Source organism: Anser cygnoides, chromosome 4 (assembly GCF_040182565.1).
Source record: "Anser cygnoides isolate HZ-2024a breed goose chromosome 4, Taihu_goose_T2T_genome, whole genome shotgun sequence".
Lineage (NCBI taxonomy): Eukaryota > Metazoa > Chordata > Aves > Anseriformes > Anatidae > Anser > Anser cygnoides.
Window position 1 is genome coordinate 55,494,833 of NC_089876.1, and position 255,168 is coordinate 55,750,000.

At 35.7% G+C, this 255,168-nt stretch overlaps 3 protein-coding genes and 1 long non-coding RNA gene across 16 annotated transcripts; 2 read left to right on the forward strand and 2 right to left on the reverse strand.

Annotated features, from left to right (window-relative positions):
- The first annotated feature begins 1,087 nt into the window (after positions 1-1,087).
- LOC106041766 (uncharacterized) lies at positions 1,088-17,547 on the forward strand. The gene is made up of 4 exons (XR_010831194.1): positions 1,088-1,301; positions 1,813-1,891; positions 13,665-13,698; positions 17,369-17,547. It is a non-coding gene; the product is annotated as an uncharacterized lncRNA (long non-coding RNA).
- A 29,037-nt stretch (positions 17,548-46,584) lies between these two features.
- LOC106041756 (ran GTPase-activating protein 1-like) lies at positions 46,585-186,950 on the forward strand. 10 transcript variants are annotated; one of them, XR_010831192.1, is made up of 7 exons: positions 49,744-50,161; positions 97,444-97,488; positions 116,832-116,866; positions 160,689-160,778; positions 161,236-161,277; positions 163,706-163,746; positions 163,886-169,001. XR_010831192.1 is itself a non-coding variant. In XM_066996174.1 (5 exons), exons 3-5 carry the CDS (start codon positions 160,760-160,762, stop codon positions 185,152-185,154), a joined length of 381 nt encoding a protein of 126 aa, XP_066852275.1. In that variant the 5' UTR covers positions 46,585-46,631; positions 97,444-97,488; positions 160,689-160,759; the 3' UTR covers positions 185,155-186,950. The 10 variants fall into 10 exon arrangements, 2 of the variants coding, with proteins under 2 accessions (XP_066852275.1, XP_047911259.1); XR_010831190.1 differs by lacking the exons at positions 49,744-50,161; positions 161,236-161,277 and adding an exon at positions 46,585-46,631; XR_010831191.1 differs by lacking the exons at positions 49,744-50,161; positions 116,832-116,866 and adding an exon at positions 46,585-46,631.
- Positions 47,935-138,913, reverse strand: GLRA3 (glycine receptor alpha 3). The gene is made up of 9 exons (XM_013190334.3): positions 138,692-138,913; positions 115,111-115,238; positions 109,870-109,937; positions 90,157-90,380; positions 87,571-87,653; positions 73,776-73,913; positions 61,532-61,746; positions 59,761-59,907; positions 47,935-49,713 (listed from the first exon to the last, which is right to left on the reverse strand). Exons 1-9 carry the CDS (start codon positions 138,784-138,786, stop codon positions 49,441-49,443), a joined length of 1,371 nt encoding a protein of 456 aa, XP_013045788.2. The 5' UTR covers positions 138,787-138,913; the 3' UTR covers positions 47,935-49,440.
- Positions 186,951-194,076: 7,126 nt separating the features above from the next.
- LOC106041754 (uncharacterized) lies at positions 194,077-232,669 on the reverse strand. Of its 4 annotated transcripts, none has more exons than XM_066996171.1 (4): positions 232,284-232,669; positions 229,346-229,400; positions 227,098-227,165; positions 194,077-201,052 (listed from the first exon to the last, which is right to left on the reverse strand). In XM_066996171.1, exon 4 carries the CDS (start codon positions 200,213-200,215, stop codon positions 198,644-198,646), a length of 1,572 nt encoding a protein of 523 aa, XP_066852272.1. In that variant the 5' UTR covers positions 200,216-201,052; positions 227,098-227,165; positions 229,346-229,400; positions 232,284-232,669; the 3' UTR covers positions 194,077-198,643. The 4 variants fall into 4 exon arrangements, with proteins under 4 accessions (XP_066852272.1, XP_066852271.1, XP_066852270.1 ...); XM_066996170.1 differs by having other exon boundaries at positions 227,098-227,232; XM_066996169.1 differs by having other exon boundaries at positions 227,098-227,751.
- Between the last annotated feature and the right edge of the window lie 22,499 nt (positions 232,670-255,168).

A 255,168-nucleotide genomic window follows, 5' to 3' on the forward strand; every position in this document is an offset into this window, starting at 1 on the left:
AGGTAATTTATTGCTAGGAGTCATACTAAAAGGTGCTTTCTGGCAGAGGCAAATACAAAACAGATATAGACCATGTGCAAATATGGGAAATGTTACAAAGAAAAACTTTTTGGAGCTTCCTGTTCTCTGAGATCTGGAAGAACAAGCTGTAACTCCAACACCTGCCTGTGTCATCTCAGCAAATTTCCCATCTGTTAAACACTGAAGCAGAGAAAAAGCTGTTTCAGGCCTGCAACAATGTTTACAGGACTGCTTAGCAGTTTCATATTGTAAAAAGACATTAATCTGGAATGTAATGTTCAGATACATACACAAGATTCGTCAAACATTTCTTAGTATCTTAAACAAATAAATGTTTAGTTTAATCATGGTATCAGTCTTATTATTATTATAAAGGTCCAGAATATTGCAAACATTAAAACGGGTAACGATTTCTTTCATTTTAGGATAGGTTAGACAGATCAGTAGCACTAAACAAACAAACAAACAAACAAAACAAAACAAAACAAAACAACCAACCAACTAACCAAACAAAAAAACAACCAACTCAGAAGTCTAAGAAGTCACCGCCACTTGGGTTTCTTCCTGGTAGAACTTTGGTGAGGCTCCCCAAAGTGGGTGCCCTATACTGCTATTACACCCCAGTCACTCAATGTTGTGGGAAGAGAAAAGAATGGGCCTAAGAGCAAAATTCCCATTTAGAAACTGATTTGTTTTCTAGGCAGGACTCACTTTTCATAACTGCTCTGTTGTTTCCATATTTCTCTGGAATCTGTTGGCTTTTGTCTGATGCTGCTTTTGCACCAAGTGACTGTGTTTTGAAGTTGTGAGGGGAAGCAGTGGCGATCCTCCGTGGCTGCAGGTCCCCTGCGCATGAGCACGGCAGTCACTATGGCCCTCAGAGCCTCCCCTCTGGGGTGTGTGCACAGGGCTGATGTGTGGCCTGTGTCACTGAACCAGCCTTGTCCTGCCAGGGACCATGGTGAGAGGAGGCTTCAAAGGCCCATGAGGAGGCCACCACAGGGCCAGCCCCAGTGCTCAGGAAACATTTGGGGCCAGGGCCTTCCCCAGGGCCTGGTTTGAGTGACCACTGCTGCCAAAACAGGCCCATCCACGACCCTGGGAGCCTTCACCATCAGACTGCCTCCTCATTCCTGGGGCCCTGCAGGGCCTTGTCCCATTCCCCTTCACCTGGCTTGATCCTGACCCTCAGTGTGAAAGTCAGGGTGGATGAGGTAGAAGGGGCAAGCCATAGGAAAACAGGACAGTGGATGCCAGGACAGTAAAGCAGGATCTTACAGGTAAGAGCACCATGGAGTGATAAAAAGCTCTGTGGTAAGCTTTCACATAAGTTACACAGACACGTTTAATCCATGTAGCTCCATTGGATTTTAGTGGGTAACCTGGAAGTTATAGAGGGACAAAAATGGTACCTGCACATAAGTAATTTACCTGTCTTTCTACAGTAGCAGTTGGGGGGGGGGGGGAGGTGCATCCATCAGCCCAGCTGACAGGAACCTGGAAAATGCTTGTTGTGAAAACAGCATCCCTCTTTGGGAAGTTTTAGGGACTTTCAAACTTAGTGTAGGTTCTAAGGGTTTTGCTTAAACTTCATTAAGATTTCCTGTGGTTTCTTAGCAGACACTTTGGTTTTGCTTCAACTGGTACCAAATATTCATTCAGAATATCTGCGATAATAGAACAGATAGAATATCCCCTGCCCTCCCCCACCCCCCACCCCCCCCCCAAAAAAAAAAGAAAAAGAGTAACAACAGATATCGTCAAGGTAAAGAATATTTCTTTCTTTTGCAGCCACACCCGGCATACTGTAACCATGACTCAGTCTTGTGTTCATCTTATGCAGCAAAGCTATCAGCCTAATTTTGCAAGGGTAAGAATAAATGACCATTCTTTTCCATTCTTTTCTCATCTGACATCATATCAAGAGAGAACCATAAATATGTCCTTCCAAAGCAAAGTTATATAAAAATAATCTGCGGAGTATCTTCTTTCTTAAAATGGTTGATTGTGGCTGAAGACATGGAGCCAATCTTTATTTTTATTTGCAGTTGTTTAAGTTTGGAACTTATCCAATAATTTCAATAAAGAGGTTCTAGATTTACACTTTTTCAGGCAAAATTTCGCTTAAGTCTTTATGGTTAAAAAATGCTCACAAGGTTATTACGATTAATGTGGTACAATAAATTCTGAGGTAAAATTTCTGTTCCTACCTTAAACTCTTGCAAAACACATGTTACACATGCCCAACGTGTAATGAGAGTATTAGGGGAATGTAGAATTTTATGCTTATCTTCAGATCTCAAAGAACTGTGAAAGCAGTCATATTTATACACCTGTGTCTGGTTTGTCAAGGAATTGTAACAGGTCACAACCTTTTTAGCCTCAGGAGCAAAACCAAGGGGTCTTCTTAATATACGTTTAATACACAAAGCTATCTGAAACCTTCTGAAGATCAGATCTTCCAAACATTTAGATATATGCTTAAATTTAAGTAGCTAATCAGTTTCTAGTAAATTCAATGGAACTACTCCTGTATACTGTTTATTTGTAAATTGAAGTCATTTAAGCAGAAATGACTTCTCTCCTTATTATACCATGTTTTAGTTCGTGTTATGAGGGTAAAAAAGAAGTGAAAGGAAGAGAGAAAATCTTTGAACAGTAGAAGAATTATCCTTGGTTAATTAATATCAAGTAATTCCTTGTGTTTTCAGTCATTCATTATAAGGTTGATTTTCCTGGGTAATGCTGTATGCGTCACTATTCTGTACCATAAATAGACAGAGTTGGATTTACTTTACATACTCTCTCAATACATCAGAAGTAGTTTACTAGATATTTTAATGATCATGGTCCACCCAACAAGTGGTGGCAAAATCGTCACTGAGGAAGAGTTTGAAATCCATCATAGTGAGAAAAAAGTTGATCATCCTTGTGGAGGGGAACTATAGCAGTAAAGGAGGGTGAACACACTAACTGCTATGTCCTCAGATAAAGTGGAAACAGACTTTGAGTTTTATGACAAGCTTGGTTTCTTTTTTTTTTTTTTTTGATACACATTAGTTTTCTTCTAAGTGTATCTGCTGACTGAACCTTTTCTGATGCCTCTAGCTTTTATAAATCAGTTGATTTCCAACAGGCATAGGGGGGAAATGAGCCTTTTCAGGGAAAGAAAAAACAGAAAATTCATTATGCAAAAATGTTTTCAAATTGTGGTTAGCTCAACCACTTTTCCTGTCAGTAGCACTGTCATAAAGATTTCTGATGTTTCTCCTGTGATACATCTTAGGATTCCTCCAAAACACACATACACACACGTCATGCTAAACTACAAAAAAACATAGAACTAAATGAGAGATAACTGTTTAATCTATTTCTGTTAATCACTTTGCAACATGGTCCATACTAGCTGAAGCCATTCTTTGGAGCTTCACTAAAGTCAGCACACAGTTCAGGAAAGTGTAGACCTTCAATTCACTTCAGTGGTTAAAAATGTACTTATCTCTCATCTTATGATTTATTAAATTGTTGTCACTGGAAAGGAAATATAGATGCATAAATAGTACACCCTTATTCCTTATGAATAATATATGGAAATGGAAATGAAATAAAACAATATAAGGGACAATAAAATAATGGGAACATTATTTTAAATAGTTAACATCTTTGCTATGTATGAGTATTAAATAAATATTAAAAATATATATATGTATTAAATAAATATATAGCAAAACTATTATTCTAACTTGTTTTTATTTAGATAATAGCTGTATTTATCTTTTGTTATATTCATTTGATATAACTCCTTAAAAGCAAATATTTTAAAAGCTCTGTTAATTCTTTAAAATAAATATACCAAGAATCTGACTTTAAAATAGAACAGGCTTGTTTTATTTAAGGCAGTGGTGACAACATGAAAAAAAAACCACCAAACATAATGTAATCATTAGCCCTCCTCTTTGTATCTTTAGCTTACTGAAAGAAAATCAAAGGAATTTGTGTGTCAAGAAAAGAATATCACAGATCTTTTAAAATCTATATTATTTCTATGTGAAATATTGTCTAAATGAAAAACCCAGCTAATGTTGCAATTTCATCTGAAAAAGCAAAATTGGACCTATTTCAGCAAGCTGGAATAAGCTAATATAAACAATTGCACAAATATTCTTTCAGTGCTAGAAAGAAATGTTTTCTATTAGTATGGAAAATTTCCAGATCTCAGTAAGACCAAGGAAGCAGCTTGTTTCCTGAGGAGATGTGAAATAGGAGCTATGCCTCCTCCCCTCTCCCTTTTTCATATAAAAGAAAAACATTAAAGGAATAAAGTAAAATTATCTTCTGATTTCTGCCTATTATGAGTTCAGTTACATATGAGACCAAAGTGATACAATATATCATAAATGTGAAATTCACGTTGTGTCAAATAATAATAAAAAAGTTTTGAGAAAATAGGACCAAAAGCAATGCAAACCAGAGTATACACAAGCAGTGCCAAGCACAGCAAAGAGATCATAATAGGACCATAATGCTTATCTTATTTACATCACTTTACTTTCTTTGTCAGAAGTAGTTGTAAAGGGAAAGCACAAGAAATTTGTCAGACTTCTGGTACTGAGTAAGTGGCTTAGGAAAAGGTCTAATGATGCTAGTTTAGATCCTAGCCTAGGATTGGTATCACTGTGGATTGATTTTGATTTGCATCCACTCCCACTTTAGCTATCATGTCTTGCTCTGTAGTGTATCCACTGCATTTTGTAACTCAGCTTCATGGGGCATGGATTATGACCCATTGTTTTCCATACTTTCTAACTGCCCTTCCTAGCTGTTGCACTGCCAGAAATGCAGTGAGACCAAGAAAGTAGTGTTCCAGCCAGAGCTCTTGTGATGAGATTTTGGTTAACGGTGACTTGTACAGATATACCAGTCTTGCAAACTCTCAGACAGTTTCTGCCTCATATACGATACCTCTCCCAAATGGAAGTTTTCTGATAATTATACATGACTAATTTAAAAAGATAGTATCACAGTACACTACCTGTGCCATTTCCCATTAAAAATATCTCAGACAAATAATGTCCTCATCGTTAGGCCTGAGGCATACTTCCGACAACCTGTTGATTATACCTGTGTAGGTTAGGTTAACACTTAACCCATCAGAGCTCAGTCTTTATCACTCAGTCTGGGTATGAATACCATGCCTTGAATTGTCATGCAGGTCTGTATACTGTGTGGTATAAACCATTTGGCTGCTTCTTTTGGCATATTACCCTTTTTATACCTTTGGTCATTCTACTCCAGTGAAGACCTTTTGAATCACAGTAGAATGTGTCAAGTAGAAAAAGTCATTCTTCCTGTCTTGTGAAAAAGTTTTCAGGGAAGCAATAAGTACTTGCCAGTTTATGTTATGCAGACACCTCAAAAAGCATTGGCTTTGGCATCTGAACAGTATTTTAGGAATTATCTTTTTCCATATGTGGAATCAAAATATTTAATTCCCTATGACTTCACATCATTCATTTGAAATTGAGTAACAGGTATTTTGTAATTCGTGGGAATTTCTTGTCTTTTAAATACATCTTTCAGCAATAATAGGATGTATTCACTTATGTAGCAGAAAATGGACTTAGGGAAATGTGGCACAGCTTTTCAGGCTTCACAAAGGCTAATCACAGGAGTTGTTGATGTTGAAAAAACATGTTGCTTTATACAGTTGTTAATTATAAATTTCATCATGAGATAGTAGACTTTTGATTAATTACCCTCTGCTTCTGATATAACAATACATTGATTTGCTTGTTCAGTTATACCTACTTAGTCAATAATATCTTAGTCAACAATATCATTATCTGCCCAGTACCAGTTCTTGTGCTTTGGAAGCCTTAATGTAACTATGGAAATGATGAAGCATATAGTCATTTGCAATCTACAATCTGTTTTGTAATAAAATAGTATTTTCTACAGGTCAAGGTTATTTGGGCATCTCTGGTAATCTGCTTTACAACCTGGCCTCTTTAAGATTTCTTTAAGATTTGCACTGCACAATTTTTCTGCATGTTCCCTGAGGTATGTTCACCTAGTTTGTACACCATGTAAGAAGTGAAGGTAATAATATAGATCGATGTTTTTAACATCCTGTAAAGTAGCAGATACAGTTCATTATAATGCAACAGCAAAGCATCTATTACATCTGTCTCATTTTCTGCTATTGAAATATGTCAGTTCCTGATAAACAGAACCACCAGGTTTCTTCTCAGTTTCAACAGGTTTTTTATTCTGTTTTATTGAGAGCTCACAATGTCTTGGTCATGTAATAAACAAGTTCCTAAACTGTCCTCACATGTCCAGCTGCACGATGACTGGGCCAGGGAGATTAGTCTTGAAAAGTATACTGCACATCACAAGCGAGGTGATGGTAGGAAAGTCAGAAAATAAGAAAGTTAAAGCCATGGCTTTATGTCCATTAACTGAACAGCAAGCACTGCAGTGAGTCCTAGAGCAGTCACACATAACAGAGCACTGCTTCTAGTTACTGCAGAGCTCCATCATGTTTCCATGAGTATTGCCAAGTTATCCTGTTATTCAACTGTTGCCTCAGCAGAGCAGTCTTCCCTTGGGTGCCCTCTGTGGTTAGAGTGATTATCCGCAGGATGTTTTGTAGAGTTTTTTGTACTATGAAATCTTCATGTTTGCTACTGTTGAAGTCTTCATCTTTGCTGTCATCTGCCTGAATTCCTGTTTTATTTGCCATCTTTTAGCATTCACTTGAGTTAAATTAATATTTTCTAATTGGATCTTTGCTTTCCTTTCCCTCTGTTTCTGATCATTATCCACCTTGATTGACACTGTAATTATCATGTCCCCAGCTATTATGTGGGTGTCTGTAATAGCTCCAATGTTGTTTTGTTGAAACACTTTCCTCATTGCTCTTATTCCAAAAGCTAGATGTTATCTATCTTGTAGCTGCCTCAGGAGCTCCATAGTCTAGATGATTCCTCATTTAACAGACTTGCCAATATCAGTCTTTTTTTTTTTTTGTCTAAAAGAGTAAATACATTTTCACCAAGTAATCTGTGCTGAACATCTGCTAGTGAGCAAATGGAATAATGCTTAAAATAGACCTGTTAAAATGTCTGGAATTAAGATAAATTACACTTTTTTTAGCTGTGACTAAGCCTTTGTGGATATATTCATTTTGTCTGTGACCTTCATTTACTAGATGCTTGGGTACAATTTGGAGTCTGTCTCCTGCAAATGGGACATTTTTCTGGCCAGGCTTGATAAGAGTGACTGATTGATATATACACTCTTCTGGCGTACTTACAGGCCTGTGAGCGCCTTTTGAATCATAAAATCAGATTATTTTGTGTGTGTGTGTGTGTGTGTGTGTGCTGGCTGCCTTAATACCCAACACTTGTATTAAATACATTAGTTTTTAAGGCATTGTGTTTTTTTCAGTCTAACAGTAGTAGTGGTAATGCATGAGAGACAAGAGCTGAAGACTTGACCTTAACTTGTATTAAAGGGACTTAGTTTGGAATTGCCATCTGTTATAACGCCAAAGTAGATGGAACCTGGTATCTCATTCAAAAGTTGAGCTGTTAAAAACTTAACTTCAGGCTCAGTACCTCTCTTTATTATTAAAATGTGAGAAACTGAGATTTGCTGGGCATACTGAACACCCTTTCCTACTCAGTATCACTGTACTCTCAGTGTAGGATTAATCAAATTCAACTTCATACACACATTTTGAGTATTATCATATAGGTCAACTTAGTTCATCTCTGCTTATGGAAGTGTATTTAATTTTATAACTTTGCAACATGTTACTCTGAAGGCTGAGCAAATCTTGGTACTTAAACACTATAGCACACGTATTGCTCCTGTGTCTGATATACTGGTGTCTCATTTATCGTGGCTATATCTGCCTTAACAAGTAGCAAATTGCTGAGGATACCCACACAATATACATTTGCTGGGGGGAGAGGCTAATTCAGGTTACCTCCAGGCTCCCGTGAACTGAATGTCTGCTGCCAGCTGACATGCGTTAGGTGAAGTCCCACACTGCCTCCCAGTCTCATCCAAAAGAAGATCAGTTCATGCATTCTGAGACTGCCCTGCAATGCAAACCAGTGTGCAGTAATTGGAGACAGCTGGCACACTTGTTTTAGAAGGGCATTTTTGGTCTGAAATAAAATGCTACTTCAGATTTAACCTGTGCCTCTTAAAAGCTGTGATATTCTTTGGGATGCTTTAAGACAGTAAGAATTGTACAGATGGAACATGATTTCTGTTCCTGGATCTATGGCTTGTAAAATCCTACTAATGACTATTAATTTTTTTTCTGACTCAAATCAGTATCTGTGACAGTCTTTTCTAAGGTCTCCTGCTCCCACCTCCTGCTTCATCTTGACTGCATAATTTGTTTTTCCAAATGCATAATTTCTTGCCTCCTAACTGTGATGTACATGTCTTACTGCTTTTTTCCTGTATGTAAAAATCGGTCATCTGTAATTACACTGGAGACGTTATCAACATCACAGCATATTCATAGCCATTACATGTAACAATAGGTTGTTATGAGCTTTATGAAACTCTGCTTCTATAGGCAGTAAAACAGAGCTTTTAAGCCCTTTCCTACTTTATTGTTTCCTGAAGCCTTCAGCTGGTCCAGTCACCTCCACTTCTCTGTAAAATTGCCAATGAGAAATTGAACTGGGAATGACTTACAGGTTTTTTTTTTTTTTTTTTAAGTTTGCTTTTAAGTTTAGTTGCTTAAGTTTGCTTTTAAGTTTATTTGTGTTACTTTTCATTTTATTTTGTCATTTATCTGTAGTCTCAGACAAAATAATCTCTCTCTGCTTTAACCCAACTGGTGTCACTTCTGACACAATATTGTTTCCCAGCTGTTGATTTCCCATACATCATGAATTCAGAGTGAGACCAGGGAGACCAAAGGATGTTGAAAACTCTTGCCAAGTACCAGATACTGTACCTGCAGACCTCAGACTAAGTATCTGTTTCACATGAGAGGTGCTTCTAACGTTTCCCTCTAAAAAGAGCTTGGATATGTGAAATGACTAAGCAGCATCAGCACAGTAGAAGACACTTGTGTTAACTGAGTTTTTTTTTGTTGCTGTTGTGTATTTATACCTCTGTATATTAGTACAAAAGAGAAAGTATCAAATACTGTATTCATATATTTTTGAAAAAGATGTAGCACACATCATTTCACTCATTTAAAGAGACTCATTGCTGTTGCATGGGTAACTCAGGTAAGCAAAATACATAAACACTTAAGTATTTATGGGGTCAGAATCTTAGTGCCTATTAAATTAATTGAGGGTAGAAACCTGGATAAACGCAATCTTTTGGGAAGATTTGGTATACTTCATTAAAGGGAAGTCCTGTATTGCAAGCCTCTTGAAGATGTTCAAAGGAATCAGCAAATGCATAGTTAAGGGTGATCTGGCTGATCATTTACTTGTATCAGACCAAAGACTTCTAAGGTATCTAAACAGTAATGAAATAAGAGGGAAGGTCTCAAGCGCCATTGATAAATACCTGGTTAAAATATAATAAAAATAAAATAATACATGTTTTTTTCCTTACAAGAGAGGTTACCACTGTAGTTCCACTGCAGCTGTGCTCATTCATGTATTTAAAAATGATGTAGAAAAGGATATTGTCATGGATGAGACCCTTTTAAAATTATATTATTTGTGACAGTAGTTGAAGAATGGTTAAAGGAACTTAGAAGACTAAGTGACTATGTAATGAAGGGGCAGTTGACATTCATTATAGATATATACAAAGTGATACACATGAGGAAAAACAATCTTAACTTCACATGTGAACCAGCACTCTGTTACTTTGCCATTACCACTCACAAATGATCTAGCGGCACTGTGATAATCAGTTCTGTCAAAACATCAGCTTAACATTCAGCAGTGGACAAAAAGGAATGTTAAGAATTATTACAAAAGGAAGAAAGAGCAAAAGCTGAATAAATGTTTATGAAACTGTAAATAAACGGTTCACATTCTAGAATACTGTGAATTTGTCTCTTCTCATGATAGCAGAATATAGATCTACAATAGCAGCTGTAAAGATACAGAGAAGAACAACACGGATGATCAAAGATATGGAACAGCTTTGACATCAGTAATGTTTAAATTGAATGTTTTTAGCTTGTAAAAGAGAGGACTGGATAGGCGTATGGTAAAGCTCTCCAGAATCATGACTATCTTGGAAAGGCTGGAGAGGTAACCTATACACCGTCTCTTTCAGCACAAGAACTTGGAACTAATGAGTGAAGCTAGTACGAATCCAGTGATTGATCATGTAGTGGGGATATACATCTTCTGAAAATTTTTCAATGCATATTCTATATACAAAAATTTAATAAGAGCTAAAGCAGACAACTATAAAGATTCTTAGAAATGCAATGCAAGCAGTTGTGAGAGGTTATTAAGTCAACTACATCGGGGTCAAGAACTTCCAAAAACTGAAAATAGTTGAGGTCAGGAAAGTACTAAATGAAATGCAATCCGTGCCTTCCCAGTACTTGCTTTTCCCTAGCCATTTCCTTTATCTCTTAGGGTCAGGATATAGGATTACAGAAATTACTCTGAATCCACGTTCTTAAAGTTTTGTGAAGTTCAGTTCTGGTTCATTATTTACTTATATTACCTACTCATTATTTATTTATGTTTATTCTTGTAAATAGAACTAGTTATTGCGCCAGTAGTTACTTTATGGAAATTGTTTCATTCGCACATTCTTAACAAATTTGTACAAACTTCATTCTCTCACAAACTAGCAAACTTCTCCAAGGAATGTTTCAAAGAAAAAAAGTGTCAAAGAATATTATGTAACTACAGAGGAGTATGAATAAAAGAAAAAAACACAACACCTATACTTACATACTGGAGATTATTGTCATTACAGCAGGCTAATTAAACTTACACAGAAAAAGTCTATTCAATAGTTACTGTGTATGGGATTTTTGTGTGTAGTTGTTTCTTTAAGGTTTGACTGCTCTGTTCAAGAGCCATGGTCAGTGTGTGGTACTGTAAAACAAAGTACAGAGTTACTTTAAACTTTCAGTCAGAATATACTAAAGACATGATCTGAGAAGAATTTTATTATCTGTAATCAGCACAGAAGTTAACTTGGTTCCACGTCAGATTCTCTTGGGAAGGAAAAGGGAGTTGTTAGTATTTACTAAACAGTGTAATTTCAGCCTACCACCAGAGCAGGTATCAGACTTTAAACTCTTACCAATTCCATGCAACCACCACTGCACAAAACATAATTATAAAAACCTTAGGCTAGCTTTCATTATAAAGTAAGCTTTTACCTCAGGGTAATTACTACAAGCAGAACGCATGCATTGACAAGGAACTTCAATTTTTACTACCAAGTAAATAAGTATAAAGAAAAACAAGCAGAACTAAAGGCATAATGCTGACTAGTCTGTTTCAGCTAAAGGCAGAACTGAAGAATCTTGGCTCTGATGAGCTTTTACTTCAGGATAGATCTGTAAAACTAGATGTAAAAATAAAACTAAAATAACAACAAAGAGCAACCATTCCCAAAGTATCATTTTATGAAGCAATAAAGAAGAAAGTTTACACAGACAAAAACACACAAAAAAATATAAAAAAGCAAACAAACAAAAATAACCAAAATATCTCAATAAACTAAACAAAATAGGATTCTAGAAACATTACATGTTTCTTTTGGAAAATTAACCATATTGCCAACACCCTGACTTAAATTTTTAAAAGAAAGTAAGCTTCCAGGTTCCTTGACAGGAAATATCACTTTATTTGAGAAAATCTTGCAGGATTCAATCAAGAATAGTGCTTGAGAAAGGACCCAACCCCCCATAATTATAACTGATTTGCATCCCAGCAGTTTGAGATACTTCCTTCTTTTGTAACACAGATGATAAAGATCACCAGACTATTCTCAATGTAATCATTAGTAGACTTCTTTGTTTTCAGATGAGCCCTGATTTAGACCTTAGGTGAACAGATGAGCTATCTCATACATCAGGTTTTCTCCAAAATAATGAAGGTATTCGTTACTCAGTTTAGCCAGTGTGTGATAACTAAAATCACCAGTACCTGGTAAAGTCCTAATGAAGATAAGTCAGTTTGTAATTTCAAGATGAATTTGGAGATTGAGTTTTGCTTCTGCAAAATATGCTGTGTCAAATTACTAATGTGTGAAAGCTGCAAATCGTCTGACTTCGTTAGGAATTTATTAGGCATTTATTACCATAGATGAAGGCACACCTACTTGCCTGCTGAAGGCATATCCTGCATAGAAATGGCTTTCATGCTTGGAAAAGGTTTTGCTAGCTGCAGGCAGACAAGTAAGCAGGCAAAATCAGGTGCTCAGAGTTTACAATCGTTTGGGCTATTTGGCTGCTTCAAATTAGCAGCTGCTAAATAATTTGTGGCTCACAGCCTACATTTTGGAATTTGAGGCACCCTCCTCCCCCAGTGGTTTGATAGAGGTAGCTGTCAAGATCTTTATGAAGATGGATGGTGTCATGCAGACCTGCTAAATTTTTGCTTAGAGAGCTGTAAAAAGTAGGGTTTTATTTAATTTAGGTAGTTAATCCTTTTCCTTTTAGCAAGGGCTTGCTTCATGTGGTTTGTTTCAGAGTTTTGTGTGTTTGTTTATCTGCTCAAGAGTATGTTTATGTCGTGCTGCAAAGTTTGTGGAAATTTCAAGAACAAATATAAATAATGCTATAGGGTAGATAAAGAACACCTAAGATTGTTAAGAAAAGTGAAAGAAGCCAGTATCTAAACATCAACCGTGGTTTTTCCCCTTATTTTCTACAATGTTAACTGAAAACAAATTTGGCAAATGGCAGAATTCCAAATACTGTAATTCATCTGGTAGTTTTTTTTTTTCTGATATTTGACATTTTGCAATAACTATTCAATATAGTGGATGCTCTCTCCCTCTCTCCCTCTTTTCCCCTTACAAAAGACCAAACGCAAAGAACTTATAGAAACGTTGTATTTCCATAGGTGTTATGACTGTGAGAAAGCAGTGGATACAGGAGTGGATTGAGGGTGTAGAAGGATATTTCTCTTGCACTTAGGGCAGATAGAAAAGGTGTAATTGGACTGATATTTTCTGTCAAGATTATGTCAATCTTGTAGTGGTAACTTGCCCACAGCATGACAACACCATATAAGTTTCTAGTCTCTAATAATACAGAGTGAAGTTCTTGGCTTCTGACTAAATAAAAGTTCCCTGCAGGCTTACAGGGATAACAAAGATTTCAAGTAGCTAATATATATATGTTTGTATAAACAATAATATATAAACATATGCACATATACGTAGATGTATATAAACAATTCAAACGAATTAGGAGATATTTAGCCATTTGTTTTCTCACCTTGACTTGTGAGTATTAATAAATTCAACATAAAGTAATACAATACATTGAAAAGAATAAAGAGTGAGCTAAAAATAATAGCTCAAGAATTAATCTATTAAATAAACTTAGTATCAACTGTTAATGTAATTAATAATTATAAGAAAACTTCTTGTAGTCTTGGAAGTATATAAACAGTTATTTTTTTCTTTCTTTTTTTCTTTTTTTTTTTTTTAAGGCAGCATTTTTTATTAGTGGTTCCAGTGCACCAGGTCAGTCTGTTGTCAGTTATCTAATTATGCTTAACATTTAATTTTAATTATCACTATAACCTCTAGTATGATAGACTATTTCTAAAACAGAGGGATCCTTCCCTGTTTTCATACTGGTGTTTGGAAAAGTGTCTCACATTATTAGATCAGTAATTGTAGCAAATGCATAACATAGTTAACATTGCATCTGCAAAGATAAATTCTGCATATGTTGAAGTTAATTTATTTCACTACTACAAAATCTTGGAGCAATGTTTTGACTCTCTATCACTCTGGGAGGACAGAGAGGGTTCTTAACTCTGATACAAGAAGACAACAAATGTAGGATACATAGAGCCCTTCAAGAAATTATACATTTTCATTAAAAAGCAGTTGTCACACATTTTCTTTTATACAAAATTAACAATAGAGTTATTTTTTTGATATCCATGAAGATATTATAGAAACTGAAATGTTCTTTGCTGTGTGTATTCAATGAAAGTTATTTCCCTGAACAAAGAGATAATTGTGTTAAGACTGGACTACAAAGTCAAGATCACTTAGTTCTGGTGATAGTAAAACATGGTCTAAGACAAGCTGCTTGACCTGCTCTGACTTGCATAGGCTGCAACAATTTGTTAGTAAAACCTCTAGCTTATCTCATTTTTTTTGTTAGTAAAACATGGGTAACAACAACCACCATGTTAGGTCTTGGAGAACGCTTGTACAGCAAGGTAAGGTGCACAGAATACAACTCTTTGCTCACACTGGCGTTCCTGTCAATTTAGTAAGTGAGATGATCGATCAAAATGTACACTGGCTTTGCACAGAACACAATCAAACCATATAATATGGCAGGCAATGTTTTTTCCATTGTGAATGTAAATTGACAACTGCCATGTAATTTTATTTTATTTTTTTCTTGTACTGAAATGCCAGTTAGTGTCAGTGAGGAATAAATCATTCTCCTAATATGTTTTCATATCTAAGTGATCTACCTACTGGGCCTAGACAAAAGCAAAGGAGAACCTTGTGAGTGAGAGGTCCAACAGTAATGGTCAAAGATATACAATTTTGCCATGATAAATGTACTAGCATATATCAGAATATGGTGACACAGGTCTTTTGCAGGAAGGTGATGGGTACATCCAGGGCTAGAGTTCGGTAAATTTATTTGATCTTTAAGAGAAAATGAAGCTAAGGTAAAACAGAAAGATATTTTTTTTAAAACTAATTGTCCATCCTTATTTAGAACCAGAACATTTTATTATGAATTTACTTTGGATGCTGAGTTGTTATCATGCTGATATGGTATAGATCACTCCTCGTATAAAAATAAGGATGCTCACCTTTTGTTTTGGATTTGCTTTTGTGTGTAAAAGAAAGCTTTAAATTAATTTGACTCTGAATTTCTCTTGTATTTCTTTGAAATTAAAAGACTGTTATTTTATGAAGTGAAAATGAAAGGGTTTATTTAAATACTGAGCTTTTCTGCAATTTTTGGTTAAACTTTACTTTTTTTTTTTTTTTTTCTAAATGAAACATCTGAACATATTATTTGCCTGGGTCAAAGTGTCCAGTAAACAGGGCTCTTCTATGTAGGAGGCTATGTTTATAGTCACATAGTCATTCCATGCTGAAAAATGCAGAGTAATTATCTTGCTAAGTGTTATATATCACTTCAGTGGTAGAGTCAATGTTCTAAATTTAAGTCCTGTACTCTGGAGCTTCAAAAATACAGATCATACGATACCTAGTAATTTCATTTAGTTTGTGTAATGGTTAAATTCTAACATGAGACTGAAACACCATAATCTCTGGGAAGAGAAAGAACTGAATTAAATAAGAACTTGCATATAGGGTGAGGTCTCATCAATGCTATTCATTCAGCAAGTTAAAGAGACGAATTTGTATGGGGACTGATGCAGTTGTGAGCTAGCTTGTTTGCTTTTCTAGTGTTCTCTGTATGCATTAGTTCATTTTTAATGAAAGATTTGGAGGAAATGCTCATTTTTAATGATATTTTTGGGTTTTCAGAAAGGATTCACGAGGCTTTCTTGTATGGTTTGTGATTATACTACTGAAGAAAAAAATGTGTTACCAAGCTATTTATTATATTTTATATCAGTATCTAAGACACCGTGGAACTTACACCACTTTCTGTGCAGAAATAACCCTGCTGAAATAAACCCAGGGATTGAGGGTGAGGAAAGTTGTACATATTTTGAAAGTTTACAGATTATAGAGTTAGAATCTGCAGTATGTCTAGTAAATTGAGACCACAGTGTCACAGTGAATGGACACTTTTTGCTTGGTTACGTTAAATGCAGTGTCTCAATATACAGAGATAAACCATATATGTTTGTTTGAGAGGCTAAGAGTAGATTAAGAAGCCAATCATGAAATAATGAATTGCTATGAGAAACAAGTGTGCTTCTGATGCAATTTTCTACTTAGATCTGCCTTACAAAATAAGAGTTTCTCTCATGTCCAGGCAATGTTTAGAAATGCAAAGTCATAGTAAACGTTGTGAAGTACATTTGAAGGTGAGAAGGCAATCCCCATATGCTGTTTTAAATTGGTAAAAGCTCACACAAAATCAAGCCGTAATTTCAGCATAGGGTACTATACTGGTGTTTTTTTTTTTAATTATTATTTTTTATATATATAATATGTTGCTAGTGCTGTGTATTGTAGATATTAGTAACAATAAGTAGTGATATGAGCTTTCTTTTTGCTCCTGTAGCAAGCACAATAATTGGATTATATTTATATGGGATAACATATGGAAAGTTCTTCAGATGGTGCTAGTAATTAAAATATATGTTCGATGCAGTTTTGCCCAGGCAATCTAGAACTATTACAGATACACAGGTACACTAAAAGTGAGATTTTATTTTAAGGCAATTTAGGACTCTTGACTTACAGATGTTTATGTAGTAAGTGACATGAGATACTTAAAGAATGTTGTTATTTTTGCATGTATAAATGCTGAACAAGAAAATAAAACAAAAACCCATGTTATACCATGAAAATGATACATATCTAAAAAATTCCTTGTCTCATATTATTTATATCTCCCAAATTTTTCATGCAATGCATACTTGAACCACCAAGTTCCATTCTTCCGATTCTCTAGATACTAAAATTTTTGTATGCTCCAAGAGAAACTTGAACAAGTTCATGAGGTAAAAATGGAATATTTACATGCACATTGGCAAAGAGACAATATGTGTCTGTCGTATGAATTTTTCTTTCCATTAATATTGTTTATCCTTTTTGGTAGTGGAATTATGACTTACCATGCCCAAAAGAAAATGCTGAATTTTTAAAAAGTAGAAGTTGAAAGGGGAAAAATGATGAGATTATTCACTACAATTATCACCATGGTTGTAAAACCTGAAGTAATCTTGCCTTATGCAGTGCGCAAGCAAAGAAGCCTTTAGTATGAAGTGTCTTGTATATGTCAGTCTTGTGAAACAAATTAAAATCATACTAAGCTTTCATATTCTTAAACATTTTCAACTAGACTGATGAATTTCTTTACCAGTAATGTCAAATACTTACAGATAACAGTAATGATGAACTCCAAACAGCAGGAGCATAGCATAACAAATTTGGAGCTGATGATGTGTTGGAGCAATTAGCATATCCTAGGGAAGTTTTCTCTCTTTTTTTTTTTTTTTCCCAGAGGAAACAAAATTATAAGAGAACATTTTAATATCTCCTTTTCCAATACAATAACTTCACTTATTCCTAAGTAAACTGGAAATACTCTTGGTAAGTATATAGAGTATAAATGTAATATGTAATGATGATCTTATGCTTCTTGTTTTAATACTGTACATTAGAATATGAACAAAACTGAGGGCAAAGGGAATGCTAACTTTAACTAGGAGATTGCTTTAGGCTACAGATATGTTTGTTTTAAGTGGGCAGAAGACTACATGAAGCAAGTCTATTTGAAAAATCTTTTGTATACCGTTTTCCTCCTCCATCACAGGAATTTTCAGAGAGAGAGATTCCCCATTCTTTTCTCGTAGATGATATGAGATTCATTACAGGTAGGAAGGTTCTTTGGTGGCACCAGACTGCCTCTAATGTGGTTTTGAGGCTACAGGATCAAATAAAAGTCAGTAGTCCATCTGATAAAAAGCTGACAAGGATTTCAAATGAGCAGATCAAATTGGTAAGAAAATGATAAAACGGAAAAAAAATCAGGTGAAGTGCTCTCTCGCTCTGATTTGTATTTGAATTATATTTTGTTTATCTAAAAAAATCTCTTAAAAGATGAAGTCAAATTCTTATATATTAATAGCTAATTCAGTGTTTTCTAGAGTAAAAGTTAAAAACAAACAAACAAAAAAAAAAGCAAAAAGGGAAACAGTAGATATGTGCAAGCTTTCTGCATGCTCAAGGAAAAAATCTGCATTGCCCAAAGAGAATAATTCGTGTCAATTCTAAAATCCTCCAATGCCGCAGGGCATTTCAGCAGTAAACTTGGTCTCCAATTTTTCTTCCCTATCACAGCAATCCCCTTTCTGGCACTCTGTATTCTGAAGAGTAATTGCCATGAGTGTGAAGAAAGCAAGGTTTAAAGCACTATGCCAAATTGGAAAAATAACTTTCAATGTTGCAGAAGTACTCACTTTCAGCCATTTTGAGGAAAATGAATTTTATGGTTCTTTGCTGTTGTGGTTGCTTTTGCTGTGAAACACTCCAAAGCATCTCCTTTCATGCAGATTTGAAAACAGGAATGGCTTTGAAATAACAATATTCATAAGACAAATTCATGTTTGAGTGTTGTGGTTTGATAAGGCAGCAGCAGGCTCAGAACACAGCTAAAGTTACTAGGAGAGAAAGAAGAACAAAGGTCATTGGCTTTGATTGCACTGATAGGGAAGCTGGTATCTATAACTTGTTTTTTTGTACTTTGTGTTTACTGTAGCATGAGATAAAGCATTTTGAAGTCGCATGTAGTCAATAAGCATACTGCTGACTACACGTGAAAGAGGAACCAAAAGAAGAATCTGTTCTGACTGTAGGCAGCCGAAATTTTACACAGAAATTTGCCTCCTGATTTCTGTATGTTTTCTGTGCTTTTCTTGGGCACTGGAGCAGTGCAGTAGTCACAGCACCAAGCCTGCTGGAGTTCAAGTAGTGTTTGGACAACTCTGTCAGACATATGGTTTGATTTTTGGGGGTCCTGTGTGGATCCAGGAGTTGGACTTGATGATCCGTGTGGGTCCCTTCCAACTCAGGATATTCCATGATTCTGTGATAAAAAATTCGTAAATTTAAACCTTAGAGTACATCCAGTGAAGAAAGGGAAAGAAAGTATTTATCGCTTGTAATTGGATAATGGAAGAATTTCAGTCCAGATGTTATAAACTCTATAAAAACAGATGTATTCCTGGGATTTCTATTATTTTCAGCCTGCATTTCTTAAGAACAAGTCATGAGTTTTGACTCCATCCAGTCTGACTCATAACCAAGCACAACAATATTTCCTCAGCACACCTCCAGAACTTATGCTTTTCAAGTAATTCCCTTCACAATGGGAAGCCACTCAACAAAAATAACCGTGGAATTAAAAGCTACAGAGTTTAGAGGAAATGGGAATGTATGGTGCTCATAAAGATTTGATTGCAGTCTGTTTACTGAGGCACAAAAACTTAGCGTAATCTGTAGACCCATGGGCCTGATGATAACTGGTCAGTTTAGCTTTCCAGAAAAAGAAAGTATTTATTTTTTTGGCAAGGAATACCCGTAAGTACAAGCAACATAACATTACTAAAAAGGGGAACTAGAGCAGAAAACCAGTGAACTTGCTTTTGAATAAAGTCGTGCAGAGCTATAACATGGTCTGTTGTTCTAGGATTTGTTCTATTGGTTAAATAGGAAAAAAAAAATGCAAATGAATCCACATAAACATACCTTGCTGCATTAAAAAACGTTATTCAAATGCATGGTAACTGTCAATTGAGTCATTAGGAAAAGAATGAAAGGTTAATTCAGTTTCCTACTTCTGATTTTATTTATTTATTTATTTTATTTTTTACCAAATGAGCTGTTGGGAGTGGTTGAGAGTACACTGCTGTTGCTGATACCAGTAAGAACAGAAAAGATGGATGAAAGTGGTAAGATGAAATTGTAAATAAAATCAGTGTTTTTTGTGTTTTTATATTACTTAGGAACTTTGGGATGGAGCCAGAAACTGCCTGACTCATTGTAAGGTCCTCTGTTTGTTGATCTCCTTTAGGACATCCTTTAGGGATCTAAAAATCCTAAGCCATTAAACAAAGCAGTCTGTATATACTCCTCCTTCCTTTCCTTATGCAGAATGAAGTTCACCAGTGCCACGGGTATCTTTGGCTATAAATGTTAATAATGAATTTTGAAATATGATAAGGGTAACTCAGCTAGTCTTTATTTACATACAGGTAATACACTCACAAATGCATGTTTTTACCTATCTGGAAGAAATTTAGATCTAAAGAATTCTAATTTACTAGAAACATACTAAATGTAAATGAGTGCATTTTGGGGTATAATCCTAGGTGCACTACCTCTCATTCATGTTCCTCAGAATCTTGGTGCAGTGATTGCCTAAAAGAGGTTTGAGAAAATTATGTTATTTCTTTTGAGAAACAAAATTTTCCATTCTTTTTGAGAGTTGTGAATTCAGTTTCTGACCACTGAAACGTAGCTTAGCCTGCCACAACTTACTTTGGTCAGTTAGAATTTACGTTCCTTCCTGTTTTTAATGATAAAAAGGGAAATTGTGAGCTTGTTGAATTGACTTAAATTACTGAGGGGCAGCTGGTATGAGGGAGAGGGCAGGGCTGCATATCTGGGGATCAGGGAGGAGTGGAAGAAGTGAGATCACCATTTTCACAGTCGGTGGGGTTGTTGGACTGACCTAGTTTTTGTCACACTGTCTCAGGACTATGCTGTCCTGTGAATCAGCACTGATTTCAGTAACTCCATCAACACTATGACTGAACTAACAACAGTATAATTAGGCCCCACTTGGCTTTCTTCTGACTAATTGTAAGTCTGTGACAGAGGGGAATTGAACATATTCTCCAAAGCTGGTGCCCTAATGAGTCACTCCTAAATTATACCTTTTTTTTTTTTTTCAGGTTATACTGAAATACACTAGATCCTAACTAGTTCCTGGAAAATGATATTTGTTCTTGTTTTGCTGTTAACATAAAGTAAAAATACTTTAAACAATATTTAACTTCAATAAAAATGCTTAGTGCTATACACCCAAAGTACATATTTTACTTTGCTGTGACAAGGGTTTATGACATTTCATTTCTAGCCAGTGTTTAACATACCTCTATTTACTGTTCACGTGCATATATTCAGATCATACATGACATACTGTCACGGATAAGATACATTATACAATAATAGGTAGTTTCTATATCCTGGAAATTTTATCTGCATAAACATATGTGTGTGTATGTACATGGACATGTGCATATTCACACAGTAATGGAAGCAATGGACTAAAAGGAAATCAGTCGTTGAGTGAAATCCCATTCTGTTGCAGGCAATCACATAAAGTTCCATAATAGAAGTTCTCTTTTTGAAGGCTTTTACCCCCATTGCTCTCACTAGGAGTCTATTCCAAATCTGGAACGTTCTATAGGTTAGAACATTTTCTTCCATTTTGTAGTCTAAAATACAAATGACTGATTTTATTCTTTTTTGTCTAACAGTCTTAGCTTAAAGTCTTTTTTTTTTTATATATATATATATATATTTATGTTTTTCCCCCACCAGGGCCATAGTGCTTTGCTCAGTTTCTAGAGATCACTCATAAAACTTTGCTGCTTCCTAGATGTAAGCTGTCCTATACTTCTCATGTAAAGGACAAATTTCATATTGTTTTTGTAATCCTATTCCTTTTCTGAACCCCTTTTAGCTTTTTGAACATATGTATTCAGTGCTGTTCCAGGACTGTTCCTATGGGACCTATTCCTTATAAAAGAGTACCCTTTGATGTTTCCTAGGATTCTTTTGGCCTTTTTCTCACCTGCAACACGTGGCAATTTAGAGTCTATAATCATCTTAGGTCCTTCTTTTTGTGCATTTACAGCAAACTTGTTTTATACTACTGAATGAAAATCCATTACTCCTTTCTTTTCCGGTACAGAAGATAATTTAGTTCCTTGTTATATGGATATTGGCAACACCTACCAAGTAATTCTGATAAAAGCTAATTTTGTCAGTACCTATTTTTACAGTGGTCTTTGATGAAAATGTTAAATTCCACCATTTTTTTCCTAGCCATATACTATTCACTGTAGTTTTCCTGCTATATCTGTTTCAGCAAAGGCTTATCTGTAGGGCACTGCTGTATGAAAGCTAAGATCGATGAGATCTACTTCACCTTTGTCTGGAAGAGTATCTCATCAAATGAATATATCAGAACTCTAGATGTGATTTATCTTTGTTTCTCTATGTTGCAATATATCCTACTCTCTACGCTTATTCTTATGCCTTTAATTTCCCTCTCTATGGAATCTGCTTTAGATGTATGGGTGCTTTTGACAACATTGCAAACCAGCAGTTTTCTAGGCCACCTTTCCTTCCATATTTTTTAAAAAAATGTTAACTATTGTAAATACAATTTTTTGTGGCAGCTCTTGAAAACTGTTTGAAACTGTCTGACTTGGAGTAGGACTTTATGTAATTTTTTTATAATGTGTGCAGTAGAAACTATCTGCATAACTTTTTAAAAAGAACAAGTCTCTTTCTGCACCATAGGTATAGCACTGATGAAATAGTATGTCCTCACGTAATTCAATATCTCCAGTAAACCATAAATATCATGAAGCATGAACCACAGTACAAAACAAAATCCTTGTTAGAAAAATAAATTCAGGTGAAGAGAATAAATGACTTTTCTTGACACCTTTGAATTCTCAGTATATTATTCACTGCTAATTACTGTGCCCTAGAGGGCACACAACCTGGAATTCCCTCTCTCTCTCTCAGAAATCAGAGGTGTAACTAATATGGAAGAAGGATGCAAAAGAACAACGAGCCTTTGCCAATTAATATATGATGTCTTTTGTCTAGAAAATATTCTACAGAAGAAACCTCTCACAGCAGGGCCAGTGAACCTGAGACAGCTAATATCAAATCAGCCTTCAACTTACACCAAAGAGCTTGCAATTGATAAGTGAAATACTTCACTGCACTCTCTCAATTTTAAAATTAGCATCCTTTTGCACATGCATTTTACACAGCTAATAATTATATTAAAGACAGGTCTATTACCTTCTCTGTGTCTTTAATGATATAAGAGTAATCCTTAGCATTAGGTCAATAATGTTTTTCAGATGTTTGAAATTACTTGAAAAGAGACATTTGGATCTGCTGACATTTCAGGATTTTGGAAGACAATCTAGGTCTTTCCCCCCCATGTGCTCTCTGAAATAGCTCTAGCAACCTCATATGTAATTATTGACATGCTGAAAATTTTGGCAAGTCCAGAGAAGAATGTACTTTAAAAATAAGTAGTGATTCTGGCCATATTTTCCTTAGCAACAGGAAGGAGGAAAAAAGGGGTGCATTTCTCTTAGAAATATTGCAAACCAAGCTGTAAGGATATAGATCTTTTGTGCTTTACTTTATTACATTTTATGTATCTGCAATTACATAAAAGCTCAAAAAGCTCAACTACATCTTCTTTAAGGTCAGCTTAGTGAAAAATAACTCTAAAAGTCCCTTACAATATTACAGATTCCCTGAATCCACCTTTTTCTCAAAGGTTTTTCTACTCACCAGGTCCAGCTGTCTTTCCATAAATGACACTAAGCTGTGGGAATAACATCAGTATAGCTGTAGGGACTATGGTGAAAGAATCCTAGAAAGGTATTGTATTTTCTTCCCTTACTGGCTTATGGCTGAAACTCATTTACAGGAAACGTAAAGTATCTGCAATAGGGAAAGCAAAAATTTCTTTGTATTAAAACAGTGCTATCCAAATGAAAATATGACATTAAAAAATAACATTCCTTCGTTAAGTATTCTCCATTCTCCCTAAGTAACACTGCCATGGAGCTCTAGGAGGATACGAACACTTTGATTGATGGAAGTGTGGAGAGAAAAATGCTGGGCAATGTAGGCTGCAAGACCGATTTACATACTGATTGTCAACATCTCTAAAAGAATGAAAGCTATTCCAAAAATCGATATTACCTTTATTGCCAAGTTGCAGTAAGTCATGTCACATTAATTAATTAGGTTCATTTAATGTGGATTTTCCTGAAGACTGTGTCTAGATACTCCCAAGAAAGTGGGCTAAAACATCTAAGTTTCTCATTGGGAATAGGTATTCCTCTTCTTTCCCTAATGAGATGTGAGAATGCCAATGTTACCTTTATCCAGTGATGATAAGTTTCCTAGGCTTCCGTAAGCCTTATAGATATATATTTTATATATATATATAATATGTGCATCTCTCTCATCATTGCTAGTCACAAATAATACCTTTATATTATAATTTTTATAGATAGTCACTGAAGTCTTTTATTGCAACAGTAAACTCTCTGTTCTTTCTTCGGTATTTTCAAGGTAGCTCTTAGGATGCTAAATGAATGCTGACCAGCTAGCCTCTGTAAGAGAACAAATTGCATGGAGTTTCCTAACTTTGGCCTCAGGAATGCATAAAATATCCTTCTGAAAATGCATATTCTTAGGAGATATCCCTAATATAATGACAGCTTAGCTTTTACCGGGGAACAGCCTTCAGCAGAAGTTATCCTAAGTTCTGGATAGGTGAATATATTCAGAATTGTCAGTATAAGTCAATTTGATATTAAAAGGATTTTTTAAACAAATCTAATGTATATATAACTTCTATCACCTGATGTTTGGATGGCATTCTTCACAAATGTTTGTTTTGTTTTGTTTTGTTTTGTTTCTTCCTTATTATTTGTAACATTAATAACCTGGAATAAAAAGCTCTAAGTTTGGCTGTTGAGCCACGGAAAAGTCAAAGGAAATGTTCCGAGAAAGGTGAACATGCTTTGAGAAACACAGTGTTACTCACAGTTTTTATATAATGTCTGTTGCGATGGCATTGTTTCCACAAATCTAGTAGTTTGGTTTTACTGTGACCTCAAGCTGTCATTCCTGAGAAATGACATAGTTGTTTTAGCAGCAACAGAACACAAACTCCATACAATTATTGCATAGGAGCCATTCTTAATAACTTTTTCAGTTATCTGCTAACTCTGTATTTCCCATATAATTCTCAGTAACAATGAGTTTTAAAAAATAAACCAAGAGAATACATTTGAGAGAAACCTGTAATCTCAATTTATTTGAAATTGTTGTATAGTCCAATTATTTTTAAAATAACAGATCATTTATTTATTTATTTGTTTTATTGGACTCTGACCCTACAGTTTGATGACCCTCTGTGACCCCTTGTGTCTCACTTAAAATCAATAATTTTGCATGTGTCCCTTGCTTTAAGACTTGGTTCTAAATGTGTAAGTGCTTTAAACAGCTCTTGCTGATCTTTTTTTTTTTTTTTTTTTTTTCTCCCCCAAATAGTGTCACAATCGTGTAGCTGAAATACTTCGGGGAATTATACCTAAAATGATCCTCCAACTTTTGTCACAGAAAATTTTCATTCAACAATAGAAAGTCCTCTTCTCCTTTTGAAAGTATTCAGATAGCTGTCTAGCAGTGACAGAATCCTGCCTCATCCATGATGAGTTTTGTGCCTTTGAGTGTAGTGAATAGAGAAGGAATGAAAAAACCTGTTCTTTATTTTCTGAAAGCAAAAATGGCATAAAATTAATATTTACTCAAAACGTTTGTGTTTCCTTCCTTAAAAGCTCTGTTATTACAGCATATGAATAGTATGTAGCTTGGCTTTGACAAGGATACTTCATTATTATTGCGTGATAGGAACAACTCTACCAACACAGTCTTAAAACATTTTGAAAAGTCTTGTGAAGCTGGGGAAGGAATTTTAAAAGGGGCCTCTCTCTCCTTGGAATAGACTCAAACTACATTGTTTTCATGTCACTTCACACTAGAAGTGAGCAAAATGTTTTGCTCAAGTAAGCAAAACAATCGACTGACTAGTATTTGTGTAGAAAAGAGAATATGGATTAGTGTGGCACACATGCTGAACATGAATAAACAGAGGCATGCTGCTATGAAAAGGAAAACGTATAAACAGAACTCTCTATCCAAAACATATGAAGTAATCCCTCCGCTCTGCTCAGCAATAGTAAGGCTTCAGATAGAATATTTTGCTCTGTGTTTCGGTCTCCAAGACAGGCGGAGAACTGGCTGAAAAACAACTAGAGGAGAGCAGTAACAGTGATTCAAAGTCTGGAAACCTTTGATATGTGAGAAAAGAATAAGCAAATTCCCAAATATATATATATATTTTTTTTTTCCTAAGAAGACTGAAAGCATATGGTGTGGAGAAGGAAGGTGGTAAATAAACTATTAGCAAAGAGGAAGGGAATAATTCATTTTCTTTGTTGTAGATGGAATGAGAAATAATGGCCTTAAGTTACAAAAAGGAGTTCTGTTAGATATTGAGAAAAACTTATAGGAGTAAGAATAATGAAGTCCTGGAATAAACCCTTAGGGAACTGTGGAGCTGAAATTATTTAAGTTATTTAAAAACAGCTTTATCAAGTGTGTCCAGACATACATTCTATCTTAAAGCTACTACCCCTATGATTTTATGTTCACTTACAACACAAATTTTAGACAAAGTGAATGAATACATGATTTTGCTTCAGAGAAATGGTATTACACCATTTTTCCTTTTAAACTGAAACTTTTAGTTAAGGAATATTTTAGATGCACAAAGATGAATTGTAATTTAGAATTGTACTCAATTTAATTGAAAAAAATAGTAAATTATAACTGTTTGTTTGACATGAATTTTAATGAGATTAAAATAAAAACCATCAGGGTGAATTTATTTCAAATTCTGTTTTGTGCAGTGATTGGAAAACCAATTATGCAGATATATATTTAACACAAAATAATAACTGTCCAAATGTTCTGTACTTCAGCAGGTAACTAAAAAGCAGCTAGAGCCTCTTTGTGTGTGTGGGGGTGTATGTTAAGTGCTGCATGAGCTTTATGCAGTTTAATTGCAAGACAGCGGTCAGAGGATTTGGGTGGGAGAAATGGAAGGACCATATGTTTCTACCTATTGATGAACTGAAGCAGCTAAAAGAGTGATTGGCTGCTATTCACTATTCTTACTGGCGTATTATGATGAAAATTCATGTATATTTTAGATCCTGGGCATAACGAATGATTATCAGCTTTTAGCAGCAGTAATTATTAATGTATTATATCATATTAGTATTCCAATTTCATACGTACAGTGAAAAACACCAAGATTATTCACTGATAACAGTTATCACAGTATTTTTGTATGGTGCAGCAGTGGTCTTTGTGCAGAACCTCCAGGCTCATAGTAGCCCTACTAACTGGGCATCCCCCTGTATTCCTGCTTCCTCCTGCTGGTTCTTTTTCCAGGATGTCAGGGAATATTTTGTGCATGAACAGTCCATTCCAGCAGTTGTGGGAAAAATCCTCAATCATCATGAAAATGTTATTCCCTCTTATCAGCAAAGCACACAAAGGGGATCTCAGAGGAAACTTTTGATAGAGACAGCTGAGCTTGAGTAGAGAAAGCAATTACTTGTGGGATGGAAAAAACAAAGGAGATCTGAGTTCTGTCTTGCACTGAAGACTACTCAAATTGTAAAAGTTCTTAGAGAGACAAGTCCTACCTAGCTTGACTGAAGAGGTCAGGGAACAAATGGCTACTATGAGAAAGATTGCTACTTTCAGTCTCCCAGAATTGCTCTGTCCTTTTGTCCTTTGAAATAAGGGTTCATCTTCAGGGGAAGCTGAGTATAACTCCATGATGCTTTGGAGAATATGAGTCCTGTGAAGATTGAGTCTGTACCTACCATCTGCTACTATGCAGCTAATATGCAAAAATCATGAAGCCATTGAGAAGAATACAACAGGGAACAAGACTTAAAGCCACCTAATGTGTTTGTTTGGTATCCATACTACAGATGTTGCCCTAAATCTGACACATACTGTTATTTTTGAGATTGGAATGGGGCCCGAGTTATCCTCTCTTACTCTTCTAAAATTCCAGTTAGTTAATGGGAGTCATCCTGGAGAAACAGCAAAAATAGATAATTTGGTTCTTCATCTTTTGTGGTTAAGTAAATTTTTTTTTCTTTTTTCCGTAAGAACACACTAAAGATTCACAGAACTATTGTCATGCGTGCAATATGAAGAGATTCAGTTCATAGCTTTATGATCATTCTGTAAATCACACTAATCTCTGCATCTTAGATTGTTCTTCTCCACAAGTAAGATGTGATTTTCATTATATGATCTCAGAATGGAGTTAATTACATGTTCTTGTTGAATAAACACTTCTGTTTGTTTTGATTCTGCTGCCTTCAGAACTATGTAAATGCAGCCATGAAGTCTGGCTAGCCAGGTTAGAATTCAAATTAGCTGCTCAAGACTAATTAACTTCTGTGGCTCTACTTCTATGGACAAAAAGACTGGAAATGCATCTACTCATTTTTCTTTTACCCATTTTCTATTTTGAATCAACTATCTCACATGAGAAGTGCATCAGGAGACTGCTTCCTTTCCAAAATCCATTTATGGAGTGGTAAATCTGCCAAATTAATCTTTTTGCCAGTCTAGATAATCTTAGAGTTATTATAATGATGTCATTAAATGGCTAGAAATCTCATACATATCAAGTAGAAGCAGACTATAGAAGAGCTAATAGAAAAGGAGGTCTCCTGGGTTTTGCCTTTTTTTTTTTTCCCCCGGGAAAGTGCAACAACACCCAAAAGTGGTTCTTCAGCAGGGAAAATACAAGAAAAATCTGTTTAATCGCTTCTATAAGTTTTTTCCCTCTTTTTCCATGAGCTCTGGTGAGATCTGATCAAAGATATGTTCCTATCAACACAGAAGCTCCAGGGATACGGCTTATGTGTTTGGACTTAGTGCAGTGATAGAGACTGCTTGGTATGTCTGTTTGAAGGAGATATCTAGATTCTGAAAGAGTCCTCTTCCTTCCACAAGGGATTTAATAAGGTCTGTTTTTAAGGAAAATTACTCTCCAGGGATCTCAAAGGCATGACCTGCTGCCCTCTGATAGGGTGAAAATGCTGATAGAGAAAATTTCAATCTAGACTTTCAAGCAGAAATGGAAGAAAAGTCATAAACCATTGGAAATAGTAGTAGAAGATCTCTAAAATAGGATGAACAAAAATAAATTTAGTGATCTTTTTCTGTAATACTCAGGTAGTAACGTAAGATATCTAAGGCTAAGAGATTTAAGTGTTGCTTTCCTTGTTTCGACTCCTATGCTGTTTATTTTCTCCCTGGATATAAACAGTACAAACAAAATCACACAGAGCATTTCCATGTTTACCCTCAAAATTAAAAAAAATAATAATAAAGAAACAGAGTGATAGAAGAAGGCTTGAAGAGTTGTACAATAAAAGGAGGGTTATTTAATGTTTCTGGATGTTGCATAATTGCTATTTTACAAGTTTATTTTACTATTTAAAATATTATAGTGTAATTGAAATTACACACATGAGTCTAATAAGAACTTAGAATTACAAGAATAATGAGGCTTATGAAGCCTCTCCCAGCCACTGCTGAAGTCAGTATAAATATTTCCACTTCAGACAGAGGAAGGCTGGATTGCAGCAGAATTTAGAGTTAAGATGGCAAGCACATTTTACAGATGTTCTAGTTGGGTTCAGATGTTCAATGTTGGTTTAAAATCTGTTGCACATTATTTTTATGAACAGAATATTTTAAAATATCTGATTAACTTGTGGGCACACAACAATTAAACACTGGAAAGGACTCATAGTTTGCTTAACTCCCTTAGTTGAGAACATTTGTTTAAGGTCTGATGCAAACTGAAAATTTTCAGAATGATAATGTCAAAGGTGGTGATTCAATTTCCTTTGGAAAAGTAATAATTAACTTCCAGCTGAAATGAGATATATAACCACTGCCTTTTATAAGCAGGTAGGTCAGCCTGATCCAATTTCCTTAGACTTTTTTCCATTGACTGCAGACCCATAGAACAGGGCTATTGGGAACTACCCAAGCAGGCTTGACAGCAAATTCTTGTTCAGACCAGATTCACAGAAACTCCAGACACTAAAATGGTATCAAGGATAGTAAGTTTGGAACATTGCAACATCAGAATGAACTCTGTCACTCACTGACCTTCAACTATTGACTAGGCATTTTGGAGAACTGTTTGTATCTTTTTTTCACAGGAGGCTTATGTAGGTTACCGTTGGATGCATAGTTAGTAACATTCATAAAGTTTTAATATCCTCCATGATTTTTTCACTCAGGTGGTATTAGGAAGACAGTTCAGAGTCCTCACATAATCATGTTATCTACCATGAAACTAGCATGGTTCAGAAACATTACTGATACTCTTACTCTAAGAATAGGCGAAATTAAATTGCCTGTTACCTTGTTAAAAGTTTTCTTCTGAAATACTTGTGACAGACTTCACACAGTAATTACTTGTTAGCCTTTTCTCCTCTGGTAGGTTAAATAACAGGTAAAAAGTTGATCTATTTTGTTATGCTACTTTTCTGTACTTTTAAATAGGGGCTAAAAGCAAGCCTATTAGCATGTTCCTCTGGAAGTGCTTATTTAAAAAACATTTGAGATCGTCTGAGATGCTATTTGAAAAGTAAAATGGCAAAACCATGGATTTGTAACATATTTTTCATATAATTATGTAAAAATATCCTGTAGATGAGCAATCCTGTGGGAATCCTGTGGAAATCTTTCTGCATTTTAGTGCACCCAAAGTACCAAATGAATGCTCTGTTGGGAATATAAAAACTAACAAACCATTTACAACACTTCAGTAATGCCGGTGTCTTACAATACATTTCTTGAAGTTTGTCCTCATTCCTGCTACAAGCTCTGTTTGATCTGGAACATGTGGGTGGGCAAGTGCAAGGCACCAGCAGAAGTAAGAAAGCTGCAAATAAAACTTTGAAGGATCATTTGCCTTTGGCTGAGTAGGAGTTTTACCACTTGCTTTCATGATAATTAGATCGTGCTGTGGTAAGATAGTCTTGTCCCAAAATCAATGACAGAATAACATTTTACCCTCTTTTGTTCAAGAATAGTATGTAAACAGAGCTTGTGAAGTTATACACCACTCATTTTTGTCAACACAAATAGATCTGCTCTATCTGGAGCTGCTAAACTATGATGCATATGTAACTTGTTACCAATGTATGTAGAACTCGCGGGGCAAACAAACACACAGCAAGTTGAATGCTTTCTAGGGCTTAAATTAGACCCTGAATTAGAAAACCATTATACATGGAACAAGTAATGGAAAACACTAACAATTTCTATCATAATGGAAAAAAGTATTTTTGTTTTGAATGGCTTTGCACATGCCAAGAGAAACATGCAGGATATATTGTATCACATTGCTGCAAGTAAAATATTCTACTTTAATTTTAAAGAAGGTTAAGTAACTTTATAAAAATTCACAGATGAGCAAATACTGGCTCTGCCTTGCATTTACCCTGTAGCTAGCTGTCTCTTAAGCATTAAAAAAAATGTGGTAGAGCTCCATGACAGCTAGTACAAGTTCAGGAGAGATTATGAAGGCGGACAGGAAAAGATAGCATATAGGATTTTCTGAGTGTTTACAGAATTTTTCCATCATTCCGTTTGGGCATTTCAAAGCAACTGTGCCTGGTTTCTCAGGAGAAACCAGGAAAGGAATAAGTAAACTTTGTAAATTCTGATAGGATTTAATTACAGGCTTGTACACATCCTGCTTTAGTATTGCTCCAAAACTTTTCCCAAAATAAGTTACTTGGTTTAATATTTGCAACAACAAAATTCAAGTTCTGCTACTTAGAAGCCTTAAGTCTGAGACTACCGAAAAGGGGCTAGAATACTTTTGAAAGTGCTTTCAAAGTTATTTTCTCAAAACTATATGGTGATGTAACATTATTTCTCTATTACCCTGACCATGTTTGTATAAAACTGAACGGTTTTCCCGTTGAACTGAGATATGCTGTTCTTGTTTCATTTTTACTGAGCTTCTTTTAATGACAGTGCAGTTAAATATGGAGTAGTTGGCTGTTACATCAAAATAATTTAGTTGAGTCATTTTTCAGGAGAGCCTGCAAAGCCAGGGGAAAAAAAGGTCTATAGCAAATTCAGTATTCATTGATTTGAAAGTTATGAATCCTGCTATGAACTTTAAATTCACCTTTCTTTAACTTTTGGTAGACAATTCATTAACTAGTATTAGATCCCAAGTTAATAGCTTTCATCATGGTCCTAATCATGATCTAAAACATGAAAGAAGGTATATATTGGACTCCTTTGAGAAATTAAGGACAAACAAGAAATCGGTGTTACTGGTACACAACAGTGTCTTTTCAAGCCTACAGCTATTCTGTGGTATCTATCTAATCTAGCGTCTTAAGTATCATTTCAGATCAAAGTTCAGGGGTGCTTTTGCTGCTGTTCAGTAGGTATGTGAAGGGATGAAGCTAAAGTAAGAAGGTGGTGATGCAAGGTATCAAAGGCAAGCTGCTACAGATTTACGTTGTTTGCACTGTTGAAGTATATGTGCTCACCTCTACTTAGATATCAGATAATATGAAGTTATATATTTCTCAGTGAAAGCTATATAGGCTTTATTTGCATTTAGTACAGTATAACACACATGTTGTTAGTGGAATAGCTAACAAGTAGAATATCTGATATGTTTAGTTAACAACGATATATATTTGTACCTGTACCTGCAACTGTCCTCTGTACACCATAACATGGGGAATCTACCCCAAAGACCTTCTAAGTTTAATGAATTTGATAGAAGAATGTAAATTTTTGGTATCTTCTTTTTTTTTTTTTTTTTTTTTAAAGGCATCTTTAAAAACTGGGTAGCCATTCATTTCCCATGTAACAAAATCACTTTTAGCAATAAGTAGTTGAAAATCAACAGATACTTTAAAAAAGTATATTTCTAGTTTCTGTTATAAAATACCATTTTTATTTAATAAAATGTCCAGGTACACATATAATTGCATATTCATATGTGAATTTAGACATAAACCCTTGGGCTCTGGCCCTAAGAAATTAACATAACACCTATTTTTGTTTCTGAGACAGCATCACCTCAAAAAGTTTGCATCACTTTTTAAATGAAGTGTGATTTATAGCATGAATAGCGCTTATCCTGTATAATTTTCCTTCTTAATAATGAATGTCAATGTTTGGAGTTTCTACAGAAGTATTCATTCTGCTAAATTTATTCTGTTGAAAAAAAAACCACAAACACCTGTGTCATCTTTCAATTCATATGGAAGGGAGCCATCTTGTGGTTCAATTTATAGTTTCCTAAGAAATGAAATATAATTGAAATAGGTAAGATTTTCCAATATTCTCTTACTATAAATAAGTTCAGCCTAATTCTAATACTATATGGACTCACTCTGTTCTAATATAGCTCCATGACAGTTTACTCTTACTTCATGCAGTGGCAAACAAGCTACATTATTATGTGCTTTTAAAAACATTTTTTTGGAATGTCTTCTCTATCTACTGAACATGCCTAATAAGAACAGCTCTACAGAGGGCTAAATATATATAAAGTAACACACTGTTTTTCAGAATAGGTCAGCTGTGCTATTTAGCTCATTAATAGAGGAATTAAAACATGACATAAATATGTTTCAAGCTGAACTCATTACCTCAGTAGAGATTTTAAATGGATATTACTTAAATAGAGGCTAGGTTTACAGGAAAAGTGTTTTGCAGTATTATAAATGGAAGTGCAAAATCCTCCACCTGGGAGGACCAACCCCATACATTAGTATCTGCTGAGAGCCACCCAGCTGGAAAGCAGCTTTGCAGAAAAGGTTCTGGGAGTGCTGTTGGGCACCAAAATGAACATGAGCAAAGACTTTGCCACTTTGTGGAAAAGATGACTAATGAAATCCTGGGCTGCATTAGGAGGAGTGATGCCAGCAGGTTGAGGGAGGTGAATATGCCCCTTCTCTCAGCACTGGTGAGGCAACACACAGAGTACTGAGTCCAGTTTTGGGCACCCCAGTACAGGAGACACTGGACTAAGTCCAGCAACAGGCCACTACTTTGAATAAGGGACAGGTGCTCCTCTCCTCTGAGGAAAGGCTGGGACAGCTCTGCCTGTTTCCCCTGGAGAAGAGAAGGCCCAGTGGGGATCTCATCAAAATGTACAAATATCTGAAGTGAGGGTATAAGCTCTTTTCAGGTGGAACCCAGTGGCAGGACAAAAAGCAATGTGCACAAACGCAAACACAGAAAGTTCCCTCTGAACATCAGGAAGCACTTCTTTACTGTGCAGGTCACCAAGCACTGGCACAGGTTGTCTTGAAAGTCTGTGGAGTTTCCATTCTTGGAAATCTTCAAAAGCTGCCTGGACATGGTCCTGGGCAACCTGCTCTGGGTGGCCCTGCTTGAGCAAGGGGTTTGGACAAGATGACATCCAGAGGTCCTTTCCAACTTCAACCGTTCTGTGATTTTCTGCTTCTGTGAAGTAAATGTTGAAACATTTATTTGCTGTCAATAAATATATATACATATGTGTGAACACACAGTACGTATATACATATATGTTTATTAAAGGTTTGGAAATATGTTATTCAATTTTTGAAAAAGTTTGATTTATTTTTCAAAATTATTCTTGCCTCTAATTCTAGTTTCATTACTTTGGCGAATTGTTTTCCAGGTTGTTGAATTCACATGCTTGTGCCTTATTCAGAAGAAAATGTTATCTAAGAAACATAGTTCTCAGATCCCATTTTTGTACAGAGAGTACAATACTAGAAATAAAATTGACTACATGGTCCATATGAAATTAAATGCTTGTTTCTTTTCTAACATGATTAGGTAGCTATATATGCAGACATGAAAAAGAAGATGTTTGAGACTCATTTTTCCAGAGTTCTGTGTTGAAAGGGCTGCACAGTTTATACAGCACAATCACATATTGGTCTCTTTAAGATCTGTTAATTCTTTATTTGACTCTCCATTGTATTACCTGGCTGTTACTTTCTTGTTTAATTGCTTGTTGCATGCCTGATATGCTGTACACCTCAACGTGAAAACAGTTACTACTGTATTAGTTTTATAAGATTATTGCTTGTGAACATATCCTAATAACAAAGTGTTGAACTGATGCTGCACTTTGTCATATTGGGTGGGCAGGGCAAAGCATCTGCCCTGAGGCTGCTGAAGACTTCTAGCCTACGTAGCATCACACTGATGTATGGCTGTTACTGAGACAAACATTTTTAATGTTCTTTGTAAATACTGCTATAATCAGATTAGCAGAACTGAAGATGTTCTCAAAGGACTTTTGTGTCCTCACTTGAGTTTTCTTGAAATCATTTTCTATCAAAAAAGATCTGCTACAGATCTACCAGTGGGCCCATCAGGACCTTCAGGCTATTTTGCTGCAAGCAAAATACTTTGCCTTTCTGATAATAAGCTAAGCATGGCTATTTTGGAATAGCTGTAACTATTTCAGTAGTTATTTATCAGGATAACTTTCCCTAAGTTTTCACATTTTTATTTTATTTTTTTTTGTTTTTTTTCAGAACAGGAACCCATTCTCTGCCTGTATTTTGGAGACACCTCTTTCTCTCCACTGTAAAGGAAGACTTGAAAAATCACACTCATTCAGTGCCTGCCATGCTCCCTCAAAACACCTCTTTCTGTATTTCATTAATTCAGTATTTTGGAGCTTAATCTGAATTTAAGGCATTTAATTTAATCTGTACCTTCTCTCTAAAGTTTTCAATACCAAAATATTTAAACGGTAATGCACCTTTACTACTGGTGAGGATTTCATTCTTTTTTCTTTTTTTTTTCTTTTTTTTTCCAGTGGTATTGGTAGTCCCTCTTGTGACTTTAACCACATTGCTGAAAACGTAATAAAAGTAATTGGATGGTTTCTGAAAAAAAGTTGTTTATTTTTTTAGAGGAAAATATATACAATAACTTGGGTGACACCATAAATTTCACGATTTAAGATTTCTGTCTGCAGAGAATATCAGTTTAAGTGCAATATGATACTGAAATACAATAAAAAGGACTTTAATCAAATCCATGCACAACACATTTACAGATTTTTACCAACAAGGAAGTACTTTGAGATGAAATTGCCAGTGAATGTTATCTAGACAGAATTCACAGGAGAATATGTTTAAAACTCACAGACAAGTTATTAAGACACTACTTTTTTTTTTTTTTTTTATGTAGCTTTTAAAAAGCTGGGATCATGAACACACAAAATACTGTATATTATGTTAAAACTTTAGGTCAAAAGCTTATGGCACAATTTCTTTTTTAAACAGCTCACAATTACACATTCATGGAACATCAGTAGCTATTAGTCCATTGCATCCATTAACATCACTCTGCCAAACACTAAAATACAAACATAAGAAATGTTTCTTGCATATTTCACAAAGATGAAAGTGAAGAAGTGCAGTAATATTTAAGAAAGTCAAGAATACAGGATGAGCCAACATTTTTCTGGCATTTAACCCACTGCTTCTAGCAATCTAACCTGCTTCCACAAGCCTTCCAAACTGATAATATTTCAGTAACTTCTATAGGTGACGTGTGTTGCCTGAAGGCACCTTTTCCATAACCACTGAAAAATAGAATACCTATTTTATTATTAACAAGTGGCTTAGTTTGCGATTAATACTTTTTCTTCTTAGTTGTCTCAAAAAGGAAAAAAGCCATTATGGTCTGATATTGTTCTTATCTAAATAGCCATTTGATTGTACAATGAGATGTGGATAAAGTTATTTTACTACCTTACAGGGGTACTGCAAGAATTAATAGCTCATTCAGCAATTTCACAGTGTAAGACCAAATTCTGCTCTGTTGGATTGGATTAATTCCTATTATAGCTCAAAGGAGAGCAGAAGTTGCACATAAAATATATCTACTTTTTGCAACAAAGTATCTCAGCTTGGGCTGGGAACTGTATAAATAATTTCATTTCTAATATAAAATTATTGCTAAAAATAATACATTTTTTCTTAAGTTTAAGGAAGACTTTCCCTACTGTTAAAAATATAAGGTTTTATACAGTTTATCTTATTCTGTTTTTATCTACAGTATCAACCTACAGTTCTCTAACAGGTTATAATACAAAGTGGAAGCAATACCTCATTCCTTAAATGTAAAGTGCACATCTAAATCACCTAAATATATGACTTCCTAGTGATTAAAGAGAATCACCAATTATACATCACAAAGGATTCTTTATAAAATTGTTTATAAAAAGGTTATGGAATTGATTCTAATAAAGAGAATCCAAAGAAAACCATTATTTTAACCATTATTTTATTGAACTGAAGTAATAATTAAATCCCATGTTCTTCCTGAATTCCACTAACCTGCTTAAATAATAGTGCTTGCTGTCAAAACTTCTTGAAAGAAAAAAAATGGGCTTTATTTTGATGTTCAAATAGCTAAATTCTAATAATAAAACACTGTTATCCTTTCTTTCCTTTCTCCCTCAAGGCTCCCCTACTTTATTATCATTATAGAGAAAAAAGCCAACGCTCTATGTAAATCTATTTTGCTGATATTTGGATATGGTTTTAGAAACAAAATGCATTTTGCTACATGGAATTTAAGCAGGAGTTTGGTAATGTAGGTGACTAGTCGAGGCCTGTGGTAGCTGAGTATATCTATTCCACCTCTCTGGGACCTTTCTTATCCTCTCTCAAGGACATGAAGTTTCTAGCCTTACTAAGGGGAAGATGGTTTTGGCCACATCTCTCTCCAGTACAGGAAGAAAAGCCAGTCACATGTGAGATTCCAAATACTCTGGGCTTTCTCTTTGTCTGTTATGCTATGTACAACCCAGGTTTTTTCTCATGTACCTTTCTGCTCTGCTTGTCTTTCCATTAAGAAAGCATATGGTGTGGAAATCAGTTCTCTATCTGCACAGTTAGAAACTACTATCCCATAAGAAGAAATACTTTGCAGTAGCGGGCATAAATCCTTGCCCCATGCAGCTACTGCTTCCACCTGTACTAGTATACCTATGGAAAGGGTAATGGAGGCTTCATATTTCCTTCTTTCCTCTTTGTGGTGACTGGTGCCAGCTCTTTAGCTGCTGCATTCCTCCAAATCCTCATTTTTTTTCCCCTCTGATTTCATTGCATTGCATGGGTATTCTAGAGCCACTATTTTATTTTTGAAATATAGAGTTAGTCTATAGAGTCCACAGAAATATGACCTGAACAGTGCAGAGTCTGTACCTATGGTGAATAATTACTGAGGACAGAGCTGTGTTGGCTGTTGCCTGTCACACAGGGGTTGTGTGTACACGAAGCCTTCTTGTATGTCTTTGCTAAGGACCTTTACTATGGAGAGCCCAGGTTTAGTTATAGTGAGGTGAGGTAGCTATCTACTTCAGCCTGATGAATGTGGTCTATTTTAGATGTAGGAGAAGACCTACTAGATACCATCTCCTTTAAGCATCATTTCCTTGATTCTGTTTCTGCCTCTCCACTACTTCTTTTGCAGGACTGTATTAGACTATAGTCAGATAAATATCGCAGAGTACCTTTCCATTCTTGCCCCTTTGTAATCTAATTCCCTGCTACTTTATTGTGCAGTTACAAAAGAATCAGCTCCCACACTAATCTTAATTGATGATGGTAACTGTTGGTTCCAGCTTTCTATAGAGGGCTGGCATGCCTATTGGCATTTTTGGGCTTTTCCCATAGTCAGTGGTGAATAAGTAGACATTCTCACCTTGAATTTTCTTAGAATCTCAACTGACATTTTTCTCTTTCTTTGCCGTGTGACTTTACACTAAATAATTTAGGATTAATCGAAATAAAGTTTAAATTTCTTCTGATAAACACATTATTTAGTGGACTGCAGAGGCTTCTGTTACCTTGGCAAATGCTATGATTCCAGAAAAAAATAATTCAAAACCATCAACACATGAAAGATCTTGGTTCAATTACATCAAAGTAGAAAACATTTACTTACCTCAGAACAGCAGGATGACATACCAAATGTTCTGTACATTTGAAAACATCATTATGGAACCATTTTTACTTTCCCCCTCTGTTTGAAATACTTTGGGTATTAACTGATTACTAAATAATAATAATAAAAAAAGTTTCACCAATACTGTAGAGTTTTAATGGTTTAAACATTTAACTCTCTTTATTTTCAATATGCCTTGTTAGAAGACTGAACATTATATGTAAATCTTCTTCATAGAGGTAGGGAGTGCTCAACTTCCCAATGTAATGGCCTATGAAAGGGAAATATAGCTACACAGAGGAAGGCAGATCCTTTTATTCTTTACACTGGCCAGAATTCTTTCTTTGAGAGGGAAGAAGAAAGGCCCTTTTCTTCTTTCCTCATACTTCATGGCTGAAAAGATGTGTGCTAAGACACAACACTAGGCACTAGATACAGTCAAACATCTACAGGTCTAATTTCTTTAAAATAGAATATATAGTGTCCTGGTTCCAGTTAGGACAGAGTTAATTTTCCCTCATAGTAGCTGGTAGGGCGCTATGTTTTGGATTAGGATGAGAAGAGCGCTGATAACATGCTGATGTTTTAATTGTTGCAGAGCAGTGTTTACACCAGGCCAAGGACTTTTTGGCTTCTCGCTCTGTCCTGCCAGCGAGCAGGCTGGGGGTGCAGCAGGAGCTGGGAGGGGACAGACCCAGGACAGCTGACCCAAACTGGCCAAAGGGGTATTCCATACCATCTGACGTCATGCTAAACAATATATAGGGGTGGCTGGCCGGGGTTGGGGGCCGGCTGCTCGGGGATAGGCTGGGCATCGGTCAGCGGGTGGTGAGCAATTGCATTGTGCATCACTTGTTTTCTTACACATTATTATTATTAATACTATTATCATTATCACTATTATTATTATTATTGTTATTATTATATTCGTGTCTTAATAAGCTGTCTTTATCTCAACTCACCGGCTTCACTTTCCCGTTTCTCTCCCCCATCCCAGAGAGGGAGGGGGGAGGGTGAGCGAACGGCTGTGTGGTGTTTAGCTGCCAGCCGGGTTAAACCACAACAGCCCTTTTGGCGCCCAACGTGGGGCTCGAAGGGTTGAGATATCGACAAATTTGACCAGAGTGTGTTAAACTAAAATTGGTATAAGTATTGGACCTGTTTAATAGTTGCTAGTCACGATGTTGATTGCCTTAATCTCCGGTCTGCTGTGCCTGTATTCCAAATTGAGTTTTATAGCGTGTTACTTTCTGTATGTGCTCCCTGTTGCACTGTTTATCCTTTCCGGGCCCTGGTTTAAGATTGTTATGGTACTGTGCGGTGTAACAATGGCTTATGAAATGATGAAATATCTGGTCACGACTTTAACCTGGTATTTGTACTCAGCACTGACGTCGACTCTATACTTTGGAAACCATATCTCGGAAACTATTGGCAATTACACCTCTTGCCTGTTTTCGTTAGGGAGCCAATCTGTGAAGGGGACAGGGGAAGACATGTTTCCCTACCTGTTCATTCTCCCTTTCTCCTTCACCACCACCCTCTTATCCCCCGAGCTAGTTACGGTGGTTCTCCGAGATGTTGAATATCCTTGGGATACTCAGACCAGCCTGCTCTTGTTGTTATGTCTCCTGAATGCGCTTCAGGTTTTGTTGAGGGTTAAACAACTACTTAGGAATCTCATCTGGAAATCTGTCTTGAGGCGGGATAGTTGCGAGTGGCAGGGAGTGTGGGAGGATATGGGCAGGTTTCTAGAGCAGTGGTCACCTCCAGTGTTTTGGACATTCACCCCTGAACAACTGCAAAATCCTAAAAAGCTGGCAGAATGCTTGAAAAAAAGGTGTCATGACTCTGGCAGTTCCAAAGTGACACAAATCACTGTAGCGTGCTGGGGTCTGGCTTGTGCCTATCGAGCTGCAATTGATGCTACTAGCAACCTAGCTCCAGCTCCTGCAGCCGCTCCCGCTCCTGCAGCCGCTCCAGCTCCAGCTCCTGCAGCCATTCCAGTTCCAGCTCCTGCAGCCGCTCCAGCTCCTGCAGCCGCTCCAGCTCCTGCAGCCGCTCCAGCTCCAGCTCCTGCAGCCGCTCCAGCTCCTGCAGCTGCTCCAGCTCCAGCTCCTGCAGCCGCTCCAGCTCCAGCTCCTGCAGCCGCTCCAGCTCCTGCAGCCGCTCCAGTTCCAGCTCCTGCAGCCGCTCCAGCTCCAGCTCCTGCAGCTGCTCCAGCTCCAGCTCCTGCAGCCGCTCCAGCTGCAGCTCCTGCAGCCGCTCCAGCTCCTGCAGCCGCTCCAGCTCCAGCTCCTGCAGCCGCTCCAGCTCCTGCAGCTGCTCCAGCTCCAGCTCCTGCAGCCGCTCCAGTTCCAGCTCCTGCAGCCGCTCCAGCTCCTGCAGCCGCTCCAGTTCCAGCTCCTGCAGCCGCTCCAGCTGCAGCTCCAGCTCCAGCTCCTGCAGCCGCTCCAGCCCCTGCAGCCGCTCCAGCTCCAGCTCCTGCAGCCGCTCCAGCTCCTGCAGCCGCTCCAGCCCCTGCAGCTGCTCCAGCTCCAGCTCCTGCAGCCGCTCCAGCTCCTGCAGCCGCTCCAGCTCCAGCTCCCGCAGCCACTCCAGCCCCTGCAGCAGCTCCAGCTCCTGCATCTGCTCCCACTCCTGTGTCTGGGTCAGAGAAACGAGCTGTAGCAGTGCAAGTTGACCCCGCAGAGGGTATTCCAACCCCTGTGGCAGACCCTGTGTCTGGGTCAGAGAAACGAGCTGTAGCGTGCAAGTTGACCCCGCAGAGGGTATTCCAAGCCCTGTGGCAGACCCTGTGGCTGGGTTAGAGAAATGAGCTGTAGCAGTGCAAGTTGCCCCTATAGACAAGGTGAAAAAATGGTATAGAGGCTCAGGTCGTTTAGAACACAGACAGTCTTCTGCTAAGTCTGGGCATAGTGAAGACGAGGCTGGGCCATCAAAGGTGCAGGAGACTGAAGATGAGGATGGGGATGTCGAAAAATCAACAGTAACTACCCGGACTCTATATCAGCGTGAGCTACGAGATGTGCGAAAAGATTTTGGTCGCTGTATAGGTGAGCACCTTGTCACCTGGCTGCTCCGGTGCTGGGACACTGGAGCCAATTATGTGGAATTAGAGGGCAAGGAAGCCAGGCGGCTGGGATCCCTTGCTAGGGACGCATGCATTGACAAAGCAATTGGAGATGGAGCACGATCTCGCAGCCTCTGGAGGCGTCTCCTGTCAGCTGTGTAGGAAAGGTATCCCTTCAAGGAAGAACTTGTATGTCTACCAGGCAAATGGACCACCATGGAGAAGGGAATTCAGTACCTGAGGGAATTGGCCGTACGGGAAGTAATTTATAAGGACCTAGACGACGCACAAACATCCGCAGATCCAGATGCAGTCCGGTGTACACCACCCATGTGGCGGAAGTTTGTACGGAGTGCACCATCATCATATGCCAGCTCATTGGCAATACTAACCTGGAAAGCGGAGGAGAATCCCCCAGTGAATGAAGTGGCTAAATTACTCCGGCAGTACGAAGGAAATCTCTCCTCTTCCCTACAGGCCTGTGTCTCGGCTGTGGAGAAACTCTCTGAAGAGGTCCACCAACTTAAAGAGAATTTATCTTCCCCTCCACCTGAACGAACCAGTGTCCACCAGCTAAAAGAGAATGCTTTGGAGAAACTTTCTGAAAAGATCCACCAACTTGAAGAAAGATTATCTTCCCCTCCACCTGAACGAACCAGCGTCCACCAGCTAAAAGAGAATACTTTGGAGAAACTTTCTGAAAAGATCCACCAACTTGAAGAGAGATTATTTTCCTCCCCACCTGTACAAACCAGTGTCTCAGCTATTAGGGGTAAACGTTCATCTATGCAAGGAAGACAATATGGTGGGCACACACACCGCGCCACCCTGTGGTTTTACCTACGTGACCATGGAGAGGACATGAGAAAATGGGATGGAAAATCTACTGCGACCCTAGAGGCACGGGTACGTGAATTGCAAAGGAAAACAATTGGGAAAAAGGAGTTCTCTGAAAAGTTTGCTGCTCCAACTTCCAGCAGGCAGTCCTTTAAACACAGAAACGAAGATTCTGACCAGGACTAGAGGGGCCCTGCCTCCAGCCAGGGGGAGGAAAGGGACAATCGAGTTTTTTAGACTGTGTGGATTCGATGGCCTGGCACATCAGACGCACAGAAGTATAAGGCTTTGGTAGACACCGGTGCACAATGTACTCTAATGCCATCAAGCTATAAAGGGCCAGAGCCCATCTGTATTTATGGTGTGACGGGGGGATCCCAGCAGTTAACTGTATTGGAGGCTGAAGTGAGTCTAACCGGTAATGAGTGGCAAAAGCACCGTATTGTGACTGGCCCAGATGCTCCGTGCATCCTTGGCATAGACTATCTTAGAAGAGGATATTTCAAGGACCCAAAAGGGTTCCGCTGGGCTTTTGGCATAGCTGCCTTGGAGACAGAGGACATTAAACAGTTGTCTACCTTGCCTGGTCTCTCAGAGGACCTTTCTGTTTTGGGGTTGCTGAGGGTTGAAGAACAGCAAGTGCCGATCGCTACCACAACTGTGCACCGGCGGCAATATCGCACCAACCGAGACTCCCTGAGTCCCATCCATAAGCTAATTCGTCAACTGGAGAGCCAAGGAGTGATCAGCAAGACTCATTCACCTTTTAATAGTCCTATATGGCCAGTGCGAAAGTCTAATGGTGAGTGGAGACTAACAGTGGACTATCATGGCCTGAACGAAGTCACGCCACCACTGAGTGCTGCAGTGCCGGACATGCTAGAACTCCAGTATGAACTGGAATCAAAGGCAGCCAAGTGGTATGCCACAATTGATATCGCTAATGCATTTTTCTCCATCCCTCTAGCAGCACAGTGCAGGCCACAGTTTGCTTTCACTTGGAGGGGAGTCCAATATACTTGGAATCGGCTGCCCCAGGGGTGGAAACACAGCCCTACCATTTGCCATGGACTGATCCAGTCTGCGCTGGAGCAGGGGGAAGCTCCTGAACACCTGCAGTACATCGATGACATCATTGTGTGGGGTGACACTGCAGAAGAAGTTTTCGAGAAAGGGAAGAAAATAGTCCAAATCCTTCTGAAGGCCGGTTTTGCCATAAAACAGAATAAAGTTAAAGGACCTGCATGAGAGATCCAGTTTTTAGGAATAAAATGGCAAGATGGACGTCGTCAAATCCCAATGGATGTGATCAACAAGATAACAGCTATGTCTCCACCAACTAGCAAAAAAGAAACACAAACTTTTCTAGGCGTCGTGGGGTTTTGGAGAATGCATATTCCAAATTACAGTCTGATTGTAAACCCGCTCTAGCAAGTAACCCGTAAGAAGAATGCTTTTGAATGGGGCCCTGAGCAACGACAAGCCTTTGAACAAATTAAGCAGGAAATAGTTCATGCAGTAGCCCTCGGGCCAGTCCGAACAGGACCAGATGTAAAGAATGTGCTCTACACCGCAGCCGGGGAGAATGGTCCCACCTGGAGCCTCTGGCAGAAAGAACCTGGGGAAACTCCAGGTCGACCCCTGGGGTTTTGGAGTCGGGGATACAGAGGATCTGAGGCCCGCTATACTCCAACTGAAAAGGAGATATTGGCAGCATATGAAGGAGTTCGATCTGCTTCGGAAGTGGTCGGTACTGAAGTGCAGCTCCTCCTGGCACCCCGACTGCCGGTACTAGGCTGGATGTTCAAAGGAAGGGTCCCCTCTACACATCATGCAACTGATGCTACATGGAGCAAGTGGGTTGCACTGATTACTCAGCGGGCTCGAATAGGAAACCCCAGTCGCCCAGGAATCTTGGAGGTGATTATGGACTGGCCAGAAGGCAAATACTTTGGGATATCATCAGAGGAGGAGGTGGTTCGTGCTGAAGAAGCCCCACTGTACAACAAGCTACCGGAAAATGAGAAGAAATATGCCTTGTTCACTGACGGGTCCTGTCGTATTGTGGGAAAGCATCGGAGATGGAAAGCTGCTGTATGGAGTCCTACACGACGAGTTGCAGAAGCTGCTGAGGGAGAAGGTGAATCGAGTCAGTTTGCAGAAGTGAAAGCCATTCAGCTGGCTTTAGATATTGCTGAACGAGAAAAGTGGCCAGTTCTCTATCTCTATACTGATTCGTGGATGGCAGCAAATGCCCTGTGGGGGTGGTTACAGCAATGGAAGCAGAACAACTGGCAGCGCAGGGGCAAGCCCATCTGGGCTGCGGCATTGTGGCAAGATATTGCTGCCCGGGTAGAGAACCTGGTTGTAAAGGTACGCCATGTAGATGCTCATGTGCCCAAGAATCGGGCTACTGAAGAACATCAAAACAACCAGCAGGTGGATCAGGCTGCTAAGATTGAAGTGGCTCAGGTGGACCTGGACTGGCAACATAAAGGTGAATTATTTATAGCCCGATGGGCCCATGACACCTCAGGCCATCAAGGTAGAGATGCAACATACAGATGGGCTCGCGATCGAGGGGTGGACCTGACCATGGACACTATAGCACAGGTTATTCATGACTGTGAAACATGTGCTGCAATCAAGCAAGCCAAACGGTCAAAACCTCTTTGGGATGGAGGACGATGGCTGAAATATAAATATGGAGAGGCCTGGCAAATCGATTACATCACACTCCCTCAAACCCGCAACGGCAAGCGCCACATACTTACAATGGTGGAAGCAACCACCGGATGGCTGGAAACATATCCTGTGCCCCATGCCACCGCCTGGAACACTATCCTGGGCCTTGAAAAGCAAGTCCTATGGCGACATGGCACCCCAGAGAGAACTGAGTCAGACAACGGGACTCATTTCCGAAACAACCTTATAGACACTTGGGCCAAAGAACATGGTATTGAGTGGGTGTATCACATCCCCTATCGTGCACCAGCCTCTGGAAAAGTTGAACGATACAATGGACTGTTGAAGACTACACTGAAAGCAATGGGTGCTGGGACATTCAAAAATTGGGATACACATTTGGCAAAGGCCACCTGGTTAGTCAATACTAGGGGATCTGCCAATCGAGCTGGACCTGCCCAATCAAACCTGTTACGCACTGTAGAAGGGGATAAAGTTCCTGTAGTGCACATAAGAAACATGCTGGGTAAGACAGTCTGGGCTACTCCTGCCTCAGGAAAAGGCAAACCCATTCGTGGAATTGCTTTTGCTCAGGGACCTGGATGCGCTTGGTGGGTAATGCAAAAGAATGGGGAGGTCCGGTGTGTACCTCAAGGGGATTTGATACTGGGTGAGAATAGCCCATGAGTTGAATTGTAGTATGTTAATTATTATATAATACTGTATGTCATCACTACCATGATTGCTATATATCATAGATGAAAATGGTGATTAATTAGAATGTATTGAAAAGAGTGTAACCTGAGCATGACATAAATGGTATGGAATAAGGGGTGGATATCTGTCCTGGTTCCAGTTAGGACAGAGTTAATTTTCCCTCCTAGTAGCTGGTAGGGTGCTATGTTTTGGATTAGGATGAGAAGAGCGCTGATAACATGCTGATGTTTTAATTGTTGCAGAGCAGTGTTTACACCAGGCCAAGGACTTTTCGGCTTCTCGCTCTGTCCTGCCAGCGAGCAGGCTGGGGGTGCAGCAGGAGCTGGGAGGGGACAGACCCAGGACAGCTGACCCAAACTGGCCAAAGGGGTATTCCATACCATCTGACGTCATGCTAAAAAATATATAGGGGTGGCTGGCCGGGGTGGGGGGCCGGCTGCTCGGGGATAGGCTGGGCATCGGTCAGCGGGTGGTGAGCAATTGCATTGTGCATCACTTGTTTTCTTACACATTATTATTATTAATACTATTATCATTATCACTATTATTATTATTATTGTTATTATTATATTCCTGTCTTAATAAACTGTCTTTATCTCAACTCACCAGCTTCACTTTCCCGTTTCTCTCCCCCATCCCAGAGAGGGAGGGGGGAGGGTGAGCGAACGGCTGTGTGGTGTTTAGCTGCCAGCCGGGTTAAACCACAACATATAGGTAACAATCCATTTAGGAGGTTAGAAAATTATAATGTAGTCTTATGTTTTTTATTGTATATATGTTATATGCTCTGTTTTTTTTCTTAGATTAGCGTATTCCAGTCAAAGAGAAATATGATACAAGGGTTATTCCCCCTCACTGCGAGGAACTTGTCCTTCTTGCTTAACAGTTCTACATTCCTTTTGACTCTCTCATGTTTTGCCAGTGTTGTAATTCAATCTCTCTTTTATCGCTCTCAAGATTTCGTGTAAGTAAGCACAGATTTTTTCAGCCCTAAAGAGTGGAGAAAGAAATTAGGGCTAAATTTGTTTAGCTCTGCATTACTCAAATTAGTTAACATTTTCAAAACAAGGTAGTGCTACATGTGTGAGAGCAACAGACAGAGTGATTGGAAAAGAGACGATGTGAACAAGGCATTAGAAACTAGAATAACTAGGAGTTACTCTGATCTGGCCAGCATTACTTATGCACTTATCTCTCCAATTAAGAATTCTTTATTGAACAGAAGTCAGCTGTTTTAGAGGGAAAAAAAAAATTGAGATAAGCCTGCTAGATAATGAATTTTTTTTTTTAGTATTGCCTTTTGATTATGAGTCCAGTACTTCAAACAGCCCTTAAACAAAATACTAACTTCACTGGTAGCAGAAATAAATTAACATCCCTTTTCATATCATACAGTTTATGACGATTTAAAGGAAAGAAATATAAGCCAACTGAAATGTCAGCCACTCGTTCATGGATCAGCACCTGTGTTTGTAAATGAACAGGATTTTTTGAAACATGCACATAAAGAAATAAAAAAGAAAACAAAACACCACCTCACCAAATAATAATTGTTTAAAGTGAATTGAATTAATTTCATATCATAAATGAAACACAACTATAAAAAATAATACTGTTTTAAAAATATTGGAGGAGTATACATCTTTTTGAAACAGCTGAACAAAATCTGAGAGCTACTATTTTAGAATCTCCCTAACTAATCCTTGGAGGAAAACAACAACAAACTCAACCAAACCCAAGGTTGCTATGTTATAATCCTCAGTGTGGAGTCACATTGCTTCTATTACTTCATATGCAGCATGCCTTTGGCAGTGCACCAGATGTTTGCCTCCAGCTGTATTTTGCTTTTGTATACACATTCTGAGCAATAACAAAAGCAAAAATTTAAAACACGTTCAAAACAAAAATATTTTGCAATGACAAACAGCCTCAGCTACTGGACTTAAAGTAACGAGTAATTCTAAATATGAGATTTATATCTTAGCATGTTTTTGTTTTTCAATGGACAAGATTGGCAAGAGTAAACACTTGCCTGCAAGCTATGTCATAAATGAGATCTATTGTGTTATAATCCAAAAAAACCCTAATGTGACTTATTTAATACTAAAGAGGGAAAATGTCTCTGAGTTCTAACAGTTTTTATCCTATTTATTATATGAAGTGCAATTAATGTGAAAGACCATTCAGATCCTTTTTCATGTTTCAGAAGAGTTACAATTTTTTAAAAAGTTTTGAAGTACTTCTTAACCAATATCTAAATCATATACATATACTTCAAAGAATGCTAAATAAACTTGATGTGCTCTTAAATTCAGCCTCCTGTGACATATGTAACACATAGGAAATCTATATCGATAAACAGAGGAGTACCCATCCTCCTAATATTTCAGTTGAAGGAGTTGATTATTTGCTTTTAGTTTTGATTCAAGATCTCTTTGTACTGCATCAATATAAAGCATTGCAAAATTTTGATGTAGTTTTTCTATCTCCAATGCTGTATGAGTTTTATCAATTAGGAAAAAAACTTTGAACATATAAAAAGGATTTTAAAAAGATTCAATTATCAAAGTGTAGGTAATTAGAAGAAAGAAAAAGTCCTTTAGAGGAATCAATACTTTTCAAATATTGATATATTTTCCATGTGATAAGCAGACTATCAAGCTGTAAATACCTTGTGCTGGCTGAGATTATTTCAACACACACTTTCTAGGAGATTGATAATATGAAATTTATTGAATAAATTATACAAGTTAAATGTGCCAATTGTGCTCATTGCAAAACCTCAGATCCTGTCCTTAAGACAAGTCCTTAAAAATCTAAATTAAAATAAGTAATTTGTCATTATGTTTTAAAATTTAAATAAAGGTGGGATTTTACCTAGAGTATGCTGGATCTTTTTTTCTTTTTTTTTTTCTTTTTTTTTTGTTTTTTATGCACCAGAATTAAAAAAAAAAAAAGTAAGTAAGGAACATCAAAGAGTACTGTACAATTATACCACTATGTAACAGTATGTATAAACACTTGGCAGTAAAGCTTCAGTAGAGAGTGATTTACAATGAGTTGTTAATGTTTAGTTTGACACTGAAAGTTTGCAGAAGCAGATGTGTCTTCTCTGCTGTCAGTCTTCCATTTCACTCTGGCTGGGTATTGCAATCCATGCAGGATCTTTCCCCCCACCCAGTGTTTTTAGGTCTCCCAATTGCTCCTCACTTACACGCTTCTAACAGAAGGCCTCCTGTTGATCATGGCAGGATCTGTATGGACTGCAAGCCTTAATCTTGTTATTGGTGAATGTCTTCATGCCTGATGATTTTGTAAATTACCCAGTAAAAAATATTGAAAATCAGAAAGGCTAGTGGGAAACAAGCTCTGGAAATTGTGTCTATCTTCTTGGCTCGGTCGATGAATACCTTTCTCATCTCATCGGGGCTCTTTGGTGCAGCTTGAGCAGGATTATTAGGCCCCTTCTGTGTCACTCCATCTTTTGCTTGCAGACATGGCCCCACTCCATATGCTGCTGTAAAACTGAATTGGCTTTCCCGTACGTCATCATCCTGTTGTACAAAAAAGAAAAAAAAGGCAAGATTTTTTTACTTTTTTTTTTTTTTTTTACAGAAATCGTACCAACCACTAAATACCAGGTATTGCACCTTTAGCATGGTGACTTTTTGAACCCCCTTTTTATTTTAACTGGTTAAAATTTCAGCCCTATCAAAGTGTCTGTGAAAATAGGTCATCAGATTTAACAAGCCCAGAATTTTTCTGCTTGTTTATAGACTCCGTAATCTATTTAGAGAAAAGACAAAGCTTAGTAAACTGGTTTACTAGCTTAGGAAACTAATGGTAATCAACACCCAACTTCTGATTTATTCTGATTGGTTTTCATTTTCCCCATTTACAGTAAACATCTACAGTCTTCAACTGGGCAAGTTGCACACTGGTCTTTCAGACAACAGCCATTAACTCTGTATGTTGCTTGACAATATGGGATGGCCTTTAGAGGTACAAGCGGTAACAATGTTCGTTAATAATACTAGTGAGAATTCTGCCTGTTTGATTTTGTATGTTAGTGACTCTTACTCATATGCCTTCATTCTATTGTGCCCTGTATGTCAGATAAGCAGAATAGTATGTAAAGTGTCCTAATTTAGAATAGAATAGAAATAGTACCAAACTATTTAAAATAAAGTTAATATATTAAAAATATTTTAAATAAGCTTTAAAATAAAATGAATGAAAGCTAAAGGCCAGATTTTTCTTCTGAACCATTCTCTTGACAAGTAAGGTGCAATCTGGCAAAGACGTTCTGAATTTGGAGAGCTAAAACAGAAAATGATTTTAAATCACAAAAACAAATGTAGGTGGTCTGAAGATATATAAATTTTCATAGCATGCATTCCTAGAGTGTGGTTTTCGTTTGGAGACACCTTTTATACTTCTCTTTACCTGGTTGTAAATATTCTTAATAAAGGAGGTACAAATGCAGGGTGATACATAGACTGTAAAGCCAGAGCCAAATTTTGGTTTGAAATACGTTCCAACATATTCTCCTACTATGTATGCTACTCAAGAGTAGTTCTATGATTTTGATGACATTCACTTTTTTTTTTTAATGACAAATTTTAAATTCAGGGTTTTGTGTTTTCATGTCTAATTCAACCTAGTTGCTCTAAGATTCTAGACTTTTGTAAAGAATGACAAAATAAAAGAGATATGTTACTACTTAAATAAGTATTTTGGAAAATCATTCTCATAAATAATAAAAAAGAGCTGAGCAGCAGTCAATTTTTCTGTTGAAAGAGAATTTTTGATATTTTGAAACTCTTCCCACCTTAAAATAAAATAAAAAGGTAGAAAATTATTGTTTACCGAAGCAAGTCAAATAATTATTGTTTTGTTTTAGTAATTCTGAAACATTTTTGTTTTATTCATACCTCTTACACTTATCAATGTAATTTCTCAGCAAACACTTTAAATCCAAACTTCCAAGCTTTTCATTTTGAAAATGCCTGTGGCATTTTGAAAATTCAAAAAATGTTTTTGAATGGAGAATTAATTCTAAACATATTAAATGTTTTAATTAAGCAGACCTTGCTAGAAGAAACATAGTTAATTTTTTTGTTTTAAAAAAATTCAGTAAAGTTTATTATCAATATTAGCTGAATCAATTATCTACAAGAGAATGAAGATAAATTACTGTTTGAAGTGAACTGGTTTTCACACAGCACGAACATCCAGCATGGCTGTAGTTATCACCAAACTGCTACACTTTTTCATATATGTACAGTGCATAAACTTATAGACTACTATAGTTCACTGAAACTACTGTATATTGAATCTGTATTGTAATTCTCACATAAAAAAATCTAACAACAAAAATAAAGAAAAATTAACATGAAAACAAAGGAGGAGGAAAAATCACTGAATTCAATACGGAGATGAATAACAGAAATACAAAATGATGGGATGATTTTTTGATGACGCGATAAAACAAATAGCAAATTACTACAGCAACTTCCTTTCTTCTCAGAAAGGAATGGGAAATAACATTTTAATAGTATCTGTATTCCAGAAGAGTTGCAATGGTCATTCCAGTTAACAGAATTTACAAATACATAGAGTGTGAGAATTTTTTCTAAACTGTCCATTTAAGCACCTTTAAACATAAAAAATCTGTGATTCAGGGTTTTAACCTCTTTATGCTTCTCCAGAAAATAATGCTTATGACTGCATCAGCTCAAAATAATTATAAAATAATTCTGCTGAGTATCAGCTCTCTGTTGGATGAGTTTTTTAGGATGAGGCACTCTGCTTTGACTTTACTGTGTCTGCTCTATGCTTACCTGAATTGAGTTATTCCCCTAGAATGGTTTTAAAGGCCAGGTCTCTTCTTATTTATTTGCCTGCAGACAACCTGAACTTAGTCTGCAAGCAGACTGCTTGGAAACACTGTCTGCTGTTGAGGAGGTGATGTGATGGTCCTTGTAGGAGTCTACTTTTTCTGCCCAGTGTCTGTTGGATGATGTTTTTGATGAAGGCAGGCTGGATGGTTGGAGTCTGCCAAGTCAGACCAAAGTGCAAGAGCAATAATGGATATACAGCAAAGGGCACCTTCCAGAGCATTGTAACATGCCAGGTACCACCATATATTTTTTTTTCTGGGGTACAAGCTAGTGTATCCAGGATGTAGTTCTGCAAGTTGTTCGGCCAGTTCATAATGCAGAAGAAGCATTAATTTGGCCTCAGGTTCATATCTAAGGATGCCCTTGAAAAGCAGGAAAGATGCAGTTACTATTATTGTTGATAATAACTTCTGAGTGCTTTTTCGAAGGTATTTATATAAAATTACAGTGATACCCCATTTGATTTATAAATTGACTTGGCTACAATCCCTCTTTTTGACTAGAAATATTTCTGATAATCCATGTGTCTGAGGCCACAACTGTTAAAATCATATAATGGATTAACATTAAAGAACCCCATACTTCCTTGTTGAGCATCTGGACAGTGAAGCTTCCTGAAAAAGTCCATTGCATTTTGGTTGAAAATTTTCTCTTAAAAATGCAATAGGAATTATTATTATTATTTTTTTGGTCTTTTGTGTATTTGGTTAGTGCATAATCAATAAAGAAAATTATTTTTTTCTTTCTGATTTTTGATAAAGCTTTTAAAGTTTTAGTAGGAAAGACTTTCAATAAAGCTTTGCTATGAATGTGATTTTCATGCATACTGCTTTGGATCTAACAATTTGGAAGTTATTCTGCATACAGGTACATGTAAATATTTTACTATCTGTATCAAAATTACTGTCATTAAATAATAGCAATAATTTCAGATAACATTTCTTATTTAGAAAACTAGAATTCTTTCAAGGCCTAAAGGATATAATTTCAATTTGTTTATTTTCTTATCAACATTGTTCTGCAAAATACTCAGCTATAAAGTAATAGCTTTTGGTTTCTGTGGCCTTTTGACTATGCTGCTTTCTGTTCGTATATTTAATAATACATTTCTCTAGAGGAATAATATGCATAAGTACTAACAATATCTCTGTAGTGTTTTGACTGTAGGTTTTGGTAACAACTTGAGGATTTATTTTAAGCTGTGGCTTTGGTTATTTGAACAGTATATGTTTATTGTTTATTTTTGAGTATTGAATTATTCTGCATTGCAAACAACTTGGTTTTAAATACTAATCTCGTACCAGCTGATTTCTCCTTGAACTGACGTCACTGTTCCTTTGAAGTTGCAGAAAGTAAAATTTTAATATTGTGTTTTAATCCAGATTTAAACAGACTAAAATGTATTACAAAATTAACAAAACAGGTACCTTTCTTAACATTTCACGCCATCACATACAGGTAGCAATGAAGGTGTATGGAATCCACATGGGAAGACATTATTTCAGACAAAAGAACAGGGCCTCTGTTAATGATTGGATATCACATTTTGACAAATGGGACATCTTCTTTATATTTTACCCTTAAATTTGTACTGTAGATTTGAGGCAAAGTCCCGTCTATAGGTCCTGCACATCTCAAGCCATTGCTATGCTGTAATGATTCATTGATTTCATTTCCATCAAGAACTCCCTCAAAAAACTTTCATCAAAACGGATGGGTTGACCAAAAAGAAAACAAAAGAAAAGAGGTGTGATTACCATTAAAGACAATCTAGTTTGCATGCCTATTTTCCTCACAAAAGATACTGTGCTCTTTAGATTTTTGAAAATAGAATTAAAAGATTTGCTATTCGTGAAAACTAAGTATCTTATATTAAAAGCTAGTCTAAAATTTGTGTTTTTCAGTATCAGTACACTTTTTTTTTTTGGTTTGGTTTTGTTTTTCCCCATACAATGTAAACGCAACTAAGAAAAAGCACTGATTATATGTATGTTTCGTTATTCCTGTGTGATACTTTTAATTCTGACTTTTTTTTTCCTCTTGTTTCTCAAGACCTAAAGGAGAGTAAATTTAAATTAACAATTTATATTCATTCATTCAGAAAAAATATTTCCATCCCATCAGTAATGTAATCTTTTTTAAACTACTGTGTTCATTGGCCAGATTTCTTTTCCTGACAGAGTCAAAGCACTGTAGATCATATGCTTACTACTAAATGAAATCTTAAATTGGGATTGAAAATTTTCGTGTTCTCAGGATGTACTTTGCTATTTCTGTAATCATAAAGAAATTAGACACTTTTGGAAAAATCTCCTATACCTATTGTTATGCCTATTGGAAAATAGCAATTGATAGGTTGCATATTATGCTGCAATAGCTGTTTTTATTTATGAGTGTGTTTGTAACACAATCCCAGATTTCCTCAAATCGGTTAAAATTTTTATTACTTCTGTGGGAATTGTACTGAGCTTCTAAAAATAAATTTGCTTTTCAGTTGTTTGGAATCATTGAGTGAGTTCCATAATTACAACAATAAAAGCAGTAGCCAGAGGGTGCAGTTATACCTAAGAATCATCTTTGGTGTTGCTGTTACTGTTTAGGAAGAGAGGCTGCAAATACTGCACTGAGGTGGTGCAAGAAGGAGGCAGTGACTGTAGGTAAAAAAAGCATGAGGGAAACGGCAAGAACAAATGAGCTTTGGATGCCAAAATATCTTGATTTAGCTCTGTACATAATTACATTACATATAACTCTATAATTTTCCTTAAATCTCAACTGTTCTTATTTTGTTTGCCACAGTCATTTACAGTATTTTTTTTCTCCAAGTACACTTTTTAAGAGCATATGTATCTCCTAAATTTTTAATCAGCATTGTGAAACAATAACCCATTATTTTGACTAGATTTATGAAAAATAGCAAACTCTGAAAAAAAAAATAGCAAATCTATTTGAGGATATGTTTATAACTAAATTTTAATGCCACAGTTTGGACAAAGAGTCCAAAAAATGGACTCAGAGAGGCTCAGTAGTTGCAAATACAAGGTACTACATTTAGCACAGAGTAATCAACTTCACAAACATAAGATTGAAAGCAAATGGCTCTGCAGTAGTTCTGGAGAAAGAACTGGGAGTTATGGAAGATCACAATCTCGTTATGGATGAATGCTGTTGTTAAAAGGGCAAACAGCAAACTGGTTTGGATAAACAAGTTTATATAACTTGCATAAGATGATCCTTTGGCTGCACTCAGCTGTTACTGGTTACTTTTTATGTAGAAAGCATGTTTTTAGAGAACTACGTGGAATTCTTAGGAGAATTTCCAGGGAAAGAGAATGACAATCGATGAAAGTGTAGAAATATGTCCTTTAAAGAAAGGAAGATTGAATGGAAAGTTATAAATGAAGGAATGAGGTAGTCTGTTCTCTGTGTTCTTTCTAGATAAGCCATGAAAGGCCAGAAAAGACATGATTAAAAAATAACTTTGTAAACCATTGGAATAGACTGCAGGGGAGATTGTGGGATTTTTATGACTAGGATGAATTAGGTATAACTGATACTGACTTAGGTCAGGAAAATGGATTCATTGACCTCCCAGGGGCATTCCAGCACTGACATTCAATCATCTGACTGTTGCTAAGGTTACCTGGTAAAAGTAAATATTTCTTGCAACAAGCATGTCTTTTTAATTACAAAGAGAATAGACTTTGGAAATTCTTCAGTTGCCCTATCATAAACAGAAATTATTCATACATGTTCTATTCTGTCAACATTTATCTGAAATGAAACATATCCAAAAATTTTTAAATCATCTATGTTTGGACTTCTGAAGTGCAATCAAATCACTAGGAATTTTGCTGTACTTTTACAGATAAAATTCCAGTGCCAAAAAAAAACCCTGTATTTATCAGTGGGAATTCATTCTAATAAAGGTTGATTTTTTTTTTTTTAATCTGAAAGAACACTTATAACAAAAATAATAATCCTAGTAAAATGTCCCAAGATGGAAAGAGTACAGGATGAAAAAGTCTACTAAATTACCCTAACTGCTGTATTTCTCTAATCTATCTGTACATAAGTACGAAATAGAATGGCAGTTTTTACTTTGAAAAGAAAGAGAATTTTTAAATGCAATCTCTCAACCTAACTCCTCTTTATGCCTTTTGATTTTGTGGTCAAATAAATATATCTTTACATGTAGTTTTAGAAATCAATACCATCTAATTCCTGAGAACCAGTGGCTGTTTGACCTAGTCCAAATGGATAACAAACATACAAAACTACATAATCATGAGCTATAGTAGCTGACTTTGAAAAAAATAAAAGAGTAAGGAAACACAAGTTATTTTGACTTATGATCCTAGGGCCTGCATTTCATGTTAGAAATTGTGGTGAATAAATAACATCTGTGGTAAGAAAGGCTAGTTATTAACTGCTTGCTTAATCCATATTGTTTGTATATTGGAGGGTTTAGGATACAATCCAAATTTTTGAAGAGATAAAATCTCCATGCCTTTAATGTTTCAAGTTCTAGTATATTTGTTGGGCAACAAATGGTTTAATAAGACTTTGAGAAAAAGAGAAACAATTAGCTGAGCTGTCTCTGGAGCTTGAGAGTATGTATTGTCAAGGCATTAGTTCTGGACAGGAGCCCTAAGTCTACACAGAATTCGAGTCAGCTAAGACTCTATCAGTTAATCTTTTCAGAAAAATATCTTTTTGTTCAAAATCATAAACTTGCATGGGAACAAAGCATCTTTGGGTAAACTTAAGTTGAGAAACCTGTGTTATGATAGAAGTTACAGAGATGGAGGAAGTGAAAACCGCATACCCCTAAAGTACATGTAATACCCTTACATGGGCTGTAGGGAACTCACACTCTTTCTGTATCATGCCAGGGAGTGTCGAAGCTACAAGGTTATTTGCTATTATGGGGTGAACTGATCTCTCATTTTTCTCTTTTTTTTTTTTTTGAATAAGTGATCTCGAGACATTGATGTTATCCTGATATAGAACTGGCTGTTTAGAGAGAAAGGAAAAAGTAAAGATAATGGAAAATCTAGTAATTTGAAAAAGTAATTTTCTATCAAATTCTTTACATTTTTTTTTTCCTTTCTCAGTCTACACTTCTGGAGTTCATATAGCCAACAGTAAATTGAATTTTTTGCTATCACTATATAGATGGAAATAGAAGGGCCTAGTGTCCTCTCTGTATGCAAAATGCAACCAATATTTAAAGGTTAAAAAAAAAAGTCTCAAAAAGTAGAAAAAAGAACAAGTTATTTTGTGTTTTTATTACTGAAAATGAACACCAGTTTTATAACAAAGTAAATATTATTGAAAGGAAAAGAGAGAAAGAAATCTGCACCAAGAAAGTCTTTCAATATTGCAATGGAAAGTAAAAATAAAAATAATTAAAAAAAGGCAAATTAGCTTTCTGTAAAAGAAGCTAACATCTTTTATTTTTTCATTATGTGCCTTGAGAACATGAAAGTAATTAAAGAAATTATTTGGTAATAGGTTTTAAATATAAAGAACAAGAAAATCTAGACCCTTGTCAGAGGAAAACCTGGGATTACAATATAGAGTGTTTGCTGGCAGTATAGAAATGTTAAAATTATAAAATACTTGACTAGCAAACAAGAAATTATAATATTCATTTCTCTATATCTGCTATGTATCTCTTAGATACAGCTGCTCAGTGGATTTGTGATGTGAAGAAAAACATTGAAATGCATGCCTTCAGTATGTATGGGGAGTACCTGATAATTTAGTAGGTACCCTACAGTCTCTAAGTGTGATCCTCTAATTTATGGGAACTTAGTCGACAACACACCTGAAGTTGTAAGTCTGTCTAATGGAGTATAAAATTGGAATGAGGACTGTTATGTGTGAATTCCAAAATACCACGGTTACCATAATGGCAAACATTGGTCCAGCAAAACATTTAAGTTAGTAAGGCCGTTCATGTGCTTCAGGTTGCATACGTTTTTCTGGAAATGCTTTGTATACTGTGGATCCTTCCTCAAATACCTCTAAGCTGAAATTTGATTGATCGTGATTGCTGAAGAAGTGCCTTTGGTGAGCTTGAAGTCTTGCTAGGAGAAGGTTGGAAATATATTGGGTTTGTTTCTGAGGAAGGAAGGTAGTATCACTTGCCAGTTTTTAACTGTGTGGTTATAAAAGCCTGTATTTAAGATAGTGAAAAGACATCACTTGAGTCGAATATGGTGAATGTGTCTGAGATCGAGAGGGCACTATGATACATGGTGAAAAAATGAATGGACTAAAAGTATAGTCACATGATATATCACTTAACCCAGCTGTTTGTATTTGATACATGACACACTCGTTGCAGCTCACCTGCCCCCTGCCAAGTAATCCACATCTGCCCATCCCATTCCCCACAGTCCAAACCTTTAAGCAGATTTCAGAGCTGCCATATTTTACAATAAACACCCTGTCACAAAAATGCTGCTTTCCTCCTGTGTGTCTCAGAAAGTGTTTTCTGCTGCTGTCAGCAAAAACAAAAAAGCACATTTTTAATGGGGACAAATGTTGAAAGCAGATACATACAGTCTGATTCATCCTCTAAATTATGGTAAATGAGTTTCTCTATGTACCTGAACAAGACTGAACACACAGGAAGAAGCAAATGTATGAAAATGTCATTTCCATTTGTCTGTCTAGCCATCTTTTAACAGGGAGTCTTGCTTGCCAAGATTGCTTAGATAGGCTTACAGTGTTACAGATTTTCATTATCTTCTAAGTAAAGGGGAAACAACCTGTAAAAAACTTCTCCTTGTGATGTAAGGAGTAAATTGAGGTAAGTCTTTAGGAATGGAAGATGCCTGAAGTTGTCATATCACTGCAGTCAGACATTTATCTATAGTAGTATTCTAGGTAGTGACTGAAAGTCTGTGAAAGGCACTGCGTGACAGCAGTGGTGGGTACTCATTTAATGAGTAGGTTGCAGAAGTATTCTCTCTTTGAAAAATCAGAAGTAAGAGTTTTATGTATTGTAAAATGTTTTGCTTATTGCAGAATTTAAATTTATAGCCTTAGCTGCTAGACTTTACATGTTACCAGTTACTTATTTTACCAGTAGTCTAGATGGCTTCAGCCATAAAATAAGTATAAATAACTATTGCTGTTAAAGCTCCTTGCTAATTATATGAGCAATTTAGACTAAATTAACAACATAAGGAAAAAATACCATTCTTAGACCTTTAAAAATGTATATCCCACAGATGATTTTAATTGAAGAAGTAATTTTTATGTTAAAAAAATGCATGAAACATAGCTGTTAAGTCTTTGAACTGAATACTAGAATGAAATTAAGGAATATTTTTTGTTGAATCTCAATGCAGTACAAATTACTGCAAGTACCAGTAATATTCATCCACTGAAGTATAATCTGACTCTTCTAACAGAGTGAAATTCATGCTTGTGCAGATGGCTCCCACATGGCCCATGCCTCATTTAAATCCCCCTTAATCCCTCTTTTGAGAATTCAAGTTGGATTTATGCAGTGCATAGTCCTTGTAATGACCCTCTGCCTAGAGTTAATTTCATTCTGTGCTGCCATTTTATCTATATTGCCACTTTAGGCAGCAGTATGTTTACCAAATTAAGCCTATATCCTGACATAAATCAATCCCTTAGACTCTCTTTCAAAGCTGGGAATACTGTTAGCTTTACCTTGTTCTTCTTCCTCTTGTGTCGGAATCGCAGGAGTTCTTTATGTTGCCTTGACACAAAGTTTACAGCTGCATATTCCAAAAGTGCAGAAAATACAAAGAGCAGACACACAGCCATCCAGATGTCAATTGCTTTGACATATGACACCTATGGAGAAAATAGAGCGGAAAACTAAATATGTTAAAACCACAGATGTGATTTCATGTCAGGAGGAAGTTGATTAATATCTCCAAATCCCAACATTATTTTTGTCAAAAAAATCTTCACATGAAAGTGAGATAATAAGAGGGACAGCAATGCAATTTTTATACCTTAATTATTATTTTGTATAGTGTAGTCTTTTACAAAATGTCTACTATTTACCTCACTAAATGAGGTAATGTTTTTCATATACTGTATAATTTATCATATATCATACAATGTACTGTATATTTGATCATAGACCAAATAACCCACAAGGATCACATAGTCTTCCTCCATTTCTCCCAATGAGATCTGTGAAAGATACTAAGGAAACAGAGAATAGCTTGTAGTGGGACCAGTGAGAATTACTCTGTTATGCTGATTTAAAGCTCCTGGAGTACAAATTAGGGGGAAGAAGGGAAGTAGATGCAAAATTGATATTTTCATTCTCTGCTAATACAGTCATGGTAAATTAAAGATATAGGTTTTTAGTCCTGTAAATTTTGACTCACTGGAAGTACTGAAAATGAATTACAGAATAGATGAAGTCACTACAGTGCTTCTTTGCCAAGCTCAGCTGCAGTCCATAATCTGGACTGGGAATGTAGGATGAGTTTGCTCTCTGTGTCCAGTTTTACAGGAGTTTTATCATTTAAACCAGCATAGCTAGTATCAGGCCTCAAACATGACAAAAACATCTGCAGTTTTCTCTAGTAACCTCTTATATTCTTGCTTTTTTCTGAAGTTTAATACTGTTCCATTTTCTTATCTGTTTATGCTACATTCAGATGTATTTGGATCCATACACTTGAGGTGCAAAGCACATGAACTTTTGTTTGGGTTATCTAGTTTACTGAGAAAAAAAATTAACAGACACCCTAAAAATACCATGGTAAAGCTAATACAAAAGAGGACTTTGTGTGTTTGTGTTGTGCACATTTTTTTTCCCAGTAACTGCAATGAAGACATTCAAGGAATAACAATTAAAAGGAAAAGGAAAATCTTTAAAGAAAGGACAAGTCAGAAAACTTAAGTAGCTAATCACAGAAATATACTTAAAGCTATTTACACTGCGTAGTGAACCATTCTTTATACAACTTTTTGTAAGTTATTTAGCTTTACATTTTTCTATATTTTAATGTAATTATGTTTATAAATACTGTGGGCAAATTCATAATGTAGGCAGTTTCCAGGAAAGGAATATCATTCAGAGCAGATTGGAATCTCTGACCTTTAGAAATTCATTCATATTTGCTAACACTTCATCAGATATTGGGATCGAGAAAGGGACAAGCTAGTCAATTGCTAACAAGCAACATTTACCTAGTACTGAAAAACATTGTTTTCATTACTTGCTGGGGTTTAGGGTATACAGCATTTGGTTGGCTAAACAGTTGAGTCTGAAGAGAAATAGAATATAATTGATTGGTGGCTCAAAAACACCCTAAATATTTTAAAGTTATCTGCTTCAGAATGGTAAATGCTAATAATTAAAAAACGTATTATAAGGTTGACTTAAGGTGTTTATTTGCCCTGTAACATTATGACTTTATACTAATGTGGTACACACAAAGGAAATCCTACCTACCTTTGGAAGTGATGCTCGTGAACCTGAGCTTTGTGTTGTCATGGTCAGTACAGTTGTTATGCCTAAAGCCACTCTGGCTGGAGCTGCATCCATATTGATCCAAAATGACACCCAGGAGAGAATGACGATCAAGAGACTTGGTATGTACATCTGGATGAGATAGTAACCCATTTGCCTCTCAAGGTGAAATCGGACTTCAATGCATGTAAACTTTCCTTTTTATAACAAAGAAGAAATGTTCAGCAGAAATAGAATGTTCTCTAAAGAATTTATACTTCATGAAATATATATGTTCTCTAATGAATTAAATGTTTTGATTTCTGTTCAGTGATTTTTAATATATAGAGCTCCCGTTATGATATGAATATTTATTGGAAAAAAAATGGACTGAAAACCTGCAAATTTAAGACTGAATAAGCTCTGGAACTCCTCCTTCCTTGTAAAAACAGAGAGATGATGGAAACACAAATCATTTTGATGTAGGAAAGTTACTCTCTGCAATCAAATTTGTTATCCCACTTGCTGTTTGGAAATATTGCTGTCTGCAAAGAAAAGGCTTGCTGTCCCATTATCTTTTGTTTCAATTTTAAGCTTAAATTATTTTTTTCTTTAATCTAGTGAATTGGGGAAAAATATAGTGACATTTGTGCAGGCATTAAGTTATCAATAAGAGATTCTGCAAATTATCTCCCTTTTTCCCCATTCAGACTGTTTCAACTAAAAACCACGACTGAGATTCAAGCAGAAATAGAGGACTTGCAATTAGGCTACTTTAGGAAACTGACTGAGTGGCCTAATTTTCCCAAGTACTGAACATCAAGCAATGTCCGCTGATTTTACTGAACCAGAAGAGAAAACTCTGTTGTCTGCTCATAGAAGTGCCACAACAAGCAGGACCAGTGTTTTCTCTTATCTAGATTTTTTACCCTGTAAGCTCTAGATTTTTTCACAGATCTTGACCTAGTCTCATTAGATTTTTCTAATTCTGCTGAATGCTTGTATTAATCACACATTAATGGTGCTGAAGGCCATGCTGTTACTATAAATAGTGTATATGTGAAACAGTTTCTTGTAGCAAGAAATATATATATGACAGATTTCTTAGTTGTTTGAAGGATCCTAATTCTAAATTTAACTTGGAAAACCATCTATTTATTTATTTCTTAATTGTTATGATTTTTTGGGGGTTATGTTTTCCAGTAGTTTTTGATAGTATTTTCCTAGTCCATCTTTATTTCCCAAAATGCTGCTTTATAGCAAAGGGTTTCATTAATAGTGCTTTAATATTTATCATATTAACAACATCTATATATCAGATTTATTTATAAGTTTGTCATATTTATTATATTGTATGTTATGATGTGACAATAACATTAGGCATACAGAATTGAATATCAGATTCAAAATGAAATGTTTTTATCCTAGGCATAATAAGTGTGTGGAATTATATTCTGAACTTTCTACTTTCATAATGTTTCTTTTAACAGGCCACTAATTCTTGCTATGGTGTCAATAGTAGATGCCATTTCGTGAAATTTGTATTCTGACAAGGAACTCAAAAACCACACCATATTAAAAAAGACAGTTATGAAATCCCATTAAATGCACATGTTCAAATTTTAAATGACATGATATACCACAGGAGTTTTATATCTGCCAGCTCAATTATTAGTTCCACTCCTAATTGCCAGCATTTTCTGAATCCTATCTGCACTCCTGAAATTTGTGTCCCAAATCCTGGCTCAACCATCTGCTTATCCAGCTTCAAACCTGATTTCTGCTTCAGTCAGGGAATGAAGTACTGGTTTAATGAAGTGAATGGTAATTTTGCTGTTTACTTCAGAAAGGGACAGGATTTTCCTCCATATTTCTCTTCCAGTCTCTTCAAAATGCTGCCTATGGGATACGTTCTTTGAACAGTTCAGTGCAGCTCAGATAACTACCTGCAGTTCTCCACTGACTGACCATTATCAGAATCATATTCTTACCTCAGGTTGGTCCTTACCCTGAAGATTTATATTTCTGTCGTATTTGTTCTGTTGATTCAGCACTCTTGGATGGCAGTGGTCCCTTCTTCCTGTCAGCAGTTCAATGACTATATTCTTTAATTATCCTAAAGGCTCTTTACCCCATAGGCTCAAAATCGTATACCCTAAACTCCCATTATCTCTCCTCCTTACAACTCATTGCTTGGCATATAATAATGAGCTCTGAAGAAAATAAGCTAACTTGGTTTTATGTCATGGTTATGTCACGTTAGCAGTCATAACTCGGAAATATCATTCCTGTTTGTTTAATACCTTATTTAGATCATGACAGGCAATTGCTTTTGTAAAATAATTGTAATAATTTTGTAAAATGCTGGCTGTAAAATATTTGCTCTTTTTCTTCTTTAGAACTCCCTCGCCTTCCCCCACCTTCTCACTTTTTAAGCTTTCTTATACAACACAGAAAATAATCTTTGATTTGAAAATGTGCATTTGTAATATTTACAGTTGTTCTAAGAGAATTTCTAAGATAGCCAAACAGGGATATCTGAAAAAGTGAAGATAGGAAAGCAAATTAAGTCAAATCTCAGAAATCACAGTAAATCATGGTGTTATGGAGTGACAGGAACGTATCAACCCTCTCTAGGTCTCGTTCAAAGCCATTTTATTTGGCAGCATGTCAGCAACATTTACACAGTTCAGCATGCAGCATTGTCTTCTTCTAGGGCTTCGTATTCCTCTTTCAAAACAAACTAGGAAGAAAAAAGCAGGGACCAACAGAATGAGTAATATATGCATAACTGGAATGTCAATAATCATTGGCTGTGGATTGCACATTGGTTGTACTTAGCAAAATGTGGGATAAGAGATCCGAGTCTTTCTGCTGAGTACTCAAGTGGGCTTGATCTAATCCAGAGATCTCTGTGCAAAAATAACATGCTCCTAAACCAGAAACAATAAATACTATATTCATTCTGATATGGATTATTTTTATGTAGTTGCAAGCTTTTCAAATTCTTCTGAACTAAGGAGAAAGATAGGTATATCTGTGGATAACAGAATACTCACAAAACAAAAGTGATTCTGAAAGAAAGGGATATAACTAGAAAATATAATATCCACAGGAAAGGAGAAAGAAAGGAGATTACGAAAAGGCCAGAATGAAAACTGAGTGATATGTCAGAGGAGTTATACTGAAATAAAATTTTTTATTTGGCTGGCTTTTGTATTTTTGTAAAAAACATTGAACAAGCTAAAAAAAAAAAAAAGAAAAGTGCTTCCAAGTTGAAAAATTTCTTTGCTTAGCCCCACTGAATATGTGATTTAGATTCCTGCGTAGTCTTAGGCCCAGTAAGTTTATAGACATGCCGGTCCATATAGGAACCTGATATCTCAGCCTTGGGATTTCCCTCTCAGCTGTAGCCACTTCTTCCCAGCTAAGATCACTGTGTTCCTCCTCCCCTCTGTTCCAGCATAACACTGAAGAATTAACTTAGTAGGTGGCAACTTCCCAGGGAGACTGGTGGCTACCCAAGTAGACACTTCTCTACAGTTTTCCACTGATGACTGTCGGCTTTCCCATCAGTGGAAGAAAGGCAGCAGCCAGAAGTCAGTCTTGGCAGCATGGTTGAAGTGGTTGCTGGTCTAAGTGTGGAAGGGGTAATGTTACTTTTTGCCCTTCCTGTCTGACATCAGAACCACCTGCATAAACTTGGCTGATGAAGCAGAGTGGAAAAACAACATTTGCACTAGCAGATGTGGGCTTCAGCTAGGAGGCAGCCAGCAGAGGCTGTGCAGTTCTCTCCCAGCTGAAGCCATCATTCAGCTGTGCGCGCCCAGTCTCTTCCCGTAGTCCATTGCCAATTCAAAGTCGTGTTAGCTGTGGTCTGATCTATTTGATTGAGTGCTTTAATGGATCAGAAGAGACATACTGTTGCAGTCATCTCAGCTGGGGAAGGAGAGAGAAGCAGCTAAGAGCATTGCTCTAATAATTCATTCTCAGTACATAAAAGGTGAGCACTAGTTCATTCTGATATGCACTGTAGATGTCAAGGAGAGTTGTTAGGAGGGATGTATGAAACCTTTGTAATATTGTGGTTTTGCTGAGGCTGAGCAACAAATTAAGGCTCTTTTTTTTCAGTCTCATCTGCCTCAAACTGCTTCAGAGGCAGGAGCTGGTAAAACTTAAATTTATTTGTCCTCTTTTGGCAACCCTTAAGATAACCCTTGGGGAAGTTCTTCATACTCTACCCTTACAATGTCATGGTCATTGCTATTCCTGGAAGGGAATGGACAAACTCCTTCCTGGAATTGATATTCCCAGAAAGGCTGAGTAGCTGTATCTGTAGCTACATAGAAAGTCTTCACAATGGAGAATCAGTTTAAGAAACAACCAAGAAAATAGCATGCCTGAGAAACAATTAATAAAGATTAATTATATCTAAATTACTATCAAATTATTAAAGATCAACAATATAACAATAAATATAAAATCAATAAGTATGAACAACAACAAAAAAAGGTATCTAAGTGTGTAGAGATTTAAATGTTAATCCATGCAGAATGGAAAGATATCTGTTGAAGGTACTGGTTCTTGATATTGCTTTGTATACTAGTCAGTCATACTCTGACTTTTCTTATAAGAATTAAGAACTATTGCTAATGCTAGTATCAGACCTACCAAGAAGTATTTGATGGAAAGGGAGAGGACTGTGTCCCAAAAGACTATGTGGCCTAATGAAATTACATTAAACTGTTTACTTAAGCCAAGATTTTATATTTCCTGAGTAGGTAATGTAAATAAATCTGAATAATTTTCTATGGGGCCCTGCAGAATAACAGTCTGAGAAGTGAATATTTTATATTCTGATTCTGACACATCTCTCAATATGGATATAGACAACACAAATCTGTTTGTACCAGCAACCGAGGACCAACAGCCAGCTAGTCCAAGGGCCAGAATTTTGGTAGCTGTGAAAATTTGCTAATGGAGTTCTGGGGCAATTGAACTGTTATCATGGGCCTCTCTTCTAGCACTACATTTTCTCCTAGAATGCAGAAAAACAGCTAGAGGTACAGGTTTAGCATAATATTAAGTACTGATAGAGAACAGGAAAGAGAGAGTGGGACTTCTTTAGCAGCTAGAATATGCTCAGCCTAGATGGCTGACTTAGATTTAGGTCTCTTAATACAATATAGAGCTTCTCCCATTTGTCTGTCTTCTGAAAATCACTTTCCTGGCTCTACTCACCAAAAAAGATTCTAAGCACTCAGTCTAAAAATTTGCTTGAAAATTATGTTAGGCAGAGCATTTATAGGTGCTATTCTGAACCTCTGCAGTGTTTTCCATTTTTAGACTTGTAAAAATCAGTTTCTCATTTTATTTGGAAAAGAATACGTTACAAAAGCTAACTGACACACTTTATAGAGAGAAAAGTAAAGACAGTCCTTTCTTCCAAAAGCAAAAGTTAAAAACTCTTCCAAGACAAAATAATGGGTGGACTCAAAAACCAGGAAGTTGGGGGAAAGGAACAGCAAATGCAGTACAGATGACTGGGGTGAATGTAGTAACAACAGCTGTCTAATGAATGTGTGGTATCTCACAAGTGTCACTGAAGAGATGAGTTAAAGTGGGGAGATTAAAAAAATAGTTTTATTTAGCTATGTAGATAAAATTAGTTTTTATCTATAGATATCATCATAGTTATCTGATGTTAAGTGTGAGATTCTGGGCCTATGGTTTCGGTACAGCAGTCTGTGCATGTAGGTTGTTATACAGAGTGGTTTTATAGACAGGAAACCTGAAAGCTTTTTGCACGGATGAAGTTCACATATGGAAGTTTATATGGATCATGTTCACATAAAAAAAAACAAACAAGCTGGGGGTGGACGGGAATGACACCCACACACTGCAAGATCTAGCTGTGGCTCTACTTGCATCTTAAATGGAGAAGCCGTACAAATTAAATGAGATTTCTGATGTACTGTGATGGTAGTCCTAGAGCAAGGATCAGAACAAATAGTACCTGGAACAACTACAAGTCTCAAGATCTGTTTGATTGAATAATCAGTTTGTATGAATGATGTAAGATGGCTACAGCATATTATGACTTTCACTGTTTTGTAATGAGTAATACCTTGGAGTCCAGGTTCTCACTAACTAATTGCCATCACAATACTTTGAATTTTCTTATCTATTTAATGTACCTTCATATGGAGGAAAAAGAAGACCAATATTTACTCAAAACAAATGTCTAATCATGGGACAACATTCACTTGTGTGTGACAATACTTGGTTGGGAGGCATTTGGTTCATCTGTAACCTAATATGATCTGACTGCAGGCCATCATAGCCTTTCCCTTTTGCCTTATTTTTCCAGCTCTTTCTTAATGCCAGTTCTTTCACTCATGACGTCCTGTGATGGGACGCTTCAGTGTGCTAGGTAGTAGAAAGCTAGTCTATATTTATGAGTGTCTGTGAGAGAGCCCAAAACGGATGAAGTTTTGATCAGTCCTGTGCTGAAAGCAAATCATTAATCTTGTGACTATTCAAGGCTCTTGTGAAGCGCCCTGCAGATGTGAGCCCTAGTGTTTTAGGCTATCTAGTACAAAGGATGGATCACCCCAGCAAAGGCTGCTATTGTCTCTAGTAAGAGTGAGGGTATTGTCTCCAAGTGTCCTTAGACAAACTTGATTAATGAAAAAAAGAAAATCCCCAATAGAAATATTTTTTTTTTTGAAAGTTATTTTGAAAGTGATTTTTAAGAATAAATTTTCTGAGGAAAATTTTATGTCCTACCTACAATAGCTATTTGGCTGAGAACAGACATATTCTCTGAATGAAACAAAACTGTACTGCCATAAAGGCAATGACATATAGACCACCAGCACTTTTCTTCTGCCTTTTGTTATGTGCTTTCATTCTGGTCTATGTCTGCTGAAATAAGACCACAACTAACCTCTGTTGGAGACAAAGTACAGTGTGTTGTGTATCACAGTGCCATCATAATGGCAGATGATTTTCACAGATAGCATGAAGGAGAATGAAGTGCATAAACTGATCTTCCCGTGGGGCAGTACTGCTCCTTTTACTTTCTCTCCTGTTTGAGTCATTATCAGAATCACCATTAGGTGAGTGGTCTAGCTGAGCTCATGTTGTTCAGTAAAAGGTCTTCCTTTTTATTCTTCCCTGAATGTTGCAGTCATTTGAGAGGGATTCTGCTTTTTCTATTACCGAAATATGGTTAAATACTTTCTGCCTTTTTGCCCTCCCATTTTAAATTTCTTAAATAAAAAAGAAACTCCATAAATTACATATGTGTGCAAAGCTGGTTATTTGAAGAGGCTGTATCTATAAAATTCATTACATTTAAGTTAAGTCATCTAAAATAATTTTTTACCTCTCTAAGAAGAAGACAGAGTAACAAAAAAGTGCAGGGTAAGTGCAGTATCCAGACACTGCAATTTGCAGTGAAATAGAACATACAATTTGAAAATATTTTGTTGATAAAATCTGCTTGTAAAATCACTTGTCTTTTCCTCATCATATGACATCTATGCTCTATATTTGATCATGCAGTCTGGCTGGAAATTATGATTTTTTTGAGTCTGGTATGTAGAATTAGACAAGTTCTGAAATATATGGCTGGTGTCTATGTATCTATGAAGCCAAGATTTACAAAAGAAAAGTAGGAATGTACTACCATTCAGCTTTTCTTTCAACTCACAGCCTGGAAATATCAGCAGGATATCAGGGGATATCACTGCTGCTGCTGTCACCTGCCATAGAAAGCCTGCATCAGTTCTTGCTCAGGAAGGAAGGGACTTCACATAACTTGCTTAGAAACAAATCCCAGTGCAGGTGGGATTTGGCATAAGACTGATAATGAGTGCAGTAAAAGAGAGATGAAAATAAATTTGGAAAAGAGCATCTATTTTTGTCTTTTTTCTTTTTTCCCATCTTGATGAATCTACACTTGCAATTCCCTCAAAATGGAGGGCCAAGCTGCTGTTCAGAGAGACTCCCATAGTCTGGAGGAACAGCAACCTCATGAAATTCAGCAAGGACAAATGAACAGTCCTGCAACAAGGATGGAATAATCCCATGCATTGGTACAAGCTGGGCTCTGCAGGAAAGGCCTGGGAGCCTGACAGGCATTAAGTAGAATACAGGTCACTGATGCACTCGTGTGATGTGGAAAACTAGTTGTGTGCTGCACTGCATTAACAATGGCAGAGAAGGGAGAAGTAGAAACTAAGGAGAAGCTAATAGCAACCTAAATAGCAAGGACATCTAGATGTCACTGTTTCCAGGGCAGCTGATGAATTTTTATTCAATGAATCTTTAAGGTAGAATGTTTAAATTTTGATAAGTGAGGGGGTGAGAATCCAGGTCTGTTCCCTCAGGGAAAAATGCCCTGTTGGAGGCAAGTAATGCTGTTTTATATGTCTGGGGATGGTCACATCCTTAGTCTGCCACAAACTCTATATTTGTTTTTCAAAATGTATATTATTTCTCCTTTTTCAGTGAAGGAATGAGCAGCTTTGGAGATTTCTGTATTTCACAAGAAAAATTGTGTTTGGGCCATATATGTTAGGAGGCTGAATAGGGAATATGAAGTTAAGGAAGTGGGCATTTCATCAAGATTGCAGATTTACCATATTACGGAGACAGAGACATCAGAAGTGGTCAGTTACAGAAACTACCAGTTCTGCTGGTGACTGTAGCAGCCACAGCTCAGCTGAAAACACCAGGACTGCTGCATACAACACTTAGAGCCATATTGATGTTCATTCAAGTGCATGTGTGGGGTAATATCCATGATGTAGGAGTCAACTCAGGATTCAGAGTTTTTATTTTATTTTATTTTATTTTATTTTATTTTATTTTATTTTATTTTATTTTATTTTATTTTATTTTATTTTGTGTGCCTGCTAGCCAATGCTAATTATGTATGAATTTGTGACTTTGTATGTTTTTTTTTTCTTTTTTTTTTTTTTTTTCCCTCTTAACCCACTGGTACCTGTGATTGAAATTAAAACTGCATGCTGCATAAAAGCCCAGGGGAGCAATGCATGTGACACAGGAAGTGAAAGAAGACATAGTAAAGCAAGACCATCCTTGTAATGTGAAGAGTCACATGTTGTGACTTTTCTAGTTGTTATGCTTCTACTTCATTTCCCAAGTTTGTTATTGCAGATATGCCACTGGATGCAAAAGCAGATAAAAATGATCAAAAACGTTGTTGCGTCAACTCAAAACACAAGATTTGATGAGCCATTATGCTGTGCTGTTGCTGAAACTGTTATGTCCCTATATTTGGAAGGACTTTGGTTTCTAAGCGATGGTTACAGTAATCCACTTTAAATTGAGCATGAAACACTGATGAGGCATGCAGTGATGAGGACATACTGTCCTGAAGCTTCATGTTAATTCATTTCACAGAGACTTTTTTTTTCCTGTTTCACAGGATGTCTCAGAAAAGCCTTCCATCCTGTGTTGTAACTAAATTTAAACTGAAAACTGATATTTTGTCAAATTGCATATCAGCAGCAGTTGTTTAGCATTCTTCTAAGAGTCCTGTTTATTTAGTATGTTGTATTTTGCTCTGCCAAAGTTATTTCAGATTCGAACCTGTAATTTTGGTGCTGCAACCTAGAGCAGGTCTGTTGGCTGCTTCCCCTGCTTAAGACAAACCCTTCTGCCTAACAGCAAGTGACACCCAGCATTGCATTTCCCCCATGTGCCAGACATAGGTAAGTCCCACAGCCATACAATTGTCTTCTTTTAAAGTCTGTGGCCAGAAGTCCATAGTAAATATCTGCACCAAGGCCTCCAAGGTATTGGAAGTGGACTGACTTTTTAAAGACAAATGAAATGGCCCAATTATTTTTATTATTTTTAATAGAGACATAAATATTTTTTAAATACAGGAATTCCATCTTAATATCTTAATATGAGAGGGCACTTCTTTACTGTGAGGGTGGCAGAGCACTGGTACAGGTTGCTCAGAGAGGTTGTGGAGTATTCTACTCTGGAGATATTCAAAACCCGCCTGGATGCCATCTTGTGCAACGTGCTCTAGGTGATCCTGCTTGGCAGGGGGCTTGGACTAGATGATCTTCAGAGGTCCCTTCCAACCTTGGCCATTCTGTGATTCTGTGAACTTCAGCCATCTTTTCAGGGCTGTGAGCTGCATGTGCATTTTAGAACACCCGTTTGGCTGCAGAAATGCAGTTTGGCCAAGGCAATACGGAAATCTAACAGACTGATGATTGTCCATGCTGTACTCTAGAGTTATGCCAGTAAACCCTTTCTCCCACCTAAAAGTGACAGCAGTTCACAGGGATAAGTGAATGAAGTTGCCCGCAGGCACATTTTGGGAACCATGAGACCTTATCTGCAGTTAATAGCATCTGTTGTTTCCACTTCTCAGCTCAGTTTAGGGCCACAGTGAAAAAAATAAATTAGTGCAAGTTTATCGCGTGCAACCTAGTGTGTTGCATGCCTCGGCCCAGCATGTTTTCCTGCTTCTGCTTGGAAGAAAATGAATCCCATTTTAAACAGACAGGCATGAAACAAAGATTATGAAGAAGAAGGTAGTAGCTCACAAATATATATAAAAAAAGAAATTTCGGTCAAAAGTAAAGTTTTAAGCTCTGATGATTTTAATGATCATCAACATTTTAAAACAAGTTTCTATACAATATCAGATTAAGTCCCACAGTAATGTTTTAATTCCCGAGTTAGGTATTTTTGATGCATCACACAAGATGTTCAAATGAACTTTGGAAAAATGAGGAGAATACTTTCTACCATAGATTCTTGTTTGAAAACATCATTATACAATTTATAGAAATACAGTTATAAATACATGCTAAAATAGCACAAAAGCAAGAGAGACCTAAAATGAAGCAGATTTTGCCTATGTATCTAGAAGACAGAGTCACAGAAATAGTTTTCTTGTCTATCTTAGAAATTATGCTACAAAGAAAAGAATAATAATAATTTGAATATTATTATTAATAAAAGGATGTTTGAGTGGAAGAATTACCCTCCAATAGGATATGCTTCTCCATTTCTGGAAGCTCTTTAAGGATTAGACAGATATTAGTATTTGTATGGTAAAGCTGCGCATTACATATTTCTTACTTGTTTTAGAGAACACTTCAAACATCTGTATTAATATCTCCCCATTCCAAATTGAAATCATTAGAAAACTTTTTCCTCTCTTAGGGTGTCATGGCACCTGTGATATGCTCAGTGTTGAAAAGCACTTTTCCTTTACTTAGACTCTGCCAAGAAATTCTTTATGAAGGCCATCTGTTGAATTTTCTCCCCTCTGCCATTTTAGCAGAATCCAAATAAACCGTTTATTTAAAATGGTTAGATTTCACATTATGTTTAACCTATTAAGAATCATATTGGAGAACAGAAATTGAGAGACATATGGATGATTGAAAGAATCTTAATTTTTTGGATTTTTTTTCCTTGAGAAGATGGAAGCTATATTTTTGTAGCCTTTGCTATATGGTTTTGAAGATCTGTTGTGTTTGTGGTTTTCCAGTTATCACAACAGCTCTCTCTCTCTCTCTCTCTCTCTCTTTCTCTCTCTCTTTCTCTTTACAATTAGAAATAAAATGGCTATGTTAGTAGTGTTATTTTTTTTCCCTCCCAAATAATCCCAGTCCTGATGAGATAAACATCACATTACTATAAAGATTTGAAATCTTATAGGAAGATTTGGCCATGGGAAGGATCTTTTAGGAAGATTTGGCCATTGGCTATAGGAAGGCCATGTCTAGTTTGGACACCTAGCCATTGTACACTAAGGATTTCCATTAAGAACTAGGGCAAAGATAGGGCTTAGAAATACTGATAGAGTTTTTTTCAGATGGAGCCAGGCCATGCTTAGTACATAGCGTATGGACTTTGGATCTTGGCAGTGCTTCAGATCCTGCAGTGTGGATGCTGTCATGGCATCCACTGAAAAAAATTAAATTCCTGACTGAATTACTTCTGAATTTCTTCAAATATGTATTTTCTAAAGCTTACTGAAATACAAGTTTGTTCAGCCTTCAGGTACTTCCATTTCATTGTGTCAGTTATTTAAGACTACCTTGTCCTGAAAAATGCAACTGTATGTTTCAACCTTCTTGTGAGTTCAGTGAGAATATTAAAAAAGTAAATAAACTCTCCAAAATAACAGTAAATGTTAAATGGCTTTCCAATTTTAATCACTAATATTATTTCCTACCTGTATTATAATGCTTGGTGCAGTAACATAAATCCTTTTCTTCTTTCAAGAGAAACTGTGGCAGAGTGAGACCTTCTGCTACTTGAACTGCTCCCTTTTCTTGCCATTCAAAAATGAGATCATTCATTGTGTAACCAACTAAAAAAAAAAAAAAAAAAAGAGCGCATAAACTCTAAGTCAGCTGCAAACTTTGAAAAGCAGGGATATACCAAATAGTGATGTCTTCAGTAAAAGCCATAAAAGGAGAAAATACGACAGATCTCCTTATACTTGTTAACCAAAAAGCATTATCTGCCATTCTAAATCATACTGAACTAGAAAAAAGCCAGTTTTATGGATCCTTTGTGAAATCTTAATAGTTAGGTAGTCTTCTAATGGAGTTAACAAAAGTATCAAAATGACCTAAACATACCCTCCCTTGCCTACGAAGGATAGCCCCATCACTCTCAGATCACCTTCTCCTCTTATATAGGGTGAAATGGTGGTTTGTCAGTTTTATGTATGGATTGATTTCAATCTGACTTAAAGTAGATACATATTCTTGAAAGGGAACAACGAGAATTTCTCCAGGAGTGAGATATTAATTGAATTGAAAAAAAATAGTTTTCTCTGAAACTGGTACAAAACAAGGAAAAGCTTGCAAGGAAGATTGTATCTTCTCTCTGTGTAGAAGTATGTTGTTATGTTGTATTCAGTTTTAATATTCAGATTCCTGCACTTACCCTTATCCCATGTATGTGTGATTAAATAAAACAGCAAAATCTCTAGTTGAAGGGGCAGACTTTTTAAAGGACAAGTAGTTTTTCCTTTTATTTCCATCTCTCAGCTAACATGTGCTTTGGATATCACTGGGGAAAACTGCTCTACTTCTTGTGAATATGTCATATATTATTTTTCCAGCATATCCCTGGCATTTTATTCCAAACTTTTTCTGGATAAATTGTCTAGTTGTGACAACTGAAAAAAAAAATTACTTCCTCTTCTCATTCAGGTTTCATTAAGATTTTCTCAGGATCTAATAGCTTTGGACAAAGTGCAATTTCAAGATTGAAATCTAAAACTAAATGGCTTCTATAGTTGAAATAGCTTGGACCACAAGGGTACACTTGACTCACATATAATAGCTTGAACCATAAGGAAAAGAATGGTGTCATTTTTACATTTAAATTATATAGCTTTCATCTGTCTATTTTGCTTCTTTGCAACATTTATTTTCTGCTTTAGTCCAAAGCTAATGACCTGTTAAGAATAACCCACAGATAACTGGAAATATCTTTTAACCTTTCAGTAACAATTCACTGTTTAAATACAGTGTTCAGAACATTCTAAGAGAAGCTGTCTGCCTGCAAATACTGAAATTTTGAGTTCCAGTGAGGGAAATAAAGTCTTTGATGTGCAGACATAAATTTTTCCCTTGTTGTATTCAGTGGCTTCATTACTTTTTGAATATATCTATAAATGTTATTCAGTCAAAATGCCCTGGCCTCACATCTGAAACACACTTTATCCTTTCTGATCTATGTTGAATGTATCCATAAATTAAGACTCAGTGACTATTAATTTAAAACTGTTTCCAATACTTTTAGATTCTTTCTGTTTCTTTTGGAGATTACCCTTATTCAAGATTTTCACAAGCACTCAGGATGACTGTTGGCTTACTCTCTTTGGTATTTTGTTGGGGCTAAATGAATATGCTAAAAACAAGACATATTCTTTTAAGTAAGTATTTCATTGAGGTCAGTCATTATGCAAGTGATTACAATCATATATTAAACGTGCAAGGAAGCACTGTTTTCCCCTGTTCTTGAATACATGACATCATATAAACTCAGTCTTAAAATTCACTATAAAATATCAGAAACTAGGAAAAAACAGAAATGTAGCTCTTATCAAACATTACATGTATTCACACAACAAGCAGTTGTGTGTAGTGAAGATTATCATTTGAAGCATGTAGAGTATGGCCAGAAGTGATATCCCCTGAGTAAAACTCATTGAATTGACAAGAAACAACTGCTGTGTCAAAATGCATGTCACTAAATCAGATTCATTCATCTCTAAAGTGTATTTTTAATTTTATCAACCCTGCCCATTAATGCTTCTATAGTTCAATATATTAAAAATAATAGTTTATGCAAACTGCTGATGTAGTAATCTGTTTTGTGTTTACACTTTAAATACCCAAATATATATTTAGCATTCAATAGTGTAATTCCATTTTTTTAAGTCAAGACCATATTGATCCAGTAAATGTGACTTAAAACATAGAAGAGCTTAATGGAGATGTGATTCCAAAGAAATTTAAAAGGGTATCATGTATATTTGATTTCCATTAGGTATGTTAAATTAAATGAACTCAGTCTCTATCAATTTTTGTCCCTTTATTAAATGTGAAAAAAATGGCCCAACCAAATGTGCCCATTGAATTAGGGAAATCTAAAGTTTTCTAACACTCTTATAATTGGCAAAATAAGAAAACATGAATTATTTAAGCATATCAAACTATTTGATAACACTAATTTGTCTCTGAATTTTCTTTAGTGAGAGGTGTTAGCCAGGACAGGTATCCTTGATTTTCTAAAAGAAAATAATTTACTAGTTGGTACAATTCCAAAAAATTTGATGAACTCTTTCTTTTTTACATCTACCACATCATTCTTTCATGTTGTCACAACAAAAAGGAAGAAAGACTACAGTCGTAAATATCTTGTCACTTACAGATATATAGCAGAATCAGAGAATTTGTAAGAATGAAGTGCAAGACCATACTGCATCTAATGTCCTAGGCCAAAAATTTTCAGGGGGAATAGGGAACTGATAGAGCTAACTGAGCATTCTTAATATACCAGACAAGGAAAATACTTTTGTTCCTTAATTACTTTTGTGAAGAAGACCTGCTACATAGTTTGTGCTCAGAATGCTGGTGGTATAGTGTGCACTGTACATAAGGGGAAAAGCATATCTGTAAAACGTCTGTTTAAAAAAATCAGTGTTTACTGTACTGGGGTATATATGCTATTACAGTTTGATTCCATGTTATTATATAACATATATATATATATTATACATATATTAAGGTTGGTCTAGATCTTAGACATCTTTTGCAACCTGAAAGATGCTATGATTCAATGATATAAGCAACAAGCAAAACAAAAACAAAAACAAAAAACAAACAAAAACAAAACAAAAGAAAAACAAAACAAAACAAAAAAACAGATCTCCAGCATCTTAATTTTGTTGGCTCTGCTGATTAATGTAATTAATGTCTCTTATTGGAGTAGCTGGACTCCCAGCACCATGACAAGATATCATGGCAGATTTTGAAATTACCTTCAGGTTCAGTCTCAAGACAAGTAGAGACTTTTGATCTTGAGGTAAGGCACTAAAGTGCTTAGTGCCATCAAATGTGGGGGGACTGCATGCATGGCAAGTCACAGAAATGTAGGGAGCTTTGGTAATGAAAGTTTTGGAGTGTTATATTTTATGTTTAGGATCCCAGAATTGCCAGTCATAAATGTTCACAGTATTGAAATTATGTGAATAACTGAGGCCACCACCTGAGTTTGGCAGGGCTATGTGTATCATTCATGCATATGTATTTGCCAGACAGGCATACGTTTGCAAAATGGAAAACTGATTAGATGCTGTAATAAAGCAGTTCTCCACTTAGAATGCATTTACTTTACTCATCTAGGCAAAAAAATGTACACTCAGCCATCCACTGCTGATATGATTTTTACCAGAATAAAAAAGAAAATGAGTAAAGTAGTTTGCTGTTTGTATAAGATTAGCAGCTGCTTAGATGAGAAAATATGGATGAATGAAGTGAGTAATGGTGCTCTCCTTGTGCCAGGTTTATGCAGTACCATTTACACTGATAAAGCTTGTAATTAGAGCTGAGTGTTTCTGAGCCACAACTGCAATTAAATGACCTCAATGCAGTCATATCCAAGCACTAAGATTCAACAATGCAGATATCTTCTCTGTGTGATCTCAAGTTCTGCTTTGATACCATTGCTAGCAGAGGAAAGGACCTGTTAATTAATGCTTTTTGTCTACATCTTGTATGTATCTTAAGAGTGAAAACTAGGGCATTTTTGTGAGAATGCTAGGTTCTCTGCTAGCTTCTACATTTGGCAGCACTTGTGTACAGCTTGTTACATTACCTCTCAGTGAATTTTCTCTCTGGTCTAGTCTAGTCTAGTCTCTTTCTAGTCTCAGTGGATTTTCTCTCTAAAGATTGTCTCTTAAAAGTTGTCTCTTATAACTAGAAGACAGAGCATATTCAAAAAAAAAAGTACTATAGTGACCCACTGTGTTGACTGAGAGACTGGATAAGTAGAGTGCATTGACTTGGCAGGATGAAAATGTGTGGAAGAGTGGGAGTGTGAAAGAGAATCATGTGCAGTGAGAGAAGGTGAGATTTTACTTTTCAGTTGTGCCAGTTTGTATATAAGGGAAAGGACTAGAATGATAATGAAGAAAGCCTCTAAAAGCAAGTTAATCAAAGAATGAACAAAAAAATCCCATAGAAGTATATTACTAGTTTCTGTGTTAAAAGATTATGATGCAGATTATGTAAAAAAAGGCTATGACTACATTCAGTCATCTTCTGTATTGAGAAGACACAGTCAGATGAAACATCTGTAATGCAAAAGGGGATGGTAAATTGTTGGTAATAATATGACAAGCCTATCATCGCAGAAGGAGAAGGTTACTAGAGAGGGAAGTTTTCAGGAAAAGTTGAGAACTGTGTATATTCATGGCACTGTAGCCTCTCAGCAAACAGCTCTTCTTAAAGAGGCAACTCATTTTTAGGTGCCTGAAGTCATTCAAGGTAATTAGCTAGTAAAGCATGTACTGGCTGACTGAGACTTCCTCCTGAGAAGAATATGAAGAGCTGGCAAATTAAGTAGAACTTAGAACTTAGAATTAATTGGCACCGTAGAGGGTCTGAAACAATTAGGAAAGTTGGATTTGGCTTGCAGAAATTTTCTTTAGAAAATGTTCTGACACAAAGCTGGTGAAAAGTGTGAAAAACAAAAGTAAAGTTCTGTGTGGTCATACTTGTGGAGCAAGGAGGTGGAAAAGAATGCAGGAAATGAAGACTGTGGTCAGGACTTGTGCCTGGAACGTTTGATGCAGGTGTTTGAATACCTGGACATCAAATGAAACGAAACTACAGTGATGGTCTGTTTAATTTATTTTTCTATCTAATCTATAAAAAACTCTTCAGCAGAAGATCAACAAGACAGATATACTAACTCTAGGCTTTAGACAGCACTAAAAATTGTCTAACTAGTTTGTAAATTTTCAGTATGTGCAATTAGATGTTTCAGGAAGTCTTCAAGGGAAAAAAACAATATGATCTTACTGAAATATTTCTATGTAGCAATGGCAATTTTACTATCTGGGGAAAACAAAAACAAAACAAACAAACAAAAAAAACCACCCTACAACAAATTGTTCTCTTGGTCTTATTCATCTTTTCCAGAAAACCTTATCTTTTCAAAAATAGTATTAACAAGTTATTACCAACACCTATAAAGAATTCCTTGGAAGGAAATGTAGTTTGAGTCCTTCCTTCCTTCCTTCCTTCCTTCCTTCCTTCCTTCCTTCCTTCCTTCCTTCCTTCCTTCCTTCCTTCCTTCCTTCCTTCCTTCCTTCCTTCCTTCCTTCCTTCCTTCCTTCCTTCCTTCCCATTTTCTTTCCTTCCTTCCTTCCTTCCTTCCTTCCTTCCTTCCTTCCTTCCTTCCTTCCTTCCTTCCTTCCTTCCTTCCTTCCTTCCTTCCTTCCTTCCTTCCTTCCTTCCTTCCTTCCTTCCTTCCTTCCTTCCTTCCTTCCTTCCTTCCTTCCTTCCCTCCTTCCTTCCCATTTTCCTTCCTTCCTTCCTTCCTTCCTTCCTTCCTTCCTTCCTTCCTTCCTTCCTTCCTTCCTTCCTTCCTTCCTTCCTTCCTTCCTTCCTTCCTTCCTTCCTTCCCTCCTTCCTTCCCTCCTTCCCTCCTTCCCTCCTTCCTTCCCATTTTCCTTCCTTCCTTCCTTCCTTCCTTCCTTCCTTCCTTCCTTCCTTCCTTCCTTCCTTCCTTCCTTCCTTCCTTCCTTCCTTCCTTCCTTCCTTCCTTCCCATTTTCCTTCCTTCCTTCCTTCCTTCCTTCCTTCCTTCCTTCCTTACTTCCTTCCTTCCTTCCTTCCTTCCTTCCTTCCTTCCTTCCTTCCTTCCTTCCTTCCTTCCTTCCTTCCTTCCCTCCTTCCTTCCCATTTTCCTTCCTTCCTTCCTTCCTTCCTTCCTTCCTTCCTTCCTTCCTTCCTTCCTTCCTTCCTTCCTTCCTTCCTTCCTTCCTTCGTTCCCTCCTTCCCTCCTTCCCTCCTTCCTTCCCATTTTCCTTCCCTCCTTCCTTCCTTCCTTCCTTCCTTCCTTCCTTCCTTCCTTCCTTCCTTCCTTCCTTCCTTCCTTCCTTCCTTCCTTCCTTCCTTCCTTCCTTCCTTCCTTCCTTCCTTCCTTCCTTCCTTCCTTCCTTCCTCACTATTATTGATCTTAAGAATATATATAACTTTTGCATCCATCCAATTTTGAAACTATAGGAACAAAACCCACCTTAAATAATGTTCAATTCAACCTTCATCAATAGAACTATACAGCTCTATAGAACTTATTAGAATCAAGCTATTTATGTCAGCTGTATACATGTATGCTGAGAGTATGATGATTTTATTTTAACTAATTCAATATCAGGGCATTAAAAGCCTATAGTCTCATAAACAAGACAGTGGACATCCAACAAGTTTGTCTTGAAGAATTATTGAAATGTCATGAAAGTATTAACATGTATTCTCCAGGCCATTCAAGGACTGTTCTAGTATGGAAAAATAAGGCTTGCTATTCAAGACAAGTAAGTCCCCTGAGTCCTCAAGTACTCTACATCTTTGAACCAGAACTGTCTTGGTAATTCCAACAGACCTCCTTTTTCATTCTGCTGACAGATTCTTATTTGATAAATTCTTTCATTTTAACCACCTTTAGAGTACCATTCCAAGCCATGAAGAATAAAATTTTTGAGGAAACCTCTGATCCACCTGAATATCAATATACCTGGTACTTTTCCTACACATTCTGTTCTACTCCAGAAAGGCTTTGCTTCTCTTGCTGCTCTTTTAAATACCTACAGCTGTATCAAAACCTAGCTCTTTTCCTCTTGTTCAGTAAACAAACACACGAATGGCATGAAACAGCCAAACTGAGTACCTAGTATCTAGCATTTTTGCACTAGAGAGTTTGGTTTGACTCGAGGTTTCATTTTTATGTTTCTCTTATCCGAGTGATTTGTCTAAATTCCATTCTCATTTTTTAATGTTTAGTAAGTACAAGTCCAAGACTAACATTGGATTTATTCAGCAAACAGACAGTTATTTAGGCATCCAGCTGAGGAAAGAAATACAATCATGTTGACTGGAGTAGTTTCAAAGTTTTTCTATTAGGCATCCCAGCAGAGTCTCTCCAGGACAGGCTGCCTGTGGATTGCTATGCAAAGAACATGGCAGAGAATTGTGGCCTAAATTCTAAGCAACATATCATGGGGAGGATTGACAGGTCTAATGAGTCTGGCTGCAGTTTGGGGTTAGAATAAATTCTTCTAAAATGCATTACCCACTAAGAATATTAGCTTCAGAAATCAGCTGTTACATTTATTGACTAAATTTATGCTGAAGCACCAAGAAAGCAGGATTTTATTCTATGTACAGAAGTACAGTATGGAGCTGCTTTCCAAAGGGAATGCCCCTTGCATTGCCCTCTAAGTGAGGGGTCTGGAGTGCAAGTCTTATGAGGAGCGGCTGAGGGAACTGGGGTTGTTTAGTCTGGAGAAGAGAAGGCGCAGGAGAGACCTCTTTGCATTCTACAGCTTCCTGAAGGGAGGTTGTGATGAGGAGGGTTTCGGCCTCTTCTCTCAGATAACTAATGATAGGACTTGAGGAAATGGTCACAAGTTGCGCCTGGGGAGATTTAGATTAGATATCAGGAAAAACATTTTCTCTCAAAGAGTGGCCAGGCACTGGAATGGCCTGACCAGGGTGGTGGTGGAGTCACCATCCCTTGCGGTGTTCAAGAAGCAACTGGATAAGGTGCGATGAGATACGATTTAGTAGCTTAGTGGGTAGTATTGGTGATATGAGAACGGTTGGACTAGATGATCTTGAAGGTCCTTTCCAACCTTATGCTTCTGTTTCTGTGTTTCTAAATCACTCTGATGGATCTCTCCCTTTAGAGTGACAGGTTTATCCTTCTTGGCCTTTTGGAGAAGAGCAGCATTTCGGGTCCAGACCCCTCCCACTTCCCTCAAATCTAACATATGCTGATGCCTATAGATTTTCAGGTGTCACTTTTATATTAATTTCCCTGGGTTCAGCAGCAGTTGTACAGTTGCTACTGCTCTTTCATCCTATGTCGGTTGGGAACTGAGGAATACAGTTCTTTGTATCTGTGTGTGAGGTCTCACTTCAGATATATGCAATTGCTCAAGTCACCCTTCTGTAGAGTAGAAACCATGGGATGAGTTGTTGACAGCTTTTGTGCTACTGAAATGGGAAAGAGAGAAGTGATATGGTTTTTGCACTCAGGTATAGGCAAGCATTGACCTAGTGTGTCCATAATTACTCTCACTCAGGTACACGCCCTAGGTTCCCTGGCAGATGAGAAATACAGTCCAGGTCTGTTACCCATCTTCTGTGCTCTTGTGGGAAGGGAACACTGTGTGCATCATTTCCCATGATGCAGATCTGCCAGTTGCCTGCCTACAGATCTTTTCATTTCAACAATCTCTGTCCCTCCAATTTAGAGACTGGGAGGAAAGAAACTGTAATGTTCTGGTAATAGCATTATGTAGTATAGAGTGAATTTCCTCTAAAATCCAAAAGACGGAGATGATTGCTTAGAAAGACTAAAAAGCCCCCATAAATCAAAAGGGGGGGAAAAGGCCATTCTTTTATATATTAAAAGTAAAAGAGACAAAGCATCAAAACAAAATGATGAAGTAATCAGGAGCTTTTTCCCTTACATATGCTGCTGCTTTTCATAGTATATTTCTTCCTTTGTGATTGATTTAGTCTTTTAATGGTACTACTGTTAGAAAATTTAAGAATATTGAATTTCAGATAAAGTTGTAATTGTAATACAATATGTATATATATATAGTTGTAATATATGAATAAATGAATGCTATGAGATAAAAACAAAGCCTAAAAAGGGAGTGACAACAAGCTCTAGCACATGAAAGAAAAACATTTCTTTCCTGGGAGATAGGTCACAGAAATAAATATGTATCTAGTTGACATTTCTTTGTATCTTATTCAAGCAGAATAAAACTAAAATTATCTCACATGCCTATAGGCTGCCCCAGCATAAACCGTAGAAATGTAGAAGGGATTATTTATTATCTACATTTTCATTTGCTTCTTTTCAAAGACACAAAAGCAGCTCATTCTAGTTTCTCAGAAATAATTTGGTAAAGTAATTCCTTTTGAAATAGAAGACATTTCCACTTAAATACTGTTCAGCCACTTCATGATGTAAATGAAGGGGCAAATACATCTGCAAATATTGACCTTGGAAAAACCATTATGAGAGCTAGTTAAAATTAAAAATATCATTTGTGGAAAAAAGCTATACATGAATTTTCCACTTAGGGCTTTCTGTGCTGGAGCAACAGTATCAATATTGATGGAAAGTATCTAGTACTGAACAAAATTATTATTTTATAGCAGAGGTAAAACCTATGATTTGTCCTTTACAAGTAGTGGTCAGCTTTTCTTTGCAACCTTGAATGGTGGTAAGATGACAAAGAAAAGGTAAGTGATTTGTTAGAAACAATCCAATTTGCTTTATGTCACATGCAGGAGCATGACTTGTAAGACCAGACAGTTTAAAGAAACTCTGAAATTAATAGGCATTATAAATTCGTAATTTTACCAAGTCCTGCCCAAAGTTGCACATGTTGGAAAGGACAGTAATGATGTTCACTTTCAAAAGAAACATCTGGAAGCATGGCTGCTGCTGTTTTGCTCCTGTTACTATTTTAGTTTTTGCAAAACAGCCTGATGATCAGATCATTCACTCCAGACAAGAGAAGTGTGTTCTCGGTTTTGAAACCCACATCTTCTACTTCCCTGGACAGGGCATAAGCCTGTGTTTTGCATATGTGTTTTAAGCATATGTTTTGTCTTCCTGTTTAAGTTGTCTCACTCTGCACCAAAGAATGTAGGACAGAGCCACAGGAGAGTATGACACTGTGAAATCTAGAAAGGAGAGAAGTCTAGAAATCTAGAATGAGATTTTTGTATGGCTTTACACTCTCAGGGTTATTTCAGTTCTTTCCTCAGGAGATTTGATATGAAGCAGCATGAGAAATTGCTAAATGCACCCATCTTCCTAATTTTTTCTTCCTCTTTCAAAGAGGATTGGATGCCTGTTCTTAGCCAACTGCTCTGGAATGTGGGTGTTCATTTCATCCTTTTCTAAGTTTTGGAAATTGGTCAGAGTTCAGGCTCAAGTTTAGCATTTTTTAACTTAGCTACTCTCCTGCCCAGCATGAAGATATTTTTTGTAACTCCTCCAAGGTATTTGGTTCCCTTCCTGTACTTCCTGTATAGGGAAACCATTTTGGGGTAGATGACTTCCTTCTCTTAAAGGTCTTGGAGCTTGGAAGTTGTGTCATTGTGTCTACTTTCTTTGGATCTGTCCCAAAGCTATTTCTCTCAGTTTCAGGGAACTGTTGTCTTGTTCTTGCAATCCTAACAGGTTATTCTGCTAGCAGACACGTAGGTATAGTCAGAGCTCCCACATACTGCAAAATTTTCTGCCACAGGCCAGTTAATTTGGTCATAGTCCCTATTTTTCAATGTCTGGAGTTACAGGTAACAGGACAAGGTGATATGAAGGAAGTTTTATTACTTACAACTTCCTTTTGATATCAGATTTGAGCTTTCTCTGAAACTGGAAGATTTTGAATATCTCAAAATGAAGCATATATCTGTGTTTTGTTCAGCCCTTCTTTTGCAAGCATTGCCTCTCTGTACTATCTGAATGTGCAGCAGGGAATTTACTCCCACTGAACTAGATGATTAAAAACAAGACTTCAGTAAAAAATGTTCTGCTGGAAAACACTGTAGAACATCTACAGTGCTATTCAACTAATCAGTATTGCTTCCCTGTGGTACAGTTTGTGGGAATTATGAGCTCCTGCAACGTTTCTATAAAGGAAAACAAATGCCTGTTTCTTCAAGAATGCTCAGTTGTTATACAACCTGTCCTCACATGGACTGAAAGAAGGGAGTACAGCTGAGTTTTATGAAGTTGTTAAAGTAACAATTTTTAAACACATTTAAATATATATATATACACACTTTCTTCTTCAAATACTGTGATACCTTCTGTTCGAAGCATAATTATATAGAGTGAATATACCTGTCATTTCTATGTACTCTGATACAACCACCTCATATTAACCTCTTATTTAGTCGCATTATTAGTAGAATTAGCAGCTTGGACTGTGGAGTTTTGCTTAAATGCTGAATATATAATATTGCCCTAAGTTCCTTGACATTTGCAACAAATAACCATTGCTCAATTGTTGTCAAGAAAATTTCTGCTGTCAGATCAGCCATTGTCCTCATATTGAAAGCCTGCTTTGTAATATCATCTGTCCATTGTAATGAGAGAGCTGACTTCATACCCACCCTGCAATTTTTTGTAAAAGCATACTATTACCCGTACAACAAACAGTTCTGACATACTGACTGATAAATAATTACTTCCCACTTCACTTAGATACTTAGAACACTTAGCGTTCCAACTAAAAAAAAAAAAAAAGGAAAAAAGCAAGGCATACTTTAATCAAATTATGTATGTTGTGTTTTTGTTCTCTCTATATATAACAATAAATGTTATAATGTATTCCAAATAATCCAGTATGTTCTTTCTATATGCAGAAAATTCTTTTCTGAAATACTTTACTTGTTGGTCCTAAAACTATAAAACTAGATCTCACATAGCAATGGGTCCTTAATATTTACCTGTTCTTCCTCCTGTCATTTATTTTCACAAACTCCAGAATATTTCAAAGAATGCTTTATTTTATTTCATTTATTTATTTTATTTTATTTTATTTTATTTTATTTTATTTTATTTTATTTTATTTTATTTTATTTTATTTTATTTTATTTTATTTTATTTTATTTTATTTTATTATTTTATTATTTATTTTATTTTATTTTATTTTATTATTTTATTTTATTTTTGTTTTATTTTATTTCATTTTATTTTATTTTTGTTCTTCACACCATTGGGAGGATCATTCTGCTAGGAACGTCTTCCAAACTCCTGTCATTTTAGGGGAAAAGGCATTTCATATCACAAGGAAAATAAAAATTTAATGCATATCTGTGCCTTCCTCCTCATACCTCCTTTTAGCTCAGATCCTAGCATCAGACAGAACATTTGACTTTGTCTTTTTTTCTGTGCGTGTGTGACTTGGAATGGCATAGCTGCTGTGCACTTTTCATCCTGTTTTCTTTTCTAAGGGGAATATCAATGTAGGTGGTAAGTAAAATATATGAGGGATTGAATTATCAAATACTAATTTTTTTTCACATGAAAAGTGTTCTTATTAATTGTAAGATAATTCTGCAAAGCCTGTCTTCTCTAATCTATTTTTTTACCTTCCCTTTGGTCTCCTCAGGATATTTGTATATAATGCAAAATAGGGCTTTATGAAGAGATTGTTTAAAACACATGGAGTTATATATATATGTATTTTTTTCCATTGAAATTCTGTTGTAACACCTGATTTAGGCAAACCATCAGTCCTTCCATGTTTTAGAAGACCACCAGGTCTTCTGTGTTTTGTTTGGTATTTTCAATGTTAACCTAACTGTGCTACTACATGTCACTTTAAGTCCCAGCAGTCTTCTGAAGATTCTAGAAGTTTTTCCAGTGCTATGGCTGGTGGTGATACCATGCTCACTTTTGATCTCTAGGTGGAATAAGAATAAGTATGGACTTATTCTTCCTCTTACCCCAAGGGCTCTGCAGCCCTTCCAAGATCTTCCACTGATCCAAGTTGCTGCTTCAGTTGAGGGGCTGAAGGCTGTGGAAGTGGCATACCCTGTGCAGCATCATGATTGCATGTATATATATAAAAAACTGTAGAAAGTGTACATGTGGTGTAACCTTCTACAGTTCTCCCTTGCAGTAAACTCTTTCCTTAATCCCTTCTAGGTCGATCAGATAAAAATTACCTAGCTATAGCATGTAGACATGTTGAAGAAGTGGGATAGGAATCTGAAGAGCAGGGACTTAATATAAATTATTGTTTCCACTTTTTAACTACACCAAGTTATTATGAATTTCAGGATATTCATGTAAATCACATAAAACACTTCCTTAAATTACTCTCATGTTTCCTTTATGCACTGCCATATTACAGTCTGTGTGTGTGTGTGAACACAAGGGAGACTTCATGGTGAATCACAATATGCATAAGTGTTGCATAAATGTAAATTCTGTCAGTGGGTACTTTAGTTTAGTAGTACCATTAAATTTACGTGAAACTGACAATCGTCAATAGAAGTGAGGATGAAAGGATCTCTTTCCTTGAAAAGTATCTATGTATCACAGATTAAAACAGGTGATTCAGTTTTGAAAGGTTGTTCTCCTTTCACCACTACAAGGAGTCTTCCTACCCCCCGCATAGTTATTGTAAACTCTAGAAAAGTATTTATAGGATAATACATTACTCAAACTTACAGCTTTCCAGCTGCATTATACATGTTTGCACATCCATTGGAAAATTTTTGAGATCCATTGGACAGGACAGTATTAAAGTCAATCTGAAAAAATAATAAATAATAAATTAAAAATATAACACGAAGATGCCATAGAATTGCACAGGAAGACTGCATCAGTGCATCAAAACATAGAAGTCATTAGAAATAGAAGAAAACAGTTTTTCATTAGAAAGCTCTCAAGAGGGATTTATATTAGCTGAACAAATTTTACTCTCTCGGTCCAGCATGACAACAAAGCAGAAAAAACAGAAAGACAGAACTTGTTACAGGCCTTCAGAAAAACACTATCCAGTAGGGTTGCCTAAGTTAGGTCTAGAGGAATGCAACAACAGCATGCTTTTTTGGTGCTACCATAGAATTATTGTACTGTTACATTATTTCAAATCCTTTGCATAAAATTTACCCAGATTTGCAAGAATTTTATAACAGATGTCAGCTGCAAATCATGCTGGTAAATAATTTATATGTTATTGTCCCAAAATAAGGTGCTTAAATTGTCAACACAGAGGCTTAAGATAACGTTTTATGATATTGGTGGTAGACTGAAATATGCCTGTAATTTTGAAACACAGCTTTTTCACGTTAGCCATGACATTTTCTGTGAAATGCTTTACAACCTATAGAAAAAAAAAGTATTTTTACATTTTATATCAAGAAAATAACTTATCTTTAAAGTGGTAATTCTCAGAGGAATGAGAAAGAAGAACATATGAGGTAAAGTCATGTATTTCCCCTCACTGGGCATGTCTAAGTATCCATTCAGGGTCATGACTGTACCTTTCTTCTTGCCAGAGAACAGCTTGCAGGAAAATTTTGCCCCACATTCATTTATCAGTACAGTAGGTAGTATACTCCCTGGTGGACTTGATTTTGGCTCCTTACATATGAGGCTTTCCTAAAATGGTAGTGCTCTAATTCTTTTCTCTTAAACCTGAATGGCCTGGTTTTAGCATTGAGAGCTAGATGGAAGTGGGCATTAGGTGGCAAGTATAGCTGTCTATTTCTCTCTCACTGCATTTTTTTCCTTCTATGAAGCTTTTTCTGCTTCTTTGTTGCTATAACTTTTGTTCATCCTGCCAGTGACAGAGCTAGAGGGGGAGAGTCAGAGGAGGGAACCCAAACCCTGGCCTTATTTCCATGCTGTTAAAAAGAGTTCCAAATGTAAAATCAGACAGGTAAGCTACTGACACAGCAAGCCATTCCAGAGAAGAGGAACCTGGGCTCTGTACAAAAAGCAGATTTAGGAATTTTTATTTTTCTTTTCTTTCAATATCAGCTCTTTAGGAATTATCAGGTCTCCCCTAATCAAAAGCTTAACTGACTCAAATTCATATAATTCCTGCTTCAGGAATTGCAATAGTTCTTAATTAAATCATAGCAACATAAACATTCTGTCTCCACAAGAATCTGGCATCTGCTAGCTTCACAGTCAATGTTTGCTTTTATAATTGGAATATTATAATGGTTTTGTCCCCATTTCATGAGACTGTGAACTTGGTCAGAATTCTATTGAAGTTGCTATCCAAACTTGCTTCAGTTGAGTGCTTGTGACTGTACTCTATGTGGTGTGTGTATTTGGAGGGAGTAGGACAAGGAGGAAGAGCCTAGCCACTGATAAATTTATGCAAGTCACAAACATTTTTTGTCCTGTTGTACAAATTGTTTTGCAGACTCCTGATGTCTCTTCAAAAAAAAGTTCAATTACCCATTACTGCAATATCATAAATCATAGCAAAATGCTAAGTGGAAAAGAGAGATATTTATTTCAAAAATTGTAACATTTTGTTCAAGTTGGTCACTGTATTAATGCAAAATCTGTATCATGACTATAGGCCTTAGTATACCTGTATTGAATGCATCTCTCATTAGATCACATTTTTGAAGTTATTTGTAAGAATGATGTTAAAACTGTTACAGCCTACTGATATCTATATTAATAAAAGGAAAGGGGGGAGAAAAGGATTAGAACTGTTTTTTATCAATACTTAGATGTGATTGCTGCTTACAGCTTCTTAAAACTTTTCAAAAGTTTACTTTCCACTTTCCTCTCCGCCTCCAGAAGTATGTGAACTATTCTTTAAATCTCATGCTTCCTCAAACAGGTCATGTTTCCACATCGGAGTGCAACTGCAATATCCAAAAAGGTGAAAAATAAATTGGATTCTTATGACATTCAAGGGTACAGCATATGAAACTCATACACAGGCCAGGTCAATTATAATACTCCAGGTATATTTGCTTTGTGCAAGTGTCCGAGCTCTGTATCTGTACTTTAAAATGGGAATGATAATTTTCTTATTTATTGATAATTTTCTTATTTATATGATAATTTTTCTTATTTTATTCTTATTTTACTAAGTACATATCTAATGAAGGATCACTTTGGCATTTAAAATAATTAATAATGATGATGACATTCAGTATTCAAAATTCAATTTACTTTAGTAATAATTCTGTGTGCCTAGAAACTGAAAATGTCTGTTAACAATTCTAAGATACACTTTTGAGCTTCTACCTGAAAAAAATCCCTTGATTAGAGACTCACCTGATGGAATAAAGTACATTTCCATTTTTGAAAATTCTCAGCAACTTATTATCTGTTGTAACTTCATGAAAGTTGGCACCTTTTTCATTAGCAAAGAACAAATCAGGTTTCCAAATTGAATCCAACATGGATGGATCTAAGTCTAAAGAGTCATCTGGATATTCACTGTATGCAAGTCGTGGATCATTCCAATTCTGGCGGAGAAAGATGTTCACTCGGTAATCCTGAATGAAAGAGAAAACACGCAAAGCTTTATCAAGCGTAGGGATTTAGCTTTTATTTCATTTCTTAGCCATGTAATCCCCTGTCCATCTGTGTATGACAAAAGAATTACTTAGCTGAATGCCAGCATGATACCTATTTGTATTAGTGGGGACACAGTGGATAAGAATAATTTCAGGACAATTGAAAAAATCCCAAGATAAGGAAATCCAACCTCTGCATACAGTCCATATAGCTCCATATAACTCTATTCCTACAGTAGCACGGTCTTGAGATAGAAATCAGAGAAACATACAGAGTTTTATGACATTACCTTTTTCTGCTCAACTTCCCTCTCTGAGGCAGTGAAAGTCTGTCCTGCTGTAAGGGAACCTCAGTTCACTTCTTTCTTCTCTCTCTAATCCTTACATATTTTAGACATACCACTTAGTCTTTCTGTGCTTCAGTTCCCTATTGAAAAATTCTGTAAGTACTATTTTGTCATACAGCTGTATGAGAAGGACACACTTGTTCCTCCTCTGTTTGAATCTGGTACAGATTTTGTAACTGCTTATGATACATTAGCTTAGGTACAAGTGTAGTCACCTTTATTGCCACAGTCAATCCTATTTTAATTAAGGGTGTTTTTATCAAAAAGATGAGCAGAGTGCTTTAAACTTCTGTAAGTCACAGGGAGTTGTATACACTCTCTGTCAAAGATGATGTATTTCTGTCTGGACACATTATTAAAAATTTACCATTCCAAAAGATAAAAATATTTGTTTGGGAGAAAATTAATATTAGCATATAATTAAATTACATCAAGAACAGACAGAATTGAGATGCTGTGCATAAGATCATAGAGCCTATGCTTTTAATGGTCATACTATGATTTTCCTCCTTATTTGCACTACTGCATTAGTGAAATAGGATGAAAATAAAATATAAACTAAGACCTTCTTAGGTGCAGAGGATAAATGGGAGCTGGCTCTCAGAGCTATTTTGACAAAAACAAAACAAAACAAAACAAAAACAAAACTTTTAAAAGGGAACATTTTGAGGCAGAATCAGAAATGAGGAAGTATTCTGGACTGAGCAATTCAATTTGGCCAATAACAACAGGTAACAGGTATTAGTAGTTAGAGTAACTAGTAATCCCATTTGTGTAAGTAGGGTATCACTGAAATTCCAGTATGGTATAATTATTTTGTCTTAAAACTTGGAATAAGTTTCTCACAGCTGGGAGATTTATGCCAACAGACATAATGAAGGACAACAGGTACCTCAATATACAGCATGTGCTCTTGGGGAATTGTTCTTTATATCTTCAGCATCCTGCTGTTGTGGTCAGTTTAATTATTCAGCTTGAATAAGGATAGCCAAATATGCTAATAACATGTTTACCAAGAATTTGTTGCTTGATAATAATACTGCATATCATATAGAGAAATTCCCAGTAGAGAATTTTATATTCATATATTCTTATAAATAACGTCAAAGCCAGTAATTAGAAAACCACACCTAGAGAATGAAATTCATTGAGATTATTGTTTTCAGCAGATATGGAAAAGATTTTTTAAACAGTTTATAATTGTTATTGTTGTTATTATTAGTATTTGGTTAATTCATTTTAATCCCCCTTTCAGAAAGGGACTGAAAGAAATTTTGCTTCTCAAGAGCCATGAAAAATCCCTAAAAGAAGCTATTGGTATTTTTCTTAATATGCACTATGGCATGATGAGAGAGATTTTTACTTTGCAGATATAGAAGTAAGCTTCTCTTTGCTCTCTTAGCTCTAAACCTGGGCTACTGGGTGTGAGCACTGCAGCTTTTAGGAAGACTTCATCTGCACTTCAGCCAAACCCAGCACGTACTTTTTAATGTATACAACCTGAAATAGTTTGCAGGTTATTTTACTTTTCTTTCTTGAGCATAATTGACTAATGAATAATATTATTTATACAGTAAGGAGTCTCTCATAAGTGTAATACAGGTCAATGTAAATGCATAGCAGGAAGTTGAAATGAAAGTGGAAAATGGAGGAAGACAAATGGATGAATTTCCTTTAAGTCACCTTAAGCTATTCTATATTTCAATTTGCCTAAACTGAGTCAAAGTATATGGGTTTAAATTGCTTCTAACTCTTAGGATGAAAAAAAAAAAATCCCAGTTAAATTGTACTGAAGCAATTTTTCATTATTCTCTCACCTAAGAAGTCTGACTTAAAATGGCTCTCAATATTCATTACAAAAAAAAATAAAAATAAAAAATCCTAATCTGTAAAAGGAAAGAGATACACATTCATTGACTCAGCTTATAATTACACCTTGTGAGCTCAAGGTTTACCTGCTTTAAACAAGTAGGATGTTTTGATGCCAATATGGGGAACAGAATTAAACTGACAGAACTGATTTGTTTTCCTACAAGAGGATTACTATACCTGCGTGCTACTTGCCCAGACTCAGCTAACTCAGATCTGTGCTGGGAAGGTTCCTCTGCAGGGACAGAAAAATCATCATTTAAGCTGTGGCAGCATCCATAGGCACTACAACAACCTCAAGCTGCTATCGTATACACAGCTGCTGTGCTCTGCTTCTGCAGAATGAGGCTGATTTATGGGTCTACACTTGTTCCACTGTCATTCAAAACTCTTAGTCACAGAGTGAACTTTCTTAGGGGGTCAGGATTCAATAAAATCAGCATTGGGGCATGGTGAACTTCAATTCAAGTCCAATAAAAACCTGCCTGGAAAAATACTTGAGGAGTTTCTAGTGAAATCATGAAAGTCACATAGAATGTAGATGTATTTGCTGAAGTCTAAAATATAAAGTTATATTCATTATGTTTCTATCGAATTACAGGGAACACATAAAGACTTTTTGGAACGTATTTATACTAATTTTATTAACTACATGTATTGTATGTGTTTGAAAATCAACCATGAACAAGGACACATATTTATAGGTTATACACATGCACAGAGTGATAGCCCCCAATGGTTAGATTTCTCCCTTTCTAGGTTTCTACACCTGTTGCTATCAGTTCCATTTTACATAATGCTGGAAGAGCTTTTTCCACAGGGTGGAGTGCTTTGGAATTTACTTTGTTACACTAAATGCTGAATTTGATCTTCAGTACCAAATTTATGACAAATGTAGCAGACAGAGCTGTTCACCTGCAGTGAAAGGAGGGCAGAATGCAAAGGAACTGCTAAAGGCATGGGGGAGCAGGAATGAGTTAAATGATTTAAATAGATGTTACGAGGGAGACGAATCAATATCAGGAAAAATAAGACCCAGGGGAATCTTTGCCTAAAAACGTAACCAATGTTTTGAAGAAGCAACTCAAAGGAAGCATAATTTTGTAACCATAGCATGCTATTTGTTTTATTGGATTTGTGGATCACCCCACAGGGAATGAGACTGTTTGGTCAAACGGTTGTGTGTGTGTTTGCAACAGGCTAATTACAAGCCCTTAGCAATTTTGCCATTTATTATTCTGTTCTTGATGTAATACTGTGGTTAAAAAAAAAAAAAAAGGCCAGATTAATTCCACCACTTGCATATAAAATGCAGAAAGCAGAAAAAATGGTTATTTTCTGAAACAGGAGTGCTACTCTCTTCAGTACAGTACTGAACTTGTTGCCACCATGGGAGAGTGAAAACATATTAGCTTTTTTATTTTGCAGTTTCTAATACGAGCTTTTCTTGTGTAACGTATGGTCTCCTGGCTTGAAGGACAATTTTGCTTTTTGTTATACTGATACAAACGTGGTACAATATGGGGATCTGATGGATACAGGTTTTTTGTTATAGATGTCTTCTCTCTTAAGCTTACTTTCTCCTTCCTACTAATGTACATGGCAAGCTAGTAAACTAGTATATTACAGAATACATCAGCTGTTTTAATTCTTACTGGTGAGATTTTGTAAAGTTGCTATATTAGTCTCTGAAATGCATGCAACTTGTCATGCATTTTATTGTTGCTTTGATTAGTAGAATTAAACAGGGTGCCCTGTGGTGTATTAGGACTATGTGGTAATAGCATCTTTCCGTTTTAAATTTGTTAACCAGCCAAAAGCACTGTGGCTGCACCTTAGGTAACCTAATTACTTTGGGTGAATTAATAGAATTTTCTCATTTTTCCTTTGCATACCTGGAAATTTCAGACTGGACAAAAAACCTATTCAGCTAATGATTTCAATATGTCTTTGATGAAGTTTCTCAAGTACAGAAACTCAAATATTTAAATTTAAGTAAACCTCTCAAATCAGTAGGTCATTTTGCATGTAGGTTACCACTTTCACTGCAAAATCAGAGAAGACCCCTCTCACTGACATCTGAGAAATGTAAATATTGCATGTATTAAATCTGAAGGATCTCCCTGTCTTTTCTCCTGCTTAATAGTTGAAATTCCATGATTACCAAGATTATTTATGGTGCAGCCTCATCTGTAGTCGTGTTGAAAAAAAAAAAAAGAATAAGTTATTGAATATTAAGAGAATAATGATATAGGACTGGACTGGATAGCCAGTTCTTTGAGGGGAGACAGAAAAGTTTAATTTCTTTAAACTGCCAATGTAAAGACAAACAGAGGACTCACTTGCCATCCATAAATATATTGAAGAGTAAATACTAGAGGGGGAAATCTATTTGAATATAAGGGCAAGAACATCATTTACAATAAATACATTTAGAATGGACTGAAATGGCTCACACTTTATCTTATGCTAATAAACATTGGTGATCTTTTCACTGACATTATTTATTATTGCAAATACCCTTCGCTATTTTTCTTAGGTCTTTCCGTTATTACAGGTCTGAACTGCAACAAAGCTACTAGCAATCTATGGTTGTATGGCAGTTCAATTAGTGAGTGAAAAAAAATTGCAACTGACTCCATGCTCCACCACTAACTGTAACCCATTAATCTGTCAGAGATTTACTATAGCAGCTAAAGAGAAATTAACCGTGATTTAAATTGATCGCTGAGTACTTAACTTTAATTGACATGTCAAATCTGTGTCAGAGTAACAAGATCTGACTAATGCCAAACATCTCTGAGAACATGCTTTTCTGTACTGAATAGCTGCAGGGCATTCATTACAAGAAGCAATGTAGATATGCTGTTGATTATGATAAAGGGTTTGTCTGACTCACTGAATCTTCTTGATGATTGGTCCTGGAACAATTCCATGGTGGAAGCTCTCTTTCCAGAATTGAATTTGGGATTGGATAAAACAAAGGATGATGTTACTGCTTTTACCGCAGAGAACCCTTCTACCACAGAGAACATTTCTGGAAGTAACTGGGGTACTTCCTCACTTTCTTAATAAGAAGCAGCTTGGTGAAGTTTCCAGCACTGTAGGATTTCTCCCTCAGAACGAAATGTCTTCATCAATGGGCCTTAGAAGGAAGCCTTCCTCTTGCAGTTTTTCTTTCTAAGCCTGTGACTCTTCTGATTTTGCTATATAAGGAGAAATATGCAGTTCCTCACACAAAGAGATGCAGAGCTTTCCTGTCTAGTCCTCCCGCAAGCTAGGTGGCTAAGCAATTTGTTGGCAATTTGAGCCCTTGCAGGCTGAGGATGAGCAGTAAGGCCTATCTGTTCTTGGATAAAAACTCTAATCCTATGGTTGTTTGAAAATGGTGGGTGCTCTTACCCCCTCCATTAAATAGGACAGGCCAGATGGTTTGGGGATTTGGGTGAGGGCTAACTTGCCTCTGATCTCAGGAAGCTTTAGGAAATTATTTGAGCTGTTCAGAGAAGATTGTTGATGGATTTTGAATGAAGAGCTATCTCTATCTCCATCCATGGGTGTATAAAAGCAGATTTTATGCTGTTCTTTAAAATTTTTAATTTTAAAAGAAGTGTTTTACTGGGTTTTCTTATTTTCTTACACCCAAAACTAAGTGGTAGTTGTCCTGTGAATAGTTTTCTTAAACTTTTGTTAATTTTGTCTAATTTCTTTGCAAAGTTTGGCTCCAGTAACTGCCCAGCAACACTCTTATTAAGTCAACAGAACTAAAACTCATTTGCTAAAGAACTAGATGAAACTAGGACTTTGAAATTACTACCTACGGTATCAGAGCTCTCAGATTCCCCTTCAAAATTAAAGTTCAGACTTCAGTGAATACGTATGTACACTACTAGTGCACCAAATGCTCTTTCTAGGTTTGTCACCTGCTTTCACCGTCTTGGATTCTGAAATGATAAGTGTTCAGCTAATGCATGGGACAGATGAATCTAGCTTGCTTGCTTTTCTGCTGGTTTGAATATCTCATTCATCATCATGGCTCATGGTTTGGAGTATAAGAACTGTTCTGTCAGTACTTTAGTTCAGTCTTTTCCTTACTGAAAGTATGGGTCATTTACAGCATGCTTATTAATAGAGCTTTCAACCTTTGTCATTCAACCCACAGCTTAAAAAGAAGAATATAGGCAGTAGTTTCTGTAAGGGATCCTTGATTATTAGCATTTAACTTCCTTCTCTTTACTATAAAACATTCAAGATCTGTTGAATTCAACAGTGTTCCACAAAATCTACTTATTTTCCATAGGTTTTAGGATGGAAACATTACAAAATAGACAGGTTTATTTAATTTTTTTGTTTGTTTGTTTGCTTGTTTTTTGGTTTATTATCAGTAGCAATGGGCAGATTTAAGTTTATGTTCTCATAAATAATTGTCATATCAAAAGTCAAAACATTTAGGTTGTTTACTTTTAAAAAAAATTTAACACAGTACTAAACTGCTGTATAATAATCTTGGTCACAGCTCCTATTGTGTCTTCATTTCTTAATGGAAGTTGCATGTTCCCAACTCCTAACGCATTATACTAAAATCACATTTTGCAACTTTTTGGTGTAACTGGGGTTTTAAGCTTCAGCTCAGAGGCTTTTAAAATGTTTACACTTTCAAGCAGCTGTATAACGGGTTAGATGAAAAAGGACATGACAATTACATGAACAAACATCATGGTCTAAAACTGTCTTTGCTGATCTTTGCCGTGTTCTCGGTTTTAAATATATATATATACACATATATTATATACATATATATACATATATTTTTTTTTCTTCTGCAGACAAATGATGTGTCCCTGACGATGTTTTTGCTCCAACACCAGAAGGTATTTTTTTGCCATGTTAAAAGTTGAGTTTTTCTGAGATGATTCATTTGCCGATGACTTTTTGGTGCTACATATTCTGTGTTGTTATTAATTTATATTATACATTAGCACTTAGAACATGACTGGTTTCAATGACTGAATGAATAACAGTAGAAATCTTCACTGAAAATATTTACAATCATCCTGGTTTTAATCTCCCCGGGGAAATAAAAAGGACCAAAGAAGAATTTGGGAATTCTGTACTAAATTTCTCCTCAGTCTTCCAACTGTTGGGTGCTAAATATGGCATTGTCTAGAGTAAGGTAAAAGGGGCAAAATAAATGGTAAAGATGAACTAGCTTAAGTCCAGAAGCTTAACTACAGATACATATCTCTAACTTTAAACAAAATTTGTTAGATATGTGTCATCTTTAAATGTATTGATAGGCATGATGTGCACCAAGAATTCTGTCAAGAAAATCATGTTGTTTTAGAGGTTCTACACTGATGTCATAGCAACACATAAATGTTAATGTGGAGTTGAACTAGTTGTACTTGTACTGGGGAGAAAGGGAACAATCTCTCTACACAAAGACATCTAATAGCACTTGAAAACCCCTAAGATATTCCCCCTTTTATCTGATGGTTCAGAAAGATGCATGTCTTCTGTAATCCTATGGTATGTCCACCAGTCCTATGGACTTACAGAGATTATGAAGGCCATTTCAAAAATAACAAAATGCACTTAGGCCACTAAATAGAACGTGAAAAGACACAAACTGCATTCAGTATCCATTTACTAATCTGCTCCTTTCATGAAGAAATTACCTTTGCGAAAAAGTGTATGTGGGTCTAGATGAGTAGCAAGGGAGAAGGATAAGATATTGAAAGAGTAGACACACTGCTGATGAGACATGTCAAGTTCACAGGCTTCCACTAGATCCACAGAAGGGGAAGGAAGTGGAGGAGAACCACTGATGAGCCAATCCTAATCATATATTCATAGATCTCAAATACCCTCAAATATGAACAGTCATACCAGAACAGTCACAGACAAAAATCTGAAACATTTTGCTTCTATTTTGCTAACCTAAATTTATGTGTTCAGTTTTATGAAGCTGCAGAGTAGCCAACTTCATAACATTGTACACAAAAATAAAGAAAAATATTGTAAAATAAAGAACTAATAAAGACTGCCTAGAAATTTGAAATTTTTGGTATTCTATCCCCTCAATCCTACTAAGAGTCAAGTAACTAAATCCTCATTCAATTTAAATCTCTAAAAGAAGATAGAGCAACTGAAAAGGAGATTGTGAGAGATCCCACATATTGTAGCATGCAATGTTTATAATTGAAAGCAGTCTAGAAATCTTCTTCTTTAACTAATCCTGTTATGCCAATAAATTAGCTTTCACGTTTCAATAAGATGACTTTTGAAAATCTATTAACTCAAAAAAAAAATCTGCTCAATAGAAGATCAGACAATGTAAATGCTTGTTTTCTTAAGCAAGGGAATAAATTGAGATTTGCTAGAAGAAGAGATTTGCTTTTGAGAGTTACTGTTCGTCATTAAAAAAGGTAAAGAAATAATGGTGAATACACACTTTTTCCAAGTGATGTGTATTCAGTACATTTGTTTTTAATTCACCTTCAATATCTTCTTGATTGTGATAAAGTATTTGATCAATATCTGTTCACACTGGCTCACAGTCTCTGACAGGAATTGCCCTGAGGAGGCAGTCAGCTATTTTTTTTTTTTTTTTTTTGTCGCTGCTTGCCAATTGGGAACTTTCTAAGCTGTGGAGAAGGCTACAGCTGTGGAGAGCTGAATCCTGTTAGCTTCCATGTGTTGAAAGCATTGGATGAAGGAGTTGAAAAAGGTAAATCCTCTGCAAGCTGGAGCAGTAGAAGCAAAGGAGCAGAGAAGACTGTGAGGTAGGATTAGCTGCAGTCTAGAGAGATGGAGTAAGATGGGAATCCCTAGATTCCTATCTAGAGACACCCATCTTGTGAATCCAGATGGAAGGTGGCCCTTCCTGTGTAAAATAGTTAACTAGCTGAAGGGACAAAGGAAACTGTTTTGGGAATGAGAGAAGATACAACCCCCAAATTCTGTGCTGTATGAGGTGAACGGGACTGCTAGGACTACATGATAAGTGAGACAGATTCTGAAGTCATAAGGATTATTTTGCACCATTGAGTAAACCAAACTGTCTCAGGGAGGCTGAGTTTTAGTACTGCATAAATTGGCAATAGAATTTAGGAGGATTAAAAAAAATAAGATCTAGCACCATAGTTGTAATGCCAATAATGACACAGGGAGGGGCACGTCAGTAAAATACGTGTATCAGCCCAAATCTTGCTGTGATCATATTGGCACTTAGAGAAAAATGGTCTGGATCACATTTTTATAGCACCTCTTGTTCTGCCAACTGTTAATGACAACGACATGTGATAGCACACTGTGTATTCTATTTGGAAAAGAAGAAAAGTCATAAAGACTGTAGAAAACATTCCTACAAGTTTGTTGAATATATTGTATTACTTTACTGTTGAATTGTAAAGTATTATAAAATGGTTTGAACTTTTTGGGATATTATTTAGGCTATGTTTTTGCACTGTGGGTATGATATATATAAAAAAATCTGAGTGCACAGCTTTTTCATGCTGAGTGATTACTTTGGCTATTGTAATTAAAAATTCACACCCAGAGTGCATGAAGTACCAAGTATTCAAAATAAAATGAGTATGTGAGAGTGGAACTGAATTTTTAAATGATGCCAGAATAACTCAAACTTATTCATGGAAAAGAATTTCAAAGATAATGCTTCGTGTAAAGTGTTTACACTGGAGAGCTTTTCCAGCACACACATACTACTTAAGAATAGAAATTAGGAAAATATGGCAATCCAAAAATCCCTTATTTTCTTAATTCAAGTTAATTTTAAAGTAATTTTGAAGTTAATATAGCTTTTGTTTCTGTAAACAAAGTGTTAGTAAATTGCAGGCTCATGCAAAAAATGAGGGAGAAGCTTGTGTTAGGATAGTAATACAAAGGACTTAACTTATGGACTTAACTTATGGACTTAATTCCTATTAGAGTTAATGGGAGGCAAAGTCAAAATCCCCATATATCATGATAAGATTAATTTCCATTACCAAAATACACATTGTGAGGCATCAAGGCATTTATAGTCAAGAAGCTTTAAAAATGTTTTATTTTGGTCTGGTCTCTCACTACCTTTTTTTTTTTTTTTTTTTTAACATAGTCTTTACATTGGTACGTGTCCTTACAAATCAAACAAATGTTGTGAGTGTTACACAAACATAACCTTGGAGGAATGAATTGTCTTGTACTATTGCAACAAAATAAAAAACTTTATAAACAGCCTACCTCATACAGCGTGAGTGGAGCTATGTAGGGATGCCTTAATCTTATTTTCACAGGTCCTGAGATTTTCCACAGCAGTGACTGAAATTAGGTATCTTCACAGCTTTGTCTGGATAATGTAATTACTAGATGCAGGATATGGACTTTTAGCAGCAGTTAGCCTAACAGCTACTATTCAAACTGATTGAAATGACAATTATAGAAATATAAAAGTAATGGAGAAAATATTGGAGGGGATGGAGTAATGCTTTCACAGTGCAGTAGTGCTGCTAAAGTCATAGTTTTCCCTTAAGTGAAAAGAGCAATCAGAGAAAAGAGAATCAAAGGAAGCAAGCATAGGTTAAGAGGTAACAGGAGGTGTGAACTTTTCTTCAGCATTTCTAGAACAAGATCAGATGGGTACAGGTAAACATGGGATCTAAAAAAAATAGGCTAAAGGATAAGTAAAGTCTCCCTTGACATGAGGAGCTAGAGATTCTGGAGGAACCTCTCATGAGGGTTGGCATGTGAAAAAAACTTTTGGGTTTTAGACAGCATTTGAACAGATGAATGGGATTATAAAGCTAAATTGTCTGCAGCAGCAAGGGCCTGCACTGATGATCCAAGTGGTCCTTTCCAGTCCTTTTTTCCTACTAACTGCAGTATGTGTCTATAGGGAAATAGAAAATTTGATCTTTCTGCATTATACAAAGTGTTCTGTAAAATTGAACATTTGTTCAAATGGATCAGAGAGAATGAGCAATGTATTTCTGTGGTATGTATGGAAGAGCTGATTATAATACCTATCTTGGTAAATATTTATCTATTTTAGGTAAAACAGATCAATTACAGGAGAGATGTGGAGAGCTGGAACATGATTTTCCTGTGCTTGGAGTACTAAGGCCACTGCAGGCTTAGATTCACTCTCTTCTACAAGTGAAGTAAAAATAGGTGAAGCTAGTTTTCCTTATTGTAAACAAGGACTTAAGAAAACATGGCTCAGTATACAAGTGTAAGGCTATCACTGCTGCCAATTCCCTACACCTGTGAAACAAACTCTGGCTGACTCATTCTAACACATTTACAGATCTGGGGCATGAAGTTGGTATAGATGGCTGTACACCTGATTTGAATTTCTTCAAGGACTAAGAATTCAAAGCAGCAGATACTGTGTGCATCTGGTGGTAGCTGGTGAGAGATGTGAATTTTGTGGATGCTGAGCTTGAATGAGTGGATACAGATGCTCGGTTTTCAGCACTAGCTAGAGGTAGTGGAGTATGTTCGAGGTTTTGTGTGACAACTAGGACTATAAAATAGTAGTTGCTTTTCGTGAAGAATCTTGGGGATTTTATTCAGTGTTCAACATTCTGCTGGTGCTGTTGTTAGTTAATGAAAATATTTGTTGATTTATGTATCAGCAAAGAGTGCCAATGTTCAAGTATCATGTTTTAGTCTTCTGTCAACCTGAATGACAAAAACCTGCTACAATTTAGGAAAACAAATATTGTCAGTGCTTACTTTTTAAAAATCTTTATGATGCAGTTCTCTTCAAATAATTCCACTTACATGTGTGGAATTACATCTTCAGGCACCATAAAAATAGGATCAGCTTTGAAATGAGAAAACCTGTTGTAAGTCTCCACCTGCAGCTTCAGTACATGAGCTCAGAGTGCCTGTCTTCTACATATATCAGAGTCTGCAGAAACACAGTTCTTGCATGTTGGGAAACATGAAATATTACCTCTTCTCTGTTGGCATTAATACAGTTCTGTCTGGAATCCTTGACATTACCACACAGGTCTGAAATTGGTTATAAGTCACTCTTGTGGATGGGTATTAAGATTCAGATGATCTGTTTATATCAGTAGGGAAAGGTAAAAAAAAACAACAAACAAACAAACAAAAAACAGCAGTATTTATTTCTGACTCATATTTATTCTCTGTATTGCATTAAGATCCCATTGAATTTCAATTCCAAGTTCCTCGAAACATTACGGAACTTGGCTTTGTCTCAGCCACCAATCCTTGGGATAAATACGAAACCTACTCCAATTCATCTTCTTCCAGAATAATCTAGAAACAAATTGCATGTGGGTCACAACCATAAAAATGAATCAGGCTTAATCAAATCAAAACAACTGAAATGGCAATCTTAGTATTTAATTGTGGAAACCTTCTGGTATATTATGCTTCTGAATTCTGTTTCTAAGGTATCTGTTTTCGCAAAAGTACTATGCCTTTATTCTCCTTGTGCCCATTACATGGCTGCTGTCAGTGCAAATACTTGTTTGAACGTATGCTTCGTTGTAGATACTTTTTGTGATATTTTCACAGCTATGGCTTATTCATGCACAGAATATAATTGTTTTCAGTTCTTGCATAATTTGTAAATTTCCATTAGTACTGAAGATGCACACTAGCAACTGAATTGGGTCCTCTATGGCAGTACTTTCATCTAAAGCTGTCAAAAATGTACATGGTATTTTCAATCTACTTTTCATCATTACAGTATCATCTATTCTAGACTGTAACTTCACAGTCACTATGGAGATGCTAAGTTCATGAAATTACTTCCTTTCATAAGGAAATTTCACTTCCTCATAAACCGCTGAAAGATTATTGAGAAAGGGCAGGTGTTTTGAGACCTGAAAACAAGGCCTTGCTGTTTTCCACTATTTTCTAAGACAAATGAACTCTGCTATTAGGTACAATTGCAATTTATCTCCAGAGCATTCAGCAGAATGTGGCCTCAGGATGCTATATGAAATAAACCCGTCACTTGGACTTGAGTTGGTTTGCTGCTGTTGAATGGTGACAAACAACTTAACTGACAGTTGATCTCTATAAAGGCAAGATTATATGTTCATTTTTTACTGACATGTCTCTTCATGGTTTAAATTTCTGTTTTCCTGTACATCCATGTTGAATAGACTGGTTTTCAAAAAATGTGAAATATGTGGAAATCATCTCTGTAACTAAACCTGTTTTTCAAATAACATGTTTGCACTCTACTAGCCAAGGAATGAACACTACTTCTCCCTAATAACTCCCTGAAGATTTGCTTTTGAAAACAGTTTAAAAGCCATTGGCTTGAGGGGTTAGGGAAAGAAGCCTGCCACCAGCTTCTGCAAAGGCCATAAATTCTAGCAAAAGCAAAGATTCTGTCCCTTTCTAGAAATCAATTTAATCAACCATTTTTGCTAGTCCAAACATATACCAAACCAAACAATCAAAGATATTTTCTTCAGGGAAAAGACCATTTGCTGCTCGAATTCCTGGAATTTAGTTCTGGAATAATCCAACACAAATTCTATCTATTATTTTTATACTGAATCATTTATAAATCTTCAAAGGAAGCAAAAAATAAAAATTGAAAATTCCTTTATTTTTTCAGTCAAAGGAGCTGAAAAGGCTAGAGTTATTTCTGAGGAAAAAAAAAAAACAAACAAAAAAAACACTACTGATGCCAGGAGTAGAGGAGTTTATACAGGAGTATAGTTATTTCATAACACAGCAAGAAAACATTAGGAAAAGGTATGGAATAGAACAATCATTCTCATAACCTTCCCAGAGGTCAGGCAATAAAACACAGTACAACTATTTCTCCTCATTTCCAAAAGTTTGTGTAAGGATGATTTTCAGTATTTGTAGGGAACCAGATTTTTCCAGATTTGGAAATTCACCTAGTGGTACCTGATAACCTGTGTGTGCAGTATCATCTGTACTGGCCCTTTCTGTGTAGCCGTATCCAACCCATCCTACTGCTGCACCGTCTAAGTCAGTTTATATCAGTAAATCAGATACTGGCTCCTCACATTTGTATGCACAGCTCCAACTGGTCTTGTTGTTAATAAACTAGTCCTGTACCACTGCATACTGTTTTTCCATTTTCAATCACCGTGCACCCTTGATACCCTAATCTAATTGATAAGCCTCAACCCAACCTTTTGCCCTACGCTGCGAGTTAGGAAGCACATCCAGGGTTGCAAAATATGCCTTTTTTGTTGCTGTTGTTGTTGGGTTTTGTTTGTTTGTTTTATTTTGTTTTGTTCCTGGAACTTCAAATGTTTTGTAGCCAAGAAGCCTGTAGGATAAGTAGCAAATTCCACCCCCCTTTCAGGCACACTACTATAGTTGCCTTTTATAGAATTTCCATTGATTATGGAAAATATTTGCTGCATCCAGGGACAGCAGATATGATGCCGTCTGGTTAGAATGCAGGTTCAGCAAGGGGATTTGCATGCATTAGTCTGGTCATGTAACAAACTGGACAGCTGCAGACCTGGCAGAACTTGAAAGATGTCATGTTCTCCTGACTCCATGACCTAGGCTCAGAATCCTAGAAGGAAGTTCATGATAAAAGGAAGGATGCTAAATAACTCACCTTCAGTCCATACAAGAACAATCTCTTGATTTGATAGAATCAAGACAACAATCATTGCCTTGATAGAAGGGAGTTAACCATCAAATATGGTGAAAAATAAGTTTTGTTGTTGTTGTTGTAATTTCAAAACTGTGAGGTAGTTTTTATTACATATTCACTCAACTGCAATAAAAATTGTGCGAAGTAGATTCTTCTGCCAATCACTTCAGTATTAACACATTACTATATCCATTACACAGAAACTTTCAATGTATTTTCACCAAAGGAAGGCATATATTTCATCATATTTGAGATAATAAACTAAGTGATTTATTTTAGAAAAAGTATTTGGTAAAACATCATCATTAAGCTTTGCAATGTATCCAAGTGAACATGTTTCAAGTACTCTGTTTAAAGATGACCTAGAACAGGTACAACAGAATATAAAGAGAAATGTTCACTTGATGAAAGATGAAGAAATTCAAGAGCTGTGACTCATGAAAGGAGAGTGATCATAATGGCTTAAAAATGGGTTAATTTTAGTTGAAGGCATGCTTTATTTGTAGGTGTAAGATAATCTCATTATTACTGGGAGAAGAGAAAGATATGTCACCTGCTTCTTGACAACATTCAGGATAACACGTCTTTTCAGGCTGAGTCAAGAATACCCATCAGCAGAAATGTGGCAGGAACAGATAACAGACATATGCTTTTTAACATACTAATTGTCTGCACTGATATCATTTACCATTAGGTGTGTCAGTGTGTCCCTTTCAATTCAATTTTAGAACATGCCCCATACTAAGCGTGTTAACACATACTTAGTAAATATTGCTGTACTTCTGCATTAAGATCAACATGTTGCTGATTTTAAATCTTAGAAAATCTTAAGGAATTTGGTCAGTCATATCTACTAGAATCAAAGCAGGCTTTTTTATGTGCTACTATCTGTCCCAAAGCCTAAGTAAGTGTTCTGTAGTCATTGCTTCATGTATTCAGTATTTTGTCTCTGAATATTTGCAGCTTAAAATGTTGCCATTGAAATTATTCTCATCCTATAAGACTGAACAATATCTTCTATTTTCCATTGGTAACTGCCAGCACTATATATTAACACTGCTTTTACCAATTAGGAAATCTCTTTCCATTAGACTATACAGTGCAAAGTGAAATGGAGCACAGCTCGAGCTACAAAGAGAAACTCTGTAAGGCACTTTTGAGGGTGTTGTGATAAAAGCTGAAATTTAAATTCCAGTGTACTAATAAGAGAATTATATGGTTTCTTGTAGGATTTGGTTTCCATATTGCCAATATACATCTAATTTTACATGAACAAACTAACTGATAGGTTTCTCAGATTTTTAAAGTTGTATGCTTAGATATTTCATCATTCATCTTAAATTAAAAACTTCAGCTACTAATTTAGTGCTATCATGTAAAAAAATGTCATCTTATTCTAGGCTTCCACATGTTGTTAATATTCTGCTATTCTTTAAGATTTCTAAATCTGTAGGTGAAAAAAACCAATAGTACCAACAAGTGAAAAACGGACTGGACCTATTCATTTATATGTGCAAAAGAGTAAAAATTCATTTGGCTAGAGAATGAGTGTGAAATTCTCCCTTTATGAATATAATTCAGACAGACATATACATATACATACTATCATTTGGCTCAATAACATAGAAAAATTGGCAAGGCTGGACCCTTGTACGTAGCACTGGTGAGATCACACCTCAAATACTGTGTTCAGTTTTGGGCTGCTCACTATAATGATGTTGAGTTGTTGAGCATGTGCTCAACAGAAAAACAATGAAGCTGGTGAAGGGACTAGAATACAAGTGTTATGAGGAGTGGCTGAGGGTACTGGGGTTGTTTAGTCTGGAGAAGAGGAGGCTGAGGGGAGACCTCATTGCTCTCTACAGCTTTGTGAAGGAAGGTTGCAGGAGCAATAGGGAGAGAAGAAATGGCCTCAAGTTATGCCAGAGGAGGCTTAGATTGGACATTAGGAAGTATTTCTTCACTGAGAGAGTGGTCAAGCATTGGAACAGGCTGCCCATGGAAGCTGCAGAGACACCATTCCTGGAGGTATTTAAGAAATGTGGATGGGGCATTTAAGGATATGGTTTAGTGATGGGATTCGGTTGATGGTTGGACTTGGTGATCTTGAAGATCTTTTCCAACCTAGATGGTTCTATGATTCTATACTTATAAGAGGTGTTGACTATGAAAGTTTGTTTAAAGAGAAAATGTAATAACCGTAACTTAGACTTTTAAGAAGCTAAAATAACTGTGAAACAAAAAGAAATAAAGGAAGAACCAATTTAAAGGTATAAGTCACATTAAGCTTCCTCTGTAAATGGATGTGGATGGGTTCAAGAGAATTCTTGAAGTAAAGCTGATTCCTGCTGCACACTGTAAGATCACATTGCACACCGACAAGCTCTTTTTTAAAAAAAAAAAAAAATTTAAAAACCTATGTTATGCATAACTGAGGCAGCAGAGGGAGCTCAGAGATTTTGGTCATCAGTGAGCAAAAAAGTGAAATTACACTGCAAAGAACAATTACGTCAACAGTGAAGGGCAGGGGCTGATGTACTCTGTCTTCTTTAAAACTAATACACTATATGCATATCCAATTATTCTGTTGCTAGTTTTAAATACCATAGAGACTTCAAGGTACCACTTACTGGCCAGGTCATGTTTTGCACTTCTTACTTATTTAAGCTCTTTTTTTTATAGTTTGAGAAAAAAAAAAAAAAAAGGTATTTCTGCAAAATATAACTCCTTTCTGAGACTAATAAGTTGTTCTAATAAGTTGTTCAATGTGTAAAGATTTAGAATAAATACTAATATATAGATATCTGAATTTTAAGGATTACAGTAAATAGCAATTGGTAAAATAGTGACAATAGGTAAAATACTGAACTGCAGTGAACCGATATTTGTTCAAGAATGCAGAGATCCAATTTTTAAAATAATACAAGGTGTTTTTAATTTATTAAAACTATTTATTTATTTATGCTATTTATTAATTTATTTATACTAAGTGGTACTGAAAAGAAATGTTTATTTATTTATTTAGAGAAAATATACTTGAGATGTGAACTGAAATATCCTCATCTCAAACTCAGGACAATTTTTTTAGTGGTAACAACTTCAATATTAAAAATATCCTTTTTAGAGTGATCTTTTTGCTGGATCTTTTTACTTTGCTGACCCCGTGCTCAAGCCATTAAAAAGTAGCTGTGGAATGCTATTCTAATCGTGTGGGCATTGTTTAATCTTCTGATCAAACCTGAATAAATCTCCTTGGACACCATGTCAATCTGGGATTTGCAGTCTGACAAGGGACCCAAGCTGAAATACAAATTAATTTTCTACTTGGAAAAAATTGCCTTCCTCTCTCAGTATCATCTACCACTATATTGTATGGCATGTAAAAATCAGGCAGCTCTGGATATCACTTTTGATAGAGAAGACCTATATATTTCAATATCAGAATTCATTGGATCAAATTCCTATATAAGGCTCCTTGGTTACATTTAAACTTTTCATTTTTGCTCTTACTGGTAAATCAGAAGAATGGCTTTTGGTTAGTATTATTCTTTTATCTTTTTTATTATTTTTATTATTTTTATTTATTTTTTAATCTTATTGGCTAAACCATTTTTTTTTTGCCTGTGTTCTGTCATTCCAAGTATATTTCCTGATCCCTGAAATTGAAATTGTTGAGATTTCAGAGCATTTGCTCATATATTTGGATCTTACAGACTCCCACAGTTCTTCCATCATTTCTCTATATCTTAACCCAGTCTGACCCCAAATTACTTTATAACTATTTTCAAATATGTTTATTTGCCTTTCCTTAAAATATGTGAGGCAATTGTATGGAGAAAGAACCTATATAACTTCTCTCTCACCAACTTGTAATAGGTAAATCTGTGCTCCAAGTTATTAACAGATATGTTTCACCTGTTAGATAGAATTGTCCAAGTTGTTCTTGTCAGTTCATAGCTCAATATTTAGTTTTGCTGTCTTCAGACTTTGACTTCTCAGTCTCCTTATGTCCTTCAAATCTCCAGTCTTTTTATACTCTATCTTTTGCCTTTCTTTAATAGACAAATTTTAAGTATATTTACAAAAGGTCTGCAGTCCACTTATATTTACCCCACTCATAGAATTCATAATTAAATTTTATACACCAGTTAATCGTTTTAGTGATTGTATTATCTCTCTACACTAGTTCTATAAAAGATCTTGTTTATAAGTATACATCCCCATATGCACTGTATGTAAAGAATTGTAAAAATATAATTAACAAAATAACTTAATGAATGGACCTTTTTGAGGTTAGAAAGGTGGAACACTATAGAAACTAATACCTATCTAATTGAAAATAATGAATTCACTACAACTATTAAATAAGACTTATGGATAACTAAAAATAAAAACATTGCTTTATTTTTAAATGTGTGTTTGATAGTATGATGATGGATTTTCTGTTGCAAAAAATCAATTGCTAAATTAAATGTTCTCACTTTCTGTTTGCAGAAGAGGATTTTCTTCTTTATTTATTTCCATTTGAAGAGAAGTCTTAGCTTGCTTTTAACTTCATTAAATATCTTTAACTTGAACTTTAAACATTGTTTGAGGTAAAATATCTTACCATGGTTGTCTCTGCAATGGATCCAAAGCTGTTTATAAATATGTTGCATGTGACATTAACTGGAGGACCTGCAAAAGGAAAATAAAACACCAGACAATGTTTCATCATCAATCATTATTGAGTGACTGTAAAATATATTAACATACTAAACTATTATGAAACAATGTTTGTTGACTTAGGAGGAAATAATGCTGTATTCAAAATGAATATAATGCAAAAAAATTGAATGGTTTCAAGTAAGTAATAGATTTTCCCTTTCAGTTCTTCTTCTCGAAGGTACACTACTTGACTAGCCAGTTCGTTATGAATTTGCATGGAGGATTCTATATCTTAAAAAAAAAAAAAAAAAAAAGAGAGAGAGAATATTTAAAAGAATATTTAATTTGAAATGTATAGCCAAAAGTATTTTTATGTGTTTTTTCAGTGAAAAATGTATGCTACTTCTCACAACAATTAGAGGAAAAGTGACCTTTTCCACTAAAGGCAGCTGTTACTTTTAACATTATCTGTCATCACTGGAAACAAAAATACATTATTGCTGCTCTTATCTCTACTGCTGACAGGAACAAATGTGGATAAGAAAGAATGACTTAGATTCTATTCTCATTTCTCTTAAATTCACAGAATGGTTAAGAATTCATTTAAGCTGAATTTTCTGTTACCGTGGGTCTTCAGCCAACTGTTGTTCTGCCTTATCTTTCATTTGTGAAGCATCAGTAGTGGCAGAGTAGTCATTATGATAACTGAACAATGAACTGTCTCTTCATGGAAAAGGTTTTAAATTACTTCCCTGCAAGTCTCTGTGAAAATGGCATTGCGCTATAGCATGCTAATTTCTCCATTATTTCTTATCAGTTTAAGTCTAGGTACAATGGAAACAAGGTCTTTCCATCATATGGTTCTTCTGTCACCCTCCTGCACCTTGATATTCTTATATCAACAGTCCGGTTTGGCACTGGAGATGTTAGTTTAGCTTTCTAGTTATAAGCAACCATTAATAATGAAAGATCCATACCTGGAATTTAAAGACTGGTATTGCAAACACTTATGTAATATTTATTTTTTAGAGTCACTGAAGTAATAGGCTGCTCTGCCACTGTTTGTGCTTTACAACTATAAAAATTTAATGTGACCAATGAACCTGATATTAAATATTTGAAGAATAAGAACATTCATTAAAAATTCTGCCAACAGGACAAAACTTTGAACGTCCAGCTTTCTTTCCTCAGGGCAATAATTGTTTTGAAGTACTGTATGGGAATTACAACAAAACATCATTGCATGTACTTCAGTCATTGTAATACACAAGACTACATATACAAAGTAGAAGTCTCAGATAAAAAGGTATCACTCTGCAGTCACTTTGGCACTACAGTCATTTTGATACTTGGTTAATTATTCAAAACAGTTGAGCAAATCCAATACTTAGAATTCAGTAAAACCTTGCTATGGACAATATGTGGAAAAAACTCCTGAAAAAGATCAAAAGAAATGGAAGAAAAAACAGGAGAGATGAACAAGGGGAGAGGCACTAAAAACTATCAGGGAGAAAATTGTATTTCCTGGTAGTGTCAGACAATTTGTTTGCAAGGCTTTACTTTCTGACACTTCCATGTTGTAGTACTTGTCATTTATTTCAAATTTGATATGATATTATCTTGTTTAAAGTAGTACAATAGAACTACTAGAGCACTAATATTGCACTTTACTAACACTACAGTGTTACTACAGTAAAGTGTAAATTTGCTTCATCAATATTCATAATTGCTTTTATAAAGATAAAATAAATAAATAAATTGATACAACACTGATGCTTAATTTCAAAAGCAGCCTTACAAAAAGACAGGTAATAGCTAGTTAAAAAGAGGATAAAAAGAAGCTATAAGCAGCTTGGAAGTGGTTTAGAGATTACTTAAAGATACTGTGCTTAGAGCAAAAATGAACCTCCTAAAACATGGTCAAATAGAAGCATAAATGAAGCTGTTAAACCTGGAATTCAGGTTCAAACATATGAACCTAGGCAAGTAAAATATAAATTAAAGGCAGGCCAAAAAAAAAAGTAGAGCTGAAGCTTAGTAGAGACAGAAAAGCTAAAAGTGATAACTATCTTTAAGGCATTAAAAATAGAATACTGCCAAGACTGGAAGGTGAAGTCGAGGAGATGATTAAGATACAGAGGTATCCATGAAAAACAGCAGCAGAAAAACTAAATTAAGGCTTTGGAGTAGCATTTGTATTCTATTGCTAGCATTGTCAAATACTGAGCCATTCCGATGGAAGATTTTGTATGAGGACTGTAGGATTTCCTACGAAGAAAGGTTTGAGAAAGCTGGGGCTTTTCAGCCTAAGGAGAAGGCTCCAGGGTGACCTCATTGCGGCTTTTCAGTACTTAAAGGGGATTTACAAAAAAAATGGAGATCAACTCTTTGCTTAATCAGATAATGACAGGACAAGGAGAAACGGTTTTAAACTAAAAGAGGAGAGATTTAGATTAGGCACTGGGAAGAAATATGTAGAGGGTGGTGAGGCACTGGAAAAGGTTGTCCAGAGAGGCTGTGGATGCCCCATCCCTGGAGGTGTTCAAGACCAGGTTAGATGAGGCCCTGAGCAACCTGATTTAGTGGGTGGTGTCCCTGCCTATGGTAGGGGGGTTGGAACTCGATGGCCTTTAAAGGCCCTTCCAATCCGAGCCATTCTATGATTCTATGATTTTTGTATTTCAACATTGGAGACCAAAGGAACCGGAACAAACTGACAGCCTGAGGTGATATTAAGCCAGACATTATAAAAATTGTTGCAACACTGTAAGTTGAAAGTTGAAATAGTAATTACTGTTAGTCAGCTATCACTTGTGTCAATTTTGTTATCAATAGAAAGAAATGTGTATCACTTCCAGCTATAATTTGAATTAAAGAAGAAAAAAGGTTTCTGAAGGTGATGGTGGATGACATTAACAATAAGCATTATCCCTGTAAACCTTAACTCTATACCAGCCAAACGGGTAGAAATTATGAGAAATGTTATAATTAATAGATTACTGGATTATTTCTAGTAATTCTATTAGTAGAATTATTCTATTAATTAATAGAATAAAAAATTATTATTTTAGCTGCAATAGCATCTCTCAGATCTACTGAAGATCTCTGAAAGAGCTGGTAAGCATGTGGACAAAGGCAATATAATTAATTAAATATTTAGTTATAGCTTAAATTAATTGAAATAGTTTATTCAGATTTTCAAGTACTTCGTAACTTGATCTTTTGTCAAAGGCTTTTTAAGGATATTAGTCTTGGCAAAACGAGAGAAATGAGGTCCACCTATAGATCTTTTGTTTTAAAATAATTTAATGGTAGGAGTAGAAAGCTATTTTTAAAATTATGAGGTGATTGTTTATGAGTTCCCCTATAGATCTGAACTGTATCATTGTAGTTCAGTATTAATGACCTAGAAAAGAAAGGCACTATAATTATGGTATTTTGTGTAGTTGTATGCAAAGCTGAATGCAAGGAGTTGCAGAAAGGTCAAAATAAAGAGCTATCAAGGTATAAATGTTTGATGAAATTCAGTGTCAGTCAAATGGAAAACAATCCTTACTGTGCATTTGTACTGATGGGATCCAAATTAATGATTTCCATGCAGGAAAGAGAGTATAGATTCATTATGGATGGTTCTCTGAAAGTATTCTCTTCAGATATCATTAAAGATAGGAAAATACAAATCAAAAAATGGACCGCCATATAAGTAGATCATGAACTTCCATCTTAAATACTTCAAAATATTTTTCCACCTCAAAGGGAGAAAATTAGGGAGAAAAGAGGTGTCAAGAAGGCAACCAAGGATGTCAAACTCTATGAGCTGCTGCCACACAAAACCAGCATAAGCAAGACAGCACTCCTAGCATTGGAAAAGGAATATGGTAGGGAGCAATATATAAGTACAAAAATCTGTAAAGATCAAAAAGATGTGAATTTCCTCCATTTCTTAATAAGTCACATGGCAACAAAATAAAATAGTCACCCAATTCAAAGCAAATGAAAAAAAAAAAAGGTTAATTTGCACAATTGCAAAACATCACAATTTTATTGCCATAAAATATGGAAAAGGCCAAAACTATGTCCTGACTTAAGTAGTTCCTTAATTAATGATTGCTGAATACTGTTTGGCAATATCAAGGCAAGGAACACTTTACACTTTCCTAAACAAAACCCAAAGTAGGATAAACATCTTGCTATAGTTTTGATTTACTAGAAATAAAACTATTTTGTAACTGGAACAAACGTTTTGCAAGAGTTTTTCATTTCTGTTTTATTTCATACCTAAACGAATTCAAATATTATTCTCTATTCTATTCTTTCTATTGAACAAGAATAGATATGAAAAATTCCTTATTCAGAAGTACAGCACTCAGACAAAAGGTATAATTTTGTGTTATTGGCCAAGTTTAATCATGACAAAAGATGTTAAAAATCTTGTCTACATAGAACTTTTATTGACAGAGCAAATGATTGTCTGAGATCTCTTATTAGGTCTGTTTCTTTAAAACAGTTGCCAAATTAAAAACTCAAGGACTAATAAAACTAACCAGAAAGTGGCAAAGTCACTTAAGGAGATACTTATTCTTAGCGATAGATCTGAATCATTGTGGGCAGATTTGTTCAAACTGCATAGCTGTCTAGAAGATTTAGAATGTTAACTTTTTGAAAAAGAACAATGTCAAATTAGGTTTTGTCTCTTTAAATTTCAGTAGTTATAAAACAATGCTCTAAGTCTTTTGAATTATACATTCAAGAATATTGCGAATATTGCATATTCACTATTCTCTAAACCATCTGCCTGTTCTTCACTTTAGCCCCATCAGAAGATTGTGTCTGCATTGTGTCCATGACAAACTCCAAAATCTGATCCACAAATCAACTACTAAGCTGTAAATTCCTCATTTTTAAGCATTTTTTTTTAGGACTTCAGGAGACTCAAAGAGAGATAAAAAACTGCTGTGCGTAGACTTTGCCTGGAGGCTTATTTTGCTCTGCACAGTGTTACTTTAGGGTAAACAGCAGTTTGCATGCTAATAGAGCAGATTAATACTGAAATAAACCATCATAGCAAAGAAAAGCAAAGAAATGCACTTTTTTTTTTTTTTTTTCCAATTAGAGTATATTTCTTGGCTTCATATTTATTCCAGAAACTGCAGTTTTGTGACAAGAAATACTGAATTACTTAGAAGTGTAGGTTTGAAATTACCTTTGAAATTTGGTCTTATCCTTGCATCGTAGCCCGACATCCTACCCATTAGCTTATCCAGGAAATCAGATGGAGACATTGGCATGCTACGAGATCTTGCACTGTCTGTTTCCTTTGTGGCTACCAAGCTAAGAACCAGGAAAAAGACAAACAAAGCAAATAACAACAACAACACACACACACACAAAACACATAAAACAACAAAATGTTTTGTAAGAGATTTTTTTAGGAAAATTTTCATTTTGCAGAGTCAATCACTTTGCTTATTATTGTATGAACAGGAAAACAGCAAATCTGAGATTGCCTTTCATGCTAGTTTAAGCTCCAAAAATAGTAGTAGCAAATAAATGGAAACAGTAAGTTCTCTTTCTATCTGTCATTTTATATGCAAATTTTATTTTCATAAACTGCATACTCTATTATCCCTTCCTCAGAACTTCTGGAAATTAATAACACTTTCAGTCAACAGTTATTGATACATTATCACAGAGTTAAAAAATAATAGATAAGTAGCTATGCATGTGGAATGTCATAGTTTGGAGCCTACTTTAAGATTGGTCTGTTTAACTGGGAGTAATGTAATATGAGCCTAGATCAGAAAAAAATATTGTAAAGATCTTTCATAGAAGAGTACTACCACCATCATTTTTTCTTCAGAGAATGTTTTATATTTGTACATAAAACAACATATCAAACAGTCCCTTGGCAACTGGTATTTTTTAACATTGTTTTAGAGGTTCATATTCTATTAAAACAAAAATGACTGCTGAAAAAATACTGAAGGAACTATCTTAGGGCAAAATTTTCATCTCAGGGCCACATGGAAAATGTCATCTCCTATATCCTCCTCTCCATATGTATGCAGAACTCCCACTGACATTCTAAAGTGTGCTCTGCACATGTCAAGAGAGAAGAATATCAGTACTGCGATCAGATATGTGGACCTGAAAAAAAGGTCTTTATTGTTGTGGAACTCTTACTCAACTGCTGGCCAACACATTATAAAAACAACAGTCAGTAAATATACATATGAATAAATTTGTGAGTAACATTGTGATACACAGTGCAACTAAAATCATTCCTTGGAGAATGACATTGGAGTCTGAAAAAAAGATAAAGAAATTCTGATCGTTGTGCTGATTTCCAGTCAAAACTCTGTTGCAAAAGGATGTGAATCTATTCTACTTACCCCATTCATTGTCTCCTAATAATGCCAATTCATTCTTTTAGAAGTACTTAAATATGCCTTTGTTTAGAGATAGACGCAGGAAATAATATAAAACCTTTAGGATTTTTCTAAGTCATGAAAAATTTATGCTGATCTTTGCTTGTTAACAATGCATGGAGTTCCAGAATGGTAAAAAATCCGTACAGGTATGTGTGTATGAAGATGTCATGGTAAGGGCAGACTGGGAATGCCTTTTGTTTTCCTCCAAAAACTACATTACTTTGGACATGGGGAGTTACAGTTTTTATGGCAATTTCCGTCTAGAGGGGCTACCAAAAAATCTGTCTTGAAATTAGATATTTGCATTTAATATCATAAATCTAAAATTCTTTCATATTAAGTATGAAAAATTTGGACACTCACAGAACACGTACATAGAAACCTCTAGAATGCTGTGGTTTACTTATATTTTAATTGAAAAATGCAGTGAAGTCTTTTAATTGTGATATTAACTAAAATTAGTTAAATAAAATAAAAATTTCTCTGCTTCTAGTGAACTCTAAATCTAGTGTGGAATCTGCTCTATATGTAAGTTGATTTGCATATTTCTACTTTGTAAATTTCTAATTTGTTATGCATTTCTAAATTTTTCTGAGTACTTTGTTATATCTTTCAGTATTATCTTTCAGTAAAAATGCTTCTATAGTCTCCTTTAGTAGCTAACCTCGTTCTTTATTTCTTCATGTAGCTGAAGAATGTATCCCCTTTTTAATCAAGGAAATACTTAACTATTCCTATTCTAGTGCAATTTGAAATTACTGTTTCATATTCTGTTCTTATTGGCCTCTGACATCATTTTCACTAACAAATATTCTGAATGGATCTAGTTTATCACAGTATGGCAACTTCTAGTCATTCATATTTCTTTAAAAGTTTATACGTGTTTATAAAGCAAATAAAACATGAAAGCCTAACTACACCTACTTCGCTGGATTGTATCTTTTTACAAGGCAGTGGAGAATCAAGAAACTGTGTGTGTATATATATATATATATATATATATCATATATATATATCATATATATACATATATATACATATATAGAGATATGGACACCTGGATTTGTGTCTTATGCCCTTGCATAAGAAAGCTGTATTTCTATATATGAACACACACATATATATATCAATTTATGTGGTAGAATCATAGAATCATAGATTGGCTTGGGTTGGAAAGGACCGTAATGATCATCTAATTCCAACCTTGGAATGGGCAGGGACACATGATATTTCTATTCTGGAGATAAATTCTCCAGAACATGAATGTAGAAAAGTCTGTTGTTACCTTTAATATTGATCACTTTATCTGATTGGAGATCTATTTGTTTGTTGTTTTCCTCTTCTCTGATTTTTTTCTAAATCATTCTGATGTTGCTTTTCAAGTCTACCATGGAATAGAGTACTTTGAAATTAAGGTAACTAATGCTGAATAGGAAATATAGTCATTGCTGTGACTACAGATTTTTTCAAAGTAGCATTTACTTTTGTGTCATATGGTAGCATCACTAATTTTTGTTAGAATTAGTCAGTTAAAAGCCTCATAGTATCTGGAATAATTTTATTGCCTGCTTCTGAAAGAAATATATTCAGCATAATTAATAAATACTGTAGAAATAAGTTTTATTTTAGAAATTAGCTGTAATTTTTAATTAAATATTTCTTCAAGTATTTTATGTTTTTCTCAGCCCAGTGTGCTATTGACAAAAAACTGGTTGAGCACTGCAGAATTCTGCCTTGTTCAAAGTCCCTTTAATAGAAAAACTGTATTTCAAGAATGCTGTTGGAAAGATAATACTTCCGTCTATCTGAACTGCATTGTGGAACACTCTTTTAGTTAAAAAGAATCAAGTAATATAGGTAATACAGTGAAGCTTGAGTAAGGCAGTGGATTTTTAGGAAGGCCTTTGTGTCAAAATACTGGTCCTCTGTATATAAATTATCATAAAAATGATTCTACATGGTAAAGATTCTTCAGTTCTGTTGTACACAGCCTGTGAAAAATAAGCTTCTGGCTAAGTGGCTACAGAAAGTTACACTCTTTTCATAAAGTACAAATTTAGCTTCTTTTAGTTGTAATGCACATAGCCTTTCTCTTCACTACACTCAACTAGTAATGGCTTTGTGCACATCCAGAGGGAATTTACACTGACCTGTTGCATTTTTTTAAAATAATTTTGTGCGTGTGTTTTCCAAGAGGCAGAATTATAAGAATTTAGTATCAGCAAAACTTTCATAATGTGGTGCATTCAGAACTAAGCTCCAATAGACTTGTGGTTAACATAAAGTTATTGTGCAACTTCAAATTACTGAGAAGGAAAGCTCTACACTATTGTTCACAGGCAGAGACAGTGAATGTTCACCATTGCAAACGTCTTTTATTGGAGAAAGATTATTACTTCCCACTTTTCACCTTGCTGAATGTGTCCTGAACACCTTTACTTTGTAAACTAAACTGGGCTAAACAATTGCAAAGAAAATTGATAGTTAAACTAGTGGGCAAATATAAAGAAAAATAGAAAATGTTATCAAACAATGTATTTGAAAAATAATTTGTGACCAACTGAATTAAGACCATCAAAAGTTAGGGTAAGAATATTAGCTCCAGATAAGCTGCTCTACAAAACCAGGCATGAACAGAAAATTAGAACCACCAGGACTATAATTACTCCCATCTTTGGTCTATTCAGCCCATTAAATCAGTGTTCATCTACAATCTGAAGAGAGATGAGCTTTGCATCGTGCCTTGAAGATTGTCAGGTTGGAAATTCATAGACAGAAATAGGAAAACATCCAGAATTCACAGGTCTGTGACAAGTACATGAGTCATATTTGGGCCAGAAACTGTTAGGTCAAACTGAGTACATTTACAGTGGGACAAAAATGTTACTCAGATAGTAAGAAACATTCTGGCTCAGCCAAGACATCTCTGTATCAGCACCCACATCCTAAATGCTAGACAAATGGCAACTGTAGGGAATTGTAGTAAGAATTATGTTCAGCACTGCCATCTATGATCTAGAAATAAAATAGAAAATCATTGATAGTTTAAAACTAAGAATCACACACACACACACAAAATGATGGAGTTAAATACTGATGAGTGCAAGGAAATAAAATGATTTCTTAAGTTCAGACCATTTAAGTAGAACAGTTTAAAATAGAAAAGGAGGACATTTGCACGTATATGAATTTGGTATGTGGACAGAGTTGGACAAAGCAGTGCATCTGAAGGATTCAGAATTCACGTTGAACAATTCAGTACTGTCATGGTAAAGTTCTCACTGCACTACTGTGCTATCCAACAGCGTGGAAAAATTGAAAGAGTGTGCAGGAGCATGAAGGTCAATTATTATTTCATATGCTATTAATGAGACCAGTTCTGGGACATTGCACCGGATTCTGTGTCCAAGTTTTAAGAGGATATTAAAGCATTAGGAAAGGTACTGAACAAAGCCACTAAAACATGATCTGAGATTTAGGAAAATTTCCTTACAGTAAGAGATTTTAGGAGTTCAATCTGTTTAGTTTATCAAAAAGAGGATTGAAAAGTAACATGACTAAAGTGTTCAAATACCTCCAAGGGGCAGAAAACATTGGACATTTAATCTAAAGAGGAAAGGCAGAATAATCAATGACAGGCAAATTCAAATGGGAATTTAGGTACACAGTTTGAATAGTAAAGGCAACAGTAGATGAAGCTGTAACACACAAGTACAGTATGGCTTTACGAAAGAAGCAATTTAGCAAAATTTAAATTACTGCTTTTCATATATGTTAGTGAAAAGGAATGAAAAGGAATATATAGAAGAGCAGGCTAAATTCAGAGTTGACATTACAAGTCTCATGCAGAAAAGGCAATCTTTGTATTGCCAGAAGACACATTATGGAGTTGAAGAGGTTAAGGAAAGCAAGCAATGGGAATAATTCAAAGTAGAAAATAATGTCTTCTCAGGGTCCTTCTACCTTGGCGCTGGGTTGCAGGCTTGCAGGTGCTGGTACTGTAACCTGTAATCTGGGGTGTAGGTTACATGGGGTAATGCTGGCCCATTTTCTAAATTTCCTTTCACAGCTGGATATTTGACTTACCCAGCAGTTGTATGACACCACCTCCCTGCTCAGTTTAGAATTAAGCCCCAGAAAAGAAAATGGACTTGAGCTGCTCATAAACTACAGCCATCTTAAAAATCAGAGATTGACCACTGCTAGGAAAAATTGTGCTACTGTTCTATTTGTGATGTGCACCTGCAAAGAGGAAGGAATTTTAAGGTAGATAATATCATTGCTGTGAAAGCAAATGAATATGAAGTGGCCGGGGATAAATTTAGATAGTAAATTAAAACTCTTTCAACCAATGAAACACTTCAGTTCAGAAATAGTCTAGCACTTTGAACAGAGATACAAAAGCCTTGTGTGTTTTAAGATGGAGCTTGATAAGGGTATTGGGTTGTTATGAGATGTATGACTGTGATTGTAGGCGATGGGATTCAGTTCCTTTCTAACTCCCCTGCTGAGGATATGTTTGCATTGTTATTGATTCTTTTAAATTATTAAAATAATTACTATTACAGAACTCATTAAAAAATAGTTAGCATAGCTATGCAGCAAGGACACCACCATCTACAGAATTTATATAGGAGACCTCATCTAGCAGCTGACAATTTAGCACACAAGAATGACGTGGGTCATGAATCAGTGCTCCTGACATTTCTATTTAAAGTATTTTTGTTAGAGGAAATCTCACCATCTCTTCCCTTCTTCCAAAACGAAATGACTGAGAAAAACTCTTCAAAGGGAATTTTACAATCTCCAAAAATGTCTCCTACTTTAAAGCTTCTAAAGTATGTATTTTTTGAAGAATCACTGTATTCCTATTCATAAGCCATCTCTTTTCTATCTGCCCCAAACTTGTGGATATTTTTGCTAAAGCACAGGTAAAGGAAAGGAATGTAAAAACGAAAGTGCCTTATATATATGCTTTATTTTAAGAGGCATATATTCTCTTCCCATTTACTGCTATATGTCGATGACAAAGATGAATAAAACCTATTGTGTGCTGTAATGATACCTTCCATTAGAAACTTAGCAGAGAAAAGTTAACAAATCCAAGTTAGAGAAGTCCTCTAACTTACCCAAGTTATTCTGAGGGTAGTCTCCAGAGTCTTCCTAACTTCATGTTGACTACAATTGATATAAATTACCTTTGACTTAGATGGTACATTCAATTTCTTCCTTCCATAATTAAACTACTTCCATGTTTTATCTTGAAGATCCTATCTTAACACCAACTTACTGCCATATTTGGCTTGCTGATTTTCTTATCCAGTAATAAATTATTTCTTTCATATGAAATACAGACCATCTTAGTCATTCAATAAGGTAGATTTTTTTTTTTCATCTTACAATACATACTACAGAGATATTATATGATGCTCTATGCTTTGAATGCATTGTGGTGGTCCAGTAACAATTCTCTGAGACAGCAAGTGTGGCCAAACCCCATGAGCAATCCAATCTTGTGACTGTGGTCAATTCTCTCCAGCTGATGTTTGAATATTTTTAATGCACTTTACATTAAAAAGCTCTTAAGAGAGTCTCAAGGAAATTAATTAAACACTCATAAAGGAAAGCAAAAACTGCAGCCAGCCATTATGCACTCAGCTGCATCTCAGAAACAGCAACAAAAGCATTTCAGTAAATTAATCTGAGTCAGTACTTATTCAGTGTTTCACCAATAATATTTAGGTGAATTAGCTCAAGACAACCCCTTGATTCTGTACCTGTAAGTAATGGTGACAGAATTAATTAATTTTAAAACAAAAACTATTCAGTATAACCATTTAATTAAAAAGGTCTGCTAAAATAATCTGCACCTAATCACCTGGCAATCTAGAATAGAAAGATCTATTCATTAAAGTAGGTAAAGAACTAAAAAGGTCAGAGTTTATAGTATGTAAAAATTGCACATTATTCCAACATGTACCTGACAAAAAAAAAAAAAAAAGTCATTTTTAACAGAAAATATTCCTGCATGTGACATCTTTAAACAAGAAAAATACAACAAATGTTAACAAGAATGACCTCTGAAGGAATCAAGCCCATCAAAATTAAAAATGTTTCCTTGTTTGAACAAAAATAAGAAATCCTATTCTTTCAGAAAGGTAAAAACAGTGTTCAATTTTAGAGAAAAAAAAATATATAAAGCTTAAACAATACTAATTTGTTTGATTTTTGTGGATAAGGCTGTTTCCTAAACTTTTTCCAGTTTTTGCTTAGTTTTTCATTAAGATTAATCTGTTCAGTCAAGTAGCATGACACAGGTGTTCTACTGAGGTGTAGTGTGTTTAAACCTAAGATAGTTGTGTCAGAAGAGAAATGCATTTCACTGTTTTTGATTTCAATAAACAATTTAAACTTCAGAAGCTTTGCAGATGAGGTAAATATTGTGGAACAGGAGCTCAGAAGGAGGATAAATATGTTTAAAGCAAATATATATATATCATTTAAATTGCAATAAAATTTTAAAGCAATCTCTTCACTCTTTCACTCTACTGGAAATTAAAATCCCTCACAGAAAAAAAAAAAAAAAAAAAAGACATGTAGACTTCTCTTATTGGAGGCCATTCTTCAACAATATTAATTCACAAAAAGTCAGGGCCATTTTGGAAAGCTAAGAGAAGAGTCTGAGGATTGCAGATGCATGGATCCAGTCCTAAAAGAATCCACTGTCGCTGCTGTTCCCTTCTAGCTTTCTAGCTTACAAAAAAAGAGTTTCTTCTGAGATGTGAAGCAAGACTCAGAATTAGACTCCTGCTGTAAATTATCATTTGGAAGACTCAGTCTTACTTTACATTACCTACACTGTTAACCCGAAGAAATTTGGTTACCTGAATTAGGTAACATTATCCTCTTCTACAGTTCAAGGTTCACACAAGGAAATCACCTTTTTCCAATTCCTCCTTACTATTCCATCATCAAAATAATTCTACTTGAGCTTTACTGGTGAATGAGAGAATTTCGTCCTGAGGGACCAAGAAAAACGAAAAGCAGGTTTCCACTGGTGAGAGTATGTGAAGGAAGAGAGTGACATGTACTAAACTCAAAGATTGCAAATGAAGGAGAAAATTAAATTTGACATGACTCAAAAAAGAGAGATTCCAATTGTATTTCCTACAATTTCTGTTAAAACTGACAATAATGTATTGCTTGCTAATTGAATATGAAAATACGTTCATTTGTTGTAGGTCATGAAATCATCAGTTCCTAATGCAATGAAAATGCAGATTTTCATATTCTGCAATGTTTTAGATAATAGTGATTTTACTAGCTCAGATTGGAACATGGAACTCAACTCATGTGTGCTGGAGAAAGGACTGTCAGTTCCAATAACAGGAGCAGAAGCATTGTCTCACCAAGATTTTAAAGAGGTGATTTCTAACAAAAACTCTCAGGAAAACTTTAAACATATTCTGTGACAGATTAGATTTTCCTATTGATTTCTCCCACTTAGATTTTTCTAGCTGTACTTTTATCCTCTTACTTTGAATACATTCTAAAGGTCAGATTTTTTTTTTGATACAATGTGTGGAGATAAGTAAAGTTACATCAGAGATCATTGAACATATTTTCAGCCAAAGTAACAATTTTTGTATGTAGCAAAGAATGAATTTCCATTTTAAAATAACATTATTCATTCTTTATTATTTCCATGGTTAGGAAGGAAAACTACATAAAAATATATGGGACTGTATTTCAATGCAACTATTAAAAATGTCTATTTTTTTTCAAATTTGGAAAATATTAATTTTTCTGTTTCAGTGACTGTAGTAATGTTGCATTTTAATGCATTTTATGAGCTAGGCAACAGTTACAAGCATTTTGTTATGATGTTTCTGATACCTTTACAGTGTAATTTTTTCCCCCTTTGTCAATGCAGCTGAGAATTCCTCCTGCCCCTCAGTCTTCCTCCAGCCCTGTTTGTCATGGAAGTAAATTGATACAATGTTATAGCTTATTTGCTTTATATGCTATAGTTTTAAAAAGCTTTGGATTGCTATAGTGTGCTTCATCCTTTCCTAACAGACAAAAAAAAATAGAGTTTTTTGTTTGTTTGTTTGTTTGTTTTTTTGTTTGTTTTAAGTCTTCTGCTTAGGTCATTCTGACCCGATCTTCATTCAGGTCAAAGGTCTTTACAGTCTATATGAGACTAAATTTGGGTACGCTTGTTTTTGTTTGTGATTCCATATATATATTTAAACACAAAGCTTGCTCTCCCTCTTCCTCTACCCCACCCTCTTTGGAAAACCATTTACTCTTAGAGTAAAGGAAAAAAAAAAGTTTTGTCAGCATTCTTCATAATCCTATGGACGTGGCTTTCCAGCTTAATTAAGAAATGGATTCAATAAACTACAGATTCTCTCTCTAATTTTCCTTTGTTTTTTAATTTGCTTTGTTGTTTTATTGTTGCCAACTTCAGCCATTAGGCATTTGATTTTTCTTAAGACATTTTATGAATTCTGGTTCTAATCTAAATATTTGTTCCTAATTTTGCGAGAAACACCTTTTTCCTCAGTAGTCTCATATATTATGTACATCTTATTTTCATCAGTGCTTTAAATTCAGGTCTTAATTTCTACCTGTTTCTTAATTTATTTCAACATCCATTTCTGAGGTAAAAGCTCACTCAAGCATCTGCACAAGATGTCAAGATGTCAGATGCTGACATATATCTGACTCTTCTGGAGACCCACTGCATGAGTCAATTTTCTGACAGTGTTAACTTTGAATTAAACATAGACCCTTCCAAGATTCAACCAATTGGTACTTTTTGTTTTTTTATTTGGTTGGTTGGTTCTTTTTTGAAGAGATGGAATATACCTGAATATAGAAATTGTAAGTCTCCAATCCATAGTAGTCTGAACTTGCATTACTATCTCACTATAAAGTAGTCTGAACTTGCATTACTATCTCACTAGTTTTTGTATTAACTGAACAGTGGAGAAAAGTTATTGGAGTAATGGATAGCTTCCAAAACCAAAATAATTTCACAATGTTATATTTTATATAGCACCAGATATTCTTCTATAAATGCATGTTAGAGCTAAACAATTACATTTATTTTTGTGATTAATGAATGTTTCCTCTAACTAACTGAACATGTGCAGGAACTGACTGGTGTCTTTCACCGACATAATGAATAATAATTCAACTGATGTCAGTGAGGTAACACTAAATTGAAAGGAGAAGTAAAGTGAGTAAAATGAGACTTTTGCCAGGCTAAAAACTCTTTCCCATAGTAAACTCTTCCCAAATTGAGGAGCAACCTGTGAATACTGAAAACAGAATTGTAAAATTACCACTGTTTGGTACACCCTGCATTTTGAATGCACCCAAACTGTGCTTTAGATTGTACAGCTACATATTACTGGTTTGCTAGTTCTAACAAACTGCTTAGATTTTTGACTATTCCTGTGGCACTGACCCATCAATTTAATTTGCATCCACTGGGTTGCTGTACTGTCATGATATAAACAGTGTAACATACAGATATTTATCATAATCATAATTAATGACTATTTAGAATTTTGTAAGCCCCTGCTCCGCCTTTGCCTTGTTTCACTTTAAAAGTCCATCTTCCTGAGTTGATAACCCTATCTGAAGCTGAAAACAGGAGTTGTTTTATGTTTCTTCTCAAACAATTCTATTTTAATTTTCACAAAATTCTTCAAAGATACTCTTAGAATAAAATGTTTGTGTTTTATCAAAATTAGATAAAAATTGAATTTGAATTAAATCCCCAGGGTCATTGAAGACTAAAGCACAATTCAATTAGATGCTATTCCATTTGCCTTAGGGAAGCTCTGCTTGTATCATCAGTACAGCAGTGTTTTCCTATATCTTCACTGAGCATGTCAGATGGCTGTTTAAAAGATGAGGCTTTTTTTCAAAAATAAGTTTGATAAGATTTGAGTTGTTATAGAAAAGCTGAACAGAGCCTAAACTCATCTTAACACTCATCTTAACATAAAGTATTTCAAAAGACCTGACTACAGCCCAGACAAGACAGAACTTATCAATAAATAGAACTCAACGCTGTATAAAGATCTTTCCTGAAACACTTCTCATGATTTTTTTTTATTATTATTTTTTTGTCAGCTAATTATGGTGTAGATACTCTGTTATTAGTATTGATTAAGGATTTCCAAATAAGACAAAATTTTTCTAGCTAAAAAAATACGGATTTCTTGACAAAGTGTTTTACAGAAATATATCTGTTTCAACACGGTTTTAATGAAATGCTGGCAGACTTGGTGGAATCTGGTCCAGTGTCTTGTCTTTCAGCAACTGTGAATTTTCTAATGTTGATAGGAAATGAAAGTGGGGTTTTAGATTCTAATTTTCAAAAACTTATCTGAATATGACCCCCACAGAACTGACAGATTTTTTTCCTTTTTTTTTTTTTTTTTCCAACTTAAAACTCCTTCTATGCATTGAAAAAGCAACAAAATCTTTTCAGAATTTTGGAAATTTCTGTGAGACGGGAATGGCGAAGTTCAACCAGCTGTATTAATTTACATTAACATTTTACATTTACATTTACATTTAACATTTACATGTACTGGGTCTGGCTGGGATGTTAACTTCCCCTGCAGCAGCCCATACAGTGCTATGCTCTGCACTTGTAGCTAAAACAGCAGTGGTATCACACCAGTGTTGTGTCTGCTGCTGAGCAGTGCTGGCACAGCACCAGGACTCTCTCTAACCCTCCTAGGGGGTGGGCAAAAATGTGAAAAAAGAAACATCACCAGGGCAGCTGACCTAAACCAACCAAAGGGATATTCCATACCATATGATGTCACACTCAGCAATAAAAGGTGCAAAAAGGAAGAACAGGAGAGGGGTGGGCTCTTGTGAAAACGTCTGTCCTCCTCCCGAACACCGGCTATGTGCGTTGAGGCCCTGCTTCAAGGATGTGGTCAAGCATTGCTCATTTGTGGGAAGGAGAGAGTAATTTCTTTCCTCTGCACTTCCACATAGCCTTTACTTATTTTGTTTAGTTTTCCCTTTCCCCCTCCGTTTTCCCCTTTCCTTTTCCTTTTTTTTTTCCCTTTAGTTAAATTGTTAATTGTTTAGTTAAATTGTTTAGTTAAATTGTTTAATTAATAATAATCTTTCCTTAATAATGATTTCTTTTTTCCTTTAATTAAATCATCCTTATCTCAACCTGTGAGTTTTTCTTTCCTTTACTTCTTCCCCTCCTCATCTAAGGAGGGGGAGGGAGAGAGTGGTTGTGGTGTTCAGCTGTAGCACAGTAAAACCACCGCAGAGATACATGAATTAAGTAATTTTTTCCCCTTTTGTTAATTCTGTCCAGATCAACACTATAATGAGTAAATGTAAGACTTTCTTTAAGGCAACAACAGAGTTGAGCTTCAGGGTGATGCTGAGAGTGGCAACATTCATGCCATGTAATGACAGAACCCAGTGTTTCTAATGGATGTACTGAATCATATTCCTTACTGAATAAGTCAAAGAAAATAACGTGAAGGTTAAAAAACAGTGCTACTAACCTTTCATGTTTTCACCAAAAATTTCCTGGTCTACTACACATACATACATTCTCTTACACAGAAAGTAGTGTTTTAAATTCCCCTTACATACATGATTTGTCTTTGCTATACTAGTATTGTTTATGCCATGTATCCAGCACCTCTTTATTGTCATGTCAGTTTTCTAAGCTTCATGTAAACAAATTGAAATATTCTGGATAAAGATAAAATAATGACCAGATATGCTCTGGTATTTATTATGTGCAAGACACTTCATCTCTTGAAAGAATAACCACTGTTGAAAAGGATGAAAAAAGCCATTACTTAGAGAATCCAAACAAATACATTTGTGTTCATGGTGATTATAGATGAAAATTTGAGTACCCTTACATCCACCTCTGTGCAGGAACAGCAAAAATAATTGAAAACACAGGTATATTTTTAGAGTACATTTGCACAGTGATAGAATTTTTGGGATACGTTTTAAAGGTAAAATTTTAATGTGTATATTGAGAAACTGGGTATAAATATCTCCTTTAATTCCAGTTCTCTGTTGTACTTCACCTTTTGTAATCATATATTACTGTCTGAAGTGGGTGCATTTCATATTCATTTTGTGTAGTAAAAAATTGTAATATCATGTTCAAAACAACTGAGAATCCTATCTTCAGTGTGTAAGAGCTGAAGGAAAACAGAAGAGAGTATATTTTATTTTAACTCTTGCATTTTTTTTTCACTATTAACTTCTGATCAATATGCACTTAAAAAAAAAAAAAAAAAAAAAGCATAAAGCATTCTCTCTTCCAGGTGAAGCAATGAAAAAAAAAAAACAAAACATTATAGACTTCACCCCACCCTCTGTTCCTCCTCCCCCGCCAAAAAAAAAAAAAAAAGTCTTTTAAGTCTTTTATGTTTTATGGGATATAATCCAGATGGGATGCTGAAATTTGCTTACTTTGATGTTAGTTCTAATATTGCCGAACAGAGGTAATGGATCTGACCTGATAGCACCAGGGAAAACATTGCTCAGAACCACATCTCTTCATGGAGGCATTATATAAATACTTAGACACAGAATTAACATATATCTTAGAATACTGCTGTTACTAATAATTTAGCTGTGCAAAGTCTGTGCTTTGCTTTACATGACTACTGTTGAGGTGAACCACTGCGCACCCTGATCTTGTAAAAACTGCAATGGGCTAACACAGCGATGCAGCCCAAACACTACCCTGTTGGGCTAATACACTGAGGGTAGCAGTAAGACTTGGGACACTATTACAGTGTCCTAGCCAACTTCCTTAAGTTAGTATTTGGTGATTAGAAGGTTGGCAGACAGCTTTCATGTTGGTTCTATGGCTTTACATGATGCCAACATATTCTCATGCAATACTGGTGGATTAGGATGAGATTTTTTTGGGGCAGTCTTTCTAGGATCTGAAGTTATAGAGCTATTATATGTTACATATTCTGTATATGTTGTATATAGCATATGTTATATAGAGATTTGCTTTGTATAAGTATCTCTTCATATAGCTAGATAAGGAAAGCTCACATTTTTTTTTTTCTTTCGTATAAGGCAATTAAAATAGTTTTGCTTCAAAGAAGCACAGTAAGTCACAATTGATTTCATAATTTTTATTTTTGCCCTCAAATTTTTTTTAAAAAACAACAACCTACTATCGCTGGCAAGTTACCACTTTGTGACATTTATTTTTACTTATCTAGTAGGACACCCTTAGCCAGCAGATATGTTGCTAACAAAACTGGAAGTTTAGTTGATCCCTGGAGCTGAATATGTCTCAGCCTACGTAAGCACAGAGCATAGACTCTCTTTGCATTTTGAATCTAACAGATTTTCAAATCTGTTAATGTCTAAGTGCATTTTTAAAACTTTATGAAATTAAAAGACTTAATGGGACAAAATGCCGCCTTTGCCTCAGTCTTTAGCGGCAATACTGGTTGTTCTCTGGATACCCAGTGCCCTGAGCTGGTGGAAGGGGATGGGGAGCAGGATGTGGCCTTCGCTATCCATGAGGAAATGGTTGGCGACCTGCTACGGAGCTTGGATGTGCGCAAGTCGATGGGGCCGGATGGGATGCACCCGAGGGTACTGAAAGAACTGGCGGAGGAGCTGGCCGAGCCGCTTTCCATCACTTATCGGCAGTCCTGGCTATCGGGGGAGGTCCCAGTTGACTGGCGGCTAGCCAATGTGACGCCCATCTATAAGAAGGGCCGCAGGGCAGACCCGGGGAACTATAGGCCTGTCAGTTTGACCTCAGTGCCAGGAAAGCTCATGGAGCAGATTATCTTGAGGGTCATCACGCAGCACTTGCAGGGCAAGCAGGCGATCAGGCCCAGTCAGCATGGGTTTATGAAAGGCAGGTCCTGCTTGACGAACCTGATCTCCTTCTATGACCAAGTGACGCGCTTGGTGGATGAGGGAAAGGCTGTGGATGTGGTTTACCTTGACCTCAGTAAGGCTTTTGACACCGTTCCCCACAACATTCTCCTCAAGAAACTGGCTGCTCGGGGCTTGGACTGGCGTACGCTTCGCTGGGTTAGAAACTGGCTGGATAGCCGGGCCCAGAGAGTTGTGGTGAATGGAGTCAAATCTGGTTGGAGGCTGGTCACTAGTGGTGTCCCCCAGGGCTCGGTACTGGGGCCGGTCCTCTTTAATATCTTTATCGATGATCTGGATGAGGGCATCCAGTGCACCCTCAGTAAGTTTGCAGATGACACCAAGCTAAGTGCGTGTATCGATCTGCTCGAGGGCAGGAAGGCTCTGCAGGAGGATCTGGATAGGCTGGAGCGATGGGCTGAGGTCAACTGTATGAAGTTCAACAAGGCCAAGTGCCGGGTCCTGCACCTGGGGCGCAACAACCCCAAGCAGAGCTACAGACTGGGAGATGAGTGGCTGGAAAGCTGCCTGGCCGAGAGGGACCTGGGAGTATTGGTTGATAGTCGGCTGAATATGAGCCAGCAGTGTGCTCAGGTGGCCAAGAAGGCCAACAGCATCCTGGCCTGTATAAGAAGCAGTGTGGCCAGCAGGTCTAGGGAAGTGATTGTGCCCCTGTACTCGGCTCTGGTGAGGCCGCACCTCGAGTACTGTGTTCAGTTTTGGGCCCCTCGCTACAGGAAGGACATGGACGTGCTCGAGCGAGTCCAGAGAAGGGCGACCAAGCTGGTGAGGGGTCTGGAGAACAAGTCTTACGAGGAGCGGCTGAGGGAGCTGGGATTGTTCAGCCTGGAGAAGAGGAGGCTCAGGGGCGACCTTATCGCTCTCTACAGTTACCTTAAAGGAGGCTGTAGAGAGGTGGGGGTTGGTCTGTTCTCCCACGTGCCTGGTGACAGGACGAAGGGGAAGGGGCTAAAGTTGTGCCAGGGGAGTTTTAGGTTGGATGTTAGGAAGTACTTCTTTACCGAAAGGGTTATTAAGCATTGGAATGGGCTGCCCAGGGAGGTGGTTGAGTCACCATCCCTGGAGGTCTTTAAAAGACGTTTAGATGTAGAGCTTAGCGATATGGTTTAGTGGAGTACTTAGTGTTAGGTCGGAGGTTGGACTCGATGATCTTGAGGTCTCTTCCAACCTAGAAATCTGTGATACTGTGATACTGTGAAAATCTAGGGATGTTTTTAATAATCAAGGCCCACTTTATCCCACTTTTAGTTTATATTATAAACTAACTTTTTACAAAAGAGTCTGCAGGCTCTGCAGTCACCCACTAAGATATAAAGTAATAATAATTTTTTTAAAACATTCTGAAGAACCATGCTGGTATAACTATAGTGAGTTGGTGGTTAGTCATGAAATTAAAGTTAGTTGAAGTTAGTTGTGGTAAAAATTATACAAATTTGTGATTTGTCTATTTCTTAGAAAGTCGTCTTGGAAATTGTATGTTCTGGTACCTGTGGATTCTCAGAGATGCTACTTAGGTTTACATTAAGCTTATATTTTACCTTTCAAAATTCTGGAAGAGACAAAATTATATTTTATAAAAAACTGGAGATAAGTTCTAGATGTGGCGGAGTCTTATGCAAACTGTGAAGGCTTGGACAATAATGAAGTGAGTAGCATATTCCAATATATTTTTTATATCAAAGATGGGGTGCAACAAAAGGCAAAATCCTAAAACAGTAGGTTATATAGGTAACCTGCAGCTTTAATTCTTAAACAGGAGGAGTTAAAAAAAAAAAAAAGTTTGCTTTTCTAAATGTCACATCTTGTCACAGCTATATTCTTTTTGCTTATGATACTCTTCCTAAACCTGTTTAAGCTGCAAAAACCGGGTTAATAACAACTAACAGCCCCACAGTTTAGGAAAATTTAGTACTCCTGTGTTTGCTTTCTACTCACTTAATTGTTTCACTAAATTAATTTTACAATGTGTCCAATCAGTTTTTGGGGTCTTCAACTTTTCTACATTTTCTGTGGTCTCAAACTGTTTTCCTTACATTCTCTTAGCATTTAGTTAATTTATGTCACCAAATACAGACTTCAATAATGACAATAGTGAAATGGACTGATCCTCTTTAGGGAAGTTCCTTCCTGGAAATAACTGTGACCCTCTCTGTCCCCACTCATTTTGTACATCCAGTGTAGGGCTAGAGGAAGAACAGGATACTATGTGGTGCAGAAAAATTATGTAGGAAGTGTTTGTTATGTAGAAAGTCCATTGAAGTGGACCAGGTATTGCTCTTGAATAATGTTGGAGCAACTTATGAGAGAGCTGACTGGAAGAGTAACAACAAAATATATCCTTTTATTCTTTTATAACCACATGCTATTTTTGTACTTTTTTCCTTCCTTCTTTCTACTATCACTATTTAGCGTTTATATTGACACAGCACCTGAAGACATCAGTCAGGAAGGATCCTAATGCTTCTGAAGCCACAAAGAGTAATAGGATATAATCACTGCTGGGAAAAAAAAAAAAAAAATACAGTCTCAAATATTTTTGCCTTCTTTTCTCTTTATGTTATTGTACGGACTCTTCTTCCTGATGCTCTTCTCATTCTCATGCTTTGGTCCTGCATTCTTGTTACACAGTTTCTGGCTGTGTCTTTTCATGCTTCTTGAGATGATCCCTTTCTGCTGTTAGCTGATACTTGTCCTCAAGAAGGTGCCTTTTACTCAATCTGTTCACAATGCCTATATATAAGTGACAGTAAAACGACTTCTTTTTAGTTTCTGTCTGTTTTTACTGATTCTTCCAATAAACACCATAAAGATCTGTAGGAAAAGCAATAAAAAAGAAGATGCAATACCACACAGAAGGGCTCTTCATTGCTCGTTACTTGAGAAAAGCTGATTTACTGGAATCATTCCCTATAGGTATTATTACATAATACTCAGTAAGGTCATTTGAAGCTTGTATTCTAAATCTGTTAAAATAAGAAGCTCTAATCTTGTAAAATTTTTCATTTTCTCTAATTGTCACACTAGGATAGCTGGACAAGACTAATCTGATGGAGGAGCTATTACATTTTTCATCATACAGAAGTACAACACTCATCTCAAAATATTTCTGTCTTTCAGTTGTTGTTAGCATCATTTGGCTAGCAATGAACTAGGAGAGGCTGAAAAGTAAGAAAATGTCACTAGTACAATGAGAATGGAAAGACTCATGTTCTTAATTGAAACTGCTTTGTTATTCAATTTTCTTACAGCTTACTGTATTATAACTCAAAGCTCTGCGCATATTTCTTTCTCAATGTTATAAACATGGTAGTCATTTAGGAAAATAATTGTTTTCTTATAGAAATAAAGAATAGATAGTAAAACTGCTGATCAAATTCATACTAGTAATAAAACTCATATTTGATTCAAAGAGATTTCGGTGTTTTCACCGGTATATTTGAAATATGAGAGAATTTGATTTCTATAGTCTTGCTCCCCCAAAAAAGCCCTTTTTTGTGGTCCAATTTTTTGGAAAGTACAGTGCCTGCTTATGGGTACATCCTTCAAGGGAACCCCAGTGTTCTCCTCCCGACATTTTATAAGGGCCCTGAGCACATTTCCTTAATCCCAGGGGCCTGGCTGGGCTCAGTGCCAGCTCTAATAGTGCAGCAGCCCAGCTTTGAAGCAGAGCTGTTTGACAAAAGCTGTGCGAAATCTCAGCAGGGGTTCACCCCCTTCTCTCAGAAGCTGTTTATTTCTCTCCTCCTTCTCCTTCTCCTTCTCCTTCTCCTTCTCCTTCTCCTTCTCCTTCTCCTTCTCCTTCTCCTTCTCCTTCTCCTTCTCCTTCTCCTTCTCCTTCTCCTTCTCCTTCTCCTTCTCCTTCTCCTTCTCCTTCTCCTCTTCTTTCTTCTTTTCCTTTTCCTTTCTCTCTCTTTTTTTTTTTCCTTTCCTTTCTATTTTTTTTTTTTTGCCTTTTCCTTTTTTTCCCCATCAGGAATGCTGGAGAGTAGCTGTTGTCTCTGCTTGAGCTACAGTGCAAGTGCACCTGTACCCAGCCTTGTACCTTCCTAATTCTGGTCCTGAACCTGATCTACTGACCTGACTTTCTGCCTTGACCTCAAACCTACCACATTATTATGGACTTGGCTCGGCAATCTGAACTGTTTTGTGGACAGGATCTACTCTGTTCTAGTTCTAGGTTCTGTGGGACTGCAAGCCTTGTTAGTAGAATTCTACTCCTGCCTGCCTTCCTGTGAGTCTGAATTCCCAGATCACTTTCCCTTTCTCTTGCTGCTCCCTGACACATATCAGGTCTTTTTCATTAGGATCTGGAGTCTGTTTACCGATTTATCCCACAGAAACTTTTCAAATTGAGTCAGGGCTGCTAAGGAAAATATTGTGCCTCCATGCCCTCAGCTTGAATGACTACATTTTCGTTCACCCACTATTTTATTGACATCCTGATTTTAGCAGAGACTTTTATTTCTTGAATAGTGTTGTAGTTATAATTCTTAACATCTTAATAAGATGCTGAAGTCTCATCAGAACATCTGAAGAACTTTATTTTCAAAGATGTTTGTTATGACAACACAAATTTAATGATTTTTAGCTGTTGTTTCTTTCTCTTTCATTACTTGTATCAGAGGAACTGATGCTGGCTTAAAAGAAATTGACTTTTGTATCTTAAAGATACTCATCTGAAATCAATTTCTAATGCAATGCAAGAATAATTTCAAAATCAGTTAACTGTGAGCTTAGGCATGCCCCAAAGTTAGAGAATTGAGATTTTTTTTTCCCCCCACAAGAATATGGCTTCTAAGTACAATTAGCTGTCTCTGTTTTTTCCAATATAAGGCCAATGGGGCAGTGAACAGAACAAGGAAAGAGGCAATAACTTAATCATAGGGTGATTCTCGGTCTCCGCTAACATAGTTACCTAAAAAATATCCTAAAGAGACAATCTATTCTGCATTTCCATAGTGCTACCTACCTTTCCTATGTGCTTTCCCCAAACATAGGTCTATATAACAAAATGCATACACTATTCTCTTTAAGTAGAAAGCAAATTCTCCGGCAAATCCCTGACAAAGTAATTCTAAGAGAGCTGTGCTGGTGCCCATGCAAGTTTGAGAGCTGTCATAAAACTGTTTGACTCACAAATATGATCATTATCATAAATGATTCACAAATACTATCCTTCTGTGACTCTACCAACATGATCTTGCTTTTGGCATGACCTCTTGGAATCCAAGCAAATAGAGAGGAATTTATGTTACCAGCATATTACTTTAATGAAAAATCAGAGGAATATTCTGTCTTAAAGATAATGATGATGTCAAACTCTAGCTTAGAAATGTTTATTTTTCTTGTTTGGTAGTGAATTAGTTATTTTCCAGGCTCATTTCCTCCCTCCCACCCCCCACCCCCACCCCCTGCCTAGCTTTTACCCCACTTCTTAACATAGCACTGTGCTTGACGTGGCAGTCATTAATATATAATATCTTTTAATTTGAGGTCTGATGACCAGTTCTCAATACAAGTTCTCCCAGTTCTCAAATACAACACTAAAAACATAATGGACTACTATCTGCTTAAACGCTTGTTTTTCCTGTGTAAAATGTATTATTGTATTATCAATAAGTATGTTATTAATCTAAGACAATATTATGAAATACTATAAGTGATATTTTTTCTTCAGTGTCTTTCAGAAATCAAATTAATAACTAGTTCCTACAATGGCCAATATGCATGTTGTTTCAGTCATTTCAATTTGAAAAGTCTTTAAATATGGGATGAAAATTAATTATTTCAAAAAAAAAGGAAAATCAATTGCAGTTTTCTCTTGTGAAGCATGTAAAACCAGAGACCTTGCTCACTAAATAGAATGCCCTTAATTTTGCAACCTATATTGATAAGAAACCTTTTTGTTTTCATTTGACCTATACTCAAAATAAAACTAAACAACTATACTTGTTTATGTTCACAGGCATAGCATTTAGACAATCACTTTAGTCAGCCTCATGGCTGTTGGACAAGAATTGAAAGTTTTTCCTCTAAGGTTTTATCAGTCTTCTTACACAGCTTTGAGTGCTTGTTAATGAAGGGCAGGGAAGTTTCAATGTTGCACAGCATAAGAGAAGATATATTGTTTTTTTTCCACAGTGTTTGAACAAGTTAAAAACTTAAGACCAGGCTGTTTCTAGAAACTCCTGGCATGTTCATCTTTTCACTGAGGATATTAAATAGGTGCTAAGGTTGGGAGCTTGTGTCTTACAGGGAGTGGAATCAGTGTCCTACTGTTCCCTGTCCCCTTTGCTCTGATGTAAATCACAAGGCTTAAGTTGGAAGAGAACTGGAATTAATGGCTCCAAGAAGCTTGGGAATTCTGCAGGTTTTAATGTTTAATGCTTTTTTTTTGGTACACTTTTTCCATTTTAAAGCAAGCTGTCTTGGGCATGGAAGATACTCCTATGGGTCTCGATGAAGTGACTCAGCTTTCTTAGGTTGTATCACTAGACCTCAGACCACCAGCAGTCTCTATATTGTGATATATTCCGAACAGCTTTCTGAGGTCTTTCTCAGACACTATGCACAAGATAGATCTACATCTTTGTGCAGAGTAACCGTGGTCATTATGAGAAAATGATAATTGAAGAGCAGCAGGTTATCAAAGTACAACAGGTTTTATGAACATTGAACAAAATTTGAATTTATGCAAAGTAAGATGCTTGTATAGGTTTTGAAACAAATGTTAGTCCAGAATTATCTGATGTGAAATACCTGTATACCTTCTAAAACTTACTTTTACACCATTTTTTTTTTCCCTTGGGGTTAAAAAAAAAACAAAACCAAAAACAAACAAACAAACAAAAAAACCACGCTTTTATTATTAACCAAACAATATTAAGGATTGTTAGGATTAAGGATTAATCATTCAACAGTAGGATGGGAATTTAATAATATACCAAAGAGAAATATGTGCTATAAGTACATTAAAATAAAGTTATAATATCACATTATTGCTCATCTTGCCTACACTACGAAAGGGTTTGGTCATCTACACTTAACATAAAGTATTTCGTGCAATTGGAGAATTTAAACTGTTATATACATGCATTTACTCTTTCCACCCAAAGTTGATTAATCTCATACCATGTGACCCAGTTTCTTAAAATCTCTATCTTTTGGCACAATTACAGTAAAAACACATTAGAAACTATTTACATTACACATGTAGATACAAAACAGATCATTAATCTAACTTCAAAAAGAAAGAAAAGATTTGCTTTGAACCTGTGAGCACCTGTGAGGTGTGCCATTGCTGTGGAGCACTACATACCAAATTTAAATTTGTAATCATAAATCCCTTACAAGTATAACTGCCAAATTCTCTCTGGAGAACCCCTTTTAAAATTTAAGTTTCCTTTTTACTTTTGCCAGGTAGCTATGTACTGCTTAAAAATAGTCTGACAGTGTTTTAATATATGACTTAATCTATTTATTGTGATCCAGGGCTACAATATTTGTTGCTAACAAACATGGATAACTCTGCATCAGCGGTGAATATGTGATGACACTGAAGGCTGCTTTTTTGCATGTTTCCTTTTTCTTCTTTAAGCTTTCCCCTCACCATTACAGTAATGGATCACTCAAGTTTATTGTAGCCTGTTACCACCACACTTCCAGAACTGTGTATTAAAAGAATGCTTGCATTGCTATCATAATATTAGTTTAGCTAGAAAAAAGAGTGGGCAGAAAGTAAAAACAAAAAAAACCAAAACAAACAAACAAAAAAACATCAACAAAACACAACCTTATGAACTTCAGTCACTTCTGCTCAAGTCATAATTTATGAATATATTCCTATCTTTTATAATACACATCCCAGACTGTAAAGCAGGCACTTTCCCTCCTGAGGGAAATTCTGTAGACCACTTGTCTGTTCGCTCAGCTATTATTTCTTCTATTTCTCTATAGGACTTTTCTGACCTAATGCAATCCCTGAATGTCTTTTTACTGAAAAGAACTGGTAGAAAAAAAAAATCAGATCAATATATTGCTAACTCAGATTATCTTCTGTAACTTTTACACATGGCCATTTTGCACCTGAAGAATTTTTGGAATCCTTAATGTCACGTTTCCTGCTAAAAACAGTGATAACATTCCCAGATCAAAGAGGGACCTGTGAACAGGCACCACCTAGCCCCCCGTTCCCCGAACGCGACCCCAAATTCAAGGCGATGCAGCGTTACAAAGTCATTCGCGAGGCGCGGACCCCACGCGTGCGGTGTCCGTGCCCAGAGCCCTGCTGCCGAGGGACGGCAGCGACCGCGGCGGCTCATTCCCCGCGCGAGGAGAACGGACGGCGGGCAGGCACGGCGCTCTGCCCTCGGAAAACCACCTCACCTGAGCAGAACCGCGGCTTCCCACAGGTAAAACCCCGAGACGGCCGCACGGAGGTACCGCGCCCGGCCCATGCTGCCGGAGGAGACGCTCGGCATCGGCTCAGCACCCCGGAGAGCTCCGGCGGCTCCGCGCCCGCCGCCCGCCTACCGCCCGCCGGGCCCCGCCGCCCCGGCCCCGCCGCCCCTCATGGCAGCCGGGCGGGACGGAGCCTAATCCCTGCCGCGGCGGCGGGCGGCGGCCGGAGCCCACCTCCCCGCCCGCCTGCCCCCGGCTCCTGCCAGCAGGCGGTTCCCCGCCGCCGGCCGCATCCCGGGCGCGGGGTGCGCCGCGGATCCTGCGGCGGCGGCGGTGGAGGCGGTGGTGGTGGTGGTGGTGGCGGTGGGGGGGCGGGCGCGGAGGGCATGGCGGGGGGAGGCCCTCGCCCCCTCCCCGCAGCGCGACGCAGCTCTCGGCAGCTGGAGCAGGGGGGGATGGCGGCGGGCAGGGGGCTGCCCCCGCCGGGGGAGATGGCCCCACCGCGGGAGGGGAAGCTGGGGGGAATCCAAAGGGGTGGGGGGCTCTGGAGGGGTCGGGGGTTTCGGGGGGTGAGCTGTTGGGCTGGGTGGTGGCGTGCGTCTTCTGAGGAAAGGGGGGGGGCGAAGGATCTCTGTTTCGGTCTCTTTTTGCAAGTACTGTGCCGATGGACGCAGGAACAGTATCCTCCTGTTCTATTCTACTTGTTACGTTAGAAAAGGGAGATGATCTAGTAATACAGAACAGACCAACAGGCACACCTAAACCGAGAAAGTCTGAACATCCCAGTGGGGAGGAGAGTGGAAGGGATCTGGGAGGAAATGGTGGAAAGAACATTGCAAGAGGGGGACAGGAAAGTTAATCCTGGGGAAAAAAGGGGGAGGACCGTAGCATGAGTAAGTTTACAAGTATAGGTGACAGGAGGAAAGTGAGGTGGTTACGCTTATTGTTAGAGAAACCCAAAAGAAAAGTTCACTGAAGTCAGGAGGTGCTTGCGATAGAAAAGGGTAAGAATTTATGAGCTGGTACTGAGAAATTCTGTGTGAGAAAAGCTGTCTGTCCAGAAAAGAAGATGAAAGATGTGTGAAGAAGGGTTATATCTGAACTGGGACAGATGAGGAAAATATGCCTGAAACTGTGGAGTGGGAACACTCTCTCTGAGCCTAAAAGACAATGTTTTTTAATGAGGAGCCTTTGAACTGCCTGTCTGGGAGAATCAATGGAAGGAGAAATCTGGGAGCAGTTTAGGGACGGCTCTCTGCATATGTGAAATGTATCTACCTGGGCATATCCTCCTCCCTAAGTATAATACACTGGCTTGCTTTTTCCTGTAGTCACTGATTGGTATTAGACAGCAGCTGAAGTCCTTCTGCAGCCCCACTACTTGCACAGACTCATGGGTGACCATATTACTATCTCAGGCCAGAGTCTTATTTAAACTATTAAAAAGCCACAGAAAGCTCAGGGGCTGAAGAATGAGGGAGACAATGTGGGGAAAAACAAACAAACAAAAACTAAAGTTCATCAAGAAGGAGAAGAAGAAGAAAATAAACTGAAATTTGACAGAAGTAAAAGCTAGAAGTACAATAAACTCATTTCAGAAGATGGAAAGACAGGGTGAAGTGTAGAACAATTTTTTAACACAGAATATATATCTAAAAAAAGATCACTGTGTAGAGGAGATGAAATAATAAGAAACAGGTGGTTGAGATTTTTTTCTTTATTTCTAAGAACAGAGTGTGTGTTAGAAATAGGGAATCGCAAGCTACACCTCCTGGAATACTGTCTTTTTTTTTTTTTTTTTTTCCCTTCATAAAAATCCCACATGTAGCTTTCGTCTGTGTTCTTAATTTATGCTTTCTATTTTCCCAATATCATTATTTTTCAAGTCTCTTCTTCAAGGTTGTTCCAGCAGGCATCACTAAATAATAACTCCTACCTCCTTTTAGATCCAGTTTCGCTTTCTTTGTTGATACCTACCAAGCGTATGGCTAAAGAATATTCTAGAACATCACTAATCTATTTCCTCTGTTCCCTGAGCTTTTTTTTTTAAGTAATGATTCCATACTCTTTGCATTCAGTACTTTTAAGTTTCTCTGTCCATTTTGCAAAAAAGTTTATCTTTTTGTTCTTGTTCTTACCCTCACCTGGGAAGACAAAAATAACCATGAAAAGAACCTGTTCAAACCCTTAAGTGAAAACACAGTAGGGAACAAACCTAAGAATGCCTCTATTTGCTCAAGGACGGTCTGTCAAAGCAGGTGCTCTACTGAATTAGCGTAGACTACTTCCTTTGTATGTTCAGAACTGTTGATTCTTGTCTTCCTCCTTAAAATAAGCATTTAGTGGGGCTGCTTCTGAAGGCACCATTTGTGTATTGTGTACTTCAACAGTGATTTGGTCTTGTATTTCAATCATTTGAACTAAAGCATGAGATTTTCTTACAATGCTAGTAGTTAGTACCACCAGCATGGATTCTCCAGTTCACCAGCAAGAACAGTTCTATTAATTATAAATATAGGCTTTACTTTGGATATGCTGAGTTCAAACTTCCTGAAATCTCGGTGGGAAGAAAACATACACTTGCTTGTGCTTTACATAACAACTACTCTGTTGAATCATTTTGTTCTGATAAATACAAATATTGTCTTCAAGCTTTTGACATAAGTAATGCTGAATACTAAAGTACTCTCTTCTGTATGAATTCAAACAGTTCTCCATGAGAGTTCCAGTTCAACAAAGAACATGCTAATGACTTTAATGAGATTAGAAGCGTAGAAGTGTACTTAGTATTTAATCACAAGCTTTGATAAAATATTCTCTAATTGCTTTAAGTATTTTAACTCACTATTGTTTTAATTACCATCTCTTTATTCTTGCCATATTACTACTGGAAAATTTACCTACTTAACAGTAGGTAAAACTGAAAAAATGGCTACGTCCAATATTTAGAAGACTTTTATGGTATCTCTTGATACTTCTGTTAGGTATATATCATTATATATATATATACATTATATACCTGGATTATATATATATATACCTTATATACCTGGATAAAACATTGTAAGATATTGCCCTTAGTTCATAACATGTTGGCTAGTATGCATGTATATACTGTATGTGTTGTGTAATTTACGTTTGGTAGTACTAGAACTTAATCAAAATATGTTCCTTACAAATGGCAAACACTAGTATGTCAAAATGAAAAGTTTTCACCAAAATGTGTTAGTTTATGATGATCTCTAGTTCTCCTTACAGACGGCAAGATATATAACTATTCTTTCTCTGTATTTAGGTACATTTAGAAGTAAATCATTTATATTTATAAGCTTGAGATATATTCAGAAAGGATAGCCTGGAAGTCAGAGATGTTTTAAGGTTGCTGGATAGAAATGATCCTGATGTGGATCATACCAGTAGGCTTGTGTTGTTGTTGCTGTTTATTTTTATTTTTATTTCCCCCAGAGATGGGAATACTTGAAAAACTTTGTGTATTTGCAGTTAGCAAGACATAAACACAGGTCAGCTTTGTAGAATCTCTCGCTTTAATAACATGCAATTTATTCAACTGAATGCAAGATCATGCAGCTACTCAACAGTAATCATACAGAGAAGCCAATGTGCAGATATAGACTGAAGGATTACAGAATGTACTTTTTTTGGTGTGACGGAGTCCTTGTGAAATATTAAGACAAAGTAATAGTAGCACTAGTCATCAGAAATTATTATTATCATTTTAGTGTGCCCATTCCTGGAACATGTTAAGATTTGATATATTTAAATAATCATTCTGTAAGGAGGCTGCTGGCAAATTTGAAAGTTTTCTGAAAAGAGCTGAAAGAACATTACAGTTTGGAATATATTTATCAAGTAAGATTAAAGCAGCTTATCCTGTTAAAGCCAGAAATATTTAGAAACATCTTTATACACCTACATGATGGAAAAAGATTGTGAGGTGAAGGTAATTCTTTAAATGAAAAAAGTTAGCAAGGCTGGAACCTGATACAAGATGAATTCAGATTATTATTATTTTTTTAATATTACCTTGAAGCAATGAAAGGATTGAGACAACTAAAAAGGAAGCAGAACTGGTCACCATTTAAAGTCTTTTAACCTAGGTCAACCATAAGTTCTGGGTTTGATCCAGAAGCCACTGGGTAATATTTAGTGAGCCTTGTGACTCAGAAGTTCAACCCAAATGATGGTTCAAGTTTTAAAACACGAATCTATAAAATCAAAATGTCTTGTCATGATATATTCAACTACAAATTTAAAGGTATTTAAGTGCTTATGAAAGCAATACACTGACTTTACAAACACTGTATCAGCTTCCAACCTGGCAGCATTGAAAACCACATAGCATAATGTTAAGGAATAAAATCTCATGTATGTAGTCTGTACCACATTTGTATTTGCAGTTTGTACATCCCAGCATTTTAAGAGGGTGTTATAATGGGATATGACATCACTGTAGTTTTAGATCCTGGTTTTACTGAGACATGTTTGATTATGTTAATTAATCTGGCTTTCTCAGTACACAGGATTCCCCGGGATGTAACTCATTCAAGTGTGAAACCCTAGAGGCTTTGACCTATTATTAAACACAAAACTACAAATAGAATAGTTTTGTTTGTTTGTTTGTTTGTTTGTTTTCTGTTTAGCAGAACGCTAAAATAGAAAAGCCAACTTTAAACTTTCAGAGTAACAGTCACTAAAAAATAGAAAAAATGTGGTTGTTCAATGTACCTCAATAAGCAACAAAACACTTAGCAACATATTCTAGTCTCTGAAAATGAAATAGAGAGTCTGTATAGGTGAATTTGCCAGTTTTCTCTGCAAGAAATAAAGGTGCTTACCACAAGGTTGTAACATAACATTCTTCAAAATGTATTAGCTCAAAAGCCAGTGTTGGAGTAACATTTTAGTTACCACAAGATAGATTTTTAGTCTAGTTTGACTAACTGTTGGCTATTGCATTTAACTTCGGGATATGTACAAAGTAATTGTTGTTACTTCATGGTTAATTAAATAATTATATTAAATAAACTAAATAAATAAAGCTAAATTCAGATATTTTTTCTTCTTAAGCAGTTTCTGTCTAAACCTTAATTCACTGGTGCAGGTGTTCTCTGATGTTCTTCTTTCCATCATGTTCTTCAGATCTGTGCTAAACAGAGAGATATGAGATATGAGAATCTAATCTCGAGGGGGATTACAGTAGTAACAGAAATCAAAATGTAGATAGATTTTATTTTAATCTCACTGCTAGAGCTCATCCACTATTAATAAGTGGTATATTTTAGGGTAATAATGCATCACATGTATATATCAAGTGTATATACAACAGAATTTGGAAAATTAACATGGGGAGAACAGATTGGGAGCTGCAAGGAAAAACAGGTCTTATATATAACATGTATATATATAAAAATGCTACTCTGAAATTGTCTAATAGCTAAATACAATATTATTATTAAATATTAGTCATGATTACAACGTGTGCATATGTACTTACTGTATATGAAGACAACTAAGCAAGGATATAAATAGAATGTGAATTTGTACTCCATTAGTAGGCACCACTGAAGAGAAATACTGAGGTGCACCTGATATATTTATATTTGCCATAGTGTCTTGACTTCTTTGGAGCAAAATCTGCCCTTTTCTTTATGTGCTTATAAACACAGAATTTCTGTTAGATAATGAGGGTCCACCAAAACTTAGTATTTTCTCTTTATTTAAAAAACAAACAAACAAAACCAAACAACAAGCAACAAACAAACAAAAACAAAAAAACAAAACAAAACAAAACAGAATAAACAGTGACCTGTAAAAGAGGCAGAAATGTCTGTGAACCATTGTGCAGAGTCCTGTCAAAATCAGGAAGATTTTCAAACTAATTTCATACTCTGTTATTAGCTTCATTTATTAGTCGAGGCTTCAATCCGTTAAACACAGTGTTTAGCTCAAAGCAAGTGAGCTGTTCTGCTGTAATCAGTGGCCTTATGAGTATTTTGGTGGCTCAAGCCTCAGGGGAGACAGTTCCTGCTAGGTAGTGAGTGCTCCTCTTTTTCTAGGTAATTTACTCCTTGTGATCATAGCAGGACAATGCTTAAATATCCAGGGATATGATATGGGCCTGGCATTTTCCTGTCGTGAAAAAGGAATTGTGTCCCGGTTTCTTCCATTTTTTGAGTGCTGTAAATTTTTTTACCCCAGTATAGTTTTGCATACAAAAAAAAAAAAAAAGCCTTTGAGAAGCAAATTGCAATGTATAAATTAACTCGAATGAATTTTGATGCTACATATATGAATGCTTGCATGTGCAAAACAGTGTATCTTGAGTGCATCTTAATAATACAGCTGAAAATGTCTGTGGGTCTCAGAACGAGCAAAATTATCACCACAACACCTTAGTGTTTTATAACTGAGACTGTATTGATTTCTGTGCTTAAAAGCATGGATTAGATAAGACATTTTCAAAATCTGCTGGTTTTAGGCTATCTTTGTCTCTATTGGAGTATTTTAAATTGAAGTTTGAAGAAAACCTCTCCAAATAAGCACGCCTCAGTGTCCACAGATAAACACAGCAAAGCCATGGTGACAGCAGGCATATGTGAAATTACAGTAATCAAACCTGGGACCCCACATTTTCTCATCTGCCATACTTTATAACAGTTTTCTCATTCATCTTGGAGAGTATGCAGATTTTTCAGCATGTTCTGGAAACTAACAAACACAGTTAGGGAGAGAGTGTATCATAAAGACATAGTCCAAAGTGGAAAATCTCCCACTACCTGTTCGCTCTCTCTTGGATCTGTGCTGTGCTTGGCTCCATTTTTTCTACTGACTGTATCTGCAACATCTAGCAGAAGGGCAGAGAAATTTCATAAATCTATTAATAAAATTATGAATTATATACACTGTCAACAACTCATTGAAGTCCTGTATGACTTAAATAATTTGCGGATTAATTAATTATGATGATCTGTGAAGTGATTCCAACATATAAGACCACGGATAGCTTAGTTTGGTAATAAGATTTTATTTTATAAACACTGCTATTCAAAACTTTTTAAGAGTTTTGACAGAAAACTACTTTTGTCCACTTTTTCCTGAGTAGCTAGTCCCAAACACGTTTTAACACCTACTGACCTATTTCTGCTAATTGATTTGCTGGAAAATATACTTTTATTGAAATAAGCAATGTTATATTATTAAATATAATATTATTTGTATTTATATGAATTTTTGTATGGAATGAGTTGTTGGCAACATGTTTTGACTTGTTTATATTGGCTTGGACCACTGGATCATTTGCACTGAAGTGTAATTTTCCATCTCTCTGACCATACCTCTTTCCAACCTACCCAAGAATCCTGCACTTGGAAGATCATTCAAGAATTACGAAAAATAAAAATTATTACTGAACCTAAAGAAACAGAACAACAGAAGAAAATGGAATCGTACCTTATGGTACTCTGCAGTAACTGATCTATTAGCCATTTCCACTTGGACAGAATGTGAGTTATAATAATTTGGAAAAATTGACTTAGTATGTTAAGTGATGTTTTATACGGAGAATGTATTGCTATAACACATCCTAATGTACTAACACATTGCTATATGTATTGCTACAACACGTCCTAAGGCACTTTCTACAGTAAGTGCCTTAATACCTTAAGACTTTGGAAAATGTGTTCATCCATTTGAGGTAAATTGTGAACTGTATCTTCATTAAAATTACTGTTATGTTTTTACAAAGGAACTTTGGAGTACCAGTGAGAACTTTTTCAAGGCATGCATATCATCAATGCATGTCCCTCAAACTTGCTATAAAATGAGCATGGAAAAAAGAACCTGAAAGAAAACTGGGTTTAAGACCCAGTTTCACCTTGAAAGTTCCTCAACCTTTGTAAAGCCAGCCTTTAATCCCATAATTCATTAGATTGTCATAAACCATAAAATACTTCATAGCTGACAGGATTTTGAGTATGTTCAAGTTCTAAGTCAGAGATAGGTACTTTCAGTTTAGTGATCCTTAATAATTCCTTTCCTTTCCTTTCCTTTCCTTTCCTTTCCTTTCCTTTCCTTTCCTTTCCTTTCCTTTCCTTTCCTTTCCTTTCCTTTCCTTTCCTTTCCTTTCCTTTCCTTTCCTTTCCTTTCCTTTCCTTCCCTTCCCTTCCCTTCCCTTCCCTTCCCTTCCCTTCCCTTCCCTTCCCTTCCCTTCCCTTCCCTTCCCTTCCCTTCCCTTCCCTTCCCTTCCCTTCCCTTCCCTTCCCTTCCCTTCCCTTCCCTTCCCTTCCCTTCCCTTCCCTTCCCTTCCCTTCCCTTCCCTTCCCTTCCCTTCCCTTCCCTTCCCTTCCCTTCCCTTCCCTTCCCTTCCCTTCCCTTCCCTTCCCTTCCCTTCCCTTCCCTTCCCTTCCCTTCCCTTCCCTTCCCTTTTTTTCTTTTTTTTCTTTTTTTTTTTTTTTTTTTTTCTTTTTTTCTTTTTTTTTCTTTTTTTTTTTTTTTTTTTCTTTTTTTTCTTTTTTTTCTTTTTCTAAATTAAACTATCAGCTGGACTTTAAACTTCATAATCTCCATTATGTTTCCAATGTTACTCAATGTCAGAGAAAAACAAACAAACAACAAAAAAACAAACAGAAAAGATGTATTCCGCTATTTTTAAAACAATGCTTAATAGTGCCTTATGTTGGGACTTGTTCCAGTTGGCTGATGGAATGATTCAGAGATGAAAGTGCAGCTCAACAATGTTCAGAGGAAAAGGTGCAACTCAGAAGGAACAAAATCAATACATGTCAGCAAAATTTAGTTTTTATAGAAAGGCAACAGTTGTATGTCAGCAAAATCCAGTTTTTACAGAAAGACAATAGCTGTATGTCAGCAAAATCTAGTTTTCACAGAAAGGCAACAGTTGTACTTGATATGAATCTGTGGTTGTCAAGGAGAAGGATTTAAAGAATCAAAGTCAATTGTGCATGATATTTCAAAACTATGAAAGTAATAACAAGTAACTTTGCATAAAACATTCTCATCAAGCCTTGGGTCTTGAAGATAAAGGATTGTAACAGTATTAACAAAAGATTAAAATTTTTTCATTATGAAATAAATGTTTTACAGTTAGCAACTTTCCTTGTAGTTGTGGTTTTAGTATAGCCTTATAGTAGCATAATTCACTGTTGGAATTTGTTGTTATATATTATTATTATTTATTAATTTTAATATTACTTAATGTGGTAAATGCATTCAAAGTGCTGGAAAAGTAACACAGCATTGAAATGTCAATGATAAGCCATGGCTATCTTATCCTATTTTATCTTACTTCATGTTTATCCTAGCTTCCACTTAACTATTTTCACACAGAATGCTTTCTTTGAATGGGAAGTGGGCTTTTGAATTTTAATGGGCTTGACTTTGAATGGGAAGCCACTGGGACAGAGAGGAGAATTTCCCTACAAAGTTTGCAGTCAAAATGGTCCAAGCAGAAATATACCAAAAGAAGATTTTGATATAACTTATGATTCTACATGAGTCATTGTTACTTGAGCCGGCTTCAAATAATTTGGCAAGAACAGCATACCATTGCAGTGCTCTGCCTTGACCTAATTAATCATGTGGGAAGGTAGTGGGAAGGGAGCAGGATATACACCTGCTTGCACAGTGCTAATTCCTCTACTTAATGAGATCCTGTGTGTACTGTGAATCTGAATGTAGGTCTGGAAGTTGAATTCTGAGACATTATGCTTAGTCCACAGCTGTTTTGGGCAATCACACCATGTGAAGTAATCCACAGTTAGACAAATATAAATTCTATTGTAAAATTATCTAACCCTTTTTCTATTGCTACTCTAAGAGGGGGTAGTACCTTATTGCTTCGAAAATAAGATTTTTATTTCTAGTTTCCATCTCTGATTTATTCTTGGCAAGTTTAAATTCACATAGTTTTCCATTTGATTGGTTGGTTTTTGTTCTTTCTTAACAAAATTATTGTTCTTCTTTGTGTTTACCTAAGGAAATGCATTTACCAAGTCAACTGAGCTTTTTCAGTCTCCTGAGTAGTTTTTCACACCTTTATTTCCAGTTTGAATTTTTCTTTCTCAGTACTAAAGGATAAGAACAAAACGAAGTATTCTGAATAAGGCCAGTTCAGGACTTTATATAAAGACACTGGTATTTTTCCTTAAAATAAATAAATAAATAAATAAATAAATAAAATCCCAATATGTAGGGAAATACCAAGAAAATATTTGGGATACATGCAGTATTCATTTGGAACTAAATAAAATAAAATAAACATAAATATCCCTGTTCCTAGGTTTTGGACCATATTGTTAGATTTTACTTTATGTGCCATGCTTGTCTTGGTCCTTCATTTATGTTCTTTAGAGCTCATTAAATCTACCAGGTTCAATAGCTTTTAAAACAATTTATGTTCTGTAGTGATCAGTAAATGATGATGCCTCTGGTTCATGCATAAAACACTAGGGCTAGATTTCTTGGTGTGGTGTAGCTATCCTATTCACTTTAATGCCAGTTTTAGTGTCAAATATAACTCCTCTACCAAGTTTCAGAATGCAGGCTTTTCTAAATCAAGACAGCTAAGGCTCTTTTGCCTGTCCCTGATCTACCTGCAATCATAGCAGGAAAAATATGCTTAATGTAGAACTGGCAGTTGCACTCTTACATTGCTTTAGCCTATAGTTGCTGTTCTGGTCTACTGAAAACAGCCCAAGCACGAGTAGATACAGCGATGCAGCTATGGTTTGATAAAGTTTTTGGCAGAGTGACAGTGGGGTCAGTATGCAAAAAAAGAGAGATTCTGTTTCTTTCAATGACTTTTGAAATTGCAGTGAAGGCAGTTGCTACGTAACAACCTTCCACCTTTAATGTTCTATTTACTTAAAGATTTGTGAACTGATCTTACTTTATGTTTTGTTTCGAATGATTGAAAACTCTGAGTAGGCAAAGAGTAAAATATCAGACCTCTCAATGAGTGTCTTAATTGGTTCGTTCTTGTAAACTCATGTCATGCCTATAACTGCACTGATGGCCATTAATGACCCCAATGCAGCCCCATTTAAGCTCTGGACTGTGCCTCAAATCCCAGCCTGAGCTATGATGTAGGTGTGCCAGTTCTCACATAGTAGCACTTTACACTTACTTTGATCCTACAAAAAGGCTAGGCTGTGAAGACTCAGCACCTCTCTATCCAGCACACTGTACCCATGCTTTGGTGATAAAAAAAAAAAAAAAAGCGGTGGTATTATTTTCAGAGAATATATTTGCAGTTGACTTTTTTCTTTTTTTGTCATATTCAATGATATAGAATTGTGTCTAGTTTTCAGAACTAAAGTTATTAACTTGATATGCCTGACTGAATTTATTTTTTTTAAAACTAATATTTATTAATGCAGAAATATATAGTACAAAAATATCAGTTTATGTACATCTTGTTTTGAATGCTGATATGCTATCCATACAGACAATATACATAGACATAATACATTGAAGATAAATACTAATTTTTAAAACTTTAGTAAAAATCATGACAAAGTAAAAACAAAGGTTAGGAAGTTTAAACAAAATATTCATAAACTCCCTAAAGTAAAAACAATTTCCTGTGAAGCAAGAATTTTGAGAAATACGTCCAATAATAAAATATATGCAAGTATAACCACTTCTGGGGGTAGGGAAACCTCTAAATTAGCTTTCTCCAACAAGAAGTCCCCACCACTGCTCTAATTCAAACGCCAAGCTAAGGCTGCTGCAACTACAGGTAGTATCAGTCATTCAGCAACTGAATTAAATTAATCAGTTAACCATTAGTTAAACTTAACAAGATAACTACAAAAAGCTGGACCTAGGCAATTTTTCTTTCTTGTCTCTCCAGGGAGAAAAAAAAAAAATTGGTGCTGAAGATGAAGAAATACAACTACCCCAAAACAATTATAGAATGTCCTGAGTTGGAAGGGACCCACAAGGGTCATCGAGTCCAACTTCTGTCCTACACAGGACCACCCAAAAATCATACCACATGCTTGAGGGCATTGTGCAAAGGGTTCTTGAGCTCTGGAAGACTTAGAACCATGACCACTTCTCTAGGGAGCCTGTTCAAGTGCCTGACTACATGCCCAGTGAAAAACATTTATTTTCCTAGCATCCAGCCTGAATGTCCCCTGATGCAGCCTCATGCCATTTCCTCTGGTCCTATTGTTGGTTTCCAGAGAGAATAGATCAGCGCTGCCTTCTCTGCTGCCCCTTGTGAGTAAGAGAGGGGTAAAAAAAGTTAAAGAAGGTAACTAAATAATGGTTTTGTATTTGTTGTTATTTCTATTTTTTTCTTTCTTTTAGTAACTTGTTTCTTAGTAATATGGTTCTTTGAAGTTGCCTTGTGTGGTAGCTTTCTCTCTCTCATTTTTCCTCTTATGACTACTTTTGTAGTACAGGGACTTATCATACATAGCAATGACTTTAAGGTGGGAAGCCTTGTAAGGTTGACTTCTTGCTGTTTCTTTCTTATATGTTTCTCTGAAAAATTCCAGGGATGTCTTGAAACTTAGAAAACTTCATTCAAGTTTTGAATGCTAGGGGACTGGTTCAGATATTTTGTAGATGCACCATGTGCTACTTGAGTATGGTGAGCTTGGAGGAAGTCTCTGCTATCCTGTCATCTCTTCTTTCTCTACTAGAGTTCACTGTGAAGGAGCTTATTGTGCACAGTCAGGGAGGCAGTACTGAAGCTGATGAGATTTAACTGAGTGGAAGTTTAGAAAACGTGAATTTTGGTCTTTCCACACTGTTAATATTTCCCTGCTTGCTTGTTTCATTGTATTAATTGTTAAGTTACTTTATCTCCTAACTTAGGTTTTAATGACTTGCACCTTACTTCATACTTAGAGTATTCATAACAAATTTGTGAAAAGGCTTTTGTTTAATTTTCTATTTTTTATACTTTAATCTTTTCCTGAAATATAAATTGATAGTACTTGGTTTTTCTCTTATCTAATGCTCTCTCCCTAAGTATTTTCAGTTTGTGCTGGTCATCACTGAAATCCAGATGCTAATGAGAGGGAATACATACTGGAAAAGGCTTGTGATGTGATGAATTGTTTCTGTTAGTAATACAATTCATTAGTCAGTATTGGATTTGTGCATATATTTTAAAATTATTTCTAGGAGTTGTTTGATATTGCCTTTCTTTCTTCTTTTACCCCGAATGGAGACTGTGTAGATGATCATGCTTCTAACCTGAATACAAAGAGTATGGAAGTAGAAGCAAGCGTAAGTTCAAGGAGCAACCCTGTAAACTGAACTGAACAAACAAGAAAATGGTATCAGAATGAAATCACTTACCTATGAGTAGACATAACATGGTCTGGAATTTGGCCATACAACTAAAAATAGTGGGTTTTTTTGTTGTTTGTTTTTTTTTTTAGTGTGTGTGTTTGTGTATACGTCTGCCTTACAGCAGCTTGACAGTGGTGTGTGTATGAATATTTCAATACTTGACTCTAGGGTTTCTTTTAGAAACTGTATTCTGTCTTTCCACTCACTGTCTTTTTTCTATTTGTGTGTGACAAATTGCTTTATAAGTGGAGAGGCCTAAGGAAAGCTTTGGGAGGTAGTCCTGTACAGTCTCTTTGGCTTTGTTGATTAATTTAATGCATCTATTTGGTAGTCCTTCTAATAAGCCTTTCCCTAGCCTCATTCTCCCTTGGAGGGAGGTGAATGGAAGTGCAGTTATATCTTAAAGGGATATAACTTCAAAATATTACAGAATTATGGGAGCTTAAGCTTTCAGGTAACGTTAAAGCTACGTAAAGGACTTATTGTGCAAGGAGCACTTAATTTTAGAAAATGGGAACAAAGGAGATCCACCTGCTTCAGATGATTTATTTTATATGTGTTACAGAACATGTCTGTTCATGCTCACTTCTCTAAGGGCTGGCACATTAAAGTGATGGTGTACTTCTTCGGTACTTAGAAATGCATATAATACATAGTCTTGAGAATATTAAATATTAGATTAGAAATAATTCTTTAAATTTGTTGAGTACTTGTTTTAAAACAATATTTTGCAAAAGTGGAGTTTTGAAGTTCATTTCAGTGTCCAAGTGATCATTTTTGTTTGTTTATGGAATTCTAAGTCCTCTTATCTACTGATAAGAAAACAGATGGTTATAATTTGAAATCAATAGGTGTCTTCATAGAGCTGTAATGATATCTTCCTAACCTGATCACTGGTTCTGATATCTGGGCTATGCTGTCTCCAAGCATCCATGTCTAATAAGTAATCTTTGGCTCTGTCAGTTGTGGCTCTTACCATGCTTGATGGTAATTCTTTAAACAGGAAAGACAGAGGAAAAATGCCCTGCCCATTTAGCACATCATGATTGTCTTGCAATGAAGGGCTACAAGTTTCTGAACCTGAATTTTTCTCTATATATATTTTTTAAGACAATTCATTAAGTGCCAAAGTGAAATTTTTTGTTGTTGCTGTTTTTCAGAAATGGCAGTCTATCACATTTCAACTGCAATGTAATTCTTATTCTTTGTGTATTGCTCCATCCTTTTAGACATAACTTCGTAAGTATTCCTTCTGATAGGAGTCATGGGTTATGGATGAAGTCATTAACAAGATAAATTTTTTAATAATAATAATAAAAAGCATAGACTTAAAAGGCTAACTGATGCTTTATAACTTGTATATGATTGTATACCAAATGTAAGAGGAGAGAAACTCTTTTTCCCCTCCAAATGCACTGTAATTGAAGACTTGCTCTAAGGTACTCATCTCCTTTCCAGACTGTCATTCATTGTTAAACAAAACAGATAATTTTCTTCTCTAACTGTATAGTATTTTTTTTTAAAGCCTCTCATCAGAAGTCAATATTTGCTACTTACATATATCGTGTGTGTGATGTATCTCACCTTTAAAGCATCTAGAAGCTGAACTTCATTGAATTGACTCAGAATTTACATGAATAAAAATTTGGCTTTCACTTTGGTTTATCTTCAGTACCTCTCCTCTGACCCTGTACTGCAGTTGTTTTGTTCCTGGATGACCACTTATAGAATTTCTGAACTCTGTGCTCCCAGATGCTTCAACAGTAGGTTAGTGTGACCCCCTGACACTCATCTGTAGGAGTTCGGAGTGAATGTGCTGCTTTGGATTGTAGGTATGACAGACATATGCTACTTAACTATAATATTTAGTTTCTTTTCTGTTTTATTAACACTTACATGCCGTGACCAGAAATGTGTATTTGTTTTGAAGGCACCTTCTTGAGTACAGATAGTATTTAAACATGCATATATGTAGTGTTAAGTGCTGCCTGAAATATGGGTTAAAAAACACAAAACACTTGCTCCTGAATTAATGATTGATCATACCCATAACGTGGTTTCAAATGTTTATTTTCTACCATCTCTGTTATGTGATGTCACTGAGTGGACAGAATTTCAAATTTTTATTTTTTTTTTTTGTCATAGTCATAATAATTCAAAGATTCTTCAGAACCAGAAAATGAAAATGAACCGTAAGAACACATTGTCTTCCAGAATGGTATATCTTTTGCATATTAAAATTACCATTTTTGTCTGCAACTTCATTTCAATTATGATAACAATGGTGACATTAATTTTACTTTAGCTACTCTGTGCACAGTTGATGTAGATCTTGAGACTTATTTATTAACAAAATAAACATATGAGCTAACTCGGGTAATTAATTTCATAAAAAACCAGACTGCATGGAGAACTTACAGAATTGCATTCATTCGCTTGTGATAAACTTAATAGTATAAAATTACAGTGGAATTGAGAACTATTTCAAGGTCATGTCATCTTATTTATTTTTCCCCCAAGTTGAAAGTTTTATATTAATAAAGTCAACTGCAGATTTCTTAACTTCAACAGTTCATGAGGACAGCTACTCAGAAATTGAGGAGGAATCTTACTGATTCCTGCTCAGTTACTGCAATGCTGGTCATGCAAGTACTCTGAAAACATCTGTACTCAGAAAACATTTGCTTTGCCATTCATTTGACACCTGTGAAGCACAGATACCCTGTGGTACTGCCCTAGGGAGAGGGAATGGTGCTGTGCTATATATCCTCAGAGTGATATTTCAAAAAATGTTTTTATGTGGTATGGTTACAACATTGAGACTGCACAGACTGCCTTTTCCTGTAACTTCAATAGTTCAGCTAATAAACAACAAGTTATCTTCTTAAAGTTCCTAATTTCTGTAAGATTGTGGACTATAACATCCTTGAGAATAATCTGAGACATGAAAAAAAGTGGGGAAGGGGAATATTAGAAATCCGTAATTTTACCTGTTTGTTTTGGAGTTCTTATAACATCAAAATGCGTAGTTATTTCAGGGTGAAAATATTCATCTAATCTATTTTCTACATTTACAAATAAATAAATAAATAAATAAAATGGAAAGGGGAGTTCCATTCCTGTTGGCAGGAGGTCACTCTGGCAAGTTCCCATACCATCTCATAGTTTTAGTATTCTTAAGTTTGGAAGTGATGAATGTGAGCTTCCACTGAGGTGCCTGAGAAATGGGAAATCATTACCTACCTGACATATTCTTTTCAGTGACCTCCTGTGATGGTTTTACTCAGGTGGGCAGCAGAGATCCACCACAACCATTCTCTCACTCCCCCTCCTCAAAGGAAGAGGGGGGTGAAAATACCAAGCAAAGGGCTCAAGGGTTGAGATAAGGGCAGGGAGATCACTCAGCAATTATTGTTACAGGCAAAATGGACTCAGTGTAGGGAGATTAGTAAAATTTATTGCCTATTACTAACAGGGTAGAGAAGTGAGAAACAAAGGAAAGAAACCAAAACCACCTTTCCCCCCATCCACTCTCTTCCACCTCCTCCCCCTGAGTGGCACAGGGGAAGGGGGTTGCTGTCAGTCTATAGCACTTTGCCTCCACCACTCCTTCTCGGTCACTCTCTTCCCCTGCTCCAACAGGGTTTCCCTCCCACAAGCTGCCATCCTTCCTGAGCTGATCCTGCGGGGGCTGTCCACAGGCAGCAGCTCTTCAAGAACTGCTCTAAACATGTGTCTGTACCACAGCGTCCGTCTGTCAGGAGCAAACTGCTCCAACATGGGTCCCCCACTGTAAGCAGCTCCTACCAGGTCACCTGCTCGCCCATGGTCCCCACAGAGGCCACCCCATGCAACCCCCACTACCAAAACCTTGCCCCGTAAACCCACTGCACCTTCACAGATGCACTCCAAAAATATGGAAATATCTCTTGATTATTAGCTCCATTTTTGCAGTTAAGGGGGGACGAAATAGTTATTGTTTCCATTTAGGAGCTATGTTGTGGAAGGGAATGTATTTTACTGCAAATGGAGTTTACTGTGAGTTTAAAAAAAAAAAAAAGGCACAAAAAAAAGTTAAATTGGTTGTCATATTTTGCTGCTATAGTGCTGATTATAGAATAGAGTATTTACATCAATAAGGAAAACTAAATGTGTAATCTCCAGCTGGCTAACATATACCAGTTCTAAATTTTTGGTGTGTAAAACACTATTTGATTTCATTATAAATGGGAAGGATGCATATTCTATATGTCTACCCCCAATAAAGATATATTTTGCATGACCACGCACCTCAGGGATTTAATTTTGAAACAAAGGGTTGCAGCACTTAAGAATTCTCAAGTCTTGACTCCAATGAAGCTGTATTTGATTGTTTACCATGTTCAAATCTTTGATTGTTTCCCATATTCAAATCTTGCACGCTTTTTCTGTAGGAGGTTGAAAAGTGCATTTTATCATTTCATTTACCTTTTATGTAGTCAGCATCACTTCAGTCACTGCTTTTCTGTGAGAAAACAGTCTCCCCGGGTGATTCTTAGGGGAAGCGCTTTTGAATACTTAATCACCTCGTACAACTCTACAAGTATCAGAATTAATAAGATCAACTTATTATCACTACTTCAACTATTTATGGTTTTTGCAAAAGAAGCGGTGCAAGTAGCTACAAATCCTACTGTTCCTTCTTCACATGCTAACAGTCTGTGAGAGGAGGTCACAAGACACTAACTTGAAAGATGGAAAGGACCAAGTGGGTGCGCATTAGAGCAAGAAAAATGTAATTAGGGTTGAAGACAAAAGTACATTTTTGGTATTTCCACTCTTCTTTCTCAGTAAAGCTATTTCTTGCTGATGTTTTCATCAAAAACTCATGTGCCCTGCAGATGAGAGAGACATATGAGAAAGATGCCTGTAGTTCTCCTGGGTGTAAGGTCTTGGAACCACCAAGACCCAGATGGAGCAAGTTCAAATCTCTTAATACTTTGTCTGTATGCAGAAGTGATGTTGAAGAGATCCATATTTTCAATCTGGAGATGTGAATGCACAGAGCTAAATAGCCTCTGTGACCTGTTCCTTGGAATAAGAGGAGTTGGATGAAAAATTGCAGTGTCAGTAAACTTGCATTACAAATGTAGCATGTCAGTTCACCAATTAGGATTACTAGCAATGTAAGACCTATTACCAAGGGAGCAGAGAGGCAGTAACAGCAAAAATAAATTAAACTGCTGTGCATTTCCTTGGCCTCAGTAGGGTTAGAACAGAGTCTTCAGGAATACAGATTGCAACCAATAGTGTCTTTTCTTGTCTCAAGCTCTTTGGCAGTGCTGCCTTCCACTTTTAAGGAAATGGAACATAAAAGTCAGCAAATGAGCTGGATTTTACTCCTTGAAAGTGTTTACAAATCCTTTGGATATAGCAATGCTATCTATTTTGGAAAACTTATATTCTATTTTCAAAATTTGTTATATGGCATTACTATTTGATTTTATTCTTTTTTTTTTACCACCTTCTTGGCATAACTGAATGGCTGAATATACATGTGACATCAGGCCAGCTTGTTGAGAGCCCTAATGATGGATGTAGAGAAGAAATCACATTTGTAATATATAAGACTCCCTGCTAGACATGACAAGCTGGAAATATTACTCATTTTTATTGAATATCAAGATCCTTCTGCTAGAGAAAGGTCTAAAATACTTTTGCTGTATTGAAATCTTCTAGCACAAGTTACAAAATCCTTTTAGAAAAAATCCATTTAGAAAAAAAAATAAATTACAAAATCCATTAAGAAAACCTTATTGGAAGATACAGTAACAAAATTCATTTAAGGAGTAGATAGCTGCTACCTCCACTAAGTTTGAGCAGTACTCAGCAGCAGTAAGAACAGACAAATTTTTCACACTGTTCAGGAGCAATTGGAGAAAACAAGGATAAGTGTTGTATTAATAAAGAAGTGTTAATACATATGTATAAAATAACATCCAAAGCTACTTATCATCTTCTTAAAAGCATCACACTTTTATACTTCCTCAGGCATTACTAGATAGTTTCCTTGTTTTACAGTCTATTTCAGTATCTCACAAGTATTAGCAATGGCTGGAGTAAACTATACTATTAAAGCATGTATACCTCAAACAGTGCTTAAAAATTAGATATAAAACGTTTCCACTATTCAAAACACCTAAATACCTGTGAAGAACGCAGTCTTCAACTATGATAAGTATTTTTCTTTCAGTTAAAACATCATGCAAAGATTTTTCTCATTATGTGTAACTGGTGCAGAGAAAGGACAAAGACTTCAGAAATATATTTAGACTTAACTTGGCATTTATGATTTTACTATTATGTACTATTTAAATTATTGTATTTAAAATTGATGACAAGGGAGATCATGCAGTGTGCTTTGAAAAGAACTTCAGTTCAAAATAACCAGCATGTGACCTTTGCTTTACAGTGCTCTTTCTTAAAGGCTTATTCATTTTGGCTTATTACTGCAGAAAAAATGTTTTCTAATTATTATGCATTCCTATACACCTCTGGGAGCCTGCTTTGAATAACCAAAAGCCTTTAGGTGAAACAAGTATAAAACAGTGAAGTATTGGGCTATTAGAACTGATAACAAAGCTATTTGATGACTATTGGCAATAAAATCCTTTTATGGAAATGGTACATGTGTAAATGACATCTGAAGTTAAATACACTGTGGGCGTCTTGTGAAACTGGGGCCGGAGGCGGGGGGGGGGAAGGGGAGAATAAACTCTGAGATGTTTGGATCCTTACAAAATCTGTAAACAGATTTCTTGGGATTCATTGCAGTGAACCAGATTTTTCCAGCTGTAAATCAGGCAAAAGTCATATCTTTGAAATATTTATCTAAAAATAAGTTATTCTCCAGGAGCAGTGATAAGTGAGACTGCAGTCAATAAGATGGCTGTGTCACCCCTCTCTTTTTTAGCAGTGTTCAAATATTTAAGATCTAGCTATTGTATGCAAGTGTATCAAGCTGTGTAAATGTCATTTTAAATTATTTTAATTTATTATAAGCAATTATTCTTTTGTAATTGTTGTTTATTAAAAAAAGGCAAATGGGAGGAATTTCAGCATATTGTGAATATCCTAGCATAAAATATATAGCCTTTGCAATAATTTTGTTGTGCTAGGACTCATGCTAACCATTTTTAGATGATGATACTTCTTGTCAGTGACTTCTGAACGATTTGTGTTTATTGCAATGTAGCTGAGGCTAAAGGACTTTGTCTTAGGAGAATAGTTTTGAACTCTTTTGTTTTGTTTTGTTTTCATGGCTACTTGTCAAAGTCAAGTCTAATTTATGACCAGTAGTGATTAAAATACCTCACATGAGCTTTTTACTGTCTGGGAAGTGAGCAAAACTACAAATTGCCAGTTGTCTCTCAATTACATAGTATAATACTCATAAGATAATTCAATAATTAGAATTGATAATTCAATACCCTCAAAATCTTACTTGAGGCTTTTTATATCTGTATAAACTACATGAATTTTCAGCAACAGAGAGATAAGAGCAGTCACAGAGGTCACTTTACAAATTTTAAAGTCCCTCAATCTAGTAAAATGTCAACCATTTTTGGTGTATTAACTATGTGAAGATTAAAGCACTATTCATTTGTTGTACAAATATATATGAAGAAACCCTTGAATTCATTCTCGTCCAACGTTTCCTCTGATTTTTTTTTCTCTTGCATAATAATTAAAATATTAAAAGCTTTCTTAACATGAACTTTTTAAACAAATATTGTAAGCTTTCAACTTAGCATGAACTAGTTTTTTTTTTCTTGAAACACCAAAATTTGTTAGTTCTAAGGGTAAAAATCTTTTCCTGAAACAGATGTCAGTTGCTCCAGACTCAATGGTCCTGCCAAACTGCTTTGTCTCTCTCTATCTTGAATTCTATTTAAAAAACACAATATAATAAAGAGGATGTCAGCAAGATCTCTAAAATCATCTGATTTTACCAATGTAAGTTTGTGAAAGATTTAATATGAGCATTGTATTAAACACTGATATTTAACACTAAGCTTAAAACTAGACCTCTCCTCTCCAGCATACAAATAATGCCAGATAAATTTCCAGATGATATTGTAACTCTTAATTTATGGAAATTAATTTAAACCGTGTTTTAGCACCAAACTACTGAGGACACTAAATTATCATGAAGCACGTGTACCTGCTTTTGCCAAAGTGAACAGACAACGATAATATTTCTTTTTTTTCCATATTTTTCCCCCTTGGAGGTGTTACTCTTCCTCCAATGGAAAGCAGCCAAAAAATGACTATATCTTTCAGCACTTTGTGATGGTGAACATATCTTTTATTTCTGTTAAACATAAAGACAGCCTGTTGAAGAAAATTACAAGTATATGTACATGTTTCTAATTAAAATTTAGGAGGAAGAGACATGAATTGACTTTGCATAATCATAGGCTAATTCTCTTCTTAGCACTATTGTCTGCTGCATGGTAGGTAGGAAAAATCTAATGGAAAAAAATAAAGAGCAATGGAAAGCTGCTGAATGCACTTTAAAAATATTTAAACTAGGAAAACTGCTTTTTGATGGACTGAATTTGTTTTTGATAAGATCTTATCTTTTTATCAGATAAGACTTGACTGTACCAAAACATCTTCACAAAACATCCTTGCACAAAGAAGAAACTGCTGAAGTATTTAATGGCTTATATCTCTGAAGGTAATTCCCAGTACAGTTATATTAGCTTCTCAACTGAGATGTAGAGGGGAAAAAAAAAAGGGGGGGGGGGGGGGGGGGGGGGGGCAAGCAAGCATCCAAATGCCTTCACTGTATTTATTTTTTTTTTTGTTACAGGATGGTGTAAATGTTTTTTAATGAAAAGTTTCACAAAGGCCTTGGAGAGAATTCTTCAAAGCCTGTAAGAATTCATGCGTACTGACTCCCTGTGCAATCAGGAGCCTGTGCATGTTAGAGATTGCAAGCATTTATCTGTTATTGTTAGTTCCAACAGAGTCCTGACATATGGTGTCACACTTGAGGTTGCTGACACCATGTTGCCTAACTGCCAATCTTGAAGTAATACTGTAACAGGGAAAACTGTTAATGTGCTATGAATTTGTAAAATCTCTTTACATGGATGGGATGTTATCCGACATGACTTTTTCAATGTGTTCAGCAGGATGTCTGTTCAAAGGGTGGTGGTTAAACATCATCTATGGTAAGCAGAAACAATCTTTGTAGTAATGTGTGTGGATGAAGACACCACTTCCCACCAGAATGGCAAATGGGATCAGATTTGTAAAATGAACAAAACTGACAGATCTTCACATATTGCAGGTGTTATGGCAGTTTCCAACTCTGAGGTTGTAACAGAAATGAACCAAGTTCTGAGCTGAATAACTGAAATCTTTGCTTTCCTGTATCCAGAATGGGAGAGCTGAAGTACAGTCTCGGGTAAAACCCATTTAATTCCCAGAGATGTGGATCATCATAAAACCAATTTAGCTGTGTTCAGGATTATTGGAGGAGGATCTACTCATTACAGTTTAGTGACTGCAGTGAAAAATTGAGCTAGTTCATAGCAATGTGTGGCTGACCACTTCTTCAAGAATTAGTGATCATGTGTTGGTCACACAGGTGTGATGGCATTACAGCTTATGGTGAATTGAGTGGATCCTCCACCTGGAAATCCCTGAATAACTGTATCTGGGATGGGAAAAAGACTTTCTGGCTAGTGTGAAAAAGCAACAGAAAAATAATGAAAATATAACTTCATATACATCCGTATGCTTTTATATATGCATGTTTTGCATTCAGTTCTGCTCTCAACAGTATAAAAAGGATATTAAGGTCCTTAAATGCATCCAGAGGAGGGCAACAAAGCTGGTAAAAGGGCTGGAAAGCATGTCCTATGAGGTGATGTTGAGGACATTCAGGTTGTCTAGTTTGGAGAAAAGGAGGCTCAGAGGTAACCTCATTGCTCCCTACCTCTTCTTGAAGAGGGGAAGCAGAGGGAGATGCCGGTCTCCTCTCCCTGGGAAGCGATAACAGGACAGTTGGGAATTGCACAAAGCTGTGTCAGTTGAGGTTCAAACTACATATAAGGAAACATTTCTTTACCTTAAGGGTGGTCAAACACTGCAACAGGCTTCCTAGAGATGTGGTTAATGCCCCATGCCTGTCAGAGTTGAAGAGACTGAAAATGCTGTCAATAGCATTCTTTAACTTTTGGTTAGCCCTGAAGTGCTCAGGCAGTTGGATTAGATGATCTTTGAAGGTCCTTTCCAACTGAACAATTCTATTTTTTTCAGCAGCAGTACAGTAAATTGCTTTAAGGAGCAACTAGCTATTATATTAAAGGTAGATACTACTGAGACTACTGAGGTACGGGGTTTGGAGGTTTGCCCCCACCCCCTGCCCCACAAGGAAAACATATAAAAATACTTTCAAGATCTTTTTTCTAAACTTGGTTTCAATTATGTTGCATGACTATGATTTCTTTGCTTGTGTTTTGTAATTTGTAATCCTAGACTCAAATCTGATCTACTTCTGAACTTCCATGTGAATATTCTTGCATTATGAGCTCTTATCAAGAGACATGTTTTGGTAAATGAAAATAGAGAAAATTAAATAGTTTCAAGTTAAATTGTTGGCAGTTTCAAATTCTAAGATAAATCTTTCAGAAATTCTTAAGTTCTGAAAATAAAAATATTAATATCTATTTTTCACCAAAAATGGGTTTGCAAAATCTTACTTTTAACAAAAAGGTCTTATAAACTATCATACAGTGTGCTAGTAGAGCTGTTAATTTTGAAATAATTAAGCTTAACTGCTAGTTAAGAGAAGATGTAAGACTGAATTCCTGAAAATCAAGAGACAGATGAAGGACTCTAATGCCAACTGTTAGTTGAACCAAAAAGACTTCTTTCCAGAATTCAATACCTAATATACATTTATTTATTCTACACTCACCCAAAGTGTTCTTCTGTGTTTGTAAGATTTTTAAGAAATTCTTGAATGCTTGAGCACTCCTACACTATTTTGTTTTGTGTTGTTCTTGCCTATTTTTCTTAGCCTTTTTAGCGTGTTGGTGTTTTCCCTAAAACCTTCTGTCTACCCTACAGCACTTCTAGTAGCAGATTTGTTTTCATAAATCAGTTTGAGAGAAGCCAACACTCATAAAGAAAATATATGTTGATTTCTGCACCATTCTGACATCTAACGGAAAGTTAAAATAAAGGCCACAATGAAATTCTACTGCGGTTCATACCCTGCTTGTTCTGTGGATGTGCAGTTTTCCTTTCAGAACAGAATATCATTTTGATTTTAATGGCTTTTTTTCCTTGTGAAATAAGATGGTAATGAAATGAAACACAACTAGGTTCCAGTCGTGAAATCCGTTCTCACTTTTTCATGAAGGCAAAGCTTTCACTGACGTCAGTGACAGTTTTGCCTGAGTCAGATTTGCCATATTGGGCTGATAGTGTCTGACTTAATGAATTTCAAAGAGATTTCATTTCGTGATCAGACAGATCATTTTGGAGCTTCTTTCACAGCCAGTGCAAATGCTTCGTGTGATCATGGTTTTGTCATCTTTTTGTTTTTGTGATTTGTTAACTTTTTTTTTTTTTCCATCTCTCCCCCAGGAGATGATATTCTAATGAATGAACAGTGTTTTCATTGGAAGGTTAGTAATGAGATTAGTTTAGGAGCATTTTAAAACCGTACTGAAAGATATATGAGTGTTTTACTAGTGTGAGGTTTTTGTTTTTAATACAACTGAAAGGTTTTGTTGCAACATTCTTTTTTTTTTTTTTTTTTTGTAGAAGTTTGCATTGCTGTTTGGTAACTGAAGGAAGTCTTATTTAATTAAAGAAGAAAACTACATTTTCATCTTAAGGTTAAGATTTGTTCACAGCCTTAAAGATCAAACCAAGAGAAAGCAGGGAAGAAAGAAGAGGGAGTTTCAAAGCCCACAGTAAAGAAGGAAAGAAGTGGATGGATTTTTTGTTTGGTTTTGCTTCTGTCTGTATTTGTTCCCCATTTGCTTTGACAACAGAACTTGCTCACTGTTCAGCCTAATACGTACTAGCCTTCAACTGTTGCCATTTTTGGAAATAATTAATACAATCAGGGCCAACCTGAATTCAGGCTTTAGCCTGTGGGATAGTAAATGGAGAAATATATATATATATATATATATAAAAATATATATATATTTTAGTATTTCTACTACACAGAATCTGATATGATACATGGTTATTTGCATGGTTTCTTGTTTGTTTGTTTTTAAACCCACAGGCAGTTTTTTATATATGTAACTCTTTATAAAGCTTTGCAAATGACTTTAACCTAAGGTTGCCTTTTGCTGAAGTAAGGCTTCTCATTCACCATAGATCTTCAGCCGCAGGCTGCTTTATAGATTATACTGCCAACTAGTATGCAGTCCATGGCTTTTTTTGGACTTGAGCTGTAATGACCAGAACTCCCTCTTGTTCCAACATTTCCCTGTGTGAACGGCACAGAAAAACAGATTTTTATCCTTATTTAAACAGGTGGAAATGCTAATTTAATAAATGTTTTTCCTCTACTTAAATGTTTAACATGTTAATATTTTAGAAGGCGCCAGAGTTAGTAGTAGTGGTAGAGTGGTAGTCTAGTTGCTGGAACTGTCCTTTGCATGTAATAATTGGAAAAAAAAATAACTTTTCAAAAATATTTTTGACTAGTTGCTATTAGTCTATTTTACAAAGCAGTGGTAGAGTGAGGTCTATAACAGCAAACTTAGTGAACTGAACTGCGTCTTCATTTCAGATACTCAGTTTTCCCCTGATAATTGAAACTTGTGCAGAAAAAGCAGGGCAGTGCTGCCCTGTTAGGCAGGCTAGCTGAAATTAACTTTTTTATTATTATTTTAAAAAAAAGCAGAATCTGATATAACCTCATTTACTATAACCCTTTGAGTGCAACCTGTCAGCCAGTTGCTCACCCATCATTATTATGTACTTGTCTACTTGTATGCTGTATCCTTTGTCCAGAACTATACTGTGAGAAATGGTATCAAAAACTGAAATCCCAAAAGATCCAATAGTCAGGGGAACATAATCAGAAATTGCCAGATATTTCAGTTATAGAATAGCCTTTCCATTTCCCTAAGGGAGTCAGTGCTATTTATGTCGTGTCCTGTGCACATCTCCCTTGGCAAAAGGATATTTGATATTCTGTCAGAATTTTAGCAATGCTTCTCTGTTATGGCCTCTGTATTGGAAGAGAATCAAAAAAAAAAAAAAGAGACCTTTGCCTACTTCTGGCCTGCTCTAAGTGGTAGTCACATGTCCCTTCAGCCTGGGAAGGGGGACAGGAGAGAATGGTGTGTATGCTGGCTGCATTAGATTAGAATTTGGGGGAGAAGGTTGTTCCACTTTATAAATATCTTCTGTTTTGAATACTGACCTAGTCATTTAAAACTAACAAAACCACCAACAGCACCTAAGGGTAGAGGGAGAAAAGCAAAGTACAGAGCTGTGGTCTGATTTTTGTGTGGTCCTGTGTGAACTCAGGTGTTGGACTCAATGATTCTTGTGGGTCCCTTCCAACTCACATTATTCTATGATTCTAGGAGATGTCTGACCTAATGGCCCTTGATTAACTCTCTTGATTTTGCATCTAGAAAAGGAAGTGAATAGCAAAAAACAATGAGTTAAAGCAATGGCAGCACACTTCCTGCAGTAAGATGAGGAATGAAATCTCTGCTTTCTAATCTTGGTGGTTACATTTTGATGGGGAATATTTTTTTGCTAAGTACCTTGGATAACAGGAAAATGTGATATCAATATTGTAGTTTGAATGAGATGTTTGTTTTTACTGCTAAGTTGATATGAAATTGTCAGACCAATCATTAAGTGATTATTGCTAATATACCAGTAATTATCTTCCACACAAGATAAAATTTACTTTTTTCCCTTTAAATAAAACACAAAACAATAAAGGATTATCTTTTATTGTTTCTTTTTAAACATACTCATTTTAAATTGGAATTTTACTTGTGTTTTATCAGGTTTGTAATGTGCTGATTAGTGTGCTCCTTCTAAAGGGATGGAGATCTGCAGGAGGATGTTCCTCGTTCTCAGCAGTGTGGTGGTGTTTAGGATGTACATGACATTACTGAGATATTGGTGAGATGACCTAAAGACATAAGCACAAGTTATTCTAGAAACAGACAAGAAGTAAACCATAAGTGTCTTGCAGACAAGTTTATAAATTTTTATGGAATATCTCATATTTCATGTTGCTTTAATGGAGCACAGAAGGGAAGTGTGAGCAGAGTTGAAAAGAGAATCATATCTATTTTGTGTATGGTTATTAGAACTATTACTTTGAATTAAACAGAACATAATTCTAAACAAATCAATAAGTTCAGGGGTGCTAATTCCTGAAAGGAAAGTTTGTTTTGCCATGGGATTTATACAAGCAACTTTATTCATGAGGAAACCCTTCATGCTGTCATTGCTTGTAGCAGTGCTCATATGAATTCTACTCTTGTGCCTACCATAGTCTCTAGTGAAGCCAAGAGAATTGTTTTCTTACCAACTCCAACCTGACCTTTCTGGCTAGGATACATATTTCCTATTGTTGATAACTGCCCCTGGAGCCAACTATGGATGCAGTAAGTTGTGCTATAGTAAATGGGAGAGCTATAAGTGTATTTGCATTTACTTTTATTCAGATTCATCAAAATAATCTGAAGCGACTAGCAACAGCATGATGAACTTCTCTATAATGTGGGTTATTAAATGCAGCTTGTATGTCAGTCTGACGATGTCATGTTTTCTCTGTATTGCCTTTGACCTGATTTGCTACAAGGCTAGGTCAAATCTCTTACTAGAGATTTTATAGCTTGCTCCAGTGAAGATTAAAAATGGAAATGTTCGCCACCAAGTCTTATCCAGCCTGATGTTGTAGATATACAGAAAGAGAAGCCAATGCTATTTTAAGTTGTATCTATCTAGCTACTTAAAGATGACCCTTACAATCCATCAAAATCCAGAATGGTTTCTCAAGTCTGGTACAAGCTTCATCAGTGTAACCTATTGCAAATTTTCTGTGGTATATAGTTCAATAAAATAAATGGAGACTCTGTCATTTTATGCAGATACACGTAGCTGACTCCTGGCCACGTGCATAATCTACTAAATCACTTTTTTCAGGAGAGAAGATGATTTTTTTTTTTTCCCTATTCCGTGCTAGTTTGGGAAAACTCATGTAACCTCTAAAATGTACTTTTTAATTTTTCTTCATGTTTGGTCTTCCTCTTGACAAAGTTTTGATATGATACAAATTTTTAGACAAATGATGAAATACATCAAGCTATTCCTTAATCTTAACATCAAGAACTGTGCTGAGCAGCAATATTCCACCAGTTTTTAAGCTTAAAAGAATCTTTCAGGAAAAGCCTGTGGGATTTGAGGAATATGAGGAATATGAGGAAAAATTAAACCTTCTAGCTGATAGCTTGGCTTAGGTTGTTTTTACTGCATTTCAAGTGTGTTCAAGTGTGTCTTTGTGTAATTGTTGGTTTAGGTGCAACTTTATTTGACCTGATTTTGGTTCTATATCCTACAATTTCCAGTGGTGTGCACAAAGGCACAAGATACAGAAAACAATTGATTACTTTCAGTTTTAGTTCACTGGCAAAAAGTAAAGTTCAACAAGAAATATATAGTGTCGGTGAGACACATAATGTTGTGTTGAGTCATGGCTTAATCACATTTTAATAGCTGATGCTTAATCAGTTGAATTTATTAGTTCTTTGAAATTTTAAAACTTCCTGATAAATAATTCAACATCTATAGTAAACTGAAGTTTAAATACATTAGTGTTAAACAATCACAGTTCTGTCTGTCTTCTGAGTGCTCAGTGACTTGTTAACCATTTGAGAAGACATCAACTGGAAGTATGAACTTTTTAAGGCAGATCACATGACTGATATTAATATTGGACAGGAAAAACAATTTTTGCATATAGACTTTATGAACAAGGAAGAAATTGTCTCTAAGGTAATATACCAATGGTATTATCGGTCAATTTTGTCTCATTAAAACAGATCAAATTTTAAGCCAGAAACAAACAAGAAAACCATTTACATATATATATATATCTCCCCACCCCCAGTTAAGAATAATATCTTAAACTGCTGCCTAGTGCTGACTACATAGGAATTTGTGATAAAATTGATGGATGAATATTCAGCTTTCCAGACACCTCTGGGAGTTGAAGGTTGGAATGTCTGGGACAGCAATATACTGGGCACACAAACTTACATACCTGGCTCACAGATGTCTTCTTTAAGGAAGGGAAGAGATGACATCTTTTATTACACACACACACACTATCAGACTGCTAAACCCTGGGGGAACTAGTGAGAAAAGGACAGGAGGGAACACAGAAGATAGGGGTTCTGGAAGTATTTTACCAGAATGTTTTCAGAAAGCAGTTATCCTGCTACTAAGAATTTATAGGGGTCCAGATGTATTGATTCATATTTGATACTCTGATTGTGTTCTTAGGATATACTTGAAAATAAAAGTCTTTCCCCATATTTCAGATAATCTTATCTGGTACATTAAAAACTGCTAAACCATTATTCAATTTTGTTTACGCTACTAAAACTCACAAGTTTTAATTTTATGCAGTACAAATATATTCAAATTTTGAACTATTTATAATGATATAAAATCATAAATCATCTTGCCAAGCATAGATAAATTCAGCACAACTATTCCAGAGCTTTAAAGTGCAGTATTATGTAAAATACAACACAGTTGCAAAAATCTATCTTGTTTTTATTGCCACTTTTACTCAAGTAATTCAGAATGATTCAGGTTTATTCACTGTTCTCCTGAGTGATATCTTAGACAACCACATTCATTTCAATCACCTCTTTTTTTTGAGTCGGTTTGTAAATACTGCAAAAGAGCACGTTGAAATTGTTTTTGTAAGCCTTCTACTGGCTTTTATGAAGTAAACATATTTAGAGCTTACTGTTAAACACTGATACCCTGGGGTTGTGGGTGGGAGGGCTTGAGAGGAAGGATGTCTACTTTCAGTATTTTGGGAATGTAATGGCATAGTGGGTCAGATCCAAAAAGGATTTGGTCTCATCAGATTGAGCTTGTGACGTGCAAAATTCACCTAGTTCTGTGAGCATCTGTTTCTACCACTGAAATTATCCAGTGATCTTAGGTAAATACACAGAAATGATTAACCTTGGAGATGAGCATCTCTGATTCTTGGTCCTTTTAGGGACCTGGGAAATAGAAAACTAGTTTTAGTTCTGTTCTATCTTTTTATTGTTTTCTTCCAACTTTATTTGTTGCTATCAGTAGCTTAATTTAGTGCAAGACTAATAGAAGTGAGTATGACAAGACTAAGGTAAATATTAGGTGTTCAAATTTACATGAGGAACCTAGATTTTCTCAGTTCTATTTGTAATCCCCATTGGATTTATTAGGCAAGTAGGAACTAGAAGGCTACTGTCAGGCAGGAGGAATAGAAAACGTCTTCTGGCACCCAATTTCTCTTCATTTTACTTGCATAAAATAAATTTGCTATGAAAACAGTAGGTCTGTTGCATATTGGGTTACAAAGAGAAAATAAGATAAATTCTGACGGGCTTGTATTTGAAATGGAAAACAAGCTTCCTCTTTATTAAAACAACAAAAACAAAAACCATCAGGACACAAGAAAGTGAACTGCAGTGATGGCCTAAATCTTTTTTCTGCACCTCTGTTCTGCAAAGTATCTAATGGGGGAATACATCTTACAGCCGCATAATGCTCTTTGGCAGAAGAAATGTCAGGAAAAAAAGAACAAAGTGAGAAGGTGGTAACTTCCTTTCGCTGTGTTGCTCCATGGTTTAGTAAGATGAAGGGCATTATATCCTTATGCTTTTATTTCTACCCATATTTCTTATCCACGTTCCTGAATTCTTATAATATTTTTATTTCCTCTTGTATTTATAGTATAATCTATATTTTGAACAAGTATATGCATTTTTGTTGCCCTAAACACTACTTTCTAATATGATGTATCATCTGCTAGAAATCTGCTGTTTTCCTTGCATTTAATGGCTGTTAAGCCCTGACGTGGCTTTGAATTTTATTAAATTACTATTGGTAGGGATTATTAGGAGTAAAAGCTTTTTAATTATTATTTTTTTTCTATTCTGAGAGGTAGTTGGAATAACTCTTTAAGAAGACAATCAGTAAACAAGCCCAGGACCACCTGGAAGAGCAGAGGAGAGCTGCTTCCCCAGTGTCATGTTAGTTTCCATTTTCTCTTAATTTGCCACTAACATCTGATCTCTCTCCCCTTTACCCTTCTATCAACTCCACACCAAGTGTGTTCATCTTTAACTTTATTCTTTAAGTTTTGTTCTGTTCTGTGGAAATGCTTGGACCAGCTTTTCCATTTGTGAGATTAATTCTTTCTTACTCCCGTGCATACATATCTGATACAAGATCTCTCTAACCTGATATCTTTTATGATTTCCACCTGTAATTTAACAATCCTTGTGGGCAAAAACATCTGTGGGCAGCCACTTGTAGCACATTACTGGCTTTGAATTAGACCCAGCATAATTCAGGAATTTGACTTGGGATGACTCAAACTTCAAGTAACTTCAAGAATTGATATTCTATATTACTTAAATTGAAAATGCTTATGGTCTCAGTGGCATTAAACAAGTTGAATGAGTAAGTTACTTAAGGGAAAACAAGCTAGATTTCAGTATCTGCTGTTTCGTGTATGAGAGAGGTAACAGCTATTCCAGTAAGGATGTGTGTATTTGTTTTGTTTTTAATTGAACTTGCTCAAGTAAAACAACAGTTCTGGCATTTTATGCCATTATGATGCATGTGCTATCCTAATTAAAACTATTTTCAGCTGGCTGTAGGTATTTTACAGTTCTGCTGAAAAATATTGATGCAACCTAATTACATAGCTCTTATGTCTTAGTTATGTTCATGTGTTACTCACAAGCTAGTTAAACACATTCAACTGCAAAGTTGCCAGCACAATTTTTTGGAAAATGTAGTTAAAAAGTAAAGGCATGGGGATTTAAGTAAGGATCCTATACCCAGAAACAATTTACTTAAAGCATTTTTCATTGACTAGAAATTTGCATTATGAGCTATTTTGTAAGTTGTCAGAGCCTTACATGCAATAGTTGAAATTTCAACAATGTAATGTGTTATTTGTTGTAGAATGATGCCAAAATTTGACTCCTTGTGTCAAAACCAGAAGAATTAAAAACTATTATGAGCTCTATTACATATGTGGTAGATTATGAGCCAAGTTTAATATACAGTATTGAAATGATGAGACTAGTTTAAAAATCTAATACCGAGTTTGTCTACAATTTCAGAAGCTAGTAGGAGGACAAGGACACAAATGTAAAGTGGCTTGACTTTACTGTAGTCGGTTATACTACAAATTATATGCATATACCCTGGCAGCATGTACAGGGTGATCCAATGTTAATGGGTGGATGTTCTGGTACTTGCACATAGTCTTACAAAGATAAAATTTTAACCTTAGTTCATAGTGAATACTAGGAACAAAATATGTGTGAAGTTTAACTGAAGCCTCTGCATTTATTTCTGAAATTCATCTCTGTGTATTTGGAAAATTGATCTGATTTCCATTTACTTAGGGTCTGAGTCTGATGAGCTGAGGGTGAGCGCACAAAGGTAGTGTCAGCGAGTACTAGCTATGATTTTTCTAAATGGTTTTGTACTGTCAGACCTTTTGAAATGAATGTTTCTACTCTTCTTTTTCTGGGTGATTTAATGAGCTGCTGCTTCTTAATCGTGTTGGATGATGAACATCAGGTCTGTAAACCTAGAAATAGAAAAATGTCTTAAAGGTTTTTTAATTAATACAAATTTTACACATGTGCTGGCTGTGACTGAACAAATAACTAAATAGACTTCAGAAGGAGATTAGATAGACACTACATTGATGTATGTTGTTTGCCAGTTTAAGAAGAGAATAATTCCTTCTTTCTCTTGAGCTTTAAGGCTGCTCATTTTAGCTATTTTTTTTTTCCCTTTGGATGGTAACAGATTTTATTTGCCTTCTTATTTGAAACTTCAGTTGTCATAGTCTCTCTCAGTAGAACCTAATGGAAAGTATTGGTGTGAAGTATTAGTAAAACGATCTAAAAGCTTTAAGGAGTTTTGTTTGTATGCATGATGGAGAAGATTAAAATTCTATATTCAAAAACACATTGTGAAACTGTTTACTTCTGGCTCAGAAAACTCATATATATGAGTAATTTAGAAATCCAAAACTTGCTTAAAGCTTTTTGGATGTTTGAATATTTAATGCTTTTTGGGCTTCTAAACCAATCTTGTTGCATTAATCCTGACTATGCATATCTTAAATGAAAATTAAGAACATCCTTTAAGGGTAAAGATTTCAGTATCTCTTTTTTATTATGTGTTGTATGTATGCATTATGTTTTATTATGTTTCGGAGGGGAAGGAGCAGTAGACTTCCAAACAACTTGTTCTCTTGCCTTATCTGGAACGTATATGCAACAATGATGTCCCAAGAGAAAAGCCTGCCTTGCCTTGCTGTTAAGTAGTCTGGGTTGGGAGACTGCAGTTAACAATACAAACAGAAAAGCTAAGTCTTTCTCTCCTTTCCCTGTGAAATACTTAGAAGCATAAATTCTTTTGGATTTTGTTTTGATGTCAACCTACAAGGTAGTTTGAGTTGGTTAAATTCTGCTTTTTTGTATAGTTTTTATTCTTTGAAATTATTGATACAAAATGATAAATTATTTTTTTCAGTCTGAGAATACAAGGAATTTGGAAAAACATCAGTAAAATTGGTGAACAACTCATTAGATATGGTACCTTTTTATTCTGCATGTAATGCAGAATGCACTATGATGTGGAGTGAGCCCTCTAGAAGAGTGTAGCATAGAGAAAAGGGTTCTACTCAAGTTGAACCTGTAAGTTCTTAGCAAAAGTGTTTTCAGTGTTCCTGCAGAATTCAAAGTCTGATTCAGGGATTTTGAGATAGATTTCTCTATTCATTTCTCAAAGGAACCGCTGGAACAATGAATAATATCACATTTTTCCCTTTCTGAAAATGAGTAGGAATGATGACAGGAAATGGAAAGGGAATGAGTATGAGGATATTAATGAGGAGCAGCTGTAGGCCTCAGGTTATTATGAAGTTAAACCTAGAGAACATCAGCAAAAAGAGCTGAAAGGCTCTGAGGTTATGGGAGGTAGAGTAACCTAGAAGGAACTTGAGTGGGACCAGAAAGGAAAGAAATGATGAAGAAGTATGTGGCTGCTGACAATAGACAACAGCTGGAGCACCCAGAGGATGTTGACAGAAGGTGCTGCAGGGGTAACAGCAGCAGCAGGAGAAGCTCAAGGGCAGTGAAAACACAAGGAGCCAAGCTATTTGTGACTTGTCTAGGACAGATCTACAAACAAGTGGAAAAATGAAAACCAAATAATACTGTGAATGGGTATTTGGTATGAGCTCCTTGACCTGTCATACAGCCATTAAGACAGTTATTTTTTGTTTACCAAGGAATGCCTATGGTTTTTAAGGCAAACAGCCATTATGGTAAGTCTTTGCAAACGATTTGATTCAGATTTGTAGTGTTCTGAATACAGTGTGAGCAATGCAGCATTGATTAGAGAGAAATTAATTTCAGTAAGTCTTGGCCTGTTTCACTATATTTTTGGATACATTGTGGATACTAATATGCAAGAATTACATTTCATAAGTTCTGTGGCTAGAGAACTACCTATATTTATAATACTTCATAGATGAGTTAATCCAATATATTTAATATTTTTGTCAGTTTCCTTAGAAGTTTTTAGAAAAAAGGCAGTAAATTATTGACTTTAATATTATTACACCCATATAAATATATAAATATAAATTACACTCACAAAATAATACCAGAGTCTGGAATAATACAGTGGCAGAATAATAAGGTACTGTTAGCTTTCTTTTTGGATTACAACATCCACATAATATCTACAGAAACCACCTCATTATGTGACTTGGTTATGCAGCTTCCAAAAGTAGGAAAAGCATAGAAGTGTTTTTTTCAAGGTTTTATTTAAAACAAAAAACTTGTAACATGAGTCTGCTAAATAAAAATGGTACAACAGTAGTGTAACCATATTCAGTAGCTGCTTTTTCACTTGCGTCTTCTTGAATAGAATCTGAATATATTGAATAGGACAAAAGGAATATAAAAATCTTTAATAATGTAGAAGGGTACTTTTTTAACTAGATTGTGATTGAAAAGATGACATAGTAAAGAAAAATATGAAAATCTTAGTATACAACATTTTATTCTAACTTATTTAATAACATTTAGAAAGAAAGTAGCTTGACATCTTTACAAAATGTTCCTTTTTAAAATATCATGAATGCACTGGTTGGAAGGTTCGTAATATTTCAAAACCAACCCTTGTTATATTTTCTTGGAATATGTTATTTTTTGAGTTTAGTAACATTCTTTTGTACTTGTGGCTTTTTTGTGATGTTTATGTGGAAGACCACAGAATCACATGAAATACAGTTTGTGGATGTCTGACATCTGTGATGAGAGAAAGTTGTAGTTCACCATGCATTTTTGTGTGATTTTTTTTTGTTGTTTGTTTTGTTTTGTTTTTTGTGGTAGCTCTCCAATATCGTTTTAGAAATTGGCATTCAAGTTGGAACAATTGCTTCATTACACTTCAACTGTTTTCATTCATCTTTCTTAAATACTTCAGAACTAAATTTACATTGTGTGGTCAATTTAAATACTGCTGTTACTTTATGGTGATCTATGAAAATCTTAGATGAACCTAAAGTCCAATAGTTTTTTCCTCTAATCAGTGTTTGAATGTGGCCTTAGAACAGATCCATGCTATATGCAAATAGCTTGAGTAGGATAGCTGTTACCTCAGCCTTCATTTCCTTATCTTAATATTGGTATCCAAGAATTGCTGCCTTCCAACAGATGAGGTGATTATTTGAAGTGTTAAAAGAACATCAGTATGTTTTAACTTGAATAGAAGAACTTTAGTTCTTCTTTGCCTATAACAGCATATATTCTCTTCAGAAGTCTTATACCTGCATGTACCCTTCACTAGAACTCACTTAGCTCATATATTGCATATTTTAAAATAAGATGATTTCCTGCGTTCCATCAGTCAGCAGTTATGAATTGTCATGTTGATTTGCTGGAGTGTTCCTGGATTTTTGGACTGTGATGTTCTCATTGTAGCATGTCCCCTAAACTCAGGCCTCCTCAGGAAGCCCTTTGAAAGTTTATAATGGAAACATATCTGTTTTATCAGAAGATTGTTGAAATTGGATGTTTCCAGCTTATATATAAAAACAAAAGCCCACTCACACACACACACACACACACACACAAAGCAATAGACATGACCTAAAAAGTTTTTTTTTTTTCCTCCCAGATCATAACTTCTGATTTAACCACAGTTACAAGCGAAGAGACCACCCCCAAATACTTGTAGCTGAGGTTCAGTAGTTCCTGTTCTGCAGGATATCCAAGCTGATCCAGTCTGCAAAACAGATTAAAAGGAGAACCTGCTGTAGTTAATCTTATAAATAATAATTGATATGAGCTTTTACTAACACAAAGTGAAGATTGTGGGTTTTTTCCCTAGTATTATTTAAATGACATTACAGTTTTTGTCTACCTATGAGCACTGCCTGTGAGGTTGCAAAAGATAAAAAATGGATGAAGAAAGAAATCTTTGTAAAGATACTATGACTTGATATTTTATATGTCCATCAATGATATGGACATGTTATTAGTATTGTTGGCCTGCAGTGAAATTGGTTGTTATTTAAATCAGGGGATGATACTATTCAGTCCTTTTCTGAGATTTTTCCTTAAATTGTCTCAAAGGATGCATTTCAGAGATGACCACAGAGTAAAGACTAGAGTTGAAGAGATCTCATTGCAGTAGAAAATTGCTCATATACATGTTAGAATTAAGTTCAGACTTGTGAGTCAAGCTGCCTGTTCTTGTTTCATTTCCACTGAGATTGTAAGTAAATATTTGCTTGTTTTCTAGGTTTTTATTTTTTTAATTTCACTTTAGAAGAAGCTGTGTTCTATTTTTGGGGGACAATATGAATTGGGGACTAGATATCAGTTTTCCATGCTGTAGTTTTTTTGTTTTTAACTAAAATCATGGCTAATTCAACTAATTCAGGAAGCTTAGACAGGGAGGAAGGCTTTATAATTGTTTAAGTTCAACATCTAAAGAATCAAAAACATCAGCCAAAGTTGTTTAATGGCAAAAACTTTTACTGCAGATTTTGAGGGACTAAAATAAAGCAACACTTTCCCCAAAAATGTATCATATGAAGATCAAAAATAAAATACATAAATGCTGGCCAATTTTCTTTATTAATTGTGATAGTAGTTGTTAAGCACTCAGGATGTATTTCAAATTCTTGTCTCTTGGGTTTATGTTGTGCAAATACCCAAGGAATTGTCCTAATTATCAAGCTGTCAAGTATTCTGAGTCTAACCTCTCCCTGTCTTTTTTTCCTCTCCTTAATCCTGTTGTAATCTTCAGTAAATTCTGTAAAATTAGAGAAATGTGAAGAGAGAATGACTGCATACTGTTATTTCTCCTTTTCTAAAACATGTAGCATTTTTCTTCATATGAAGTAAAGATACCTGTGCAAAACTGGGAGATCCTCTGTTATAGTTTCTGAAAAACAAATGATCCATGTACATGTTCCTTTCTCTATTTGGTATTAATTTTGCAGGCCATATATCTTTTTAAATAAAAACTTTATTCTTGGAGACTGCTTTTATTCTGGATTTACTGAGCTCTACTCTCTTTGAAGACCTTACTACTTGTATACCCTTCCTCCTTTGGTCTCTCTGGCTCTCCCCCCCCACCCTGCTTCAAACTTAACCTATTTGGCTCTTTACTTTGAATTTTTGCACACTGTTCTCTTAGAATTCTGCAGCTCATTGGCTTTGCATCTCTTGTTTATACCATCTAGTTGCAGAGGAGTATTTCTCTCAAAGGTGCCATCCATTTCTCTTCATGCTACTGTGAGATAATATATTCATATTACCTTAGGCAAGTATAGTCTTTCTCAATATCATTTCAAGTGGAAACAATGTCTTAAAATAGACTGATGTGATAAAGGGAGAGTTTCCAATCATATGACAGCAACTATTAAAATAACGTTGTTATATAACATATATACCACTGACCCTTTTGTTGTAATGGATCTGCCAAGCACCATCATGCTACTGCTCTGACAATCCCACAAAATCTTAGTCAAAATGAGGTTACCCTGATGTACATAGCCCTAACCTGAAGTCTGATAATGAAATCTCTTGTTTAGGTTTGGAAGTCAGACTAAAATAGATCAATCTTATGTAGGTTAGCCTTTATAAGATAATAAATATAATTTTTTACTGCCTACCACAATTAAAAGTTGGAGATTTAGTCATTAACAAACACGTTAACAAAGGAGGTGTATTACAATAGCAGCTAGAGGGGAAATCAGTTTGGCTTTGTTTTTTTCTCATTTGAAAACAAAATGAGAGAAGAGTTTTCTTACATCAGCATTAGAACCATTGGCAGTTAAAGGACAGGAACATCTTTGTGTTCACCTCTGTGCACATATCCCCTCCTTCCCCCCCAAATACACACACACGCTAATGACAAATTGCAGCTACGAGCAGGACAGACAGAATACCAGTCAGGGCAAGCTCTCGTGTGTTGTAAACAATATACTTGTAATTTCTAGTGTGGCTGGATGAAAGATACTTTACAGGCACAAAAGGTCTAATAAATATTCAAGTGTTTTAAGGAGAGAATCTACACACACACAAGCTTCTGATGCATAAGACACCGTTCACAGGAAGCAAAATGATTAAAACACAAGTACAGCTATGCAGTGTGCTTTTGCATAGCGCAAAACTGATAAGGTCATATTTTACATAGAAGCTGAGATTTTATCTGGAGGTGCTGGCAACTATCTGGACAGGTTTCAGCTAGTTGCCAGCTCCTCTGTGTTATAAAGTCGGTCCCACTATTTGGACAAAGCTTGAGGTATCAATTTAGTTATGTTAGAGGCTGCAGTTAAGCAGAGTGGTATAATGATTCATTTTTTATATCTCTCTCCAGTTGTGTAGGAGAATTGCAACAACAGATTTTTTATGATAGTGTGCCTACTGTGAACATACCATCATGCTAAAAATATTGTCTGAACAAAATAGATACATGGCTGTAATTAACAACTGTACTCACTTTATTCTTCCTTAAAAACATACAAAAGTGCTGTTGAATAGCTTTTTTTTTTTAATTTTCCGTCTACTCCTTTCACATAGTCCAGATAAATTCTTGAAGTTTATATAGTGTTGTTAACAGAAGTTCTGTCATCACCAGAAAGGCTTTTCTTTTTAAACTCCCACATGGAAATTGTAATGGAGCCAATTGCTGCTCAGATAAAAGAAATCTAACATTATTTTTCCTTGGTAATAATTACTTTTGAAAGACGTCAAATTTTGGTCTACTTTCTCTGCTGATTTGGATTGTTCTATTGATGAAGCTTTATTAAAAATAAAAAATCTTGAAATTAGGAAGATAAAATGTCCAAAGTACTGGATCAATTGTTAATTTCAAGGCTCAGTGATTATTTCAAAATATATACTGGTTGGCTTAGCTACATCTCTAGACTAATATCGACTTTTTTTCTGAAACTTCTTTTTTTTTTTTTGGTATAACAGTAAAAATTTTTATTCTTTCAGGAGGGTGACTTGAAACATTAAGTTAAAGCATTTTTATTTTTACTATGATGACAATGAAGGTGCTTTTCATTTTATAAAACGTCTAATTTTATTTCTTATTGTTTGCAATAATTTCTTCCTGGAACTACAGAATCAAGTTCTCTCCATCTCTGCATTTAAACCAATGGAAACTTGCAGGATTAAAAAGCTGCTGTTGCTGTTAGCTACCATGTTGTTGCTACTCTGAGCCTTTAATGCCTCCATTCAACAAAGCCTGTAAGCACTTCCATACCTTCTAAATGCAAGAGCTTTTCTGAGATCAGTGGGAATAATGTCCAACGTAGATGCCCTAGTGAAAACATTTTTGTGAAGAAAAAGTTTGGAAGAATCATAAGGATGAAGTCTGCACTAAAAGACATTTTCACTCCATTGTTGTTTCAAAATCTAACTGCAATACATTTAAATCATATTCTCTGTAAAAGAGACAGCAGATACTTCAGCTAGCTTTGGGGAAATCTCATCTTATTCATAGAACATTTTTCTTTTATGAAACTGTTAAGATATAGATTTTCTAGTCTGTAGAGAAACAATACTGTATCTTAGAATATCTGAGTTGGAAGGGACCCACAAGAATCATCAAGTCCAACTCCAGGGTATCTAGGAGTCTCATGAAAATATGGCCTAGCTTTTTGTTTTCAGCATGTTTATGTATGATGGAGGGGGAGAACTGACCTATAAGTAGTCTATAGAAATTAGCAGTTGCTCAGACTCTTCTGTTCAAAAGTACAGATTATGTTGACATCAAGCAGTTAATAACTTAGACAAAAGGTGCACCTTGTACAGGAAGTTAGCCCATAAATCAATAGAGCTTTTATAAAGGGGAAGGAAGGGGTCCAGAAAGAGGAGGATGGTTACTATATTCCATAATATTAATATTTAACTAATTCTTAAATTCTACTGAAGTGGAACAGAAAGAAGGTAGTGTCTGTGCTTGTGCTTTTCAGCTGTGCTAGCTAAGATACTTAGAGCACAGTAGGTGGTATCCTTCCTACCTTATAAAAGGAGAGCTCAGTAGGTACGTGGGACTACTCCAGTTATGCAAAACATTGAATTGGAGTAAAGCAGCTAGCAATATACAGAGATGACATAAACCAAAATTAAAATAAAGGCTACTGAATATATTTAAACCAAGGCTAAATCATAGAGGCTTCCCTTAAATCAAGCTAACCTTCTGTATGTTTTCTCTGATGAAGCCTCAATAGATGCTGTCTTTCTTTATGCTTCTTGCATCATGTTACTTAATGTACTCCACTAAGTAGTCTCTAATATAAATTTCATAAACTTTTCACCTTTAAAGCAGCATCTAAAACTTTTTTCCTTCCCTTAAACTCTTTTCATTTAAAAGCATTGTTTCATTCACTTAGAGATGCTTTTTTAGTAGAACAAATATCCTCTCCTGTACTTAATGACTCTTTGCTTCACTGATGATACAGCTTTTGGTTTTTACTCTCCTCTTCACTTATGTACCTCCTTGATGTTTTTTGTATCTTTGTTTCAAAAAAAAAACCAAAACATATATATATATAAATAAAAAAATCTTATGGCATACCTTTTCTGTTACCATCAGTGAGTAGATTTGATATAAATCTTGCCTCTATAGAGATCACCAGTAGAGTAAAATATACAAAGCAAAGCTGTGGATTCTTGATCTCTTGTTTTCAGGAAACATAGGGTTAATGTACAAAAGGAAAGAATTAGACAAATACAAGTCCCTGTATTCAATATAGGGTAAAATGAGGTTTAATGGGTTGTTATATGCAGGTCATAACTCTACACAATCTTATGGCTGTCCCATGAAGCTAATAACATTTTCCAGCAGGGAAGAAAATGTGAAAACAGTCATGGTAGTGAGGGCAATAACTAAAACTTTTTAAAATTAAGAATATAATAAACACTTCTGTTCTAATCTCTCAAATGTATGTCTTTTTAGATCTGACAATTCTAAAACATATGGTCTCAATATCAGACATTGTACTTGTGAACTAACACTCAGCTAACTGCCAGGTGTGAAACCAGCAAAGTACTAAAGCATGCCTAACTTTGTGAAGGATGTAAATTGCGATGAAACAACAATTGATTTTAAATATCACTGCTCATAACTGTTCATAATTGCATTTTGACTTGTCTCCTACTTTGTATTATGTAAAATTTTGAGGACAACAATACAGTCTAGAACATGTTAGTATAATTTTTATGTATTGGATGAAGATGTTGATTTTTTTCTGCTTGTTTGTAAAGAGGCTCAGATCAATCTGTTTCGTCGTTACGAGGGTTGAGTTCCTATTTTTATGCTTCACAGAGTGGAATGCTTAAGATGGGTGAGGGAGTAAGTAATATTTACCACGTGGAAGTGCTTTCGATGGCACAAATGTAGATACTTACAGAATTGAGTTTATAATCTAAGGGCATTTGATATCTGAAATCTGTCTCTTGAAATGACATGCAATTACATTCAGTGAAATTTAGGTGAATAATTTAAGATTCAGATTAGCTGATTTGTTAGTTTGTGCTTAGATGCTTAGGTTTGAGACGGCTATGGTATAGGTGCCATGCGTCATCTCTTACCCTAAGCTTATTGGTTATTCACATATTACAACTTTTATTAGCATTGCCTGTAAAACTAGAAATATGATTCAGGTTAAGATTAGCACCAAAGAAAATATTTACTTTAGGTTATGGTTACGTGAAGAAATTATAAACTCAGATTTTCAATGTGTTTCTTAACTTCACTACAGCTTTTAGCTATTTTTTTTAAGCTTGGTGGTAGAATAAGCTAAAACTCCTGATGTGGGGAGGTATTTATGGAAAAATAGGAAAATAGGTTGAATATCCTGAAATGTGACTAGTTGAATGACAGTAACAGAACTCATGGAAGAATATGTTTAATATCTGGTGCTAATGATGAGATAGTGTCATTAATGAGACAAGTGCAGATTTCATGGTGGAGCTCTTCGAGAAGCTTCTTTCTGTCAGGGAGCTCTTGCAACAGCTTGCTTTCTCACCTTCTCATTAGTAACTAGCAACAAAGTATTTGCTAGATGACCACATCATATGACCACATGAGAAGGGAAGGCAATTAATACAGAAAATGCAAAACAGTCTAATCTTTAAGAAAATAAGTGTTTTGTTTACTTCTTTTCTTGTATGCTCCTTAATGTTTGAACTTTCAGCACTGGAAATCTCATGCTGGCTTGGGTATTTCTGTGTTGGTAATTAAACAACGTCCTCTGAACTTTCCTGTGTAGCTCCAAGTAGGAAATTTTTAACTGATCTTAAAGCTAAAACTTGAGTCTTGCCATTTGATATTCAAGGTTTGCTGTAGTATACATATATAGTAGGATACAAATATAGTAGGAAAATGTTGCCTGAGACAAACCCTGAAATTAATGGTCGTGTCCAACCAAGTTGTTTACAGGCTGTGGCTGAAGAAGATAAAGTTGTTTAAGAATCACAGTGAGAAAAAGCACTTTGTATACCTCTGCAGTTGAAATACTCTCTAGAAAGAGAAGGGGACTGGGGAGTGGGGGAACAAACACCCTAAAGCAGATTAACCTTGTGCTGTTACAATAACTTCCTACACAGATGGCAGAAGTGTCTTTTTTTCCTTGGGTGCTTAAACTGACTCTTCTCCTTAGACCACCCTTTTCAAAACCAAAGGGGTAAGAAGGGTACAGTTTTGCAAAATTAAATTGATTGCAATTCAAGACTGGAAGAAACACAGCATGCCTTTAATTTGCACTTCCACTCAATGTGTGAGTTACATTCCTAATTTTCATTGTCCATTGATGTTCTTTTAGTAAGCTTGGTGCAGCAAAAGCATTAGTTATTTCACTCATTTTTCATTCTGCAGACTCAGTCCTTACTGCTATTGTAAGTTTAACACTTATTTATTTGGTAGTATCTCCACTAGTTTGCTTACGTCAGTTTTGTGATCAAATAGTTCCGTCAACTGATTAATTCAATAGATGAGAATACTTGGTTGTATTTCAAATATTTCTATGATAGTGAAAATTAATGCTGTCTTGCTTCTAGTGCATTTTTATTTAGGTTACACTTGGAAAAGTTGCAGTGTTCCCTGCCATGTACTCAGTCTTTAAATTTGCCTGTCCCAGTGACATGAAAACATATTCCATTACTTTATTACATATCTGGTTTCATTATCTTGTCTAGTCCAGCTATCTGGTTTAACATATTCAAGTAACTATTTTGAAGACTCTGTATATATAGACAGCTATTTTATTGCACAGGGAATCTTTATGTTCACATTCTATAGCTTTTGTTTTTATTGAGTTTTTATTGTCTTTCAAAACACACAGCTTTTTGTATATTTTTATGCAGATGAAGACCTCTTTCTCCATGTAAGTTTTGGTCCAAAGGATCTATTTTGCTAGCTGTTTTTTGTTTATGTTCCACATCTTTTTTTTTTTTTTTTTTCCTGCAAGGACTTTTTAAACCTCTATTAAACTTTATATATAATGTGAAAGGACCTTTTATCCTAAAAAAAAAAAAAAAGCTTTGTAAGTCTTTGAATTAAGCATTAACCCCTTTGTTTAATTTACAAATTTTTGGTGCTTAGGCATTAGTTATATTTAATTATATTATTAGATCCTAGAAAAAAACACTGGAATATTATTTACTACCCTTTGTATGTTGGATCAAGAGGGAAAATTTCAAAATATTAAAGTATTTTATTGCTATGATATGGAAAAAAAATATGACTGTAGAATAGAAATTTTCATTAAAAAATCATTCTTCGCTAACTTATTTAAGCAAGAAACTGACTGATTAGGCTGAGTGGAGTTCTTTATATCTAGCAATTAAACAAAAAAGAAATGATGAGGAGGGTGCTGTTGCTATTGCAGATGCTGTTAAAGAAGGGCTTCATAAATTAAAGGAATTGAATTTGTCCTTCTGTGAGATCAAACGAGATGCTGCTCTAACTGTTGATGAAGCTATTGAAGATAAAGCAGAGTTGGAGAAGTTGGATCTCAATGGTAACTGTCTGGGAGAAGAGGGATGTGAGCAGGAGAACCTTGAAGGCTTCAATATGGCAGCTGTGCTGGGATCTTTGAGTGATGATGAAGGGGAAGAGGAGGATGAGGAAGAGGATGAAGAAGAGGAGGAGGAGGAAGAGGAGGAAGAACAGCAACAGCTTAAAGAGAGAGGACAGGGAGAACAGGTCAATAATACTTATAATGGTACGTAGTGCTTGAAGAAAATTTAATGCTGTCTGACAAAAGAAAATCTGTTTACTCTTTAGGAACTTGGTCTTACTGTACTTAATTATTTAAAGTTAGTATCAGAGTCCATGGCAGTCTTTTTCCGAGTAGACTGCAAGAACAACTTTACAGATTGTAACACTGTACAAGCATAAGAGCTAAATTTTCAATGCAACATTAACATGATTTTAGCAGTTTGCTTTTTATTTTGATTTTCAAGAGTTCCTCTGTGGAAAATGTAGGTATTGTTGATCTTCTAAGCCAATTTTTAGTTTTAAGAATGTTTCTCCCAATTCATGTGTACCCTGTTTTCTCTCCCTCATTTCAATTAGCTGACTCTTGCTCTGTCTCATTGCTCCTCTTGGTGCTTAAGTCTCTGAAACTATTAAAATCTGTTTGGGAAATGCAACCTGATAGTTCCTTCTAGGCCTACTGTCACCAACACTTATAAATGAGGCTCTAGGGGTTGCTATTAGAGAATTTTCTTTGCAGGCTTTAAAGCAAAGTGTCATCTTCACAGCCTAGGGTTTCAAGTCCTGACTGCCATGGGGGGGGGAGGGGGGAAGGAATCTGTGAAAAAGCTTTTGGAGATGTCATTTGAAGAAAAAATTCAACTTGCTTCTTTAAAACACTTTTTTTTTTTTTTTAAATGTTATGTATATTTAAAGAAAAAAAAATAACATTGTTCTAAAACAGTAAACTTTAAAATGTTCTGTAAAATATGAATTTTTCTTTTTAATATCAAAATTGAAGTGTGCATAATAGATGTAGTAATTTTCTTAGTAAGCATTTATTTCTGTATTTCTGATCCATAAACAGAATACTCATTTATTGTCTATCATTGTTGAAGAGATTAGAAGCATCATTCGGTTGGGGGGGTGGGGGTGGGGAGAGGAGGCTACTGCTCAGAAAAAATGTGATTAGTAAGAACTGTTGTCTTTGCATTTCTTCCTTTACAGCTGGAGATGACACTAAACAATGCTAAGCTTCATAACTGGCAAAGAATGAAAACTTTACAGAAATCAACTTGTTCTACATATAAATAAAATCCATAATAGTGTGAGCTCTCCATTGTCATCTTCTCAAAGCTTCTAAGCACTGGTAGTGTCCTGTATTAGAAAAGTAGCATCAGCTCCAGATTTCTGAAAAGCAATTTCAGGTAGAATAACTCACAACTTTGGAGTTACCCTAATTACCACTATGTGAGAAAAAATTCTCAAAAATTTGAAATCTTACAGAAGTTTAATTTACAATTGATTATTTCCTGTCTGTTAATCTTCAGAAAAACTTTACTTTGTCCTTGAAAACAATATTTCAAATGCTTTAAAAATTTGATAGATGACAATTTAAGATGCATATCTCTAGGTATTACTTAATTCCCAGCTTAATTCTGTAAAACCTTGATTTCCTACTACTTTTGTTCAAGCTCCAGAACTAAAGGGCCAAAGTAGAATATATTCCTGGGGCTTGACAGGACTGAAGTTACTTTGCTGAATAGTAGAATCAATTACAGAATATCCTGAGTTAGAAATGATCCACAAGAGTTCAGCTCCTGCTACACACAGGACTGTCGAAAATCAAACCATTTGTGTTTGAGTGTTATTTAAATGCTTCTTGAACTCCAGCAGACTTGCTGCTGTGACCAGTTCCTTGGGGAGCCTGTTCCTGTGCCCAGACACCCTTCTGGTTAAGAACCTTTTCCTAACATCCAGCCTGAACCTCTCTTGACTCAGCTTTGTGCCAGTGTCTTGGGTCCTATCACTGGTCATGAGAGAGGAGATCATTGCTTGCTGCTCTGCTCCCTCTCGTGAGGAAGCTGTAGGCTACCATGATGTCTCCCCTCAGTCTCTTTGCTAGACTGGACAAACCTAGTAACCTCAGCTGCTCTCATATGTCTCCCCTGCTAGACACTTCACCATCTTTGTAGCCCTCCATCAGATGTTCTCTAGTAGTTATGTCTCTTTTATATTGTGATGTCCAAAACTTCACACAGTACTTGAGGTGAGGCTGATTATAGTACTTGAGCTGCACACAATACTTGAGGCAGAGCAGATTAGGACAAGCCCTTCTCTTGACTGGCTAGAAATGCTGTGCCTGATACATGGGATATGGTCGGTCCTTTTGGCCACCAGGGCATGCTGTTGACTTGCATTCATCTTGCTGTCAAACGGAACCCCCAGATCCCTTTTTGGGGACTATTTTCCAGGGTTTGCCCCATCCCAGATGCAGAATGTGGCACTTACTCTTGTTAAATTCACACAGTTGGTGATTTGCCCAGCCCTCTAATTTGTCAAGATCTCTCTGCAGGTCTTCTCTACCCTTAAGGGAGACAATGCCTCCTCCTAGACCAGTGTTATCTACAGACTTACTCAGTATACCTTAGTATAGTATAGTAGTTTCTATGGCTTATGACTTTTAATCCATCTTCTTCTTTTGTATATCATGTGACAAAAATAAATTGATTGGAACCTGAACATGTATTTCCCACTTTGCCTCTTTCTTGAAGACCTTGCAGTATTAGAACTGGATTCTATGTTGTATGATAGGGTAATATTTTGCTTGTAATTAAATATTTTATAAAATAATGATGCTATCAAGAATCTATCCTTATAAGCAGCAAGGTATGTTTTTTTTTTGTTGTTGTTTTTATTTATCTAAATAAATAATGAACCCCTTTCTGATGTCTGTTCTTTGCTCTTGCTTTTGGCAAAGTCAGCTTCCTTCACTGAGTAAGCAACCTCTTATTTGACAGCCATGTCAACAACAACAACTTAAACTATTTGGTTAAATCCCCTATAGTTCAGTTGTAGAGTTGTAGATAAAATGTTGGGGGTGGGCAGGATTCAGAATTTGACTTTGCTTGTTTGGTATCACAGAAGAGTTTTCAATAAAGAACTGCAAGAGTGTGTGTGGAAATGAAGCCAGAAAGAAGAAATACAGATAAAGAATATACAGACTGGCTCTTATGGAAAACTATGTTCACAGTTCCAGACTCCAAAATATAAACCCTTTGTATCTCCCCACCTTATTTGACAAGCGAAGATAAATCTGTTGTATCCACTTTCTGTTTCATGAAGGTGACAAAACTTTTTGATTATCACTTATCCTATTCCTTGAACTTATGGAAACTGAAAATGCTACAACTTGTAAGACACATTTTGCATTTTCAGTTAAATTGTGCTTCTTTTGTTCTGTAATTTAGGAGAACGTTCCAAAAGTTTTCATAAGAAAACTTTTAATAGTAGTTCATCAATATTACTGAAAATACTTAATTTGAGCAAGCACTTCAAGTTCTTTAGAAATAAATTTCTATTGATTCTATAACTCAACACAAAATTTAAAATGTAAAAATCAAATATGAAAGATTTTTTGTCCTGTAATGCTGTACATTAGTTGCAGGTTATACACATAGGGTTTAAGAAAGAAAATAATTCTTTTGACTTTTGCAGTTGCAGGCTTTATCAAATAAAGTATGAAGACTGATTATTTTATATACCTTAAATCAGACTGATTTTTCATATACATAAGTGTGTGCATGTATATATACATATGTGTATAACTGTTTCCTGTGGTCTAAAAAATATTTCATCAGAATTAGTTACGGACTCTACTTCAAAGTCTGTACAAGACTATGTTATAAATGTGTTATGTTTTAAATACAAACCTAATTTGAATGTAAAATGTTTCTGGGTATGATTTAAAAAACAAAACCTTTTGCTGAAGTTAGACTGCCTTGTACAAAAAGAAGATTCATGTGTTTACTAGTAACAGTGGTAAGAAATGGAAAATCATTTGGAATGATCATAAAAAGCTATAATCTTTGCACAAAGTAATCCATAACTGCCATCATCCTTGTCCAAATTCAAGTATTAGAATTTTTAGACCAGCTAAAAGACCAGGAGAATACTGAGAGAATCTGAAGAGGGAAAAAGAATCAATAATGTTGTTCCCTGAATTAACACAAAACCAGTGATTAGACTATAAATAGTCCAATGAAGAATGGGCTAAAGGAAATGTAATCAGAAATATTTATTGTATCAGAGACTGTTCTCTCTTTTTTTAATCATTTGAGATAAGTTATTCTGATTCCAGTGCTCTGTTATATGAAAAATAATTTCCCTTACAATAAATATATTTCCATTTAAGTTCACAGGCTTAAAAATTGCTATGGTTTATTCTGCAGTTTTATCTTTTCTAATTTATTTTTAACATGATAATAGACTGCAAGTGGTTGATATAAGACAGAAGACCTAATGACTCTGCTTTTCTTGGGAAGAAGGTATTTATAAAGAAGGATTTATAATTAAATGATAGTAAATCATAAGCTGTGCAGGGTGTTCCTCTATGGGGTGCTTTCAGCCATTGCTTTCTCTCTGATGATAACATATTAACATAATGGTCACTATACTTTCTGAGGACTTTAGTAGATTTTAGGTGATTTCCATAGACATCAAGAACTGTATTAAAGCAAAATAAGTACTGTTGATCCATTTATTTGGATTGAGAAACTGGTCTTCAAGAGAAAAAATGCTAAAGACCACAACTGGATTAAAGGTAGCCATGCAAATAAAGATCTGTTAGCTTTTATTTTCATTTTGCATGCTCTGGCTCAAACTCCTAAAGTGAAGATTTTTATTTTTTTCTGAAAATGAATACATTAACAAACTAGGCATTATAGATGGATCTTTAGATAGTCTATGACCTTGGACAGTTATCTTTACTTTTGCCAGCTAGTCCCAGCAAAACAATGACATGTCTTATTTTATAGACTAGAGTATCACAGAAAGTGAAGTAGCAGTTAAAACATTTGTTGTTTTTTTTTTCTTCAAATATTTATTACTAATTATATCCTTCAATAGAATAAATACCTACGTACTTTATTTTAGAAACTGACTTTAAGTAGGTAATAAACGTTTATGCCAGTATTTTAAATTTTGCCATTAAGATTGAAAAAGTGTTTTTATTTTTTTATTTTTTATTTTTTTAACTATATTAGCAAAATAAGAGGTGCTTTAGGCAATTATGAAATTTCTATAATGTTATTTTTAAGTCATGATCAGATGCATGGAATATAATCTAGGAGAAATACACATCTTCACCCTAACATTAATGGCCAGTGTGAATAACTTGAGCCAGTTGGGCTTGAGAAGGCTGTTAGAAAACCTAAAAGTACTTTTATATATGTTTTTTTGCAAGAGAGGGGTTATAGCTACTATTGCTAGCTATAATTGCTGTAGCTACTAGCTACGTTAATATCAGCGTATGTGTTTAACAGAATTCCTCACTGTTAAAACCATAGCAACTGCCAAATGCTAAAAATTACTGTTTTAAGAATTAATATTTTCTTCAGGTAAGTATTTTAAAGATTAGAATTGGTAGATATTGGTTGCTAGCTGCACTTCCGTGCCGGGGTTCAGGATGAGTAGCAGTGATGTCCTTTGAATATGTCTGCACTAAAATCGCTAACATAGTTGTCTTTTACTGATTTTATTCCCCTATCCAAAATTTACATTTGCTTCTGTAGACTAGCTGGTTGGCTGGAAAAAAAGGTACAGATACAATGATGTCATATGGAGAGGACACAGATGATCTACCAATACAGAGATCAATTTTTATTTTAAGTGCAAGCCTTATCAAAATACTTGGTGCACTTCTTGCTGTGCATCCTCTCCCACGTTATCAGAATCCTAATCTTCTGCCATAACAGCAAGGGGAAGATACCTCTTCTCTATATGAAAAGCACAAAACTGTTTACATCCCAGCCTTTGAGTTATGCATCCATTCCATCTGTGGCAGTAACTTCCCATAAGTAATTATCTAATATTTCTACCTTTGAATTTCATCCCAGAGGAGTGACTACAAGCTTCTTAATATAGCTGAAGTTCCTGTTAACAAAGTCAATCAGGTCAAATACAATTTTTGTTTTCTCAAATATAATGTAAAAAAAAATTTACATGTTATATATATATCAGTTATATGTACAGTGAGAAAGTCAGTAGTAGCCTTTGTGTTTTATTTATAAGAGTTGAAATGAACATGTTTTTACAATCTGGCATCTACGAAGATGATAAACCTTTCCTCAAATGCAGTTTTGCTGAACTGGCAGCTACATGTGTTACCATTAAGGAGAGGAAAACAGAAAAACCTCTCTCTATACGCTACATTTGTACTTTGTCCAGGTGTCTACTCTGCAGTTGCATTTGGCACTAGTACACATTTATTAAAAACTAAAATAAAAGGCAAGTGTGTTTCTGTATAAGATGATTTTTTTCCTTAAACTTACTGCAATTGTTTCTGTGGAAGATAACTGTGGTTGGCTTCTAGGTGAGGGAAAGCAAATGCAAGTTCCTCCTGTAATAATGTTGTGTTCCCAGTTTTGTAACTGTTTTCTATGGAAATGGAAGCTTTTTATAGAGCTTTAATCATTTCTGGTGAGGAATCTTACAGATTTCAGTAGCAGCCAAGGCTTTTATGAAGGCTGACTTTGAACTTACTCAGTTATAAAAACTGCTGTACACCGTGAATAGTAATAATTGGACTATTTCAGGAATGTCATGGTTACAGGTCAAACTTGAATGTTTGAAATAATCTTTTTTGATTCATTAAACTGTTCTGTAACCAAGTGTTCCTCATCCCCTCTTCAACATAATTGAGGAAAAATTAAGAGTTAAAAAGAAACAAACAAACAATAGCACCACTACCCCCCAAAAAGAGACAAAACAAAACCAAACAAAAAACAAAACAAAACAAACACTGAACTAAATGTAATGTAAAGAAGCATGACAAGATGAAAACATTGATGTGGATGAAAAGGAGTGTCAGAAGAGATTTTAAAAGCTTGGTTTTCTTAAACTAGTCAAAAAGAATAGCTATGTGGTTTTTATTATTATTATTATTATTTTACCCACCTGCAGTATTTTCTTCCTTTCTCTTGTCCTCTGAAAATAATTTGAAAAATAATTTAAAATGTTCTAAAAATATTTTTGAAGGAAATTGTGATATAAAATTGTTTCTTCATGAAAGCACTTAGAAAATGGTGTCTAGCCATGAAGATTTGGAATTGTCTTTAAATCAGAGTGATATTTCAAAATTGAACCTGATAAATCCTGCAAAGACATTATATAATGTGTTTTAAGGGTAACAGCAGAGTTATAAATTGGGAGCACATGACCCACAGACACTCAGGTATTCCTAGAATGATAGTGAAATCATTCTTGATGACTGCCTTTTAGCTCCGTGTACATGCAATTAATTCCATGTTTATGGACTTCTGCTGGTTGAGTATACATCCTGGGGGTAAAGAGGGACATTCAGAAAGAATGTGAAAAGGGTTGGCTTTCTCTGGCCATGGGTGTTCTTTATTGGTTCAAGGGGCAGATATAGAGCTGTGTGTGTGTTCCACAACTACATCAGTTCAGAACTTCTTACGGACAAAAATTCTTCTGGGCCTATTTTGTCTCTTCTGCACTGTAATGTTTATTCAAATACTGGGGCTTTTAACTACAGTTACACAGCTGCAGAAGGCTTGCTCTCAGATTGAATGAGGTTGGGATATACCTCATGTGATACACCTAACCAGTCCCTTACCTTATTCTATTATCTTTGTATGTAGCTGCTCTGAGTTGCATTTTTTTTTTTTTTTTTTTGGGTGGTGGTGGTGTTCCATTTTTCATTTTGGGTGGGGAGAAGGAGAGAATACCATGTACATAAGATGTAAAGCTTATTATAGGCTGTTGAATGTGAACTAAAGCATATTTTGTCTACTTATTAAGACTCTTGACTTCTAACAAATGTCTGGTACTGTACAAAAGAGAATCCATGTAAATCATGAGTGGCATGAACACTCTTAACTCTGTTAATAGCCTGATCAAATTACAACCTTTATCTTCAAAATCAGAAGTGTTTCTAGAGCAATTGTTTGGAAGTACAGGTTTAATAACGCTGTTGATTTCCAGCTCAGTTACTGTCTGTTCTGCTCCACTCTCTAATACCTGATTGTCTTGTTTTCCACTGCCCAAAGGAAATGCAATATAAAAGTAATTGTGGGATAGTATGAATGTTTGTCATTTCTGTACTTGTGCCAAGAGTTATCAGGGAATCTGTAGGTTACTTTCCAGCACCCAAAAATTACTAACATACAGGTTGAGTTGCTTTTATTTACTTGTATTTAAAAATTCTAAACACTATTTCAGATTCTCTTTCATTAAAAAACAAACAACAACAACAAAAAAAATTATAGTTGATTACCAAGAACCATATTGAAAAGTTGCTGCTAACTGGAGTTCTCTGTGGCTGCTGACGTATTTTATCTCTTTGAAACGTCTTTTATGGGGGAAAAATCTCTAGTCCTATGGCTGGTCACAAGAGAGGAGAAATCTGTGCCTGCTTCTCTGCTCCCCCTAGTGAGGAAGCTGGAAGGCCACCATGAGGTCTTCCCTCAGTCTCCTCTTCACTAGACTGAACAGAGTGACCTCAGCTGCTCACAGTACTTGAGGTGAGATTGCACCGGCACAGAGCAGACTGGGACAATGCCTTCCCTTGACTGGCTAGCAATGCTGTGCCTGATGCACCCTGGGATACGGTCAGTCCTTTTGGCCAGCAGGGCATGCTGTTGACTTGTATTCATCTTGCTGTCAAACAGAACCCCCAGATCCCTTTCCAGGGGCTGCTTTCCAGCCTCTCATCGCCCAGACTGTAAATATATCAAGGGTTGCCCCTTCCCAGGTTCAGAATGTGGTGCTTGCTCTTGTTAAATTCATAAAGGTGATTGCCCAGCCCTCTAATTTGTCGAGATCTCTCTGCAAGGCCTCTCTACCCTATAGGGATTCAACAGCTTCTCCAAATTTAGTGTCATCTGCAGAGTTATTTAGCATATATTTGAATCCTGCATCCAAGTCATTTATGAAACTTTAAAGAGAACTGTCCTAAAATAGTAAGTCACTTAAGGTGATTTTATTAATTCTGATGAAGTCAATGCAAGATGCCTCCATACTGTATGCATGAAAGTGAAATATTGTTGGGTTTAGGCTTCCTGTCTTAACACAGAGTAATTTTCAGTCTTCAGTAGCTTTTGTTGCTGTTGAGTATAACGTATTTTGTTCGGACAACTAAATACCAGTTGCATATTCATTTTTCTCTTAAGGTGGCTGATGATGAGAACATGATTGAAGTTATTCTTACCATTTTCAGTTGTTATCGTATACCTAAAATGACACATTGTCACTAGAGTAAAATTTATGCTCTAATAACGTGGCTGATAAAAAATAAGTTCATGGTGAAATAGAGCTATTTAAAAATGAATTGTAATATTTAGTATCATAGTATCTAGGTTACATTTTTTATATGGCTGGAGAAAGGTGAAGAATAATAAAAGCTGCACAGTTGTTGTCAAGGACACGAAGGTGTCACCATCATACTAGAAATTAGATCTCTGCTGTAAATTCACTTGAAACACAGATATCAATATTAAGTATCTACCAATGATCTATTGTTTAAGAAGCTTTGAATTTTTAGATGAAAGCACTCCTGATTGAAAATAAATAAATCAATGACAAGTCCGGTATGAAATGCATTAGTATTCCAAATTAATTGCACTGAAGGAACGCTGATGTGAAGACAGGAATAGGATTGGGATTTTTCAGCTTTAGTGAATAAAATTGTGATTCAAGAAGTGAGATTTCTTTCATAGTAGCAGAATTTTTAAGTCTGAAATCTTTTTAGTGGTGTTTTAGTTATAGACACACATTCACTTTGGGATTAAATTAATTGTGTGTTTTTTTCTTTGTTTTGTTTTTATGTGCTTTTCTATCAGAGCTGGCAGGATAGAGAAATTGTTAAAAGATAAAAATGTGTAGGAATTATATTCATTGTCTTACTAGTTTGATTACTTCTGTTTTGGTTGTTTTTGGTATAGGCTGAATGCTCTCTGCAGTCCCCATTTCAGGGATTGTCCAGTTCAGCTACTTGACTGTCCAGCTGTTATTAAATTTACAGGTTTCTTGCAAGAGTGCTTGGGATAACTTAAATGTCTTTGTAATGATTTGACACTGCTTTTGCAACAACTTTAGACCATAACTTAGTTTCATGGTTAGCTTATCAGCTTTGACAGTAATTCTAAACTAAACTAATAGGGTTTATTTTGTACAGAAGTCTCCAGTGATGGATGTGTATTCTATCATTCTCCTGTCATTCCCAAAACTTTTTCTTAAGCTACATCTTACATCTATTTCTAAAACAAATAGTTTTAGAATAAATTGTTCTTTGCTTATGTGGTGGTTTTACTCGGTTGGGCTGCTGAGCTCCACCACAACTGCTCCGTCACTCCCCCTCCTCAAAGAAAGGGGGAAAAAATATGATGAAAAGGGCTCAAGGGTTGAGATATGGTCAAGGAAGTCACTCAATAATTATTGTCACAGGCAAAACAAACTCAGTGTAGGGAGATTAAAGAAATTTATTGCCTATTACTAACAAGGTAGAGAAGTGAGAAACAAAGGAAACAAATCAAAAACACCTTCCCCCATCCACCCTCTTCCACTTCCTACCCCTGAGTGGCACAGGGGAACAGGGGTTGCAGTCAGTCCATAGCACTTTGCCCTTTGCCTCTGACATTCCTTCATGGTTACTCTTGTCTGCTCCAGGTGGGGTCCCTCCATGGGATGCCGTCCTTCCTGAACTGATCCTGCAAGGGCTTCCCACAGGCAGGAGCTCTTCAAGAACTGCTCCAGATATGGGTCCGTACCATGAGGTCCATCGGTCAGGAGCAAACATGCAACAGCTCATTATTGAGCATCCAATTTATTGTTTATATGGAAATATCACTTCATGTAAACAGGAGTCTATACAATACTAGCACTCTAAAAAGGTAGTTCTGGCTTCAAAGTGAAAGGTATTACCTCTTCTGTCATGCTTTTTTTAAAATGATGTAATTATGACATGATGGCAAAATCATACTGAAAAAATAAAGAGTATGAAAAACAAAGATATTATATCTTCATATTGATGTACATGTCCTTTCCTTCTAAAGAGAGAACAAATGTAAAAATGAGGAAAACCAAAAACAAAACAAAACAAAAAAAACATAGCCTCCTAAATCTCTGCCTGGTTTTATTAGACCTGCAGGAAGGCTGGAGTGGCTCCTAATGTTTGTGATTGTAGTAGGCAGATGAAATCTAACAAAATTAATTGCTTTAGAGACAGAACTGGAAAATCCTTGACTGAAGAAAAGCCTAACCTGAGCAAATATCAGAAGCCTTAGATCTTTCTTTAAATCATGTCTCAATTTCCTCTTTTCTCCCTTCTATGTTCTTTCTCCAGTCACTTGCTTTGCTCCTAACTGCCCTTCCTCATTTTGCTCCACACTGTTACTCCCAGGTTTGGTTTCAGGTTCAAATTCCTGCTCCCCTTTAGACAGAAGACAGGGAAAATGCTTGTGCTGGAGTTTGCAACCTAGAAGCATTCTCTTTGGTGCTAGGCTCAAATGAGCCTTCAACCTTGCATAAGAATTCCCCTGTGAATTTCAGCTGTGGACCCAGGGTGCACAGAGTGCTGTGGCTGCTGTTAAGCTGAAGCCCAGCTATCAGTGCATGTCCTTGCTATCCAGGAAGCTTTTAAAAGCTTCTACCTTGTGAAATTCTGTATTTCCAAGAGAAACGCAGTTCTATGAACCAAGGCAGAAGAAACGGAGTATTGATTACCTGTAACCTTTCTACTGCCTTTTTTTCTCACTGGGTGTGGGTGATGATTCTGTCTTTCAAATTAGTTCCATTTAGTTGCACTTCTCCCCTCACATCATGGGCTATAAACAGACCTCACGTTTCAGCTTTTGTTTGGTATACTTTTTAAAAAATATATTTTTGGGAGAGAAAAAAATAGCCTTGCACAATAGGTGTGAAGGGGAAAAGGTGAGAATAACTGAAGAGGAAAATTACTATTTAGGCTCCCATGAGAATATGATATACATTTGGAAAAAAATACAAGAGAGGACGGGTTAAATGTGGCTGAGGTAGGACTATAGCTCCCTGGATTTGAAATTCAGCAGTCATTTGTGCAACACCAATACCCTATAAATTGTTTGAAATATTATAAATCTAAAAGAGATCATAATTAAAATATCATTGAATTTGCATAAAATTAGGGTGATAGTTTAAAACTTGGAATAATTTTTCTTCCTTTTTTTTTTTTTTTTTTTTTTGACACTCCAGAACTTATTTTATCTAGCAAAGGGATGAAAACAGCTGTTATCCTAGATGTCCATATCAAGGACAGACAGTAGCCTGAAAAGCAGGGTACCTGGGGGAAATATGACAGCACTTGTACAAATTCTAATCTGCTTATGCCAGACCAGAATCTCCCTCTTCCAGCCACCACTGTAGTGGCATTTTTAATGTGTCATATAGAATTGTCAATAATTCTTTTTCATATGCAGAAAATTTTCAAAATGCATGCCTCAATAATCCGATCCCCCCCCTCCCCCAAGATGTCTTGGACAGTCTTAGATCAAATCTAATAATAACCATCTGAAGAACTTTTAAGAACACCTGCTATTTTCATTTCTTTTATTTGAGTAAAAGTTGTAGACTAATATTAGCAGCCACAAGTGGTCATACCAGTGGCAGTCAGGAGACTGAACATCTGCTCATTTCTGCAAGCAGGCAGCAGTGATGGATGGGCCATGATTTAAGGGGCATGTGTTGGCAACAGGCTTTGTGGACAAGTGGTTACAGCTACTTGCTACTGATTAGTCCCACTAGAGAAGAGGGAGTTTCTGTCAGTATTCTGACAATCTATACAAAGAGGTAGGGAAAAAAGAATTGCGCTATGAAAGTTATTACCGCACTAGAGTAGACACATCAAAATGCTGACAAAAATGAGGAATGACTAAAGATGAGTTGTGCATCTGGTTTTAGGCTTTAATAATTAATAAAATGGCAAAGGTCTCCAGATGACTTAATGTTGTAGGCAATTGCATGTAATAAAGACATCATAGCTATGCCAAAATCCTCTGGAGAGTATAGTGGAATGCATAGATTCTTAGTATCACTGCAGTTTTCTCAAGTATGAACATCAGTCATTATTTCCTCTGGAACCAGTGATGGTTCCGTCAGTGATGGAAGACTGAAGAAAAAATAATTCAGGATATTTCCCTTGTCTGTTTCAACAATTTTACAATTTTAATCTTTTTTTTTTTTTTTCCTCCAGTGCATAAAGTACAAGACCAAATACAGAATTCTGACATGGACACTTCTGTGAGCAGAATAAAACTAAACAACAAAACACACACACACACACACACACACACACATCCACACACAAAAAGTGATACAGTATGGGCTCTTAAAATACAGAAAGCTGTCTACATTGTTTTGCAGATATGACTCATTAAAAATCAATAAAAGGACATGGCTTTTACATAATCATTTATTAACTATAAGGTAAGAAGAAAAGAAATTTCTGGCTTTTACATAGACTTAGAAGCAAAACCAAACAGTGTCTGGGTAGTTCTAAGATCAAATCAAATCCTGTATAAATTCCACATATTGATATTGTATACTTATTTCAGACTATGGACAAATGGCTTCCACTTCATTTGAAATGGGAATTATGAGTTTGTCATCCATATCTTTGTCTTAGCACAGATGGAAAGCATCTGTGTTCTGTAATGCGCATTATCAGTTTAGAAGTAATAGTTTTTCAATAAGGCTTGTTACTTCTAAATAATAATTTGAATGTAAAATGTTGTTGTGGTTTAACCCGGCTGGCAGCTAAACACCACACAGCCGTTCGCTCACCCTCCCCCCTCCCTCTCTGGGATGGGGGAGAGAAACGGGAAAGTGAAGCTGGTGAGTTGAGATAAAGACAGTTTATTAAGACAGGAATATAATAATAACAATAATAACAATAATAGTGATAATGATAATAGTATTAATAATAATAATGTGTAAGAAAACAAGTGATGCACAACGCAATTGCTCACCACCCGCTGACCGATGCCCAGCCTATCCCCGAGCAGCCGGCCCCCCACCCTGGCCAGCCACCCCTATATATTGTTTAGCATGACGTCAGATGGTATGGAATACCCCTTTGGCCAGTTTGGGTCAGCTGTCCTGGGTCTGTCCCCTCCCAGCTCCTGCTGCACCCCTAGCCTGCTTGCTGGCAGGACAGAGCGAGAAGCCGAAAAGTCCTTGGCCTGGTGTAAACACTGCTCTGCAACAATTAAAACATCGGCATGTTGTCAGCGCTCTTCTCATCCTAATCCAAAACATAGCACCCTACCAGCTACTATGAGGAAAAATTAACTCTGTCCTAACTGGAACCAGGACAGATATCCACCCTTTATTCCATACCATTTATGTCATGCTCAGGTTACACTCTTTTCAATACCTTGTAATTAAGCACCGTTTTCATCTATGATATATAGCAATCATGGTAGTGATGACATACAGTATTATATAATAATTAACATACTACAATTCAACTCATGGGCTATTCTCACCCAGTATCAAATCCCCTTGAGGTACACACCGGACCTCCCCATTCTTTTGCATTACCCACCAAGCGCATCCAGGTCCCTGAGCAAAAGCAATTCCACGAATGGGTTTGCCTTTTCCTGAGGCAGGAGTAGCCCAGACTGTCTTACCCAGCATGTTTCTTACGTGCACTACAGGAACTTTATCCCCTTCTACAGTGCGTAACAGGTTTGATTGGGCAGGTCCAGCTCGATTGGCAGATCCCCTAGTATTGACTAACCAGGTGGCCTTTGCCAAATGTGTATCCCAATTTTTGAATGTCCCAGCACCCATTGCTTTCAGTGTAGTCTTCAACAGTCCATTGTATCGTTCAACTTTTCCAGAGGCTGGTGCACGATAGGGGATGTGATACACCCACTCAATACCATGTTCTTTGGCCCAAGTGTCTATAAGGTTGTTTCGGAAATGAGTCCCGTTGTCTGACTCAATTCTCTCTGGGGCGCCATGTCGCCATAGGACTTGCTTTTCAAGGCCCAGGATAGTGTTCCAGGCGGTGGCATGGGGCACAGGATATGTTTCCAGCCATCCGGTGGTTGCTTCCACCATTGTAAGTACGTGGCGCTTGCCGTTGCGGGTTTGAGGGAGTGTGATGTAATCGATTTGCCAGGCCTCTCCATATTTATATTTCAGCCATCGTCCTCCATCCCAAAGAGGTTTTGACCATTTGGCTTGCTTGATTGCAGCACATGTTTCACAGTCATGAATAACCTGTGCTATAGTGTCCATGGTCAGGTCCACCCCTCGATCGTGAGCCCATCTGTATGTTGCATCTCTACCTTGATGGCCTGAGGTGTCATGGGCCCATCGGGCTATAAATAATTCACCTTTATGTTGCCAGTCCAGGTCCACCTGAGCCACTTCAATCTTAGCAGCCTGATCCACCTGCTGGTTGTTTTGATGTTCTTCAGTAGCCCGATTCTTGGGCACATGAGCATCTACATGGCATACCTTTACAACCAGGTTCTCTACCCAGGCAGCAATATCTTGCCACAATGCCGCAGCCCAGATGGGCTTGCCCCTGCGCTGCCAGTTGTTCTGCTTCCATTGCTGTAACCACCCCCACAGGGCATTTGCTACCATCCATGAATCAGTATAGAGATAGAAAACTGGCCACTTTTCTCGTTCAGCAATATCTAAAGCCAGCTGAATGGCTTTCACTTCTGCAAACTGACTCGATTCACCTTCTCCCTCAGCAGCTTCTGCAACTCGTCGTGTAGGACTCCATACAGCAGCTTTCCATCTCCGATGCTTTCCCACAATACGACAGGACCCATCAGTGAACAAGGCATATTTCTTCTCATTTTCTGGTAGCTTGTTGTACAGTGGGGCTTCTTCAGCACGAACCACCTCCTCCTCTGATGATATCCCAAAGTATTTGCCTTCTGGCCAGTCCATAATCACCTCCAAGATTCCTGGGCGACTGGGGTTTCCTATTCGAGCCCGCTGAGTAATCAGTGCAACCCACTTGCTCCATGTAGCATCAGTTGCATGATGTGTAGAGGGGACCCTTCCTTTGAACATCCAGCCTAGTACCGGCAGTCGGGGTGCCAGGAGGAGCTGCACTTCAGTACCGACCACTTCCGAAGCAGATCGAACTCCTTCATATGCTGCCAATATCTCCTTTTCAGTTGGAGTATAGCGGGCCTCAGATCCTCTGTATCCCCGACTCCAAAACCCCAGGGGTCGACCTGGAGTTTCCCCAGGTTCTTTCTGCCAGAGGCTCCAGGTGGGACCATTCTCCCCGGCTGCGGTGTAGAGCACATTCTTTACATCTGGTCCTGTTCGGACTGGCCCGAGGGCTACTGCATGAACTATTTCCTGCTTAATTTGTTCAAAGGCTTGTCGTTGCTCAGGGCCCCATTCAAAAGCATTCTTCTTACGGGTTACTTGCTAGAGCGGGTTTACAATCAGACTGTAATTTGGAATATGCATTCTCCAAAACCCCACGACGCCTAGGAAAGTTTGTGTTTCTTTTTTGCTAGTTGGTGGAGACATAGCTGTTATTTTGTTGATCACATCCATTGGGATTTGACGACGTCCATCTTGCCATTTTATTCCTAAAAACTGGATCTCTCGTGCAGGTCCTTTAACTTTATTCTGTTTTATGGCAAAACCGGCCTTCAGAAGGATTTGGACATTGTAGTGCTTTTATATATATATATATAAATTGTGTAGCTGTGCTTAGCAAATCAGTTGCTCAAATCACTTGGAAAGCATGCTGTGGCATTTGAAATTAGCCGCAGGTAGTGAAGCTGCTGAGCTGTAAACCTTGTGAAGTGGGAGTTAATTGCATGTTTTGGTCATGTGGTCACATGCTGCTGTTGCTAGGTTATCTCAGGATGAGAATAGATGCTGCATCTGCCAATTGCACAAGGGAACAAAATGCTTTCATGTCGTATCAGATATGCTGAGACCATGACCTCATCCCACACAGGCTTATTAACAGTGATGGGCAGGAGTTAAGGCCAGTTACCCAACAAGCAACTGCTCTGAAATACTCTATGCACTAGCACTGAAATGAAAAGTCCAGTGTTAATGACAAAACCTATGCATATTCTGCAGAAAGGCAGGCTGCATCTTTTCATTGAAAATAATGTGAAGACATACTACATCAACTTTAAATACTTGTTTAGGAGTGAATATATTTTCCAAAGCATTTGATGTGTGCCACACAGTTTTATACCATAACATTGTGGTAACCTATCACAAAAATTTGCAGAAACGTGTTGCCCTGAGGCATTGGATTCAGCAGGGCCTTGCTGACAAGTACAGACTGTTCAGGACTGCGTATAGTGCTCTTGTCTGTGTATATAGCCTTTCTTCAGACTGATTTCCTATAATCACCTTTTGAAACAAAGTTGCTGGAAATGATATATGCACTCTACATCCAATATTCAACATTGAAAATAAGTTTACTAACAAATATCTCCATTTAGGGAGATTTACTAGGAAAAGTGAATTAGTATATTTAAATGAGTTTATTATCTTAGAACTACTTCTAGACATCCACTGTTGCGCCAAACACATATGTAATCTGAATTTTCTATTTTTTCCACTCAAAAATATTGGTGTGGAAAGTTGCTATGAGTAGTGTGTAAAGCCTTTTATCGAAGTTTTGCTTTAGGTCTCTATAACTGTGGAAAGGAGAAACATCCTTAGAAGGTTAATTTACCATAAAGAACAACATTAGGCTGTGAAAGATTGAGGAATTTCACATTTTTCCACTATTTGACTAACTTACAGTAGGAACACCATTTTTTAATAGTTAAACTTAAATGATATAAAAGTTTAGTAGCAACGGATAGTTAATGTGATTTTCTGCTCACTTGAGGGGATTCAGTTGAAATGGGTCTTCCAGCAAAGAATAGCATAGTTGAAAGCAACTCAACAGAAAGGAATCTTTGTCCTTTCACAATCTTCCCTGATCCACAGAATATGAAACTTTAAGCCATGCTGTTACTTGAAGTTGCATTTACTATAAGTTTGAATGATTGATGTTGAATATAGGACACATAAAGTAGCAAGTGGTGACAGGATGGTTGTGTAGGGATTAACAAAGTCCCTCTGTGAGTATATCATGCAAGTCTTTGTAGACAACTACTTGAAAATCTTCTGAAATGTCCAGCACCAAGTACAATTGGACACAGGATCTCAAAAAGCTGTCACGTTGTGACATGATTTGACTTGACATTTCCTGGTTCTGTGCTATGATTTTGATACTATATGACAGAAATATGTTTTTATTCGATATGACCTTTCCAGTTACTTTTTTTCTCATTTTGGGCACCAACCTGTTTTTGTCTGTCTGTATGTTTAAATGGTCTACATAGTGTCTGTATCATTCAGTGTAGTTATAACACAGTTATTCATTGTGGAGTCCATTAGTTGATACTTCCACAATTGACTTAAGCAGTTTAATGTCAGTAACAGTTTTCTGTGACAGTACACTTTCATCCCTCAAGCAACATTTAGTGGAAATGTAATAAGAACACAATCAAGTCAAACCATTCTTTACTAGATATATGCATGCCACTGTGACTTTGCTTTCTAAAAAAAATGGTAAAGGCATTATTTACTTGCCAAATGTACTACTGTGTAGACAGCACTAGATTGTCTGCACTATTTGTCATACAACCTGTTGTTCAAATAACATAAAATTTCTAAACTGCATGACCCAACACTGGTGGTGCCAATGGCACCTAAATTCCAAGGCCTACACATGTGAGAGTGAGAAATGTTTTGCGTCTTTTTTTGGGGTTATGACCCTGATCTCCACTATCCCACCACTGAAGTCTCTCTCCCAACTCTAATTCTGCCTTGGTATCATCACCTCCACCCCATGCTTTGCTTTAAAGTCCATACTTCCAAAATTTATACTGGATGTAGCCACATTGTTTTTATCTTCTTTCTTCATTAGAAGTTTGGAAATTATGAACAAAATCAAATAATGTATGTTCTGAACTTGGTAAAAATAAGGCAAAATTGAGATCAGAATTTGATCTTCTAATAGTCAATGTCACAGAGAAGTATTATGAGAAAAAATGTATGCTAGATAATGTCTTCATGTTTTTTAATAATTTCCAATGTCCTTGCTATGTCTTAATTTTAAATTATTGACACAATTGTCCTGAAAATAAACTGTCCATAAGTTAGATATTAGATTATAAAAACAACATGGATTGAAGTTATACAAATCAATCCTGTTTCACTCAGCTGCAATCTGAACTTCTCTTTTTTTTTCTCAGAAAATTTGCACATACATCATAAATATTCATCTTGAGATCAGTTTCTTCACCACTATTGAAAAAAAAAAACAAAAACAAACTTTTTTCTGTTGTTTGTGTTTCACATGCTCCACTTATCACTAGTTTTCAAGGTCAATGAACTTTTCAAAGAAAGCTTCTGCACTAAAGTATGCTTAAACAATGTTCAGAGGAAGAACATTCTGCAGTGGATATCATGCATATTTTCCCACCCTTGCAAAGCAGCATGAATACATTATTTGAGATTAAATCTTGGGTAGTTAATATACTAGCATGTAAATAGCTTGACATAGATTACTTTATTACTTTCCTTGTAACAAATATAACAGATTCTTGAAAAAAAAATCTGATGCATTTACTATTTGTTTCTTTCTGAAGTGTCTTTACTATGATGAGGTAGATAAAGAGACTTTTTGGCCACTAAGAACTGCTTAAGGAGAAAAAGAATAAGAATATTTTTTCCAGAGTGCTGGAAACAACCCCCCTACACATCACTATTCTACTAATTTATTTATCAAGCTATGATCTTTTAATTCAGAAGTGTTTGTTTAAATGTGTATTTTGTTTAAGCATAATATGCAGTCTACAGAAATGCATGCATGTGCATAGAAAAGAAGATTATTGGACAACAAGTTGTGATTAGTTTTTTTTTCTTTCCTTTTTTTTTTTTTTCTTTCCTCAATTTTTTTGGTATGTTGTTCTGCAGGTCTAGTTGTCTGAAGTAATAGCTTGACATATTATTTATAAATGGCTCAGCGATATATGATTACCTTTCTTCAGTTACAATCTGTTATATTGATTTTTCTTTGTGTACTTGCACTTGGTGAATACTGGTAAGAAACTGAATTCCTAATCCTTTTTTTTTTCTACTATTTGTTCTCTTTGTACTGAATAATATTTATTGTAGCTGTATAGAAATCATTTAATTTGTTTTCCCCAAGTCTAAGTAAATATTTTATCCTTACAAAACTTATTTAGAAGTTTATTAAAATTTAATAATTTCCATCTAACCCTGCTGCTTTCATTTTGTCAATGATCTGACTTTATTTATTGGTTGCTAGAATGTTTTTACTTTTACCTTTATAGCTTCAAAATTCATAATGACAGAATGCATTTTCACTAACAATAAATGAAAAATTATTATAAAGGATGAAGTCCTCTTTGATGGTGTTGCACTCTTGTAAGTGGATATTAAATGTCTGTAGACCACACACCATACTGCTGCTTTTGTTTCAAAAGGTTATTGTCTTGCATTAGACTGACTTTATACATTGTATCACTCAAATTTATGTTGCTTTCAAATAAAAAAAAAAGTCCATATGCATATCTGAGCTTAGAACAAACTGGATTAGAAGTATGCTAAAAAAGATGTTGATAGATGTTGACAGAGTAATAACAACAGAAAGGAAAAAACCTTCTGTTTCCCCAAAAGATAACTTTTTTGGGGGGTGGTGAGGGGAAGGGGGCAGAGGATAGATGTTTGCAACCTTTAAGTTACTCTTTTCAAAAAAGTTCAGGGTCAATGTAGTCAATACAGTGGTCAATACAATGTAGGTCAATACAGTGTCTCTCTTAAATAATTACACCACTGTAAGCCCCCAGTCAAACAACAGGAAAATAAATTTTACTCTTGATGAAAATCTGGCTCACGTGCACCCTTAGGGACATGTGCAAGAAGTATGAAAAACAGTACAAATGCTTAAAATATATATAAATATATAATATTCAATAAGTTGAAAACAGGTGTTAATGAGCTTTGCAGATTCTCCGACTGAATTACACACAAGCCAGTTTAAACTAATGTGACTACATTAGTGAGGTGATGAGTGTATTCTGCCTATCAGCCAAGGAAATTTAGTGACTTTGTACCATATAAATGAATCTTAGTACCTGCCACCTGTAGCTCCTCACATTTGAGTTTTAGTTTGAGTTCTAAAATAAGTCTTCTCCTGGTTTTGAGATAAGATAAATTTTTGTTGTATCCCGCAGTTTCTTGAGTTTTGTGTTATACTGTTAAGCTATCAAAAGAAACTTGAAGTAAAATGACATCTGAAGCTGAAAAATTATTTTAAAAAAAAAAATCATATAACAAATAAACTCAAATCAATGGGACAGTCTCCAGGCTTTTCCTCCTTTTGTCTCTCTAGACCTTCTTCTTTTCCATCTAAGAGGAGGGGGAAGGGGGTAGGGTAGATGCCATACACCATGGCATTGTTGAATCATCATGTTTCAGGACTAGTTTTGTTCTGAAGGATCCTCTTTAAACTTGATATCAATTTTATAAACATATATTATACAATTAATATATTCTTTATTTTGTATTCCTAAACATTTTTTGTTTAGATATGCTGCCTAATACAAATTGTAAAATTCATGCACCTGGTTCTATTTTACCTAGTACAATGTAAAGTATTCTACCTAGTCATAATATAAAGTGCTTAAAGTAAAGAAGCTCAACAAAAACTCTTATTTATTTTCTTAATTTTTTCTTCAATGAATAAAAAATATAGACTTGAGGAAGCATCCAAAGGAAAACTGCTTCATAAGTTTATTTCTGAATATAAGATGATTTCAGAGTTATAGATCTCTTGAGTCTGTAGATTGTTTCAGTTTGTTTCCTGAGTGGTTTTGTAAGTGATGAAAGTGCTCTGAAAGTGTTGTCTATTTTACCTGCAATATTTCATTTCTTATAGTTTCAGATCATCCAGTGAAAGGAACCAATGAAGTAAGAATGAAATAGTCTACAGATTTGAATTTTAGACTAAGACGAGGTCAATGTTGTACTTTAAAACTCCATTTTTCCTAATTTCTATTAAGTGAGTTTTCTGAGTCTCCATGTTCATACATGTACTTGTGGTTTAACCCCAATGGGCAGCTCAGCACCATACGGCTGCTAGCTTACGCTCCCCAGGTGGGATAGGGAAGAGAATTGGAAAGATAATAAGTGTGAGTGCTTGTGGATTGAGATAAAGACAAAGGAAATGCAAAACAAGGAATGCATTTACTACTTCCCATGGGCAGGCAGGTGTTCAACCATTTCCAGGAAAGCAGGTGTCCTCATGCATAATGGCTTGGAAAGCCATTAAGCCAAGCACCACCCTATCCATCTTCCTTCTTCTTTGCCCCACCTGTTATTGCTGAGAATGACACCACATGGTGCGGGACAGCCCTTTGGTCACTTTGGGTCAGCTGCCCTGGCTGTGTCCTCTCCCAACTCCTGGTGCATCCCCAGCCCTCTTGCTGGCAGGCCAGCATGAGGAACTGGAAAGTCCTTGGCTCTGTGCAAGCACTGCTTTGCAAGATGTGAAAATATCAGTGTGTTATTACCACTAATTTCATCAAAAGTCCAAACCACAGCATCACACCAACCTCTATAAAGAAAATTAACTCTATCCCAGCTAAAACCATGACAGTAATTTAAAATTTTGCTGGCTTTTCTATCTTATTCTACATTGCAAATATAAGTAGTAAATTATAGAGCTCTTTCCACATAAAAGATCCATATTTATTAGCAATGAGTGCAGTAAGTTGCTTGCTTTTTCCATCTGACATCTTTTTAGCTCTTGTTTCTGACCACTATTAGCTATTGAGGTTTTCTGTCACAAAACCTACCACTTTCATTTTTCTAGGCATCCCACATGCTCAGTGAGTTATTTAGAACGGATTCAGTTCAGATTACTATTAGACAATGCAAGTGACAAATAATGATCTTGTTTTGACTGCTAGTCTTTGATAGATTCCTTTGTTTATTTGCCTGATTGCTCATTAGTTCATGATTAATATATATATATTTAATTTAAAGATTACTTACTTCTTAGTTACATTTATTTTTCATTTGTTTATCATACTTTCTGACCCACATTATTTACATGTGGTATATTTTCAAGCTTTACCTGGCTATTTAGTAAGGTCATCCACAGTGGCACGTCTGTTACTCCTCTGACAAGTCACAGTCCTTCCTAACAAGCCTCAGCCATGTCCAGCACAATTTGAATAGTTGCAATTCATACCTTGGTCAATGACTGTGTCTCTGGAAAGATCTCAATAGCTGTCTAGAGAAACTGAAGTCTTGAAACTTCTATGCTTAACAATTTCATTTATTTCAATGTTGAAGGCTTTGCTCCCAATACTGCTCTTCTTCCACTGAGAGGTACAGTAACATTCAAGGCAGGCAGCATGGAGCTAGGAGTAAAATGTTTGTTTTCCTTTTACCTTGTTTTATTTATATGACTGCACTTGAACACAGAGTGGGAAGGAACGCTGGTTCTGACTGTGAATAGTTGCTCACAATTGCTTCCAGCTGTGGCTGCTTACAGCTTCCAACAAATCCATGTTTAATTGTAATTGTGAGCTGCAGGTGATTGCAGTGGCTTCTACATGATATAGCACTGTTGCTGTGGAAGTGTATGTATGTATGTGTGTATGTGTGTGCATGCACTGAGGCAGCCATAGAATGGGAAAGTCAGTTTACAAATTTTGTTATAATGTGCTGGTGAAGGATGTTTATATTCTGCAAAATGTATATAACTAGATAGAACTTGTATTTTCAACTGAGCATGTGTGCATATGTATTACACGTAGTGTCAGTCATTGACTGTCAAATTTAATTTGCATGTACAAATCTATCTCTGTGTGCATTTCTCTTTTTTTTTTTTAAGCAATTAAATTTTGTAATTAAGTAGAATATTAAGTAGAATAGTTTTTCAAAAAGAAATGCAAGCTAGTCACATGCATCTCTAGGCTTAGATATGACAGAATGTTGCTGGATGGTTCCAGGCCTGAAGATATTTATAGACAATATGTTGGCAGATGCCATTGGAAACAGAATCACTAAAGTAGTGTGAAACTAGAAAAGAGAAATGAAAAACTGGGTGCAACAGAGCCTCTATAAAATAAATTCCTCTCAGTGAGGCTAATCTGTGCATTACCATTTTGGCAGGCCTGCAATAAGGGACTGGAATAAATCAGATCATTAGAAAATATTCAGTTATGAAGAAGGAAAAAAATACTTCAGGAGATAAATTTGTGGTTATTAATCATCAGTCACAGAAAAGAAAAATAATTAACCTGCCAACAGCTTAATCTGTTCTTTAAATTAACATTTTTGTGCAGAATAATGTTTGAGTGTTTTGGTGTTCAAAATAACTGAAAAGTTAATTTGAAAAGCCTTCTCAAAAACTATATATAGATATCCTTGCTAAATGTGGGTACTCATGACAAAGATAATTAACATCTTCCATTTAAAATAGTCTAGTTTACAAGATCAAGATGACACTTTAAGATTAAAAGTCAGTTGTAGTAGCAGCAATGGAATGTTTTGAGACTGTAAAACACATTTGTTTTGCAGAACTATGTTTCAAGCAGTAGAAAAATGTTCCAGGTGATAGCAATTAATGGCTTTGAATGGAAACACTCCAGATGTTTCTATGGCAATGTGGCATGTTAAGAAAGGAATCTTAGACAGTTTTTTTTATGGGCATAGACATAGTGCTAAGAGTGGGAACTGTCCCCTCTTGCTTTACTACAAATCTCATTTGAGATCATTTATGTGTTTTTGAAAATTTCATTACTATATTACCTTGAACAGAGAAGTATTTTAATGAACATGAAAGATTTTCACGTCTTATAAACAGAAATGGGGTAAATGGAATAAAAGGTAAACCCTTGGTGTATTTTCTTCCAGAGCAGCTATGTTAGACCAAGCTCAGTGTGGGAATGGTTGGAAAATCTCAACCTGAATTGGGAATCTGAACCTGAACGTCATTAGTATGCACCAACAGCCTACTAAGGGAAAGAGGAGTCAAATAGTCTTCAAGAAATAGAAAGGGATTGGTGCACACTATGGTAATATGTCCTGTATTTGGCACTTATCATTTGTTTAGCTCAATTCTCAGCTTTCAATAGTCACCAAATTATGGTTCCATCAAGGAATGTGTGCTAGGTATTTTATCTGAACCTTTTCAGGACCTTCTGTCTCTGCCAGATTGTTTTCTAAAGAAAAGAAATGTGGGTAGGCCAGAAGAGGAGCCACTGGCTTGATTCATCAGGAGGCATTTCTGATACTGGTTGCAAGAAAAACTGCTGAGAAGCTAAGGAACAGTTTCAGAGCTTGCTTCTGGATTTATTGTTTAAAATCTTATAAATAGATTTATATAAAAAGAAATATAAAAATATAAAAAAGAAATATAAAAAGAATACAATGGGGGGAAGGATGGCTCTTACATGTAGAAAAGTAAATTTCACTCTTTATCATAAAAATATGTATTTCAATTTACACAGTGGACCAAAACTCTGGCCTTGAAACAAATATTTGAACTAAATATTGTTAGATAATGGAATATTATTCCAATTTTTATTTCCTTTAAAGGATGATAAATCCTTTAGAGATGGTTTGATATGAAAAGACTATTTTATATTTAAATTAATTAAATTTAATATATTAAATTATATGTAGCATTAATATTAAATGTAAAATATTATTGACTTGCAGGTCACACCCTGCAAATTTTGCCCTACTGAAGTTCTTTGAAATATGTGACTCAGGAATAGGTTTTGCTGACGCTAAGATAAAAATGGAATTATATTTATGCAAAATCACGTAGGCATAATTTTAAATATGTGTTTCACTTGAAATACCTCCTCAGAGTTTTTACCATCATGATAGACTAAACAGTCTGGGACCTTGAGGCTCTGAAGAAGCTTTTGCTCCTCTATGACAGTTATTCAAAACATAGCTCGAGGAGGCCACCTTTCACAGTTGGACAAGTAGGCCATGACAGTTCTTCCCTGAGGATTAAATAAGCGGTACTGACATGAATACAAAATCCATTGTTATTGCTGTTAGTTTAACCACTGACCTACTCCTAGCCCTTGGATTAATGAACACCATCATAGAACTTTTATTTTGTACTTTAATTAAGCAATGATCTCTGGGGGACAAGTGCTATATGTAAAACTCTTACTGACCTCAGTGGGAAAGAACAGTACGTACTTTTCTCAAGGCAGACAAGATGATTAAAATGCAAGACGAATTAATTCAGACATGGGAACCTGAATATAATCTTGGTCAGTACTCCATCCACTTTTCTTCCATCTCATTTTTGCCCTGAATGTCTTTTCAGCAAAAATTGTCAAAGGGAAAATACAATGGCAACTTGACTTTGCTGTAGCTTTCTTTAGCTGATTAGCACTGACAGTCTTATTTTGCCACCTGTGGTATAGACCACCTCTGGACAGTAGTCAAGGATCTTGTTCAGACCTGAAGATTTTGGTGATACTTATTCCTGCTAATATTTACAGCATAAAGCAGGAAGATTTGAGTTGTGAATTTGAAATCATGCCAGATCTTTTTAATAGCTTATGACATTAAAATCATGATGCTGTCATATTTCAAAAGTATGTACTTTATGTAAAATATTTTTGGAAAAAAAATATTTTTCATGTATTACTTATATTTAATATCATGTCCAGAACTTATTCTTTCAATAACATGAATTGGATTATTTTTTTTTTTTAATATAGAAAAAAAAATTGACTATCTATTTCAGAAAATAAGTCAAGGTTTTGAAGAGTCCCAGAAAGTGATTTTTTTCCTGACCTATTCCAACTAAAATGTGTGCTTAATGATAGATATAGTTATATATCACCCAGTCATGGTATATATATAATCCAGTGACATATATATATCACCCAGTTGTGATATATAAAAAAAAGGCCAACATAGTTGAACAGTTATTGAAGATTATCTTGCTGATGAAAAATACTTTCTAAATGTATGTTGTTTCTTCAAGTCTATGAGGACTCCTGTTGTATAGAAGGAATTGAATGATTTCTCATAATTGCTTAGTATGATGAATTTGCTAATTAAAATATTCAAAAACACTTGAAATATTTTTATTTTTATCAAAATATAACTGTAGGACTCTGGAGGTCCAAATTAAAAACTTTAAAAAACTTGAGCATTTTGGAAAGTTTTCTCTCTTGTTTAAATTGTGCATGAAAATATTTTAATTTACCATTAGTTTGAGCTTGTAAATTTCCAGCTTTCACTAGTTTTGACTTTATTTTTTTTATTATGCATACTATATAGTGTATAATAGTTATACTGTAATTTTATTCTTAAAAATAAAGCTGTGAGCTAACTCATATAATTTTTCACAACTTTAAAGTGCCAGGTAATGATAAAGAAATTAAAATTTTTGAGACCTCCAATCACTTTTCACGGTCTTCAGAAGTATGGTGTAATGATTTTCATGTACTTTTTGACACTGTAATGGTTTCAGACACATTTTTCTCTCTTTTATTTTCCTTCCTCTGATTCCTAGGCAGGAACAGAGAACAGTCCCAGACTCTTTCACTCTTTTTCTTGCATGACTGTTTATTACTGAAAGTTATAGCATGTATTTGCATGAAGACATGCACATATGTCAGATGTTTGACAGATTTGTGGCCATTTAGTGATTGGCTGAACATTCACAGAGCTAAAATGTGTTTTCACATGAAATGCATACAAAAGCAAACTCTTTATTGAACAACTTGCCAAGATAATAGATTTCTCCAGTTCTTAAACCAGAGGCCTAAGAAAGAATTTGTAGAAAAGAATTATTGAATCCACTCTATTGATGGATGGTTTTTTTGTTTGTTGTTGTTGTTTTGTTGTTGTTTTTGTTTTTCCTCATATTCAGATGCACTCACACAAGACATTTGCTTCAGCATGTTGGATGATCCATAGTTTCAACTGAAACTATGTCTCAACTTGTTCAGCAAATCTATATTGTATATTCACATCTTTCCTGCAGAGTTATGGAGGCACTTGAAGTGTTTTGAAGCCCACGGGAGCATAGTCAATTGCCAAATGAATAACTTCTTCTTGTGAATCAGAATAGAAATAATTCTCTTTAGTCATGGGATCATGTGCTTTTTCTGCTGTTTCTGGCTGCTTGTCATGATCTCTTAACATGTTTTCACAAATGGGTGATGTATATTCAGTTTGTTAATAAGCCACTTGCAGAAACCCAGGCAGTTCACTCAAAAAAAAAAATAAAATAATAATAATAAAAAAGAATAATTTTGTCACTTTGACCTCTATACACTTTCCACCCTTCATCTCAAAACAGATGTACTAGGTAGTAGAAGGTTCAGAAAAGTGGTGCAGCAGGAATGAACAAAATGCTTTGGAACCACCTTCATACAGAAAACAACTTTCATATTTCAGTCTTAAGAATTAGATGAGGGGAAAATAAAGTAAAGGTCAAGGAAACAAAAACTGGTCTGGAGAATGATGGATAGGAAAAACTATTATCTCTTCTGCTCAAAATAAATATCTCAAGGAATCAAAATAGGTAGTAGAAGACAGGTTCAAAAGTAATAAAGTCATTTTTCATGCAACGGATCACAACTGTGAAATTTCTTGTTCATGTTTATTGCAGATAGGAATTTTGCATGAGCTTCACTTGGAGGCTGAATAATTACTCTGAAAATGCACTCACTGACCATGCTAAGCACGTACAAATCATGTCAATCAGAAAGACGAAGAATGAAGAGTATGAAGAGTATGAATGAAGAATGAAGAGACGAAGAGTATGTTTATCCCATTCTTTATCCTAAACATCTATTTTTTTTTGATGTTATAAGAGCAAACATACTGAGCTAAATAGAATTTTTGTTCAATTTATGGCACCTTTTGTTGTCTTGTAGTCTGTTTTTTTTCTTAAACATGGGCAAAGAGGAATTCAATTTTCTTGACAAAGAAGAAAATAGGCTTAAAGCCTGTTAAAAGTTATAATACAAAAATGAAGGAAAGGATGGGTCAGGACAAGAAGATAATGTCATATCATGTAAAACATCAGTGTGATGCCTTATGTTCACAAAATTATTTTTTATTATTAGCACTTTTAAAATCTAAACAAAAAAGACGATTATTTTCATTGTGATTTTGTGGAATATATTTTTATGGATTATTTTAAAAGCAATCTCTGATTCTTGTTTCTTCAAATAAATATTTTTGAGATAAGGAGGGAAAAAAAATAATAAGGAAAATAAAAAAAAAATAGCTTCTCACAAACAAGCAGGGTTGGTTCAGCCAGAGTTGTATTTGTTAATGATTTTAATAGACTGCTTTATTCTGGAAACTTTGACACTGATTACAGTAGGAGACAGCACAGGGCTATTAGAAATATTTACTGCTCTTTAAAACACTGACTATTATCCTTGAAACAACTAATGATATTCAAACTGCTTAGCAGTGCCTTTGAGCTACCGAAATTCCTCTGCCAATGTCCCTACACTTTTTCACAGCACTTCTCCTGCCTAACAGGGTGTTCAAATTATTGGGCTGGCAGGCATACTTGTTGTATTCTTGTGATGGACAGTATTACATTGACAATCAGTAGCAAGTCTCAGAGAAACGGACTGTAGAGCTGGACTGGTGTGATGGGCTACAAGGCCAATTACAAACTTTGGAAAATATTATGGTGGGGCTGTGGATGAAGTAGGATGTGAAACTGGGAAAAAACAATGGATGGGCAAAGAAAGCACTGGGTGAAGAAAAGGGGACTTGAGGGAGTTAAATTGACAGGTGTAAGTGCTGAATACAGGATACAAAGAAATGGGGAGAAAAAAAGGTACAGAAGGATGAGGAAGTGCAGGATATTTCTCGTTTAGTAGTCTCTGTATGTACTGAATTAGGCTAAACCTTACTTAGGTTACGTAGAACTTAGATAAGAAAGATGACTAAGTAATTTTGCTTGTTGCAGACATAAGAAAAATTTGTTTGGTCCCCCTACAATATGATTAGAACTGAAGATATCTGTGTGAAGATTCAGCTTCAAATACCAGCATAAGAGTGGAAATTACTTTGAGTGTATTGTTTGTGTGGCAACAGTTAACTAGATGAATATCTAATTGTGCTCCTTAGATTATAATGGTGATTGTTATCAGACATGGAAAACATTAAAAATTCATAGATAATTAAGGAAATCATTAAATTCTTTGTTAGGAAAGCAGCATTCACAGTCTAATACCCTGGTATCTTTATAGGCAAAGAAAACTTGCTTTTATGCATGGAGTACCTTCTGAGAGAATTGTTTGGCTTTTCAGCATGCAGTTTCATTTTGTGTTATTAAACCATCCAGTACATCCCAGCTGCTGAGCACAACAGATTTCTTGGGGTTAATAAAGTATGAAATGAATAATTATTTTCATAACAGGATAAGCCGGAAGAGTTAGTGTAACATAGGAGATGAATTATTTTTGCAAAGACTGACTCCTGAAACTGAGAAAGTAGTCTCTTCCAGTCTACTCTTTTGCTTTCATTATGGAACATTTTCTAATGCATGATTCTGTTGGAATCTGTATTTCACCAGACTTACCTTCATCACAAAGCCTTTGAAATACGAGTCAGAATAGCTGCATAAATTATCTACTTCTGTAAAATAAGTCTGTGTGACATACTGAAGATGTGGTATGCCAAACTTGGTATTTATGCAACTATTATGTAGCCTTCATAGTGTAAATTAGTAGCAATTATTGCAGTCACTTTGTCTTGTAATGGTATAGACAAATTTAAGTACATCAGCCAACCCATTGAAATATTCAGAACTCAAGTTCTGAATCACCCAGGTTAGCTGTTAAGGTGATGCTTGCTGAGAGAAATCACTTCATAAATCACCTCCTGGGAAGTTTCCGTGGAACTGTAATTTCCTACAATGGTGTCTGTTAGCAATTTTATTACTGATGAATTTGCTGTGCATCTTTGGGTGGCTAACTTGCACTTCCTTTCAGCTGCCTGCCAGAATAAAATAGTTTCAAGCAACTGTAAATGGAATTCTGAGAAATGAACTTCATCTGATGGTTTTTGCAAGATATGTGAAAATATGTGATCTCATCTAACATGATTTTCCTCTTCTACTTTTCTCTTTAAACAAACAAACAACTTTTATTATGCATTTTTTGAAGTGTTGTGTATTTAATTGTCTGATCCATCACAACTTGAAGATGTCTGATAAGAAGAAAATGCTTGAACACTGAAAAGAATCATGCTTAGGTGAGGGCATAAAATAAAGAAATTATAAGGTTTTGGAACTTTGGTGGCATCATTTTAATGATGATTATGCATCTCAAAGCTATCTGCATGTATTGGAAAGAAAAAACAGTTTGTAATTTATGTGGCATACTGGAAATGGACTCACATTGCATGTAGTGGAAAGTCTCCTTATATGCACAGAACAAAGTGCAAGACTGTAAAGGAGGTCCAGCACACCATTTAGGGCTGTGCACACAGGCACAATATGTGAATACAGCTTTAGTACTGGGTCATTTGCCTTTAAGGGAAACCTGATTTTTACACAGACAGTTCTTTAAACAGGCAATATATCTCTATGTCTATCCATCTGTATTTTATTAAGAAGGTAAGCGGTCTGTATGCATGTGTATAAACCATTTGGAAATTTAAAAAGTGTTTGAATATCAGTACAAACTCATGCAGGCAATTTGAGATATATCCTTATTGATGATCTTTGAGTATTGTTCTGGAAATCAGATACACAAGTTTGTTTGCGTTCTTCGACCTAAATGGAATAAATCTCTGTTGTTGCTGCTGTTGTCATTGTTGCTTTGTTGTTGTTGGGTTTTGTTATTTAATTTTATTTCACTAGAATTTTTTCTAAGGAATTTTTGCTTGAGCCCAGAATGGTTTATTCCCAATCCTTTAGCAAAGCGTGACTCTAAATTTCTGAGGGGACTACACTTTCTGGAGAAAATCTGAAGATGATATGCTGTAGTATTAGTTAATTGACTGCTTATCAGCCAAATAACTACTTGAAATTTTAATCTGGACACATACGGAGTTTGTTGTTTTAGGAATAATAAACAATGAAAAGGGCATATTCTAACACAATCTGAGGTACTTATGTGTGGAATTAAATTATTTTCATAATTTTTGTAACTTTTTTTAACCTCTGATTAGCAAAGAAAGAATCTTTTTATTAAATATTTTTTCTAAGCTTAAGATAAGAATTATTGCTGGTCATTTTTATTATTTATTTGGTTTTGTGAAACATCTTACCTGAATGTTGCATCCATGGGAGGGTATACAGCCATGAAATAGACTGGTGTGTGATTATGTTAAATATTTCATAGAATTACAGAATTCTTAGGGGCTTGGACTTATTGTGTCAATTCCTTACTGCTAGCCTATTTGAAACAGAATTGCTAATAGCTTCTTAGAGTGTTCCAGAATGAATGTTTAGACTGGTTTAGTTCTGAGATTCATGAGTACAAAATAAAACCTGAAAAAAAGTTTTTATGGACAAAGTGAACTTCTGAAAGTATTGCCAAAATTAAATCAAATAGTTTCCTTCTGGATTTGACTTGTTATATGTTTTTACTAATCAGATTTTGCACAAGAAAGAGTACTAATTTTTATGGCCATGCCTCAAAATCTCTTTAAATGCCATGTAAATCCTTAGTATGCTGTTATATCCAAGTCAATAAATGCAGCTTTGTTTTTTCTCTAGGCAGTGTAATTTGTTTTTCATGAATTACTATCCCTTCCACAAAATCTAATAACTTCTATAACAAACATCCGTCTACTGCGCCATGAAAATAAATAACTTTCCTAAGGTATATTAAAATCCTTGTTTTGACACCATAGTTTGCTAATAAATCATACTAAAACCCTTTGTTTGGATTCTGACATCATCTATAAATATAATATTTAACTGAATAGATTTCATAAGAAATGTATACCTACTTCAGAAAATAATTTTACTTTGTGCAAAAAGTTCAATTGTATATGTCTACACTGTTTACAAAAGATATTCATAAAATGATGCAAGTACATATACCTTGTTATTATGCAATGCTCTGATTTATTTTTATTGTTTTTTGTTTGTTTGTTTGTTTTGGTGTGTGTGTGTGTGAATGTCAAATGTTTTTTTTTTGAAATCTTCATTGAGCTTCCTTGAGTTTGTTTTACTTCTTTGTAAACTTAGCTCAGAATTAGTACATTAACATTTTTTTCAACAGAGCTTAGTGGCTTCAAAGGGAACTGAGTCAGATGGAAACATCCATCTTGATATTGGTTAATGTAAGCTGGTGTTATTTTCAGGTTTCTATATCTGATTTTTGTCATGGTGACATGTAATTATTTAACTGTTCCAACCGTACAGAGGCTAAAATCTTGTGCTTATAAAATTGTCATCATCTTAAGTTCATTCAGCTTACACTTGTTCCCAGGTATTTGTATTCACTTTTTTTTATTATTATTATTTTTTTGCCAAAAGCTGTTTTCCAGACATCTGTAGCTTGTTGGATACAGTCATACACTCGTAGACCTTGACAGTTCTGAAATACACCTTTTCATATTTCTGCAAAGATTCCTATGTGACTTCAACCTCTAAAGTTAAAAAGTTTAAATAATGAGTATTAATTTGAAATACTGTTTGTTTTTTGAAGTAATTTAACCATATTTTTATATATATATATTTATCAATATTGCCATGGACAGTAAAGACAGATTCCTCTTATCTAGTCCCCATATGGAATAGAAGGTTTAAATGGTCAGTTTTGAACTAGTTTTCACATTCCTTTCCTAGGCAATCAAAAAAAGAAACACCTTTGAAAAGTGGTTTGGCTTGAAAATATTTGAAAATAGGCTTGACCTATTCAGGACACTCATTTTAGGATAGAAATGAATCTTCCTATGAAAACTGCTGTTCTCTCCAATTGTAGAGGAAGTCTGGATAATTGCAGACACCCTGCCTTAAGACAGTTAGTGGTGCACAGGGTGATCTGTACAGTTTGAAACAGAGACAACTTTATCTCTACCACATAAAATTAGATAGTGGAGTATAGCTGTTGTATTGCATCCTATAATAAGATGTTGTTAAAAATAAATAGCTATATGAGTCTTTGTGTGATAGAAAGAAAGGAAAGTGTGGCAGGGGCAGAAAGGAAATTGCAGAAGATAAAGAACACTGATTTAGCTGTGTTTATTCTTATCAAAGCGTAATTGCATCTGAATCTCGAGACTCTCTAAACTTTTTCTAAAATAACTGTAAGAGCTCCAGAGAGGAAAAAAGTATTCAAAACTGGTTGATTTTAAAAATATGTTCATTTGAATTTAAAAATTATTTTACGTGACAGTAGAATAATAATAATAATAATAATTTTATTTTTAATAAATAATTTTAATTATTATTATTATTATTATTATCTCACTGGTTTATGTTGCTGCAGATCAGATTCCATGTACTTTTCCTAAACAATAACCATTTAGTGATCCTAAAAAGCACAGTATTAACATGTTTTTTCTGTCTTGTTAGTTTGTTTGTTTCATTTTATAACAAGTCCTTGACATAATATTTATGACTTGGACACTTTCATGTATTGTTTAAAGAGCACTGACATGTCTTCCTGTTCTACACCCACTCAGATATACAAACTACATCTGACTACAGATGATGTTGAACAACACAGAAATAGGTGAAACTGATTCTTACCTAGATCTATGATTGTTTATAGAACTAGTATTCAAGTTTCATTCTGTGGTTATCTGTCTCATCTATCTATCTATCTATCTATATCTATATCACAGAATCTCAGAATAGCTAAGGTAGGAAGGGACCTCTGGAGACTGCCTACTTGAACGCCTATGTCCAAAACAGTGCGACCTAGTACAGTTTGCTCAGGGCTATGTCCATATAATTTCTCTGTATATCCAAAGTTGGAGACTCCACAAATTCTCCAGGCAATATGTGCCAGTGTTTGACCATCCTTGCAAGAAAAATAAAATAAAATAAAAATCTGATGTTTACATGGAATTTCCTGAGTTTCAGTTTGTGTCCAGTATCTCCCGTTCTATCACTGGGCACCGCTGAGAATAGTCTGGCTACATCTGTTTACCACCCTCTACCATGTATTTATACACACTGATGAGATTCTCACTGAGCATTTCTTCTCTAGACAGAACAATACCAGATCTGTCTCACCTCTTTTGAAAGGCACTTCAGTTGCTTAATCAACTCCATGACTTTTTGTAGGACACACTCCTGTATGTCCACATCATTAGGAAACTAATAAATGCCTCATTGCAATGTTGTTGGTTCAGTTGTTCTCTCTCATGACTATAGCAGAAGTTCCAACTTCAGAGTCTGAAAATTGAGGCAGAGCAAATGGTATCCTATTATGTTGGCACCAGTGTTGTTTTTTTTTTTTTTAGTTTTTATTCAGGATATGTGTCCAGTTTTTTTATATATTTCCTGAAGCTGCATGTTTCCATGTGCAGGGGAAGGCGGGGGGTTTGGGGGGGGATAAAAAAATAACCAAGTAAGGGAAGTGCAAAACTGTGTTTCATTTGTTTGGTGGAGGTTGTTGTTGTTTGCTGGCAAAATTGTGACAGTTGCCTCCACCTATTTCAAATTTCAGAATTCTATTTTTACATAAATGCTTGTGTTCAGCTTTTTATGGGTTATACAATAGCTTCTTGAAATTTTTGTAAAAGTTTTATATAGAATACATTTCAGGGTATCAAAATAGATTTTGGTATTATTCTTAGTCTCTTAAATTGAAAAAAAATATTATACTGGTGCTGGCTAATTTGGATGCTTCGAATTTCTGCCCACCTAAGCATGTTAAATTACAGCCTGTTTGATACATCTGGCAGTGTTTGAGAGTTACGTCCAATGTGTTTCATGAAATTCATGAAAGAATTAATGAAAAGCAAGACATCAATGATCTTGTAAATCAGTTCATAAAAGCACTGTTTTGGTTAGTAAACAATTGTTATAGAAATTCATTTTTAAAATTTAAGTTTATTCTGGTATCTGAAAAAAAATAAAAATAATAATCCTTGGCTAGCTTTTCTTGCATAATAGTTTTCTTTAGACTCTTTGGCATTTAGCAATGCTACAATGATACTAGAAGTAACACAATTTGCTCAATAGTGCATGTTGTTATTCTAAATCTTAACAGGTTTGCCCTTGCAGGCAAACTTCCATTTGAAGTTGTGGCCTTCAGTGATCTCAAAATTTGTTTTATGTGACATGTTTTCTGAGAATTTTCATGATTTGGGTTATTTACAGTTTATGTTTACTTACAGTTAGTCTTCACAATTAATATGGACTTAGATATGAGAAAGGAAATTAGTCTAGCACCAGATTCTCATTCCAGAAGTCTTATAAATCACTTGAAAGAGAATAACAATAGTTTTAAATTTTATACTTAATATATTTACTTGGTAGACAATTCTAGATTTCTAATATAAATTAAAAAATAGATGGTTCCCTTACTGTGCATAACAATAATAACAGTACTCCACGATCCAGGAGATGAGCTACACTTTCTCGTCTCACAAAATTTCTGTTGGTTTGGAGGGAAGGGGGCAAAGGAACTAGAACCTGTTTTCAACCTATTTGTTTTATTTCCTGAAAAAGGAGTTGACATTTACCATAAACAGTTCTGCCTTTCAAAGTTAATCTAATACTTGTTATTCAAAGCAGAGAATCAAATCCAAACGTCTTCAATCACTTTTTGCAAAACTGATCTGTTACTGAATTATTAATATTACTCATGTAATCATTAAGTGCCTACTGTTATCCGATATTTTATTCACTCGTACTATCATGGTATGCAATAAAATAAGTAGTGCTGGTCTAAAAGATTTGGCAAAATCTAAGCTGAGACTTGTTACTTGGGGGAAAAAAAAATAGTGTTTTGTGTGTTTGTTCTTGTGTTTTCCCTCTCTGACTTCTGATTTCTACAGGCTTCTCTTTTGACTTCTTTCCTGTTTATTTCATGTCCTTTGTTGTTTTTACATATTGCTTAGCATTCTGCATTTATTATTTTAAGAATACCTCAACTTTTATGCCAGTACAATATAATCACAAAAATTCACAGTGCTCTAGAATTTATCCTCATTATGTATTTATTGTACTGGACCTCCTAGTATAGCACACTCTTATGGAGCTACCACAAATCATGCCCTGTTAGCAAGCTACATTTTTTACTGAGACAATAATATTTATTGTAGTAGCTGAGCAGTCCAGTGCATAAAAGCCATGTCCCATGTTTCAGCTCCTTTGTTGTGGAAGATTTCCCTCTTTCATTCCTGTCTCCCACTTAACATTTCAATCAGCAATCTGATTGCTTGAATATCTAGAACGAATAATCTTGGGGGCTTTCTTGTTTGATTTTTTTGACAGTAGAATGGTCTTGCTACAACTTTTCTACTTCTTGGGGGAAGATGAACACACTCATTTTGGCACTTCTTAGTTACAAAATGTGGATTCTTCTTGCAGGCTACAGCTGAATCAATGCTAAAAAACCTTTGAATACAGCCTTGAGCAATAGTCGCTGGGAAGACAAAGGCTCTGCTGCAGCCCTGATCTCTGCTCCAACAGCAGAGACAGAGTGCCAGCTACATCATTGTCTGCAAAGAAGCTTGAAAAGCCCTCCTAGCATAAATGTCTCAGCTGTGTATCCAACTGTACAGAGCCTGGATTAACCAGGTTGTGCACCACCTGGGATGGCTCTGCAGACAAGGGTATGGCAGATGGCTTTGTATAAGCAAAGCTTCATCTCTGCCTTCAGCACAGCCCTGCCTTTATGATTTCAGTCAGTTGGGTTAGAGTAGGTAAGAAACCTACAATACATGAGCTTTACTAAGCTCTCCTCCTCCAACATCTTCTTCACATTATTGGATATAAAGGTACATGCTAAGGAGGGAGTAGATTTAGAAAGTGCTGAGGGGAAGATGCAATGTTTAGAAATTTATTTATTTATTTTTACAGAAAATTGTATATATACTTCTGCTATTGTGAACTTCCTAATGAGACTACAGTATTACCTAGATTGTAGCTTTCTTCAGTGCTTCTTTATCATTACTATTTTTTGTTTCTATCTTTGACTCCCCCCCCCCCCCCCCATTATGTCTTTTTTTTCCCCCCCCTTCTGTTTTTATTACCCCTCCTTCCAAGAATCTTCTTTCAATTTCTGGCTCTCCTAACATGATTATCTCCTAACTTTATTAGTTTCATTTTTAGATATAAAAAAATATTTTGTTCTTCTCAGTCCTTTTTTTTCCCCCATCCTCTTAATTCGCATATGAAATTGGAATTATCATGAAGCATGCTGATTCCACATGAAAATCACAATGAAGCTCTGTATCTCTTTGAAAATACCTCTATAACTACCATTGATTTCATGCAAAAACACACAATGACAACAAGTGCTATTTAGTTCTATTTACTGTAGTGTTACTGAATAGTTAATGTTGAGCTTGTAGACAATGATTTAAAATAAAGACTAAAGACTAGAAAACAGAGTAAAGGTATATTGTAATGTGCAAAATGATTCTGAACCTTTTGTACACTCCATTAATACAAGATGTCAAAATATTACAGCTCTCCTCAATGCAGTAGTCAAACAGTATTTAACAAAATAACTGACAATAAAATAACAACAACAATAAAAATTAAGAAAAGCATTTTTAACTCCAAAAAGGCAAAATTCGGTAATTTTAATTTAGTGTCCATGCAGTAGTATAAGGTAAATTAAAGACAATGTGATGGGTATTCATTTATATTTTTAGAGCAGTTGAAGCTGTGAAAAAAAGAGAGCACTGCCACATGCTATCAGCTGAGCAGTATTTCCTGTAAAAAAATAAATAAATGAATAAATTGTTACTGCTGTTCTTATCTATACTTTCAGACCTTTCCACAACATGACACCAGCACAGATGGCAAGGAAATAACACAATAAATCCCACAAAACACAATAAATAGGAAGCTTGTTGCCATTGGACTAGGTGCAAATCACTGATCAGTACAGAATGTTTGTCCTTATGTGCAAATGCCTCAGTCCTCCAGAAAGCTCAGATCTGTGAAACTTATTTATCTATTTGTCTTGAGTCATTTCTAATGCTGGGTGACCACAACTCCTGCTCAACCTTCAGGGAAACAAACCATGCATACCAAATCTCTCCTGATTATTCTGATGTACAAGTACCATAGGCCCAGATCTACAAGTTTTGTTTTTAGATGCTTAATTCATATTGATTTAAGTAGGGCTATGTATCTAAGTGACTTTGACATCAAAAACATTCCCTTCTGCTGTTTATTGCAAACAAAATGGCTTGTCTCTTGAACTTTTAAATGAGATTGTACGCAGTAAAACATGAACTCCTATTTTCTTTTCCATGTTATAGAAGCAGACACAATTCTAAATGTTTCTTTCCTTTTTGAGAACAATCACATTGTATGCCATAATCATGCATTCATTTCCAAAGGTTGAATCCTACTCCTGTTTAAGTTTATGGAAAAAGTCAAATTTATGGCAACATTGAAAATAACAACCAACTCCCAAAAGAGTAAGAATTAAGCTAAGTGCTACTAAATGTTTCCTGACTTTTTTGCTGTATCAGCTAAATTTGTACTGTGAATAAAATTTGTGTAATATGAAGACTTTTAGAACCACATAACAGTGTTCTGTAAAGATTTTGAAACTGTAAGGAAATATGGCTTTTCTTCTATTTTTAAAATATAATTCTGGAAAAAAAAATATTTACAGACTATCCAACATTTTCAAGAATGAGGAAAACATGCAATTTTTTAAATTTTTGTCCAATGCACTTCAAACAATTTTGTTCAGCATTAATCATCTCTCATTATGTTCCAAAACACATTATGACTGACTCAGCCTGCCATAATACATTCTGTTTTAAAGCGTCAGCTCAATCTCAGAAAGAAAATAAACCTCAAAACAGAGATGGATAAAACCAAGAAAGGTACATGGGATGTTTAGCTGAAATATTACTAATCTTTGGGAGAGCAGGAAGCTAAGGTAATTCTAGGTAGAAAACAAAACGGTCTGAGAGAATAACTTTTAGGAAAGGTTAGAGTCAATTTCAAGTTTGAAAGGGAGTCTAAAACCACATAGTTGTCTTTTATACTAAATATTTTTCACAACTCTGATGATTTTTCACTTTACAGTAATCCCTTTTGCAACAGAGAAGGGAATCCCCAGTTTTCTGATGCTCTAACATTGCAGGTAATGCTGTACTGTATAAAGTCTGGCATATATAACTAATTGCCACATCAGTTTTATATGTGTCCAGAGGTTTTATGATGGTAAAAGTATTTTCTTTTAATTCTGATTCTTTTTCTTGATTAAAAAACAAAAGCAAACTTGTTTTCTATTAATAATATGGGTGTGTTCAAAACATTTATATTTCAAGCACAACAATGGTTGCTTGTTTTCTATTAATAATATGGGTGTGTTCAAAACATTTATATTTCAAGCACAAAAATGGTTGAAAGAGTATAAACATTCATGAGCTGGAAAAATTTTGATGTTTTGATGCACACTTACTACATGCTTCATGCCAGGAGAGAAAATTGGACACACTTGGTTGTGATGAATCTCAGCAAGACTTTCACACATGAAATATCAAATGGTAGATGTGTTTTATCTGTGCTAGATGGAAGAAGAATATAAATGAGGTAAAGAGTTACGCATGTAACCTGACGTTTCAGGTAACATTTTTTCAGACTTGTGTTAGTAACATTTAGATTTGTCACTTAGGAGAATTGCACAATGCCTCTAATGTATTGCTAAAGAATGATTTGTGCCAGGGATCTTTGGTTAATTATACTACTTGTAAAAGTATCCCAACTCATGTGTTCTGGAAAAAAAAAAAAGAAAAAAAGTGGGCATTGTAGGACCTCACAACTGAAATATGATTTCTATTTCATGAATGTTGATGATAGCAGTAGCTGTGAATCTCTGATATACAACACTCAAACCTGCTCTTTTTTGACAGAAGCTATATTTTTATTTTCATTTCCAAGCAAGTGAACCACTGCTTCATAGGAAGGTGTACTATGAATTATTTTGTATCTGATTAAAGAAGATACTGCTTATGTCAGGAAATTAAAATAATTACAGTAATTACTCCTGAAAAAAAAATAGAACTACTATAGTGAGAATAGTTACATATTTTTTTCTTTTGGTAATGGTTTAATTTAATTTATGAGATATTAAAATTTTATTCATACTGTTGACATAAAAATTTTAGAATCCACGTAAATCATAATGAAACAAGATGACTAGAGACAGAGGTGAAGAAACTAGATCCTGCCATACGCAAATAACTTCTATTACTTTAACTGATAGCCATAACATTTGGCAAGACTGCAATACCACTTCATCACCTTGTGCTAATATGCTCACTGGCATAAGCAAAACTATTGGTTTTTATTCCAGAGATTACATTCCTAATGTTTTCAGGAAACTTGGTGGTAGAAAGCTGGAAAGCTCCTCCTTAAATAGTCAGATTCTTAGCTCTGTATCTTCTTAAGGAAATATAGCACCTCAGTGAATATGAAATTGTCATTTACAAATTGAATACATCAAAAATATTTCAATAAAATAAGGCAGAATGGGAAAAGGATATTCATGAGTTTAAAAAACTGCAATAAACATGAAAGGGTTCATTATAAAGACATTGTTATCGGTGAGATCTAGCAGGATTTGTTCTTTTTAATATCTTTTGTTTCTCTGGAATAATCTCATATTTCAAACATCACCTTGAGCCCTCCATAACGTGGTGAGGCTATTATCAGCTCTTATTGATAGGGAAAATAAATTATTAAAAAAAGAGAGAGACAGAGCTCGTTTCTGTGAAATAAAATTTACTTCAGTGCTACCTTTTATAGGAGACATAATAGGCAAATTCAGTCTATTTGAGATTGTGGAAGGAAGGATGTTCTTGTTAATGGAAGAATGAATCAAGGACTGGGCTGTTTGCTCATAAGATCCAGAATGGAGCTTCTTTTCTCTCAGCTTTTGGTAGAAGTGTTTTGCTCTTTATTGACAGAGGACAAATTTTACACATACATGGGTACAGAAGCATAATATTGGAAAATATATAAGTATTCTTACTGCTTTCAAGACATGAAGTGAAACTGATACATAGTGTCTCAATTTCAGGTAAGGCTTCTTCCTTATTTAGACATTTATCATATAGGAATAATTCATTCTTTAAAAGAGATATTAGATGGGTTTAATTTTTGAGCTAAGGCTATATATGAAAGAAAAAGTTTTGAAAATGATGGTGAGGTCTTATTATTACTGTAAGTCAGGCAGAACTGAGTTTATAGCTTCTCCTTCAAGGGGAAATATTGATCTACAGATATGGGGCCCAAGGAAACCTGGTAGTATTGTGGTTCTACTAATAAAAACAATTGTTGTCTGTTTAACAGCGATAACCTATCATAAACAAAGTTTCAGAGGAAATACTTTATGATTGTATCTGTGAGTATATCTGAGCACAAAATAGTAGAAATCAGCAGAGAACTTTTGAGGGCTGCTTTAGGTGAAAATCTACATAATATTTGTTGTTACAGGTGAATTATTGAAACAAGTACTCATCATGAGGTTGACCAAAAGTATTTATTAGGCAATGATAAAACAGAATTAATGATCAAATAGAGAAGGCAGTCAAGCATTCTATTATGGTTAAACGGTAGTCAAACTCTCTACTGCTTACTACATACCAAATAATTAAGTTAACTTGATGCATACAGAGTGTTATTTAAGCTTGACACATATAAATATTGCATGCATTTAAAAGATGACACTTACCTCACTGCAAACAGCAGACATTGGATACAGGATATCTCAGCCTCACATAGTAGCCTTGAGAGGCATCCCTGCTCAAGCGGAGATCATCACAGTATAGCCCACTGCTGTATAGGTGAGCTCAATGGGCCCTAGTGGCTACAAGTAGTTGTAGTGTAAAATTGTTGAGTTGTACTCTAACTTCATCCTTTTACATTCATGTAACATATGCTATTTTTTTTTCTCTTTCTTATTAGCAGTTCCTCAACTACACTGCACTGGAATTCATGTCCTTAAACAAGGCTTAGTCCCTGGTAAGGTGTGACTCTTATGAATTTACAATGCTTGTGTCCAATTAGGCCTGTTTAGTAGCAACACCTGAGCCAGAGTGCTGCCAGCACAAAATAGAGGGAGTGTCTCCATCACAGGTATTGCCCTTGAAGTTACTTGAGCTGTGCAAAGGGATGCAGGGCACCTCCCAGCTGAACTTTCTCAAAAGTAGTTCCCCATTCAGTCTGCGCTATCATAAATCAAATCAACTACTGGAAAAGAAAACGCTTCCCTCCTCTTCTGACTCAAGTCTTTCTTGGTCAAATGAATTGTTTCTGTATCAGTTTTGCAAAGCATATTTAATATCTTATTTGGAGGCTTTGTTGTGCTCAGTTGTACCCTGCTGTTCTTTGTGAGAAGAGGAGAGAGAAGCATCAGATGTTAGCTGCAAGTTCATATGACTTATAAATGAGACTACATTTTAAACTTAGTAGTTTTAAATTCTGGTGTATGTACTCTTAAAATATAAGAGGATTCTGAATGAAACAATCGTATTAGTCTTATCTTGTAATTTCTAATCAAGCAAACCTATTACCTGCAGAAAAAAAGTCTCACAGTCAAAGATTCCTGAACCGCATTCTCATCTACTCTGCCATAGATGAAAAAATGCATGGCTGCAGGAAACTTGAGCAAAAAATATTTTTATCATCTTCTCACTACAGTCTATTACCATGCATCTCAAGTCGTACAAGAAACTGACTTTCAAAGTCAATCTCTTTACATTACAATTTCATTTTGATGTAAACTGAATATGGTTGTAATACAGCAGGATCTAAGTGAGTGCACATTTATTGATTCTTTAGGAAAGGTTATATGAATAAAGGCTAGATGAGAAACTGTGAACATACAAAAGTACATCATCACATAAAACAGAGTTCTGTTTTTCTCACCAATCTGGGAAAGTTAAACCAAAGCAAAATGATCCTTTTTTGTGACTCACAACAATTTAAAATTTCAAATATTAGATAGCATTGCTGAATTATCAGTATAATTGCTTTTCTTGTTTATCAGAAATGGTAATGAAAAATTCTCTTGTTCTCGAAGAAATCATGTCAGAAACTAAGAAATTAAATTTATGAAATGCTTTCAGAATATCAGCTAAGTATTCACAGACAACTTGGTAGCAACCTGACACAAAATTCATTTAGTTCATTAAAAATTCTTCAATTAATTATAACTAGTTCTGCCTACAAAATTTAGTTGACCAACATGTTTTTATCCAGTCTGTAAAGCTAATCCAAGGAAAATAATTTGTAAGAACTAATTCAGGAAATTAAGTTAGGAAACAGTCCCTGGAATTTTTCCTGTACTGTAGCATGAGGTCTCAGCTTGTGCAGGATTGTAATTCTCATCTTCCACATATTCAACCATTATAGTGTTTGTTTAGGCTGTAAAGTGGGAAAGGAAAACCCTGTTGAATTTGGTACTGAAAATGTTTTTCACAGCAGAACTCTTGGTTGATTCAACAATTTTTCCTGAATTTTCAGACAAGGTCTTCTGGTAGGATTTTTCTGACCTTAACTTAAACTCAGCGTAGCAGCAGTAAACAAGAAGAGTTTATTGCAACAAGTTTATATAGGCTTTTCTTTTCCCTTCCTCTGACAAAATAAAAATATGAGAGTATTCACACAATACCTTAAAAAACCAAGGCTTCTCTATTACCATTAGTTTTGCAAAGGGGTTATACTTAGTAACTGAAAAAACTTGTGCCTTTTATTGTTGTTTAACAGCCTTAATTATCTCTGTATAGATTATATTGAGCACATCATTGCTCAACCAATTTGTTTCTAACTATAAATCATTATTTAACACAGAAAAAATGAATTGGAACTTCGTATAAACTTTGTATAAATAACTGATGTTTATTCATTCTGATGAGCATATTTAAACCATAATCAGAAAGATTCAAACCTGAAATCTGCAATAATTTAAATCTACTTACCTTAACGTAGATCTGCTTAGATGCCTGAAGATAGGTATGTATACAAGTCTTTATGCTAGAAGAACAGACAAAATAATCTTGGAACAAGAAGGCTGACTTCATAAGTAAAAATGAAATCTAGTACAGTAAGAATAAAGGCATTATCTTGTATGTAATTTACCCCCCCCCCCAAAAAAAAATAAAAAAAATCAGTTCCCAAAGCTGATTAGATTAATTCTAAAGTGTTTAGAGTTCTTCAGATTAGCCCTTGTCAATGATAATCTGAGAGCTTAATATTTAATTCCGTAGTATATATCCAAAAATGAATTGAGATAATATGTTACTCTTCCTCTCTGCTTATCAATAGAGAGAACTTTTGACTAGGAGAAGGAGAAGCAATAGTTTTGCTACTACTTACACTACTAGCTTCTGAATATAAATTACAAGGAAAATGGTGCATCTTCATCAGTTCTCCTGTCATTGTAACATATTGGATAAATGTATCTGGGATGACTTGTACCATTTATTTATTTATTTATTAATTACTTTTTGTAATATAGTTCAAAAATTAACTTATGGTTTCCTGTTCTTAAGATTTTAGAGTTTTGTGATAGTTTAAGCAATATTATCCATTCAGATATATTTATTTTCTTTTAATTAGAAGTCTTTTTAAAATTTATGCTCAAAATATGAGTTATAGATTTTGATAAAAAGTGCATCAAGTTCATGTATTCATCTGTTTATATCAGTGCTATCTCGGATTCATGGAGTGGACAGAAAGATTGGTTACTCTCTGACCCTCTCTGCTACTTACTGTTCGTTCATCATTATTTTTAGATCTACTGTCATTATTCAATATCTTGGAATGTCTTGACCAACAAGGATAAAAAACTCTCAGTAGCGATGAAAAGAGCTCACTTTGAGGAAAAAATATTTTCTTGACAGGACAATATATTTCTTACCACTGAATACACAGATGTTATTGTAACTAGACAAAAAGATGGTATTCACTATAGTCTGGGTCATGACTGTGCTAAGAGTAGTTAAAAATAATAATATTAATGATGTTATCAATATGTAATTATAGTTGTCATTTAATAAAATTGTTATTGATGTAGACATTGTACTTATTTTTTAATGCTATAATCTCTTTTTCAATACTTAGGGTTACAGTAATTAATATATTCCAAAAAGAATAGTAACACAGAAAGTAATCTTCAAATTTGCACAAAAAAAAAAAAAAAAGGTCCCTACAGACTTATGAATCAATGTGGCTTTTGATTTTCGGTTTATATGATTACTTGAATTATGCCTCAGTCTGAAGATGTGGACTGATCATGTCAGACCTCTACAGCTGATAAGACACAAGACAAAACTTTTGAAATTTGTTGTAAAGGAAAAAAGTCTGTGGCAGAGAGTGGGTTTAATTTTTCATTGTGTGTCCATAATGGGAAATCTTTCTAACTGATAGACATGAAAAGGAATTTCAAATGTTCTTACATGATCACTTTGAGAGTGTGTAATGCTTGCTGCTGGTAATTCCATTGCTTTTCCTGATACCTGATAGGCATCACTACTGACTCTGGGCTTTATATTTTGATGGATTTGGGAGTTGGAATAAACACCTTAATTACGGAGAGATTTATTTTCTGCATCAAATATTTGTGGTACTTGAGAAAGGAGTATATTAATTCTCAGTAGATGTTTCTTGTTTTTCATATGCAAATAAACCTGAATTAGTTAAACTTAGAGTTATCATCGTGTAGCTTTCTATAATGTCTTGCTAACTACAGGCGGTGCTTAATTCACTGGCTTTTGGCAGTAAATATTTGCATTACTACATGCTGACTTTTGAACTACTACACACAGCTGATTTTGGAAAGTAAAGATCCAAAAGAAAATTGTGATCCACTTTCTACAAGTATTCCATCTAATGAGTTCATTAGCAAAAAAGTTCATCAGATTTGGTTTTGGTCCTTGTGCTATTGTTTAGTTTATAAAGGTAAATTGGAGTCTGTAAAGGCAGGTCTGACTGTTGGAAATATTTTGGCTATGGTCACTTACCCAGCCTAAAAAAGGGAGCACACCATGAATGGTTGAATATACACTCATTCATTGCTGATGAGATTGTGAATAACTTATAACAATTTAAGGAGGAAAAAAAAAAAAAGTGCTCACTGCATACAAAAGATTTGTTACTTTCAAATTGAGATAAAGAATGTTACTTAAGAGACAAACTCAATAAAATTGTATCCTGGTTACAGACAATTTGCTGTAAATGAAGCTTGAAAAATCCATATTATATAATTTCTTTATTATCCCAGATTGTATGTAGAAGGATGATATTGTGATTAAGGCAATGGACCAGAAAATAGGCAATTCTTGCCCTCCATATACAATATAAAAAAAAAAAAAATGACATCTATACTGGTTCTAAACTACATAAAATCACAATTTATAACAAATTTGAAGTCTTTCATAAGCATAAGCATAAGTCTTTTCATAAGCATATCTTATATGAAATACAAATTCTGACTAAGTAATAATTGTAAATTAAACTTTGATTCTCAGTGAAAACAAATATACATGAAACAGTATTTCCTTTTTTTTTTTTTTTTTTTTGTATCAAATTGCCCTTCTGGAAGGCAAAACAAAAGCCTACTCTGCTTTGGCAACTGATGTGATTTCTCACAAGAAAAAATATTTACTGTTAATCTTTTAAAAACATGAAAATTCTTATCTTTGTACTCAACAGATTATTATGAAGTTCACTTCTTATACAGGAAGTTAAAAAATATTGTTAGTCTAACAAAAGATCTTAAATGTTAATTAAAATTGAGCAAAAAATGTATTGTGGTTAGTCCAATTTCAGTGATGCTGCCATTTACACTCTAAATGATCTAGTTAATGCTAAGTAAATTTCATTAATACAGTTATAAAATGTAATTGAGAAGCTTACTAATATGTACTCCTGTTTGTATGGTGTAACACTCATACTTCTTTTCACTCTCCAGGCAATCAGACTGCCAGTACCCATCTCACTCAAGAAGGTGGCACAGAATCTTGCAGTGAGTTGTCAGCATTCAAAGTTCTTCGGTGAAGTGACTGTAATGTTCATAAAAGGTGTTTTTTTGATGTTGTTGTTTTGTTTTCTTTTTTTTTCTTTTTTTATTTTTTCTCTCTTGTCATCTTTGCCTGGATAACTATCACATGGATTCTTTCTTCTTCCTCATTCTAGAGTCCAGTTTGGGAAATTTTCATTATTGCTTTCCATTTTCTTCTTTCTTCACTTTTGAATCTCCACATTGCATACGAATTTAGTGTATATGTCAGTCTTTCCCATTTGGATACCCTCTTTGTTATCCCCAAACCAAGTTTTGAGCAGCTCCCAGGTCTGAATTACTTTAACTGAGTATTGGTGAGATGATCGTTGCTGTGGGGCCTCCAGTGATACTCTGCATGTTCTTGTTGGCGACGGAGGGAAGACACAAACGCTCAATATGAGTGTTAAGTATGCTTCAGCTTTAATGGATAGCTCAATTGTCTTTTATCGTGTACAGGATAATTAGCTCATACATATTGCAAAAGCCAAGCTCCTTATTGGTAAGCGTCATCTACTGCCCTATCTGTTAGTTCCGCATTCTTCTATCCGCTAGTTCCCCTTTCTAATCTAACTATAACTCCCAGGGCAGTATGCCCTCTACTATCATTGTTTCTAATTGCCTGGGATTTCTCACAAGAGTTCCCAGACAAGCCTTGCGTACGTGCCTTTGCTCTTGTTTTTCTAGACCAGCTGGGTGCGGTAATCCGCCATTTCCTTATCTTGCAGCTGCACGAGATCAACGTGATTACGCGCAGCGAGCCAGTCCTCAACAATTCCCCCGTTTTTATTTTGTGCTAGAAAAACCGTATTTGTTAGTTGCTCAAGCCTTTTTGTTAGGCAACTAAATACTACTCGCGCCGCTACTATGATTAAAACGATTATTAGCAGTAAGCGTAGCCCTTCTTTTATGAGACCCAATATCCAGCCTCCCATGTTCCCAAACCAACTCGCAAATAGTTCATCAAGCCAATTATTCTGGACCACTATCTTCTTGGTGTGGTCTCTCAGCCATCTCAGCTGCTCGTGGATTGACTCGCCATGGTCCGAGAGATTAAAACAGCACATTCCTTCGAGCTCCTCACACCCGTGGCCCTGTGCCAGCAGCAGAAAATCAATCGCCGCTCTGTTCTGTAATACAGCGTGTCGCAGGCTATCCAGGTCCTGGGCCATTTCTGTGAGTATCTGCGTAGTCACATTTGCTTGTTTTACAGCCCAACAAGCTAGTTTCCCAAGGCTAGCCATAGCATGGGCTACCGCCACTCCAGGCACAAGTGCCGCCGAAAAGAATCTTTCGGCAGGACCCCAGAGTTCGACCTGGTCATCACAGTCACTCCCCAAAGTTTTTAGACTGCGTCTCGTCCGGCGTTTCCATTGTTGAGTAATGTTTCGCAACTCTTGAAACCCCGGTAACTCTTTACAGCAATCTATCTCTGGCGTCTTACGCTTTTCTAAAAAGCACTTAAGTAAATCAACTGCCGCTTGTTTCTCCATTCTTACTTACGGTGCCGTTGCCCCCGTGTAAAGCTTCTGTTCGCGGCGTTCCGGCGGGACCCACTATGGGTTCGTCCCGGGCGCTCTTCCTGAGTCACCTTCTGCTCGCCCCAATCTTATGTTCCGGAATCCGGGTTACGTAGTCAGAACCGGCTTTCCCCTTCTTCTCCGTCACCTAAGACCGGCTTACTCGTTTCGGGTCCTCGTCCAGCAAGGGTCCCTGTTCGGGCGCCATTTGTTGGCGACGGAGGGAAGACACAAACGCTCAATATGAGTGTTAAGTATGCTTCAGCTTTAATGGATAGCTCAATTGTCTTTTATCGTGTACAGGATAATTAGCTCATACATATTGCAAAAGCCAAGCTCCTTATTGGTAAGCGTCATCTACTGCCCTATCTGTTAGTTCCGCATTCTTCTATCCGCTAGTTCCCCTTTCTAATCTAACTATAACTCCCAGGGCAGTATGCCCTCTACTATCATTGTTTCTAATTGCCTGGGATTTCTCACAAGAGTTCCCAGACAAGCCTTGCGTACGTGCCTTTGCTCTTGTTTTTCTAGACCAGCTGGGTGCGGTAATCCGCCATTTCCTTATCTTGCAGCTGCACGAGATCAACGTGATTACGCGCAGCGAGCCAGTCCTCAACAAGTTCTTTTGTCATCATATAGCTAGTATAATTTCATGGAGTAATGGTTTTAAACTAAAAGAGGTTAGGTTTAGATTAGATATTTGGAAGAATTTATTTACTCAGAGTGTGGTGAGGCAATGGAACAGGTTGCCTAGAGAACCTCTGGATCCCTGGAATTGTTCAAAGCCAGGTTGGATGGTGCTTTGGACAACGTGGTCTAGTGGAAAGTGTCCCTGCCCATGGCAAAGGGTTGGAATTGGATGACCTTTAAGGAGGTCTCCTCTAACCCAAACCATTGTATGATTCTATAAGATTAATAAAGGATAAGGGCAAGAAAGTAGGGGCAGAGTCTCAAGAATCAGCAGAGGCAGATGACTCAGAAGAGGCTAGTGATTGAACACATCAGTTTTGGACATCAGATTGGATACAGGTTCAGTTTGTCAGAGGCAGGGAAATGAAACTGCACTGTGATTACAGTCCATAGGTGTGGGCAGATGCTATCCTACCTAGCAAGTGTGGAGTTTATGCCTGAGGACAAGTACAGATGGAAATTTGGCTATTGGAATACTGTGTTCAGTCTGGTTTTCGTTCTGTTAATCACAAGAGCTGAACCATAACATATTGCCCACGCCTAACACATTGCAAACCCTCCTCAACACTTTTTAAAAAGTTTTGGGGAACATTGTTCTGTTCCCCAATAGCTGAGAAGGAAGTGGAAATTTTTTACAGATACAGATGTAAAACTTGGAAATAATGGCTCCTAACCCCTCTGTCCAGAATGTGTTTCTTTCTGTGCTGACAAGCTATCCGTAACTCCAAAGCCTTAGCTGATTCATGCTTATGCAGTTGTGAAGTAGCCCATGAAGTTAAAAGTGAAGGAGAACAGGCCTACTTTTCTTTCACTGATAATTTATATCAGGAGTCATGTGTTTAGGTGTGAAAAATACAATAACCACTCCACCAGAGTTTCCAGTAACCTGTTTTGTAAATCATTGTTTTGTCTTGAGAAGTTGCAGGAATTTAGTATATGTATTTCTTTGAGATTTTATTTTAAGAGGAATAAAGGCTTACCCCATAAATTCACAGATTAAAGGAAAATGTAAAGCAAGAAAACTGATGGAATTATGGGTATTATATATTTTAAAATAAATTTTCATTGTGAATGGTTTCAAAATCTTCATATTAAGCCAAAAACATGACATTGTTATTGAGTTTTGAGGGTGGTTTTGCTTTTAGTGTTTTCTAAGTGCCCTAGAGGTCAAATGAGACTGTATTACAGATATGGAAGTTAAATTGCCTCAAATGATCACAGTTATAGCTATTACTTGTCACAGTCAGATGTTACAGTAGGTAGTTAGATAATAAATATTAAAAAACAAACAATTATTTTTTTCTGGTAATGAAGGTTGTTATGAATTTATATTTGTCAATCATAATAAAATTATGTATAAAAAGGTATTGAGATGCACATTTTTTTGCAACCATTAGGTACAACCAGTAGGCACTAAAGAGGGATGAGAATGTGAAAGAAATACACAGTTGCTTGCGGTTACACAAAATTTTCATGTGTGCTACTAAAATAAATATGATGTTTTTGAGTTTGCTGGTGATAGCAGTTGAACCTGTTTGAAATTTTTAGTTTCACAGTTTACAGAAAGGTACAGATTTCATTGCATCTGTAAGTGTGCCAGAAAGCAACCTATATTCCTATGATGACTGCATCTAATGGAAAGTAAAAGAAAAAAAATGATTTAATCATTGCCAAAATGTCTACATTTGCAGATATATTCTTATTTTTTTTTCCCAGAATTCTATCCATATATGTTACAGACTTATATCACTCTTTCAAATACTCTTAAGATATCAGAAATTACTTTTTTTTTTTTTTGAAAAATTTTTCGATGTAAGTTGATTTATTTGCCTATTTCATTCCTGATTTATTCCTGTTTATCTTATTTCCTAACTTCCTAATGTTTGTTTTTCCATTTCACTTCATTGGTTCACAGGAACAGTAAGATAACAAACATGAGTGTATTTGGCAGCCTGTGCTGAATGCAAGGATGATTTCAATCTTACTCCTGAGAAAACTTACCACCTTTGTGAACACAACCATCAGCCTTTACCATAGATACCAGAGATCAAATTAAAAAGTTAAGGAGGATAATAAATATTCTAAACTATGCCAGTGTCTCTTCAGGAGTCAGCATGACAATACAGGAAAGGTTGCAGACATTTTCTAGTATGAATCTATGCAAAGTTACAACAAAAGTGTAACAAACAATTTTCCAGGAGTACTTGTATGATGAAAGTATATCAAACTTACGAAAAATCTGTGTTTTTCTCTAAAGGTGGGCAAAAAGCTTTCAATAGAAAGTTGAAATATGACAGAATCTTGTCTTTTAAGGAAAAAAAGATACAGAGATGCTGCAATATTAATAAATATACTTAAACAGATTCCCCCTCCCCACCCACACTGATCTGAAGAGCCACAGATTATCTGCTTACTGGCATTATAAGGCATTAGAAACTCCTGAGAGAGTTTTAGAAATGTAAATAAGTTATAATCTATAATTCATTTAGATATGCTAATGTTTATTTTGGTACAAGAAATGACTTTTTGATAATACCAGTAATGAATATGACTGCAATTGAGCATCTTCTTGTGAAACCATGTTCTAATTTGACCAATTTCTCATGAATTTTATTTCATGACACATGGTTTTAGGAATCCTAAATCTGCAGGATTTTGAAGAGTATTCATTGTTTAATTAGTGTGCATAAGCCTCACTGTTTGTATATAAAAACTCATGTCTAGGAAAAAAATGTGGAAACTCATTTTCTTTCAGCATATATCTTCATTTTGAACAGTTCATTAAGCCATGATAATTTGACCACTAATACATCACAAACAGTTTTCAGAAAAACAAACAAACAAAGAAAAAGGTTTTATTTGATGGAAGCCATTCTTGTCTTCCCTTAAAGGACAATGTCTGTAAATAGTACAAAACAGAAAAATGGCAATGCCTTCAGAATAATTTACAGAAATGTATAGTTGATTTTTCCATGCATATACCTTGCACACTTAGAGAATTATATACTGTATTTCTTTGTTTTAGAAACAACCCTGGCATCAGTTAAAACCCAAGTGAAATTCCCATTAAAATTTAATGGAAAGCAGTTCTCAGCTTTTAAGTTCAGCTTTGGACTGACTTATAACAAAAGTTAAAAACCATGTAGCAAGAAATTGATTCTTGCTGCCTAGATTTTTGCCATATGGTATTAAAGAATATGTCTTTATTTGTCTTATGTATTGTAAACTTTTAGAATGACTATTATATACAATTAGTTAGAAGAGAGCTACCACGTTCTAACGTCTTTATCCTCATCAATTTTATGCTCTTGGTTGAGGATGATATATTGATTGAGGATGATATGATTATAACACATAAGTTAAAGGAAATAAAATTAGGATATTGGGTTGCAAACTTTTCTACTTTTGTTTTATAATATCTAAATAACTTTCATTTATTATTATTAATAATAATAATAATTATTATTTATTTATTTATTTATTTTCCCCCACTGGGGATCTTTATTTGTTCTTGTTTTCCCTTGAAATCAATTTTACCATGGAGATGAAGTATTGGATGGATGAAGACAACAAAATGAACATTGCAAATGGAAATAAGGGCGTGTGTACACTTTAATTCTTGAACTGATTGCCATTAGAGTGATCAGGAAAATTCTCCGATTTTGTTGTTCAATAGATCAGTTTTCTGAGGCTAAATTTACAAAAAAGGTGTGTTCAGGCCCTATGGTTACAGCTGTTCAAATGACCATTTCCAGGTCACTCATTGCATGTGTGGGCAGCAGTGGTGGACAATGATCTCTTTCTTGTTGCTGTCTTTCCCTCTCTTGACACTGCCTACCTGGTGAATTACCCAGTTTTCTTGTCCAACACCTGAAGGAGAATCAAGTGCCTATAATTGGAAAACATTTTCTTAACGGTACCCTAAAAAAGTGACCATCAAGAAGCCACAGAGCAGAAACAGAATGAAGAGAGTGAAAAATCACAGCTTGTTTAGCTGAAAGCTTTGCTGATAGAAAGGATGCAGAAACATCTACTTTAGGCTGGAAGACGATTTCTGTCTTCACTTTGAATTTTCATCTCTAAATTCTCTCTAAAGCAGATAATCTGTCCCTGTCTTACAGAATATACTGGGAAAACAATTTCCTTTGGTAATGGCCCAGAGGGTCCTCACTTGGATTGTGGGACGCACAAGTCAAAACCTTTCTTTTGTTTCCAGAGTTGACTATGTATATGACATCTGCAAAATGCCAGTAAAATACTGTAAGCTGGTACTTCAGGTTTTCCTGATGCAGTTAGTTGTTCTCTCTCCCATTTTGTAATTCATTGGGCTGCAAGGAGCAATGACCCCCAATTCTGAAGTGCTAAGACATTTGTCAGGGACAGATTATACTTGAAGAGCTTTTCAGAGCTCCGTCCCGTAACACTTCTGTCTTCTTTCTTTTAATGCAGTAAGCCAATTTGACAGAAACAATTTTAACTGGAATTTACATTGTTAAATATATATATTTTTAATTATGTCTCAAGATTGAAAAGAAAATCATTCTTATAAAGTTCATAAAATCAATCAAACATTCATTTTCAGCTCTATTTTGCAGTATGTACCCCTTTCTTACTGTTGATACTACTAATGATTTGGGATTCCCCTCCCTGGGATATGAAATGATGCATTTCATCTATTTTTTTTTTAAGACAGTAATAACTTTCTAATATTTTATTTAATTTTGTATAATAATGATTTTATATATTATATACCTCATTTAAACTAACAACAGTAGCTAGGTAGTGAAGAGAAGAATACAGTGCTGACAGTTACTGCACTGAGTATTACAGGTACTAATGAAAGTCAGTGTGATAATTTTGGGTGCTATATTAGGTCATTTATGTATGTTGTCAGGTTTCCATTTCAAGTGAAAAAACTATTTTTATCTGTTGATATTCTTAGACTTGGTTTAGAGACAGAAGTTCAACTAAACAAGAATATGCCATTTCAACATGAAATTTTGATAGCACGAAATTTTCAGGAATTATATGTGAGATGTTAATTCTGAATTTTTAAGTGTCTGATGGAATTCAGCTACAGAATCACATACCAATGTTGACAAATAATCTCCAAGCTGCTCTTGGTTTAATTTTGATACCATATTTTAAGGAATCTACTCCTATAGACTTTCTGGGCTAGTATTTTTTTTATATATCTTTTCTGGATTTCTGATGAGGATTTTTTACCCTGCCAGATCTGAACGTGAAGCAGAGTTAAACATAGAGCATATAGCTCAGGTTTCTTCTTAACACTGAATTAATGCAAGGAAACTTCTGCATTTGAACATAGGAGACAGTTGTTTGGTATTGTTGACATGTAGCAGCTGGTAAGAGAAAGCAAGGAATCACCATTAAGAAGTAAAATGTTTTTGCTTTGTTTCAGCTTTCCACCTTTATTTGCATTAACATTCTCATTTGCATTGCATGAACATTTGTAGACAGAGAAAGCAATATGCTGGCCTTTGGCTAATTAGAGTTAAATCATCAGAGTACATAGGAAGTTTCTTTCTAGTTGAAAGATTAGTAACACTTCATCACCTTCTTTGATTCACAGAACAACCTCTTATGCTGTTTGCTGGCTTTATATGCATCCAATTTCCTAGAGCTACAGCAGGAAAAAAGACACAATGGGCAATTCTATTTCTGAAATTCTGTGCCAGAATTCACTGCACATGTATCTGACCTTTTCCCATTTTTCTTTAAGCATTTTTTTTTTACTTTACTTTTTTTTTACTTTTTTTTTTTTTCCTGCATATGTTCCCCATTTTTAACATGTTTAGATGTTTAGATGTTTCAGCCCTCAGGCCTCTACTTTGAAATTTAGAAACTGTAATTCTTGGACTGCCTCTCTTATCTTTACAGTCCCTTCTCCTGTATATATAGCTTTTCTAATTATATAAGAGTTTTCATTGAGATCCTACAATACTTGATCACATCCATGAGGTTAGTAATGATTTTTGAAAAAGTGCTAGCCATAAAAGGTTAATAATAATAATAATAATAACAATAATATTAATAATGAATTAGTTGAAAATAATTAAGCATACTAAAGTTATCTCATGAAAGTTAAAAGGCTAAATTAGAAAGTCAAAAAAAGAGAATCTGACATGAAAAATATTTAATTAGCAGTGTTAAAATATATAATTTGACTCCTGAAACAAAAAAATATTTCGAGTATTTTCTGCTCAGGTTACTTATTGTGACACAGAGAAATCATATGCCTCCCTTCATACCAATTCTCTACAATGCTACCCTTTCACCTGAATTGCAGCCAAAATGTCTAGGTTTTGGTTGTGGTGGTGGTGAATTTTTTGGAATTAGATTTCTGTTTCAGAATCTGCAACAATCATGAAGTCTTAAAAAACAAGTTTGTCTTTGGGAGGCGTACCAAAGTTTGCCATGGCCAGGTTGTTAGCCATTTAATTTATCCCTAGCAGTCTGTACATTCCATAACAAATGCTTAGCCCTTATCTATATTAAAAATACAGTGATAAATCTTAATATTTTTTCTTTCTATTGTTCTTCATCACTTGTTTATCATTGGTAGAGCTAGCATTGATACCTGATATATGATACAATATCTGATACATCGATTACGTTGATAGCTGGCCCAGGGCACTGCACCTTTAAACACTGATTATTGAAGTGTGTGCTGTGCTAATGTCGTGGTCTGCTGTTGATTATTCATTCTTCCATCCACCTTGTGTTCTGCAACAGACATATTGCTTGCGTTAAAAATGTGCCATAAATAGATTTTTTTGCTTCTAGGAGTCATATCTGTAGCTTCACTTACTCATGGAAAAGGAAGGAAAAAAGAAAAAAGACAAAAAAAGAACCTAGTTTAAGAGGTTATATGAAATTGATACACATCATTCAAAGCAATGCACTTTAATATGTGTTTTCATGGTTTTATTTTCCATGCCGATTGTGCATCATGGTTGAAAGGAAATAAAAGGAAAAGAATGGTTGTTGTTGTTGTTGTTGTTATTCTTCTTCTTCTTATTATTATTATTGTAAGTATGTGCATTGCCAGGCTTTTTATTTTTATTCCGATTAAATCTTATTGTCCAACCTGTTTTTAAATAAGGCATATAAAATTATCAGTAAGTGTTAGGCTAAAACCTTGAAGAGAAAGAAAATTACACAAGGCTTATGAGTACATCACACCTATTATTTATATATGTCTAGTTCTTTCTTCATTAATTTGGTTAGGCATGTGGGAAGGTTATGAGAAAAAGACCATCAGGTAATTCTATAAAGTGATTTCTAATGATCTGAAAAATATTTGCTTCATTTCCTTACCAGGAAAGGAAGCTGAGAGATTCATGGGATTAAAGCATTCAAATGAAGAATTTGTGTATTCAGTTCAATATCTGATTTTCTTGAATTGAGAATGTCATTCTCTCAAATTTTGTCATTTTGTCAAAGCAGTTGTGTTCTTGTATTTACATGTGGCATGGAACAAAGGAAGTTAACAGTTAGTAGAATGGCACCAACAGTCATTGTTTTTACAGTAGACTGAGCCAATATTTTGCTCCCAAGTTTTGTGTTTAAAAAATAAATAAATAAATACAGAATATATTCAGTTGAGAGCTTCAAAATGACCCATATGACTTCTGACAGGCCTTCCACAAAATAGCATATGTATGCCTTCTCTAAGTCAACTGGTGTCAAAATGAGAAAAAAAAAAAAAGTCAAATCAATTATTAAGTGTTAGATTTCATCTGAGTTAGGGAGGTTTTATTAGAGTATGCAATAAAAAAAAAAAATACATTTTAAAAGTCTGTTTTCTGATTTAAACTATCTGTTGCATCCTCTGACTTCCGTAACTTATTTATTATTTTCTAATTGCATCAAAAAATCTTATTTTCAAAATCGCAAAATTCAGTGTCATTTTGGAGAAAATATCTGCCACTGGACAAACAAAAGAAACATAATGAAACAGTACGGTACCTGATTTGGGAATTTGGAGGTATAGGAGAGAAATAAACTTTGTAGATGTGATTTTTAAAAGAGCAGAAGAAAAACTACACTTCTAAGTTCATGGTAAAATTCTAGCATTTATGTGTGAGGTTAAAATTATATGACTCAGATAACTGAACAAGATTGTTAATGCCTTGAGCAAGAAAGAATTGTAATTGAACAAAATGAATGAATGTATGCAACAGCTTCTAAAAAAGACATATGCTTTTGTTGTGGGTGTTGTGCCATGAAATGCTAATGATGCTCATAATTTTTTTTTTTTTGTTTCAGAAGCATTTCTCTACATCTTTCTTTTGAAATAAATGAAAGTTACTTTTCCATGTCACATTTACAATATTTCTCTGTCCTGATGTAAGGATTGTCTATTATTGGCATTACTCACAAGCCTTAACCAAGGTACCACAGTAGCACTGTAGTCACTTCTTTCATTTCAGAGTATCATCATCACACATTTAAAAATCTGCTCTGGTCATTGTTATCACAGCAGTTTCCATTCCTCACCCTACTGCATGAAACTTACTGAATGCAATGTTATGTTTAAAATAGCTGCTATGAATACAGATACAATAGCCTGTAGTACAATATCTTTAATTATTTGGTAATGCTGTCTACATTTTATACTGACATTAGAATAAATGCATGGAACATCTTGTCTGTGACTGTTCAGCAGCAGTCCTCTTGCATTTATTCTGTATTATGCTGTAGAAGTCTCACTTGTTTTTGAGCGTTAGTATTGTGATAAGAATGGGAAAGGTCTTGAAGTACAACATATTGTACTCAGGTATTAACATTGCATATATTTTTAAGTCTCTGCCTACATAATTTCTCTATTATGTAATTTCTTATGAGAAAAATGACTATTTGTAAAATTACTGTCAAACTTCTTCAGAACATATTTTCAGGAGACAGCAGGGTATGCCTGTATAAAAGAAATCATCCTCTTAGTGACCACATAGGACCCCTTATGGTCCTATGGTCCCCTAATTGCCACATTGCCTCAAATAACTCTCTTAGTAAACTACTCATAGAAAGAGTATGGCAAACAATTTGTTATTAGTTAATGAGGGAGGAATAAAAATGCAGTGGAAAAAAAATATATATATATACTGAAACATAAGTTATTGCAAATAAAATAGAATAAAAATGTAGTAACATTTTCTTGTAAGTCAGTTACTGCTAGTTGGGTTACTGCTGCCCCTGGGTAAACTAACATTTTCATATGCACTAATTGGCAAAGAGGTCAAATAAAATTTCAATTAAAGAAAGTTCATTTGTGTTTTTCTGCCTCTATGGAGAAACTAATCAAAAACAACCTTTGGAATAACCGACAAAATAAAACACTAGGTGTACCTTTTCTTCCCACCAGGACTGGTTTATTATCTACATCTAGTTAACTTCAAACGAGATGGAGAAAAATACATTTGTAGAGTTTTATTTTTTTTTAATGTAGACTGAAAAGAAGCTGTATTCTGAAGTATGAGACATTATTGCCATATATACATACACACACTTGCTTTTGGATCTAATCAAAGGCTGGTGCCTGTAACAGCAATGCCAAGGCTATCCCAATGAACTAAGTCTAACGTCTTTTCCGCTTGCTAGGCATGCCTGCAATGCTGTATGCTCATGTTGGCAACAGAAGAGAACTTTGCTAATTAGTGCATATAGAAATACCCAGTTAAACAGGAGCAGTAGTGACTTGAATAAAGACAGCTGAAATACCAGAAAAAGATATAATCTGTATTTCCAAACCAGCTACAACCTCACTTCTTGCTTTAATTGCAGAAATCCCCAGCTAAAATTTCCAGCTGTTGCAACTGTAACAGCTGGAGATCTTTTTTATCTCCATGAAAAATGGAAGAATAAATGATAAAGTATTTAGTAATAACATTTTCCATACTCAAAACAGGTGTCTACAACACAAGTAGGATTATAGGGTACCCCTACACAAAATAGCAGAATTTATTTCCTGTTTTATCTGAATGAAAAGCCAAAAGAATGCTTGAACTCCAAACCAAAAACCATGGTGTGCCTCGTTTCCCTGGTTTCTTAAGCACACTTTGCTCCTTCATGAGCTTTTGTGCTCCCCTTGCACTGAGGGAACAGTGCAGAAGTAACCAAAGAAAGATTTTTGTTCCTTGCTCCTCTTACACACCTAATTTGCCCTGGCCAGGGCTGTGACAAGAAGGATCTTAAATGTCTCTCTCTGAACGCAGGATTGCTTTGATATTGTATTGGAAGCACATGTATAAGGAATTCCACTCAGCTGAAATAGAGGGGTGCAAGTGTGACTGGGCTAAGCAGACCACGGTATCTAAATAAACATGAGCAACAACAACAACAACAAAAAAACAAGAAAAACCCTTCTGTATATAACAGTAAATCTGAACAAAAACAATTTCTGTTTCCGTCACAAGTTGCTCATGGGCATACATGTTTATGCATATAAATGGTATAAATTACTTCAACTATATCCTAAGACTGTTAAAATCAGCAAAACCGCTATTCAGTAAGCCACAAATTTCTGCATAATTAGTTTTGAGAAATACCATCCGTATCTCCACAAAATACTTTAAAAATATACATCTTGTTGTGAAATGGTCACTTAACTGAAGACAAATATTTGTTGTATTTTCTAATGAAACAAAATTATATAGCCATAAATGCATGTGGCATTTCTTTGCAAATTGACATACATATAAATGTGGTATTTACAAATTGTTAAGTGCTTTTCATTCAATAATTTTCACTACTTAATTTATCACCATTCTTTTTGTATAGATGGATTTGCCTGTCAGTGCATAATGATGTATTTTAACATATTAATATATCATGCATTTTTAGAGTGTGCTGTTTTAAGCTATAACGGTTTCATGACGATGAACTTGGCAGGAGGGTTTTCCATATAAAAGTTAAAATAAAAAGGCAATTTTAACTTTAGTAAAGCCAGAAAGGGAGGTCTTTGTCAATAGGAGCTAGTAAAAATTTTAAGTCGTGATAAGATGTGTGATTCTCTGTAAATAAGTGAAGAAAATGTATTTTAGAAATGCTTACACAATTTTTAAATGCAAATAATGACACTATTTCATTTCAGTCTCCATGAAGAATTAATACCAGGCAAAAAAAATAATAATATGAAACTGACTTTTTATACTTTTGAAATACCTTAAGACATGCTTAGTGATTTCTTCCACTGGAATAAAGGTAATTCTTAGCCTGATAAAAATTCAAGAATCCAAGATAGCTAAACCAAGTTCAGTTTCTCCTCTTACCAAGGTAGGTGCTATTTTCTTAGTATTTTCTTAATAAATGTTTGCAAATGTGCATTATCAAGTAAAGATGAATGAAACAAAATAAATGCAATTATTTTCTGGATTTTTGGTATCATGATATTTTATCTCTTTCTGTTTCAAAACATTTGTATATGTGACTGTGATTTTTCAGTAGGCAAAATAACATATCAACAATCTGTTGTGATATGTATTATAGTGCTGACGATTTAGACACTTTTCACTGCTTTCTCTGGAGTATTTTATCTTCCTCTGAAGTTGAAAATATTTTCTCAGTGTTAGAAGCTGAAATATAACAGTACATTGAAATTTCTGAGGTATTGGCAAAATTTTTCAGACTTCATCTATTATACTTCTGTTCAACTATATTTTGAGCAAGCACAACTCCTTAAATGCTGTGCTGTTCCACACACATACACTGGAAAAAAGGGGCCTTATTTTCCTTCGACTTTTGTTCTTTCAACTCTTGTTTTATTTTAAGATTATTAATGCTTCGTCAAGATTACTCAAGGCATTCACACGTAACTCATGTTCTTGCTTTGGCTTGTCACTTTTAGAAATATCTAAAAAGTTGAAAAGTTTTAAGTAATTTATTTTTGTATTTAAAAAGAGATTATATTTGTTTTACACGTTTCACAGAGGGCAAAATCTCTTCTTTGCTGAAGTCTTTGGAAAAATATCTACTGGAGCCAAGATCTCCTCAGAGAATCTTAATGACAACCACTCTAAATACTTTAAAAATAATTCTTTTCTGTGCTGACCTAAATTTGTTTGCCAGGTAATACATGAACAAATCGTTAATCTTCATAGGAATATGATTTTGATTCCACCTTCAAAAAAACATTTTTAAACCAAATTAGTAGTTCCAAATCTTTATGATGACTGAATTGGCATTTCCCATTTCTCAATGTTATGCTCCCACTGCTGCAGTCGGCTTTCAAAATATAGATTTACATTATTGATAGTAAATGGACAATTTCCCGCATTTGTTTTTTAATGATTGCACTAACATTTATAGGTTAAAAAAAAAAAGTGATAATGATACTCATATTTATATTTATGTATAGAAAATACAGTTCAGAAACTCCTATTATATAGTCAAGCATTACAGTTCATATATGAAGCATTGAAAGAGTTAAGAGCAGATTTGGTTCTTTTATGCAGATGTAATACCTCCTGGACACATTGAAAACAGGACCTGGCTTTATACTAAGTCAGTTTTTGGCTAACTGCAATGTTAGCAGCCTTCATAATTTGTTTCAGGATCTCTTGAACTTGCCTGATGTTGCAAGTCTTGCATCAGCGCAGTTAGACCATCAGCAGCTGGAATGTGCTACCAGGTGATGTCCCTTGTCATTTTGCTGCCAGTATCATCAGTGAGTTACAGCCAGCTTCTAAGTGTCAGCTCCTAAAGTACAGAAGATTAAGTAACATTTGAAGATGGTGGTTTATTTGATGGGAAAGGGAAAGGGAAAGGGAAAGGGAAAGGGAAAGGGAAAGGGAAAGGGAAAGGGAAAGGGAAAGGGAAAGGGAAAGGGAAAGGGAAAGGGAAAGGGAAAGGGAAAGGGAAAGGGAAAGGGAAAGGGAAAGGGAAAGGGAAAGGGAAAGGGAAAGGGAAAGGGAAAGGGAAAGGGAGGGAGGGAGGGAGGGAGGGAAGGAAGAAGAAAGAAAGAAAGAAAAAGAAAGAAAGAAAGAAAGAAAGAAAGAAAGAAAGAAAGAAAGAAAGAAAGAAAGAAAGAAAGAAAGAAAGAAAGAAAGAAAGAAAGAAAGAAAAAGAAAGAAAAAGGAAGAAAGGAAGAAAGGAAGAAAGGAAGAAAGGAAGAAAGGAAGAAAGGAAGAAAGGAAGAAAGGAAGAAAGGAAGAAAGGAAGAAAGGAAGAAAGGAAGAAAGAAAGGAAGAAAGAAAGGAAGAAAGAAAGGAAGAAAGAAAGGAAGGAAGGAAGGAAGGAAGGAAGGAAGGAAGGAAGGAAGGAAGGAAGGAAGGAAGGAAGGAAGGAAGGAAGGAAGGAAGGAAGAAAGAAAGAAAGAAAGAAAGAAAGAAAGAAAGAAAGAAAGAAAGAAAGAAAGAAAGAAAGAAAGAAAGAAAGAAAGAAAGAAAGAAAGAAAAAAAGTTGACTACAGGAGTATTCTGCATGCATGTTCATTAGTTATTGCCGTGGAGGCAAAGTCATTTACTGAAGAATAAGTTTGCCAGGCCTCTGAAGTATATTTTCACTTGCACACATTGCATGATGAAATGATACCTCCAACTGTGAAGATAAACAAGAAATCTTTATTTTAAAAAATGACAGTTTAGGTTTTGCAATGAACAAGACTGTATGGTGGGGAGGTTTGATGTCTTCCCAATGAAGATCTGGTGAAGGTAAATTTTTAGGAAACACACAATTACTTCACTTGACAATACTATTCCTCTTGGATGTTGCCTTAGACAGCATTTTGGTTCTTCTAAGTGTCCTGTATTTAATGTGTTTGTTGAAAATCATCTGTGTGAAAAAGAAAAAGTTTCGCTTACTGATTCTTTCCATTAATGATATTTTAATATATTTGCAGTAATCAGAGAACGGTGAATCTGTTTTAGGAGGAAGAAGTTGATACTACAACAGTCATTGATTTAACTTGTCTTTCCTAGAGTTAACAGAATTTATACTCATATGTAAATAAATTACACTTGTAAGCTCTTCAGGTTTTAGTCAATCATTGATAAACTACCACCTCATAGAAATTAAATAAAAAGATTTAAATATTTAAATAAGATAACATTATGACTATGTCCAATTAAAAGCATAAAAATCTAAAACTTTTTATATACAGTGAATCTAAGTTAAATTTTTAAGCTTCCTTATACGATGTTGCAGAGCTGTTAAAAAAGAAAATTATCTGTTTCACATTGAAAGTTGTAGTAAGGTAATAATACAAGTTTATGTGAAAATATTATGTTAATTTTCAGTAGTTGCCACTGAAGTTATTTTGGAAGCTGTAAACTATTTTAAGTATAGTTTCAATGGAAAAGTTGGTGTATGATAGGAAATGGAAAAATACCCAACAATCCTGCTAACATGGATAGAAGACTGTGTTGTTCTCATGTTGTAGTGAAAATCAGCTCTAATATGTCTATAGAGGAGGCCACAGAACACATGATATTTCCAAAAGCACATGTTATGTAGTTCAACCATAGTGCTTCTATAAACTCAGAATAGAATAAGGCTCATCTTTTCTACATGCTTGACACAAATTACTCAGTCCTCTGGTCCTTGAAAGCAATAATGTATATTTATTGAGCTGAAAAGTGTAAGAGAAATTGCATGTGTCAGCTAGGTTCTACTTGTTGAATGCACTGTAAGTTTTAGGAATTGCACACAAAATCACTTCTGATAACTCCAGTGGGAGTAACATCTCCTGCAGAGGGGGTGGCTTGAAGATGGTGCAAATTTATTGCACTTCAGAACTTCAGTAAAGTCATTTTCTCTACTGGGGAGGGTGCCAAGCCATCTTTATGATGTGCTGTGTGCACTTTTTCACTCAGGGACTTCAACCAAATAAGAGGAAAGATTTATTTCCTTCTGGTCCAGTCCAACTATGGACAATGTTTTATGTTTTCTTACATCAAAAGGAGAATTCTGAGAAAATGGGGAAAGAGTGCACAGTTATCTGTCCTGAAAGCCTTTCTGGAGCATAGTGCAGGAGGGATGCGAACTGAGAGCAGCCTGAGATAAGAACAGTTTAATTGTGTGCATGTGGCATGTATGCATGTTCAGGGTTTTCTGTAGTAATGAGATATGAAACTAGCTCTGCTCTAGTTCAACTGAGCAGATAAGACTGGATTTTTCAGCCTACTGCAAGTGGCAATAACATTCAATGGGCCTACAGATATTTTTAAATCTTAAAAGTTGTACATAAGACTAATATTAAATACAAATATATGAACAATTACTTTAACAGAAGAAGGGAAATAAAATGGAGCTCTGTATTGCTTAAATCAAACTACTGAGAATTATGTGCTATGAAACAATGTTTAGACCTCACGATAAGAGACTTAAAGTCTTGAAAACTGATAGATCATTTACTCATTGAAGAATTTAACTCACACTTTGAAAAATAATCCCTTACCTAAATATATGGTATTTTTAACTTGAGTTTCGAGAAAGCTTTTCATTGCTCAGTTCATGATTGCCACCAAATGTCTTAATCAGTAACCCAACTTCAAAGCAGAACAATTTACATCTAAAACAAAGGACAGTAACTTAGCTTTGTTTTAGAAATTTCTGTTGGTAACTCTTGTCTGTTCATTCTAGATTTGCCCATGAACTTGGTTATTTGTATAATGATAACTAGACAAAATACTGAAACATGTTTGCCTGGAAAACAAATACTCTTAATCTGAAAACACATAACAAAAATATTTAAATTAATTTTGTTGATGTAGAGTGAGTATATAAAGTGTAGCTAAAAATAAACTGTTTCGGCTTGCAGGGATAGGAGGAGAAGAAGAGAGGTCTGTTCAGTCAAAAAGTAGTCTCCTTATATCTACAGATTTATGGAAGAAAATAAGCAAAATGCTGACAAACTTATCCATAACAGCAGTAATTTTTCTCCAGAAGATTTGACTGTTAGAGGATTGTATGAACAGTAAAAGCTGCTTTTCAATGTGTAGGTATTTCTAATTTCTAAAAAAGCCACAGGAGATGCTTCCTTTTGCTAACATTTGAAAGATGGTCTGTATTCTGCTGACATTTGTGCTGTAGATAACCTCCTGCTGTCCCAGGGAAATTGTGTGGTGGCTTTCAGAATTGGGAGCATGTTTATACAAGCAGTATATCTGGCTACAAAAATAATTTTACAATATTTTCATCTGCTGCTTTTATTTATGTAAGATGTTTCTGCTGTTATTGTGCAGTGACACATTAGGCTAGGCATGTAAACTAATGCAGTGTGACTGATACAAGCTGATGTTACACTTCACAGCACAATGCTTCATAATGTGTTAAGTCAATGAGAGCACTTAAAAAAAGAAAGAAAGAAAGAAAAAAAGTAATTTTCCAGGAAGAACTAACTAATAAAAGAAACCAAGAATAACCTTCCATCTCTCCTCCACTCATCTTCCTCAAAACAAACAAACAAACAAACAAACAAACACGTAGAGCAGAAAAAAAATGTATTTGACATAAAAGTACATTTTGGATGATCCATAACAGTAGATCATTGTGTAAAATACAGAAAGATGAAGAAGGTGAAGTAATTTTTATTTGAAAAGTTTTTCTCTTTCTTCACAAAGTGAAAAATATTTCATTTATGATCTTTACTGGTTTTCAAAGCCATATATTTTTAGAAAGTAAGAGTAGTGTATTTAAATGTACTTTAGGCTGTTTTAGTTTACAATACAATATTGTAAAGTCTCAGTCTCAAATGGAAATACTGATTTTATACTGAATTTTCTTCTCTATTATTGATTTTGAAATAATGTAAAAAATCTTCATCCTAGGTATCAATTCATTGGGTGTGCCTTTTTTTTTTCTTTGATATTGCATTTTTGTCTGTTTTTGAATGTATACTTTTTATTTGGTTTATAAACTACTTTTCTTGAAGATTACATTACTCTACAGAAACTACCGTGGTGTTTTTTTTCCCATGTTTTTGCAGACTTCTTGTAATATTTTCCTGTGAGCACTCCTAAAATTCAGAAATCTTTCCATCTTTCTCTCAAATTCAGTCTTACTACATCAAACCATTTAATCTGATTCCTGATATTATTCATGCTAATTGAGTACTTAAGCACTATTTGATGCTGGTAATTTTCTGCCCTGCTCAGAGCTTTGCAGTTAAGGCGAGAGGGAGCATATCCTATAGCTGGTGGAGTACTCACAGGTCTCAATGGATATTTTTGCACCTCTGGACTGGTGCACTCCACATTTTTAATGTGCACCTTTTTCAGTGCCTGTAGTCTGCATAAGTGTTAAATTGGTCAGATGGTCTACTGGACATCTCTAGCTTTAATGATATCCTACAGTAAATAGCAAGTTCTCTTTTATCACAAAATATCACAAGACTGTCTCCTGTAGGCCACCTTCACTCCAAGAATAAACTGAAGCCATTCCTCGGAAATTAGAGCAGGACTAAGGCTGATGTTCCTGTGCTTCATTAGAAAAGCTCAGGCTAGCAGTGGCTGTAGCCTGCCACACTATGGTGTGCTCTGGGAAACACAAAACCCACCACAGTGCACCAGTTCTGGCTGCTAGGAGGCATGGGACAAGGGGGCTTGGGCTGTGTCTTTAGGAAAAGATATTATCAACTTCTGCACGAACTAAGGAGAAAGTTTAAAGGGTTAGAGGGAATAAATACTGTCTGTATTCCAATACAGTGCTCCACACAAGACAAACTTGAAGGAGCATGCAGAAGTTTCTTGAAATCTGGATATGCAACTTGATGTCTTCTTAGGACAGATGTTAACCATAAATAAAGGCAAGAAAGCAGTTGCAATTAGCAAGTACTAAGAATTGCTGTTAGGTTTAGATCTTCAGACATTAGAATTGAGATCTTACTAGCAAATGTGCTCGTGATTAATAATAATAATCAACAATAAAAACAGCACAAAATATTCCAACAAAGAAAGTAAGTTTCTTAAATTAATTTGACCTGAAGTTTAGTAAAATTGCTTGATAAATGTTATACCACTTTTCACAAATAAAGCAAAGAGAAGTTCAGAAATCAGTGAAATTTTAGCATTTAGAATAAAGAAGATGGAGGATTTAAAAATGAGATTTTTTTGCAATTATTAACACGAGTCTTCAGTTGCAGGCCAATCTTTTTGATTCCAAGAGAAAAAGGATATTTTAGTCCTTCCTACCAGAACCAGACTGTTATTTTATTAAAATCATTGTTTCATTCGCTAAAAGACTGATTGTCTGAAGATCCATTTGACACTACAAGTGGGATTTAACTAGGCTGCCTCTTTATCAGTGCCGCTCAGCTATCCAGGGTTCATTCAATAAGCCAGGTCATCTTGCACTTTATGAAGACAAATTGTTCTTAACCTCAGCCTCAGCCTTCTCATCATCTTAGAGTAGCAGGTGTAACCTTCCTATGAGAGCTAACAGCTGAAGAACAGGGAACGCCTTCTAATTTTACTGGGTCTCAGAGATCCAGACTCATTATACTCATTTAAGTAATATTAGTCAGCAAAATAAGCTGTTAATCTATACAATTAGCAATTCCAGATAATAAGGTCTTCTATTGCATTCTCTGCACTGGGTGTGTGCCAGGTTATAATAGTTTAAATTCCAAAAATAATAATTAAATTGCTTAGAGACATGTCAAAACACAGAAGGCTGCCTAAGACCTTCTTAGGCATCATTCTTCCACCATTGAGAGGGAACTTCCTTCTGAGTTTTAAAAGTCAATAGCAAAACATCTGCAGCAAAGCCCACAACCTCCTGTGTTATCCCAAGGAAGACAGAGGGCACCTAAAGACAATTTTTTCTCCATTTCTTCATTCATTCTAACATTTCCAACACCAGTTGGAAATGTTAGAGGCAAAAATTTATATTTTATATTTTTGTATTTGGAAGTGTTAGAGGCAAAAATTTATATTTTTGTTTCTTGAACATGATTGATTGTGACTAAGATCTGATTGAGGAACAGACAATATTAAGTAGCTCTGTGTTTCTATACATCAGCAGGATGTAGGTAACTTGCCAAATATGTCAATATCCTATTTCACAGCCACACCATATTGACCATAACCACAGTGTTGGCTAATATAAAATGAACTTTCATCACCTACACTGTTTCCAGAAAGGATGGAGCTCCCAGAATAAAGCAGAAGTTTCCTATGGGAGTGATTCTACATTTTCCATGGCTGCAGTCCATACATTTCTAGAAATCTGGTTATTAAAGTTATTCAAACATCTTCTGAGATATATTCTTATCTTCATTGTATGGACATTTTCCAACAGGCTGATCTTAACAATCAGATGTCATTGTTAGGATAGTTTGTTGCTATTGTGAACATGATCCAGTTTCAGCTGCTCCAGATAGTTAAGGATTAAATTAATTTTACACTATATTTTGTAGTTATATTCTGACAATCTGTAAAGCAAATCTAACAGTAAGAAGTCTGTAATTTATGAGCTGATACACAGTCACTTCTGTTTCCTCAGAACAGAACTGGATTTTCTCGTCCAATACCAAGTCATCCCTTTTAACAATGCAGAGAAAAAATGTAATAGTTTTCCTGGAGGTCTAAGTTTCTTTAGTGTGTTTCCTTGTGTAACTTGTTTATTTGCTTTTGCTTGTTTGTTTGTTTCCCAGAACAATGTCAGTGTGTGGAGTCCCATGAGATTGCTTGGAACAGTAAGTTACAAAACCAATATCGGAGACAAACAAGAAAAAACAGAAAAATTAGGAAAGCTCTCCTCTGTTGTTTCTATATCAGCTTTTATTGTTGCAGGAAGAAGGTAAGAACAAGAATGACGCTGAAAAGATCTGAAACTGATATTTATTTTTTCCCTAACCAAACTTAACCTGAACATCAGCACATTGTCAATACTGTAACAGAATATATTAGGCTTCAAAGTACAAGCCTGGTGTTGGTTATTTCCACTTTCAGGTAGGAAATAAAAAAATTAAAATTAAAAAAAAATAAAAAGAGTATTTTCAGGGCAAGTTCAGAAGTAAAGAGCAGAAGTAAACATGCAGGGGAAAGTGGAGGTCAGCTCTCCCCTACCGGAGAGCCTCAGCAGCCAAAGTGGCTCCGAGGAAGGAGAAGGCAGCAGAGCCCTGCAGGAAGCAGCAGGACTAATTTTTCTTGGTTTACCAAGAAAACAAGAACTGATAGATAAGCTTAGTTGTTTGAAAACATTAATAGGTAGTTTTAATGTTGTTAAAACTTCCATTTCTAGAAATCTCTGTTAATCAGTAGCTTGTTTTCCATCAGACAAAGAAACTAGAATAGTTCTGGCAGATGTGAACTGCTTGAGTGGCTGAAATAAGAGGCATATGGTGAGAAAATTTCCACAGGTGAGTCCTGAATTAGTCATGTCCATGTTGATGTAGTTCCATCATGCAGTCTGTCTTTGCATGCTATTTGCATGTATAAGCCCCTGTTGAAAGATAGTACCCATGCTGACTGCCCAGAACAGATATCATGAACAATTCCAATGTGTCTAAAATTTCATGTAAGCTCTTGTAAAATTTCATGTAAAGCTCTCACTTTAGCACCAGGTCCCC

What these genes read in the sequence shown, in the direction of transcription:
- GLRA3 (XM_013190334.3), bottom strand. Translation starts at nt 138,786, where the DNA reads ATGCCGAGCGTCTCCTCCGGCAGCATGGGCCGGGCGCGGTACCTCCGT. An exon ending in TATAATGCAGCTGGAAAGCT is followed by an intron (nt 73,914 to 87,570) that starts GTAAGTTTGAGT and finishes TTTTTTTTTTAG; the next exon opens with TTGGTTACACAATGAATGAT. An exon ending in ACAAGAGGAAGAAGAACAAG is followed by an intron (nt 49,714 to 59,760) that starts GTAAAGCTAACA and finishes TTTGTACAACAG; the next exon opens with GATGATGACGTACGGGAAAG.
- LOC106041756 (XM_066996174.1), top strand. An exon ending in GGTCAATAATACTTATAATG is followed by an intron (nt 184,149 to 185,128) that starts GTACGTAGTGCT and finishes CTTCCTTTACAG; the next exon opens with CTGGAGATGACACTAAACAA.
- LOC106041754 (XM_066996171.1), bottom strand. Translation starts at nt 200,215, where the DNA reads ATGTTCAAAGGAAGGGTCCCCTCTACACATCATGCAACTGATGCTACA.